This window comes from Plutella xylostella, chromosome 29 (genome assembly GCF_932276165.1).
Source record: "Plutella xylostella chromosome 29, ilPluXylo3.1, whole genome shotgun sequence".
NCBI classification, from domain to species: domain Eukaryota; kingdom Metazoa; phylum Arthropoda; class Insecta; order Lepidoptera; family Plutellidae; genus Plutella; species Plutella xylostella.
In genome coordinates, this window is record NC_064009.1 from 3,457,061 (window position 1) to 3,734,274 (window position 277,214).

A 277,214-nucleotide genomic window follows, 5' to 3' on the forward strand; every position below is an offset into this window, starting at 1 on the left:
GCTCAGATGGGTTTCTGCAATAATTATAACCATACACGTACAATGTATAGGTGTATGCAGTGCGCCGGTCCGTCTGTCTGTGCTTAGTGACATAATGAACACAAAGCCACGGACTAACGAGCCCGCTACAAGAGCTACGAACGAGCCAGAGCGTGTAACGTAGCACGATTTAGTTTTTTTACTTTTTGGCTAAAGTGCAGAAAGAGCTTTAAAAAGCCTGGGGCTTTGAAAATGGACAAACCTTAGTTAATCTCTCTCTTCTTAATCTTTTGTCTTTCATATGATTAAATAATGTACTTCAATATTGGAGACGGCACCATAGCCTTTTCCGTTTAGGAGTAATTTGGTACTATTTCAGTGGAACTTTTTCATTTATTGCGTGTTATAATTTTCAGGGGATTTTACTGACGTTCGGTTATAGACATTATATTCTAAGGTGGCTACTACTCTACTCTTGAACTTCTGAACACGAAAATTTCACGATTCATCTTTTAACTGTCCTATTTTTCGATTGGGTTTCCAAGACGCAGCAGGTTACACTCTCAGCCCCCGACCCGTGCTAAGTCAAGCGTATCCCTCGTAATTACGCCACGATTTCTGTCACATTCATATTATTTGCTTATATTTTTACTCGTCTCTTTAATAAAATCCTCAGCCGCCTTTTTATATTGATCCAGTTTATGAACTTATTGGAGTGTGAAGTTTTTGTTTCTTTCCTGGATATTAATAACTGTAAGTACTAGTATAAAGTAGTGTTTCAAATTAGTATACTGTAGGTATTATATTTAGTTTCAACATATTATTTTAACGTTGAATGTAAATTGCCGCTTTACGATAATTATGAAGATTCTTGCTACTAGTAACTAGCTACCGTAAGTAGGCAATATAATATTAACTTGCGATAGGATAGTAGATTGGCAGATGTTAGGATTTGCAAGTATTTTGCAAAATTTACATATTTTGTCCATTTCGTTCCATTTGTAAGGAATTTCAATATAAATACAGATAACCTAGATTTCTTAATGTAGTCAGATAAACTTACATCTCTCTACTTAGATACTGTGTTTCTGTTTTCACTCATTTTTGAGCAGACATTCATAAAAAAATAAAAATGATTTTTTTTTGCATTTATTTATTAAAAAAATATTTATTGTACGATGAAATAAAACCTGATGAAAACCTATACGAGGACATTTAGAACATATCGCTTAAGTATAGGTGTTTGTTCTTCTTTTCCCTGTGTCTACTTCCTCTCAACCTCCTACCCAAATGAACAAAATGTAGTTAACTTAGTATTGTTTTTATAAAGAAAATATAAACAAAACAGCTTGACCGAGATCCCTCACGAAGTGTCGGCGGCGGCGACGGCCCGTCAGTCGGGAGCAAATTGGCTATTAGTGAGGAGTTTTTTCGTGCGCGAGCTGGCAACACTCCAAATGTTTCCCACCTGGTGGAAATGCACACCGGATCGCAATGGACTGGTTCTGATTAGTGGCCCATAGATTTCACAGCTGGGCGGGAGATTTGTTTACCACATCCCCACATTTAGGATTCCAAAGTATGACCTCCTAGATCATATACAGAGGAAACGCTGGATACCTGCACTGGAAGCTTTTTCCATGGATTATTTTCCCGAGCTTATCGACGATGGTTCGTCAAATGTATGCAACTGACAGATCGTCGCTGCTGGTAACAAGCATTCTTTCTGTACACGGCCTTACCGTAGGAGACAGAAGACTGAGATACACCATCTTTATACCACATTCATTATTAATCACTGATAGGTTATACATGGTCTCTAAAAAAAGGCAACAAGCCTGAAGTTTCAACTAGAGCAGCAGTAACGAACCACGGGCGTTGACACTTGTCTATTATTACATCGTTTACGTGCAGCTACACCGAAATAGTTACACACAGAACGACCTTTTTAGATTTTTTATAGCTACAAAAAGGGCTGTTATGAGTTCTACCGCCGGAGCTCAGTTAATATGTTGATGTTTTTGTGACATCCGTAAATCAGAAGGGTATTTAGTTACCGACTTGTTGGTTTGATATTCTGGGGCTAGTTGTGAAGGCATAATTCGGTTCTACCTTTTTTGGCATAAGTTTTTTTTGCCTAATCTCGTATTGCATAGTAACGTTTGGTCAAAGTCTCGTTACGCCGAAAATCGTATGGCATAAATCTCTTTTAATAAAAAGTTATTTCGCATAACATTGTTTAGCCTAATAATGGTATGGCCAAATCTTGAATAGCCTAATAATGCTATGGCATAGGTTTATACAAAGTAATAATATTCGTTTGGCTTTAACTTTGACGGAGCGTCTCCCTACATAACGCAAACTGGTGCGTTGTATTGTTTCCGCTGTTTGGAAAACGCTCCGCTCCGCTTCGCCGCGCTCCGCTTTGGTTTTGATGAACATGTGCACCTAACACGCTCCTCCTTGCTTTGCTCGTCGTCGCAACTATTTTTAAGTTTCGATCTCATGGGGTTTGTAATAATTATATTGGTCGTTAACTTTCGATTTTTTGATCATACAATATCGTGATTTTCGGGATGTAGGAGTTACAATTTGTACATTTGCTACATACTTAATATATTATTTGTTAAGATAACATTAGGAGAAACAAGATTATACATAGGTATAGACGAACATAAATTTGAGCAAAGTTTAAAGATTGTGCCTAAAGAGTTTTAGACGAAACGAGCCTTATGCCACATAAGTCTTGGCAAAGTGATGGTTCGGCCAAAAAAGTTTAGACCATACGAGTTATGCGAAATGAGTTTTGGTCAATAAAGATTGTGCCAGATGAGCGGAACCCCATAATTCTTATACTTATAAAGCTGGCAAATACATCTTATGCCAAAAAAGGTAGAACCATAAATAAATACATATCATGATGATGATAATGATGATGGTGATGGTGATATGTATTTATTACCGAAGGATAATAATTATATGTATTCATAAATACATATCATGATGATGATGGTGATATGTATTTATTTATACATATGATCATTATCTTTCGGTGGAGCTAATAATTATATGTAGGTATAAATAAATAAATACATATACCTAACACATAAATCATCTACTTATATCAACTAATCAATATCGTAAGGAAGCTGAATGCTAGTGGCAATGTGGATTGTGAGTGTGTACAGAGTGCATCACAAACACCGTCCAGTGTCTAGTAAGGCGTCATCTCACGACTGTTTACTCTACAAACGAACCTCGCTACAAACTACCATCCTGTATAACATTCATGAATGGGGCTAGGTTTCATCTTTAGTTAATTTCCATCAGTAAAGAATGCAGGTTTTGTTACTGAGTTTAACCAATTAATAGGGAATATGCATTAAATTTTTTTATACTTTTATTGGATAGTTTTACATCACTTTATTATAGTAAAAAAAATTCAACGCCAAAATAAGTAACTTAAGGTATTTTAAAGAAAGTTAAAAAATTACAACCATCACGACCACTTTGAAATTCCCGTCAGGATGGCGGGCTGGTGTGACGTCATAATCTTTTAACTTCACGGCTCAGAATAATGAGTCCCGTCAGTCGGCATAGATTTTTTACCTAATCAAGAAATCACAGAATACTTTTGTATTTTCAACAAACCAATGTTGTCATGGTAACAAACGAAAAAGGAAGTGTATAAAGTGTGACCAGTGGCTGTTTTGTAATGGGAGCTCGTAAATAGCTACTAGTAGCTCTTGTGAAATGGGAGCGCGCAAACCAGAGGACCTTTGTACACAATATTACGCTATTATGGCAATATGAATATAAAGTAATATTTGTATTGTATGTAAGTACTTACTGTAACTTTGGTTCTCAGTAAGAGTGGCTAGGGTTAGTGGGTCATTCTATTCTATTATCTGTGGGGGTGTAAGAACCTGCACCTGGCTCTCTTGAATGGAACCATTGTGCATATCTAAAAGGTCTAAACCCCCTTCCTAAGCTTGGACCATTTCCCACCACGCTGGTCCACTGCGGATTGGTGGGTTCACATATGAGAGAGCAACTTTTGTCATGTTCATGTCATAATACTTACAATACATTTTTAATTTTATTGTGTTGCAATATGGAGCATATTTGAGTGGCTCGTTGACTAGCGAATGGCTGTTTACGCCTCATTACAAAAGAACAACTAGTGGCAGCCCATACACTACCAACAAAAAATATAAAAAGTCCTAAACTTTGCTAACAAAAAAGCATATCAAACAAGAAGTGGAGAGGTTATAGGAGGCTAGGATCTATTGGAAGAATTTTTATGTGATCCATGGTATCTGATCACAACGAGCATCACAAACACTCGGTGACATTAACATGTCTTTGTTTACACTTGACATTTATTTAACTTCCGCCGTAAACGCAAAGAAGTTATTATTCTGAGATTGATGTATAAAGAATTTTGACGTCACATCCGCCCTAAGAAAATGGGTGACGTTTCTCTGAAGTTAGAATTTACCGAAGTTTTTTTGTACTTTTCAACTTCATTTACTTGCTCAAAAATAAATTATAATCAAAAATATTGATGGAGTCGTAGTTATGAAATAACAAAGTTTATTATAAATAATATTTGACCTTTATTTGAACGACTTGCATATTCCCTATTGTTTATCTAAAGGCACACAGTTTTGATTCGTTGAAGCCGATTTTTTACATATATTTTTAGGTTTAAAAAACCTACTTAAATAATTAAGTCTAATACCTAAGTTAGGTGCCATCAGCATCAGCCTCAAAATGTAAGAATTACAAAAATCAGGCAATGCCCAAAAGTGTCTCTCAGAGATAAACAACCTATGTATCGTTTGCGAGAAACACAATCAGAGTAATTAGGTACCTACCCACATACGATGGCTACTACAATTAACTACTATACGTATAATTTATGTATTCCCTATAAATATTCCCTATAATCTAATATACCTACAATGTGACACGAAACACCCTTGTTAGCAACGACCATTGAAAAGTACACCCTATTTCACCGGAATAAAATAAACTTTCAAACCCACACCGCTTCAGAGGGGCAGTTACAAGTTTTGAAACTTTCAAAAATTCTGGAATGACTTTGAAATATGAAGCGCTAATCGAGTTCCGCCCAAATTGAATTTGGAACGGTTTGTTTTTTGTTTACATTCTTTATTGTTGAAAAAGAAAATATTTTTATGAAGGTGATAGCGGCTTACTACTGTTTGCTTATGATTAGGTACACTGGATAAAGTACCTACTTATAATACAGTTATGTGATTTTAATTTGTAAGTACTGTATTAGAATTTTATTAAAATTTAAGTTTTACTTAAAAAATGGTGGCTGGTCACTTTCCTGCAATATGAAATTTGATTTTATATCAAAAGCGCCGCCTTCCTAATCTAAGGTAGGTAAACAAATTACAGAAAAGTCAAGCTAATACCGTTGTGAGAAAACTGCAAATACTTCGGCTAATGTTCAATCGACTTTAGCTGCATAAAGATATGGTAGAAATTGCTATGCTAAGATATAAGTTGTCAAATCAATGCATATCGACTATGTCGAGTGCGCTTGAGTGTGGCTCGATGACCCTTCGGGGATTTATTTCATCAAAATGTGCTTTGATCGTTGATAAATGAGACACGGAGCTCAGGTGGCGATGTTGCCAGTTGCGACACCGAACGTGATCGCCAATCGATTTCTGAACGGTGACTTTGACTATGCTTAAGGGAATGCGCGCACTACAATCTTTTGTAGCGCGACTTTTCGCAACAACATGATTAACAAAAAAAAAATTTAACATCTTAGAATAATTTAAATTAGTAAGTAAGTACCTACAACATTATGAAAGGAAGTGTGTGAGTAAGCAAATTTACGAATTTTGGTGGCTTCCACACTAGGCTCGGCCTGTGTCGTGGATGTCGGTGTACCGGTTACAAAAAGTCACTTACATTATTCAATCGCGCTATGTAAGTAAGTATACAATTTTCCTGAGATTTTTTATCGCAATGAGGGCACCGACATATGTATAAACTCATAGGTTTAGGTATTCTATAGGTATATATACTGCTACAAAAACTCAGTGCGCGCAGTCACTGCCTACTTGACTTGTACATACCCGGGCTTCTTAGGCCCGGGTCTCCTATTTACGCCGTAGGTCGCGTCCAGCGTCACGCCGTAGGCCGCGTCACGATGCTCACTATAGAAATGTACTAATGCGGTCTCCCTCACACGCCGACGTTGGCGCGTAGACGCCGTAGGTAGGCCGTAGGACGTTGATCGAAACGTTTACGTCAAAGTCGGACGCCGCATATAGCATAAAATAGGAGACCCAGGCCTTATATTGGGAACGTCAACGTATGCAGAACTTCAATTCAACTTCTGCAAAGAGGGCTTGCAATTTTCCTTGTTATTTATATTGCAAATACGCACGTAGAGTAGAAGCATAAATGGCGAAAGTAGCACATATTCTATCTTCAAACTACTTATGGTTTTGTAAACCACAGCAAACATAACCTAAGAAACAATGAGGAACCATTTAGAGACTTACTACCTACAACAGTGTGTACAAATGGCAAAAGCATAATAATATAGAGATTAATTACCTACAAGTTGTATTTAGCTTCGTTTCGGTATTCTTAGTAAAATCGTTTTCCACCGTGTAAAGTGTGTCACTTTCATTAGTAAGTTGACTTCAACACCTTGGAAATGTTAACGTTCTCGAAATAGCTCATAAATTCGCAAATTGCTTCTAAGAATTTTAACCCAACCGCGACTTTAATTTAATTTACGTATACATCGCGGGACCCGTACCGCGGGCGTTTAGTAAATACTGCAAAAACTAATTTGAGGTGGCAGTATCTAGTACTTAGGTATACCTAAAATCATATTTTATCTGTGGAGGTATATAGTCTGTTAAAGTTTATCTCCTAAGACATTCAAAAAACTCCTAAGTTCCTAGTTAAATGTCTTCAGAGATAAACTTACTTAACTATTTTGAAGAAACTGTACTTACTATGCGTAACACTCGCACCTAAGACCTACCCTCAGAATTCAATTTTAGCTTTCACCTGTGTTTGTACCCATAGATAATTCTAAGAAGACTCAAGTAAAGAGCAAAATACATTAATTCTTATACAAACATTGCAACTATGTACCATAATTAATATACGGGGTACTTTTTATGCGACTGCGACGAAGCTTATATCTAGATAAGGTAAATATTCCTATACTTCATTCGCAAGAGATTCTTCGACGATGCTCTACAACATAACTACAAGCTTAATATTATATAATTATGGGACCAAGTCTAAAACCGGGAAAAAATCTGTCAATTGCAGGATCGGCAGGGCATGTCTATGGTAGGAAACCTGGGTTTTGGTGACTCAAAAAGCTACATGGTGCTGTAACAGTAAATATTTTTGAACATTACAGTAATCGTACTGCAGTATTGAGTGTGATATCCTTAACCTTTTGTCCTGAAATCCTCAAAAGAAACAGTATCTTAAAAAGGAAGCTCGCGGGAAAAGCTCGTAGCTAAACAAACGAGCTTGCATCAGGCAAAAGCTCATTGAAAGTGGCAAAAGCTCATTGGACGTCGAACACAAGCGATCATTCACTGCGGACTGCCCCGTGGTGCCGGAGCAGTGACACGCAAAATCGACAGGAAAACACGGATTAGCCGCGGTATGTGTCGCTCGGACATGTCCCTGTAGGCCCCGGGAGTTGGGGACAGATAGGAAAATATTGCTTGAGAGTAAAGCTGCGTACAGACCGGCCCAACGAAGGCCCAACTATGGATATTTAACATACATAATACAGGGCAGATTGCAGCAACGAAGGTCAACGAAACCCATCATCCGTTGGCGTTCGTTGGGCCGGTCTGTACGCAGCTTAACTCATATATGTGTTATGTCAACATTTCATTGAGGTATATTGCAGGTATTAACGGCGAAGATCATCAAGCATTAAACTTAATTCGGTAAGTACTTCTTTGCGATGCATCAAAGTAGCATTCTCGAGCGTCGAAAATAGGAAGAAGAATTTGATCGTAAAACTGTCATTCATTTAAAATCTTTTGAACAGTTATTGGGTCTAATATAGTAGGTTCAGCGAGAGGTCGGACGGGTCTCACGGTAATGAGTGTCGTTTTGGTCTCGCTGTCGTCTTGTGAGTTGGATGGACTATATTTAAATGAGATCTAAATTGGTGAGAACAGTCTGATTAATTAATGAAACTCACGCTTACTCAGCCAATTGATATTCGCGTTTGTATGGCTGTAGCAGATATACACGAAGATATGCACGAACAGTCAATACCTACGCTAGCAAATAAGTCTAATAAGATAATATCATATATATATATATATATATATATATATCATTTTAATACAATATCATAGGAGTAGAGTTTTCCAAATCGCTACGTAATTTAGGTACCTACAAGCAGATCACATCTTAGTTTTCATAAGTATTCAGGAAGTGCATGACATTTATTATAACAATCACAGCTTACGAGTTAAGAGCCAATCATATATATAGCCCTAAATATTTTTACATTTTCTCCAACGCCACAATTTTATTGTTTAATAAGTAGAGAGTATACGGAACAAATTATAACGTGTTATGTTTATTTATGGGATGATAAATTTCCGTGTTGTCTGTTTGTCTGTGTGACTTGGGGGCTCTTATCGGGGCGCTAGCGACAGGTTGTAAATTTTACAGTCTCTAAAACAAAGTTGAAATTAAGTGTCGGAATAAAACGCATAACGGTCCGTAAAGTGCGTCGGTTATGGCTGTTTAAACCTTTGTATTCATTACTTGTGGCTACGAAACATGGACACCAGAACAACGTAGTCAATGGCGTAAGTAATTACTAAGTAATATATATATATATATATATATATATATATATATAGTTCAAAGTTATTGCCATAATTAAACGTACATTCGAGAGATCCACAGATAAAATTTGCACCTTGTTTCTATGATAGGGGCCAGATGCTAACTTTCGTGGTGTTGGTGCCCATTGTAGGATGTATAAGCCGTTAATTTGACGGTAACATTCTCTTGATTTTATATCAAAAGGTGATGTGACGACATTATATGTCCAACGTGTAGGATGTGCAATATTTTCATTAATATAAGTACTCTTATTATCCTCCAAGGGAACAAGACTCCTACGAGTAGCTCAGAATAATCATCTGGTGACATTGTTCACACTCGGCAGGGCCACACTGTGACAAAGGTGTTGCCACTCTGTGACAATGTGATTGTTGTTTCGGAAACGTTGTGTTGGTTCTGTTGTCCTCTTGTTTGTGCTTGTTCACGAACATGGAAACCGCTGGAAACACTGAACAGGTGTTTCTACTCCAAGACTACTCGGAACAAGTTGACCGAAATAGTCTGACAGTAGAAACCGAGTTTAGACACTAACCAAGTGTCGTGAACTTGCTTTGTGGTTGCATCTTACTCACCTTTATACATGGATTCGTGAAAATATGTATTTACTGAAATAAGCCTTCCGACCTTCCGACCGAAGAACAGTATTGAAGAACATTTTAACACATCAGCGTATTTATCACAATATGTATTCCCAACCAAAAACGTTAATATTCTGTTAAAATTTGAATTAGGTAGATGTATACAAAATTTAGACTATTTAGTTTAGGAATTTTGTAAGTTGAACTTTTTCATTGGCTGCGAGTGTATGCACTGAAAGTTTTTGAAACAAATAAGGTTGTAATTGACAATGACGGTGTGCCTCCCCTCCCCCTACCCCTGTACCTAATAGCTACTTATATCTACCGCTATACTTAGGTACGTACAATCTGCATCATCTTGCCTCGGCTCCGAAACTAAGTTATGTCAGTTACAAGATTATGTACTCAGGGCACCCTGTAGCCCGCGGCTCACAAAGTCTTGTTCGGGAAAACATGGACAGTCTTAGCTGAAGCTTTGCAGTGTGCCAAGTGTGAGTTCACGGGAATTCATACGTTGTTCATAGTTCATTGTTGCTTATTCATAAAACATAATATATTATTTGTGATTATTTTTAAACTAACAATTAAGGAAAGTAAGTTGTAAGGTACCTAATTACGAGCGATATTGACTACGAGTACAAAATAATTATATTACGCTACTTACTTATCAACGAAGAGTTCTATTTTGCACGACGAACTTGCCATGTACTTACTAATAAGTTTTAAGTACTTACTTACCAACCAAGGGATAAATATAAAGAACGGTCCTTTTCTCAACCTAATTAAATAACGAAATGGATGCTTTTAAGGCGCTATGCCATTTTAATTTCCTTAAAACTTCTTAAATCTTGCATTTAAACAAAGACAATTATCTCTAAAATATCCATGCCATTTAATACCGCGATACAGCTTACGGCCTTCTCCCGATAAGACCCTTATCTTGGGCCCAGAATTTATTACGTTTAATTATTTATACAGAGGAGGGCCCGAAGCCGCGACACGTGCGCGAATCTTTTGATATTTCAATACTTGCTTCAAGGTTTCTTTTGTTAATGTAAATAAAAATAAGTGGCAGATGTTATGTTTGGATATTATGAGTTATTAAAATCTCTGAACTCTGAACGAAGGGTGGACTTAGAAGTTAATGAAAAAGATAGCTGTATAGGTAACCGAACTATTCATATTATAATTGTTTAAATAGGTACACTTAATAAGAACTTTTTTGTTAGATGAGTATGTGTGAAATAAAATATATTAAGTACATATTATGAAGCAATAACCCAATTTAACTTGAGCCCCTGACGTGCCCCCAGTTACACTTGATAGACAGACAACGTAAAACTTTTAACCCCTGCGCTGCCGCGCCCCGCGCCCCGCGCCCCGCGCCCCGCGCGATGCAAAAACGCGAATTGAAACAAAACACCACAGCGCCCTCTAGGCGTAGAGCGCGACGCATCCGAAACATTTAATTAAGCGAGGGTTCAACCCTTTAAATTACACGGATAGACATAAAAATTCCAATGTTTTTGCGTGAAGTGTCTGTGCGGGCGAAAAAGTTAATGAACTTTATCAAATTACTGAAACTGTTTCGTACGCTTTTGCGTAGATTTGACCCCATTTCGTTGAGCAAATAAGTTCGTACTAACTTCAGTAGTAAAAGCGAGGCGAAGGATAAAGTTTTCTTTATTGTTATTGTCATTCCGGATTCTGTAAGTTTTTCTGTAGCAAGTTGATTTCGTATTAAAGGAAATGTTTCGTGAGATGAGAGCTCTCGAGGATGTTATGTAATGGAATTGAACCTACTTCAGGAAAATAGTGCGTTACGCAACCGAAAAGCTGACTTTTATTATAAACTGGGTTTTCCTGCGAGCTTCCCTATAGAGCTTAGAAGGTAGGTATTCCTATAGGAATTCTAACTCTAAGAAGTAGCCTAAGTATGTGATAATGTTAATCCAGCTTTAAGAGCTTTCCAAATGCCAAATTTCATAAAAAAAAAGTTAAGAAATCCTCCCGTAAAAGAGTAACAAACATCTATTCACTTACACTTACAAACTTTCACGTTTATAATAATAATAGCATTCAATTCATACGAAACATTTATAATAATGTAACCGAAACCTATTTATAATAAAACATTTTCGACCGCATAAAAGTGGCATTAAGGGCCCGTACAGGGTGACGTGCCGCGCCAATTTTGGGTTTTCAATGCTCTTCACACAGCACACGCAGTGACACGCACACATGTAAGTTTGCACCGTGGGTCGATAAACTTTTACTCGCCAACTTTATTGACAATTATGTTCAAGTACATTTTTGGGTGATTTTAGGGTAAGTAAGTATAATTCTTACTTACACTGGTAGGCACCAGGAAAGAGTAGAAATTAATAGGGGTGCCACTTTACTCTATACTCGGAACCCGATTAGCTTTCTCAAACAAATGTGGTATTTACTTGTAGAAAGGTAACTAAAAGTATTAAAGTGTAGATAATAAGTTTCGGGCATCCTCCAGCCAACTGAACCCCGACGACAAAGCAAAGTAAATACATAGTGTCGCAAAAGGGCTATACTAAGCCAAAAGGGGATGACTCAAGGGGTCATTCTGAACAACTTTTGTTCTACGAGATTTGCAAATTCGCGAAAAAAAATATTCGTTTTCCATGGTAAAAAGTCACATGTCCAACAAAGTTTCTATGAAAAAGGTTTTTTTTTGTTAATTTCCAAAACTCGTAGAGCAAAAGTTCAGAATGACCCCCTGTCTTACTCCTTTTTACCCGACTGCCGAAGGAGGAGGGTAATGTTTTTTGATTGTATGTATGTATATATGTATGTTTGTCTGTTTCTTTGTTCCCTCCTGTAGCCTAAACGGCTTGATAGATTTTGATGTATGAGGTATTGTTAGAAGCGTATTGATGGCGCGATGGCTATAGGCTATGTGACGTTCCATTAAAATGTACATAGCGCCCTCTTGAGGACATAACGTGATGATCGAAAAAATAATAATTCAACTTTGCCGTGTAAGGTATCAAATGAAAGGACTTGATTTTCACATTACAAAAATATGCATATTGAAGGTATTTAAATAACAACACCAAAATTATTGAAATAAAAAATGATCATGAACTACCTACCGACGTAAAATTTCATAAAATAAAAACAACTAAAAAGTTACAAATAAAAAAATACAATTATAAAAAACTAAAAACCTGACTGTACGCTAAAAACATGAAAACGAGTCCCAATGTTAATGGAAAGTATCGCAGGCGGGGACCAACTTGACCGCCACTCAAGGCCGTTTTCTAAGTAACATTCAGCTAAATGGTGAACCCTCTGCTGGTATAATTTGTTTATATACCGCTTTTTCAATACCTGTAAGTACATTTTTTGGCAGCATAATATTTTTACTTAATTTTAGGGTTTCGAACGTCAAAAGAAAAAAAGCAACCGTTATAGGATCTCTTTGTTGTCCGTCTGTCTGACTGACTGTCTGTCACCGCCCTTTTTCTCAGAAACGGGTAAAGATATCAAGCTTATTTTTCGCATAGATGGGGAGTACCCCAAAAAAAATATTATGGTACTCCCTGTCCCACACAAGTAAATTGGGGCTTATATTTTTTCCAGTTATTTTGATGTGTATCCTTTTTTTTTCTTTGTTGTTTTGTATAAGTATGTGTTTCTTTTCTTTAAATCTGTATTTTTTTTGTTGTTGCTGTCTATGTGTCGAAAAAATGTATCTTTATCTTCAAATCACGCCATCTATCGTTTGTTTTTTTTGTGGCTACTGTCTATAGAAGAAATTCCGTCATTGTCAATTTTACGTTACGAATTTATTTTTATTTATTTTATTTTTATTTTTACATTTTCGTGGAGAATCAACAGCATTTTGTTAATAAATAATTATTACTTATGAACACATAACAACTTGATGCCATTAACAGAATGAACTTAGTAAACCCAGTAAACCTAACACATCCAGAGGAAAAACAAAATCTCTTTCTCTCTCTCTGAAAAACATACTTAATAGCCCAAACTCGATGGTTTTAGCTATTAACATCTTTGAAATAAAATTGAGCCACCACCGTGTTACTGCCCTCATCAGATCCTCACGAGACCATACCTCAACCAGCACCAAGAGACTGTATTTTTGATCCCTAACCTAATGTTCGTGCGTATTGTCATCACTTAGATCCATTCGCTATATTCCTGCTCCTCATCAGACCTTTACGAGACTGTAATATCACGAGAATATTGCACACTATCTAATTTAATTTAATGTATTGAATATACTGGAAGAATTATGCTTCCTCAATTTCAAATCAAATTATGTTGGTGTCATAAAAGTTGAAAAAGTGCAATGACAACCAATGTGCAGTGATTTTGTATCTGTACACGATAAGATCGCGAGCTGTCAGTGCTGCCTAAACCGACGTGACCCTTCTTTGGAGGCCAGCGGCCAACTGAGTCAAACGTCACTTGTGTTTATGATTTTATAACAAAGAAAGCCGCCATAGATATTTGTATGAAGATTTGAGGGAAAAAAATTGCTCAAGTTTGGGATTAATTTACACAAAATAAGTGTGTGTTTATTAAAAAACAAAGTATTTAGCGCCTAGTCCAAGCCTTTAACTTTATAATATGATAAAAATCATATGAAAATTCTTTATAATTACGACACAGTTGTTACAATACGGGAGTGTGATTGACTGGTTTTTCTTGATATTCTGAATTTAATTTACAGTTATCCATAATCATTTACTTAAATTCGAATGATTCAGCACCTAGCTAGACTCTTCAACTACCTGTGTGATTTTTTTCAAGGCTGTAGAGCATCATTTACTACATAATTCTATGACAATGCCAACCCTCGATTCCCTATTGCAGACCCTTAAATCATTCTTCAAAATAACAACGGAATCTCCGAAGACTACACACAATTTCGTGAAAGGAACCGTTCACTTATCTCAACTATTTTGTATTCTGTGAACGCAGGGGGGAGGCTACATAAAAATATTTCAATAACACAAACTGCAGCAGTAGAGGGAGACAGGGAGGGATCGAGGGAAATCTTACAGAATTTACTCATGGATTTTATGTAGGTAACAGCAAATGAAGAAGTAATGTCAGCTATAACGTCGCAAAAACTCATTTCAAAATATTACCTAGAACTGCCCAGAAGTACTTAGTATACACATTTAAATGATATTTATAATTCGGAATAACCCGATCCACAAAATTTCATAATAAAATGTTTCAATATTCAATATTCGAAAAATACAAAAAATTAGAGCTAGGGTTTTTAAACTCCGAACGTAGTGAACAAAAACGTCAATCTTTTGGATGAAAAAACAATCAGTTAAATAACTTTACTGGTTTCTTAATTACAGATGTGCGGGTAATTCCGAAAATTCGAAAATGCGGAAAGTTGCATTTTTTTACTGATTCCACGTTTTAACACGCACGCTCGGTCCTAGCGCCCTGAGTCAACCCAAGCGAGGTAGAAGATTAAGTTGCCATCAAGGTGAATGATTCCACGGTTCAAAGTATGGCTGCGTTTGGCAGAAATTGGCAAAAATCGGAATTACCCGAAATTCGGCATTACCCACCTGCACCTTATACTAGTTGATACATCTTACAAGTGCATTCTTAACCGATACAGCTTAGTCATAGAAAGGACAGATTTGTCGATGAACCAATTAATAACCGGAAAAAATTACAAATGTGGTACTAATGATGATCTACAGAAACTGTCCTAACACAATCGGCACTTGCTCCTTAGAGGATTTTCTCCTTCAGTTAGCTACGAGTACGTTCCACTTCAGCCAACGCCAGGACTTCAGTCTCCTAAATCCATCCCTGCACAGTATAGAGTTAGCTCTCAACTCAGCAGCACGGCATTACGCGACGTGCGCTGAATGCGTCCACCACCAGAGACTCCGGTGGTCGAGCCTCGTCTAGACTTTCCAAAGGTTGCAGGCGATATTTGGCAGCCGCAGCCGTAGTGCCTTTATAATCCAATTTAGTATGTCCCGGGGTTATTGGTTGCTACGTGGAACGCAGTTGTGAAACACAAAGTGTTCTGTAGACGGTTGAACTATCCACAATAGCAGGGTATATTACAGGGTGTTATATCGAAAAGTAATAGTATGGGAAAGTCTGAAACTTCATTACCCAGGCCACTTTACTATGAATAAAGATTTACTTTACTTTACATGTAGGTTTCGGTAAATTGAGAAAAGAAGCTTCTTCTGGCTAAGAGGGTCTTACAAGCGTAAAGTAGCTTAAGTTCTATAGATATCATACCGGTGAAATTCTGATAATAAAGCCTTTATTTCTATTTCCTTTCAATTTGGTTGTCTGGAAGAGATTACTTTTAGTAATAAGGCCGCCGATTGTGCTATTTATTTTCTGTTCATGTTTGTAATACTGTTTCTTTTTGTGTGCAATAAAGAGTATTTTATCTATCTTTTTTATCTTTTAACCTTTTTACAAATGTGACACATTTATTATTGTGATAATGATAAATGATTGTGGAAGTTTGGATCCACTGCTCCAATGACTTCCTAAAGTGTGACGGACACTTTGTCTTTAGTTCGTGGGTAAACCCACAGATCCAATTTCTTTCTCAGCTTACTTATTAGTATTCTGGATGCAAAAACGTCTCCTAATCGATTCTGTTTCAAACGATTGTGTAGTGATGCGTGTTTGATGACGGCCCTAGCTGCTCCTCATAGGAGATTCGCTTCATGAATTATTCATACCTTTTCAGCAATCGTTACGGATACTGGCTTTATTTTTATACGGGCGCTTTATTATTTTTATAGACACTGTCACTTTTTTAAGAAAATAGTAAGGGATAATATGAGATTTCGGGTCAGAGCAGAATCCGTTTTTTATCAGGTATCTAAGTCTACATTTTGTATAGGTACAGAGTTCTTATTAAGTATGTAAGTAAGTAAATTATATACCTACCTAAATGTGCACATATTGGGCAAACAGGTTATGTTTGAATGTGTAACTTAATCCTTGATGTCTTTACCTCCGCTCATCCGATAATATTCGAATGTCCTTGGGTAAAGGAGCTTCCTATACCGAACCGTTGTACACAGAACATACTGAAAATTGCATAGTTCTGGGCGGGTCCAAGGCAATTTGATCAACAAGCTTTGAGCTTCGGCAACGTCACATAGGTACTGACATGGTACTGACATAGTACACAATAAGTAACCTACAGCTGTATAACAGGAAACTATAGTTTACAACAGCTGCTGCATCCATTTCTAACTCCGTAAAGTTATTTCTATGCCCTCACTAATGCTATAATCGGATTAACCATTTCAGAACCACGTAAATTAACCTAAAACGAAATTACTTGGTAAGTACCTGAGCTATAGGACTACAACACATTGCAACTACATTTACAGGAAGCGGTATGCAAAGCTTATTGAGTTGAAGGCTGTGGCGAGATAGTAAAGTAGGGGTAGTGTACTGACTATTAAACATAATTTACCACTCCATGCAACTTTTGAAACAGCATGACATATAGTTTCAAAACTTTTACAGAAAGTGTGGTTTAATATTTTTTTCTAGTAGGACTCCCCAGTCTGACTCTTAAATACTTACATTAAAAAGGGCACATCTGAAAGATAGTGAGATAACACATCGTCCTAATAAACTGCATGTGAAAAAATTTACTATGCCTACTTCTAGAGACTTTTTCGGTCACGTGAATTTTTACCATTCGTATAACAAAATTGGTTCTTGAATGATGAGTTGTATCACCATATTTTGGATGTCTACTTTAACCTGGGACTACATATAACTATAAAACTCCTATATATCTATCGAGGAGGCAAAACAAATAGTGTAAACTAAAAGTCAAAAACGTTTATTAACAAACTGTTTAAGTACCTACATTTTGTGATGACGCTGCAAGTTCCACACTAGGCGAACCTGTATCGTGGAACTTAGGCTTAAGATATCTAAAGTTATTTAAACCATTTAAATTTACATTATTAAAATACAAAAAACACAAGTTAAACATCAAGAAAGCAGAGTTTCCTTACTGCGTCTGCGGTCTCATTGTACAGCTCTACAGCTCAATATCCGGCCGTCTCGCGCAGGGCGCAGCACCAGCGTGCTACAAGTTATGTAATGTGCCATCATTTTATATCATACTCACTAAGTTATAATTATTATAATATTTACGAAAAATATGAAAGCACATTTCACATCATTTTAGACCTGTGTGTAAGAGTACCATAGACTTATGTAGGTGTGTGTAGTGAAGAGAACTGTAACATTTACATAATTATATGTACCTAGGTCTTATATAATCAAAGCTGTAGGTAAACAAGTGTCAAATCGTAAGTAGAATTTATAAGTACTTACCTACCCCATGAGTATTAAAAATTAGCTTTCATCATACATTCATTATAGATAAACAAGTAATTCGTAATGTCTAGAACAGTAGTCACTCAGCCTCGAGTTTTTGTTTACAATCTTCTCAACTACGATAAATCAAGAATCAAATAAAAGCTACTATAGTGATCTAAGTATTATCCCTTATGTCCCCCTTATTCATAAAAAAGTTACTGGACGCTTTAGCTATTGAACTGTTTTGTCTCTCTCTCTGTCAAAGAACAAATGGTTCTCTGTCAGAGAAAGACAGAAAAGTTCAATAGCTAAAGCGTCCAGTAACTTTTTATGAATAAGGGGGTAAGAATACAAGTATGCACATTTCCTATATCGGATGTAAACCAGGCCTCAGAATGCGGATTCATTCTTTTTCATCTTTTCCACATAACTGCGACGCGAAGAAACGGCATTTACAGTCATAAAATAAAATGGGTCGTGTTATAAAAGAACTTTCTGCGGATTAACGATGCGGCATAGGTATAGATAGGTTCTTTATTTATTTGCACTAAAAACAAGATATATCTAATATAGATATTAAGTATCTACTTATATACGAAAATTTCATACTTATGGCTAAAAAACTTTAAATGATAGGTACATTTTAGTGATGTTAGTTCTCACTTATAATTCTACATAATATTAACAAGTACATAATTATGCAGAGTATCCAAGACAAAATCGTCTACCGTCGGTGCCTAAATAACGTAATTAGTGCATTACCTCAGACTAGACTAGCACATTGTCTGATGCACTAAGTGCACCGCGGTTTCGGCACTAATCAACGGGGTATGAACTACTGCCTTCGACACGTATTTAGACGTCTTAAAATTATTTCACGTTTTTACAAGAAAATATTTTCCATTTCGCCTTAAGGACAGAGCTGAAACGAAAAGCTGGTTGAAAGTACGTATTGTATACCAATTGCTGTCTTGACAACTAACTGGAATTTTACTTGGTTGAACCTTTTCAATTGCTAATCTCTTGATCAGTAGATTTTATTATAAGGTAAATAAGTATATACTGTGTGTTCCTATGGAGCCCATATCTCTTTTTACAGGATCCCGTCCGGCTGATAACTTTTTTGTGAAAAAACCTTTTGAATATTTTGTTCATTTGACCATTTCAGTATGAATAAGTGAGTTTATTAGAAATGGAAATTGATGAAAACGAAAGATAAGCTACTTAAGAGCAAACAAAACAGGGTTAACGTTAAGAACAAATATTTTGAATGGACTAAAATCTTAAGAGATTGTTTTCTCGATCAGGAAAACTGTGGCCATATGGCCGTTACGATTTTGTCGTTTGGGTACGGAAAAACATGGATGATATGATAATAACACATAATATTTCATAGGCTCAAACTATAAGTTTCATATAAGTACCTAATAAACGTAAGTAATAACTTAATAATAATAACTATTTAAGTGAACTTTTGTATAGGAATAGACCCGCCTTAAGAATAAAAAATAAATTAAGTAATTATGAAAAAAATATGTTTCTGCATACAAAAAGCCAAACACGTTTTTCTTATCTTTTATTTACAAATATAGTTTCCCCCGTATTCAAGTAGAAATATAGACAAATTGAGGTACCTTTTTACCTACTTATTATTATTAGTGCTTACCGGAACCGGAAACCAACTCTATTGTACGCTAGATTGCAGAGCTTTCAGCAGCTTTCAGTTCGAGTCCAGTTCAGTAAGTACTAACCTAGTTTTTACAAAATTTTTTACATTGGCATTTGTTGTAAATAAGGTGTTTTACACTCACGGGCAATGAAAAGGTTCCACTGAGAAAAAGACAAAATTACTCCTGAACTGAAAAGGCAAGCTTAATGACGCCTTTTGTAATATTGAAGTACATTATCAATGAGTAGGCATCGGGGTATTACCAACAAAAAACGGTAATATTTTGTACAAATTTTAAATGAAATGTTTGAAAAAATTTATGTCGTTTGGTGTTGACATTTTTTGAGTGGAACTTTTTCATTGCCCGTGAGTGTATTATGATTATAATAAACTTCGATTGCTTCACAATGTTTGGATAAAGGTTATCTGTATCTATGAGCTGTGAGCAATAACAAAACACCGTATTTTTGAAAATTTCATCACTCAATCAGATGCCGTCTTGGGAAGATGAGATTGGAGCAGCGCAACTAATAGGAACATTAGCTATGCCATAGATGACTGCTCTGGAAGATTGAACCTTCTAAGCGATGATAAATTCATAAAATTGATGGAAATGAGACGACCAACGCCATATGGATCACTTCATTGCATGTTTAAAATTGACCAAGTTTTTCGGTCTATAGTTTCGCCGTAATTCCCCAATGCTAAGCAACAACATAACTAAACTTCAACTATTTTTTTTCTATATTAGGAAAACTTAACTAAATTATTTTGTAGATATTATGTAGATAACAATGACAGCAGGGTAACTTATATTGCACACGTTTCCACCTCTAGGTAGATTAGGTAGGTAGTATAGGGAGGGTTTACTAAAGCTATAGTTAGACTTAATCTAATCGCAAATAGAGCTACACATGACTTTAATACAAATAGAGAGAGTTAAATTATGTTTAGAGCTATATTTATACCTTCGATGGATTTGATGAGTCTCATGAATGCCGACCACCGACGGAGCCGGGGCAAATGACAGTGCCAACAGATTTATAAGTTTCCGAGTTTCAATGATTCCCTTTCTATCCTTTCTATCATGTTTAATTTTAACATCATTGACAATTTAATGAAACTCCATTCTTAGCTTTATGGTTTAAATACCTAAATATAGTGCATTGTACTCGGATCTTGAGTGTTAATAATATCTATGTAGGTATCTGATGTGTAGACATAATTATCAGCTGTCCGATACCCATGTTACAGAATCTGTCTATTATAGTTTGGGGTCGGATGGCCGTGTTTGAGATGACTCCATATATTATAGTAATTAGCTACTTGACGAAATTCGCACTGTTACGCTCAGCAACACCCTAATGTAAACAAAACAATATACCTAGTAGGCAAATGTAATGTAACAATCTCGTTAGGAACTCCTAGCTACAGTATTAAAACCGGGCATTAGCAAACAAGCTGAGCTCATTATAACGAGGGCTTAGTGGCTTAACGTCGGGCCGTCGCTACGCCGCTCCACGCCTACAAGCTACTTTCGGCACGCCGCTCAGGTCTGTGAACTTAGCAGCAAGAATGGTCAGCAGCAATTTTTAGTACCGCCGAATATGTTTTTCCAAATAAGCCAATCCACCCCAATTCTGTTAGCACTGCATGATAGAGAATACTTTTATGAACTTATAGACATATAAAACATTTAACAGAGTGCTCCGAGGGATTAATAAAGTCACAATTACTAAACGGCGTAGCGTGCGCCTTATAAAGTGCAGCTAGCAGCAGTTACACCTCCCACTCTTGGTACTTTGCTAAGTTGCTGCTGAGGGGTGAGTGCGCATGACGTCACTCATACATAGTTGCTGCTATGTCGCCGTAAAGTAATTGTAATGTAATTAATCTCTCCGAGCACGCTGTTACATGTGTTATATGTCTATACGTTCATTGAAGTATTCTCTAGCATGTAGTGCTAAAAGAATTTGGGTAGATTGGCTTATTCTTCATAATTATGAAACAATAGTCGCCCATATAGGAAAATATGATGTTATGTTAATCAAGTTAAAACTTGATAGGAACTAAATCTACCACTCATCGAGTGTATGTTATAGATAGACGATGGTATATAGATCGTAGCAATAACTACTTTATGTACGTATGTGGTCAAGGGACTTCAAAATAATGAATTAAGTCAGCAACAAATTTTAATATGGCCGAAGAAATTGTACCTAATGCAATGAATCTCTCGGAGCACGCTGTTAAATGTGTTACATGTCTATAAGTTCATTGAAGTATTCTCTATCATGCAGTGCTAACAGAATTGGGGTGGATTGGCTTATTCTTCATAATTATGAGACAATAGTCGCCCATATAGGAATTTCCATTATTATGTTATGTTAATCAAGTTAAAACTTGATAAGAACTAAATCTACCACTCATCGAGTGTATGTAATAGATAGACGATGGTATATAGATCGTAGCAATAACTATTTTATGTACGTATGTGGTCAAGGGACTTCAAAATAATGAATTAAGTGTAAGCAGCTAAAAAATGCTTTTGGCTCGGGAAGAAAGTGAAGGAACTTTTCACCATAATAATTATCTGAACCGTAGCCTAGTTGGATGTAGCTCCATTTCAACTTAGAGGTTCGAGATCTTGGTGATACCTAAATTGATTTGATATTCGGGTTTAAGCTGAAGTGCACAAAAAATTGTTATATGAAATTCTTTTTTAATTTAACTTATTTGTTTTTAGGTTTTGAATATTTTTTAAAAATGTTTATCTATTTTGAGGTATTGTGTCTAATTTAAGTCGAATAATGCACATTTTATTATTTTATTAGTTTATTAAGATGTTACTAATGCTAAACAAACAAAAAAAGTATTGAAATATGGCTAGTTTTTCTTATTTTCGGGTTTAAACATGAAATTTTGGCAAAAATTCAAAAAATCTTTAAATATTAAATATCTTTGAAATGGTTAAGTTTCGGATAATGCATTATAGGGTATAATCGACTAGAAATGCCTTCCTCTATCACCTCCTGGAAGGATCAGGTCTACTTACCAATAACCCTGTATATAGATTTTCCCCAAAATAGTTGTCTATGAAAAAATGCAGTAGATAGAGCAATACTCGTACAACATAGGTATATGAAATGTACTTACATATATCTATACCTAACCTATATACTATATAAATCATATTATACTATATGTATGTATCTAATACAATAGATATATTAAACATAATGTATAATACTACGTATCTAATATAATACAATATTTACCTACTAATACATAGTAAGTTGAAGTCAAAACATACAGTTTAAACCTTTAATACAATGTTAGGAATTAAATATTTCGACATAGCATGCCCTTAAGTGAATAAAATTGCGGAGCGGCGTAGTGAAAGTCCTCTGTAGGCGGGAGCGGCGTGCCGAAAGTAGCTTGTAGGCGTGGAGCGGCGTAGCGACGGCCCGACGTTAAGCCACTAAGCCGTTTATGAGAGGGCATCCCCTTAACTTGAAAATGTTACGCGCGGCATAACGAAAGTACTTCATAAGCGAGGAGCGGCGTAACGCAAGTAGGTTGAAAGCGTAGGCTCGGAGCGGCGTAGCGGCGGCCCGACGTTAAGCCAGCAACTCATAACGAGGTACGGGGGCAGGCGGGGAAAGTGGAATAATCCATGAAAAATGCCGGTGATATTTTACGGTGACGGATCTACCCTACCCCGGAGGCGCAAGGGCCGGGCCTGCAGATAACTGGATTATAACAAGTTTCCGTTCCACGTTTTAGTAAACCTATGCAATGTATGAGCTCCCCAAATTCATTAGCGATCGAGTTAAGGTGCTGTTTGATTGAGACCCGCGTGAGCTTTGTTGTTTACGTGTTTCAGATTTCAGCAAAAACTTAGGGAACAATAGTTTTGTTTGTATGTGAAAATTATTTAAGTACTTACTGAGCTGATTCAGCTGATACCTACTTCGGTAATGGCACCCTTAGTGCGCAAGTCCGACTTTCAGTTTCTTTTTTGTTATTTGCACAAAGTTATCATGTAGGTATTATATGTAGGTATTCGTATCCTATGCCATCTAGATATTAAACGTTAATTAACTGAACAGTGAATTCTCATAAGGAGTCCGCGGACAGCTTCATATTTCAGCCAAATTTTGACGACTACTATGTCCAAGAGGGTGCCACTGCACTATATAGCCTACGTCAGCCAACTATAACGAGTGTAAGTGCTATAAGTATACTGAGGCGCTATCACAGGATTCGATTATATTTTTGAAACTAGACAAACATATTGAAAAAGAACGTCGCGAGCACAAGTTTCGAACCTCCGTTAACGTTGCGTATCGTCAACTGTCACTGTCAAAATGTAAGGCCAAGTTAGTTCCAAAAGTGATATTTGTTTTTTCCATATGTTAGGTGGAATTTCACCAAACGCTAAACGTATTTAGTAGCCTGTCATACGTCTGTCAGTTAGTACAAAATGTATTTAAAATTTGATTTAAATACGTTTAGCGTTTGGTAAACAGTGACCCTTCGTGTAGATTCGAAAATAGTATCGAATCCTGAGCCGCGAGCATAGGATTCGTAAACTGTCACTATTAAAATGTAAGGCAAATTTGTCAGTTCCAAAAGTGACTTTTGTTTTTTCCATATGTTTGTGTAGATTCGAAAATAGTATCGAATCCTACTGTGATCGCTGCACTGTTATAGCTTCGGAAATGCGTTATACGCAAAAAAAAATCTAACATAAACATTTTCCTTACAAAGCCCAAAAGTCATTTAAAAAGACGTTTATTAATAACAATAAATCATAAATTTTCTCAAATCCCTCAATTTTCCGAGTGAACTAACGTCACCCTAGTCTCCCCTTGCAGCCGTGAAATATTGTTTATGTTAGTCGCAGAAAGAAAAGCAGATTTACTTCGATTCATAGAGAATAGTATTGCTTCTCTTTAGAATTATTTAGCTATTTATATAAGTATACGACTATATGGACTATCTATGGATTATCTTAGAATGTTATTTAATTATTAACAGGTATATAAGTAAGTATAGCAAAAAAACAGGAATCAGAAAAGGAATATCCTTAGACAAAGGGATAACGAACTATCATTGGGTTTGTACCAAAGTTTTCCCTAACAATATTTACATATGAAAATTGAGGATACTGATATTTTTACATACATCTTGAATATATTTTACAAGAGAATAAGTTATTAAGTTATTGAATCACAAAAATATATCTGGTAAGTACTTAAATCACTTTCGATTATAACTACAGTAATACCTAGTCGTGCGCGTACAATGTAGGTACATACCTACGTATTAGATGGTGGGTACAGATATATTTAATCATTTGCATAGACTATCAGCATAAGTGCCAATTTCTCCATTCTCGGTTAGAGCATAACAGTAGTGGTTGAGTTTTGTCACATCTGTCATGAATTTTATATGGAGATGACGTTTAATTTATAAATCAATCCCTGTCGGTTAGATAACCGACTATGGAGAAATTGGCACTAAAGATTAAAGTAATGGTAAATGGCAATGAAGTCAATCAGAACCGCAGGCAGTAAAAAAGCTACCAATATTTTCAATAAAAATGACATGTTTCTTTTGTTTCGGTAGGCGATAGTGAGATGTTTCTTAATTTAATATTTATATTCACAATATGCTTCGGTACAATTCCATATGGGGTAAGGTTTTCGGGCTTAGATAGAACATGCTACAAATCTAGGTTTCGGCTGGGAATACTCTTTTTGCAACACCCTGTAGTTCCACGCGGTACCGCGCGGCCATATAAACCTAACCTCCGGTTGTTGGTCCAAGTTCCAGATGTAAATGTTTTATACACATTTAAATCTGCAACTTGACCAACAACCGGAGACATCTTACAATAATATTCAACACTTTCAGATCACGGGACAATTCTCTCCACCACAGCCGGACCCACCAGACACAGATATCTTGAAGCAATCGTACACTGAACTATTGCACAATCTGGTTAAACTGAACAACGAACGAATGGGAATAGCTAAACCCCTCAATGACATCGAGATCTATGACCCTTATCCCCAAGGGCTAAGCAGTCAGATTCATGTGGAGTCGTTTAATGGTGATGATGATCTGAGGTACCCCTCAATATACCTATTGGAGTCGCCTCGATACAATACAAGAGAGAGAGAGGAATTAGATACGATACCGAAGAAAATCCCCATGAGAGCTGCAAGAAATACAATTACTGCCACTGTAAGTGAACTTGAATTTTGAATAGTTTACCGTTCCGTTTACTGAATTGTTCGCCGGAGATTTTCATTTTCCCGTAACTAGTAGGTTGATACTTTAAAAAATTCTACAGTTGCCGCGCAGTAAGTAAGACAATTTTGTGTAAAAATTATACAGTAAAAATATTGTAAGTAATAATGCATGATCGCATTTCTGGCATTTAAGTCATGATAGGCTAGGAGTGGAGGATCATTAATAGAATGGTATTACTTAATGGTAGTCAGACCATTACAACCTTTACTGTGTTTTGTTTCTCCTCATCAACACAACGAATCAGAAGGAACATGCAGAAACGGCCATCTAACTAGTTGTAAGTTTAGTTTATCAATCATATAACATCCATATTATGTATATCAGTGATAAGTTAACATAATTATGTTAATTTCGCTCTCAACGGAAAGGGTTCGTTTTGTTTGCAGCCGCGGCGTGCGACTTCATCCACCGCATCATCTGATCCACCGCCAATGAACGACGCAGCCCCCACGTTCACACGACGACAGGCCAACATACTGCGGGCTGAATGGAACGCGAGCTGCACCAAGAAAGCCATCAGAAAATGCAAGAAAGCGTGTAGGAAAGCCCTCAAGAAGCCGTGTCGGGTGATGAGGTGTAGGAGTACCTTGAGGAAACAGTTTAAGAATAGCTGTAGCACGCAGTGTGAGAGTAAGTTTGTGTAGAGCGGCATAGTGATTTGAGTATATAATATAATACGTAAGTAATATTGTAAAATTTTAAATAACGAAGTGAAATTAAAAAAAATATGTTAACTACTGAAATAATTAAGTAATGTGATCAGCGCTAACAAATGAAGAAACAATATAAAAATGACACACGTCGCCTGTTACGTTTCTTTGCGCTAAACCTAGTATAATATTTAGTTCGTAGATCAAGTGGTTTTTGTTCATAATAATATAACAGTTGGATTATGAAATAAAAAAACATTGTTTCATTTGATGCCTTGAAATTTTCATCTTCGCAGAAGATAGACAGTTTTGTTATTTTAACGTAGGTACGGTGATCGCTCCTGAATAAACACACATATAAAGCGAACGCTTAGAACTAGCACGTGTTTTATTCTCTGTGCTAACTACCACTATCTAGGCATCAACATAATAGTAAGGGTTACATTATATAAGTATCTTACTTACATCAGGTTGTACAGGGCTTTGTTCCAGTCTTCACGTATCACTGGCGTCCGTCCAGACATAGGCAGGAGCTACGAAGCACTGAATATAACTTATAAATAATAATTGACACTTGAGGATTTTATAGGTTTACAAATACATACTACATAGTTTGCTCGATTAATTCGAGGGCGTTATCGAATGATTCACAAACCATAATGAAACAAAATAACGTCAGTTGTTAAAAAGTTGTTACACTGCTTGGCACAGTAACCTGTCCAAAATGTCTAAATATCCAACTACCTCCCTGGATAGCATTGTAGTCGGTCTGAGCATAAAACCAAAATCAGATCCATATTTTTTTAACTTTCAGTCGGCCATCGCTGAATTCCCGCCAGCCAGCTCTACACATTCATCCTTTCAACTCAATCCTCCGAAAACGTATGCCAACACCTACAAGTTTAACCGCAAATCTCACCCTTCTAAATCCACTTCTAAGCTGTCCACTTCTGCTGAACAAGGATCTCATACCATAGTGAGTATGCTTCGAATGGGTTGCAACAGGAAGGCTGCTCGGGTCTGTACTCAGGCTTGCAAGGCGGCGGCCGCGGCCACCTTCAAGGGATCTCTGAAGAGGAGGGTCAGGAGGGAATGCAGGGTGCAGTGCCGGAAAGAGTACCAACATGAAGAGAAGAAAAGCACAAACGAAGAATCGAAAAAAGAGTAATGAAGAGAATAGGGAATATTGGTACATATCGAAGGCATATTATGTACTTTTAGTTATTAAAATAATTTGAAATTAAAGATCTACACTCCCTTGGTGTATTATTTGACCGATTGTGTTTTTGTTTTGGTTTAGGCTTATTTTCTTTCCAGCATTATCAATGTTATTAGTATTGCCACCCCACTGTCTTTAGGAAAATATCTGGAAAATATACAACAAGTCTAAGTACAAGAAATCGAGTAGAGCGTCGCTTCGTAGCTCTTGAACCAGGAACCAATTTGGCAAACTGAGTAAATAGGTCACCTAGGTCTAGAGCCAAAAGGATGCGCTTACACTCGTTACATTACACCCGATAAGCTCCTACACTTGTTAGATGCTTGTTAGCATCAGTAGCGTCAACAAAAAACAAATGGTAAATTTTCCAGCTCCACTGAAGAAGAAAAACAGAATCACTATTGGAAAACGCTATAAAAACTCAAGTATAAATGCAAACAGAATCAATATTGTAAACGCTATAAAAACTCAAGTATAAATGCATGCTCATGACTACTCATGACCTACAAAAAGGCCGTAGAGAAATTCGAACCACAGTCATCGAGCAATGACGACCGAATGGCGTAGTGGTTAGTGACCCTGACTACTGAGCCGATGGTCCCGGGTTCGATTCCCGGCTGGGGCAGATATTTGTTTAAATACAGATATTTGTTCTCGAGTCTTGGATGTCTTCGTAAAATGGCAATAGGCCCGCCCCCTATTACATTGGGACTAACATAACACTCTGGTGAAAAGTGGGTGCAGCAATGCACCTCTGCCTAGTACATTAGTACAAGGCGTGAGTGAGTGTGTGTGTCATCGAGCAACCCGTTCTTACGGGATGATATCGTTGAAAAGATGCTCGAGGAGTTTCTTTCGCCATTTCTTTCCTCCATATATGACAGGGCCTTTGTGAAATGGTGGTAGAGTAATATTATGACAATGGACAAATAATTGAAAAAAATTACGTAGAATAAAGTGATATTCTATTCTATTCCACGAGGCAGCATCAGGCTGCTTCCGAGCTTGCAAGGCGCCTGCAGGTATCATCATCTGACAGGAATCATTTCCTTCGTAAAATACTTGGTACGTATTTGATTTGGGTAAGAACCACATGCTACTATAGTTATGACTATTTGAAATATATATATTTTTATAGCTAGACCAAAACGAAGTCTTTCTACGCCACCAAAGGAAAAAGTCTGAAGTATTATTTTAATAATTTCCCATTTATTTAAACTAACAAACGTACTACTTATATTTATGTCACTATTTAGTATATTCTAACAATAAAGTAAAGTAATGTCAGCTAGAGGCCGCTCTATAACGCGCCTTATTATTCAGACTTGCATAAAAGACGTAAAATTCATTAGAAAACATAATTAGGTGCTAATAAGAACAGTAAAGTCAGTTTAGTCAAAGATTAATAAAATAGTAGTTGAGGTATTAGCGCGTTCATTTGAACACAAAATATGGCATCGAATAATACTTTGGAAAACACAAAAATATAGAGATATTTTCCCTGAATATACTAGGTAATGCGCTTTGCCGTCACATTATTTTATGTATTTTGAATCTGTAATTCCAGGCACTTAATAGGCACACTATTCACATTATTATCAAACCAACTTAGAATAATAATGCTTTCAACTACAGCTAATAATTACATATTTTTCCACGAAAAAACGAGATACACACTATAATATTAACTATAGATGTGTCCAACTCTGCAAGGGATTTAACAATCGTTGGTCATGCGTGTATATATTTAACGAAAGTAAAATCAATAAAAACAGATCTCCATACCAAGGACCATTACATTATTACTCCATGTGCATACATACTTCAACTTTCGAGACCTTCATTCAGGATAACAATAGTTTTCATTATCATAGTTTTAAAAAAGTCAACTTCGCAACCAAGGCTCATAACATCAAAATGATTGTTATGCGCTCAAACCACTTAACATTATAACCACTTACATTACGTACAGGATAACACACACACTCTCACGCAACCTTATCTGTATAAGTGGTGTAAGTATACAATTAACGGCACTATTTGTCAGCGGCTGACAGGGACTTCCTCCCCCGAGTTCGCGGCTCCGGGGTGCTGAAGTCGATCAGGTCTTCTACCATCTTGTTGCGCCGGGACGACCTCTTCGGAGTAGCCTGTGAGGAGACACGGACATTAGGCATCTACAGTGTGGTCGATTTAGAAGGAACTTTGAAATTTTGTGCGATTAAAATTAAAATAGAATAGATAATATGGTTTCGTCTGCGGTATCAATGGCCTTTGAACACGAGGTACGTAGGTAAGAGCAACAAGTTATGGCATAATAATGAAAGAGAATATGACATGAGATCGCATCTAATTTTTCTCTAATAACCTAACTAATTAACTATTCATACAAATAATCAAAATATCCTCACCTTAACAACGACTTCTTCTTCGGGCACACTCTTCTTTCTCCTCGACGATTTCTTCGGAGTAGGCTCGCTTTTTTCCTCTGTGGCATTAGGCTCAGATTCTTGCAGCACCTTCTTCTGCCGGCTGGCTCGCTTGGGCCTCTCGTGTTCATCCTCTTTGGGCGTCTGCACGCTCTTGCGCCTGCTCCTAGTCATGACGGGACTGTCCTCGGTGGCCTCTTGACGTGTGAGCTTCGACCTCCTTCGTGAGTTTTTGTTTTCTTTATCTACATGCTCGGACTCCTTGTCTACGTCCATAGAGGATACTCCGCTGTCTACGTTTGTCTCTGGTGAGACTTTTTCCGGTACCAGGACTGACTCGTTGAGCTCCGAGTCTGATTCATTGAAGAGGACGGTTTTAATGGATTTCTTCCCTGATTTTCTGACGCTGGCGACTGCGCCTGACTTGAGGATGCTGCGCGCCGGCGTAGCGTTCAGGTTTATTGAGGGCAGCTTTGGGGTTTGCTGGAAGGAAACGAGAATTGTCTTTAAAAAATTGTGTTGTATTTTTAAGCTGTTCACAGTGACAAGATTGTGCCCATAACTCAGTAGCCTCATGTTTAGCTTCATTCATGTTATCATTTGAAGTCTCAAAGAAAACAAAATTACTTACTTCAAGAGGTGCGATTCCTTCAATCTCCACGTTTTTACTGATCAGAGAAGCTCGGAGCATGGCGTAGGATGTCGAATTCTGTAAACAATATTTATACATGTTAGTCAAATAATGAAATTATAATTCACAATATAAAACACTACATAACCGCTAGAAACATATTTGTTTGAAACCTCATATCCTATTTCTTAAAAGCCTATAAAAAATATTAGATAGATAAATAAAGTCAAGCTGTCGATGGCTAGGGGAAAGGGAAATATTTAACCACATCCATGTAACCACATTTCAACTTTTTAACCAGAGCTTATAGTAACACTTATATTTTTCAACATCTAACTAACTAGAAACATATTTTCTACGTGGCTGCTATTTATAGACACACACAAAACAACCGTCACCTTCGACGCAGAAGCCTTCCTCGCCTCACTAGACAGCACAGTCTTGAGCAGATTATGTCTGTTGTTGATGGGCGTGGCGGGCGCCGGCGACCGAACCGGGGAGCGCACGCAGAAGAACCCGGCCTCGAACGTCTTCTCTCCTTCCGAGGCGGTGTCAGGCTTAGGGGATGAGGAGGAGTCGGATGAGGACGCCTCTTGGTCTTTCTTCGCCTTGCGCGCCGCTGCGAGGGAATTGGAATATGTTTAGTTAAGTTTGTTTTGGATGTCTGTTACTCCATCCCATTTCCTTTCCTGCAATATAATAAATAACTAAATACAATACAAATAATCCTAGTACACTTAACCCTTTTCATCGAAATATCCTTCCACCCAAAGGTTGCCTGGAAGAAATCGCTTTAAACGATAAGGCCGCCATTTGTACATATGTGTTATATTAAGTTTTTTTGTAATTTTTGTCCATGTTTTTGTGTACAAAAACAAAATAAACAAAATAAAGAGTATCTATATCTATCTATCTATCTAACTAAATAATGGATACCAGTTGGACGATTATTGGCTGATGACTAATCGTCATAGGTAGGTCGGACCAACGATGGTAGCGTTTTTGAGTTGTGATTATCTGAGCTATGCTATTCCCTACTCCACCCTATCTTATATTCAAGCACAAGTCAAAAAAAATCAAAAATCTTTATTCTTAGTAAAAATTAACATAACAGAAAAGTTTTGACGACTACTATCATAACTAGGCTCACATGTAGCCTGTATTTATGATTAAGTAGGCCCGCACCTCTTATGAGGATCGTAACAGTGATCGGTGGTGTCATGTTTTTCAAACAATATTTTTATGTTCCCTCAGAAGGAAGGACATAAAAGAAGACACAAAATAAAAATAAAAACCTAATAACTAACATGCTGTGTATGTGTGTGTGTGTGTGTGTGTGTGTGTATGTGTGTGTGTTTGTGTGTGTGTGTTTGTATGTGAGTCAGAATGAGTGTGAGTACGTAAACTGAATAAGTACGTATTACTTAATAAAAATTCTTAATTGTAAATTGTAATAAAACTTATATTCAAGCACAAGTGTACCTGCAATCATGTCCTTAATCCGGCTGTTTCCCTTGGGCCTGGCTTGCTTGGCCGCGGCCTGGGCTCGCGCAGGGCGGGCGGGGCGCGCGGGGCGGGCGGGGCGCGGGGCGGGCGCGGCTTCGGGCGCCCAGCCCCGTGCGCGGAGAGCGTCCAGGGCCTTGAAGCGGAGGTCCACGTTCTCTATCTGAGGAGGTGGTTTATGTATAGCCGGTTGAATAGTACAATAGATAAGCCACGAGTTTTATGGTCAAGGAAAACATCTGCAGAGCAGAGGTGTAGACTGTAGAGGCTATGTGTGTAGCTAGTGCATTGTAGTTAGTTATAAAAGGTTAGCGAATTAACTACAACTCTACCGAGTAGAGTGACGAGACAGTATCCTCGGCCGAGAACTCGGTCAATTGCTAGCCGTTCATTTGTCGAGGATCGGCCGAGGATACTGTCTCGCCACTCTAATCGGTGGGTGCAACAAGGGTATCACTACCGTATCGGAAATTGTCTGAATAGTGCTGGTTCAAAGCACTTCATGTATGACCAACAAACAATCGATCGGAATCGACGGTCGAATGGCGTAGTGGTTAGTGGCCCTGACTGCTATGCCGTAGGTCCTGGGTTCGATTCCCGGCTGGGGCAGATATTTGTTTAAAGACAGATATTTGTACTCGGGTCTTGGGTGTTGATATTTATATTTAGTATCTATCTATCTATTTATTTGTGTAGATATATTAGCTGTCCGACACCCATAAGGGTGCTTTTCCACCAGAGATGTGCTATGCAGCTATGCTGCGAAGATGTGATATCTACGCTACGAAAATATGTGACCGTTTCCACCAATACTACGCTAGGTAGCTGTGCGAGGAAGATGCGCTACGAAGATGCGCCGCCGCAAAGTAGCTGTGCGAGAAAGATGCGCATCTCGAGCTATGCTATGTATCGATAGTGGGGAAACGACGGGGGCGGCTACACCACTCGCGATGGTCCATAGCACATATCCATAGCACGCATCCATAGCACGCATCCATAGCACACATCCATAGCACGCATCATTCCATACAAAAAACATATCTTAGTTGAATCCGTTTCCACCAGTGCTAAGCTATGTGCTTGGTGTAATATGATTGGTGGATATCAAACGCATCCATAGCATCGTAGCATAGCACATCTCTGGTGGAAAAGCACCCTTACACAGGTTCTGCCTAGCTTGGGGTCGGATAGCCGTGTGTGAGATGTCCCCACATATTTATTTATTTTATTTTATTTAACATCCGTTTGCTCCATCAGTCATCAACTCCCGTACCTGTATGAACACCATGTCCCAGAAGCCCTGCAGGTCGGCGGGGGTCACCAGCCCGGCGCACGAGTCCCGCGCCTCGCAGCGGTCCACGAGCCCCGCGAACTGCTGCAGCTTGGACGCCATCAGCAGCCGCGCCTGCCCCACGCCGCCCAGCACCATCTCCTGGTGGGCGGGAAAACGTACATAAGACTAATAAAATAATGCAAAAATCATATATATTTATTAATTTACTAATATTATAAATGTGAAATAATATTATAAATGTGAAAGTAACTGTGTATGTCTGTCTGTTACTCTTTCACGCCAAAACTACTGAACGGATTTGGATGAAATTTGGTACACATATGGTCTAGCTAGACCCTGAGAAAGAACATAGGCTATCCCGGAATTCCCACGGGAAAACTTTTTAAGGCGAAGCGAAGCTCGCGGGCAACAGCTAGTATAGTATAAGTATAGGTCGGGCATAAAGCTGCTCAGCACATGGGATAGCTACATGCTTGAGTGCTGGATAATGTGTTGCAATGGCACATTGTAACCCTTAGTGACAGAAGCTAAGTGGAACTAAGTTTGAAATGGAAACCAAGGAGATGACATTCACTGTTCACCATACACACCAAAACAACTATTGTATTTGTGGAAACTATTAATTGGCTTGTATTTGTTGAAACTATTAATTGGCTTGTATTTGTTGAAACTATTAATTGGCTTGTATTTGTGGAAACCATTAATTGGCTTTTTGTTGTATTTTATTTGTGTCTAATTGTACTGATTTAGCTGTAAGTTTTCCTAAGTAAAATAAAATAAAATAACTAAGGATAATGAACATACAATCTGATAAAGACGGAATGTCGATGGCAGATAACAAATAGGCAATCAGAAAAAAATATATATACAGTGAAACCTGGATAAGTAAGACTCCAATGGACCAACATTTTTGTCCCACTTATAGAGGCATTCCACTAAGACAGTGTCTTAGATATCCAGGTTTTAATAATATCAATTTCATTTACAGAGGGTCTCATACTAGATGCGATTACACAAACAGGAATATTACATGTAGTCCCAGTTATAGAGGTTATGAATGTATGTATCTCAGTTACAGAGGTTTTTAAGTTTGATTTCAATAATTTACAAGAGTTCATTAAAACATAGTTATTGTCTCAGCTATAGAGGTAAATACACTAGCTTTCTCAATTATAGAGGTAACATTACCATTCAAATATATCATAAGAATCCCATTTAAAGAGGTTTACTTTGTCTCACTAACAGAGGTAATAAAGTGCTAAAGTGCCGGGACCTCAGCACGAGACCCAGATATGGAGGTTTCCCACTTATCCAGGTCCCATTTATCCAGGTTTCACTGTATTGTGTAGTACAAACCTGCACAAACTCGGGCAGCTCGCACTGCTCATACACCTCGTCCCAGGCGTCGCACAGCGCGGCCATGCGAGCCACCTCCGCGTCCAGCTGCCGCCGGAAGTGGTGGACGCTCTCCATGTCGCCGCGGTCGTCTGCTAACAGACCTGCCGGTGAGGAAATGGAAATTGAAATCTTGTTTATTTTATGTGAAATTCTATAAATTCATTCTTCTTCAAATTTTTCAAATTGTATTTGTTGATACTCATAATATTAAGTCTATATATTTTACAAAAGCTCTGTCTCTAAGGAGAAGGAATTTAGAAATAAACCCCTAATATCCGCTGAAAGAGAATAGCAACTGGACAGATATGTTATAAAATTATAGAGATAAAAATAAGAACTCAAGATTAGTTTTAGGCAATGCCTAGGAGAAAGTTGTGGCTCTGTAATATAAGAGAATGGACAGGAGTGGCCAGCATAGAACAGCTGATGCGCTTGGTGAAGAATAGAGAGGAGTATGCAGAGCTATCCGCCAACCTCCAGTAGTGGAGAGGCACCAGAAGAAGAAGAATGCCTAGGTCTAGCAGAGGATGATCATTGGCTGCTGATGATAAAATGATTATAAGTGCCAGTAACATGCAACTTACCTTCTTGTAGTTTCCGTTGGCTCTCCCTCCTGGCATTGTCTTTTCCTCGGGAGATGGTCACACATGGGCTGATGTGTTTTGCTTCTTCAGCAATAGCCTCTGGGGTCATTGGTACTGTCTCTTTCGGTGATCTTAGCTTCTCTTCAGAACTAGATTCACTCTTAGGCACAGAGTTTTTAGGAGTCACGTTAGAAGCTTGAAGTATTGACTTTCTTGGTGTACGCGTCTTTAGTATTGGGGACTCAATGGTTTCATTTGATTGTTGCTTGTCGAGGGACTTATCTGATGCATACTCTTGGGAGTCCAAGTCGGTGCTGGACTCTGTGCTACTCTGAATGGTCTTCTTAGGAGTCTTCTTGAGTTTCTTAGGGCTTGCCTTAGCTGGTTTAGTTTTGGTTGTTTTTTGAGTAGTCTCCAGTTTGCTTCTGGTGTTCATCCTCACTGTATTTTCTTTGACAGTTTGTCTAGAATTCAAATTAGTCTTTGATCTTGAGCTTTTTACAGTGTTAGTTGGTTTTGGATCAAATGTAGGAAGATTTTTGGCATTTTTATTGTTAATGGTAGCTTTAGACTGTTTATTGAATGTTGGCAAGCCAAGGTGGATCATGTCTTGGGCAAGGTCAACTTTCAGCTGTGGGGGGCGGAACCCAGCATTTTTAGGCGCAAATGACTTTACAGCTGTTTTGGCCTCAGCCTTTGATTTCTGTTGGTTTTTCGCTGACTGAGATCGGGTAACCCTGCCTGATGTACTGGGCATTACCTTGGGTGGAGGCGGAGGGACATATTTGAGCGGCGCGTGCGCCACAGAGGCCACAAATGGCTTCTTCTTATGCGCCGCTGCTTCTTTCTTCCTCTTTTCTTTTTCTTCCTTCCATTTCTCAAGTTGCTGTCTCCGATGTTCCTGTTTAGTTTTGAAATCATCCTGGGGCATCGGCACAGGGCTTGCTTCTCTTGATAAGTTACGACCATGGTCGAACACGGAAATCCTGCAACTTTTTCTGTATTTAATGTTAGATTCCAGCCTCTTCTGGACCTGAAAATTTAATTCAAACTATTAACACTCCACTATGTTAAGTAATTACGAGAAAATCAACGCATAAACATACCGCATGCATGGTTATGTACATTTAGGATGCAAATATAAAGGAAGTAGGTAGAGTGGGAAACAGGTAAGTAGAGTAAAAAATATAAATGTGTGGGTACCCCGCCAGCTACGCTCACGAACTGCGCCGGCTTGCCTTTGTGCTTTTTCTCGTGAGTCTGTTTGTACACAAACTTCATCTCGGCAATATCTGAAAAGGAGCATCTATAATTGTGCTTTATTCCCACTACATCATGAGATGCAGGCAAAAGATTAGAAAAACAGGAATAATTAAGAGTGGACATAAAAATTATAGGGCAACCGGACCGTCAGTAAACAAATCCAAATGTATTCATAACAAGATTAATATTCTTGTTTAAATAAATGAAACACTTACCCATTTTCCTGAAAAAAAATAAGAAAAATTAGTAATAAACGTCGCAAATCTGAATTTAAATAACTGTCATCTTTTCAAACAAACACAACATACTCTATCTTGTTTATGAATTTTGAATGAAAGGAATCTTTATTGTCTATGCTCGTTGAATGAATGATTGATGTACCATAGAGAATGGGCGTTTGGCAAATATTTTTATCACTATATTTTTTCATTTTGTCGGCATAAACTGTCGGCCTTTTGTGAAATCATTTTATTTTCTGGCAACACTTTTTGGTTTTTTTTTTGTTTGTGGTTTCAACTTCCGGCTGTCAGCTGAGGCGACTTCGCTTGCTTTCCTTCATTCTGAAAACCTATTTCGATTTTCGCAAAGAAAACGTCAGGCACCCACCATTCAACATGGGCTTGAAATACGCGATCAAAAGCTAGTTTTAGCTGAAATATTGCTCTAATTGTAGTGTTATTGTTAATATAGTTTCATTTTACATGTACGTTGTGTAACTCGTAAATTAGTCGAAAATGGATTCGTTTATCATAGGATATGGCGTTTGTTGATTACTAAAAATTTTGTTCAGTTGATAATTTTCTTTGTATTTGATGTCCGCTTTTCGTTTGTAATCGCCTATTTTGTTCGTGTTTACGTGTATCCCCATAATGGTGAAGGAGAAGCCCAATTCGATTCGGATTTACGACGAGGAGGGGTTCCGAAGGCGTGCGGCTTGCATCTGCGTACGCTCGGACGCCGAAACGGAGGTTAGGTGTTGTTTTTATCGGTTCAGTAGTTCAGTGTCGGCTCTAGTTGCCCACTAGTGCAGCATACAGTGACGAGTTGTTGTTGTGTAGGTGCTGCTGGTGACATCATCGCGGCGGCCGGACAACTGGATCGTGCCGGGCGGCGGGGTGGAGCCCGAGGAGGAGCCCTCGGTCACCGCCACGCGCGAGGTGCTGGAGGAGGCCGGCGTCATCGGCAAGCTCGGCCGCTGCCTCGGCGTCTTTGAGGTACCGCACCAACTAACCCTGGCTTACCCTAGTGCTGGGTTACCTAATGTTTATGCTGCACTACTGAAATCAAGGAATGAAAGATTCACGGGGCCCGAGTGATTGAAAGTGTCAAATGGATGAACATAACCTGCGATAACATAATATATTGCGAAATTATGTGCAAACTTTCACATTTCACAAGCTCAAAGGTCAGTGTTTAACAATAGATTCCGCATAAATGCCTACAGTCAATGAATGCACAAAGAATGACCAAGTTTACTCATTAACATTGCATTGTCAACAAAAGAAACAAAGTAAAACTGCATCAATTTGAGTGTGTGGGTGAATAAGTAATGCAAAACAAACAGAAAGCGGCAATACAGCTACACCAGTTTTTTGCTCAATATGAGTCATTCTGTACATAAACAAATATTTCAACGATTTATCATAGGCTTAATTAGTTACTGTAACAAAAAAAACTAGCCTCATCCATACTTTTATACACTGATAATATGAAAGTGTTGTTCCTTCAGGTTCCAATCCATCAAATGTATAGTTTGTGCTGTGTATTCTATCATGTATGAAGATAGATAGGTCAGCGGGGGCTACCTTTCCTGCATATTAAAATGAAAACTTTCGAGGTGACAAAAAAATATGCCTGCAATGTAGCTGCATTGAAACTCTTATGACATCATGTTAATTGAGTTCATTGCCCTCTAAACACACCGGACAGCATTATAATAATTATCATTAGCTGCGGTTATTATTTGCAATGCCTATTAGGGTTCTACCTTTTTTGGCATAAGATTTTTTTGCCTAATCTCGTATTGCATAGTAACGTTTGGTCAAAGTCTCGTTACGCCGAAAATCGTATGGCATAAATCACGTTTAGTAAAAAGTTATTTCGCATAACATTGTTTAGCCTAATAATGGTATGGCCAAATCTTGAATAGCCTAATAATGCTATGGCATAGGTTTATTAGGTTTATACAAAGTAATAATATTCGTTTGGCTTTAACTTTGACGGAGCGTCTCCCTACATAGCGCAAACTGGTGCCTTGTATTGTTTCCGCTGTTTGGAAAACGCTCCGCTCCGCTTCGCTGCGCTCCGCTTTGGTTTTGATGAACATGTGCACCTAACACGCTCCTCCTCGCCTTGCTCGTCGTCGCACCTATTTTTAGGTTTGATCTCATGGGGTTTGTAATAATTATATTGGTCGTTAACTTTCGATTTTTTGATCATACAATATCGTGATTTTCGGGATGTAGGAGAAAAATACCACAATTTGTACATTTACTACATACTTAATATATTATTTATTAAGATAACATTACGAGAAACAAGATTATATATAGGTATAGACGAACATAAATTTGAGCAAACGAAACTTAGGTGTTTAAAGATTGTGCCTAAAGAGTTTTAGACGAAACGAGCCTTATGCCACATAAGTCTTGGCAAAGTGATGGTTCGGCCAAAAAAGTTTAGACCATACGAGTTATGCGAAATGAGTTTTGGTCAATAAAGATTATGCCAGATGAGCGGAACCCGCCTATTAGATATAGCAGTACTTAATATGTCAGAAGCTACTGTAAAGTCAGATCCAGTCACTACTTACCACTAATCCATTTTCAAAAGCTGTATTCTCATACTGACTATGTCTGTAATTTGCATATTATTATAATTTCTTGGGCACAACATTTATAAATGATTTTGATAACAGGGGGCATTTGGTTGATTTGTTTAATATGATTACCATTATCATTTTGTATCTAGTAGCTTATGAAATAATCACAAAATTATATCACACACAGTTTCTAGAATACTCTCATACTATTTACACTGTTTACATACTTTCTTAGATAAACATATATTTTGCAACTATGTTACTGGTTTTACATAAAATAACAAGATGTAGGCATGGCTGAATTGACAGTGAGCCTCATATCTGCTACAGAATCGACAAGCACCATAAACTGGCAAACAAAGTATGAGACACCCAACAATGTCTGGTCATCTTTCACAGTACATCTACTAACACCTAGAAAAAATAATCTTGCACAAACACCATCAGTCTACAAGGAAACATTGACCTTACTTACGCGGCTTTCGCTTTAATCTCATAAAGCCACAAAGTTTCCATATTCACCGCACGTGACTAGCACTACAGATAAAACAGCTGATCACGCTTTTGGTACGAATTCACAGCCGCGCACAATCTATTGACAAGCCACAATCCTATCTCAATCACTAATATGATTAATAATATAACAAATTGTGTGCCTAAAAATTGAAACCAGCTGCTGCTACACGGGTTGGTTATCGATGTAGATAAACGTCGCCATATCGGGATTCCCAATAATTCGGCGCTTTCATTGGAGAAAAGCTCATTAAAGGAGGTTATCGGTGTCGTACCTCGAGTCTACTTAACGAACTTCGCCAGTTTCCCCGGGTTATTATTGAGGCCTGTCTACCCTGGATAGTCGGTGGTAGCCACTGGTAGCGAGTGCCCTATGCTGGCTGGATAATCTTTCCACAACAGTGACAACCCTAGTGTTTTACCCGTACGCTAAAGGTATACTATTCGATGTAATACCTATGGCACCACACAACCGTCAACTACGTAATGGCTCAACCGCGCGCGACAACCGAAAGCCGCGCCACACAAAATCGCACCGTAAAATTAACACCACATGACACTTCTCCCCTGATGATTCAGGACAAAAGAATCCACCCTGATGATTCCAGAATGTGTATCACGGGGCGCAAGACGTGACAAACGTTATTCAAGCCACGCGACGTGAGTAAGCGCGCCAAAACTTTTGTCACTTGGCGCCCCATGCTAGGCCTTAAGGACACCCAGAAACTTCTCCACGTAACATCCACCCTATTCTCTATCCCCAGAACCGCGAGCACAAGCACCGCACGCAAGTGTACGTGCTGCGAGTGACGCAGGAGCTGGCGGAGTGGGAGGACGCGCGGCTGATGGGGCGCAAACGGCAGTGGTTCTCGGTGGACGACGCGTTGGCCCAGCTCGCGCTGCACAAGCCGATACAGAGGCATTACTTGCAGCAGGTTGGTGGTGTTTTGTGAATTTATTACCAGTAATGGGTCGATTACACCTAACGAGTACAGTGGTGAGACAGTATCCTCGACCAATTAACGGCTAGCAAGTGTTCGAGAACACTGACTCGCCATACTCGTTAGGTGTAATCGACCCATAAGACACAGTGTAATACAACGGTAAACATACATACAAACAAACCTCTCATGATGGGGCGCAAGCGACAGTGGTTCTCTGTGGACGACGCGTTGGCTCAGCTCGCGCTGCACAAGCCGATACAGAGGCATTACTTGCAGCAGGTTGGTGGGGTTTTTGTGTGACTTTATTACCAGTAAATTTATTACGCTGTAATACAATGGTGAAAAACATATATACAAAAAAGAACCAGCTCGCGCTACACAAGCCGATACAGAGGCATTACTTGCAGCAGGTTGGTGGTGGTTGTGTGACTTTGTTGCTAGTAAGACAAACTGTAATACAACGGTGAAAAACATACATAGTATGAGAGGTTCGTTTGCATGTATTACATAAAGTTTGAAAAAACTATTGAGTGACAGTGTTACATATTGTAGGGGTGTGACGGAAATAGAGTTTAATAGTTTAGTTCTCAAGTTATGATGACGACCTACACCGCAGGCCACACCGACTGCCATCTAGCAAAGTGATGTGGGTGCTGTAGCCTGCTTCATTGTGACGGGAGCAAGGGTTCGATTCCCGAATAGGCAGATACTTTACATTAGGCGCGAATTCAGTAAAAATATTGTTAGACTCGATTAATAAAGCATTAATGTAATACGACAGCGTCCAGTGACAATGTACTGCAGTTATCATCATTATCCCGTGATCCTCGTCTACTTACACTACGCGACTGTGTTGTGAGCTCTCATGTATTTATTCACTTCCTCACATTTAAGTGTCCCAATTCTTATTCAAATCAAACAAATCCTTGCACGTGCAAACAGTCAATTGACTCATAGGTTTTCCGTCTTCGCGGCGTCCAATGGCTTCTAATTACCAAATTATCCGATTCCTTTCTCTATTTCCAGTTGCGGCGCTCGAAGCAGACCAAAAGCGATGACCCGGGCAGTTAAGACTCTAGTTTCTAATCGGATTAAAGTTAGGATAAGAGCCGCCAGGTGTAAGCCCATACGACTGACTCGCGCATTCAGGAATAAAGCCGTCAGGCCTCGCGCGGCCATCGCCTCTTCTTCACACAACATTAACAGCTCTGTCCCGACCCGGTGAGATCCAACTCGACTACACTGTGACTCATTTGTAAATAACAAGTCGATAATCCGAAAAGCTTTGCTGTAGGCAGTCAAATGCAGCTAATACACACGCGAAATTAAAAGCCGTCGCGCTGAATTTTTGAGGATAAATTTTAATACTAAGCATCATACATCTTTGATACTAAGCTTGAGCGTCTATCACTGTCGAGCCGGGCCGGTCACCTCCAACGCCGTATAATATTCTCTAGGACACGTAATACTGTAACTTCTTTTCTATTTTTACCTATATTTTTATACTTCAACGGAAATAAATGTTAATTTTTATTTTGTTAGCATTAAAATTAAAACGAAAAGACATACAAGCTCTATTTTTTATTTAATGAACTGTTTTAAAGAATTCCTGAATGAGTTTTAAAAATAAATTTTATATTTCTCTTCCATGTGAGTTTTTCTTACTTACATTACAATACACGCTAACATTAATTTTAAATAAAACTATTTATCTTAAATTCTACTAACACTAGCTAAAAACACCCAGACACTGATAACGTCATTAGGGTAGGCGTACACTTCCACCGCTAGTCCGAACTCTGCATTAGGGTCGTCGTACACATGCACATTCGTCGACTTGATGGCCGCCACCACCGCCTTCGTGTTCACGAATGGAAGGTTCATCGGGAAACCATACACCTGTAACAATATTCACCCAAATAGTAAAAATGATTTGGCATTTGATATATTCTACTTACCTAACAAATACGTATACTAAAAATAGGTATAAGCCGCGTTAACAAAGAAACGATGATAAAATACGGCTCTTCAAGTTCTTCTGCAAACCGTGGTGGAGAGTTCTACAGTCAGCTGCATAAGTAGCTATAAATTTTATCTTGTCAATCTGAAACCGCCTATCAATTCATTTTAACATTGACGGTTCGTCAGTTTGACAAGGTACAGAAGTGTAATGATTTCGTGCCGCCATTTTAGGTAGCTTTCTTTATTGAAACCGCTTGTATTTTACTCATCGACCTATCAAAACCATTTTCAGCCGCAATCTTTAACCGTAAAACATAAAATTACAAAAAAATACTACAATCCAGACCTTGTAAGTGACCATGAGTTGCCTCATCCGCTGCCCCAGTGCAGGTCGAGGCTCGCTCGGGCTGAGCGCCCAGTACTCCCACTGAGGGAGCATCTCACGGAATAGTGAACTGCAGTACCTATGGAGGATGGAAACATGATGTGGACTTCGAGGAGGAAACGGCTAACGGGTAAGTGTTTTTTTATTGTTATGTGCCACTGCTTGTTACAAAACCCTCTGAGTCTTCCACTTTAAATATTATGGGCCGCATCATTTCTAAAATATTGTAGGTAGTTAGAGAGCATAATTTTTGCAAAGTACCTATAATCAAAATTCAAAATGGCGGATATTTTAATTAGTTCCCAGATATAGCGTGTAGGTTGTAGGATCAATAAATAAATAGAAAATGGTGGCACGTCATATCACAAAATAAGGACGTAGGTATTATATTTCACATCAGTACACAAAAATCGTTTCAGTAAATAAATACTTACCTGTTCCAAATAGTCTTTGTGTGAGATCGCCATTTCTGTATTTTTAATTTGAGTTTATTTTCTAAAGCATTTCGCAACTCCTCCAAGTTAGGGGGAGTTTTGTACAGGTTGCTGTCATTTACTATCGGATTCTTCATAATGAATATATTTTTGTCGAACACCTGCAAATTATCCCCATCAGAGTTAAAACATAGGTACACTTACACAACACATATAGTGCTCTTATAAACGTGCGAACCATGCATCAGACCTCTCGCTTACACTTGCGACATGCCTTTAAGTGCGAGGGAGAAGTCTGATATGATTCACTCGTTTGTAATTGGGTCAAGTGCCTATAAGTTATATTTTCTTTAAAATTATTAACTATAATTATGTACTTAATTCTATTGTTGTTTACCGGACTCCAGTCAGATGATTTCGAAAATTCAAATGTTACACTCTCGCAATCTTGTGCCGATTGTACATTCACCCATATCTGAAAGAGGATATCGAAATTTTACGGATTGCTTTGAAAAAAGCTACCTAATTTCCCCAAATAAATTCAATGTTTTTAGGGTTGCCCCAATACTCACGTTCTCATTATCGAAAACATAATCCACAGATTTCAACGGACAACTGACGTCCCTCAACTCGAATCTTTCTCCTTTGACGGCGTCGTACACATACCATACGAATCCGCTGTTTCTACTCAAAAATCCCGCTTTACTAGTCCATTGATCTGTAGAAGTGACCATCCTGTGCAGTCTCAGATCGTATTTTGTTAGGACGTAGCTGCTACGACCTCTCGGTAGACCTTGGCCAATAGCTACAAAGGTTTTCAGACCCAGGTAGAGAAAATAGCTGGCGAGTAAAATGGTATGGTCTAAAGGCGATCCATGTAGTATTTTGAGTAATTCCTGAAATTTTGAAAGATCCATTTAAATTCTATTTTTTTTCTATGAAAATTATTGGAATATTTATTTAGGTATCGTTACTTTTCGATGGATAACTTACCACTCCCATCAAAGTAACAACATGGCTCGCGTTCACCTCATAACATGGTATTAGAGAAACATATCTCAATGCTGCATTCATCATTTTTTCAAGAGGATTGTCAGTCTTTTTCCAATTCCTTCCGTCGAAGCTACTATATAGGGACTCCTTTTCAATCTCCTGTCCCTTTTCTAAGTCCACATTTCTTTTGTATTCCGCACTTTTTGAAGATGAACTTTTCGACAGATTAGAGCTCTTGGATACAGCCGATTCAGACCTTTTGGGGTTTTTGGGAAAACATTCGTAATCTGGTAATGGAATTGGCTGCAGATACTGAGTAATGCACTTGTTTTTCCCGCCACTATCAATGAACGTCAGAGATATGTTACGTGTTGGAAAATCCATCAGATATTCAGTTACGAAATTGTTCAAATGTTTGATTATGTAATCATCTTCATTGTTATTTACTGTTGGTAAGTCGTATCTATGATTGAACCCTTGACCAGACTTTGTGGATATTTGCAGTGATATGAACGAGCTTTCCTTTCTCATTAGTTGGGTCACTTCTGGTATTAGAGATCTTGAAGACTCCTTTTTGCCATCGTGGTTTTCGTAGCCGAGTAAGAGCGATGGCATATTTATTTTAAATGTTCCTTTGATCTGCAAATAGGTTCAAGTAATTATAACTTACTATAAAACACTGCAAACATAACTGTTTCAGACACCTACCTTCCCAAATGCCAATACGCTGTACAATGGCAATTCTAACATTCCCAGCCATTTATTGTGGCACCTATAGTGTAAAGTTTTGCTTTGAAATGAAGAATCCTCCACATAGCTCTCAGAAATGTTTACTTTCTGTTCGTCATATAAGTTGATAAAGATTGATGATAGCAATCCCGGCCTGAAAACAATCATATCGTCCAGATATAATTGCAAATATTATAAAACTACGCAATTTGTTTTAAATAATGTACAGTGGGTATTTCATTCACTAATACGTGATTGAAAATAAAGCTTTTATTAACATTCATATTCACATGTAATATTTTTAATAAAGTTTCTATTTGAAGATATACAGAGAACATGTCAGATGAAGTAAGTTAGCAAAGTATTTTTTGAATTTGAAATTTTACTTACTTTACAACTAATTTTAGCGTTTGATTCCAGGTTGGATAGCTACCGATAGCTGTGGTAGTTTGCGCATTTACTCCTCGGTAGCTAATCTTAACGAAAGGTCTCAATGACCTGACTTTATAGCCTGAAAATATACATCAATCCTATTTCAATGTATGTATTCTTACATAATATAACAGAATTCTATTAACCATGGATATTTTTCTTTACCTGCGATACTTTCTTCTTGTTCATCGGCAATTTCTTCTTCAGTCATAATACATGGCGTTCTGTCGGGCAAGTTGAATGCTCTCAAAATTGTTACGTGTATTTCTTGATCTTTGGATATTGACTCTTGTATATTTTTTGTGGTTGCGCCTATCGATTTACTAATAAAACTAGACTGGTTTGAAAACAGTCCCCTGAAATAGAATTTTAATTAATCAAATGTTTGAATACTTGAATATTGTATTACGTTTTAAGTTAGGTATACAAAAACTATACTCACCTAATGCTTAGATCTCTAAAATCGCAAACTACGTCTTTATATGTCTTTTTTAATAGTGTGTCACTCAAGGTTTTAACCAAATTTTGATTTAGCTTTTCAATATATTTTGACCCAATATATCTTTTCAACTCGATTGGATTCATATCTGTATACTTATCAGCATTGAAATTGTTAATATCAAAATCTTTTTGTTTACTCCTTTGTAAAGAATTCAATTGTTCTGTAGTTATTTGACTTGCGTAAAATGGCACAGATTTGTTGTCAGCATGTGATAGCTCACCCTTATCTCGTAAGTGTAAAAGTTTAATTCTAACAAATTCTGTGCTATTCTCATCTATATCAAAATCATCATCTATTCTAACTTTTAAGTGGCAGATATTATTCAATGTGTTCATCATTTCTTCATTCTTACTAATATCTTGGTCGTATATTTTTTCTATTATTTCTGTGAGGTGATCAATAGTTGCTTGTTCAGTGCCATTCAAAAGCCGTTCTATTTTAGTGCTTAATCGGACATACGACTGAAAATCTTCTTGGTTGCTGTCTTTTAACTCATCATTTAACGTAATTTTTACACGAGTTTCGCATGTTGTATAGATATTTCCTTTGAACAAATTACAACTTTTAAGCCTGACCTTGTTAGCCGCGGCAATTTCTTTAATGCTGAATCCACAGCCTATGTATTTTGCATTAGGTTCTATTATATTATTGAACATGAATTCAACTGTATTAAACTCTGAACTCGTCCCTTTTTTACTTATTTCTGATAAATAAATTTTTACTTGCGCCACTTCGTCATTGTTTTCATACAAAGCTAATAGGATAAATACATTTTCCGGAAGTATTTGTACTGAATAATGTTCTGTAAATTCAAGATTATAATCTTTTTTGCACAAGTGATGATCTGACTCGCAAACGAATAAATCATCAACGTGTACCTTAAAATGGTAATTTATTTTTGGATTATATTCTGCTGACGTTTTGGTGTGTCTCTTATCTACGTCTACAACCTTTAGTTTGATGTTAATTTTATCTTTTCTAACGATTTTGTTAGTATTTCCTTCTGCTTCATTCTTGACTATTTCTTCATCGACATGTAGTTTTGGTTTACTAATTTTTTCAAATGTATTTTTGTACTCCTTGTATTCAATATATTTACTAACGAATTCAAATTCCATCTTTTGTAGTAAATAATTCAGCTCTTCGTCGAAGACGTTTTTCCATTCCATTTCATACTCTTCTTCTTCCAAGGTAAATGTACTTATTTCCAATGCATAACTTGTCAATTGACCATTTCTTTCCCTTACGGTTTCTAAATCGGACCATATCGATATAATATCATTGAGGGTTTCTTTTTCCTTTTTTAATGTTTCCATGTATGTATCCTTACTTTCTATCATCTGGGCCATATATTTTCTTATAGTAGGATCAAATCTTACGTCATCTTTCTTTGGGCTTATTTTGTATAGGTCTCTTTTTAAATTATCAATAGTTTCTCTATTTACTTGGATGTTTTTTACGGTCCTTTTAATAAATCTTTGAATATCTACATAAATATCATATACAATTAATAGTTTTTGAACTAAAAGATCCTCAAGGGTAAAGTGATGGTGATATTTAAATTTAATGTTTCCAATTTCAACATCTGCAAACTTTGTAGGAGTTTGAGCAGTATTCTCCATATCCAGTGCCAATTTATCAAAGTGATTAGGTTTTACATATTCTACTGGTATAAAATTAGATTCCGTTGCGGTACTTTGTTCTAGAACTTTCGGAAAAATCGGATTCAACTTACAGCTTGAATTAGTTTCCCATCTGTGAATAATAAAATTAAAAGTAGACTTAGTCGAACTATAGTTAAATATGAGAGCTACAGTCACATGACCAAGGGATACTTTATTTATTTTCAGGGTCATAATTATTATCATAAAAATATATGAAAAACTGCACCGCACCGCAGCAATGGGGCCACGAGGTAACACATTGCTGCATGGAGAAGCAAAATAAATTGTGCTAATTTTCAAAACATGTAGAACAAAAATAGTTCAGAATAACCTCCAGAGTCTATATCATCTCTTTCAGCCTACTATTTATTAACTATATCTATTATTTCGCAACATCCTTACCCGCCTTCTGCATCAGTGGCCCATTGATACCTTCTTTGAAAAATATCTAAAACCTTGGGGCCAGGATCCATATAAGTTGCTTGTTGTTCTTTAGAAAAATTCATCTTATTGATTACATTTTTTTCTATAGGTATTTCAACTGCCGCAAGCTCAGAATTTATAATATCCATTAAATTAGAATGTCGCTCTTTCTTCTTAGCTCTTTTCTTTTTAATCTTTTGTGTTGTTTTAACATCAACCTCAGTGAAAAAATCATATTCGTTTGTTGCTTTTTCGAGTTTTAAAGGCGCCAATTCAGTGGATTCTTCATAATTTGAATCATTGTATTCTTCAATAGTATCACTAGTAGACTTTTTATATTTTCGTAAAGATTTTAACTCAACACTTTCAGCCATACTTACTTAATTTAGATTTAAGCTAACTCAATAAATTATTAAAACTTCTGAAAGTTAATGCTCACCATGCCAATGCCATAAATACGACAAAGACAAACTTTTGTTACCATAGCAACAAACAGCGCCACGCAAATACCATAGAATAGAGAAACAGTGGGGTGCGGATGCGGAAACAATACCATCTCTGCCATAAACCATAAACAACTTTATGCCAGATATAGACCTACCTACATGCCTCGGACATCTATTTATTTTCATCGAAGACATCTCTCTATACCTCTACATCCTGGTAAAGAAAGTATAAAAAAACGAAAATAAAAAACATTGTTATACAGTTATGTATCTATTTATGTTTGTAGAAATCTATCAAAGATAGACAGATAATGATAGTGAGCTTCCTTTTTTATTGTACTACTTTTGCCTACCGTACCGCACTGAGCAAATAAACGTGTAGGAAAAAGCGCGGGGCCGAGCATTCATTATTCTAAGAAAGAATAAATAAGCTGTAACGGCCCGTTTTTTTTTTTTAGTCTAGCAACTCTTCAAAAAACTACTAATGTCATTTTGATAAAATGTCAAAATATTTATAAAAGTTTTGTGGGTGTTTGTTTTTGTTAATATTATTTAAAATACTACCATAATATGGCTAAGTTCTCCCTAAAAGATAGTAGTGAGCATTATATAGAGTTATCAGAAACCCCTAAAAGGTTTGATGCTGATAGCCCGGTCACAAATGTTTTCTTTGACGATACCAATGGACAGGCAAGTTTTTAGTTTATTTCTACTTAATCAAGTCTATATTTTAACCCTATTATTTGTTATGGTGTGGCTAATAATTGTTTCCAAAATGGTTTGCTAGTACAAATCTATGCGTTACTAATGTTACATACCTGAACTTTATGCAGGTATTTACAGTGCGATCGGGAGGCGTAACTGGTGTGTCGGTAATTGGGATGGACGACAGCAAGTGCACGTCATTCCGAATGGAAGATAAAGGGCCAATAATCTCAATAAAGTTCTCTCCAGACCACAAAATACTGGCCATACAACGCAACAGGGATAACCAGAATGCCACAGTAGAGTTTCAAAACTTTAAAGATTTGGAACCTACCAATGTGGAATATGCTCACACCTGTAAGTGGAAGAATGCCAAGATACTGGGCTTTGTTTGGTCGAAAGTAAATGAAATTGCCTTCATTACTGACCACGGCATTGAACTCCTACAAGTTGTGCCGGAGAAGAAGCAGTTAAAGAGCTTAAAAAATACTTCCTTCAGGTAAATTACATTGAAAATATAACAGTGCTATTTATTTTTATAATATTTTTAGGTTTAGGTTTCTTTGCCCTTGTACCTTTCACTACTCTTATATTTTATTTATTCCATATTTACATATTAATGTGTTTATCAATGTAATTTCAGTGGAGCATGGTTTTCGTGGTGTTCTCAAAGTAAGATCATCTTACTGGCGGGCAACAATGGCGCTCTGCTGCAGCCGTTCTCCCTCAACGGCTCCACCATCACTAAATTAACTAAACTGGATTGTAAGTAAACAAGGATTTGTGTTCATACAATGGTAATCGATTAGTTTAAGGTATGGCTTTAAAAACTGACCCTCTGATAGTGGTTTAAAGACAATGAATTAGAATTAGTGCTAATGGTGTTATTTGATAGGGCATTTTGGTACTGTTGGGTTGGCTAGCCTTCTTTGGCTATACAGATTCAACAACATTCTTAGAATAGTGCTGGATGAGGCCCTGCTTCCACTAAAGTTATAAGGATGGGACTATGGGACACAATTTTACTTTCATGTGGCACTAAATTTTATGACAGGGTATTGAAGAGTATTCTGCACTCTTGAATTTGTCTGCCCTGGACGCATTGCATTCAGTATTCCCTGTATACATGTATAAATTCACACAAGTATATCCATTTAATCCCCCATACATTTACGGAAATCTGTTTGGTGATCCTTTTGGTCAGACACTACAATATTGATAGGTGGATGTTTACCTTTAATGATATACTACTCGTGCGAATTAACTGTGCACCTGACTGACAAAAACCAGAGGTCATATTAACTAGTTTTGTCATACCCGGCGTGACCCTTGGTTCGTAATGGCCAGGTTGCACAGTTAATCCGTAGGAGTAGTAATTATGTTATTCCTACAGTGGATGCGGCGCGGCCGGTGGTGGAGCGCGACGTGCTGGCGCTGCGGCTGTGCGGCGCCGCGTGGTGCGCCGTGTTCCGCCACGGGGCCAGCGCCGCCGCGCCCGCCGCAGGTAATGAGGACGGAGTGGTGTAGTGAGTAGTGATGATGACTGCTATGCCGAAACATAGAATAACAAGTACAGTAGTACTTTATTCTATGGTGGAAGGTTCCAACCGCGACAGATATTTGCAGTCGGTGTGCGAATCACGAAGATTGTCGTCTGTAGTCTATAGGTAATAAAATTCGATAGCAATTTGTATGAAATATTCATCAGCACCTCTGTCGGTAATGTTAGAAACTAATAAAATGCCTATAAATTCCAGTGAACTGCCTATCGAATTACAATCGACTAAACACGACAGTATTCATGATTCGCACATCAAGTGCAAATATCTGCTGAAGGTCCTTGGTTCAAACTCCGGCAGATTTTACCTCGCACACTGCAGAAGTTCCCGACTAGTGGAACGCTGTCGTGCTGGTGGCGTCTCGTTCGATATGTATCTGTGTAATGGCCGTGTCTGAGATGTCCCCACATATTATTCCATTAAAGTAACCTACCAATCTGAGCATTCATGGGTTCATCCTCTAGTACTCTAGTGTAATTGGAATTACTCCACAGGACCGACAGAAGTGTGGGTGATGCCAGTAGCCGGTCCTTCGGGCGCGCACCTGACGCACATCCTGAGGACGGGGCTGGTCGGGCGGTTCGCGCTCAACGTGGTGGACGATCTCATTGTGGTGCATCATCAGGTACAGTGCAATACATGTGAGATGACAATAGGAGGAGTTTTTGAGATCTCTTGGAAGAGTGAGGTGGGATGAAATGCCGAACGACGTGAAGGGCGTTATAGCTCAGAACACTCACTATCATCATCAGGCCGTTATCATCCACTAAACATAGGCCACTCTCAAGAATGGTCACAAAAGTTTGTGCTCGGTGCCGAGCCAACAAAATTTTGTGTGTTTGTGTCCTATCGTCTTAAGGGTCGGCAATAGGGAATCGAGGGTTGGCATTGTCATAGAATTATATAGTAAATGATGCTCTACAGCCTTGAAAAAAATCACACAGGTAGCCGAAGAGTCTAGCTAGGTGCTGAATCATTCGAATTTAAGTAAATGCTTATGGATAACTGTAAATTAATTTCGAAAAACCAGTAAATCACACTCCCGTATTGTAACAACTGTGTCGTAATTATCAAGAATTTTCATATGATTCTTATCAAATTATAAAGATAAATGCTTGGACTAGGCGCTAAATACCTTGTTTTTAAATAAACACACTCCTATTTTGTGTAAATTAATAACAAACTTGGGCAATTTTTTTCCCTCAAATCTTCATACAAATATCTATGGCGGCTTTCTGTGTTATAAAATCATAAACACAAGCGACGTTTGACTCAGTCGGCCGCTGGCCTCCAAAGAAGGGTCACGTCGGTTTAGGCAGCACTGACAGCTCGCGATCTTTTCGTGTACAGATACAAAATCACTGCACATTGGTTGTCATTGCACTTTTTCAACTTTTATGACACCAACATAATTTGATTTGAAATTGAGGAAGCATAATTCTTACACTATATTCAATACATTAAATTAAATTAGATAGTGGGCAATGTTCTCGCGTGACATTACAGTCTCGTAAAAGTCCGATGAGGAGCAGGAATATAGCGAATTGATCTAAGTGATGACAATACGTAGGAACATTAGGTTAGGATTCATCAAAAACACAGTCTCATGGTACTGGTTGAGGAATGGTCTCGTGAGGATCTGATGAGGGCAGTAACAAGGTGGTGACTGAATTTTATTTCAAAGATGTTAATAGCTAAAAGCATCGAGTTTGGGCTATTAAGTATGTTTTTCAGAGAGACAGAAAGATATTTTAGGTTTCCTCTGGATTAGTTAGGTTTACTGGGTTTACTAAATTCATTCGTAACGTAAAATTGATAATGACGGAATTTCTTCTATAGACAGTAGTTACTAAAAAAACCAACGATAGATGGCGTAATTTGCAGAAGTACCTATCTAGTCACCCTGTCACGGGGTGACTTCGGTTGGTAACTCAGAAAAAATACTATATGTTATTGCATCAATAATAAAAAAATCAAGAAAATATTCAAAGTTTCCATCCTCGCACACAAATCACAAACTCATGCCCTGTTCTAGGAGCAGGGTCTACCCTAGTGCATTTTCATGACCACTTTTCGGTTCTACCTTTTTTGGCCCAAGATTTATTTGCCTAATCTCGTATTGCATAGTAACGTTTGGTCAAAGTCTCGTTTCGCCGAAAATCGCATGGCATAAATCTTGATTAGTAAAAAGTTATTTCGCATTATCTTGTTTAGCCTAATAATGGTATGGCCAAATCTTGAATAGCCTAATAATAGGTTTATACAAAGTAATAATATTTGTTTGGCTTTAACTTTGACGGAGCGTCTGTCTATAGCGCAAACTGGTGCCTTGTATTGTTTCCGCTGTTTGGAAAACGCTCCGCTCCGCTTCGCTGCGCTCCGCTTTGGTTTTGATGAACATGTGCACCTAACACGCTCCTCCTCGCTTTGCTCGTCGTCGCACCTATCTTTAGGTTTCGATCTCATGGGGTTTGTAATAATTATTGTATGTGTATTATAAATGTATGTTGTATTGCTCGTTAACTTTCGATTTTTTAATCATTCAATATCGTGATTTTCGGGATGTATGAGAAAAAATACCACAATTTGTACATTTACTACATACTTAATATATTATTTATTAAGATAACATTAGGAGAAACAAGATTATACATAGGTATAGACGAACATACATTTGAGCAAACGAAACTTAGGTGTTTAAAGATTGTGCCTAAAGAGTTTTAGACGAAACGAGCCTTATGCCACATAATTCTTGGCAAAGTGATGGTTCGGCCAAAAAAGTTTAGACCATACGAGTTATGCGAAATGAGTTTTGGTCAATAAAGATTATGCGAGATGAGGGGAACCGCCACTTTTCACTTGTGTCCCACCGGTTTCGGTGCTCAGCGGAATTACTTGTATGGGAGAGGGAGTACCCCAATATTTTTTTGGGGTACTCCCCATATCTATGCGAAATATCAGCTTGATATCTTTACCCGTTTCTGAGAAAAAGGGCGGTGACAGACAGTCAGTCAGACAGACGGACAACAAAGAGATCTTATAACGGTTGCTTTTTTTCCTTTTGAGGTACGAAACCCTAAAAATAAGAAAAAATATTATTCTGCTATCAAAAAATATACTTACAAACATACAAACATACAATCGAAAAATATTACCCTCCTCCTTCGGCAGTCGGGTAAAAACAAGTGAGACAGGGGGTCATTCTGGACTTTTGTTCTACGAGTTTTAAAAATTAACAAAAAAAAAAACCTTTTACATAGAAACTTTGATGACACGTGACTTTTTACCATGGAAAACGAATATTTTTTTTCGCGAATTTGCAAAACTCGTAGAACAAAAGTTGTTCAGAATGACCCCTTGAGTTGAGTCATCCCCTTTCGGCTTAGTATACCCTTAGTATCTACACTTTAATACCTGTAGTTACCTTTCTACAAGTAAGTAAATACTACATTTGTTTAGAAAGCTAATCGGGTTCCGAGTATGGAGAAAAGTGGCACCCCTATTAATTTCTACTCTTTCCTGGTGCTTACCAGTGTAATTAAAAATTATACTTACCCTCAAATCACTACTTGAAAATAATTGTCAATAAAGTTGGCGAGTAAAAGTTTATGACCCACTGTGCAAACTTACATGTGTGCGTGTCACTGCGTGTGCTGTGTGAAGAGCATTGAAAACCCAAATTTGGCGGGGCACGTCACCCTGTACGGGCCCTTAAGCTTGCTAGACTATACCTAATTTTTGTTGTTGTTTAAATGGGTGGGCCTAAAGTACACATTAGTCCTTTCAGGAGTGATCCCGTGAAACATCCTCACTAAACATAAATCTCCCTCTCTTCCAGTCGAGTCAAACATCGCTAGTATTCGACATAATGGAGGAGTCCCGTCCGGAGAACAACACGGTGGTGCACATCCCGGTGGTGCCGGGCCGCGGCATGCGCCCCGCCGTAGTGGGGGACCAGCCGTGCCCTATGTGTATCCTTTTATATATTAGTTACATTACAATAACAATGCGTTTTCATAAAATGATTATATTTTTACCCGACTATGTGGTATCAAAGGGGGTCTTATTTTAGAGTTTATCGATGTAAAGTGTCTGGTTCTCCAAAATCTTATCTTATTTACACGATCGCTGCCGCTGTGTAATTTAATGTTTATAAATTTCATTTTTTTTTTAAGAATAGCTCCTGTCCAGCTGCGGTACTTGGAAGGACTTTCGTTTAAAGACGACTGGCCAAGTACATAAGAACACTCTTCATTATCCGCTGATTACATGCTATGTTGTCAACACTACGCCACAGTCATTCATCATCACGTTACCAAAACGTCACCAAGAATGTTCATTTTCATTTCATTTCTACACACACTAAATCAGAGCATACACGTATGAAATTCTACAAGACATAAATTAAATGAGTTCTGTTCCTTACATTAATTATCTCCAGACTCTGGTAACTGGGTGGTGTTCCAGCCGGACTACATGATAGACGCGCGGCTCGGCTGTCTGTGGCGCGTGGCGCTCGCGCCCGATGCTCTCGCACATCAGGTCAGTATAGGGGGTTACTCTATCTACAGGTTGTTGCAAAAAGGATACTCTATCTACAGGGTGTTCCTTACACACAGTATCCCCAGACTCAGGCAACTGGGTGGTGTTCCAGCCGAACTACATGATCGACGCTCGGCTCGGCTGCCTGTGGCGAGTCGCACTCGCGCCCGATGCTCTTGCTCATCAGGTCAGTACCAGGATGCTCTATCTACAGGGTGTTATAAAAAGGGTGCCATTATAGGGGTTACTATATCTACAGGGTGTTGCAAAAAGGGTATACTAAGCCGAAACCTATACTGTGTTTTTTCTTACTTGTCGTAGATTTGGAGCAATCTTGGAGTGTCTTTATTGTAATTTAATTACAAACTAGGTTGTATATTAAAACAAAACAACCAATGAAATACTTAGTTGCAAAATGATTAATTTCGTAATGAAACCATTGATTTTGGCTGTATATTACTTTTTTAATAATATTTTGATTAAAAAGACACACAAATATTGTTTAACTTTTGTGCCTGAAATATAAAGACAGGTCTTAGTTGTTAGACTCTTTATTATCGAATGAATAAGCGCCGCCTCCTACCCACACATGTTCGTCTTACACAATCATAGACATACCCTATAGTGTACATACACTACAATCCTCTTCACATAAATATTACTTACATATCTTATTAATTTAAGTCTATACTAACACACATGATTATTTACTGTGCCCTAACTTGACAGAAGACAATACAAATAATTTAGGTATACTATAAGTATTAATTAACGTTAACATGTAGACGAAAAAGCTCCCATGGGCGCTTAGTAGTTACAGCTATGGTTATTTGTATTTTGGATTCAAGTTCCTCGTGACCCGGGGCGGTCTCGGGGCATTGGACGGTGACTGTGGCAGGCTCACCGGTGGCGGTGGCGGTTGTTCCGTGGGCTCGGGCGGTGCGGCTGACTCTGATGACATCTGATGATTGTCTGGTGCGAGGTCGCTCGTGCCCGCGCTGTCGCCTGCGTCATGAGCCCGCGACTGCGCTGGCGAGTCCGCCTGCTCCGGCGCGCAAGACGGTAGCGGACCTGCTAAAGAAACCCTAGACCTCTGCCTTAATTGGTCAACGTGCCTATGTGTCAGTGTACCATCAGGGTTTCGAATATTATAATCCGTCGCGCCTAACCGTTCTGATACCTCACCTGCAGTCCATTTATCACCTTTTTGGTACAGTCTATACCACACCGGATCTCCTGGTCTCATATCCCGCTTTTCTCCCCCCTTATTCTCACTTTGCTTCATCTGAGCATGAACAATTTTATTTTCCCTATCTGGTTTTAACACATCTAGTTTAGTACGTAACGAGTGCCCCATCAGCAATTGCGCCGGACTATCACCAGTTGTACAGTGCTCGGTATTTCTATAATGTAATAAGAATTTATTCAAGGCTGTTGCGATATCTACGCTTTCCGATTTAGCTTTCTTAATTACCTTTTTGAGTGTTCTTACTGCGTTTTCTGCGGCACCGTTTGAGGCTGGGTGATACGGAGCGGAAAACATATGTTTTATGCCGTTAGATTGAGTGAACTGACTAAATTGACTACTGGTAAAGGGGGGGCCATTGTCACTTACCAATGTTTTTGGCAAACCGAACCTTCCAAATACTTCATTTAATCTATCTATTGTGTGAGCTGCACCGGTGCTCGGAACTTGGAAAACCTCGAGCCACTTTGATGTGGCATCTACTAGCACTAAGTATAGTTTATTATCTATGGGTCCCATAAAATCTAAGTGTAATCTAGTCCATGGGCGCGGGCACCACGGCCACGGGCAGGGTTGGTGCGCGCGCGGCGCGTCGCTGGCGGCGGCGCACGCGGCGCACGCGCGGCACGCCGCCTCCACGGTCTCGTCCACCCCGGGCCACCAGACGTAGCTGCGCGCTATGCACTTAGTCTTAACAATGCCCATATGGGGTTCGTGTAGCTCGCTAAGCACCTTTGCCTGACAACTCTCGGGAATTACCACCCGATGTCCCCACATTACACAGCCCAACTCCAAATACAGTTCATTTTTACGGTTGAAATAAGGTTTTAAGTTTTTCATATCTACATCCTTTGGCCAACCATCGCGAATGTAACTAACAACTCTGCCTAAAATATGGTCTTTAGCAGTTTCTTTTTTAATGTGAGCTGAATCTATCAACGAGGTGTCCTGCACGAAGTGCAGATAGGTTTGCTCTGGAATTCTATGATATCCAGAGTCCCTACTTTTTATAGGTAACCGAGAGAAGCTATCAGCTACATTATCCTTGGTGTTTACATCTTCTATGTCATATGTGTACGCCGATACGATAACCGCCCACCTTTGCAATCTACTGGCGGCCATGGCCGGGACACCTGCTTTGGGGCCGAAAATAGTAACCAATGGTTTATGGTCGGTTCGCAGAGTAAACTTCCTACCATACAGATACTGGTGAAATTTTTTTAAGCAAAAGATAATAGCTAGGGCCTCCCTATGTATTTGTGCGTAGTTTTTCTCGGCGTCATTGAGTGTCCTAGACACGTAGGCGACGGGGCGCTCCCCGCGCGGCCCGCGCTGCGTCAGCACGCCCCCCACCCCCTGCGCACTCGCATCGCAACTCAGTATCAACGGCTTGCTCTCGTCGTAATGCGCAAGAACTTCCGAGCTAGACAAAATTCGTTTCACTTCATTGAAAGCGCGTGCACAAGTGTCACTCCAAACCCAACTTACATTCTTTTTTAGCAACTCGTAAAGTGGAGATAATATACTGCTCATATTTTTAACGAACCTACCATAGAAGTTCACTAAACCTAGAAACGATCGCAACTGAGTTACGTTTTGTGGCTGAGCCATTTCAGACATCGCTTTAATTTTATCTGGGTCAGTTTTCACGCCATCCTTAGAAATAATATAGCCTAAATATTTAATCTCGTCCACTAAAAATTCACATTTATTTCTTTTTAGTTTAAGTCCATTTTCGCATAACCTACTCATGACCATTTCTAACGATTGTAAATGCTCCGTTATATTCCTACCGCCTATGATGACGTCATCTATGAATATTCCTACAAATGGTATTCCCTTTAATAAATTGGACATTGTTCGTTGGAATATACCGGAGCTTGACGACAGACCGTACACTAAACGGTTGTATCTAAAAAGCCCCTTGTGTGTGTTTATCACTGTGTACTGTTTTGATGACTCATCTAACACCAGCTGGTTATACGCCTGCGATAAATCGCACTTACTAAATATCACTGAGTTGTTTAGTGTGACCAGTAGGTCCTCAAATCTAGGTAAAGGATATCTGTCAACCAACAAGGCAGAGTTCAAGGTTATCTTATAGTCAGCGCATATCCTCAGTCCACCATCCGCCTTACTCACCGGCACCAGCGGGGTCGCCCAGTCCGACGCCGCCACGGGCTCAATGACGCCCTCGCGCAGCATGCCGTCCAGCTCGGCGTCCACGCGCCCCCGCAGCGCGTAGGGCAGCGGCCGCGCGCGGCAGAACACCGGCACCGTGCCCTCGCGCACGTGCAGCGCCACCTCACCACCCGTGAACCTGCCCAGTCCTCCGCTGAACAACTCCTTATGTCTGTCGAGTAAAGCATTTAACTCATCACCCGCTGATAATTGATTACATTGCAGTGACCTACTGTTATTATTACCAAACTTAGGCAAAGAAATTTCTAGCTCTGATAACCAGTGTCGACCTAGTAATGACGTAGTTCCCCCGCTTATAACAAATAGTTCTAAGTGTTTACTTATTTCATTATATTGAACTTTCGGTTTTATAACACCTAATGGGCGTAATTTACTACCATCATACAATTTCAAGGTCAAGTCACACTTTTCAATAGTCCTATGTTTAAATAATCTTTCATAAGTTACTTTACTGACACACGAAATTGACGAGCCTGTATCTACCTCCATAAAAACCTGTTTGTTATCAATTTTTATAGGTATGCTTACCGGCCTGTAGCCACTTAAGCTCAGCTGATTCAGATTCTCTTCTTCCGAGAAGTCATTTTCTGATTCTTCTTGGTCGGACGTGTCCTCAGCCTTCAGATGATGAAACGCCCTTCTGCCATTGTTATTCCCCTTGCTGTAGCCACCGCCACTACTGCGGTTGTAGGTTCGCCCCGCGTTCTCCGCCCAGTCTGAGCAAACGCGCCTCAAATGGCCCTCCTTGCCACACTTGCTGCACACCGCCTTCTTGAACCGGCAGTCCTTGAACACATGGTTCTTCGCTCCACATGCCTGGCAGTGAGCTGCCTGGGCCGCGCCCGGCGCCCCCGGCCCCCTCGCGCTCCTGCCTCCGCCACGCGGCCACGGAGCCAGCGCGTGCACGGCGCCCGCCTCCTGGACCCCGCCGCCGGCGTGCGCCCCCGCGCCTTCCGCCGACAGCTCCACTGCTGACGCATCACGCTCCGCTGCCTCCAATGCACATGCCAACTTGACCGCTTGATCAAATGTTAGGTTATCTTCGACGAAAAGACGCTGCCTTATCATGTCACTTTTTAAGCCACATACCAGTTGATCACGTAGGTTTTCATTTAAATTCGATTTAAAGTCACAGTTTCGCGATAACTTTTTTGTTCCGTAAAATAGTCTTTGATAGATTCACCCACGTTTTGTCTTCTTTGACGGAACCTGTACCGCTCCGCCATTACTGACACCTTCGGTTGCAAGTGGTTTTGTAACGTTGAAACAATTGTATTGTAATCTGTATCTGACGGTTTGGCCGGACTCAGCAGGTCACTCAGCAGCTCGTACGCCGCATCCCCCATCACCGTGATGAACATGGGCACGCGCGCCGTCTCCGCAATATTGTTGATCTTGAAGAACATCTCCAGGCGCTCCACGTACAGCTCCCAGTTGCCGCCGCGGATGTCGAACTCGCCTATCTTCCCGATCGACATTTTAATTGCACTTATTTTCCTCGTTAGCCAATGAAATATAAAGACAGGTCTTAGTTGTTAGACTCTTTATTATCGAATGAATAAGCGCCGCCTCCTACCCACACATGTTCGTCTTACACAATCATAGACATACCCTATAGTGTACATACACTACAGTGCCAAGTAAGGAAAATGGATTATACGTGATCGACGCGCGCGAGCGTGGCGCTCGCGCGCGCCGCCCTCGCGCACCAGGTCAGTACCAGGCTATATACTCTAGATTATTAGGTGAAATAAGAGGTTTCGGAGAGAAATTGCACTTTAGTTTCACAAACAACGAGCTAAAGAGAACTGTCATGGCGGTTCGTTTAACATGTATACCTACCTAGATAGAGACCAAACTTAGATTTTCGTCAGCTCTAGTGTTTCCCCTGCTGCACTTACCATGACCTTATCTTTTACGTTTAACGTGCCGAGTACATGAACCTTCATATTTAGTAATTTAGTCATGTAAGAGCAATAATGCTAGAAGTATTATCATAATTCATTCACTGAAACAAAGTCTGTAATTTTTCAGGTGCCCAAAGACGAGATCTCAAAGATAGTGGCGGTGTTACTGCGACGCACGGAGGGCAAGGACACGATCTACCGGATACTGAACCAGCTAGTAGCGGACGCGGCGATATACCTCGTCGAGCTGTCCAAGGTGTTCGACGAAATTAACAGTGTGTATAGGTGAGTGTGAATAGTGGAGTTATGGAAATGCAAAAGGTATTTTTTTGCATAATTATCTAGTACAGTGTGAGTGAAAGATCGGGCAAGGGTAGTTACCACAACGGCCGTAGCTATAGGATTCTTGCCGTATCTTGGATTTCAATAGGTCTTATAGAGACTTGTTAATCTTATACGCAAAACCATAAATAAGTCTGGATTTGTTTTCTTCCTTAATTTGTTTACTTACTCGTCTGTATTCGATTGTCTTATTTGCAGGAAATGGGCGGACATCGAGGTGGCCCGCAACACGGCGGGGCAGGAGGCGAGCCGCGTGTACGCTCCGCCTAAAGTCATCATCACACAAGCGGACATGTGTTCCCATGTGTTGGCGGCACATAACGACCATAAGCATCTTGTGCAGGTATGGAGATACTCCGTATTTATTGTTTTTTAGTTTTTATTGTATATCTGCTACTAATTTCATGTTAAAACGTAAACTAAAACACAGTTATAAATTTCAAAACTGTTCAAAAACATAAAGAGGGAAAGTGATTAGTTAACCAATAATCAACCACTGCTGGACAAATGGATCTGTGAAAGGTTGGGCGCCACTACACTGTGTTCTTGGGCGAATTTTTCGCCCCGTGAATGGAGACATCCAACTACATGACACTTCGTTTGCCTCTTCGTTGTCTCCTCTGTCAACCTCCGCAAATTACATAATTGTCAGCACGTAGCTAACACTTTTTTCCGATTGCGGTTGTTTCCCTATGTTACACTATGCATCTGTCTAATTCTAAACGCAGTTTCATTATATTTGTTGCAGGTGGTGACAGCGTACATAGCGTCCGTCTCCCGCCACGACATGACGGTGCAGCACGCCGTGGCCGAGCTGTGCGTGAGGGCGCGAGTCACGCGCGGCGCCACGCAGACTCTCACGTCGCTAGTCAGGTACACAGCGGCGTGACGTCACGACATGACGGTGCAGCACGCCGTGGCCGAGCTGTGCGTGAGGGCGCGAGTCACGCGCGGCGCCACGCAGACTCTCACGTCGCTAGTCAGGTACACAGCGGCGTGACGTCACGACATGACGGTGCAGCACGCCGTGGCCGAGCTGTGCGTGAGGGCGCGAGTCACGCGCGGCGCCACGCAGACTCTCACGTCGCTAGTCAGGTACACAGCGGCGTGACGTCACGACATGACGGTGCAGCACGCCGTGGCCGAGCTGTGCGTGAGGGCGCGAGTCACGCGCGGCGCCACGCAGACTCTCACGTCGCTAGTCAGGTACACAGCGGCGTGACGTCACGACATGACGGTGCAGCACGCCGTGGCCGAGCTGTGCGTGAGGGCGCGAGTCACGCGCGGCGCCACGCAGACTCTCACGTCGCTAGTCAGGTACACAGCGGCGTGACGTCACGACATGACGCACTGATGGTGCAACAAGCAGGTGGGACACCGCTGTAATCAACTGGGACATACTTCAGTCAGGTGGGACGCAGAAAGTCGCTCCTGCCAGGTGGGACGCCGTGCTAGTCATTTGATACGTGGCGCTCCCGTTTCAGTCAGGTGGTACTTGGTGGCGCGACAACGTGATGAGTTGAATTACTTTCTTTAGCATTTATTTAGCTTCGACTTTCATTATTTACGTAACCTGCAACCTACGTCGGCGTCGCAACAGCCAGTTTAATATTACCATACTTTTGTTTTTATTTGTATATTACAACTAACTCTGTTCCCCCTCCCCAGACGCGGTTGCCTGGCGGACGCGCGGCCGCTGGCGTGCCAGCTGCTGTCGCTGGGCCACATGGAGCCGGCCGCGGCGCAGCTCGCGCTCGACATGATGTGGCGGCTGAAGGCTTATGAGGTATGGGATGGGTAGGGGGTGTTGGCATATTTTTATACGTTATCTTTTTTATGCAAGTATTAACCGACAGGTGGTCGTGGCTGTCGGGCCCGATTATTTATCAGATCAGCGTTTTATTTGTAAATCAAGGGACAAGTGGAAATGGGGGGTAATTTTGATGCGTGGAATACGCACGCAGTACAACGATCTCTCGTGCGTGATGAAATCTGCATCATAGGTAGATTAAAAACAAACTCAGCCACTAGGTATAATGGATCGCGCATATTACCTACCTATATCGTCGCTGAAATACGGCCGCATTATATGCACACTTTTGAGTTTGCGTTATAATGTGCGCGAATCATTAAAAGGACACATTTTACAGGCTGCTAATGCTAATGCTGTGGTTAGCAGCTCTTGGATTGTGCTACATCATCTCATACATCACCTCATTGTCATCTTCAGCGTTGTGTAAACAATCAAATAGGTAGTTACTAATATTTTACATTTACGTGTTTGACAAATTACATGATATTGCTTTACATTCGCGCTCGAGCGCTCGTTGCGGCAGGACCGATTTCTTGTCTTGTTTTCGGGCGTACCTAATATATTTCGATAGTTACTTACCTACGTTTATAAATATGAACTGTTATTTAACTATTTCAAATGGATAACGTGAATACGGACAGTGAGTTAGTGGAAGACTACAATCATGATCATGTTTTATTAGACCACGACTATAACGAAAGTGAGTCAGTACAAAGTGTGAATATGGAGTTGGAAGATTTGGAGAACGGCACGCGTGCCGAAAAGCGAAGTCGGGCATTAGATCAGGAGGAGGTTTGGACGACTGTGCAACGTAGTAAAAAACGATTAGCACGTAGTATTAGTGAAGCAGGGAATACAACTATACCGGAGGAAATAATTGAAGTCAGCATAACCTCAAAAGAAAAGTTACCGAAACAAATTGGTTTAGCACGGCTTTTAAAGTCAGAAAATATAAAAGATGTTGCGAGAGTAAGGTATGTTAACTCTTATAAGGTACTTATAAGGTTTAGTTCGAGATCAAGTGTTGATGAGATTATAACCTGTAAAAATTTTACTGACAAAGGCTGGCGAATACAAAGAACTCTAGAAACTAGTATTTCCTATGGAACGATTAGGGATGTTGAATTAGAGCTCTCTGATGAACAAATATTAGAAAATCTTGAGAGTGACACCCAAATAATTAATGTTAAGAGGCTCAAACAACGAAGCGCCGATTCTGCAGAGTGGGTTGACAGTGAAGTGGTACGTATTGCCTTTCAAGGTTCTCATTTACCCTCTTACGTACGTTCACATGGAATGAGAGTACAAGTAGATCCTTACGTTTATCCTGTGACACATTGTTCCAGATGTTGGCGGTTCGGTCATAAACAAAGAACATGTACATCAGTGAAAGTAATATGTCCGAAATGTGGTAAAGATCATCCTAATTGTGATACTACAGTATATAAATGTGCTAATTGTAAAGGAGCCCACATGACACTCGCTAGAATATGTCCCACATATGTTAAAGAAAGGAAGCTACGGGAACTAATGTCTGAGTTCAACTGTACCTACAAAAGAGCTCAGACATTATACGTACCACCTGCACCCCAGTCTGCTCCGCCGTTGCTCCAAGAAGATTTTCCAGCAACTATTCACAGCCAAGATTACAGTCCTTTGCCCCCCACTTTAACAACGTCATACGCGCATGTAGCCGCCACAAAAAAAAAGCCGTCAATTACCAAAGATAAAACATCAACAGAAATACCCGCTGAGACACCTAGAAATAAAAATAAACAGAGAAACAAAAAGAAAAATAACAACCATATAGTAGACGAGTTTCTAGTATTTTCTGAGACGGAAAGTAACGATCATAGTGATCAGGAATCGAAGTGCGGTGAAGGAAAAGACAGACCTAGATTTCAAGAACTGTTTCAGAAAATCAAGAATATTATTTTGGAGAAGAGAATGTCATGGGCTGAGAAACTTAAGACTGGTGGGATAGTTATTTTAGAATGGGTTTATAATTTTGTTGTGAGTTATGTATCAGAATAGCCGCTACTAACATTATTTACTCATAATGGATAGAAGTAATCTTCGTAACTTGAATATTTTACAATGGAACTGCCAGAGCTTGAAACCTAAAATATTACCATTTGAGACAATTTTATCACAAGAGAAGATCCACATTGCTATTTTGAGCGAGACATGGTTGGAGCCGGAGAGCCCCCTTCGTATAGCAGGATATAACGTATACCGCAAGGACAGACACGATGGATACGGAGGCACCGCCATCTTAACGCACAACTCAGTAAAAGCTCATATAAATCAAGTACAGCACCCTAATACCGGAATGGAGATCATTGGGATAAGAATATTAAATTGCCAGCATATAGAAAATATCATTTCCTTATATTGTCCATCTTCAGTACGGACGGAACAAAACGATTGGGATGTAGTCTTTTCTTATTATGACAAGAAAACCATTGTGGCCGGGGACTTTAATGGACACCACACTAGTTGGTCAGTCAAGTCAGACACACGAGGCAACCACTTATTCGATGCTTCAATGGACAAGGGTTTAGTTTCCTTGAATGATGGGACCCCAACAAGACTTCGGCTAGTAAATGGTGTGCTCCAGAAATCTGCACCCGATGTGACATTCACGACGGCTGATATAGCAATGAAGTTTTACTGGAAAGTCACGAATGAATCACTCAGTAGCGATCACCTTATGATAAAACTGTCTAGCACATTAGATAGCCCTCCCGAAATCAAAAGAAAAAGGAACTATAAGAAAGCAAACTGGAAAGAATACAAAGATAGTATACAAGAGACTCTCCTTAATAACACAGACTACTTCCAGTTAATAAAAGAAAATCCACAGGAATCCTATGATAAATTTTTAGATATTATAAGACAGTCTGCTGATTCTTCCATACCTTTTATAAAAATGTGTGAAGACCCACTACGAGTAGATAAGTTTACCCCTAAACCGTACTGGAACCAGGAGCTATCCCGTGCTGTGGCTGAAAGAAGACGTGCACTGGCGGTTTTCAGAAGAAACCCGACACCGGAAAACTTAGACCAACTCAACCTCAAAGTCGCGCAAGCTCAAAAAACTATCCGGTCAGCGAAAAACAAAGCGTGGGGTGAATTCTGTGACAGTGTGGATAGTAATACTAGTGCGAGTGAGATGTGGAAGAAGATGCGCTGGTTAAAGGGATACAAATCGCAAAGGGTGCATATCAGTGAGGATAGAGCAAATGCAATGATAAGAAATTTAACCCCTGACTCAGTAGTTCCTCCTAGACCACATTTCAGCTCATTCAATGTTAATTTAACGAAACCCATATCGATACAAGAGCTAGATAAGTCGATTAAACCTAAAGACACGGCACCGGGCGAAGATGGTATATCATTTTCCATGCTGAAAAACCTTCCTGAAAATGGTAAAATATTTTTAGCTCAATTTTATAATAACTGCCTCCAATCTAGTTTTGTACCGAAACAGTGGCGATACGTAAAGATCGTGCCTATCCCTAAATCAAATGATAATAATAACGTAGCCCCAGCGCTTAGACCTATTGCTTTGATGTCATGTTTGTGTAAAATATTCCATACTGTATTAAATAATAGAATAGAGTGGTTCCTGGAGAAGGAACAATGTTTCTCTCCCTCTACCGTTGGATTTCGCAAGTCTCGCTCTTGTATCGACAGTCTGGCTCGGTTAACATCATCAATTCAGATCGCTTTTTCTAAAGATATGCTCACATTGGGTTGCTTTGTTGACATTGATAGTGCCTACAATAATGTTGAAATAGTTAGATTATTAGAGATAATGGACGGATTTGGAATAGGATCTAAAATTTGTAATTACTTGTGGAGCTTTTTGAAAGAAAGAATTCTAAATATCAATCTATCTGATGGCACTATCAGTGACAACAGAACCACTAACCGCGGCCTAGCCCAGGGAGACCCGTTATCGCCTTTGTTATTTAATGTAGTAACTGCACATATTTGTAAGAGTATACTGAATGTATGTATTTCACAATATGCTGATGATTTTGTAATATTTTATTCATCCAAGTCCATTATAGATGTTCAATCAACAATTCAAACAGCTTTAACAAGTTTTTGTTATCTTATAAATGATCTGGGCTTAGACATATCATATAGAAAAACTAAAATTTGCTTATTTCGAAAGGGAGTCAACAGAAGCGATGTTGTTGTTAAAGTCAATAATTTCTTATTTCAGTTAGTTAGTAATGTTAAATACTTGGGCATGTGGTTCGATCGGTCCTTGAAATGGGGGAAGCATATAAATGAAATAACCGAGAAATCGACCAAGTTTTTAAATATTTTAAAAGTTTTATCTGGGTCTAATTGGGGTGTCCATCCGAAACATTTAAGGCGAATCTATATTTCCATCATTAGGAGTAGAATGGACTATGCCAGCTTTCTATATGATACCAGCGCAAAAACTCATCTTTATAAACTTGATAAGATACAGAACCAAGCCATGAGAGTTATTGGCGGATTCATTAAATCAACACCAATCCATGTTATGGAAAGTGAACTGGCTTTATACCCGTTGTCGCTCAGAAGAAGGTACTTAGCAGGTAAATTCTGGCTGAGATCTCGATCTATAACCAATAACATTAACATTAAAATTATTAGTGATTTATCATATCAGTTGGCACAACGTTATTGGCGAAATAAAAATACCCCTTTACTTTGTTCCATAGAAGTAGACCTAAAAGATGTACCTATTTATTCTAGTGAGATGTTGGAAATGTATTCTTTGGATATTTGGGTTGCCGGTATAGATATACAGGATGTTATACGGTGTAATGTAGATATGGTTGATAAAGCTAAAAGACTGTTTAATATTAGTTATTTAAAAGATTTATGTATATCTTATCTAAGAGAGCATTACTGGAACTGTCATAAAATATACACTGATGCATCTAAAGAAAATAATGGAATAGGTGTAGCGTTTTTTGACTCTGAACTATTGTATTCACAGAAGACTAAGATAAGTACCAATATTTGCATAATGGAAGCAGAACTCCTGGCTTTGTACAAAGCGTTATGCTACGTTATTTCAAATCAATTTGACCGAACCGTCATTTTAACGGACTCAAAAAGCGCTCTCCTCCATGTGGCTCGGTGCACCTCGACCGTTCGAGGAGTCCCGATAGCCTACAGGATCCTGCAGCGTCTGCAGCAGGTGCGTGCGCAGGGGCGCGCGGTCTGGCTGCAGTGGGTGCCGTCACACATCGGACTAGACGGGAATGAGGAGGCGGATCGCCTCGCTAGACTAGCTGTCACTGAGGGCACTGCCCAGACCTACCGCCCTTATTTCACGGACCTGTTGCCTATAGTTAGTAATAGTTAAGTGTTATAATTTATGGAAGCAACATTTCAATGACAAGTCAGTTAACATAGGAGTTTGGTATAAGACAGTACAAAATCATCCCTTGAGAGTGCCATGGTTTGATAATTGCATACTGGGCAGAAACGAAATTGTTACGACTCTTAGACTACGTTCCGGACACATGCCACTCAACAAATTTGCGTTCTTAATGGGTAAAGTTTCATCACCAAATTGTAGTGAGTGCGGAGTGGTTGAAGACGCCTATCATATCATAGTGGAATGTGTGCGGAACGAGTCTAGAAGATTTGTATTAACCCAAAATAATATTTATGTGTGTAATGGAGGTGTGAATGCCATATTAACATATCCATTGTCTGATGAGGCACGAGCAATTGTTAAAATGGTGCAACTGGGCCTTAAAGCCAGATAAAGAGTTCCTTTTAGTTTTTAAGTTTCTGAATCTAATAAGTTGATGTTAATTTTACAGAAGTTGTAACCTAGAGTTAAGTTAGTTTCTTATTATCGTTATATGTGTTATGTTCCGATGAAGGCGACATGGTCTTCCATTGTTAGTACCAAGCTTTCTATAAAAATAAAAGATTTAAAAAAAAAAAAATGATATTGCTTTACAACATGATCGCTTACAGAGCTTCTTCATATGTTCAGAAGTATCTCCTTTATCAATATTTAACGAACATATGAGCGAGAAAACTCATGTACTACGATCACTCATGTACTACGGTGTGATTCCAGCTTCAGTTCAAAGATACGCTCATCTAATGAAATACCTACACTAACATAAATTTACCCCTTCACTCTCCACAGGAAATAGTAGAAGTCCTGCTAAGCTGGGACGAGCCGGTGAGCGCGGTAGGGGCGGCCAAGCAAGCCAGCGCGGCGACCTGGCTAGGGCTGCCACCGCGCAAGTTGCTGGCGGCGGCGGCGCACGCGGCCGAGCGTGGTGACCCTGGCGCCTTCGTGGCGGTCTACCACGCGCTGGTCGCCAGGAATGAGAGGGTTAGGGGGTCGCCGGCGTTTCTTAAAGGTATAGTAAGGTTATTTTTATATGTGTAAATACCTACACTCATGAACAATGATAAAGTTCCAGTGAAAATAGCACCAAATTAGTCCTAAACGTAAAATACTAGCTTAATAACGCCGTATGAAATATTGAGGTTTATCACAGCCATTAAACAGCGCATCAGAATATTAAAAATTTTAAAATTTTGATCAAATTTAAATTTAAAATGAATGAAATGAAAAATTGGGTCATTTGGTGTTGATACTCAGTAAGAGAAACAATTTCATTGCTCGTGAGTGTATTATAGTAGGGAAATAAATATAAGGCTTCGTGTTTTGTCAGTGTTGGTTAATATATATATAATTTTTTTGATGAGGTCATTTTTATTTTAGTGGTCCGTTACCTATATGGCATCACCTCGATATTGTTGGTAATGATGACTAGGGACTTTTATGACTAGGTATCTCTCAATCCTGATAGGATCTTAGATAGGAAATTAAGATAAATAGTGTTACAGAATAAAATATATTCACAATTGGGTCGAATAAATATATAAATAATAATAGTAAATAAATTGTGTATTTTGTTTTGGATGAAGTCATTTTTATTTTAGTCGTCCATTACATGTATTGCAATAGCTCTTCCATGGAAGTAGAAAAAAAGATTTTTTTTTCTACTTTCTTTTTTTCTACTTCCATGAGCTCTTCTATAGTTATATATCTATTGTGTCATCCAAACAAAACACATATTGTTGGTAACGATGACTAAGGCCTTTCATGAGTAGGTATATTAAATAGGATTCAGGAAGAGTTTTCAAGAATAAAACATATTCACATTTGGGTCAAATAAATAACATATTTTGTGTATTTAGCGATTGCAATATCTAGAATATGTATAGTATTTATCATGGATTAGTATCCTTGCTATCATTTTAGTACATGATATATTCGGGGATTACTTATCGCGTATGAACAATTTTCTTAATATCTTCTGTAACCTAGGACGTTTATTGTCACCATCATCATCAGCTACTGTCCTCAACTGGACATCGTAGGCCTCTTCCAAAATGTCCTCATCATCGTGAACAATCTCGGAATCTTATCTACTGATGTGTAGTTTCCGCTTAGCACCTCAATAAAGTAAGCGGGTATAGGTGCTAACATACGTGACTATGTTGATTATAGCCCACATACCTACATAATATTTACAAATTTTTCATATTGTTTCAGGGGAACAATGCGACAGCTATGTGGAGCTTTACAAGAAACTCACTGCAGAGAACTGAAAATGTATTTATATTATTACTGGTTATCAATAACTTGTAACAAATAATTTTATGATAAGAATATTTGTGGAAGGATAGATGATTGTTGAAATTTTATTGTTGATGTAAATATTATTATTACTTTATTTATGTTATATGCGAATCAATATACAATTTTACCTACATTCTCGTATTTTTTATGCACATTTCCATTAATATTTGATTGCCTTTCGACATAGTATTTAGTAGGTTGCTTGGAAAGTAGTATCTATGTTTGTCTACTTATCATTATCAGCCATAAGAGGAGAGGTCGAAACCATGAGACCTTTAGATAATGAAGTAGAATGGAATAATATTATGTACCACACACCACACAAGATGGTTTGCATTTTTCGTGGTTAGTGTTTCGGTATTATCTAGACTTGATTTATTTAGGCACTAGGTTAAAAGGTTAACTAACAGTCATTGTATTCATCCATTTGTGTCATGCAAGTCATTAGTAGTAGAATTTATAAAATGAAAAATCAAAGTTATTAAAACATTATGTTTTAATAAAAATAAATAGTACAAAACAGTTTACTTATAATAGTTAACAAGAATATAAATGCCAGGTATTCAGTATAGAGAGTTTCACAGGAGGACAACAGCCCTGATGGACTTTCCTTCGTGCATGAGGTGGAAGGCTTCGTTGATCTCGTCCAGCTTCACATTGTGGGTCACAAACTCATCAAGAGGCAGCTTCTTGTTGAGGTAGTCCTCCACCAGCTTGGGAACACTGTCACGGCTCTTGTAGCCTCCGAAAGCTGTTCCTTTCCATGTGCGTCCCGTCACAAGCTGGAAGGGGCGAGTGGAGATCTCCTGTCCGGCCGCCGCCACACCGATGATGACCGACACTCCCCAGCCCTTGTGGCATGCCTCCAGGGCAGCCCTCATGGTGTTCACATTACCAATGCACTCGAAGGTGTAGTCCAGGCCACCATCGGTCAGGTCCACCAGAACCTGCTGGATGGGCTTCTCGTGGTCCTTAGGGTTGACAAACTCATTCACACCAAATTTCTTGGCCACTTCATACTTGGCTGGGTTGATGTCCACACCGATGATGCGCTTGGCTCCAGCAGCTTTGCAGCCGAGTGCTACAGCAAGACCAACTGCTCCAAGACCAAATATGGCACAGTTTGAGCCGGGCTCTACCTTAGCAGTGTTCAAAGCAGCTCCGTATCCAGTTGGCACTCCGCAGCCCAGCAGGCAGACCTTATCCAAAGCTGCTGCATCAGCCACTTTACAGATTGAAATTTCAGCCACAACTGTGTACTCAGAAAAGGTGGAGCATCCCATGAAGTGGAACAAGTCCTGCCCCTTGCAGTGGAAGCGCTTGGTGCCGTCGGGCATCACGCCTTGACCCTGGGTGATGCGGACTTTCTGGCAGAGGTTGGTTTTTGGGTTGAGGCAGAACTTGCACTCCTTGCACTGAGGCACGTAGAGGGGGACGACGTGGTCGCCCACCTTGACGGTGGTGACGCCGGCGCCGACGCTCTCCACGACGCCGCCGCCCTCGTGGCCCAGCACCACCGGGAACACGCCCTCGGGGTCCTGCCCCGACAGCGTGTACGAGTCCGTGTGGCACACCCCCGTCGCGACGATCTTCACGCGCACCTCGCCGGCCTTGGGCGGGTCCACCTCGATCTCCTCGATCGACAGCGGCTTCCCGGCCGCCCAGGCGACCGCCGCACGGCACTTGATCACTTTACCGGCTGTAGACATTATTGAATTTTCAGGCCGGAACACGTACTAATCGCAGGGAGGTGGCAACTGTACTGAAAATGATCGATACCAAATGAAATAATGATGTAATAAAATGCCTGATAAGATTAATTAAAGACCTTGAACATGACTTTGTTCGTATTGGAAATTAACAAAACAAAGAGGTTAGTATGTTGACATTGACAGACCGTCAGCTGCTGGCTGTGGTGTTCCAATGTTGACTAAATATGTAGAGATGTTGCGGTATGGGTATGGCGTTATTATTTTGAAGCTTCAGGCAGTTTAGTCTATGGACATTTAATTTTCAAATTGGTCTGTTCTGTGGTCATGGTCATTCAAATGTCAAAACAAAAACACGTTTACTACTTATTACATTTCAGCGTATGGTTTTTGTGTAAATTATCGATAATTCATGAAAAGTAGAAATGGCTAAGCTGCACAGTTATTATGTGTTATGTCCGCTGATTGACCAAAAAAGTTTTCTTGGCGTCTCTAGTGATAAAGACGCTGAAAACGTTATTGTAACTTTGGGTCGTAACGTCGTGAATAAACACAGGGTAAGTCGATTGTATGATTATAATTTTAACTTAAGTCAGTGTTACTCGAACTGTAATCTAATTTATTTATCTGTTTTCAATTACCTAGCTATCAGATCAGAAGCAGATAGGCGGATGGACCTCAAAAGATCACATAACCTCTGCAGTCATATTTGACCATGAGCTGGACAGTTATGTTGGAGTTTTCAACAATAATACCATCAAAACTTGGGCTAACGATACTGAAAATTTGGAAAAAGTCAAGAAGTATAAGGTAAAGGCAAAATATGTATTTACAAATATATTTTTTCAGTCAGTTGCATACATGCAATCAAATAACTTGTATTAATATTATTTCAGTTTTCTGTGAACATTTTGAAGCTGCTAACAAGAAAAGATCAACCATCCCTGGTGGTGTTCACTAATGGGAACTGTACATCACTTTCATATGGTCTTGAAAACAGAAAAACATTTGAAGGGAAGGCCATTATAAAAAATCTTGAAAATATTGTTGAAGCTGCATATTATTCGGTAGACAATACTGATCACATTTGTTTTATAACCCATAATAACAAAGACAAGTATGAGATAGTGTTTTGCCCTCTGAGAAATGAGCTGGGAGATCTTGAGAAAGCTAAACTGAGCAGAGTTAAAGTGGAGAGGCCAGAACATGATGTGTATGTTGTTGGAAAGCTCATCAGTGCAGATGACCACCCTGTCGTCTACATATTGTGTAAGTATAGCATATACATTATGTACAAGGTGTGCTTGTGTAGATTATTCAATTTATTTCCTGTCTACTAATTAAAATTTCATTTCAGGGAGCGACTCAAAAATGATGGTTTATCACCTGGTAAAGAACACATGGAAGACAATAGGGAATGTTCCATGGATATCCACCTTGACCAGCCTGTCTCTTGCCTGGATGGGAGACAAGCACCTCATACTGTTTGGATCCAACACCAACCAAGAGGGAGGCATCATTGTTGCATACAACACAGCTCTCGGAGTAGGTTCCTGTAGATACCCGATGAAGATGTATTCAGAAGGTGCCAAGCTCTACTGCTTCAATGGCAGAATCATCTTGGAGTCATCCAACCACATTGGCATGCTCCCCTATGTAGTGGAGACCAGCAGAAGTCTGTCCAGCCTCCTCGGCTCTCATGAGGTGATACTAGATGACCGCATCCAGATAGCTGACTGGGGAAAGGAGAAGAAACAATCATACAATTTCACTGATGATGTCAAGAGTCTGGTTGAGCTTGGCTTAACTGAACGCGCCATTTGCTCTCAGGTCATACCAAATCTAATAGATAGTAAGAATAACAAGAAAATAAGCAAAATCATTTCTCAAATCAAAGACATACCAGAGTCCATTCTGGTATCACTGCTGTCCTACATTATTAAATCAGCTAAGGCTGGCGAAGTAGATGTGACTGATAAAACTGGTTTTCATGTATTTTGTACTAAAGCTGAAACACAGCTTTCTCTACTAAATAATCTGTTTGAGATACCATTCAGTGATGCCCTGTTGATACCTCACCTCCGAAATGGACTCACTTTGAATGATGCCATGTTCCTTATGACATACATTTCTTACTTGCTGGTTGATTCTGAAAAGACATTTGGACCAGAATATGAGAATAAGCTCATTGATTGGTGTACCCTGATAATGGATGCTTTCTACCAACAGTATCTGATGACTAAAGATGAGAAACTAACTCATGTGTTAGAGAATATGAGGAGTATTGTTGTGGACCTGCTGGATCAAATAGCAGTGATAGACAACACCTTGCCCATGTTGAACAAACTGTTGACTGGCAAAAATATTGAGGAAGTTGAAGAAACTTTACCTTATGCTATAGAATTGATGCAAATATAGCAACTTTATGAAATTTATAGTTTTATTTTAATCCTACAACTAATTACTATTATTGTGAGGCAACAGTAAATGAAAAACTTCCAATCAGTCTATAGTTTTTTTATTAGCAGCTCTTGCAAACTGCACAACCATTGGTCTTTCCTTCAACATATACCCATTTGTCTCATTCAAAGCTATCTCTGCTATTTCAACAGAGGGAAATGTTACAAAACCCTGTCCTTTCATCCTGCCTTCTTGCATCACCCTGACATCAAAACCAATCTGTTCATCTTCAGACAGTTTTTCAATATATCTCTTGTAAATCCTTTTAACATCTTGTTCTGTAACAGTTTTAGCTAAGTTTTTGACATAAAGCCTCATGGAAGGCTGGCCTGGGTGATAGTTTTTGAATACAGGTAAAATTTTCATGTCACTGTATGAAATTCTATTTTGAAGAAGCTCCTTCTTGGATATGGTTGGTTGTTCTGGTTCAGATAGTGTTTCTTCAGGCTTTTGAGGTTCCTCCTTCTTTTCAAACTTTCCTAACTCACCAACTACTTCTGGCTCCTGGTCAGGCGGCTTGGCCAGGGCATCCTGGCTCACCACTAGTGATATCTTCTTTGGTTCCTGTATGTGTCCACCCTCAAATACTTCTTCTTGATTTACAGCCTTTTTCTTAGCCTTGGGTAGAGTTGCTGTAGATAAAACAGCTGCTGGCCTCTTTCTTGTTTTGGGTAAAGTGTGTTTTCTCCTGACAAGTGTAGGTGCAGCCTGCTTCTGATGCATGTTTTCATCACTAGATATCTCGGATTCTGGTTCACTTTCCGGAGCTAATATCTGCATTTCATCTATAAAGTACTGTCTAAATGTTTCTTTGAAGAAGTCAATGGCGGTGGCGTTTTCTTGAAATGGTGGGTCTAATGACATTTTATTCATCAAATGTAATGTTTGTGTATAAAATGGTTTATGTGTATACAACTTATAGATTATGTTTAATATTGTTTCTGGAGTGGCTTCAGGGTATTTGTAACCAATATTTACTCGTGGGGGTTGATAGAAATCAACAGATGGGTTCCAAGCGTTTAGGGTTAGCAGAAATTGCTTAATATTATCAGTTATATCTGAATGTACTTTTGGATTTTGTTTCGTTTCCGAAACTGGTTCTTTCTCTAATGAGTATTCAACCACTAATCTTCTTTGGGCAATCTCTAGCTGATGGAGCCGCAAGAGAGAAGTTTTGGCGCTCTCTACAGTTGGAAAAGAAGCAAAAATGAAATTTCTTTTAGATGATGTCTCCCAAACTTTGTCTGCTCCAAAGCGTTTCAGTAGTTGTTCCTTATCTCCAAATGATAAACCTGGTGGTAGATGTCTAATTAGTAACACTTTCGACATTTTAATTTCTTCTCAGACTTGCAAATTATCCAAATAATAAAAGTTTAAATTTAATTTCCATTTGTTTTGAAATTTATTGAACTTTGTTGAAGTGTAATTTTTTTTAATTCACAGATTAGCAAAATATATGACAAGCGACAAGCGAGAGTTTAGTGAGTGTTTTTTGACATAATACTCAAAATATATTTTGAAACGCGACGAATCAACCAATCAACATTACATTGCTAAAATTCGGGTTCAAAGTCCGATAAAACTTCTTGTTGCAAAATAAATTGTATTCAAAACTTTAATTAAAGGCTCAAGCTCATACATACAAGTAAGCACCATATTTTTAAACTTTACAGAACCATCTGTGGGTATATTTTACCCTAAAATTATTGATAGTTCGCTTGCAGAACAGTCGAACAACAATTTTCGACCAAAGTCCAAACTTGCACATAACTTTTGACAAGTCAAACTTTACTACTATTTCTTTTTCACAGGATGTTTACGCTCCGCCAAGTAGGCTGTAATGCCAGGTCCATCTTGGGCAGCATCCGACAGATGTCGGCGAGTGCTGGACCTCTGGTGGACGTAGCGGTGGATAACGCCGGTGTCGCCACTGTCACTATGCAGAGGCTACCCGTCAACAGTCTGAACTTGGACCTGTTGACTGAGATGAACAAGACCCTTGATGATCTTGCTAAGAACAAGACTAGGGGCATGATATTGACTTCTGTAAGTGGTGTAATTTTGAGTAAGATTGGAGATAAAGGTATAGGATAGGATAGGTGCTTCCTAAACTCTCTGAATCCGTTCCATGCATCGCTTTTCTATCTTATGAATACTTACTACCTTTAACATTCAAATAAAAATAAAAAAATTTCAGTCTAAAATAAAACTATTTAGATGCTAAAGCCACTTTGTTCACAAATGAATTCTCAGCCTCATCTAAACAACACATTCCAGGCTTCACCAACAGTATTCTCGGCTGGTCTGGACATCATGGAGATGTACAACCCTGACTTCAAGCGGGCGGAGACCTTCTGGAACACCCTGCAGGATGTGTGGCTCAAGCTCTTCGGCTCGGGATACCCCACCGCTGCTGCCATCAATGTGAGTTGAGTGAAATAGAAAATAAGTGGTAATTCCTTGACAAGTAATGTGGATATAAAGCTGGTTGGAGTAATAACTCCAAACATTTAGCTCCAAGCAATGTGTAAGTAAGGTCTAGTATGAATGCAGGCACAAAACAAGCTACATTAACTTTGTTGGAATTTGTTTCATAGATAATAATATTAATAATTACATTCTAAAAGTCCTATTACTCTACAATAACATTTGTCTTTATTCAAAGCTGTGTTCATATAGTTTGATAATAAAATAACAACACCTTCTCTCACTTCCAGGGTCATGCCCCAGCCGGCGGCTGTCTGCTAGCCCTGTCCTGTGAGTACCGAGTGATGGCCACAGGCAAGTTCACCATCGGCCTTAACGAGACGGCCCTGGGCATTGTAGCCCCCACCTGGTTCATTGACAGCATGTGCAACACCATCTCTTCGAGGGAGGCTGAGTTTGCTCTCACAACCGGGAGGATGTTTTCTGTAGATGAAGCTTTGAAGGTAATTATTCATGTATATAATTATTTAGATGTTATTACATACACATAACAATATAATACAATCATGACTGAGCCATGAAAATCAGCTAAGGATATACTTATTCATTTATGCGTACTTGCTCAGTTTTTAGCAACTCGATGTGTATTAAGACTGTGTATTTTGCTTACGTGAGGAGTATACTTGAATATGGCTGCAGTATTTGGTCTCCCAACTACATCATTCACAAGCAGCATATTGAATCAATTCAAAAGAAATTTATTTCATTTTTGTGTTACCGTACTAGACGCTCTTACCTAAACTATGAAGAAGGATGCAATGGTTTTCATCTGTTATCTCTGGAAAACAGAAGGATAATGCTGGATATGATGCTTCTGTATGACTTGATGAATTCTCGAGTGGATTGTCCGGAGCTGGTGGGCCGCGTGCTGTTCCTTACGCCGCGCCGCCGCACGCGCCGCCCCGCGCTGCTGCACGCGCCCCCTCACCGCACCAATTACGGCCTCAATGAACCTCTTACTCGTCTAACACGGCTATACAATAAACTATTTGGCGAAATTGATCCTTTCCATCAATCAAAACCAACCTTTCGTAAAAATATAATAAGAAATTTATTGGAAACGTAACATCTCCTCTAATTATTTTTCGTTAAGTAGGTACTTAAGAAATTATAAACTATAAATATATATTCATAAATTTTGAACTTCTTTGGGTAGAAAAAATTATAATCTCTTAAAATTATATATTTATCAATGGTATTTATATAAATATATTTATCTATTTATGGTATATATATATATATATATATATATATATATATATATATATATATATATATATATATATATATATATATATATATATATATATATATTATATGCGTATGTAAGATGTATGTATGTCTATGTATTATTATTATTATTTGTATAGGAAATATGAATTGTTAACATGTTGTTTCTTTTTTATTTTATTTTCTTTAAATGCGTAAAATAAAAAACTGGTTTTTTTTTTTGTAAGTTTTGTAAGTTTGTAGAACTACTTAAGTAGAATATTTCTGTTTGCTCAGTACTTATCTTTTGTTGGTATAAATGGGGTAATCTATTATTGGCTATACAATTTAAAACATGTATTAGGCTGTAATTTACTGTAATATGCTGTTGATTACCTGAATAAACCAATAAATAAATAAATGCATAGTATTAAAATAAGTTATGAAGATTTTGATGTGTTTTAATGTACCTACCTATCTAATTTAATTAATAATTTTTGTTCACAGACTGGCCTGATAGACGAGACGGCAGCCGACAAAGCTGGTACTATTGAGAAATGTAGAGGCTTCATAAAGAAATTCGAAAGGATATCGCCAATGGCTCGCGCGGCCACCAAACAGAAAATACGCGAAATACCTCTGAGGAAACTGATGCAGAACAGACAGAAAGATACTGAGGAATTCCTCAACTACTTGAAAAACCCAATGGTACAGAAGGGTCTAGAAATGTACATTGCTAGTCTCAAGCAAAAAGCCAAGAAGTAAGATAACATAGCAAATCAATAACACTGCCAAAGTGCTTGTGAATCCGAAAGAAATGTTTGATCCTATGATAGGCAAATTATTAACAGATGTGTAAGTATAGGAATGTTAAATGTAAGTACACTTGTTTTCATAGTATTTATGTATTGTATACAAGTTTTTAGATAGGATTTTTTGAAGTATTTTAAGAGCAACTATGTTATATTTTATGATGAAGTGAATAAACCTTTTTTATTGAAACAAAAATATTATGTTTATTAGCTCTATAATTTATTAATTTTAAATGCAATCATGGTTTAAATGTCGTCGCCAAGCAAGGCAGCGGTTTCCGGGTCGACCGTCTCTGTCAGATTCATCTGCAAGTCTGTCCACTCCTCTCGTTGATTGTCTATGAAATAATTTATTTCCATTATTCTGTCCCTGTTGCGCTTTATTTCGTCACTGAAATAGATAATCAATGCATTATTATTGTTGTGTTGATGGTCAGATGGCAAATCCTCCAATTATATCACTTTCTAAATTTATTAGTAGGTATTTATCTTGTTTTCCAAAAGAAGAAAATTGCAGATAGCGCCACCAAAATCTTAATCTGAACGCGTCAAAAATCTTAATCTTCATAATAACGACATGAGGTAGGTACCTAAGACCTACCAATAGCCTAAGAGCCTACCCTTTTCCTTTTTAGACCTACAACGTGCTTTCGAGCAAGCAAGCTGCTTAGCATAATTATCTTGGACTGACTGGGGCCATAAAACCTAGTTTGGTTCCAACCCCAATGTTCAATTCATATTACAAAAGGACAACACCACTCCGCTCCACTCACTCGTTAGTCCCCTGCACGAGGCGGTCGCGCCAGGCGGCGGCGCGGCTCGTCACGAGGTCCTCGCGTGAGTCTATGAACCGCATGTGTGTGTCTGAGGATTGAGCCACCGCGTTCACCATGAGGTCACGGTCCATCATTATCTGGTCATGAAAAAAGATAATAATATTGTAATGATCAGTAATGAACAAACGGTAAATAATTATTCATACATATTATGCTCACAACTGTAATCCCCAAGGGGATAGTCAGAGGCGACTCGCAAGCTAGTCACCTGCTTTTCGATGTACGAACAATTTGTATTCACGTAGTTACCTAGAATCTAGTACATCTATCTAGGTAACTAGAGTTTGTCACTGTGGTGAAAGTCAGTCTAACAGGTTGTCCGTCATGGAGTCATCATGGAGTGCACTGCCCACCTGTCTTATACATTATGATGTTCTTTATTCATTCATTAGATGTTGTTAGTCATGGACTACCCATAATTTGCATCATACCTATCTTTTGTATATCATCTGCGTAATATCTTTATATATCAGGTACTTACTTCAAGCAACTCCGGCGAAACATCCCCCAACAGCACATTATTCCCCAGCATCTTGGACAAGGTCTCGTACTGTCTCATGGACCAGACGCCCTCGACCTCGCGCCACTGGCCGAACGCGTTGCGAGAATGTTCCAGAAACTTCGTTATCATCTCCGTCATGTTCACTGCGAACTGCGTTCGCGACTCCTGAAAGGGTTATTGTGATATCTTCATGAGGTCGTAATCGTTGTCTGCTTGATGCTTATAGTAGGCCTCTCGTGAGGATTTTGTAGAAGGTTTTACTCGACTTTCATATTTCAACCACTACTGGCTTCCTATTTAAAGTTACTTTAGTTTATTACTTCTATGCTTCCAACCTAACGCCATAACCAAGAGAACGCAGTAGTGTCAGCTACATAGATTTTCTGGACCGGCGCTGTGAGACAATCCAATAAACTATCAGCGCTCTCGCTCTGGTAACAATATTTATTTCTGGGTTCAGTTTGGTCATATTTTAATCGGATTACCTATTAATCTTTGCCAGCACTAAAGAGTTCTAGGAAGCAATTATTCCGGCAATTTACACCATCTAATGCGCCGGCTGAGAATGAAACACCTTACCTCGCATTGTTCATAAAGCTGCATCTCCAAGGTCATCAGTTTCTTCCACAGCTCGTACAGCACCTCATTGTAGTTCTCCGACAGGTCCACCACCCGTGGCTCTATCTGCTCTAAGGTCTCCTTCTTATCCGTGTAAAGAGCTATCTGCTCGTTCATTTGGTCTATGAAACGCACCTTCGATTGTTTGTACTCGTCTATGACTCTGGAAATAAAAGGTGGGCACTAGCGTTGTGTCCAGCAGAACAGATATCATATCATCATCTTGCTTACACCAGGATTTGGGTCCTGAAAGAACTTTAGTGGGCAGAATATGTAAAGCCAGCTTTGGAGAAAGCTGATGTTTAGCAGTGGACGGGTACGGGCTGATGATGCCTAGAGTAGGTACTTAGGTACTTATGATTTTTCCAAACTCTAGGTATATAAATTATTAGAAATAGTATTTAACTTATCTAATGTGTGTATTATCTGTACCATGATTTTAGTTTATGTGCTGGACGATGATGGCAAAAATACCTACATTATAGCCATCATCGTCCAGCACCCACTTACACGGCCTTGAGTAATCCTATCATCACATAATCACGACACATGACGTCCCCACTGCTGGTGCTGGGGCACATGTCAAATGAAGGATGACTAAATAATCCTATAAATAAATAAACTAGGAACAAAGATATTAACTAGTACTAACGCCTTGCTCTTCTCGACACTGTCAGCCAGTGCAGTGTCCACTAGGTCCTGGAACAGTGATATCTCGTGTTGGCGGTCGCGATACGCCTCCTGCGCGTACTCAACTAGCTGGCCCATCGTCTCTATGTATTGCTCTTTGTATCTGGGGGATTGGGAGGTGTGAGATTAATGAAGTAGTTACTGGGAAATTTATGGTTGAAGTGTACTGTAAAACTGTTCTAAAAGTAATCGCTCTAAATAAATATCTACCTGCGTTGTTATTAGTTACTTTATAGACCAAACTTTATTTTTATACATGTAGGTCTGCTATATCCCAAAAAAATATTATAAAATTATAGAAACAGTCAAGCCTCTTCTACAGATACTAGGAACGTATGGGCTAGGTATGCAACATAGGTTTTCATGCAAGAGGACACTAAAAACTCTAAAGAGCCTTCAAGACAATAGTATAGGTATATCTATAAGTATACAAAGAGTTAAAATTTTCCTCGCGCACTTCTAGGTAACTAACTTATTAAACCCACATGCTCTAGGTACATTATCATCATCATCATAACTCACTGCTCATAAAAGCCGGTCAACTCCCCGCCCACTTCCAACAGCAGGGTCCCGTCGGGGTCCTTCTCGAACATGGCCTCGAGCAGCTCCGGGCCGCTCAGGTACTCCACGAAGGACAGCTTGTAGAATTCCACCTTCTCATTGTAGTCTTCCCGGTCTAAACGCTCTTTTTCAGACTTTTCGTCTTCCTCGTCTAACTTTCTTAGGACGCTTCTGTAGAGAGAATTCTGAAGCTCAACATAATTTATGAAAGTTTCGGGCATTTTGGACCATGGCTGCAGCATAGCTTGAGGGTACCAAGTACCTTGTAATTACCAAAAAGAGCGTTTATGAATAAAGGTAGGTATACATTTGTATGTTTGTATAGGAACTCTTTCACGCAAGTAAAAGCATAAAGTTCAATACAAAGTCATAATTATTTCTAAATAACTAACTATTGAAATCTGGGTATAAGATAGAGGCACATCCATATTTTTGGGACGGGATTTAAGAATGCCTCACCTAAACACAGCCTGCCCCTCCTCCCGCTCCTCGTCCTTGATTACTTTATAGTCGAGGTAGGTGACCCTGGTCAGGGCCGCCGTGAGGAACGAGTAGGTCATGCGGTCGTCGCAGCACGGGTTGCCCTTGAAGCTTACGGATCGGAGCGCGCGGAAGCGACGGAGGTAGGCCGCCTGAGAGGTAAAGTAAGGGTGTTGGTAAGAATAAAAATCCTTCTCCAGACTCTCGAAAAAGCTACACGAGACATAGCGAATACGTGAGTCTCGCCGGTAGTTTTAATAGTGAATAGTTTTGTCGAGACCCGAGACTAAACCTCTCGTAGAGTGTATGGGCTTTACTTTGGGTTTTGTTAATAAGTAGATAGATGGAAACTGATGGCCAAACAGTGATAGGTTAATATGCCAAGGAAGCTGGTAAGCCACTTACGACGGCTTACATTACAAGTGCATGACACATAATTAAATCTCTAGACGAAGAGATAAGTACTTAGACCTCGCAAAAGAAACGGGCGATGACTACCTACGGGCAATAAGTTGTAAGTATAAAAGAATAGGTAGTAAAACCTCTTTGAAATCTTCTATCAAGTTATCTCCAATACTGAACACCAGCAGGTTGTTCAATGTATCCATATTTTCCAGTTTCCTTATTTTATTACTGAACAATGTGAGAACTTCCAAGTTGACAAGAGCTTCCAGGTTTTCTATCTTTTCAATTTTATTAAAAGACAAATCCAACTCTATCAAGCCAGGAAGCCTGTCTAGATTTTCAATCTTTTCGATGAGATTGTGGGCAAGGGTCAACTTCTTCAGTGATTTCAGCATCCACAGATGGTCTATTCTCAAGATATTTTGGAACTCTAGGCGGACTATTTCGGCTTCATCCAAATGGACTCCTTCCTCCGCGAACAGCCGACCTGCTTCACCCTTGGGTCCTGTGAAATGAAGAAAATATTGGCTTCTTCTTCTTCTTGTCGTGTCGATGGAAACTGTCACATTTCCGCGGCCCAGAGCCGTCGCGCCACGTCGATAATATTGGCTAGGTACCTTAGTTGTGTTTTTATAATAAAAAGTTTTATATTATTTAGCGCCGCAACATCCGGTCCTTGACTTTTCTCATCCAGCCACATCACCACAGCTACCTGCAGAGGAGCAGTGGCTGTGACGATTATTGGCTGATTAGATTATGATAACTATAATATTATTATTCTTGATGGACTTACCGTACTCTAGTATACACCGAGTGAGCATTTCATTGTCGATGACGCCAGGCTCTATGTCCGGGTGGATTATCATTTCATTGAATCTGCTTTCTTTCGTCATTTTATTACCACAAAAACAAGCCTATTTATTATGAACTCAAACACAACACAAAAGTGACATAAACGTTGCTAAGAAACGCAAACAAATTAATCAAATAATTAGCTATGATCACGTTATGATAAAGTATTTAAATAATTACATTACAAGTAATATAAAACTAAGTTTTAAACCAAAATTAATCACGGTAATTCGTAGCTCTAAAATATTAATTAAAATATGCGCCAAATATCACACCGGAACCGGATCCCGGAAGTGAGTTATGTCTATGGCAATGCCACAGATTAATAATTATCCGGTTTTTATATCCTTCATAATATTTTATTCACTGTTATTAATACCTAATAATAATAATAATAAACATTTATTTTCAGATATTTAGGTCCATAGCGCATTAGTAACAATTTTTCTTAGTCTAGAGTTAGTTATTACTCTAAGAATTTGCGTTTTAACGTGCACAAAGAACATAAACTACTTGAACGTGAACTACCTACTGAATTTCCGAACGTGCTTCTGCTTATGTTTTGACAGATGTGTTCATTTTATTGACAATTTGACAGTGACAGTTTGCTTACAGTGAAATTAGCGATATCATTTTTGTTGATAAAATATAAATTATCGAGTAATAATGTCTTTCTTTGGAGTAGGAAATCCCTTTTCAACACCTGTTGGCCAAAAAATAGGTAAGCATTGAATTCTGTATTCACACCTATACACCATCCTTAATTTTACTTTCTTTTTGTTGCGCACTAATCCCGAAAGTATCAATTTCTCTTTGTTGTGGCTTCTATACCTGCGTATAAAACAACAAGCCGGACTATTAGGCAAATAAATCAATAATTTCAATAAGCACAGTTCCAATCTGTTACTAAATAGCCCTAAGATTTCTCTTAAAAATTGTTGTGAAATACAAAAAAAACTATTATTTTCAGAGCAAGCTACAGATGGCTTACTACCGTCGGAGAACTGGGCCCTCAACATGGAAATCTGCGACCTCATCAACGCGTCTCCGGAGGCCGCCAAGGACGCCATCAAGGCGATCAGGAAGAGGCTGACTCAGAGTGCGGGCAAGAACTACACGGTGGTGATGTACACCCTGACCGTGCTGGAGACCTGCGTCAAGAACTGCGGGAAGCCGCTGCATGTGCTCGCCTGCCACAAGGAGTTCATTTCTGAACTGGTAAGTAGCTTTAGAGAGTTTTAATTTTAAGACTTTAACTGATCTGCTTTAGTGGATCTTGCTAACTCTGTGTCAACTAAAAATGGTAAATAAGCAAAAAGATAACAAAATATGTATCAACAGCCCATACACAAAAATAATAATTTTACTAGTGGATTGAAAGAAACTGAGATTGAAATTTATGAACTATGCTGCAAAGTTTTAAGTTTGATTTCCAATGGCACCGGTTGGTTCTACCAATCACCTATACACATATGTATATTTGATTCATATTAGTCATCTTGTTTGTTATGTAACAGAATACCTGACATTGAAGTTGATGCATTAATGTTAATGAATAAAGTAGTTCATAGTCATAGCAACAGATTGTGTCTTTATTATTTAAATTTTGATAATTTCAAAGTGCATATTTTTAAAGTATACATGGTAGATTTATCTTTTACTTACTATGAGATAAAGTATTTTTATAAGATTATGATTAGGCAGGATTAACAATAACAATTTGTTCTTTTTGTCATAAAGCTGTAGACAAGACAAACATTATTATTTTTATCAATGATGAATAATAATTCAGATATGGTTTTGTATAAACAGCATCTTTGTAACACATAATCTTGATGTCTGTTATATTCTCAGATAATGTGAGAAAGCAAAATAACTAGGTACTTATCATTACTTTAACCAAAATAACTACCATAATTTCACTTTAACTTCTAACACATAGTTTAATGTTTATATACCAATGTTAGCTTTTTATTAAACAGACATAATTAATAAACAAATTAGTAGACATATACACACATAAATGGGTGTGTTTTGGTCACTAACACATTATGTAACAAAGTGGAATGTTATACTTTAAATACTGGTTTTAAAAATGATAAATTTATTTTGTTTCATGTGGTAGGTATTTACTTCTTAGATACAATAACTATTGGTTTAAAGTATTCCACTGTAGGCTCACCTCTTTGTTTCACCAAATTCCATAGACCTGTGTCCCCATGATCCATAATTTCTTGTACTTATGTTTTATTGGCCTCTATCCAAATACAATTCATCTTAAAACTTTATTTTTATTCTTAATTAGAATATGATAGTGAGAATTGTAATAAAATATATAATAAATATAAATAAAAGTATACATACATAAACTCTCCAAACTTATCTGTAAGATTTTTATATTATTTTATATTTCAGGTAAAACTCATTGGACCCAAGAATGACCCTCCAACTATAGTACAAGACAAAGTGCTCAGCCTCATCCAGTGCTGGGCAGACGCATTCCAAACTCAACCTGACCTACAGGTAAATAAGATTGAAATCAGCTTTCCCCAAGGCGTGACTGAATTACTATAATTCATGCGTTTCTTTTCACAATAAATTTTTATGAGCAGTAAATTTCCGAACATAATTTTACGAATTGTACTAATAGTACCTATAGCCTACCTATTACATTATAAAATACATTGAGGTGCAAAGAAACAGTTCCACTTACAAAATGCAGACACTAAATGGCTCAAATTTTTTAAAACATTTAATAGGAAATTTGAACGAATTTTTTTTTTTTGTTGGGAATATTCTGATGCACCGATTGTAAATATTGCAGAAGGCGTCATTGAGTTAGTTTTTTCCGTTTAGGAGTAATTTGGTGATTTTTTAATGGAACTTTTACATTGCCCATGTGTGTATATTCGGTCATTTACATACATTCGTAATTATGTATTCTTATTCAACATTTACTATGGTACCAGAGAAACCATAACATAATTACTTCTTATTATGTTTAATAAAAATAAGAAAGCAATGTAAAACTCTGTTTTTTACAACTTACTTACATCTTACGTAAACAACAAGCTCTAACAATCACTGATTACGTTTGCCGGTTCGCTGAACTTGCACAATCGGCTATCTTTCTAATCCATGGAGGTATGATTCTAAACAAAGTAGATAAAGAAAATACGACAATGTCAGATCTAATGCGGCCATTTACCTGCTCAAAAATGATAGAGCAACTGTGTAAGGCTTCAAAATAGAATTATTTTTAGCTGGTACTGTTTTGTTAAGAATGTCGGGAACATAGCGTCTTGAGCTTGACCGTCGATAAAATTCAATCACTTTGTGTCTAGCGTGTGAACTTGTACTTATATCAGCCTTCTGAAGGTTTGATGGCTGAACCACTTATCATCATCATAATCATCGGTCCTCTAAGCCATACTGTTGGATTTGGACTTCTTTTTGTGTACACCCTATATAGTGCATTATGGCCCACCTCGGAGGCTAAATGCGGAAAGTCTATAGATAAATCAGCCTTCTGCGTCGTCTTGACATGACCCGCGACCAAAGCGTAGGTCACACCCACAGCTAGCGAGCGATCTAGGCGGCTAGTGATCAGCCGCTCTTTAGGTACTTTCAGCTCTTTAGGTTACCTGAAATGTTTTAGGCTGCCTAGATCGCTCAGTTCGCTAGCTGCCGTTGAAGCCTATTCTTTAGTGTGTATTCTCTCCTCATTTATAAAACGTATTCGTGTTGTATGTTACAGGGTGTCGTGCTGATCTACAACGAGTTGAAGCAGAAAGGCGTTGAGTTCCCAATGACTGACTTGGACGCGATGGCGCCGATCTTCACGCCTCAGAGGGTAAGTGGTGCCTGCACAGATTAGGCACACGACTCTTACGTAATTACATTTCAAACTTGCCCGGAAAAATGGCTTGGAAGGAGATGAGTGCTATTTCAGGGTGGTTCCTTTATTAAATGCCATGGATTATTGGTTTATACATGAAATAGGTGCCCATTTATGTACCCTCTTTTACCTATATATACATATTATTATTATGTTAATTGTGTATCGCATCATACTCATTGTTTTAGAATAATACAATTAATATATTTTTTCTTCTATTGCTAACCTTTCAAATCTATTGTGTCTACTTTTACAGTTACATGTGAGTGATTTTGACGATTATTTTATTTTATACATACCTATTTACAAACTGATGGTATCGGTGAATCCAATGTATGTAGGAACCACATACTTCAATCCTACAAAAAAAGCACACTACACCATCATATTTTACTCAATTCAGTTAGAGCGAGACCACAATGGTGTTAAATTCGAATCACCATACAATCAATACCTTAAATTTGCGCCATTTTCATTTAGTTTCAATATCCGCACGACACTGTATACCTTCTTCTTCTGCCATTGTGGAGTCCCATGTGACAAGCGATTGTGTTTGTGGATTTTAAATGCACATGCACAACAGTAAGTTCGGGCGACCTCTTATAAGGTTTACCTATTTCGCACTTGTTTTGCAATAATCTGTTTTACTATCCGCAGAGCGTCCCCAAGGTTTACCTACTTTCTTGTCACTCATTTGTTAATAATCTGTGTTCCCATTCACAGAGTGTCCCGGACGGCGCGGGCGACCCGGCCGCGTCGCCGCAGCGCGTCGGCGCAGCGCAGTCCACCCCCAGCATACAGCTGCGTGACATCATGCCGCAGAGCACCGTAAGTAACTATACGCATGTGCTGAGTCAGACGCCTTTAGTTTGGAGTTTATTTGACTGTTTTTGCGATACTTAAATAGAAATTATGCAGTTTGGTGGATCATATAGTATTACAATAGGTGTAATACGGTTATACTAATAACTTCGTCGATCGGTCCACTCTAAATGGATATTCAACAGAACATAAAACCAGAGCTCAATAAATATTAAGTCGTGATTGACACTAAACACAAATTCTATTATGCATTATCTTCTCACTGACGTTCACTGCTCCATGTCCAATTATTCTAATATTCATTTTCTTTTGTTTCAGGACAGCATCGTAAGTTTATAATTCACAATCATAGTAGTTGATGCATAGACTTTTATTATTATGAGGTAGGTGTAAAATTAAGTAAAGAATATCGTCCGAGTCAGAAAGTGTCCTTAATATGTTTATTTTTGTTACAGAATACAGTCGTAAGTTAAAACATACAGTTATACACACACATACAGTAGATTTCTAATATTGAATAATGATGATAGATCGCTTTAAAACATTGCAATACTTTAATTTCACTTTATCTTATAAATAAATAAATACGCACTTTCAGGCAAATGTTGTGAGTTGTAAATTTTTATAAATATTAATTTCATCAATTAATTTATGACCCAAGTCGAGTAAATAAAACATAATATATTATTTCTTATTCAAAACAGTACAAAATATCATTTGAACTTTTCTATAAGTACATGTTTTCCAAGTCAGTGTTGTGAATATATTTTAATGACAATTTCAATACCTACGTATTTTTCTATTGCAGGATAAATATGTGAGTTTTCATATATTATTATAATGAAGTATAAAAAAACAAATGAATATATTAGTTAACAAGTTGAAATGCAGTTAAAATTCATAGACGTAATTTTTCATCGTATCTATAATACATATATACATTATTATGTTAGTTTCATCGTTGCAACATTTACTGAATTGAGGCATTATTTTCTCTGTTGCACTGAACACACCACCAATTTTTTTTTCTGTTAGTCATTCTAAAGCAAACAAATAAAATTAACAAAATTACATTTACCTTTTCCTTTTGTTGTTAGGTACAAAATATGGTTCGGTCAGTAAAAGAAGCATACTGAAGATAAAATTCGCTTTAATTTTGTGAGTGCTTTAAAAGTTTGCTTCAGAATCGCTTCCAATATTTAATTAGTTATATCATGTGTACCTAACTAGCTCTAGTAGCCTTGTTGTATAAGCCGGTAAAATGCTATAGCGCCTAGGCGGTATTAGCAAGTTGCGGAACTTATACAACAGGCGGATGCAACGGTTCAACAACAACGATTCGATTGACCAATGAATTGTTGACCCACAGTATTCGCCGAACGTTTCTCCCACAAAGGCGGTTTTTAAAAGCATGCGGATTTAATGACGCACGCGGGGATGGCAAGCCATTTTCCCGCGTCTTGCGTGCATATTCGTGATCAAATCCGCATGCTGTTAAAAACAGCCAAAGTCCGTAAATTGAGGACGAAACGTTCGTTGGTCGAAACATTGTGTGGGCATACAGTTTATGGGTCAATCGACTCTGGACGAACCGTTTCACACGCACACCACAGGGAATTTTAACCTTCCATTTAACCATTCCTTCCAGGTGACCCTGACCCCGCAGCAGACGAGCAAACTCTTCGCGGATCTAGCAGTAGTGGAGGGCAACATGGCGGTGATGGCGGACATGCTCAACGAGCTCACCGCCGCGCCGCCGCCGCACCACCCACAGGACCTCAAGCTACTTGATGTGAGTAACTGGTGTCTCATTGGTCGGGGCGGGGCCAATCACTGTTGGTGGCTTAAAGGCTTGCCGTGTCTGAAGCTGTGTTTACATGCGGCAGTTAAAATGGCAGATGTCGACTTGTGTAATGGTTTAAAAAAGTGTAGCAAACATATTACTGTAACATTTTCATATAATGTTAAGTTGCATCGACATCTGCAATGTTTATTGCTTCTGTGAACACCGCGGAAGAGTTGATCGACGGGAATAGCGCGTATTGAAACATAAGACTTGCGCCTTACCTCGCATCCAAAATTCATATCTGGTGTAACTTATATAGCTATCTAATTTGTCCCTCAGGAATTGGCAGAAATCTTGGTAGCCATGCAGGAGCGCGTGGCGGCGCTGGTGGCGCGGCTGGCGGGCGACGCGCCGCTCACCGCCGCGCTGCTGGCCGCCAACGACCAGCTCAACAACCTGCTGCTGCGCTACCAGCGCGCCGCCACCAACCGGTGAGTGCCGCAGTACTACATGACTAGTAGCTACTAGAGACATAGCCAAGTCCCAAGCTACATACTGTATATGCAAAGGCGCGTGGCGGCGAAGGCGACGCGCCATTTTTGCATACAGATTGTAAATTTCATACTACCGAAAAAAATATCCTCATATTCTACTGGTATGGCTAAACTAAAAAATTTCACAAAATTCTACGGTGAAGACCTACACTAAATTCCATAAAAGGTATAGAAATTGTAGTATGAGCTTTATTGGAATAAAAGTGAATTTGCGAAAGATTATGTGTCCACAAACATCAAAACTAAATTTTAATTTAATTCTTTGTTGTTTCAGCAATAAAGCGGCGATGAGCGGCAAGAGCCCGGCGGCGGCGCTGGGCGCGGCCATGGGGGTGCCTATGGGCAGCGACGGAGGTCAGTACATTAACTACATTACTCTCTGTATGAATATTCTTTCTTAACCCCTACTACACCCTCAACTCACCCCCCACTCTTGAGGACTTTCGATATGATCATTTGGGCATTTCAAGGAATAACTGTAACGGTTTTCAAAACTACAGAAATAATTTCCGCTGATTTTATTGAATTTCTCATACTATACATATAAAGTGGGTGCCTGTGCTATGGCTCAAAGATCTATTTCGATCGTGTGTTCCAACTTATTACGCGTATCAAATTACCTATAATAAAATTTCAGTAGTGCGAGTTCAGTAAATGTGCCAGCAGCTTTAGTTGACAGAACTGTACTGTACGGAATTTGATTATGATTAGTAGGAGATTTATAAAAGCTTGTGTTTCTCAACATCATATATTTTCTACTTCCATGATTTTGCAGTAATTATTTACGTATATTTGTTATATTCGCAGCTTCGAAGAGTGAAGATGACGCGTTGATCGACCTGAGTGACGACGTGCCCGATATTACTAAACTGAGTGAGTATTCTTGTCGGTCGAATGGCGTAGTGGTTAGTGGCCCTGACTGCTATGCCGAAGGTCCCGGGTTCGATTCCCGGCTGGGGCAGATATTTGTTTCAAGACAGATATTTGTACTCGGGTCTTGGGTGTTGATATTTATATTTAGTATCTATCTATCTATGTATTTGTGTAGATATATCATCTGTCCGACACCCATAACACAGGTTCTGCCTAGCTTGGGGTCGGATGGCCGTGTGTGAGATGTCCCCATATATTTATTTATTTATATTTATTCTTATCCCTACTCTCTACATGATTCTCCATGAGTTACACTACACGTATAAAGCCCTCTAACAGCGCATAAAGAGGAAATAAAGTTTTGAAATATTATGAAGCTACATTATCATCATCAGTCGGTAATTGTCCACTGTCCTTTTATTAGAAGTTGTTAGTTCGTTGCAGAGTTAGTGTGGTTCCATTAATAATTCCTTTACCATAGAAACTTTGTTGGTCACGTGACTTTTTACTGTGGAGAACGAAGTTATTTTTTCGCGATTTTCCATAACTATTAGAACAAAATTTGTTTACAATGATCCCCTGACCAGTGGCGGCTGCACCTAAAGTGCGCCCGTGCAACGCACTACCATTTAAAAACCTTCTAAATATGTACCTTCCTTCTTCCTATACCATACTATGTACCTACATCTAAAAATAACTACACAAAAAATACCAATATAACAACCGTAATACCTACCCTAAACAGAAATTACATAAATCTGATTATCGTTACGACTTAAATTAAATCGAGCTGGGCTATTTTGATTTCTACTGCTAAAGAATTAGATCTTATTTTTGCTTGAACAAAAACGGCCTCGTGCGCTCGGATTGTCGCACGGAGCGAGCTCCTATATTAGTATGAAACAGGATGGAAATCGCCTGGCGCGTGAGACGGAAGATGCTCAGTACAAACTGTATGCAGTTCTAGGATAAATTCGTGCGCCGCACGCGACCGGAAATTGCCGAAATAATACGAATGACGCCACGGGAGGCGCGGGCGGCGGCCTTGACTGGTGGCGTGACCTACGAACGGGAACGATGCACTTGTCATCTTATTGTCACAGTTTCACCTTTCGCGCGCGAATACGTAAATAATTTGCTAATTACTTACTAACTAAGAAAGTAGTAATGATTTCGTGAGTGTGTATGTGTGTGTGTGAGTGAAAATGAGTGCAAAATACAATATTGACTTCATAAAAAGCAATAGGACATTGCAAAATAGTCTGGACATTAAATCTGCTGGGCCGCCTCGGCCTTTAGTGCAAAACAAAAAATGAAACTTATAAGTACCTACCTGAATTTTCAAAAGTGAAATGTTCAATAAAAAGAAATGGTTATGTGGATGTGAGAGACTGATAAAAGAAATGCTTTATTTTGCTTTCCGTGTGTTGTTTTCGTTTCGGCGGAGAAGCTATTTCGCGTCAATAAATAAGGTAAAATATACTTATATTTTTTTTACTTCTAATTGTAATAGTTAATCTATTTTTCTCAAAAAAATTACTAAACCCATATAGTGCACCACCGGGTATCTGAGGCACCAGCCGCCACTGCCCCTGACTCACCCTCTTTTTGCAATACCCTGTATAATATAATGTTGTATATTCCAGCGGTGAAGGACCCCTCGGGCGACAAGTCCCCCGGCAGCTCGAAGGACGAGTTCGACATGTTCGCGCAGTCGCGCAACCTCACATATGAAAACTCCAAAACAGGGTATGCTATACTACAACATAAAAAGGGTGGACTCTTTCCCTGGCTATTCCCTACATAGTTTCGGGAGCAATAGCTTAGCTTGCTATAGTGTAACCGTGTGTGTTGATGTTGGACTAAGGGTGCGATACAGCTGTGCACTCCCTGAGGTTTGCGCACTGTGGGACGGGGGGAGAATCGGCTCGTCACATCTCTACCTCTATCTCCGTCACGTCTCTATCTCTGTCTCTGTCACGCTCGTCGCGGCCTCGCCCCGCACCTCGCATACCTCATACTCGAGTACAGCAGTAATGGCTATTACACTATAGCATAGCGTCTAGTTGTGCCACTCGTAATTTTATACCGTGTTTTCGTATTTTTTCCTATAACCCCTATTGCGTTTTCTAAATTCATTGTATATAAAACTAGCTTATGGACATTTAATTTCAATCAATGTTTGTTATTCAGAGGCAGCAGTTACGCTGACAACTTGGAAGAGCAATCGTCGTCGAGCCTGGTGGCCGCGGCCAATCAGCGCGCGACACAGGGCGCGCCCTTGGTGAGTTGACCAATCACAACACAGGAGAATTAGCATATAGTTGGACTTTAGACAGCATGATTATTATCCCTGTTAGGTAAAGTTGTTGTACGTGTGATTGATTTGTGTACTTTCTTATGTGCATTCAATTTGATAATAATTTTATCAGTAAACACGTTCATTATAGTTCGACCGAAAATCGTGACTAGGTGACGTCTTATTCCTTCATATTTATGAGTATAGTCGTGCATGCGTGCAATATCTGTGTTGTGTTATATCTCCAATCTGCCTGACAAGATTGCAGATTACGACATATTCCTCCAGTCTTGGAGGAGGCCCATATCCTGCAGTGGACTTAAATGTTTCATGCATGCACAATTTATAAACTTTTATGTTTTTTTTTCGTAAATTTTTGTAGAGTAGTATTTATGATTTGTTTTATTTTTGTTTGTTTACGTTGTGATTCCCGACAGCCGACCGGCATGGACCAGCGAGAGATCGATGAGATCGCCGCGTGGCTGGAACAGGAAAAGGTTTGATGTCAATTTGTACTTATGTTTATTTTACACATTTTTTATTTTAGTTTCCGTTGCATGCAGCTTTACCGACTTATATGTAGTACCTTTATTCTTTATTATGTTGTTTGTAGCTTAATAGAGTTTCGAAGATGATCCAAATTTACATGCAAGTGCAAGGAAAATAATATAAGGCACAGTTTTATTCGATTTTATGCTAACTGTCGACTTATGACCAAATATCAAAATGCCCGTCGCAGCTAAGACTTGCAATCATTTAAATCCACACAAGCACTGCATTTCATACATCTAGATAGAGGAATACTGAAGAGAGATAACAGCACAACCTCAATACATACCATACACATAGTACAGCTTCAAAAGCACTGCCACACCAAACACAACCATACCACCCTTACGCTAAAGTAAATTCTGCACCGCAGGCGGCGGCCTCCACGGCTGAGGGCGCACAAGAGTCGGTCACCAGCAGTGACTTCGACAAGTTCCTGGCCGAGCGCGCCGCGGCAGCCGACAACCTACCCAATGCCAACGACGATAGAGCCCAAAACACCCCGCAGCAGACCCCGAGACACCGACAGATCAAGAAAGAGGAGCCAAATTCTATGTTCGCGCTCTGATGTGCTAACTGAAGTGGTAGATATAGATATTATAACGTCACTTATGAGTATCGCAGTGTACACTCTCCTAGTTTGTTAGTCTCACCTGATTTTGATGACGTCACTTCTTCGTCGCGGTTTTGCGAGGACAGTGGCGCCGTGCGGGCGTTTTCGGAACTTTATAATGATTTGAAGAGAAATCGCAGCGTAGCTCTGCTGTTGTCTTGAAGCTAAATTGTACAAAGTTTTGTTTGAAATATATTGTAAACTATAAAAGTGTTCTCGGAAAGTAAAGCTACGTGTTTGTATAGTTTGTTTTATAGATTATTGTCTACTTGTTTGAATATCGAAAAACTATGACTAAATACGATATTAAATGTTTTTAATTTGCATCGAATTTCAAACAGTCACAGGATCTTGACGTTGGGTGTGCATTCACTGATATTTAAATCATAACTAATTAATTATTGATATCTTAATAAATAATGGATATACCATTGCGTGCCTAGCTTTGGTAGAGTAAAATTGAAATATTTTAAGCTGATGAAAACGACTAATAAATTAAATGGTGTATTAAGAAACCATGATGAGATAGTACATAAATGTATGTATATTATGTAGGTATGGTTTTAAGGCAATATTAAAACAATATTGCATGCAAATAATCATGAGATTTTTTGGAAACGATATGATTAAGTATGGATAAAGGACACAGATGGATAAAATCACGGGAGTGGAGGATTTGATACGATTGTACAGGGAATAAGTATATAGAATGTATGTATTTCTATTCTGAATTTCAACTTAAAATACTTCAACATTCAAGTCTAATAATGCTTGGTGCAAAGCTTCCCATCGTATCGGGTACAACCTAGTATTAATAAAACCAATTCGCAGTTGAGTCTCAATAACAATCCGTCTGTGAATTTAGATAATAATATAGATTTTCAAATCAAAAGTTTTCAATTCCTTTGAGGGCAGCTATAAAATACGTAAATAGATGTTACAACATACTCAATATTTTATGCTATCATAATTTACACTACCGCATGTCACTGGGTTAATTGGTTTCATTATTACTAGTTTTCAGTGTAATGTAACTACAATAGGGTAAGTTGCGACTAGTTTCACTAATGTATTACACATTTGCATAGATTTTTGTATCGCGGTAAGCATTTAAATTGAAGAATTAAAGTGTAAAAAAAGACAAGCGTTAACAAGTGCTTATGAGTATTTCAGGATTAACTTTTTATAAAGCAAGCATTTAGTGTCTTTGGTGTGATATTTTTAATCATTTTGCTGTTGTATTCCCTGTTTTTTTCTGCCCTGTATACATAGAGTAATGTTTAATTATTTATATTGCACACGTATTATTATTATGACTGTATATTTTGCTTTTGTACAATCACGATGGTTGATAAGTAGGTAAAAATTGACTGTTGTTAATTATTTAATAGAACTGAAGTCTCGAAACTGATATAAGTACGGAGATATTGGATGAAATTGATCGACGAACAACTACCTACAATGTACCTATGATATAATGAACGCAATGTTGCCAACGCGTTATTATTATTTAACTTGCACCAAAGTAACAGACTCAAGCTTGGATTAACACATTTATATTTTAACCATTCCATTACGTTTATAAATACTAGAATTTTATTTTGTTCTTTTGGTGTTATTGTGATAATTTTGACAGAACAACATTGTTAAGTATTTATAGTTATGTTTTGTTGTATTCAATGTATTTAAAATAAATCATTTACCAGATAATTATGAATTTGGAGGACCTATCGAGGATAAGAACAGAAACTATTGCATAATTTTTAAATATTTATTTATGAATTTCTGTATCCACAATTGATACAAGACAGAATTTGGCAATAACAATACGTGGATATTATGTATTTACATCAATAAACACAGTTAAGTAAAATTCTAATAAATATTGCATTTACTTTCATTATTAACAGTAATTCAATTAGTAAAACAAGATCTGAAGAGATCGAGGAAGAAACAAACGAATAAAGATGAAACGAGTACAAAAATAGCTCTTACAATCGAAAATAGAACAGCCCTATAAAAATATCTCTTGTGATGAAGTAATGCAACAACCAACTACATAATTTCATTAAAAATATAAAAATGCCACGTCCCACACCACAACACAATTCTTGTTCGATACAACATTGTACTGGACTAAAAAAAGCCGGAATGTATGAAAAGAAATAAAAAGATCTATCATCATGATACAGAAATTATAAATACAATTACTATAATAATAACCTAAAGTACCGCTGATGTTACTGAGAAAATAAATTATGCTTATAATGAATTAATTAAAATTAAATCCGGAGGCGAATTAAACGGAGATCCAATATGGTCGACAAATAAAACGTTCATATTTGCCTTAACAATATCAATTATTAAGTAATTCACAAGTACAACCTCAACAAATAAAGGAATCTTATTAGTCAGCAGTCTAGCAAATGCAGATAGGTTAAGGTATAAAAGTAAATATAAATCTATACAGGACTATGCTATGGAAGTGTGCGAGCTTATAGCTCGTCTCTCGGCGCCTGCTCCTCTTCGTAGTCGTCCTCGCTCTGAAACAAACACAACAACATAGTTAATATTTGCTCCTTTACATAATTATTAGTAAGTAGTTACTAGTATTTTTGAATTCAAAATTTCCTGATAGTACTACGATACCCTACCCTACCGTTTCCACCTTTAAAAAAGTAGCAAGTAGTATAGGTACCCACGCTATTGCATTTGATGACTGGTAAGATTTAGATCCACCTCAGCCATTCAACATCCCAAGATTAGCCCAGCCTGTCTAATCCACTCCGTGATCTAGTCTAGTCACCTCGCATAAAAACATTCGAATATTCCTATGGGCTTGAAATGTACCCAGCCAACATAACCTAAACTTCGGCTGACTGGCACGAAACATTTCAACGTATTAAAATCTATCACTCTATCACTAAATACGTTTAAATGTTTCGTGCAAGTCAACCCTAAAATTAAAATCCCCAAAACAAACGCAACTCACCACGCTAGGCGCCGCGTCGGCCGACTCGCCGCGCGTCTCCACAAACTTGCTCAACCCGTCGAGCGTCCTCTCTCCATTGTACTCCTTGACCTGGTTGTCCTTCGTGTACAGCTTGATGGTGGGGAACGACTTGATCTTCGTGTGCTCCAGCTCGTTCACCGTGGCGTCGATCTTGGCGATGATGACGTCATCGTCCTTGGCGAAGTGCTCGCCGAGCTTGTCGTAGATGGGGGCGAGCTGCTTGCAGTGGCCGCACCTGGTAAAGGAAGGGGGGTTAGAATTTAAGTGGGATGGTCTATAGATGTGGTGTCCCTTACACCACATCTATAGGCTCCTAGTAACGCTAGAATTGTATCTAATAAAGTCGTATACTATAGTTAGCCGAAAAGGTGTGACGTGTGTTAGGATCATGATGATGATGGAATCGTTAAGTTGGTTATGTAAGGGGTATTGTGGAAGTAATCTTGATTTTTGCATTCATATCTATCTCTATTTAGAACATTACAGGTCACTGGATATTCAATTTACTGTCACATAATTGTTAGGTAGGTTCTTAGATTTTATTTTGCAAGATAATCAAGCATAATTTAATTCCTCCTACAGCATCCCACATACGTCAGTAGCGATTATTCACGCCTAGCGACCGGGACGAAATTTCCATAATGGGGGCATAATTTAACAAAACATCACAGTAAGAACAGCTGTGACGAGTGTGAAATTATCAGAATCAATTATCTTCAGTTCAGTGAGCCGCTAACAATGCCCGTAATAATGTATGTGTTTAATTTTCGTCACACTTGTTCCAATATTGGATAAATATGGAAACGAGCCATAATTTATTAAATTGTGTAATATTTGCGGAAAGTTGACCTATTGTTGTATCGATATTTCTAGATAACTGTGTAGGTAACCGATAAGAGTTACGTGTATCCTTGCACGTATATTTTTGAGATGTTTAAGGTGATTTAGTTAGTTGCAAGGTTTATCTCTAGGTACTTGACAGGTGGTTTTTACGAGTTAGGAAATGATAACGATTTAGTTAAAACTACTTAATTTTTTTACGCGTAGGTTGATCGATAACGACAGAAAATATATGTGCCTATAAGGAAGACACGAGTAATATTGTTACCATTGATGTACCAGCTACCTATAAAATGTGGATTTTTCTCGAATCAACTTTATTATGATTCATTTCGGCTGAGTAAACCATGGTTTCTGTTTACACAAAGCTACACACATTAAATTTATAAAAATATTGCGCAACGATGAATTATAACGAAATAAGTTCAGTTGGACGCCCAAGGCTGGAGATGAGTACCAAGGTAGAGCATTGATTCCGAATACAAGTGATAGCATCATCATCATCGTAAGCCAACAAACGCCATTGCTAGACAGAGGTACGCCACAAAACTTAGTCCTCGGCCTTCCACGACACCCAACCGACATGCAATCACTCACTAAACAGATTGTCTTAATCCGAAAGCTCTTCTATTCCAATTCCAATGGTTCTTCCGTCTACCAATCAAACTGTACTATACCAGTAAATCATGCGTAATCAAATTTTACGGGAGCATGTCAATTACACCCCTACACTATGACCAGCCCACATTCCAATCAAATCAAAAGGCATTTATTGCCACACAGAAATACAGACATAAGGTCACAGCACATAATATCAACTCGGAGAGGGAACGTAACCGTATAAACTCGAATTCAGTATTATTTGTATGAAACTCCCTACTGCAACGCACGTATGGCAAAATGTGACAACATCACAACGCTGGTTTACAGTCTGTCTTACTTAGCTAAACTTAAATACTAATTACATTCCTCAATCACTCACCAGGGAGCGTAGAACTCGACGAGCACGTCCTTGCTAGTGTCGAACACCACCTCGTCGAACTTGGAGGCGACGAGCGTGACCACGGGCGTCTGGTCCCAGTCGGCGGGCAGGTCCTCGCTGAGGAGGTGCACCTTCAGGGAACCGGCCAGGTAGGCTTGCACGAATTCCTGGGGAGAGAGGGGGGTTGATAAGATAAAGACAAAATACGTTTTTTTGCACACAAACGTAAAATAGAAAATAAATAGCACAATCGGCGGCCTTATTACTTAAAGTAATCCGTTTGGGGGAAGGTAGACTTGCACGAATTCTTTCCAGTTTCTTCTCACCCCATACCTCGAAGGGAGAGATGAGGTGAGTTGGCGGGTTATGCTTGAGGCTTTACGGTGGTGTAGAAGTAGTTACTGCTGACAGTGTGTAGCAATAGTTACACTTATCTCTTACGTAAAAAGATACATAAAATACTAAGTAAAAAATACATTAAATACTACGGGAGTAATTAAGCATCCGATCCTAATAAGTATTAAGTACTATATGGTAGTGAAATGTTAACTGCACAATACTAACGAGCTAGGCGCTTCTTTCTGCAGACACCATTGCTCGACTTGTTTCTCTATAAAGAACGATTTTTTTTTTATTTTAATTGAAATAACCTTTATGTATACTGCCTAGTTTCCTACAACGTTATTAACTTTGACGGTCGAATGGCGTAGTGGTTAGTGGCCCTGACTGCTATGCCGAAGGTCCCGGGTTCGATTCCCGGCTGGGGCAGATATTTGTTTAAAGCCAGATATTTGTACTCGGGTCTTGGGTGTTGATATTTATATTTAGTATCTATCTATCTATGTATTTGTGTAGATATATCAGCTGTCCGACACCCATAACACAGGTTCTGCCTAGCTTGGGGTCGGATGGCCGTGTGTGAGATGTCCCCACATATTTATTTATTTATTATTTATTTATTTATTTAACTTTAGGAACAAGAGTAAATCGTCGTTACACATAACTGTTTATGTTGTTATCATAAACAGCAGCTAATGTAACAAATGAGCTAAAAATATGATCTCTAAATTATTCAGTATTCTATTGTGTACCATTACATAATACACATAGTATAGTGTAATTTACAAAACAGATGATATGAAATGATGATACGGTAGTCGTGTATGAGTTTACTATTTAGCGATGCGTCACACGCGCACTTTACTGAGCGAATAATGAGTTGAAACCAACACCGTGTCATTTTACAGCTAGTTGAATCTCTAATCAGAAGTATAATGTTAGCGATATTCAATTCAACAGTTAATTTTAACTTTTATTCAGTAACATCAAGAATTATCAAAATGCTATAAATAAATCTGTGCTATTTGGAAAAGTTTTAAATAGTTGTACAGTTATAAACGAAATCATATATTTACACTCAAATAGAATTGCAGTAATACATAGCATATGCTATCAACGAAACTAATTTTATGCATGTTTAATTTTACGCGTATTTGCTATCGGTGTGTTTTGTGAACGTTGGATCAGCCTCATTTCAGATATAGCGATAAACCGATACAGCAATATTACAATCCGTGTATTCGGGACAGTCTCGAGCTATGTGCATCGCCGAAGACGTCGGGTGCATTCGCCCAACGTCACCTCACATTGCGCAAATATTGCGTAGTCGCCCAATATCCGGAGACACGCACGAGTCATTTTTGCATACAAACATAATCCGCCCGCTGCGGCGGCAGTGCGCGGTCAAGTGTGTGAATCGCCTTATGTTTCTCTAGCTACATTAGCGGGCGAAGATTTTTCCCTAGTAGGCACTTTAATAACCACTCACCTCGACAGTGTTGGCGTTGAGGTCGTCGGTGGGCGGCTTGTACTTGGCCATGTCCTGCTCGAGCGCGATCAGTCGCACGGTCGGCACCTCGTCCTCCTTCATGCCGAAGAACTCCAGGATCCTGGGGGGAGGAGTGACGTCATTAGTTGCAGTCGAACATAATGCTAAGCCTATTCAATTGTACTGACGCTTAGCGTTTGGTGAAATTCCACGTTACTCTGGGATGAGGGGTACGAGCTAGCGGCGGCCGATAGTTTCCAGAAGTCGTAGAGCAGAATGTAAGTGTTGTAAGTTGTTCAGAATGATTGCCCCCTAGCCAAACCTTTTCGGATTACTTACTATACCACATTTGCATTTGTAGCTATGTAATCAAATCACATAATTAAAATACATATACACACCACAAGTTTTTTAAATTTACCTACCAACTTATACCAAAATTAACTAGAGCTTGGGTAAAAATGATGTCATGATAAAAGCGATCAGTTTGTTCTATAAAAGATACATCGTATATGTCTCTAACCCCTGCGGTTTAAATGGACTTTCGTCAAGGGGGTTTAGTACCGTGACCTAAAAAGGCACTAAGAAATAAAGCTAGAGAATAACAACAATGTAGGCTAATGATGTATTCATGTAAACATGTCCCTTGTTGCTAGCACTATAAATAATGGTCTTTAGGGAAGTCACATAGAGGCTACTTTTCTTTAGCTTTCCCTATTACCAATACAACGTCAGAGGACGCTGAACAAACCGTATTTTTACCGTCATAAAGCTGTTTAGACTTCCCATATGTTCTTGTTTTCTTGGGTAATGCGTTTTTTATATGCATGCTATCAATCTCGTAAAAAGAGCGGATGGTAACTAATTATCTTTTTTTAAATAGATAAGAACCATGCGAGTACAATGTCTCATATTGTTTTCGATAACGACGCAATGTCTTACGGTGTTAAAGTAACAGGGTGATTAGGGCAGTAGAAGATTATATTATTGTTATTTATCTGCAGTTTATTGTTATTTATTGCCGAAATTTTCTGTAAGTAAGTAACCTGCACTTTGGGAAACCGAACGAGAAAATTTCGGTACAATAATAGCAGCCCCCGTGGCTATGCTTTATCTACATACGTAGATAACCGTGCCTAGTCGTCTTTGATGTAGACAAAGATACCATGCTGCTCATGCTGGAGGTATAGCTTTATGAAATACAAAGTCTCGGAGTGCTGATGCAATAGTCGCGAGTCTTCTCGTTGCATTAGGTAAACTTACCGAACATGCATGCTACAAGCAATAGTAGGAAATCAGTAGAATGACCGGTTCCAATATTCTATTCTTTCTTTAAGTTGGTTTCACTGTGTGTATGACTGTTTGTGCTCACCTCTTGTGGTCCTCCTCGTCGACGTTGATGGCGACGGTCATGATCTTGTCCCTGTAGGCCTTCGCCACGGGCTTCAGCTCCTCCACGTACTTGTCGAACGAACCCTCCTTCTGTGGAGGTAACGGGGTGGTGAGATCTGGGGTATGGGTTATGGCACTTACTGTAAGGTGCAGGTGAGATCGAGGGCATATGGTGTTTAATCTTACTGCTACGGTAGTCAGTATAAAAGGTAACTTATAGATTGGGGTGCTATGATGCATTTGGAATTGCAGTAAAAGAGACAAAAGTCTGTAATATATTCTCTGCTTTAGTAGATTAGATAGTTGTGATTGTAAAGCGGGGTTGTAGGACAGGATTATTCATGTAATATACGATTACAGCCTTATGACGAAGATGTTATACCGATTTTTATTGTTATATTTACTGATGGAATTGTACTCAAAGCCTGTAAGTCCATATGGCCTGTGATGAAACTAAGGCCCAGGTTAAAGGTAGAGATTTAATTTCCGAGTAGATTTAGCACCAACAAACTATTGAAACTTGTCAGAGACTCTATACTCGCGCTTTTTGTCTAGTACAGCTTATGAAGTGTGAACCGTGAAACCAGATTACTCAGTCAAATGAGTGAGTCACACTCAGAGCAAAAATTTAATTAAAAATAATATAGTATCGTATTACTGCCCGATTTATTACAGATTATTCTTCCCCTAGATCATAGTTAAATACATATACGTTAAGTAGTTGATTGAGAGAATATCTGAATATACTTTACATATATCAATTTCTTTGTCTTAAAACAAAAGAAGAGTGCGGAAAGCAAATATATGGAGTTCCGACGATATCAGACAGTACAAACATCTTTGATCGTCTTTGAAGATTTTTTCGTCTTTGAAGATTTTTTCCGTAGTATACCGATAGCTACAACTGAGAACCTTGATTCATCTTGCGCTGAAGCTGAACGTTTGCTAAGAGGGAATGCACCGCCTTGCGATCTCGACTTACAATTTCATGGTATAAATACACAGACCATAATTACCACTTATAAAGAATTAAATTTAAAAATGACAGAAGATTTATGGGGCATGTCCGTTAAAGTTATTAGTCATGTTATTGATATCCTAGCACCCCACTTGGCTAATCTTTTTAACAGATGCATTGAGGTCGGTGTATTCCCCGACTTGATGAAACTTAGTAAACTAATACCGCTTTTTAAATCTGGTGAGAAAAATGATCCCAATAATTTTAGGCCTGTATCAGTTTTGCCAGTACTGAGTAAAATATTTGAAAAAATTATGCTGCATCAAATGCTTTCGCACTTTAGTATTCACGGCCTTCTCCATAACCAACAGTTCGGTTTCACCAAAGGTCGATCTACAACTGACGCTGGTGTCGCGTTGGTCAAACACATATTTAGTGCTTGGGAGGAACGTCTTGATGCTGTGGGTGTATTTTGCGATCTATCGAAAGCATTTGATTGTGTGGATCATGCCACTCTACTTATGAAACTTAAATATTATGGGCTAACTGGCAAAGCTCTTACATTATTGGAATCATACTTGAGCAACAGAACTCAACTAGTTGACATAAATGGAGTGCGTTCGGCTGGCTGTCCTGTCAGTATGGGTGTTCCCCAAGGCTCGATTTTAGGACCATTCTTGTTTCTTGTATATGTTAACGATTTACCGTTTTTGGTAGATAAATTATGTGAGATAGTACTGTTTGCTGATGATACTTCACTTATATTTAAGTTGAAGCGACAAGAAGTCAATTTTGACAATGCAAACAGTACTCTTTCCATAGTTGCTAATTGGTTCACTGTAAATAATTTAGCTCTTAACTCCAAGAAAACAAAATGTATTAAATTCACTTTGCCTAATGTAAGACAAGTAGAGACATATTTGACATTGAATAACGATAAGCTAGAGTTAGTAAATGAAACGGTATTCCTGGGTATTACAATTGACTCAAAGTTGCAATGGGGACCCCATATTGAGAGGATAAGCGGTAGATTGAGTTCTGCAGCTTATGCGGTTAGAACCATTAGACAGTTAACTGATGTAGATACAGCCAGGCTTGTGTATTTTAGTTATTTACATAGTGTTATGTCTTACGGAATTCTATTGTGGGGACGAGCGGCTGACATTAATCAAATCTTTGTTCTGCAAAAACGAGCAATTCGAGCCATATATGTATTAGGGTCTAGAATTTCATTAAGAGATACGTTTAAGGAAATAGGTATACTAACTGTTCCATGCCAATATATCTATGAAAATATTATGTATGTTCGTAAAAACTTAAATTCATTTAGTAAAGTAGGAGCCACTCACGGTATTGAGACCAGAAACAAAAATAAGTTGCTTTTCCCCACACTCAGACTTTCGAAAACAAACACATCATTCATGGGGAACTGTATACGTTTTTATAATAAATTATCAAATGAAGCAATAAACCTTACTGAGCAAAAATTTAAGAATTATGTTAAAGCTACATTATGTAGTAAAGCTTACTATAGTATAAATGATTATTTAAACGACAAAAACGCGTGGTCTTGTCCACCTCAGCTAAGGCTATTGAAAAAATGAAATGGATATAGGTACTTAAGTAAAATTGTAGGTACTAGATATAAGTAAAAATTGTAATAGATTATAAGGAAAAAGTTGAAAAGATGCTCGAGGAGTTTCTTTCGCCATTTCTTTCCTTCTCAATGACGGGGCCTTTGTGAAATGGTGGTAGATGACTATCGACAAATAATTGTAAAATTTTACGTCGATTAAACCATTTGAATTTGAATTTGAATTTGAAACACAGTCTTCAAGGTTAACAAGATATTTGTTCGGTGACTAGTTTGACCACCAGTCGCATCGAATTGTACATCTACTACTTTTAACAGAATTTTTATGATACTGACTAAATTCAACATCCATAAAGTTTATTGAAGACCATAATTATGACAGTAGTGGTTGTATTTGAAAATAAGATCTATCTAATAAGGTATCGCATAAAAACAGCAGAGCGACTTGATAATGCCGTTATGGTACCTAATCAATAAGAAGTAAAAAATAGATGACGAACAAAAGATAACGGACATAAAGCCACGTACAACACTAGCACTTATCTCCGTCGCGAATCGCTATATTTGTAGGTCAAGTTTCGGTGCAGGTATCTCGTGATCTTGACTTGACCGAGACCTTTCCAATTCAGTTACTTTAGCGAGTGCACACCGTTCGTGGCTTACAATGTAGAATGCGATTACAAAGAGCTGTGTTTGGACTTTTTGTCTTGAGCTGAGTCACAGTACCATCATCATCTTTCGTTTTGAGCAATCTATTGTTTGCTTTACCCTGTATGCTGTATGATTCAAAATACGTTCAGACTACATCCGATATGCTACTTCTAAGTTCTACTTCAATAATGGCCCAGGAAGACACGGTATGAACCAATACAGTCAGTAGCAGTCTTTGTACATCAATTTGCATACAGCCTATCAGACAGCGTGCACTGCTTACGGTATCTGTCTCCGTGAATGCTTTCACTTGCCTAGCGCGAGGTCGTTGCCCCGCGTGAACCCTCACCCACACATGGGCGGGTTACTTCATTAAATGTTAATTTGGTGCGGTCATTAAAATTTGTTACAAAAATACTTATTTGTGAAGGATTGCGATTGTTTGGCTAGGTTTTTAAATATTACGCTTGTCATACTAGGTATTTACTGATAATTAAAGTTATCTTATGCTATCGCAATGGGTGTAACGATAGCGTTTGATAACAAAACTATAATGATTTTGGCAAATATCTATGATTTCTCATTAAAATCATCAATGGTAATTAAAAAAGCTACACTAGTTGATAATAATCGTGATTGAAGATTGATTTGTTTGTTTAATTTAACAACCTACAGTCAGAGCTTGTCTAACATAGTAGATTCGTCTGTGTCAGTAATGAACATTAGAGCTGGTCCAGGGTTTGCCGCTACACGGGTTCGTTATCGACGTAGATAAACATGACTATATCGAAATTCGCCATAAATTCGGCGCTCTGATTGGTAGAAGGCACATTAAACGAGTTTATCGACCCGTGTAGCAGCTGCAGAGCTTGCTAAAAATCATCAGGTTGCAACTCTTACCTTGGACAGGAACAACAGCAGGTGGTGCTTGATCTCTCCGCCGAACACCTTCCCGGCGGTGTCGTGCGAGAACTCCACGACCAGCGGCAGGGAGTTGATGAACACCCACTTCTTCAGCAGCTCGTCGTCCACCTCCGCAGACTCGTACTTGACACGGGGCTCCTCGAACTGTTGGTAGATGTTGCATGTTGGTAGAGGTTGCAGATTGAATGATATAATTATGTGTCACAGGGGAAAGATGGATGTGTAGCAGTAATTGAATACAAACAGGTATGCTCTATGAAATTAGTGTTCTTTGAATCATCTATAGCTTTACCAGTAGATTCAAATGTGAAACTAAGCACTGGGGGTGGACATATGGATGAAAATGATTGCTAAATGTTTTGTGAACAAGGGTTGCTAAGCTTGTTTAATTAATTACTCAATCAATTATTATGAAAAATTTGTAACACTAGTTCTTTTTATAATGGGTGTTTAATTTATCATTAATAGTTGCAATTATGGTTGCACTAATAGTACAATAACAACTTCTAATAACTATTCTAATAATATGATAGATGGTTTTCAATAAACATATCTGATTAGTAGTTAATAACCAGAAAAACTTGTTTTAAGATAAATTTGGGAACAAGTTTAACATTAGTTATCTCACTGTGGCCACTGACTCTGTTATCTTTCAACTTTTGTGTAATAATAATTTTATTTAACCTCTATCTGTTAAATAATATTAAGCAGTAGCACATCATAATGAAACAGTGATAATGAGATGGATAAAGAGTTGGAAAATTTTTATTTAATGAAATAGCTTTTGTTTCTATCAGAAAATATCTACATCTACTCTGATATTATAAAGAGGAAAGATTGTATTTATGTATGTTTGTTACTCTTTGACATAAAACTACTGAAGAGATTTTTATGAAACCAGGATGCAGGAAACTGAAATCCTGGATTATCTGATTATCCATGGAAAAACTTTATGAGGTGAAGTGAAGCTCACGGGAGCGGCTTGTGATGTACAAAGAAATAAACTTACGTTCTTGAACAGGATGATGTCTCCAGACTCGGCTTCCAGCTCCTTGACGAGTTTCTCATCAGTGACAAGTCCGAAAGGATGGTCGTCAATGATGCTGGCAACATTGATGAAAGTCTTGGCCTTAGGGCTCTCCTGGTCGGGGAAGAAACCAATGATGACCACATCCTTGGAGGCAATGAACTCCTTGGCATCCTCGGAAGACTTGATCTCGTGGGCGGGGGGACCGGTCTTCTTCTTCAGCCAGACAATGATGTCTTCAGCAGTGCGGCCACCTGTTTTACAAATTGAATAATCAGTAATGTTGAAAAGCTCAGTGGGGTAAAGATATGTTTTTATAACATAAACTTGTAATAAAATGAAATTAATGAATTAAATACCAGTTTATAAACATAGAATTAAGATAAGCATATCATATCCATAGCGTGTACTGAACACAGTAGCAATATTGACTACTGAATATTGATGACGCCGGCACTTTACGCACATGTCCAAACTGCGCCGACAACTAAAACAAAACCTAACTGTGTGCTAAAAATAGGCTCAAACAAGATGATGAAACTAATAGGCAAGTTCGACATACCTGTGTAGTCAATGGCGTTTCCGTTCTTGAAGAACTTGAGCGTAGGGTAGCCGCGCACGCCGTAGGTCTCTGCCAGCTCCTGCTCCTGCGTGGCGTCCACCTTGGCCAGCTTGATGTCCGAGCCCTCCTCAAGCAGCTTGGTGGCCGCCTTGGCGTACTCCGGCGCCAGCGACTTGCAGTGACCGCACCATGGCGCGTCTGAAATGACGTTGCACGTTTACTCGCATGCCGGTAGGAAATTACGACTTATGATAAAGATTAAAGCTAAGTATGAAAAAGATTATGCTTGAATAGTTTCAGAGGTTTAAACGGAAGGTAAAGAGGAAGTATAGTGGTGAAACTTACAGAATTCCACTAGGAGGTTGCCGTTCTTGGACACTACACCATCAAAGTTGGCTTTTCCGAGTACAAGAACGTTTTCTTCCGTGGTCACCTCGTCTCCGAGCGCGCAGCCCAGAAGGGCTATCGCAGCCGCAAAAAATAAGAAACGCATTTTGAGACGGCTCTATTCCAGATCTAAACCTACTACTCGGAAGACGAAGCTTTTTAAAATGCCGAAATCTGCCACTTCATTCGACACCGACAAACTTGACGTGGCAGCGTCGATCGTGTGTTTGGCTGTGATTGGTCGAAATATACTTTTTATTTACATATTGTTTATGGTATCATCCAAATAGTTCCTCATATTAAAAAATATTATTTTTTCACGTTTCATATAAAATTTTCCTATATTTAATTTATCTTAATTACAACCTGTAAATAATGCAGGATTATCCACTTTGTATTTGTTATTTTAATAAAAAGTACGCGGACGGTTAGTGCTGCGAAGTCAGCATAAGTTTGATATTGATTTTGCAACACAGACGGATGACTGACCCAAACAACAGCTGATTTTGACGTGTTTTTGACATTTAGAAACATCAACAAACCACCAACAAACCCAAAACATATTTTTCATTTTCAACAGGTAGTTTCATCAATAGAATCACATAATTTATTGAAATTATTGATTTACTGTGTGTAAAGATAAATAAACTAATACTAACGGATGGATTCAATATGACAGGGTGAGTATATTTTGTATTTTATGGTGGTAAACTAGAAGGTACAGGTAGAATGTGAGAAAAAGTTTGTTTACTTGCTATTATTAATTGATACCTTTGTATGTAACTAGCAAACAATATGTTTCAGTATGTATAGCGAAAGCATATTTAAATATGCTACCACACTTTTATCTTACTCAGTTTTCATTTTCGGTGTAGGTGAGTACTTATTTTTGCCTCACCACCTACTCATATAACTGCTTTCGTTTTATAGTATTTTTATATAAATACTAGATTTTATTTTCACGCAGTGTCTTGGCAATTATACGTCATTAAAGAATTCGCACTAGCCAACTGTATAGTAATTTATTTTAGAAGTGTTAGAAATTGGAAGATGTCCAATTTTTTCATGCTGTCTTCCTTATTGATTTAATATTTGTGAAATATCTGCCTGAGTGACCAGAGCTGAAGCTCCGTCAACTAGACAAGGTACTCCTTACATAACTAGAGATCATTAAAATGTGTATTAAATATCAGTTACATTCAAATTATAATAATTATGTTACATTATTGTAACCCTGAAGTGTATTTCTGTTGTGATTGATGTGTGTTGTGTGCAGTTATAATTATATTATCTTGTACAAGATGTTTTAATATAGCTGTAGAATGTACTGTGGTTAATGTAGAGGGCACCTACAATTTTGTGTGATGTTAATATATTATATTAAATTTTTGTTACCATTTCAGATGCCAGAGTTGAAAGTGACCTCAGAAATTTATAGCGAATATGACTACCAGACAACGAAAGATCCTTCTATTGAAGGCAGTAAGTTTTAAATTACCTATTTGAAAAGGTTTCTTATTTTTTGGTTCAATGTTCATGTATTTTCCATGCACTGAGAAGAAAATAAATGCATTTTTTTTATTTTTGTCTACCTCATATAAAATTTTATAATATTTATCAAAAATTATATAAAGCTTATTAATCTTTAAATGTATTTCAGATGTCATATCAGAATTTCCCTTTCTACTGCCTAAAAAGAAAGAAACTTTAACTTTTGATGAAGACAGTGATCTAGATGTTGAAAGACCGAAAAAAGAAGTTATCAGAATAGGTAAGTTTTTCCTCACCCATGAGATTTCATAATTCACTGAAAAATTATAAGATATCTAACAATACAAATGTTTAACACTCACAAACTGAGGAAAAATATCCAGCCTTACATAAATACAACCCAGGATCCTCAGCACAGTCCTAGTCACTAACATATTGATCCTGCCCTGCCCTGCCCTACTCTATGTTTATGTTTACACCTTCCCTGGACTTGGACGAATATTTCAAGACCTATGTTTGTCAAATCGGATCAGCCATTTTCGAGTTTTAGCAGACTTACGAACATCAATGAATTTTTATTTATATAGATTTATACACTTTATTGCGTACAAAACAAAAATGTTTAGGTACAAATAATAGTAAATTTTATATGTATACAAAGGCGGACTTATTGCCTAAAATCTTAATTAATTTAATTATCTATCATTGCAGAACATAGCCCGCGCACCAACATAGCCCTAGTCGGGCTGCAAGTATGGCGCGGCGCGTTCCTCCTGGGCGACCTACTCATCAGCCTCGGCCTCCGCGGGGAGCTGGCGGGCCGGACCGTGCTGGAGCTGGGGGCCGGGACCGGGATCACCAGCTTTGTCGCCTCTATTTATGCCAAGCGGGTTGTGTGTACAGGTGCGGTTTTGTGAATCTAACGTAATTAGGATACCATTTATAATATCACGCCTCATGTCGTTTACTAACTATAAGGAGTACTAAAGACACATCATCTTAAGCTATTTGTAGGCCTGTCAATATTTGTTTTTACACGCACTTATAGAATGGCAACAATTATCTTTATTTAATATTTGTCTGCACTCCTTATACCAATAGGTACCTAACGTGCGGGTTCATAATTCATTAATTACTAGGTACTCATGTTGTAGAGTGTAGGCAAAACTCTTGTTCCAATCTACATATAAAGCAAAAACAATCCGCTCAAAAAAACCAACCTCTATAAATAATTCGTAACTCTATTCCCACCACCGCAAAGCTACACAATCATCTTATCCTTGGGCGTGTACGTGAGGAAGAAGTCCCGGTACATGGGCACGCGCACGGCGCTCTGCCCCGGCAGCCCGCAGTTGGTGAGCGTCTCCTTCACCTCCTCCTCGTCCAGGGCGCGGAGAGCGCAGACGTCAGACAGGAACTGGAGCCATTCGACGTACTTTCTACTGTTTTCTTTACACACACTTATAAAACAGCCTTTATTGTCATTATTTTAAAAAAATATTTACTGCACTTCTTATACTAACTTTATGTAGGACGACGCGGACTCTGGTGTTAGATAGGTAGGAGGAACTTTAAGTGCAGGGTCTTTAAGTCATGATGAAGGAGCTACTACTCGTTATAGAGTGGTAGGCTAAACTCTTGTTCCAATACAATGCATAATGTTACTTCAAAGTTACCAACGTATAAAAATGCGCTCAACAAAACCAACCTCTGTATAATTCGTAACTCTATTCCAACCACCGCCAAGCTACACAATCATCTTATCCTTGGGCGTGTAAGTGAGGAAGAAGTCCCGGTACATGGGCACGCGCACGGCGCTCTGCCCCGGCAGCCCGCAGTTGGTGAGCGTCTCCTTCACCTCCTCCTCGTCCAGGGCGCGGAGAGCGCAGACGTCAGACAGGAACTGGAGCCACTCGACGTACTTTCTACTGTTTTCTTTACACTCACTTATAAAACAGCCTCCATTATCATTATTTAAAAAATATATTGACTGCGCTCCTTATAGTAACTTTATGTATAACAACCAACGTGGACTCTGATGTAGGTTTACCTAACGTGCGGGTTCATAATTCATGATGTAGGAGCTATCCCTATTTACCTACTTGATGTATAGTGTAGGCAAAACTCTTGTTCCAATGCAATACATACAGTTACTTCTATGGTTCCACCGTATAAACATCCTTTTAAAAAAGCCACTGTAATTTGTAAAACTCTATTCCAACTACCGCAAAGTTACACAATCATCTTATCCTTGGGCGTGTAAGTGAGGAAGAAGTCCCGGTACATGGGCACGCGCACGGCGCTCTGCCCCGGCAGCCCGCAGTTGGTGAGCGTCTCCTTCACCTCCTCCTCGTCCAGGGCGCGGAGAGCGCAGACGTCAGACAGTAACTGGAGCCAGTCGTTGTACTTTCTACTATTTTCATTACACCCACTTATAAAACAGCCTCCATTATTATTATTTAGATAAAAAAACTGCGCTCCTTATAAGTACTAACTACAACGCGGACGCTACGCTATAACAAACAACGCGGACTCTGATGTAGGTATACCTAACGGGCGGGTTCATAATTCATGATAGCCATATGATAGCCAAAACGCTTGCAAAATTACTTCTACGGTTCCGATGTATAAAAATGCGCTCAACAAAACCAACCTCTGTATAATTCGTAACTCTACTCCAACCACCGCAAAGCTACACAATCATCTTATCCTTGGGCGTGTAAGTGAGGAAGAAGTCCCGGTACATGGGCACGCGCACGGCGCTCTGCCCCGGCAGCCCGCAGTTGGTGAGCGTCTCCTTCACCTCCTCCTCGTCCAGGGCGCGGAGAGCGCAGACGTCAGACAGGAACTGGAGCCACTCGACGTACTTTCTACTGTTTTCTTTACACTCACTTATAAAACAGCCTCCATTATCATTATTTAAAAAATATATTGACTGCGCTCCTTATAGTAACTTTATGTATAACAACCAACGTGGACTCTGATGTAGGTTTACCTAACGTGCGGGTTCATAATTCATGATGTAGGAGCTATCCCTATTTACCTACTTGATGTATAGTGTAGGCAAAACTCTTGTTCCAATGCAATACATACAGTTACTTCTATGGTTCCACCGTATAAACATCCTTTTAAAAAAGCCACTGTAATTTGTAAAACTCTATTCCAACTACCGCAAAGTTACACAATCATCTTATCCTTGGGCGTGTAAGTGAGGAAGAAGTCCCGGTACATGGGCACGCGCACGGCGCTCTGCCCCGGCAGCCCGCAGTTGGTGAGCGTCTCCTTCACCTCCTCCTCGTCCAGGGCGCGGAGAGCGCAGACGTCAGACAGGAACTGGAGCCACTCGTCGTAGGAGAGCTCGGTTTTGCTGGAAGTGAGGATTTTTAGAAGGGCTTCGTCATTGTTATCTTTCGATGGTATGAGTGCTGGATATAGGCATCTCCTATAGAGCGAAACATACTCGGTATAAAACTAGGTCTTTATCATCTCGCACTGTGTGTGGTCGAAACGCGTGCGATGGAAGTCTGGTCCTTGAAATACCTCAGTTCAGTACCTACTCTCACTGTAAGACCAACAAGGGGCCAGTGCGCTGATGACATTTTCTTTGACAAAATGTTCTGGCGGGCGCATCCTTCCTTTTGAAACCATTACCAACAACTCATTCATAAAATCAAGCTCTTCAACCTCGTACCTCCACTTGTTGAACACGATGCCGGTGTCCGTCATCGTGAGCTTCCTGTCCTCCAGCAGCTTGGCCTGCCGCATCCAGTAGTCGGACCTGTACAGCGTGATCGTAGTGCCGTCTCGCTTCGACTCGAACAAACGAGCGAAAGCGGAGAACTGCCCGTCTAGCGTCGCTTGCTCTTCATCAACCATCACGGCAAAGATTTGCAAAGACTTGCAAAGACTACAATGTATTGAGGCGTAGATGTGACAGACTTGTCAAAGCAAAGCTAGAATAAATAGCCGCAGGAATGTTGGATTGCACGTGAATGCGTCCGCGTAATTTGTTTAATTGTTTTTGTGAGTGCGGATTTGAGCGTCGTAAGTTGCCATGGCAACCTGCCACCTCATTTGAGATTGGAGAATTATAAAGGAATTAACGGAACGTGTTGAATTTATTTATAGTCGTAATCTACTTCTTTGCTATTAATAAGGCCGCATAATCTGAGCATAATATTATTATAATAAGTACCTTGCGAGTTTTTACGCCGTTCGAGTAGGGTAAAACGCCAATTCGTATGGCGCGGGAGAGTCGCCACCTAGCGGTATACATACGCGCTGCACTGCTCGATCGGTTTACAAAAACCTATACTAGGCCCTCAGAGGACAGAGCTAGTTTAACTATTATGATAGATTAAAACAGAATTCCGTTTTATTCCAGACTTAAACTACGGCGGGATTCTCGACCTGATAAAGCTGAACTCGAAGAACAACGCTCAGCTGATAAAGTCTACGTTCAAGGTGCTTCCCCTCGACTTCACGGAGACGTCGTGGAGCGAGGAGCTGAGCCGGGAGGTCGCCGACACTGACATCATACTCGCTGCTGATGGTAACACCTGTTTTGGATACAGCTAACGCTAGTTACTAGATATTATTAGCTTTGCGCCTTTAGACTCTATGTTATGGTCAGAACCACAATAAGTTTAGCTACTTATAATTATTACCTTGTTAAAGTTAAGTATAACTTGATCGAAGTAACGCACAGGCCATAATACCCAAATAGTATACCTACCTACCTATATTTAACATAATTATGAATACGCTTTATCGTTGGTCCGAGCCTCCCAGTCCAGTGTGCCGGACATTTTGCTTCAAGAGGTGTGTTTAAGCCGGTTAATAGTTATGATTGAAATTAAACCTATTCTTCTTCCGCAGTAATCTACGACGACGACATAACAGCCGCCTTCGTGTCGACCCTGCAGCGAATCCTCAACACGCGCCCGCCCAAGACTCTCTACATGGCTCTAGAAAAACGATACGTCTTCACCATTGAGCACCTAGACTCCGTCGCGCCCTGCTACGAAACATTCCTCACACTCATAGACAAAGTCAACACAGATAACCCCCATTCCAAATGGACCATGGAGTTATTACCTCTGAATTTCCCCAAATACTTCACCTACGAGAGAGCAAAGGAACTTTTGCTGTGGAAAATATGCTCCACCCCGTGTTAAAACAAAGACATGCTACTGTGATATTATAATGTTTTATTTAAATAAATAAATATCTGTATAAATAAGTACGATTATGAAATTGCATTTATCTAATTTCGGATTAAAATGTAAATGGTACAAAAACTTTCTCGATTTCAATAAATAAGGGGCACACTAAAAAGTCAAATTACACAAAATATACCGCAAGTTACACTGTAATCCAGCCAGTGTGTGAAACGTGAAATTATGAAATTACTACTAAGCTTAAAATTACTTCTGCGTCTGCCATAGCTCGTTGTACTTGGTGAGGAATGTTTTCCTGAGTTCCGAGTTCCTCGCCTGCTGGTCCTTCTCCTTGCTGAGAGTCTCGACGCTCTGGCCCACGCACAGGTCTCCCGTGAAGTGGATGATGACAACTTGCGTGTTGAACGTCACGTTCTTGTCCGCCGTTTTGGAGTAGTGCGTGTAGTCTAGCGGGTAGGATACTGCCACGTCGTCGCCTGAGGGGTTAATAGGTTTGTTACTTATACATACTTACATATAAATAAATTAATAATCGTAGCCTATACATAGAAGGGCACAGCGTTTTTGCATGTATGTTATTTTTGTCCATGTTTTTGTGTACAAATAAAGAATATCTATTCTATTCTATTCTTTGGTAGTCGCATAATATGACTTACATGACTCGTAAGCAAGTTACCAAGTTTTCGTAGCAGGCAGTAAAGAGGCAGTTACTTATTTTTAAACACTCGATGAAGTCGCGAGCCACGACCCTTCAAATAAGGGAATGGTATAGCTACCCAGAGCTACCATATGCCGCTAAATTCTACATTCTTATTTAAACGAAAAGCTACAAGATCTCACCATTATCATCGCCAGCCTGTCCCGAGTCGCCGGTACACTCGGGGACGCATCGCGCGTCCTTCAGTATGCCCCGCATGGTCGTCAGCTTGCTGATGGCCTTCTCCCCGCCCTTACTTCCCTCTGACTTCTGCTTCTCAACGTTACGGAGGAACTTCTTCATCTGATTTAAGATAAGTGGAATTATTTGTAGATGAGTGCCATTGAAAGCGCGAACCATCTTATCAGAAGTTAGGCCTCTCGGTTGCGCTTAGGTAATGGTGGCATATCGGAGGTAGGTCTAATAAAATGGTTCGCACGTTTGGGCCATAGCTAAAATTGGAGTAACCTTTACCGGTCTTGTAGATATTAGGGATTACAGTTAGTGCCATAGCACTATGGGAAGCAGTTAGATGCTGATGCAGCAGTAAACAAGAACTAAGCTTTAGCTGAATGAAGCTAGGCGGATATTTAGCAAAGCAATGTAGGTATAAATAAATATAGGCATATAGCTGAGATACCTAGCGATCGATATATGAGGAGATTTTACCTGAGAGTAGTGTTATCGAAAATAAAAGGTAATAAAACAACAGCAATATGCGGAGCTATCAGGTGTCTAGACTGCACGAGTTAGTTAATGTTCTCTAATAGGGTAAATTGGTAGCAATAACTACCGGCAACTGAAGACGCTATGCCTAACTACCTAGGAGGTTCGTAGAAATAGTTTTATTTTTATGTAGGAGGTACCTACTTAAGTATATTACCAGTGTTAAACCTGGGTAAGGACCCTTATAAGGTTTTTATCGATCGGTCGCTTATTGTATTAGCAACTGTAAACTCTTAAACTCAAATACCTACTTGGTACCTCATCATCATCATCATGGGCGTTGTAGTTACGTCTATGACAGGCGATTTAATTAGTGTCCTAGGCATAGGTGGCAAGTTCTCACCGTCTTAGACATTTTCTTGGGTGGATCAGCGTACGACATCTTGGGCTCTCCGGGGTCGCTGCCCACCACGTACAGGGTGTTCTCGGACAGCGCCACGCTCGAGTGTGCGGGGGGCGGGGGCGGGGGCGCTGGCGGGCGGCCGGGGAGTCCCGGTGCGGGCGGGCGGCTGGGGAGCGGCGACGACTTGCTGTTGCTTGGGGCGAAGGGATTCTTCTCTGGTTTGGCCTTTGAAAATAAGAATACTTCCTATAAAACCTCACTAAATTATTTATATTCTACGTTAAGTTAGTTATAAAATCCGCGATATATGCTACGCTGTACAATAAAAGTCTAATCATAATCACGACGTCCTATCTCTTTCACTCACAACGCACTGTTTTTTGAGCGAGCGGGCTATAAAATTTTTTAAGGCTTGACCGTAAGTACCACGTGTAGCACTAGTTAAATCGCTTACTAAAATGGCGGCCATCTTTACACGTTGCATTTATGAACGAATCCTCCCAACGGCAACTAAAAATGCTCTTCAGTGCATTGCTCAAAACAAATGATTTCTAGTACCCTACCGCTCCACCAATCAAACCCCATCCTCACCTTAACCTTACTCTTCACACTCTTCATCTCGCCATCCTCCTCCTCGCTCTCCTCAGAAGTGCTCGGGAACACTTCGTTCAACGACAACACCTCGACGTTGCACTCGTCGACGCTGGTCCCCGCGGCGTCCGGCAGCTGGCAGAGCTGGTCGGTCGAGTGGATGCTGATGCACGACCGCTGGCCGGAGCACAGCGGCTTTGATACTGTCACTATAATTAATGAATGTTGTTAGGTCATGTGGTGGATTATAATAACCGTTATAAAATGGAGTGCAGTCAAAGTCAATAAGTTTCCTGATAGTTTACGCTAGAGGCGCCACTTTATATGCGGATAACGCACGGAACACACACAGCATCCTGTCGGCAGTGTCTGAGTACCAACGACGTTGCATCCAAAACACCTCATCTTTCGCCATTTCTTTCCTCCTTAATGACGGGGCCTTTGTGAAATGGTGGTAGAGTAATGGAGGAGGAGTGAGTGAGTGCATATATTATGTATATGTACATAATTATGTAATGTGGTAGAGTAATATTATGACTTTCATAAATAAACGATTTAATTTCAAACTTTACCATCATGACGTATAAAAGTAACTAGGACCATCCATCATCAGCATAAAAGCAGTTCAGTTTGCTTACCCGCGTATGTACAGTTGTCAGCGCCGCCGGTCAATGGCGAGCCTGCAATGAGAGCTCGATCAGTAAGTTCATTGCTGAGGTTTCTGGAGCTTCCCTTGCCTTGACAAAATACGATGTTTCGAAGCGTTGCTAACTACGACTCTATATGGTTGTACTAAACGTTTTGATTGCATGGCAGCTCTCCGAAACTTCGTAGATATTTCGTCGAGCAACTAACCCTGACGTCTCCACACTATGGCGTCTTGTCTGCAAACACTCACCTTGTATCTCATGGCTATTGCTGTCCTGTCTGCTATTTATTGTACTATTATCCGGTAGTTTAGGGTTAATCTTCAAGTGTGACATATTTTAACAACAAATTTCTGTTTGTGAACTTTGTCTAATTTGACTTCTATTTTTTTTCTTTGACAATCCATTCATTCTATTTTATAAAGTGCCTGACTTTGTGGTGTGCATAGATATTTATAGATATACTTTTTACTTATTTGTAGGTATTTTAAGGAAACACAAATATAAAAATATGATTATAATTTATTTGTGATTCATAAGTACACGGGAAATTTATTCTGAACTTAATATGGAACAATACAAAAATAAGAAAATCGTTACATTCAAATAAGCGCTCCTTGTAAATTATGATATCAGTTAGCGCTTAAACTAAACGGGAATACGTATATTTCAATGGAAACAAATTATGGAAAGTTTGGAAAGTCTTGCAATAAGCTAACATTTGGCAGTAGGTATTTAGAACTAAATATTGTAAAAAATACAAAATCATAATCATAATAACTGAACATCTTCCTCATTAACCTACCACTAGTATATTCCTATCACTCTATAACTCCTTACAGGTGCAAGATAACTAAATTAGCCGAACTAGTTGCAGACTAAAACTTAAACGAACGAGACTTTTACCACCAAAAACTTAAGTTTAAGTTTTACAAACACTTTATTAAATATTCAAATTCAATTTTTAGGTATAAATGTATGTATAGTCATGCGGCAGTGGTTATGTTTTAGTCCTATAGCTAAAACTACTCACTTATGTTTATAATATCTACATGTCACTTGTTTTGTTCATTAATATTATTTTTTTATTAATTTAAGAGTTATCCAGTCAGTTTCTACAGGGAATAAAGAACACTTCAAATTTTATGAATACATTGCAATAGCAAAAATGATGAAGCAACTATTGAAATAGATTTTCAAAATAACGTACAATAGGGCAGAACACTGGAAAATCTGATCATTCGCTTCATAATTATTTTTACAGCTTATTTTCAAGATTAAACAGTTAGGTATACCAAAAATATACTGTCTGTTTGAGGTAGCAAAGAACAAGAAAGTGCGTTCCAAACTGATTACATCACAGAATTTATCAACTACCTACATCTCCTAACTCCTGAAAATTTTCACTAATAACTCCAATACGATATGAGACCTAATCACAAACAACAAAACGAAAAAACCTAAAAATGCATAATTTAATGATAAAAACTATTCCATTTCATGGATACGCTTATATCTAACAATTACAATATGCGGCAGTATCGTTAGATCAATCACAATAGTAATTTTAAAAACAATGTCACTGTAACCGACCAATCACGTCGTGACCAGTAAACCCTCAAAACGGGCAAAAATTCATCATAATAATAATTATTGTTTAAAATAACTTTAAACATTGTACTTAGAAGCCTCTAGTTCGAGAGACCGGCCCTTTTCTTCTTAAAAACCGAATGCTATATGGAGCTTTTCCGTTCCGATATAGAGGAGCGCTTACGACTTTGAATACTGCCCGACGACATCTTGCGCTTAGTGTCATTACCGGCCGCGGCGGCGCTAGCGGTCTTCTGCACGCTGCCGCCGCCCATACGATTAGCGTTCTGAAAGTTTGACGTCTTCCTTCGAGCCGATGGTGAAGCCTCCACGTTGTTCAGCTTGGCCGAGCTGCTCGGGGGCTTCTGCTCCGCCTCGGGCTTCTGTTGGAACTTGCCGATCGTGTTCCAGTGCTCGCGCTGCGCCAGGATCGACGCTCGCATGCGGTCGCGCGCCTCCGGACTGTCCGCCAGCATCTGTATCAGCATCTGCATCGTCTGGTACATGGCCACCGGACTCAACAGCCCAAAATCATGCAGCGAACACAGATGCAAGATGAAGTTTCTATAGAGATTCTTCTCGAGCAGTTCCTTCCCTTTAAGCTGCAGGAACATCTGGCACGCGAGCGGGATCTGGCAGTCGCCCACGTAGTTGTACTTCATGACGTGCAGGTTCCACATCTTCATGAGCTCCTTCTCGCCCTCATTGACGTCGGTGAACTCGTCGATCATCATCATGGTCTTCTGTTGCAGCCACAGCGGGTCGGTCTCGCTCTCCGAGTCGATGTCCAGCTCGTTAGGGTACACCGGCAGGCAAGTGATCGTGTGGTGGTACAGTCTGGAATAGAATGCGCAGTTATAAAAGGAGGGAAAGTTAAGTTTTTGGCGGATAATCACGGAGAAGAAGGGTTCTGTATGTCTGAATAATTGTGTTTGCTTGACTACATTAGAACTTATTTTAGAGGTGCTGCATTAGCACTATGATATTTGGTGGAGATACGATCGTTTTTCTGCAGACGACCAATAAAATGCTCACCTATTATGTCCAGTCAGATACGGCCTCTGAGCTTCAACCACCTCATTATCATCCAACTCCAGGAACTCCGCTAGACTATGTTTCTGCGGGCGGCGTCGTCCCCGCGGCCTCCATATGAGTACATGTGTCAGGGACGTCCGTCGAGTGGGCCCGACTCTTTCATAGGTCCATAATAACCAGGGACCGATGATGATAATAATAAGACTTGCTAATCCTTTCAACACGGTGACCGACACTACCTATAGCTTAGAATTGAATCGCTTGCTACATAATTGTCAAAAAACGCTCACCTATTATGCCCAGTCAGATACGGCCGCTGAGCCTCAACCACCTCATTGTCATCCAGCTCTAAAAACTCCGCTAGACTATGTTTCTGCGGGCGGCGTCGTCCCCTGGGCCTCCATATGAGTACATGTGTCAGGGAGGTGCGTCGAGTGGGCCCGGCGCGCGGCCCGGCGGTCGATGACCTCCCCTGGGCGGCTATCAGGTCGTGCGGGGAGCCCGTGTACGAGCCGTCGTACAGCTCGTTGATTGAGACGTCTATGCGCGCGCCGCCTGGGATCGGCTGGGGAGAAAGGAGGTTGTGTTAAAATTTAAGGCGATTAAGATAGTTGTTAATGGGTAGAATTTATAAGCGTTTGGATTGGGTGGATAAAGTCTTCTGTTTTTTATCAAGGATAAAATTTTGGTTAGTGTAATGAAATACCTGAGTGGCGAGTAGAGGGCACCACAGTCGGACGAGCAACACGGATAGTGCGACTTACGCTGCCTTATCGTTGCCTCAATGTTTTGCCATCAAAACTTAGCATTTTCCCGTATCATAAAACCAATACATCCCGTTTGTATCATTCATACAGTGCAGGAACCGTGAGGTTCTGGGTTCGATTCCGCCTCGAGACGCTTGTTACAATACAAACATGCTTACGAGTATGCAAATATATTTCCTTCTATCATAGACCCATTACATCCCATTTTTATTTATACGTATGACGATAAAAATCGCAAAATACTTACAAAATACGTGAAATTGAACCGCGAATGGCACAGCTTCAGATGTTTCAGTAACGAGTAGAGGGCGCCACAGTCGAGCGAGCACCACGGGCAGTGCAGGTCATCACACGCCTCCGTCTGTTGCCGCTAGATGGCGCCACATTCGAGGGTCTTTCCTCTAGCATATAACACTCCATACATCATACAGTAAAAACAACTAAAATACTCACAAAATAAGTGAAATTGAACCGCGAATGGCACAGCTTCAGATGCTTCAGTAACGAGTAGAGGGCGCCACAGTCGAGCGAGCACCACGGGCAGTGCAGGTCGTCGCACGCCTCCGTCTATTGCCGCTAGATGGCGCCACATTCGAGAGACTCTCTTCTAGCATATAAACTTCCATCCATCATACAATGAAAACAACTAAAAATACTCACAAAATAAGTGAAATTGAACCGCGAATGGCACAATTTCAAATGCTTCAACAACGAGTAGAGGGCGCCACAGTCGAGCGAGCACCACGGGCAGTGCAGGTCGTCGCACGCCTCCGTCTGTTGCCGCGAGTTGTTGTTGTACAGGAACTGGTAGATTATCTGCTGGCGCTTGCCGTCTTCCGTCGTGTCTGATTTGGGTTTCTCGCCTGTGGTAGATAGATAGATAATGTTTTTTACTGTACACAGACATTACAAAACGAAATAAATACATTGGTAGTGGGAGTGTGGGTATGTTATGGGGCTCTGTGACTGAATGCATGAGGCGCGCTCAGATAAAGGAATAAATGAAATTGCCAGCCTGTAGATCGATGATAACATTTTGATAACCACTCTTCACAGCTATGTATATTGCAATACTTAAATATATTTATTGGAAATGGAAATTCTGAGTATAATAATTATAATTAGACTAAAGTTCAATATACAAGAACGATTTCAGATTTAGAATAAATGATATTGCTTATTGCATTCTTATGCAGTTAGATAAACTTAAAATAGAATGATTCAACTTAACAAGCATTCGCACAATGCCAATGCTTTACGCACAGCAATATTTCGCTTTGCCTTCAACAATATCACAAGAACTCACCATTTTTCGCATCAGAGCTGTTGCTTCTCTGAGCTCCACTGGAGGATCTCTCCACTTTGCTGGGCGTCGGGTCTTTCTTTGAGCCATTTTCACTAGTTTGCTGATACAGCTTAGGTCTGTTCACGAGTCCGTTGGTCGGTTCTTGACTCCAGCTTAACTTTAGTTTGAGTAGGGGCTTAACTTTAAATATGTCAAAAGGGTTTGTTTCAGTCTGAAGCTCATTTTCCTGTAACAGAGAAGATTTATGTATTTGATAAAACAACATGAACTCCAGTGTACAAGTACATGGAAATGTATGGTTAATATTAAAAATTAAACAGGCATGGTATTCTACAAATTTTACTCCCTCTATGTATTCTCAAATTCCAATGCAATTCAACAATAATCGGTCTTGTAACTATGCTGCTAGCCTGCTACTACAGACACATCATTTCTGTCATTCTAAACAGCAAATTAGCCCCCGAACTCACATTAGGAATTGTCTCCCACTGCGCCATGAGCGCTTTATGCGGAGACTTGGGGATGGGGCTCCGTGCTCCGGGGCCAGCATCATGCAGCACCAGGTCATACTCCCCGTTGGTGAGCAGGCAGCGGTTGTGCTTGTCGTAGACTATCAGCTCGCTGCCGTACAACTTGCACCATTTGACCTCGCTGGTGCCATTGTGCGATGAGCCGTTGGAGTTTAAATGCTGTTCTGATGATGATTTCAGTCTTTTTGTTGCTGGTTCTGTAAGGAAAGGGCTTCTTTGGTGAATTGGTTTTTAGGAGCAGTTACTTTGTACATTTTAGGACCATTACATTATTATGATATGAATATTTTTACATGTTTATAGTTTTCATGTGCACCAACCAGTAATACAGATCCATATTCATACATAACCTTCATTTTAATAGTTAGGCCATTTTATCTATCAAACAAATGCTACTTATACAATAAAATAAATAAACTTAAATATTACCTTCAGCATCACCATTAGTAAGTTCACTAGAGGACGAAGAGGCGTGTCCATTGGTGGCTGATGCCATGGTGACAGTGACTCGTAGCATGAGCATGTAGGACTTGACATTGGGGCCCTGCGAGGGGCTGAATGTGTCACTGGAGATGCTCACAGCCGACGCCATCGCTGGTGGCTCCGCTGATGAAGGGTTTAATGGTACTGAACAGCTACCAACCTGAGATGTGAGGTTCTATGTTAGATTCAGAACTGTTATTAATTTTATGCAATTAATTCAGTGTAATGTTTATTATGGTATTAATTATTGCTTTATGCATTGATTCAATACCTCAGGTTGCTTGAGTGGAATCTTTGTGATATAAACATATGTCTAAACTTGTTGGTTTCTTTCATTTTGATCTTAACTTACTACATCTAAACAATAACTTACAGAAACTTCAATGATAGCCGATGAACTTTCTTTCCTCTTTTTGTGACAAATTTTCAGCAACAATGTCTCAACTTTAACTTGGTAATCCCGAGGGTCTTCAAGGCTCTTGTCATAGAAGCCGAGGAATGTGAGAGTCATGAAGCCACCAAGGCTGTTGGGTTGGACATCAGTACTTTTTCGTAAAGTCTGTTTTTCCAGTAAAGTGTCAACTTTAAATCCTATACGGCTCTTGTTACTTCGAGACATTCTCCTTTTCATGTAAGACAGAGTTCTATTCAAGAATATAGGCTGGAATCATAGAATAACTAATGAAATTCAAATTCTAGAGGTTATACAAACAAATGAATTGCTAGAGACTCTACAACTTACCGATAGCATATTTCGGGTTCTAAGAAACCTGTATATTTGTGTCGGCTCTGAAATAATATCAGTTGTATCAATATTAGCCCAAAAATATAGAAAATGTTTAGCATACACAAAAGTCGATATAGTTTTAAGGCTCTTACTTTCAAACGCTTGTAAAAATAACTCATGGTCAGCTTGTAAATGATCAATCTTTGAGTTTTTCGTTGCTTCATTATCTTTATCACGTTTTTTAGGAGGCATTTTTGCTATAATTCACTAATTTTGCTGAATGATACCGCCAAGACAACTCGTCCGTTGACTTCTCTTGACAGCGTATCCATAGACAATCTAAATTTTAGCGTACCCGATTGTTTGGAGTAAGTAAATTTTCGAACGCAGTTTATTCTGTGTTTATTGACTAGTCCTTAGAATACGTAGTTATAGCCACGGTCACAGCTGATAAACGGTAATCTGGGTTGCTTGCCACTTGCGCACTTCCGGTTATTTGTCAAATTTGACATTCCATTGTGCAATGTAAACATTCAAATTCGATTTTATTCCCATTTTTACAAATTATTTTAAATAATGTAACTTAAAAAAGTTTTATAATGAATGGAAATTTAACAAAAAGCTCCATAAATAAAAGCTTAAGAGATTTGCAAAGTCGTGCTATCGGTAACGGCGTGAACGTGGTGCTATTAAACCAGTATAATTACATCTGCAATTATAATGTAACTGTGGAACAGCAGAAAAGTTCTAAAAAGATTGTGATTTTCGTAGTAGTTTTTATATTTTTATTATTAACTGTAAGCAGCAACGTAGTGGATAGTTTTCTAAGCGCAAGGTGTTTATTTCCGAGCAACTACTTGATATGGGAGGCCACCAGGCCGCTCGCTGATTGTAATTACTGTATAAACGTTACTAAACCGGTAGTTCTACGAAACATCACCCGGCGGGAGTTTGCGGTAAACTTGTTTTTATATTTAACAACATTACACCTGACCATATAATGACTAATTTATCCAGAATACTCTACAATAACCACTAAAGTTTAACCACAACTAAACATGTTCTTTTCAGAAATATGCATATTCATCCAGACCTATTATAGTAAAGAATGCAATAAGCCACTGGAGGGCTACTAAAGAGTTCAACTTCCACTTGTTCAAGAGGCTCTATGAGCAGACGGAGGGCAGCTACGAGAGCTTGGAAGATGGATGCCAGTTCCTTAACTTTAAAACTGATTTGTATTCACTGAAGGAAGTGTTTGACATGCCAGACAAGAGAGCCAGGAATGCAGCTGGAGAGCAGCCTTGGTATGTTGGATGGTAAGTATCTTCCTATATAATTAAATACCATTATGTTTTATAGCTGTCTTTGTACTTTGACTACATTAGTATATAAACTTTTAATCCTACCATACCATTGTTTTGGATTTAGGTTTTCACGTAAGCTTTGGTACCTAGATACTTAGTTCAAGGAACCTAATTAATGACTAACACAGAATTTATATTTCCAGGGGCAATTGCCATCCAGATATCCTAGCAAAAGTGAGGAAGTACTACAGCATTCCCGAGTTTCTGCCTGAAGACGCAGAGTTTGCAGCCACTGAAAATATTTTCTTTGGATATGAAATGGGGGCAGTTATGCATGTAAGCTTTTTTAATTAGCTTCCTAAAGATGGAATATATTTCTAAACTACATACTAGTACCTAATGTGCGTAATTAATTCAGTTGTGTGTGAAAAAATAGCAATTTACCACAGCATTTAATAAATATAACTTAGTAGTGTCCTTACAATAACTGATCTACCATATTTGTAGATTACCATCTATTAAATCTTTGTCCATGTCTAAATCAGGATCAGGATGTCCCACTTAACACCTTGTTAAATTATTTCAGTTGGACTACATTCCCAGATTGATGTGGCAAGGTCAGGTGAGTGGCAACAAGACGTGGGCCATCGCGCCGGTGCCCGAGTGCGACAGTGTGTGCCACAAGTTCCAGTACTATGTGGAACCAGGTGACGTTGGTAAGTTGCCTACATTTTTAGGAAAATGTATTGTGTTTTTCTCTCAAATTTGTACGTAGGTAAATGTATTTATACCTTTTATTTCTGTAACTACAGTGATAACTGATTATCTGTTTCTTTCACCTCATATATTGCACTGATGATGTTACCTACCCTATTGCAATCTTTGGCAATCAACAGATTTTTACCTCATGCTGTCTACAGTTGACTCCATAAATGATATAATTCATAGATCATACATCTGCACCTTGGTAAAATATTAATTTAATTTATGAGTGAGTGAATTTTGGTAACTACTCTACCTAATATAATGAACATTGTTCCAGTGTTGCTGGACACCCGCATCTGGTACCACGCCACGAGCCTCCCCAAGGGTCAGTTTTCCTTGACAGTGCAGTCTGAATATGGGTAGAATAAGTATAGTGTTTCCGTGAGTGACAAGTACAAAAATATGATATTCTGTAACATATCGAGACCAAATTTTACAATGGTTTTGTTTAATTTTACAAAGTATTTATGTATGTATGTTTTATTTATTCTTGCTCATAAGCTTTTCTATGTGCCATTGATTGATGTAGTGCAACTACTTTCTTCTGCCAAATTAGTTAAGATAAATTAAATTGTCTTTCTATGTTCTTGTTAATAAACTTTATCATTTAAGGTGTATTTAATTCAATTGATTATAACTATTTAGTGATTGAAATGAAAAGAGTTTTAAAGTTTAAAACATTTTATTTCCTATTATCGAAAGTTGTCACTGAAGAACTGGATGCAAAACATTACGCAAATATAGTTAAAAGGATCTACACTAGTCAGTTGTTAACTATTGCAATACAAAATAAGTATTTGGCAGTTGCTCTTGTATTCCACCCAGTGCTTCAGTGATTTGACTGAATATTGTAAATTTTACATAAAAAGAGATCAGGATAAAATCTAGTGGGACAATAAGCTCATCAAGTCGCACGCGTCTATTCAAGATTCCATTCAATAAAATTATAAAGTATATGAAACTACATTTCACAGCTGCTCTGAAATGCTTAAAATGCAATTTTTCAATAGGTAATAAATAATTTGTAATTTATATTTTTTTGACCAGATAACATGCCAGAATTATATGGACAATTTTTAATTGACATGGCATTTTTATATCACAAAATAATTATAATATGAAAACATAGATAGATTAAAAGTTTACAGCTACCAAGGTGGCCGAGATACATACAGTAATTTGTTACACATAGATATTATAAATACACGTGTTGCGCTTAGAAGAACTGCCACACGCCCAGAACTGCGTCTTTGATGGCCTCAATGTATTGTGCAGGCACCCAGTACACCCAGTAGCGGGATGCCTCCGTCGGACCCAGCTGCAGCCCCTGCGACAGAAATACATGGATGAGATTGATGCAGGGGATAAGTCAGTGAAAGGCTATCCAAACGGATTTGCTTGGATGAACAGATTCTTTACAATATCGCCATAAGTCAGTATGTTCATAAAATAATAATAAAGAGGACAGATTGCTATGTATGTTTGTATGAAATTAAAAAACAACTGAATAAATTACAATGTAATTTCAGACAACGGTTATGCAAAGCCTGCGCCAAATAACTAGTCAAAATAAAGCTCCAATCCATAGAAGCACCATAGAAGTGTACTTGGCTAGGTGTATAAATGTTGTCTTTGTTTTGTGTGAGCTTTTCATATTGTAAATGTGAATGTTGGCAGGCTTCCATTAGCAGACATTGTCATTAAAAGTTATTAATAACTAAACTTACCATGATGTGGTATTCTTCATGATCTTTGATTGGTTCAGATGTGATGCCTGAAACAATAATGATATTCCTTATTTTGATGTATTTATCATCTATAGAAAAAATTAGATCCTCTTATATATTTGGGCAAAGGGGAGGGCATGGGATTGTTAACAAGGTCTGTTTTCATCAGACACAGATATTTCACTATGCATTGCTTCCCATCTACAGTAGAATCCAGTAATATGGTAACATAAAGTATGAGAACCAAAAGCTTACTTTTAATGGATGTCATGGCAAGTTTCTCTGTGCGTTCTTTAGTGCCGAGCCAGAGCTGGTCTTGCTCTGGCTTGAATGTGAGTCGCACCTTCCCCCCGTGCTTGTTCAGCATGCCACTCAGAGGCACCGGCGGCAGGGGCTCCTGGAAATTACATTAATAATGTAAATTAAAGGTTTTTTTTTATAATATGCAACTGTGCAAACACCCAACTACTTTGGTTCCACTGTAGAGAGCCATGTTAAAGAGCATCTTATTAGAATGAATAAAACAAGGCAAATACCCATTTACAAAAGAAATATGTTAATGATCACTGTTGATAAATATTACTTGTGGAGGCATTTCACAAGTGGTTACTTACTTTAACACCTTTGATTCCCGGCATGGCATCAGGTGGGATGCCTTTGTCCAAAACTTTCCTGTGATTTTTCTGCATTGACAGTGGCTCTTTGCTAGATGTACCACCTTCCTTCTCCTTCATTGCCTCCTGCAACAACCAACCCCATCATTAACCTTGTCAAACATAAAATATAAATAGATCTTATAGTTAATTTAAAGTATACTTACAATTGGTGCACTTTTGACTGCAAGTATGTCTTCTGTCTTGGATCCAACCAGCATGACCTTGCTGCCCTTAACGACGCCGGCGGCGCGGAGCGAGGCGTCGTCCCGCGCCATGCCCTTGATGATGAGCTTCTGCGCGGACTGCGGCACGCCGCATATCCGCTCCAGATGGGCCTTCAGTTCTAGTATAGTGGCGTCGTGGGCGAAGGACACGTCGAGACGAGCCTTGTTGAACACCACCACGAATTCCACCTGCTCGGGGATCTCGCACTCCTCGTCCGCGCCCTCCCCCGAGCCCGCCGCCGCCGCCTCCGCGGGAGCCTCCGTATGTGAAGTGCTATCATTCTCTGCTAAACTTTTGCTCTCGATCCCAGACTTTACAGTTCCATTAGATACTAGCGAGTTCGGGTCACGGTTCTCACTTGAATCACCCTTTTCGGAAGCTAGTAAATAAACACAAAACGTGAGTTAGCAAAATTTCTAGAACAAAAGGATCATTTCTCTCAAAATTTATCACAACAAAGAAATTTAGACTGTATTTTCGTAATTAATTATGAAACTATATGAGTTCACCTACCGATGCAATCCATAATTAATTCAGATTCTTATAAATAAAGCACTACAAATTAAAAAATACAATAAAATACTCAATTGTTTTGAAAAATAAATTTATGCGATCAACTGACATGACATGAAGCACAATTTTTGCTCGCTACTTCAGATGCGTTCAAAATTTTATTTTATACGTCGACACGTCTTTATTCTGAGTTTCATAAATACATTTTCTTTATATTTTGTGTTACTCATTATGTTAGTGACCACTTTTTTAGTGCTACCATAGAAGTAATAAACTAAATGGGTTCTATTTTATCCGAGAAACTTAAGATACAATATGGATGTGGACGTTATTATTAAAATAAAATATTAAGTACTTATTATTTAACTAAACTATCTAGATATTTTACAAATAAAAAAGATAATAATATAAAATACTTATAACTGGCCTGGAAATATTCTACCCTTAATAAACAGGAGTTTATCAAAGGTAGAATATTTCTTTTAGTTCGCTGCCGTCGCCCGGGATGGTTCCGAGGAGGCTGACAGCGTTCCCTCTCTGTATAGCCAGGCTGATGCGCTGGCTGAGATAGCTGCCAGCCCTGTGGTCCCTTGATACCTCGACCAGGCGCGACGAAAGTTCTTTTACTATATGGATGTGGTTCATTGGTTATCTAAAATACTCAGAATAACGACCGATTATTAAGCTGAAAGTTCGGAACCATAGACTTGATTCAGAGATTCACAGACCCATATGCCAATGAACATCCGCTTCCGTTTCCATAGCGGCAATTTTGTAAACAAAGAGTTGTTCTTGATTGTAATTTCTATTTACTAATTATTTTCAACGTTCCTTAACATGAATTTCAATCTCGACGACCCACTTGCTGGCATTCTAAGTGATGGTAGTGATGATAGTTTCTTTGACGATGATATAATTGGGAAAAAGAAAACACCGAAGAAAAAAGCTACAACACCAATAGCAGAAAAGAAAAGTGCTCTTTTTGATTTAGGGGATACTGAAGATGTTTCTTCTAAAAAACCTCACAATGCAATGGAAAGAAGAGATTCACTGTTTGGGCTGGGAGATTCCGTACCGATTGCTGAAGATGTGAAGCCACCAGTAAGAACTGAGAGCAAATCACCTGCGCCATTTCGAAGGGCAGTTTCTAAGGAATCCATCGACTTTGCTTCTTCAGAATCAGCCGCAAAACTAAAAACAGTTCCTAAATCTCCAAGTAGACCTAAGCCAGCTGCTATTGATAAATTAAATATTTTAGATGAAATGGGCACAGCATCAGTTGAAGATAATCAAAAAACTGTAAATAAGGGTAAAAAATCGCAAGGAATTTTAGATGATATACTCGGGGGATCCTCATCTAAATTGGAGACGAATTTAAGTAAAAACCCCCGATCATCCACTGCTGCTAAAAGCCAAGAATTTGATTTAGATTCTATCTTAGGAAAGAGTGATTCAAAACAAAACATTGCATCCAATAAACCATCGAAACAAAATGTTACACCTGATATACCTAAACAAGAAGCTACAGCAAAAAAGGTGAGTCAACCAAAGAAAAAATCTAGTGATGACTGGCTTGGTATTTTCGATACTAAAAAAACGGAGGATGAAGAAGACGATGCTATGCCGTCATGGCTTCTCGGAGACAAGGCACCAAAAAAGAAACAAAATGACCAGCAAGAACCTCCTATGGCACCAAAACCTCAATCCCCAGTCAAAGAAAAGAAAGATATCGATAGAAAGGAAGAAATACCGAAAGAAATGGGATTAAACATAACGGTCCCAAGTTCGAACTTAATGCATGCTAGTAATGAAGACATAACAACAGAAGGAGCAAACCTATGCTTGCAGCAGCAAGAGTCACAACTAATGGTGGCATTGCAACTAAAAGCACAGGAGGAGAAACTGGTCGCAATGCAGAGTAAGAAACCAACTTTACCTAACATTTATTAACCACCCGGAAGGGAAATGTTTACTCAGTATATTCCGTATATTCATATACATATACCTACTTGATGACCATCTTCGTTCCAGCCACTGAATGTCGTAGTCTGGATAGGCATAGTTAACACTCAAAACTCTCACATTCCACCCTCACCTCTATCTACTTAATCTTCTCTAAACGTAGTATTATTTTACCGGTAGACCTTACTACAGCTTTTTATTGCTAAGTGACTACTTTACGATAAACCTATTTAGGACACCACAGACCTAAGTTATTCAAATAATTACTAACTACTTACGCTCGCTGGTACCTACTTTAACATTATCTTTTACACATCTTCTGAAAATAAATATTTCTTTAATTTAATTTAATATTCTCTATGTGAAGTGCGTCAAGAGGAGTCGTCGCGGCTACAGCGCGCGGCTACGCAGGCGCACCAAGCACAGGTGGACGCCATCTTGCGGCGGCAGGCGGACAACCGGCGGCAGATGCAGGAGGTCATCGCCGCCCACCAGGACCGCATCACTGAGAGGATCCGGGTGAGGTGTAGCCGAGAGTGCGATGCTGATACACCCCACTTAGCTAATAATTTGATAAAAGTTCCTTACCTTGTGTGTTTATTGCCGTAATTGCCTATAAGTTGCCTATTGGCAAATATAGCCTATGGCGGTTTTGGAAAGTACGAATAGCCAAGTGAGGTGGCAGCATGGGGGTGGGCCAAGGCAGGTGTTAAATTGGTTATCCACTCATAGTAGGTACCCATACCCATAGTCTACAACTACATACGTGGCCTAAATTACGGACTTACTTTCCGTTAATGTCTGGGCTATATCCGTTTTAGGCGCTGCTAGGACCACCTAAAGATGTTACTGAAACTGCCGGTGAAGAGAACAACGAAACACAAACTGAGCAAAGAGACTCTCCACACATGAAGGAGAAAAAGCAGCTGTTACAGCTCGTGCAATCCTTGCAAGAGAACCATGACAAGGAAATAGATCTCATGGAAACATCTTACAGGTAAGTACCTAACAGTAACTCACCTTAGCTCTACGGTATGTTATGCTTGTATAGTTGTGGTAAGCTTTTGGGGATCGCAGTTGCAGGTCATAAGCGAAACTGCGAATTCTGCGAATCGAGAATTAATTATTTTGTCTCATACCATAGTTCTACCTACCCATGTCTTTTTTACTAGTTTCTGTTGAAGTTTTATTCATATTAACTTTCACTTAGTTAGGTACTTACATACTTTTTTAAAATAAATTCCAGGCGCCAGATAGCTTTCCTCGAGATATCGCTGAGTCAAGGCGAAGAGAGAATGAAGGAAGAGAGTGAGAAAGTGGTGAAATACTACCTCGAGAAGATAAACTGGCTGGAAGAACATCACCATTTGCACAAAAAGATGACTGAAGAGAACTTAAAATCTATTGCAGAACGCCATAAAGCTGAAAATGAGATGCTGAGACAGCAACATTTGGAAAACATAAAAGTTTTACAAGAACATCATGTAACTTTAATGGAAAATATAAAGTAGGTTTTTATTACCATATTTAATACTAAAAACATGTAAATGTCTCATACCATAAATTTGAATAATGAATTTGAAAAAATATCTAAATCTAGTAACTACACTAATAATTTTCAGGAATTCAGTGAAGCAAGAACAAGTTCTCATAAAGGATTCAACTGAGTTTTCGTCTAATTTGTTAGAAATAGTGGCAGATGTACAAGATAGCAAATCGCAGATGAAGCTGTTAGTTGAAAAAGTTCAATCGATTGTTGAAAATTCTCAAAGAGACACAGATAAAAGTTTGCAATATAGAGAAAAACATATAGGAGGTAAGTAGGTAAATTTAAATTCGTTTAATTATATTAATTTTGATAATGATAAGTACGTTAAAATTTTCATATTATTTTCTACAGATTTGATGCAACAACTAACAAAAGAAAGAGAAAATTTTGATGTTGAAAAAAATGAGAGCCGAGAGATGATTAAACTCCTTGAGACGAGACTGAAACAAATGACTTCGGTAAGATGATTTTCATGTTAACTATGTTTAAAGTTGATAAATGTACTTAATAATTTGAAAATATCTACTATTCATATTTACGTATGTAATATCTTCTGACGGTATTAATTTCAGTTAATTGAAGAAGAGTCTGCGACATTGAAACAGAAAAGAATGGAATTTGAATTTGAGAAGGCAACATTTAATAAGCAAACTGAGTTTGCCAAAAATGTTCTGAAAAAACAAGATGAGGAAATAAAGGTTGATTAATTCGTGATTCGTACTATTTTTTTATTAGTAGAATTATATTTTCATTGACCAAGTACTAAAGTATTTCATGTATTTTAGATGATAAAAGACGATATCCAAAAAGAATATCAAGACAAAATTGCAAGGATAGAGGAAGAAAAATCTAAGGCACAAAAAGATAGCTTAGCAGCTGCTAAGGCGAAGTCAACTATACAAAATTTGCATCAAGAATTAGAGGTAAGAGATCTTTTGACGAGGTATGAAATTTTTTTCTTATACCTAGTACAAAAGATAACTGCTTAACGTTTAATGTTCATTGAAAATTTCAGAGAATGAAAGCTGAACTTCAAGCGCAATTGGAAGAGGTAAACGAGGAACGATCAAAGCTCAATATTGACAAACAACAGTTACACATGGAAGAACAAAGAGTCCTTGCTAGGTAAGTGTATTAACATTAACATAAAAATACTACCTACAATAATAACCATTTATTTGTACTCTGATCTGAACTCAATTTATATTTTATTCACAGGAGTCGCGACTTAGATTTGTTGGCCAAAACTGCTGTGGAAAAACAAACACAAGCCGACAAAAAGTACTCTGAAGCGGAATTTATACAAAGAAAATATGAGGAAAGGATACGCAGGATACAGGAACATGCCGTTTCCTTGAACTCCAGAGAGAAACAGATTGCTAAAGAGAAGGTGGCCCTCTCAAGAGAACGCTTGAGCATTCACAACGAAAAGAAACAGATCGAAAGCAGACAACAGTGCTCATTGTGTAAATCAACACAGAATATGTCACAGTATGCTAATTACGACGCGTGCTATACACTCCCGGATTCTTTCCTTAACGTTCCTGTCACAAGAGATTTTACTAGCGCCAATTTAGAACCAACCTTAAATCCAGTGGACACAGAGATTTCTACCTTGTTACGTCGACAATTTAGTGCAAGAAATGCGTCTGATATCAATAACGTTGGAACTTATGAAAATAACCATGATATAATGTTTAATGACAATTTCGAATCGATCCAGAGAGACGCAAACGGGCCTTTAAAGGTGAGTAAGTTAGCTAGATGCATTTAAAAATGTTAAAAAGTGTTAAGCATAATAGCCTTTTTTAAATTGGAAACTGTTTAAGTTTTAATTTTCTGATCATTATAGGATTACATGGATCCCAAGTTTATGATGCTACGCTTAGATGTTCAAAAAGTAATTAGTAATTTAAAACAAAATGAGCAAGATGACGAAAGTAATGAAGACAGTTTAGAAGGAAACCACGATGTATAGTTTTTGGAGTAAGTACAAATAAGTTACTTGAAGTAAGAAATAAAAGACTGACTTATATTATAATTTGATTAATTTATTTCAATGACATTAATATCATCAACATTCACTTAGGAGTTAATTTTTATCAAAATGTACACAAATACTTAAGCGTATTTAAGTAATTCTAATGACCTAACAACTAAATTAAATATTTTGTTTTAACAATATCGGTAAACGCGATTATTTCGTTTCGGTCAACAGTAGGACACATACATGACGTTTATATTTAAAAAAACATTAAGTTTGTTTAGGTTGGTTGGTTACATTAAAACCTTGATAAGTTTCTAACCATGGTTTTAAATCTATAGGAGGTTCCTCTTATTCAAATACATTTTTTTGAATCCTATTTTTTTTTCACAATATACCTATTAAGTTAAACCCGACAACAGTCTTTCACAAAATAGTATCTAGGTAATTCTAAGCAGTATATAATTTCATGATTGGACGGCATGGCCTTGTTATTATTATTCGTATTATGTATTTGCACAGATCTAACCGTAAAAGCACTCATCATTACAAATAAAATTTAATTCTTTGACACATTTTATAGTAATTATGTCTTTTATATTATTATATATAGCAGGCATAACGTTCCATCATTTCGATAAAACCAATTTATGTTTATAAAGTATCTATTTACAAAGACTACAAATACAATCTGCTGTATAAATTGGATTTTATAAAACTTATAATATGCCTATATACTATGTGAATGTATAAAATTTCAGACACCATAATCACATAATTAAAAGAATATTATATTTATCTGTTATTTTACTTATAATATATACATAAAATATTTCGTTTTAATTTCATTTAAGAATTTCCAAATAGGTACATTAATATCATCTTGTTCTCTATCTATCACAGCATTAATATTAAATCGGTATATAATTTTTCAACACTAGATTTAGATTGTGGTTTTCACCATATTCCTATCGTCTACATAAGTATTTTTTTTAGGTACCTGACTTCGCAAAGTAACGAATTAAAATGTTAAAATATGCCAATTGGGTTGCTTACATTAGTAACTATTGTTATGACTTGATATCTGCCGGTGGTTTTTGACACTTGACCTCGAGCAGCTGCGGGTAGTTCTCGACGATGGCGAGCAGGATGCCGTCGATGTAGTTGCGCAGCTGGACGTTTACGTCCTGTTGCTCTTTTAAAGCTTTTTGTATCTGTAAATCAAATTGATTACGTTAGCAAAAAATATATATTATATACTTATACAAGATTTATACTTAACACGTATTTATTTTTACATTGCCAGTATTAATCATGGTGCCATTTAAGTTTAGTAGGGTGAGTGTTAGTGAAAGTTCGCTTAAACCACTTAGATTGAAAAGAACGTGCAGGAATAATGTTACCGAGTAATAAAGTGTTCATACTCTTCATACAGTTCGAAAAGGTACAATTTTCATGCTTGTACCAACAATGTGATTCATATTTAGCATTAAAATGCAAGCAGGTATGAGATTAAGAGCATGCAGAAGGAGCGAAGGCATTAGGTACAAAACATGCGTAGTTAGAAAATATCCGTACCTTTTCTAACTCTATGCTGTGACGAGTCTCATTATCATCGAGCTGCAAAGATGCATAAGTACATAAAAATATAATGGAAGGCATTATGACAAATCGAGAATCGAGGCAAAGCGCAACATTAAAATATCATAAGTTATTTTTTAATAGAATAATTGATTTTCACAAACTATGAAGCTTCGGGCATAAATGCAACTATCGTGTGTTTTTTCATTCAAAGCCCCATGAGTTTAAGATTATACTAATTTAGAAGCTTATAATGAATGGGGAATAGTATGTGAATAAATGTTAGACATGTTGAATTACCTGATCATCGCTCATCTGCGACAGTTCGTGTGCGAGAGAGTTGGTGGCGACGAGCGGCCCGCTGACCCCGTCTAGTAGACTGCGGCCTTCTTCCACCCCCCGAGTCAGGATCTGAGCTTGCAACTCTTCTTGCGCTTCACTGAGAGCTGCAAGTGTTTTGGAAACGATTAGTGAAGAGTGGCTAATGGCCATAAGACTTGTTATATTTGTAGGTACAATAAAAAATTAAATAATAATAATAAAATATTGATTGAGCCAGTATCGTAATTACTTGATTGATACATGATAAATTACTTCAGCAAGCCGGTAGACATGAAACAACTTCCAATAAAAATACACTATCAACAAAAACATAGTATCGACTATCGGGATTATTTGATGACTCAATCTTTATAATTTATTATTACTCCGATATACAAAACAAATGCAAATTCTATCTGAATTATTTTTATATTTATTATTGACTTTGCAACCTTGACTTTATGTTTCATGAAACATCTTTGTTCGCCTACTTCATCATGCAGAGCCAAACCTAATCTACTATTTCAGTCCACCTTTTCCTAGATTCTTATCACAAGAAGTATCATGTTTTGAATCCCTTGAAATCAGACACAATAGAAATCTATTATCTGGTGACTTCTGGACGCAAATGTTTCAAGTCTACAACTCACATTTATTCTGTGTCCTCAACAGCACGAGTTCCTTCCTGAGCTCATCCAGGCGCGGGTCTGGCGGCGGCGGCGGCGCGTCGCTCAGCCGCTGCAGTTCGCCCCTCGCACTGCTCAGCAGCGCCGCCGCCGCCGCCGCCGCCTCGCGCTCGCGCCGCTCGTTCTCTCTGGCGGTGCTCAACTGAGCCAGCAGTTCGCTCACTTGCTCCTGCGCTTCTTTGTGCGCTCGGCTCGAGATTTCTGCGTTCGCTCGGAGAGTTTCCGCTACGCCGCGTAGTCTTCCAACCTGAAGAGTGGGATAAAAAGAACAGTTTTACTTTTTGTTGAGTTGGAGATGATGCTGTTGATAGAGATTCAGAAAAAGCAGACAAAAAATTATCACAACATCACACATTATCTACATCCAAAATTTGCTGATAAGATAATAATGACCTATGGTGATTGATAATGATAAGACTCTAAATTTTATGATAACTCGAGGAAAATAATCATACGCGAATCAGAAAGTATATGCAAACCCTCTCTGAGAGTACGGTTTAGGTCCAGAAACTTAATATTTTTATAAATAAGACAGGCAGAGCCAGCAATGGGGAAGAAAACCAAGTGAAACTTTGGCAGCATAAATAATGTAAATCTAGTGTGCCTTTCAGGCTCCGGCCAATTGCATTGTTGGGGAGAAAAAATGGCGACTGAACCAATTAGAACTGGGGAATTAGGCAGTCGCCTAAGGCGCCATCTGTAATTAACTTTTAGTTTTTCTCCCTATCGTAGCATAGCGTCAACTATGAACCACACATATAGGTAGGTGGCTGGTTCTTTGCTTACCTCCTGCTTAAGATCCGAGGCATCGGTCTCGGCGGCGGCGAGGCGCTCGCTCACAGCTGCCAGCTGCGCGTCGCGGTCGCGCTCCACGCGAGCGATGGCCTCGCGACAACGCTTCTGCTCCTCCGCTATGCGCTCCTCGCAACGGCATTCGATCTGGGAGATGGAGTTATTGATTAATTAAGTATACGGACAGTTTTTATTTTGAAAGACAGATATTTGTACTCGGGATCTTGGGTGTTAATATGATTATTTAGGCTCTGCCTAGCTTGGGGTCGGAAGGCCGTCGTGTGTGTGAGATGTCCACACATATTATAAGTATAGTTAAAAGCTTATTAATATATCGTAGGTACCTAAATTATGTACATATTCATTTACATATCTGAACAATTTAGTTTATTTTCTTCTATGATTTGGATTATGAACAGCTATCAGGTTGTCTTCAAGTGCTATGTTTACGGTATACCCCTCATGCATGCGGTATCAATGTCTTATCGATCTCAACAAAGCTAATTAAAGTTAATTAACTGGAAATAATTATTCATGATCATGAGATGAGTAGGTACGAGTATATTGCATGTGCCGTATTCTATGAGTTAATCCGCGTTGTTCTTTGATTAGTGTTCAGTCGGTAAATTTATCTGTTGTTGTGCATTTTCCCCGGTTTAAGTAAATCTAAAGTTGTGTTTTACTAAATCAGATGATGTGGCGCTCTTTTACCTTCAATGTCCAGAAGTTTTATATTCCATGTACATTGTACAGGCAGACAGGTACATGTCATTATAGGTGTAAAATATCTGTCTAGTACCTCTGAAAACACGACGTTGATTCAAGGTTTTCTTAAAAAAACTATTCTTATCTTATCTGAATTTTCGTCACCTCTCTTCATCTCTCGTAAACACGCCACTTGATATGATGTTCCAGAAAAAACTTTATCATGCCGATGTTTCATGGACAGAAAAAGTCAATAAAAAGTTTATTTACATTATTTGGTTGAACAAAAATAATGCATGCGAATCTTTATTACATTCGCACATCTTCCATTTAGTGTGGCAGAGAGGCACCTTGGCTACCACGGTAGCTTTAACTGCACTCCTACACAGCCGAGAATTAATTATGACCGAAACAAACTTCAATCATCATATCTCGCATCTGTTCGTCCTTACAGCTACATAACAGCAAGCCGACAAACTGGCGTAACTTCAACCCCGCAGCAGCCACAGCTAGAACAACCTGCACCCCCCTCACCTCTCGTATCTATTCGTCCACATAACAACAAACCAACAAACAGGGGTAGTTTCAACACCGCAGCAAGACACTACTAGAACAACCTGTGCCCGCCCTCGCATCTCATATATCTGTTTGTCCTCACAACAAGCCACGGTAACTGCAACACCTCAGCAGCCACATCTAGAACAACTTCCACCCGCCCTGACCTCACGTATCTGTTTGTCCTTACAACAAGCCATGGTTGTTTCAACCCCGCTGCAGCCAGAGCTAGAACAACCTCCACCCCCCTCACCTCTCGTATCTGCTCGTCCAGCATGTGCACGCGCGCCTGCAGCACGGCGTTGTCGGCCTTGGCGCGCGCGTACCGCTCGTCCGCCGAGCTCTGCGTGTCCGCCAGCGTCGTCACCTGCTGCTGCAGCAGCTGCACCTGGCAAAGAAGAGGAGAATGGTCAAATTGAGGAGATGGTACTTTAGTAGGTATAATAGGTAGTACCTATTAGGTATATGTATGGTTCTGTGCGACGGCCTCCAGGACGGAAATCAGCAGGATGATTGCCAACCTTGGCTAGGAGACGGCAACAGAAGAAGAAGATGTATATGGAGAGGAAGAGGGAGACCGAGAAAAAGCAATGTCGTATCAAGAAATGAAAGAACTACCTTAATTTTACTAATAGGTAAATTATATTTTGTTGTACCTGTCCTATTGATGCGTCGCGATACGAGATAAATTATACTGTTTACACATAACTAACTATATTAAACATTAAATTAAACGAGTACCTAATTGTAATTATTTTCTTTTGTTATGCTAAAAGTAGATTGCTACACAGTAGATTAATATCGCTTGAGCAATGCAATTCCCAGGATGCATTCAAGTGAATCTGTGGCAAAGCGATGATCATCAGTAGATAAATAACCAACTAGGTGGTTATTATGTGATGTGAACTTTTTCTACTACCTGGTAGGTTAATTGGCACACTTTTTATGACTGTAGGCTTTCTTTATTTCCCTTTGAATGTATTGATTAAGTAAATTAACATCACATCAATAAAACACTAATCAAAATGAATTGTAACATCAGTGGGAGAAAGAATGCTCTAACTATAATAATCATCCATCCATTTATTATGGGGAAGAATGATTTAGGCATCAATAAATACTTAATACATTTTTATTATCTTAAATTTCACAGCTCACTGTCATATTTATTCAGCCAGTGCCGTCTAGTAGGTCACACAGGTCAATAGCTTTAATCAGACCAAGTGGTGCCTCTACAATGTCATCGCCGTATCATCTTATTTATATGATACTTAAATAATTCAAATTATCTATCACAGCTTATTAAAACGTGCAGTGTTATGAAAACAACTTATACTTAACTATCATTAATATGCCCGTACATGGATATTGAATATGAATTAAGTTTTTGCTCTTTTTACATCGATGTTTTCTTCCTACTTGCATTTTCTACAAAGATAACTTTCTCATGTTAGAATGAACTTATTGTTTGTTAGGTAATTGTTGTGGTATGTAATTTAAGTGGTTATACTCTGACTCATTTAGTAACAAAAAGTTTAATATTGGGTACATAAGTTCAGCGTTTATAAATCTGCAATAATGAGACGGCTTAGAGGTAACTGTATCTATAAGACGACCGAATGGCGTAGTGGTTAGTGACCTGACTGACGACCGAATGGCGTAGTGGTTAGTGACCTGACTACTGAGCCGATGGTCCCGGGTTCGATTCCCGGCTGGGGCAGATATTTGTTTAAACACAGATATTTGTTCTCGGGTCTTGGATGTGCCCGTAAAAATGGCAATAGGCCCGCCCCCTATTACATTGGGATTGGGACTAACATAACACTCCTGCGAAAAGTGGGTGCAGCAATGCACCTCTGCCTACCCCGCAAGGGAGTACATTAGTACAAGGCGTGAGTGCGTGTGTTTTGTATCTATAAGTACCGTAAATTTAGAATGTATGTATTTTTATCATTATCAATTACAAACAGTACTTAGGTACTACAAAATTAGACGTAGAGTACGATGGAATTACAAACAACATGAAATATTCCTTGGATAAAATTACAGATCTACTTGACCGCTCCAATAAAGTATAGATAACTCCGTTCCTTCACCATGGGACATGACCAGAGTCCAGCTAGGATCCAAGGTCAAGTTCATGTAGTAAAATTAATGGAATCCCAAAAAGTAGGTAACTGAATTAGGTTCAAATTTGAAAGTGCTATTGAACTGATTGAACATTTGGCTGTGAAAGGCGATTTCGATCGATTACGGTTTTGGTGAAAGATACAGTATGGTTGTTACATATTTAACTTTCTCATGTTCAATGGTCGTTAGCATGCGATTAAATTACGATGCATGTCATGTATAGCAGGATTATTATTGCAAAAAAGTATTCAATTACATCAATAACTTGAATTAACCATCTATCGCTTGCCAACGCTATTTGAGTTTGTGACTGAGAACATTATAAGAAAGTCAATCTCCAACTCGCCTGCCATGCCAGTAGGAGTTTACCACACCCACGTCCCTGCACAATCTTCAGCCTTGAAGGAGAGACTTTGGCTGTATGGTGTATTGTATTGTATTGTAGGTTTTTCCTACAAGAAGGCAACTGTTTGGCATCAAATAAGCTTTTGGGCTTTCAACAATTAATTTCACAGATATTTTCATAACAAATAAAAGTCTGCGCCACTGACCGAAATAGATGTAATGTTCAACTTGTCACGCAAGATATTAGTTTTACTTATTAACTTTTTATCTCATCTTCTCTTTCATTTGTTTCTAATGGAGTGGATTTCTTTATGAATAATTTCAAGCATTTAAGTAAGAAATCTATAAAAGTTTTTGTAAACTCGAGTTTAAAGTTTATGGAAAATTAAGTAAGGTATTCCTAAAACAAATATAACCCTTCCCGTCTTTCCCTTCTCCACCAATATTGCTAGTAGGATATTGATCCTTCTAGCGCATCTAAGTAGGTAAGTATATAAGTACTTCATGAAAGTATATCTGTAACCAATTTTATAGTTATGCAAGCTTTTTATGATTAGCCTGCAAAGATTTATTTTCTCAGTGGCTTATTCACATGAATGAGTAAAGTTGAACACTCGCCAACAAAATAATGATTCACGTTTCTTAAAAGAGCTATTGGAAATGTATGAAGAACAAGGATTATTTGTTCTCTGATGAATCGTTTCATTTAAAATTAGGTAGTTAGCTGGGCGGAAGCATTCTGAACTTGTGAACTGAAATTCATCGAATCTTTGAAATAATTAGATAGGTATATAGGGTGAATATTTGGAGCGCTAAATTTGTCAGTTTTCATCGGGAGAATCTACTTATTTTTTCGAATTTTGAGGCTATATTCTATATTATATAAGCCTGGGAGATCCGAAACTTCTTCGTAATGTGGTGAAAGGATTAGCCATGGTCAGTATGTGGGAAAAACATGTAGGTACTTGGTTATAAATAGGTATGCCGGTACTCTACATGTACCTACTCATTACCTATTTACCATAGCGGATGTCTCCATTTCTATTTATGTCAAGAAATTAACGTCGACCGCAATCCTTCAATAATTGCAATCGATTAAGTAAATCTTTATTTGTGAGGCCTAAATATAAGAGACCATCTTAGGCACTACTTACCTGCTATAATTATCTAATTACCTAGGCCTAATAAACATGGTCAGTTTTATAAATCTATTTACCTGCATTCATTTTGAGAGTTTAAAACATACATTGAGTTTGAGTACCGCTATGAATGCGATAGTACGCGATGTTATTATGTAGGTATATGCTTGGTAATGTTTGCTATGGCTATTTCGCAATAAACATTACTTACAAGCAATTTTCATTTTAACGTACCTATAGAAATTACTTCATCGCAGAGATAAGATTGTATTGAGTGACAGCCTTACAAAGATTTTGATAAAATTGATTTGTTCGGAACAGAATATCGCAAGTTCTACCGACGACGGCAAAGTAACTACCTCACCTATGTAATTGAATTATATCCGTTATGCAAGAGGAACTATCTGCATCAACTTACAACAAATTAGTTAAAGTATCTATTCACAAGCTACGGCCCACAGTTCGTGACTTCCCCGCTGTAGCGCACACATTTTCTCGACTTCCAACTTGTCTGACAACTTTCCTCTGTTTGTTAACTTGTTAAACTATTGATTAATGCCAGTAATAATGCATCGGCCTTAGGCTGAAGCTGTAATGTCGCCTTTCACAAATTTTCTTTAATTTTAATGTGCGACAAGTTATTTATTCTATCGTAAAATTATCGCGACACTCTAGCTAGCAGAGCAATAAACCAGTAATTTATCTTAAGTACACAGGTACTTCATATTAATTAAATATGGATTAATTAGAAAATAAAAAGCAAGAATTGTATCATTGAGATGTAATAATATACGTAACTAATGTATTTTATAGACAGCTTTTAATGCTGACATACTGCATGGACACGGTCTGTAGTTTTAAGAGCTTCTTGAGCTAGGTGAAAATATTAAAAACGTGCAAGTAGCACTAACACGGATATTTATTTGCCGGAATTATTTTCGGTCAATTTGTTATCGCTGGCACAAATATCAGTAAATTACAACACAATGTCGTTACATAAGCAAACAGAAGTGGTAATCATTAATCAAAAGCCTCATTTGAATCTATCCATCTGTTAAATAGGCTAATGAACTAATTGCCAGTACGCATTGATTAGTGATATAATTCCAGTCACAGGACTTAGTAACGGTTAGCTAAAGCCCCGTTGAGTGGCTGAGTAGTAAATGTCCAAGTGATATTGCCGTATGGAGCCGTATTGGAGCCAATGTATCAATGCAGTATTTACATCAGTCCATATCTAATGCTATGATTGATATACAGATGCCTGCATTAACCATTAGGTATGCCTACCTACGTATTTTATACAGTTAAGAGCTAAATAACTCTACCTACTTGTTTATCTCATCATGCTGGCTTTACAAATTTCATACATCACGGGCGTCGACATGAGATAGAGTTGTTAAGTTGATAAAATCTAGCCAGCTATCGATCACGAAATCATTATCAGACAGAGATGGTCACAAACAGTTTCAAACAACTGCGTCAATGGTCTGAATATTTCAGTAATTATATAGTTATATATATGTGTGTGTATGTAATCCCTCTAGGTAACACCTACGTAATTTACAGACTTTGAGGGTCAAAGTCAAACATGGAAGAATAGCTTAGCGTGATGGCTAACGAAACGTGAAGTTTGAGCACCAACGCTATTTATTCTATTTCTGGACGTGGTACAATGAAGTTTCAGCAAATAATAAATATAATGAATTCTTCATCTTGACAAATTACCGGATGCTCAATTTTTACAAGCGCTAAAGATTACCATTATGTACAATATTTGAATTCATCATAAGTAAAGAGCTGTAAATGCTTTACGAGTAGTTACGGCCTACTACCGTCTGATAGTGTTTAAAGTTATACGGATGCCTGAAGAAACAAATGTGAGAATATAAACATGTAAGTAATTATACTTTAGCTTGTTTTTATTTGTCATTGTTCTGTGAAGAGTAAATTAAATAAGAGCATTGTTCTACTGTCTCCAAAAGTTTACGGAAGAAGTGAGATCGACAATATGTTATTTCAGGAATTCATTAAGTATGTTCATATACATTGGTCTGCGCCGAAACCTGGATCCCTCGTAGAGCCACATTGCTACTGAGAGGCGGTCAGGTATATTTGCAGCCCACTGTAAAAGTAGCTAGTTTTGAGTTAGCGGACAAAGGTTTCTTTCAAAACTGAACAGAAAAGAACATTATTTAGTTAAACATGCGCCCGATACATCGAACTGGCGGAATCCAACGCATGAGACTTGCGTGACTACGGGCTTCCTGATCCTGATACATTAATAACTACACAGTAGTAGGTAGTAAATAATACCGATCATTGTGTTTGAAGGAAAAGAGGTAAGGAACGAGGCAGATGGTAACAATAAGCAAGGCAGGCAACGGAGGCTCGGTAGTTTGATCGATGAAAATGTCGTACCGTCGTCGTCGCGACTTCATCGGAAGATCGCGTGATTCCGCTTTATAAAGCACTTAATAGTATAAAGTATACATAGTATAATATAACTTGGTTGTCCTCGGGGTACCGGTACGACCCACCGACAGCCACCGAGCAAATCGAAGACGATTGCGATACCGACACAAAAACATTCTACTTTTGTTTTCGATTCGACGGAATTCTATGGATGGATGAACGCATCGATTGCTTCTGTCTACCGATCGATCGATTCTATTATTCAGAGTGGCGGAAACAGTGCAATAATGTAGAGCCATACTGTATTGATAAAACAGATACAAAGGGCGCTAAATCGGCAGCATTAGGTATTGTTACACGCTTTTAGCAGCGGACAGGAAAAACAGTTGCTAACTTGCTAATCGACCGTATAATTGCGTAAATCCTGGAAACTTATTGGAATTGTATTAATTATATTTGGCGAAATCCATTTTACCGGAGACTAGCTGCAATTATTATTAAATATGAGTTATGTACGTCGAGTCAATGCGAGAGAAATCGTCCGTACGATGCTCACTTGGTCGGAGAGGTTGTCGCACCACTGGTGCGCGGGGGTCTTCTTGCCGCCGTTGAGGCCGCTCCCGAGGTGCGGCGCCAGCGGTTCCCCTGTGAACAGCTGGTGGGGGCTCGGCGGGGGTGAGGCGCGCGCGGGGGGCGAGGGCGCCTCCTGCGGGCCCACGAAGTCGAACTGCCCGTCCCACATGTCGTACTCCAGCTCCAGACTCTCCTCCACCTCCACTTCCACCATTGTGTCTTTCCGAGAGAATAAACCAGACTTAAACATTCAAACGGCTTCCACACATTTGGCGTATTTTCTTGCTACACTATTTATTGCACTCGCGAGTTCTTGACTTAAATGGTACCGTACCGATACTACTTTAACTTCTAATTTGACTTTCAAATTCGATTAGAGCAGTTTATCAAGATAAGTTAATGGCACACTTGACTGTAAAAGTTGTTATTTAAATTTAAAAATAAATAGTTCGTTAAGTTTTACTAGCGCTGTAATTGGATTCACCGAGACATTACTAGTGTGGGGCGACGTCACCGCTGCACTGATTCACCTCATGTCACATTATCACTCGGTCACTCGGCTCCACGCAGGGTTTCACGGGATTTATCACCAAGTCCAAGAATAGAACTGTCCTATTCACTTTGTAAACAGAGACACTGGCGCTAATTGTCGTCGTACACCAGGATCAGCATGATATCCGGAGAGACGGGGTCCCGGCGGACACAGTTTGAAATTTTGGACGGTTGCTCGCGCATCGTTGAACAGCTGACGACCGCGAGAGCGCGAATATTCACATAACCCGTTTGGAGTCGACCCGAAACTGGCAACGAGAGTTGTATCGTAGTTTCTACGAGCGAGTTGAGACGTTAGAGGCGTGGTATTGGCTGGCGGTCTCGGCGGGCACTGGCGCCCCTCCCCGCGCTATCAGCCGCCGTCACATTCAAATAAACTTTATTCGCCTCCGTGCACACGAGCGCGGGCGCGGAGTCCCGTGGCAATAACCCCCGGCCTCCCCACTGCATGCATCTGGTCATTTAACGCGCGAGGGGCCGCCATGATTGAGCGCCAGATGTACCCGGGGCTCCACAACACTCCTTACATTATTCACGTATTTGCATCACAAGTACATAGAAGTAAGACGTAAAAGCAATCGTAAGAGATTATTATAAGAATGCTTATTTGGACATGACATTGTGTTTCAGCTGTTTGCGTCATAAAAACTCAGGACATCGCTAAAGGTAATGCTAGCAAATTACTGAACACTATAGCTGTTACATCCTTGTGATTAGCTCAAGAGAATATTATGTCCAGTAAACCGATGTAAAGATTGTAAAGATCGTTTATCATTGGTTATTCGGACGACATCCTCATGTGGTCTAGCGCAGATAGATAGAAAAAAGTGAAACTTCATTAATAGCTATACCAATGGCCTCTAATACTTGATTAAGATTAAGAACAAGTCAACACAACACGTGTTAAAAATCGCTATAATTACTTAACTACTTATAGAATATATAAGATATAAATTATGAGGTTGGTACCTACTATATTATACAAGAGCAGCTAACTTTTTAATTACAGATGTAACAGAATGTGTCCATAACGAAGTGGCTCGGATTTGGTCAGGCAACAAAAAAGCCGCTAGAAAGATTTAATCAAGAAAAGAAAATTGAAGCATTGTCCACAAAATGGAGCGTGCGAAATGCTAATTACGCGACGAACACTATCTGTATTGTAATCTAATTTGAACCTTTTCATTCATTCCTTTTGCAAATAATCATAGAGGAAAACATCGGTGTTTTTACCTTAAAGCCATTTTTCATAATGCTTACCAAGTTCCAATATATTGTTATTCTAACTTACATAAGCAGGGTACTTATAGTTATTTTAAGTAAGTACTCTATTACATCCGGGCAGCAGCCATTGATAATGCACTTGGCTCGGCTTTTGTACGTAAATTATCATCAGACTCTTCAAAACAAGCATTATGTTCGATGCTTGATTTATGTTGATATTTTATTTCGGTATTTCTGTTACTAACAAACACGACGTTGATAGTACAACAAACTTAAATAAGTACAATTAAACATGTTATTCAAGTGAAGGAACAATGCTATCTCATGCATTTTAATTTTGTTTTTGTGCTGCTTAGCGTGGAAAAGTGTTAAGATAGTTAAGTCACCGACTCTGTATTCCACTGTGGTATTATCATAATTATAAGTATTAGTTATTTGTGTTTGGTCTCAGAATTTCTTGCTAAAAGAGTACAATTATCAATAAATATGGCCTAAAATAGAAAGTTCAGTAAGCATTATAGATGAGTGACGCCATAAACCCTGATAAAGCGTACTAAACAGTAAATTTCATAGAAGTCACACTCATTCATTCTTATCAGAATCGGACGACACGCCATCTGAAATATTGTAAACATTTGGTATTCCCCTTTACTCATTCATGGGATTAGTCAGACGGGAGCGGGAGTGCCGCAATGGGGTTAAATAATTGAACGGGGGGAGTTAATCGAATCGTCTACTCATGGTGGTGGCTGACCCTCTAGTAGACGCGTCTAGCCCTAGCTACTACTCTAGGTCCGATATAATATAAGTAAGTGGCCTAAATGCTGCATCCCGACGTGTTGGCCTCGGTATGAACTTGGACAAGACGAAAGTCATGTACAATGCTCACCGGAACCGGAGCCGGTCGCCGTTGGTGAGGCAACAATCGAAGTTGTGCAAGAATATGTCTACCTCGGGCAGACTATTCGGCTAGGCAGAAGCAACTTCGACAAGGAGGCTGCAAGGCGCATCCAACTGGGTTGGGCTGCATTCGGGAAACTTCGTCACATATTCTCCTCGGCCATTCCTCAGAGCCTGAAGACAAAAGTCTTCAACCAGTGCGTCCTGCCAGTGATGACGTATGGTGCAGAGACGTGGACACTGACGGCAGGACTGGTCCACCGATTTAAAGTAGCTCAGCGTGCTATGGAGAGAGCTATGCTTGGGGTTTCTCTGATGGATCGTATCAGAAATGACGTTATCCGTCAGAGGACTAAGGTTACCGACATAGCTGTCAAAATATGCAAGCTGAGGTGGCAGTGGGCTGGTCATATCTGCCGAAGAACCGATAACCGTTGGGGTAGACGAGTTCTCGAGTGGAGACCACGAACAGGCAAACGCAGCGTGGGACGCACTCCTGCCCGCTGGACTGACGACCTTAGGCGGGTGGCGGGTAGTGGTTGGATGAGGAAGGCCGAGGACCGAGTGTTGTGGCGCTCCTTGGGAGAGGCCTATGTCCAGCAGTGGATGACTATTGGCTGATGATGATGCCAAAAATGCTTTATATACTTACATGTAGCGTTTTAAAAAAAGTTGAGTTCATATTTAACCATTAAAATTATGATGTGCCTGTCCACTAAAATTGTGCATTTGTGTAACCTATGTCTATATTCGCTGACGGACGGTAGGTAAATAGCTGATGAAATATGGCACTCGTTCATCTCGTCTCGACTCTTCACTCACAGTATCATTCAAGTGTAACAAGTGTTGACAGAACTGTCGTTTCTCAACCCACGGATTCCACATTTCCGTATTGTATTTTCCAACTTGGTTCCAATCGTTGGAACAATAGGATAATGACATGCTCAACTCAGTTCAAGGACATTTTCGTCTACGGATATTGCACTCATCATGGGGCGTAAGTGGACTTCATGCGAATCCAATTTTACACTTATAACACTTTCAATTACCTCATGAAGATAGAAGGAGAAAAGTTTAAGTAATCTAACCTTTCCATACTTTTCCGGAGAAAATTGATGTATCACTATCAGTTAACCTTATCATAATTCGAATCAATTTCTCAAGGAGGCTTTGCGGGACTGATCATCTCACGGTCTCATAACCAAAGTACATAAACTGCAGTACTTGAGGTAGTAATTATATAATTGAGTGTGTAATCTGTTCCACATCTACGTCTCTCGATAGGTCTATTAACGCATTCGCGCCAAGCGCTGTAGACTTTGCGATCTAAAAAATGTGCAAGCAGTGGGAAGAATGTGCGGATCATGCTAACAGTGCTAAGCCTCAGATCATAAATGATAAGCACATTTCTTTACGTAAATTCTTGGATAAAACATTCTCAATACTTGAATCTAGCTTTTCAAGTACTCTAACTTGAAAAGCTAGATTCAAGTATTTAAAAAAAGAGAGAACTGAGAAAACACATTTGCAGCTCATAAAGTTTGTCCTACATTAATAATGATCCTCCCGCGCACTAAACCTACTTACTATTATAGACTTTTTAAAGAAAAAACACCTTAGTACATTGACCGTTTATTTTCGGCAGCGTAGATCGATTATACTATACTACTCTATACGTAGCTACACTTAACTTTTTTAATGAAATAGAAGACTTGGACTTGACTGTGTAAGAGACGAAAAAGCATAATTAGTTCCTTATTTAAAAAAAGCTTACATTTTATTTTCCTATTGATCTGATCATTTTAGTTGAAGTTAGTTTTAAATGTAAGAAAATCTTGCTCATCCTATCATTTGCCTCGGTAATGTTCTAAAAAAGTTTATTGTAAGAAACCGCCAGTATCTACATGATTTCCATCAATGTAGTTGTTACTTATTATTCTATAATCCCACCATGTGCCACCTGCTGTCGGGTTCATCTGCTGACAATGTGATGGCATTCGTTTAGTAATGTCGGCTGCTAGTTTAGCGCGATTTACGGCGCTGGTAAGGAAATTTCAATCACTACCACTGGGTATAATCTACAATATATGAATTAGTTTTACATTCTAAAGTCTAGGTACCGACGAAACGTAAATCCTGTTCAGGAGCCAATATAAATTTCCGATAAATAAACTTGAAACAGAGTATCCAGAAGAGTGTGTAGGAGCATATTCGTCCGACAGTACAACTTTCAGTTTCTAAGTAACAACGCAGGAATAGCGCGTAAGCTATGCGCGATGTTTTGTCAATCTGCACGTAATAAATGATTGATGAACGAGCCTGCTAAATAATGCAATGTTTTTGTTCACTCAACTATCCCAGTAAGTATAGTTGAGGCAAAAACTCTTAGCTGATCTGTAATAATGAGTTCATCTAGATAACATTCATCATACAGATGAAACGTCGATCAGATGGAAAATCTAAGGTATTTTACAACTAAGGAATGGTTAACCCTTGTTTAACCTTATGAACCCTTGAGAAGTTTTGTTAAGTAGGTATTCGAGTTTCGGATTTACCTAATAGACTGACGTAACTTATTTAGGTAATCATGATGGAATAAAGCATTTGACTGTTTTAAAATTATGGCAACTTTTCTTATTCAGGTTTAAAATGGAAGAACCTACCAACCTATATACCTATATAGCCAACATTATAATATACTTAGCTTCTGTTCTTGCAAACTTTATTTGGCTAGACTCATGCCTATGCCTACCTTCCGTACAACTTACAAACAATAAATAAACCCAGTATTAAACTACACTGAATCAATAAACTGCCACAATTAATTCTCTAACTACCCAAATGCATGTTTAGTTCTTGCCGAGTCCTTGACACACTTCCCCTATCGACTCCTACGCACGCGCCCACTTAGGCGACTCCTGTTGTTATTCGCGATAGCATTGTTTACGCCCTGTTGGTGCTAACTAATGTAGAATGTGCCGTGGGCTTAGTATGCAACCTATACATATATTATTTTCAATTTACCATAATAATATTACTAAGTATGCTATAATGTTGTAAGTACTGAAATACTGAATGTGAAACTTATTCCATATCTAGATATGTAAAGAAACAAACTTAAGTTTGAGGCAGTTATCTGAATACAGTGGAACGCGCACACAGCTTTGTAGGTCTACTATTGATACCTACAGTTTAATGCCCCTATAAATCTAATTTAGGTTCCAGCTGGCAACAACAAAGCGTGCGGTCGTCGGACCTGTGTATTGTGTTCAATAGATTACTAGATTCGTCTGGCAGCAACAGCTAAGAGCTTTGTGAATGACATATCCGTAGTTTCCCCCCGACTATTGTACTCAAATACTTGCACTTCTCAAGCTAAGTGAAAATAAATCTTAAAGTCAGTGTTATTAAAGCTACAGTGGGCTGTCAGGAAGTGCTCGCAGTATGGTCCTGGGCCCGCCCACAGTTCGCTCGATATGGTACTTTTCTGGTGTCCACTTGACAAGCCCTTGTAATTTGCTGTTGAGCCTGCGGAATGTCTGTGTCGGCTATAATGTCGAGAAAGCAGCTGCATTGTACCTACTTATAACCATAATGGGTAAACGATCTCAACCTATATTAGTGCTGTGGTATAGATAGTCGAAAGCTCAGATTTTGTAGAAAGCTTTATCGATAACACTTTATGTAATGCATTCTAAATATTTAGACTTGGATGGTTATTGAAGACAAAATATGTTAACAAGTCTTTTCAACGGTAGCTGTCCATTGTAAACAAATAGAACTTATAGATAAATAAATTATGTAAATCTATTATCGTAAAGGATGCGCACGAGTTTGACCGGAAGCGGCGCAAGCGCAGCTGAGGGCTAGTGACTTCCGCCGGCCATTACTGTTTCTACAATTTTGTGATCAGAGGAAGTAGTGATTTATAGACCATATTATTATATTACTATATTATTTCATAGGTGAGGTCACACGCATAGTTGAGCATGAAAGTTGCATTGATTTTTCTTTTCATTGCTATGTTCATTAGAAGTTTAATTGAACAGTGGGTACACTCTACAATCATTGAAGCATGGATTTGGGTGCAGTGTTTATCGACAGCTATCTAGGAATGATGAGTCAGTGAAGCGGTACGAAAAGGGGCTATTGTTTTCTCTCTGTATGAAATATTTATTAAGTTGATAGATGAATAGGTAGGTTGACACATGTTGCTATAATATGTGAAATGGTCATTTCATTTGGATTCAGCTTATTTTCGCACTTGGCAATGTGCCATCGCTGACCTTGCACCCACAAGTGGAAATAGATTTAGCATGGAAAAACAAACATGGCGATATATATTTTATGAATCTTAGAATGATATAATAATGAGGGTTTTAGGTATATCTTAGTACTGATACTTACCTATTTGTAAAACTTTGATAAGTCAAAGAAAAATAAGCAAATAAGTCAATGAGTCAAGATCATCAAATATTTCATATTTTGTTAAGTAAGTCGTTTCTGTTTTACCAAGGTTGTATAGTAAGAGATCACTTTTAGCAATAAGGAACTTATTGTGTAATTTCAACTGATTAAAATTGCTATTTTTGTATTTTGTTTAAACAATAAGGTAAGTACCTAGGTAAGATCCCTTTTTGTGATTAATAATTATGCCAAATAGTTAGGTATACCTACCTATACCATTACTTTGTTACTATTTCTATCAGGTAGGTACCATCGACGGTTCAATCGACTGGAATTGCCTTCTATCTATAACCCATTCAAAGGAATACATCGACTTACCAATTACCCTGTATATGAATGATGTAGAGGTAGGATGGTACCTACACCTTACTGACGAATTTGTGACTAAGAACATACATTGTTGTGTATGTTCTTTGATGGTCCATTCTGAGAAACAACAAGTGACTTCACGGTAGTAGTCTCAAAGACTTTAATGGGTGAATCAACAAGTCGAGTGATAAATTGGACGAAATTGATCCAAGGACGGGCTAGGCGCTAGGACGATCAAACGTTTGGAAATAGCTGTATAAGTTTTTACTTACATAGTTGAATCTAGAAGCTAAAAGGAGTACTTACTTACTTATTTTTTACTTAAATAAGTACTCCTTTGTGATACTTATTAAGTATATTTTCTATAACAATTTCTCTTATGTGCTTTAAATGCTTAACCTACACAAGTAGTACCCTAGATACCTACTAGCTGAGCCGTATGTACATAGGTAGTAGGTACGTAGTATGAGGTGAAACATTGTCTGACACGAGCAAATAAGAAGGGTAATCGCATTAAACTGTATTTCTACACAGTGAGTCAACTGTTACTCACATTATAATACTATTACCAACGTTACGTTATTATGTAGGTAGCAGCGCTAAGGGATGAAGGGCGTGGGGGTGTCTCTCTTTTTATTTTATTTATGTATAAAAAATTGCAATTTTATCTTACAATAAAATTTCCATGTTATACCTACTTACCTAAAATAATACCTACCCTGATATCAAGCATAGACTTCATAGCTATTGCCCTTTAGTGGTTCCTTGGGGATAGATTTGGTATTCACTAACATTACAAGGAAAAGAGGAAATTTAGGACCTTATAAAACCTTAAAACTATTTGCTTAACATCTTAGACAAGTACTTAAACCACATAATAATATATCTCTGCCTAACTAGTATTGTTTTCTATTTTAGGTACCTACGTGAAATGTGTCATATTACATTTTGTAGGAAACAAGGTTGTTTCTTAAGTTTGCCTGACCAGAAAAAAATACTTACAAGGATATGAACAATGGAGAAAATGTATGAAAATGTACTGTAACTTCATAGCAGGACAAGGAAGTAATAAGTAGGTACCTACTAATGAAAAGTACTCAGGTCAGGAATCAGCAGGCATGTGAAGTTGGCAACAAAAGCCAGCCAAATAATTATTTAATTTTCATGTTTATCAAGGAAGAAGTTAGCAAACTTAGGGATGCTTAGAGCCACTTGCACCAACATATTAAATCATGATTTAGTGTTAAATCTCGATTTATGCCATAAATTGATATGGACGGACTGACGTTTCTTAAATCGAGATTAGACATTAACTAGATTTAGGCCCACTTGCAGAAACGTATTAAATCTAGATTTAGTGTTAAATCTTGATTTAGTGTCAAATTTTATATGGACTGACGTTTCTTAAATCGAGATTTGACACTAAATCTAGATTTAATATGTTTCTGCAAGTGGCCCTTAACACTTTTGCATATGTAGTGCATGTCACCCTTCGTTGCAGCGATTCTGAAAATAATTCATACTAAGTCCAAGCCACAGACTAGACACTGACCTTATAGTTGAGCCCCTGAACGTCTTCTTCCAGCGAGACATCCGAGTACATGTCGTCCGCCGGCTCCCCGCCGGACCCGCAGCCCGACGAGTTGAACGACGACGACCGGTATAATTGGCTGAAACAATTAAACCGTTAATTTTATAATACGGCTATGTTAGGCTGTTTTTATCTTAGTAGATGGAAAAGTTGGTTTAGCGCCATCTGTGCGTGAGCTGTTAAACTAGCTAGAGTCGTAGCAGCTCTAGTGTCGTTTAAATTGTCTGTGATATCGTTGTTGAATACTACGGATAGATGGCGCTAAACAAAGCTTATAAATAAAGCCACTAGATGGCGTTGTACGTTGAATAATCATAGCAGCAGACTGTATGATGGGGTGTTATTGTATTTTCAAGGATTGCGATTGAGGCAGATAATATTATGATAAGATATCACCAGAATAAATAGATGAAGCTGTGGGCTTGTTTGTTCTACATATGAATCTTATGAATAACATATGAAACTTATTTGCACAGTTTGCACTTTGTTTGATCTTTAGCAGATACTTAAATATAAAATTATATTGTTTTCTCACCTTGCTAAGACATTGGAGCCTAGTTGTCGTTTTCCAGAACTGAAAGAAAAAAAAACTATTGTTAGATAAACCAAGCAAAATTTGAGAGATGGGAAAATGTCTTTCATAGACTTACTTACGTTAAGGTAGTAACTAACAGAAGTCGGTTAGGCATTATTAAGCACCGTAAAGACTTGTTCAACTAATTAGGACTATGCACGCGTCCATTCTTCGACGTGGTTCATTAGAAAGAGGAAACTAGCACTCAGATACAATATCGCAATTTTCGTGAGCATGCCATTAATTTTCTTTGTAACTAACACAGTTTGGCTGGCGACCGTTACATAAAATACGCAATTAGGTTTGCTTATACGTAGAAATTCACTTTTGCGTGTTTATGCAGGAAACCAACGGTTTACGTAAGATTAATATCTCAAGAATGTTATCGTGTAAGTCATTAATTTGTTAAAGTACTTACTTAAAACTAGTGTTATTTTTTATAATGCGTTCTAAATTAGATTTAAAAAAAAGTAACGAAGCATAATACTAACGGAGATAACAGGTACCTACTTATACATGAATGCAATGCAATTATGAATAGGCTTATTAGTACCTAACTGTAAGTACAGTCATAGTAAGTATTACTTTTATTTTATTTTGTGCTTACTGTAAAACTAAGTACCTACATCGACGTCTCATGGACCTTATGGTTGATGGTGAAGAAATCCTTAAGATCAAACTGTTGATATTACTAATCAAATCATAAAACCACTCAAAAATGATGAGATTCGCAAGCTCAAAACTATTCAACTAATTCACAGTCAGTTGGGATGGTCATAGACCTTTTCAAACGAGCAGTGAGTGAGTCATACAATACGAACAAACGACCTCCAACCATCAAATACCGCGGTAAGTACGTACCTCGGTGCCTGCCCACCTAATAACTGTGGGCTCCGAACAAACAAACTAGCCATTGCATAATTCACGCTGTCTGCAAATAGTAGTAAAACTGAGTTCACCTTGCCTTTGGAACGTTCGGCTTGACTTTGCTACTTTAATATAATTATCGGCACATTAGATAGCTAGGTTAGTACATTTCATTTAAAGTTTTTTTTTCATATACATTTTCAAAAATTCCACAGAATGTATCATTTTTTTTAAGCGTAAAAAAGTTAATAAAATACTTACGAACTAACTGACAATAAAGGAAAAACGGAAAAACCGATAGAGTTTTTTTATAGAATAGATTCTCTAGATAAAATCCTTATGTTAACCAAAAATCTCTTACAGAAAGTGTTTTGAAAGAAGTACCTACCTAAAGTCCCTATTATGTATTTACTATAGTTTATGTATTTTACCATAGGTGGCGCGGCGAGTAGTTAGCCGTTATAGTATAGCAGCGTAATTTACTGACGTAAACTTCTAATTACAATTTTTAATGCTTTTTCAATGCTATAGAAATAAAAGTGCCGTTTTACCGGAAGTACCTAGTCCGGATATGCCATAACGTTCCATTTCGCTTTAGTCCAATTAATGTTCCGGAGGTAGTATTAATTAACATTTATTATACAGTAGATAGAAGGTACTGTTTTAAATTATCATAAATAATTCAAAACTAAGTTCCAGTACGTACTTATTAAAATTACACATTACATAACAAAGGTAATATTATTATGCTTTCTCTGATTATAGCATCGTATAATTTCTAAATGGATGAAGGGACATCCGCCACTGCCATCGGGGAGTATCGGAGAAATCAACAATAACTGGGTAGACCTGGCTAGTCCAGCAGTCCAGTTAGTAATAGGTACCACTAATAAGCTATAATAGAACATGGGTGCCCATACACCGTAAAATTGTGCAAGAAAGTGTTGACCATGCATCGCTGGCAACACCGGAACTGCTGGGTCCAATTTCAAAAATCGAACTCCAGTCATATAGGGTGATATTTTATAAGTGAATTCTCTAAAGACAGTTTAATGTTCTCGTTATACTGTGCAACTTATTTTTTATGAAACTCCTACCACTGTGTAACTAATTAATGTTTCTCAATGTGACGAGTACATTCCACTTACTTCGTGAAGTTCACTGATTAAAATCCACCTATTATACAGGGTGTCCCAAAAGTCAACGTCATCCCTTAAAGGGCTGATAGGTCAGCTCATGAGAGGCCAGAATATCACAATATGACCTTAGTAAAAACTCGATCATTTTCGAGATATTGACACTTTTATAAATTTGCTGAAAATCGTCACCTTGGATCAGTTTTTTGCGCGCCGCCGGTACAAAAATCCATATTGTTAGAATTTGTTTGGTGTTGCATCACCCTGTATAGCCCTGCTATTGATCGCAGTCAAAAAAAATATCGAGTAATGCTGTATGTTTAAAAAAAACACGGTTTTTAAAGTCATAAAAGGTAATCGTATTTTTTTATAAACAACTTTGACTCTACATACTGTAAAAAAAATATACCACGCAAACCTGGCACCTTATTTGAAAAGATTGCTCATTTAATGCAGTTTCCAAAATGGTATGAAACGTTGCTCTTGTTTCAATTAACAAAAAAGTTATTGCTATTTTAGTACAAAACGACCTCGATGTAAAATTGTTTAAAGGAAATTTATCTGACTGAATTTATTAAGGGTAAGTCATGTTGGAATGAGTAAAAGTAAAATAGGTAGTGGGGTCAGCCGTGGCAACATACATGACGCAAAAATAGCTAAGAAAAAACTTATCAAACTCTTATAAAACACATTTTGCGTTTTTTACACCTTATTTAAAAAAAAAACAAACATTTATTGACTTTTATTTTTATTTCACAAAATTATAAAACCACATTATTATATTAAGTACATAATCAGCAAAAAATAATACTCATTAATGGTCATAATCATAATTTTGAGAGTTTGGTTTTGTTTAACAATAACTTTAAAATAAATAACAAGTAATTAGAGGTAATGTTAATGACAAACTGATCTGTCCCTTTTTTGGATACTGTTGGTGTACAATGTACATGTGTAAGCGTTTTACTTGTACAATATCACACATTAGCACTACTCAGGAATGTACGTTACCATGCGCTACATTTATGGGGAATGTGGAGTTGCTATAGTCCACTTTTTTCGAGAAAGATACTCAAAATGCGTTTTTTTTATTAACTGTGACAACGTTGTCTCTTTTCCCACTCCCGGCCACACCACCTATTTTACTTTTACTCATTCCAACATGACTTACCCTTAATAAATTCAGTCAGATAAATTTCCTTCAAACAATTTTACATCGAGGTCGTTTTGTACTAAAATAGCAATAACTTTTTTGTTAATTAAAACAATAGCAACGTTTCATACCATTTTGGAAACTGCATTAAATGAGCAATCTTTTCAAATAAGGTGCCAGGTTTGCGTGGTATATTTTATTTACAGTATGTAGAGTCAAAGTTGTTTATAAAAAAATACGATTACCTTTTATGACTTTGAAAACCGTGTTTTTTTTAAACATACAGCATTACTCGATATTTTTTTGACTGCGATCAATAGCAGGGCTATACAGGGTGATGCAACACCAAACAAATTCTAACAATATGGATTTTTGTACCGGCGGCACGCAAAAAACTGATCCAAGGTGTCGATTTTCAGCAAATTTATAAAAGTGTCAACATCTCGAAAATGATCGAGTTTTTACTATGGTCATATTTTGATATTCTGGCCTCTCATGAGCTGACCTATCAGCCTTTTAAGGGATGACGTTGACTTTTGGGACACCCTGTATATGTCGCAGGCAACTGGTTTAATCTCCTGTTTGATTGAACCGCTAGCCCGTTCATTGGATGACGCTATTCAGTTGTATGACTAGGCCGAACGTTGATTGTACAAGCGTCACAAAACGTCCAACTAGTTAGCGGACTTAAAATCAGTCAGGTGGTGAATAAAACAAATATGGCGTCTAACAGCGAACAGCTGACACAAAAAGCACTTGTATTGTTATTTTTTGCAAATAAATTAGCTTTAAAGTGCGTTATTTATGTTAAAATAGTGTGACAACATAGATTTTGGTACCTATTATTTCACCGCCGGGGATAGTTTCAAAGAAAAAAATGTGCTGAAACTGGATAATTATGAACAACAATATCAAGGTACGTTTATTGTTATTGTTTAGTTAATTTGTGATATGAGAGCTTTGTAACATAGTCTTTTTGTTGACTCTTGTCTGGTCATGTTCATCCTAACCAGACATTACAAAGTTGCTATACTATATCCCATTTAACGACTTCGCTGAATAACGTTCAGTCAAGACGTTGGACGTTACAGTCAACCACTTGACGAGTTATTCTTTAGTCATTCAACTGAGTAGCGTCATCCAATGAACGGGCTAGCGGTTCAATCAAACAGGAGATTAAACTAGATGACTGCGACATATACATTGCATTGTGTAGACATTAAGTATAGATAGTCAGTTCTATTCGTAGTTCCTTAAGCCAAGGAGGTCAGGTCTGGACTTGGAGTATGGAGCACAACACTACCTTTTTTGACCGTTAAGTAGGTAAGTAAACCTACATTTATGTGCCCGATTCTTTTGTAATCTTTTGAATGTTGAATTTTAATGATCACTCCAATGATCTTAGGCCCAAACACTTTTGCTAAAGTTTCGAAATTAACATGAAACTCCTAATAAAGAATTAGGTACACCTGTATAAGGCGACCTGAAGGCCTACCGCAACATTTATTATGATTTCAGTTCGACATTGTAAAGTAAACGTAACTTTTTTTGTGCGTTCACTCGTTTGTTTCGGCGAGTGGTTGTCGCGGGTCACGGCCCGCCATGATGGCAGCTAGGCGCTAAACATTCCTCAAGTTTCGACAAATTATGTTGAGCCGCTAAACCGGACAAATTATTTAAACCTAGTCATTAGTGGGTGCATGAAATGAGCCTTCTAGAGTGACGTATCAACCGAGTAAACCATTTAGGTACATTCGGCGCACCGTGGCTATAATCAGCGAAAGACAACTTATCCATAGCAGACAAAAAAAGTGTTATCTTTTTTGTCCACAACTAACTTAACTGACTGGTTAGTTGCTAATCATTTCACCACAAAATAGTGCTTAATGATATGAAGAAGAATTAGGGTATATCCATAGTAAAATATGTTATAAAAACTCGATTTGAATAATCTGATAGCCCGACCCGATCCGCGTCGGAATAAGGTGGACTCTAACATTGGTAGGTATTACGTGAGGCTTTGGAAAATCATATCTTGAAGATCCCATGAGTACCTACCCAAGATTATAATGATGTAAAGTATTTTTTGCTTTTCTTGGTAAGTAGGTACCTATTAATTGATCCACGGTAGGACACTTAATAGATAATATCCATTTAATTAGCACAGCGGTCCATCGATTGTTTAAAAGATTCCCATAGTATAATAGTCGATGTACACTTGATTGTTACATTTCATTACAGTCCGACATTTCATACACGCCTATTTCATAACAGCTGAAAAACTACGATAGTAAAAGAACATAAGTATAAGATCCAATAATTCAATATTCAATACCCATTCACTAGCCCTTGGCTTATCAAAAAATTCTAAAATTACTAATATTATTGCATTAACTATTTTAACAACTTATAGTTTGTCATGTTATGAAATGATACACACGTGATTAAAACTGACTTACGACGACTTTAACATATTAATATGACAAAACGATGCCAGTAACCGAGACGTGCTCGAAATAAAATTCTTAGGAAGTTATGAAATAGGTAATAAGTATAAGTACTATCACGATAATTCTATTTTATTCACTGAATACCGAATAGGTATCATGTATGTGTCTAGTTTTGTATCTACTCATAAACCTTATTTTTTTATAACGCTAAGTAAATGAACCTAGTACACAGTAGGTACATCAACAGCTCACTACCAGACCAGCCCACGTCTGCTGCTAGACCTAAGTTAAGAAATAAGTACCTAATTTTTACTTACTAAAATAGGTCTAATATAATTGTTTCGTAAATAAAGCCTAACATGGTGGTCATGGTACCTACCTGTATGGTCGTTTCCTGTAATGCATGTAAACACTGTTTCGCTCCAGCTTTACAACTTTAAAGCACCCTTTATTAGCCGACTATCAGCTATCCTTAGATGCCTTAGGTTTCACTCAGTAGATTAGCGTACACTTTTCACTTGGTATTTCATATTCATCAAAGCACAACACAAAACACACGAATTAAATTTTGGAATTTTATTTTTTTAATCAAATCAGACTCAAAACACACGAATTTAAATTTGGAATTTTATTTTTTTAATCATATTGGACACGCGCAGTGGTCGGTGCGCGGGCAGCGGCTAGTGGCACGGACTGAGCCATCATTATGCCTGGCTGGTTGGAGTGGACGCGCGCGAAACAAAAAGGTTGTGTGACTGTTGCCACTAGCTGGATGTAAACTTTAATGTAAAGCAGGTAGACACGGCGCGAATCAGCGGACGCAAGAAGCGACGTCGCGCACGCTAATGCGCTGGAATAATATTAAAATTGCGGATCTGTTATTAGGATATGTTAATTCAGCATGTTGATTACCGTTTCGATTATAATGTTCGCGCACGCGACTTGAAATAAGGAGTTCGCTGACAGATTTAGGGCAATAGGTGTTTAATAACTAACTAAATACCAAATTAGATACGTTTATTAGAGCTGCAGTAGGAAGGTACTTGAACTAAGCCAGTTAGTATGCCTAAGTACTTATTAAGATAAAAAAAACTCATGATGAAAAATAAAATGGAATTAAATAAGTATGACCTTAATTCAAATTGTACGGCAGCTCATAATAAGTACAAAATAAATAACAGAATGTTCCGTGACAAATGATGAGAGCGCGTGTGACTCAACATTGCATCACAAACACCATCCATTGTTGTAGGATTATTGTTATTAGATATAATCCGACTGATTATAGGAGCTCCTTGGTAGATACAATCTATGGTACATTAGTGCTGGAGTGAGCGGCCAATCTAGACTGGCGGGGCGTTAGTCTAACTTCTGTAGCTTTGCTGAACCTGAATATTCAAGGTGTTAACATAAAAAGTTGTTTTTTAACACGTACATGAAGGCTAGATATTTTATTTACCAAGTGATTAATTTAAGTATCAGCCTAGGCAGTAGGGGCTTGAAGTTTAGTTTAGGTAAAGTTACCTAATACCTAAGACTGAAAATCAGACATTCTAATTAGAATCCCACTAATCTTTGGTGAGTAGTAACAGTTTGTGTCAACAAGCAATAAAAAATCTTAGAATACATATAGACACTAGACATGGAGGCTTCTCTTTTGATTTCCTCAAGCAATAACGTTCATATTTGGTTCCCACAGTATCAGGGAGCACTATTCGTTTAATCAAAGATTTGTGCACTTTCTTACTGGAGCTACTCGTATAATTATGATAGAAGAAGTGTTAGGTTATAAACCGTAAGGCGATACGAGAGGCGAAACGCGAGACGGCGCGGCCAGGCGGAAAATAACCAGTTCACTTTCTTCATGGGAATTTGGCTTATCTGGACTCTAGACCGAATGTTAATAGGTATAGAAATATTCTGCGAGGGGGTGTTAGTTTCTACGTCCGGCTGAATAGTGAATAAGGTAGGTCTTTGATGGAGTAGTGGCGAGTAAACGCGACTTTGTATGACGAGGGAGAGTCACCACCTAGCTAGACTTAAAATATAATTATGTATATTATATTATAATAAACGTATATTATACGCCTAGCACCGGCACTACGCCATACAAATTTGAGTCCATTTTCATTGCTCGATCGGTGAAGGAAAACCTGCATTTGGGCCTTTTTGAGCTTAGTGCGGATGGAGTGTCCTGCCAAGGTTAGGCCAGAACGTATTACTACCCTATCCGCATCCTATTCTAATAACCTGATGGCTTCATTCTCATCCTTCAAAATTTAATTCCTTTTTTTATTTTATTTAAGCATCGATCCTTTCAAAATTTTTAAAAAGATATGTATAAATAAATAAGTACCTACAGTTCATCAGGAAACTTAATACTACCGATATCATAAATAACGCTTTTACTAGGTTGATGTACGTAAAAGTCTGAGGCTGGATGGAGTGTGATAGCGATTCGGATTGCATTCTAATGACTTCATGTATAAGTTGGGTGCCTCTCCCAACACAAAGTATAGGTGTTCAACTACTTAGTCGTTGGCAACCAAGCGCAGAAGCTAACTATTTGTTGCACAACCATACACGCAGATTGTCAGTTAATATGAGGGAAAAAATATATAATTTTGTTTCTTCTTACTACGTAATTTTCTTTCTACCATATATCAGATATGGTTACATACATATTTCCGTTGGCAAAGTGAATTTCATATGAAGTAATAGATATTTATTTGACGGTTAGACTTAGAACCTAGAATTTATAATATTTAATAGGGTAATAGGCAGGAACTACTATGAAGGAACCTAAGTAACCTATTATGTTCCTATTGCTAGAAAGTTCCTAAGTAGAAAGCTATAAATTAATAATAAAACATCGTTCAAAATCTGTGCTAAAATACTTAGAAATAACTTTAAAGTTATTATAAAAACCCACTTAGGCGGTTTAATCATTATTATGTCGATAATTATATTGTAATATCCTAGGTAGTCTTTATCAAAATCAATGAAACAACGTTAGGAAATTACTAATTATCTAAGTAAGTATACTTATACTTGGATATTTATACCTTATACGTAAGTACACTGTGTTAAAGAGGCCTAAAATAATGATCCAATAAAGAATGGCTAATGATGAATACTTTTTTCGATATCGTTTTTAATGAGTTGCCTATGAGAAATTCAGGTGGTGAGTCAACATTTTTTTTTGGTTCTTCATAGACAGACATAACTTTGTTGGTAACGTGCCTTTTAACTGTAGAGAATCAATTTTTTATGCGAACTTTTAAAAGTCGTAGAACAAAATGTTATTCAGAATAACCCATGAGTACCTAACCATTGTGGCTTAGTAGGTACTTAACTATTCACTTTCGCAATACCCTGTATATTTATTACGTTACTTATCGAATTTAATTCGACCTAATTTATAAAAGTTTAATTGTTATACTTTGAGCAATAATCGGCAAAAATAAATGTGACCATGAATACCTACCTAGTGGATGACTCACACACCCAGGCATGCATTGTTTCAAGAGCCATTTTTGTAAGAATCTATACTAGGCATATCCATATTATTTTTATTAACCTACCTATCAACATACCGAGTATGTAAAGTGAACTATATAATAAATCCAGCGTTGAATTGAGCGTTGTAATGGGCAAGATAGAGGGGAAAAGACGCATGTGCAGAAGGGGTCAGTTCTTCCGAACATAAGAGAAAATGATGGGTATGACCAGCGTCGAACACCTGTTGCGAACATAGAGGAGTATCAAAGCTGACCGCCAATCTCCAGTAGTGGAGAGGCACTTGAAGAAGAATAAGGTGCAAGGTACAAGGTCGTATGGCAAAGCCGTAAAATGTCTTAGAGATAGTGTCCAATCAGTTAGCAAGTCCCCAAATGGTCTCCACTTAGTATGTGTATAAAATACGCCATCTATTATGAAAAGTGTGCGTTATTGATACAAGTGCGTGATGTTATGTTTCAAGCAAGCTTCAAGAGATGGCGCTGACTGTGATGATTAAACCAGAATATTTTTTATAAACTATAGTGTGATCTCAGAATGATAACGGCCTCGAAAAATTACTGGCGCTGCCATTGGCACATTATTAGACTATTGAAATCGATTATACGAGTTTATCGCGCTGCATGCCAAGTGCGCATAAGTTAATAAAATTATAATAAGCGTGCAGTGTACAGTCTGGCGCATAAAAATCTGACCTGTTTCAGGTACTTAATATTGTCACTCTGAAAAGGGTCAGGTTTCTTTGCCCCAAGCTTCAAAAAGTAAAAATAATAATAAAAACACAAAAGCTTACTGTCTCATGGAGCCCCATCGTCGGTGTGGAAGGTTCTCCCCATGGCTACGAAAGGAAAAGCAAAATGTAAGGAAGGAACACACAAAAACAGAAAATGTCACACAACAAAACAAAATCAACACATGTGGATAAAGAAAATAGTGTCCGACTAAGTCAACTTTGCAACAAAAACAGCTTATCATAGGCATAAATTACTCTTTGTAATTTATAACAGACGTGGTACAAGAGTACGTCTTACTCTTAAAAAAATAATCTCCCATATTTTACCGGTTGCTAAGTTAGTCTTGTCGGACTCTATGTATATGTATAAGTGAAAGGCAATGAAATATCAAACTTTAAAGTAAATAGGTAATCAATTAATTGATTTCAGCACAGTGTATTAGAAACTAAATATAAATTCAATAAAAAGTGTTAAGTTTTTACATCAGTTGGAAAAATAGTGTGGTACTAAAAACTTCAGCATCATACTATAAGGCAGTCTCATAATAACATAGCTTTTAGAAGTGTCAAAAAAGAAAAGCTTCCCATAGTGCCAAAATAAATCAACAATAAATTTCTAGACCATAAACAACAAAACAGTGTTAGATACTGTTAACATTAACACGCGCAGATCTATCCGCTACCTACCTGGGGGGTGTGCGTCTCAAACTGGTTCTCGTCCAGGAATGCCGGTTGAGCGTCGGGTTGCCCGGGCTGTGTGACCCGCTCTCTGTTGCTCTGTGAACGGGGGAGAAAAAAAAGTTGAAGAGCGCGGTAAATATCGATGACCATAGATCTCGATTCTCGATCTCGAGCTCGAGTCGGACAAATGGTAGAAAATTAGTTATATAGGTACTAATTACTAATGCGAAATGCTGCTATCTGGTTTTAATTTAAATTTATGAATGCATGATTGTAAAAAACCACCTCAGACCACAACATTACTTACATTTCAGGTATTAATAATATAAATTAAAATACTTAGATAAAAAAAGTTATCTGATCTAAAATAAGTTTTTATAATCATGCATACAAACGAGATTGAAACACTATTTTTAATAGGTACTCTGTGTAGTTATAACTGTATATTTATTTAATTTATTCAATCAAACTCTGTTTGATACAGAAAGGTCTGGTGTGGACTTGATAAAATGACCAAAAAGTTGCAATGAGGAAAAGTGATTCACGTAAAGAAAGGCACATAAAAGGTTCGAACGAAACATGGTGCTTTTTAAACAGTAAAATTTCTTGGACATGTTGCAATCCCGTATTAATGGTGCATATAAAATTCTTTAACACACACGAGTTATTTTATGAGACTGCCTTACTTTTGTCGGTTTAGCATTCCTTGCATGTCTTGACTTCTAACTTTGTGTGTGCACTTCACTGCACTGCCATACGTAAGAATTAAGAATATATTTCTAGAGACCATGTATATTGTAGTCATAGGCAGACACACAGATACTTTACACGACGAATCTACAACACCCCTTAAAGTCAGGAAAGATATTAGTCTGTAATCTGTATTAATTTACAGTGCAGTGATGTTTTGAAAAGTTTTATAACGACCCTACCCAATTAGGTACTGTAGGTATCTACTACGTATCTACTATGTATTCTACAGTAATGTGTAGGATACCTAGGTAGGTAGTACATGCCTACGTATACGAATAATGTATACTGTAGGACTGTAGGTATGGATACCCCTGAAGTCATAGTGGGAACAGGGGGTAAATCTTCTATATTCCCTTTCACTCCTTTGTACGATATACCCACATGGGTACAACAATAAAGTCAAAAATAAACAATAAACTTACGCATTAGCCGACGCCTCCGCATCGGCCTCCCCGTAGCACTCGAAGTTCTCTGCGTCGGAGATGGAGTCGCCGGGGCTGGAGTCAGTTGGCTCGAGCTGACGGGACGACGAGGAGCCGTTCTGGAAGCGGAGGGAAATGGTGAGGTAAGTAGAGACAGAAGATAAGGTCTTAGGTGGATCAGTACCCTAATGTATCGAAACGTGATATAGTCGGACCTATGACAAAGTCAAATGCTTTTATTCATCGTAGAAATATAAAAAAAATCTTATTAACGTACGTTTTTTACAAACTACTCTCCGTTCGAAAAAGGGGCTCGTTTTGTCTTTGAATGAGAACGGGGCAAGAAACTATTATAAGTATAGCGCTGCCTAAATATAAAATCATTGAAATTTTATCAATTGAACCTAAACTGTATTGCTGTTAGAGGCGAGTTATAATATTTTTTCAATATCAAACATAAATTTTAATTAAAAGCCATAAATTGGACGTAGGTATAGTTTGCAATTTGCATACACAGCTGGTGGTGACACACAAATATAAGGAAATTCCTTGAAGTTTATTCCGCGTTGAAACAAAACCTTGAGCGTTTTGATAAGTTACTCCATAAGTTCATAAATATTGGCACACGTTCTTCAACGCTTATATGTTCAAGTAAGTTATTGCATCGATAGCTAGAAAGATTAGAATGTATTATTGTGCTGCTCTCTAATCGATAAAATTTGCAGAAATATCTCTCTACCCATTGTATTGGAAAGTTAGCTTATTGGAATCTATGTATACAACTCTATCGATCCTAACAAAAACCATACTAACATTCTTGTCTATCACATTACCATCTTCTTTCTTCTCACCTTTTTCGCTTCATTCATGAATAACTCTGTACGATGTTACATTTGCTATCTGTAATGGATAACATACCAATTACGTACACTCACGGGCCATGAAAAGGTTACACTGAGAAAAGTACAAAATTGCTTCTAAACGGAAAAGGCTAGCTTAATGACGTCTTCTGCAACATTGTAGGACATTTAACAGAGCCTCATGATATCACCAACTAAAACGGCAATATTTTATTCCAATTTTAAATTAAATCTTTGCAAAATATTGGGGTCGTTTGGTGTCGACATTTTGTGAGTGGAACGTTTTCATTGCCCGGGAGTGTATGAGTATGTTTATACACTTGGTGTGAACAGATCTGGGTGGTTTTAATACATTTCCTGACACCAGTTGTTCACGATCGTGATTCTAATAGACAACTTCGTGATTCGTGACTGAGCGATATAAAATCGATCTCTCCAAGTCATTACTACTACACTGCAATATCGACTACACTGACACATTCGTGAGAAACTATTTGACACACTGTATGCGATATCTACCTATTTAGCCACTTATTCGCACTTTAAAAGCCAAATAAATCCTAATCTATGTACTCGAACAATTTTGTGGGTAGCTATATGTCCCAATTTCATTTTGATATGTATAGTAATATACCTATTTGCTACCTATAAACTGAAGAATCTCGGCCGAGGAATCAGTTTAGAAATTCATACCTACTGATTATTTTATAAAGATTGGTATTCATGAGCATTATCAACACGTGGTACCTACAGCATACGAGCCACTAGCTAGGTTGACATTGAACTGTTTCACCAGCATCAAGTAAGTATTGATTTCGTCATTTCAGGACTAAAAATAGACCGTTATTTCACTGTCTTGCTAGTTAATTGAACATTTTCGTTAATTGCTTGTGGGTTATTACTATGGGTATAATCGGCGAAGTAATATACTATCGGTTTTTATTGTCACTACTTACAATGGAATTTATACATTCTTGAGCAGGAAAACCTTCAGATAAACCTTAAAATATTTCTTAGTAAGTAATGAAAGCCGGTGTCTCGTGGCAAACCTCTTACATTATCCATTATAATAAATGGCTATAGGCTGGTGAGCTGATGATGATGATGCGTATCTCCTGAGTTTCACCCGCAAATTCATAGACCGTATTTTAAATTTCGAGGAGGTTTACAAATGTTTAACGCAATAACGTTTTTTATAAAAAACTTTTTTTATGATGACAAAAAAGCCCGTAAGAACCTCTCAGGGGTCAGTCTATGTCTACCTCTCCATCCACTGATGATGATGATGCACCGTAAAAAGTTGAAATAAAACCTATGAATTCAGGTGTCTGTCTATGACATGCTGTCTACGTCCATCATTCAACGACCACGCGCCGATGATGATGCTCATGTTAGTACCTGCAGTTTCCTGGGCGGCGCGCCGGGCGAGGCTCGCGGGGACTTGCTGCGCTGGAACACGCGCGGCGCCATCATGGCCGGCACACCCACCACTGGAAATTAAAGAAAATGTACAAATTAGTTCAACTTCTTGAATGTATAAAGTTGTAATATGGTTGTCGTGTTAGTTATACAAAAGTAGAGTTATTGAGCTAGGTACCAGTTACTGATCTGTGGGCGTGGGCGATATACGTTGAAATGATGATGATAGGGGAATTTGGATTTCAAACAACTTCACTAAAAAAGACATAGAATGTTACAGATTATCCTCCTCTTATTAGAAGTAATGCTCTTGTAACGACAACTTGTAAAGTCTTTATTTAGGGTATACGTACTAGATATATCGTTGTTCAATGGCATAACTTCGCATTAGCATACAATATTGACCCCAATATCTTAAAGTATCCATGGTGCAAACAAAGTCGAGCCCTTATGTATCTACTTTAATGTGGCCACCGCCCATAGTAGCTGTCAGTGTCAACAAACCGTCTTCACCTTGCAGGGCATTACCTGATTCAGATTAGCCGTCGACTACTAAGTAGGCTCTTGTACGCTTTTAAACTTTTAATTAAAATAACTTGAGTGAGGAGTTAAGCTTTTTATCGTTGCCTGTTGGATGTGGATGTTGGATGACAACTCTCTTTCGTACCGTTTTTGTTATGGTAGAGGTACCTTCCTGTACGGCTTTAAACTTTTAATGAAGGTAACTTGAGAGTTAAGATCTTTATCGTGCTTATTTTCCTAGGCCTGGAATCTTGGAATGCGTTAGATGCCGCTATACAGACACAAGATTAGGCCGTTCGCAACTCTTGCCGCTGTTGGTAGCGGACTAGCGGATATCTCGTTACTTTGGAATGTACGTGGTTAGACCTCAAACCTAGGAAGCCCTTTATCCTAAACCTATTCCTAGACAGCAACACAATAAGGTTCTTCTTCCTCCTTCATACTAACAATGTTCATTAGCAGCCAGCAGTAGCCGGTAGAGGCAGCACACCAGCCGAGCTAGCAGCACCAGCCCGCGCCACCACAGCTCCAGAAGATGCACCACATCCACGGCAGGCACCGTCGACAGTGGACCAGACAGAGACAGCAACATCTATCTGTGCTGCTCTCTCTGAGTCAAGTATGCGGACTCCTTTCATTCCATAGAGGTTGATGGTTTGGTATGCAAACTCCTTTCATTCCACAGAGGTTGACAGTTTTGCATGCAAACTCCTTTCATTCCGCAGAGGTTGACAGTTTTGTATGCAAACTCATTTTATTCCACAGAGGTTGACAGTTATGTATGCAAACTCCTTTCAATCCACAGCGGTTATTAGTTTAAAAAGCTTGGCTTGTATGTTTTTGTTAGTAGGTTAGCATAAGCGGCAGAGTTCCGTTGTTTTAAAAAAAATAGGAGTTTTTAAGCATTATATTTCTTCCGATTTGAAATTCGATTCTGTGTTAAACAGTGTTGATAATAAACTAGCCTTTTATGAATTCATTACAGTACAGTAGAGTAGAAAGTAGCTAGCTTGCTAGTAAGATTATTTATGAGCTAACATTACTAGGTACTCTTGCAGTAGTGCCAATGACCCAATAGCTGAGATAAACATCCAAATATCGTAGAAGCACATCAGATTCGGTCACACTCTCTGAACAAAACACTATCGTTTTGCAAGATGCAGCACGGACGGTATTCACATGCAACTCTGCATATTTGTGCTCAAACCGTGACTTTGTCACTTGCGATAGCAATTAACATGTCTCATTGTTATACAATACTATCTGAGTGAAAAAAAAAATATACCTAGCATGTGACGACAAGGAAAAACACCTGAACCGTTATGAGAAATAAAAAATAAAATTAATGTTAGATAGAAAAGAGATAAATACTGATTTGCAAGCAGTCATTGAGGTTTAGTTTATATCGCTATTCGAATAAACCTTCACAGATTTGAGTTTTTCTTTTCAGTTAGCTCAAATCTAAGGGTATATAAGTCTCTATGCTAAATGCTCAGTATGCTTACACATAAGACTACCGAAATTTTCAGAGCGTGTGAAAATTTAAATCGCGAATTCGAATAGTTTTATACATACATACCTACGCTAACTATGATAAGGTAGGAATGTAATTTTTTTACAGATTGTAATCTACTAAATGGATCACACATACCTCTACAAATTCATTTAACCTTACACATGTTACTCCAAGTTATTATTTGGTTAGCCAATTCAATGAAACCGCCCGAATACCAAGCATTTATCTATAGTTAGAGACACGCAAGTCAAAATGAAGTTTCCTCATTTACCTACCTTTCAGCTTGACTTGGCGGTGAAGTGTATGCGTTGAAAATTATGAATGCATGGCTCTTATGTCGTCCCGATTAAAGTTATTGTTGTTTATGATTACCAGTTATTTCTGACAATTTTTTTCACGATAAAAAACTAGTGGCGTTTGTGACCGCGTTTACGTAAGCATCCTTCGATATTAATTGTACTTGTATTGACTCTACAGTTACTGCAACATTTTTATGACTTTTTCATGTGTTTCCACTTTTAGAGTTAACCGAATTCGTGTATGTTTTGTTTTTAAATAAATTATATTAAATTCACGAACGCTCCTAATTACCTATTTACAATCGTTTTTAACTGGCTGACGTTTTCACATGGAAACAAAGCCAAAATGTTTTGTTTCTGTCTGAAACTAGCGACAAATTAACTTCATCTACGTACTTAGTTTGCATAACAGAGATCGTTTAACAGACAAACCACTGAAGTCCAGTCATTTCACTGTTTAGCCTTCCATACTTTGTGTAGATGACAACACTGCCTCGGAATGTAAACTTTAACCATTTCAATATTTAACTTTCTATTTTAACTTGCACGCTCAGATAACATTTCTTATCAGTTGAAACAATTAGTGGGCTAGTTTTTATCAACACTATTTACGCAGGTAACCATTTAACCATGTCGTTAGAAAGTTATTAGAAACACACGTATTACATACTTCACTTCATTGCACTCTGGGTTTCGGATCTGATATACTAAACTATTTTTATTACACCTCATGATGAATACCACTGGCCTATCACAGTCACAACTGGACAGGCCATCATCACTAAGAGTTTAAAATCTATATTTTAAATAAATTAATAATAATGATAAGTAATGAATTTGCTATAGTTTCGCGTGTGAGTGCCACAGACTGCACTTGCTATACTGCAGTCCTACACTCCCCGACCGGCACCATTATGCAATAATTACCAATAACTAATATTACGTTATTAAATTTAAATCGTTCACGAATGCCGCTCATTATTTGTATTTAATGTTTGTTAAACGATAATGGTTGCTGTAGTGTAGGCATTAAGAGCCATCGTCCTGTCGATGGTTATGCATGTATTCATGGTTGAATTTTTAGTGCTGGGTTAACTCAATCAACGGTACCAAGTCGTAACAAGCTATTGACTAACTTTTAATTTAGTAGGTTTATACCTTCGGCTTCCCTATTTTCAGTAGGTACATACTGATCTATGAAAGCAACGTTTTTATACTGGTCATCATGTCCTCGTATCGCAAACTAATTAAAAATGTTCTCGAAGAAATGTATTGTGATATTTGTGATATACAATATCAGATGCTTTCCACCTCAGTTAAGAAGATGGAATTATTAACATACAGAACATCCTAAGTCCTTCAACTTAAATGGACATGCCTTTCATAGGTTACTTATTCTCATTACTCATCGGATGTAAAATGGTAATAGTTAAATTAGTAGAGTTATTTCTTCTTATATCATCATCATCATTTCCTCCACACCGTATCCGACGACGGCGACTCCTGTATGTTCAATCCGGGTTGTTGTTTTGGTGGGCTCTGATGTGACTTGCAAAGTTTGTATGGTGTAGACTAGCCTGCAAAACAGCCTTCCATCCAATCAACATCGACATGTCAGACCTTTACCCGTGCTTAAGTTCGATAAAAGTTAATAGTGGCCTTGTCTTGTCTGATCATCAGTGAAAGTGAATGTTATGTCTTAGTATATAATCTACCATTATAATTTGTAAACAAACCGTAGAGATGCTGATTGAACATGCTAAGTAATTGATTAATTACTTATTGACTTTTCCTTGTGTAATAACGAAAATTTAGAAGGGAAGCGTGTATTTTCAATTATTGCCAGTAAAATCTAACAAAAGTGATAGGTAGTTTTAAATCTAAACTTTGTATGTAAATAGTAGAGTAACGAAATTAGTATCCTGTGGTACCAGCTAGGCAGAGATAAATCCACAGATAGCAGAGTAATATCGATAAGCAAACGAACTTTTGCGTTTTCTTCAGATAAAAATTTAAGCACATAACCCTCCTCCTCGGTCCTCGCATCTGTAGTTGGGTAAAAGCAGCACAGGCTTTCTTAAAAAATGTAAAGGCATGGTAAATGGTAACCATTAATTTACTTATGACTTTAGACAGGTGGCCGGTAGGTGGCTTGATGAGGAAGGCTGAGGACAGAGTATTGTGGCGCTGCATGAGGCCTGGTAGGTATGCCATTCCACAGGCTCATAGTAAGTTTTTAACTACCTATACATGGTGATTTGTTTCCAATCATGCTAATGCAGTAGCCGATCTGCAATTAGATCGAGCAGAAAGAAAACAAACACGGCATACTAATGAGTTTCATAGAACGTGCTTCAGAGCATGACTTTCGCCAATGGCGATTTTACTGTTCCTGTTATTCTAGTGTTGCCAGACAATTAAAACATTTGCTTATGTTCTTAGATTGAGATGATAACTAAGTTATATGACTCCTGGCTCCCGATGATGGGCTTGTTGTGGCAACGATCTTCGGATTCAAATTGAATTTGTAGATAATTAATTAATTATACTTCGTAAAGTAACATTTTACTTTTCGCTTTGTCTTCACGATACCTCATACCACGCCTGTGAGTATTATTCTTACTGCAGTATGTAGGTATGTATTCACGTTTGTAGATGCAGTACGTCAAGCAAATTTAAATAAAACAAAAAATGCAGCTAATAAAACGGCAATCTTCTCGCATCATCGTCATCATCATCATCATCATCAGCCTATAGCAGTCCACTGCTGGACTTAGACCTCTCCCAAAACACGCCATTGGATGCGATCTTTAGCTTTCCGCATCCAATCTAATCTTCTCTCGCAGACGGGAAATTCGTCACGCTGGCAACATTGTTCCGCGTAATTAGCGATAATGAGGCGATTTGTCAGTAAAAACCTGTAGCCACCAAACGGCTCTGTCATCGATCGGCGACATGGCAACACCGAGACAACGACCTCCTTGCGCAACCGACATCGAAACTATTCGACATTACACGTAATTAACGCCTCTCGCAATTCGAATTACACGAATTCAAACGTAACCCATTTGTTACAGGTCTGTGTGGCTTATTGATTTTATGATATTTTAAGGATGCATAATGTACCTATAATTATTTATATAGCGTTGTTTTTACTGTACAGTTTTAACCTAACTTATATTTAAACAAAATACTATAGTAAATATGTAACAAACATTGATGGACGAAAAAAAATTTACATTAAGCACAAAAAAAACGCGAAATATGGCGAACAGACAAATATACAATATACAGGTAGTTAAAACTGAGAAAGACTTCCTTTTTTAAAGCCAGTTAAAGGTATCTTACTAATAACTTAAATATCTCAAAAAACTTAAAACAGGATGCAACGGATGTCACCAAAAAAGCGGAGACGCACGAACGGACGCGCGCCGCATAACACAACATCCATTTTAAACACAACACCTTTGTTTTTTACCAGTTTTTTTTTAATAACTCACCTAGTATTTTGCCTCTTTCCCTCACTTGTAGCAGAGTTTCCGGTTAATCTGTAAAGAAGACAGACTATTATAAATAATATAACAATAATTTAGCAAAGATGTGCTGTTCGGTCGATATCGTATCGAATCTTGCAATCGTGCTGATTTATGTTGTCTTCGCGTGTTTGTGGAAAGGTCAAGGGAGTGCAGAATCCATCTACACATAAGTAATAATATATTATGTAGTAGTTCTACGTATGTACCTATGCTTAGACGTTATCTTAATTGAGAGGGGTGCTCGACCGAAACCTTCCCTAGTGTCGTTTCAATGTATCTTATGTACGTCCAGTGGGCCCTGGATAAATTGTATGCCTGTTTACAAATATAGTTTCCTTTATAGTTTAAATACGTACTTAGGTAAGGCTACAGTCTTCTACAGAACACAAAATACCATTGCGTGTTTCGTATCAAAATGCATTCGTAGAATGTGGAACAATCAATCATTGTGTTTCTATTCCATTGGATTTACGTAATTTACCTGTATCGCACCAAGCCTATGTACTTAATTTCACCATAGAGTACTAATGATATTTCCTACATTATAAGTAGCCACAGAAAGAGCCCAGGACAGGAACGTCTGGAGAAGAACTGTGGAGGCCCTATACTCCTCGTGGAGTTAGAGGAATTAACCATCATAAGTAGGTATATAGGAAGGTAGTATATAATGAAGTTATAGGATGTTTTCACTATTGAACTGTCCCTAACTCTCAAAGAACAATTTGTTCGATGACAGAGAGGGACAAAACAGTTCAATAGCTTTAAACGTCCTATAACTTTTATATGAATAAGGGGGTAAGTGTTTATTTAATTAATCCGTAAACATTAATATGCATAAGCAATGTAGAAATTCAAGTCATTGTACAATAGGGGTTAAAATTCTGTAATATAGTGTGCAAAAAAAAAGACTTCATAAACTATTGAGACCAGTCACTTTAGTCACTGTGAACAAACGGCGTAGTTCCGCTATACGTGCATATCCTATCTAATTTGGTTAAGCATTTTGGGCAATTTATGGCTTCCGGCGATCGGGTTCCGTCGCCGCGGTACTGTTCCGTCCCCTCGCTATTGAATGCTCTACTTATAGTAGTTTTTGCCATCTTTGGTCTAAAAATAACGTCTGCAAGCCTCACGTTGTGCCCTTTTGTTATAAATTGTGTTAAACAGTATGAATATGCGATAATATTTAGTTACAAATCTGGGTAAACGAAAGGAACCTTTCGTCTGACGTACTTAACTATCGTCAGCAACTGGTCCGGTGCAACATGAGCACTTGGGCAGGCAGTTAATTTATTCAAGACGATGACAAAACCTGCCTTAACTCTAGTGTTTGTCACCACCACTTACGCTTAGAAGAAGAAGAATAAGAGTATATGTGATTTGCGGCTCAGTGCAGTTAACACAAAGATCTCGAGAGCAGCATATCCCTATAATTAACGTCTCACGCTTTACCTCCACCAGTTATTAAGTTTTTTCTGCTGAATAGCTTCATTATCAGCAATGGCGGGTACAGTTACTGACTCACATGTCTGTATGATGGCGTCAATCAAACCTAGCTGCAACATAATGTGTTTATCGACACACAACCACACCTATTACAATGGAAGAGGCTTTTTGTAAAGTATGAGCCGTTATGAAAATGGCTTTAGAACCCGGGAAGACCTATTAGATTGGCATACACCAAGAGCTAAAGTTCCATTCCACCCATTGTAGTTTATCCCTTAAACACAAGTGCATAGAACTTAGATGTGCATGCGGTATTACGGTGTAGGAACAACGGTACTAGTTACTAGCCTCAGTGCAAAGACTACCGGGTTCATAATAATTGCCGTCTTTGATCGGTCACTTGTCGATGGGCTTATTGGTTCACGTTCAGTTAAGAACTTGACAAAATGTGCCCACCGGTGGGTTTCTAAGCCGGCTTAATACAACGTGACCGTTTCGAATTGGGTTAAGAACTTACTGAATCAGCTTAGTTAAATTGTAAGAATTACTGGCGTATCGTGAAAGCATAAATGTCGATCGTAGTCTATTGTTTCTATCGAAGCAAGAACGTAACGCTATGGAGAGTGCAGAAGTGACAGCTTCTCAACACAATGGACAATAGCTATCGGTTGCATTGCAAACTACCTACTGGAATTAGATCAGAGCATACAGACTCGATGTCGCCGCTAAAATTATAAACAGCTCGTGTGTACAGCGTTCTAAAGATCGCTGATAGGGGACGGAATTTGAAACAACCGACTAAAGACTCTCTGGCATAGACTTTAATAGCGTCGTTCGCAATGAGTTGGGCTAATCATGGACAGGGTATAAGCTTCATTGGGCTATTCCCTGCCGAGTGAAATATGTCGGAGTCATTCCTGGATGTTGGCGGCCAGCCAGCGCCGCGCTGCTATCTGATCTAGCGAGATTAACGACACCGCTCTCTACGCAATCCGATATACTTGTTAATTCTCATCTATGCGTAAAACTGACTAGAGGTGTGGTTAGCGTTGATGAGTTTTGATGGTATTTAAACGATTTGTCACCGATTTGGTTTAGAAGATCAAAGAGCATCAACTGGTTTGAGTCTACAGTTTTAATAGCGCCTGCTTAGCGTCGTCAGGTATTAAATGAGCTTGAGCATGAGGTCGGCGATTGATAGATTGAGCCCACACTACACTTACACCCTTCTTTCAACGAGTCCACAAGGTTTTGTACAAAAATAACATGTAATAACAATTAATGGCAGTGGGAGGGGGCTTTACTATTTCGTTCGCGTTTCATGAAGGTCGCTGCCCACGCCTGTCATTCAGGTTCTGTACCATTCATGTGACTAACAAATGTAGGTATGTAGCTATAAATATACAATATAATTATATGCATTATCTGCTATCATGTATTTTTTGTTGAACTAGGTGGTGTTAACGTCACAGTCTAGGTATGTACAGTATTTGGACAGACTGTTTACTATAATATAGTGAAATATTTGAACATGTGTAGGTACAAGTATGATTAAACCTACGGCTATAGCCAGTGCGATATATGTATGTGTATTTGCAATTTTAAATAGAACAGCGGAGCTATAGTACAACTCTTTGAGGGCTAACGACCCTAATCGATTGTAGTTACAGCCAACCGTTTCTGGGGCAAACGGAAATGGAGGCAAATCTTTGTATTACACCTTCCACTAGGTAGCACAGACTAAGTAGAGCACGCTAGACTAAGCAAATGAATACACTAATGGGGTGCACGATTTGCACGAAAACAGTCTTCACAAGTGACGGGTATATCAACAACTTGTACCTTATTTATTGAGGTGCACCCTGGGCAGACCGTAATAATAACAATATGTGGGGATTTCCCTTGCACTAAGAGCCATGTGACAAACGCTAGTCTAGCTAGTCTGGCTCTGGTGTTTATCACGGACACTAAGAATAATTAGAATAGACTATTTTGTAGAGTTGGAGGGTAAATTAGACGTAGATATATATGCAGATATGTCATTGGTAGGCTAATGTATCCTTCATCATCATCATCATCACCAGTCCGTACCCAATCGTATTTTATATCCTTACAATGACCAACAGAGTAAAAGAAACGGTAAAAAGTCGTCGATGTTACGAATAAAGATACATTTTTATTTATAAAAAGCACACCCGATTGAATGAGAATCAAAGTTATTTAGAGGTTAAGGTTAATGGAACTGAATCACGAAAGGCTTCTATACGAAGATCACTAACAACACTTCAGTTTATACCATTGGAATGGATTCGAACTTCTGTAGCTCTACTTACTATATTTATGGAAACATTATATGTCATTATAAATGAACCTATTATATTTTTGGTGAGCATACCAACCTAGGTAAGCATCATTCACTCAAGACAATATAAATTGAGACTTATAAGACTTTATTACAATATGACTATACCTTTTTTCATGGTTTGTTTCTATCTCTATCATTTATATTTTACTTCACTTAGATTTTTCACTACTAACTCTATGAATGTCTACATACAATATTATTATGTTGTAGATTTGGCACGTACACACGTGCAGCTAGGAAGGTGATTTGGCACGTATTCTGAGTTCTCAAGATCAAGGTGATGATGACTTGGTGAGAGAGTTCATTAGCTTTGATTTTCTAAAATATTGCCTCTGTGAAAAGTTCCGAAAAATCTGTATGACCGTGGAAAGATATCCTATGCCCTGAACAGACAGTGCGGTTCCTAAGCTTATAAGATAAAGCAGAATAAGCTAGCTAGCGGCTAGCTACCTAACAAGAGAGCGAGCTAGGCGGGCGAATGACCGGGCTGACCTATCAACATGTATATGTCTATGACACAAACTCTATGCTATCATATGATCATAATATGTATAGCGGAAAACAAGGTGTATTAAACAACTACGGTATGAGACGTGCTCTTGAGAACTTGAAGATGGAGATAAACCACCTACAGCAGCAGAGTGATGGCGCTCCAGCCCATGAAGAACAAACTAAACTTTTTCGTCAATAAAACACTTTGTGTAAACATCCTTCATCAAAATGTGTGTGGCATAAATAATAAAAAGGATGAATATGAACTTTATCTAGATAATTTAAAAATTAAACCCCACTATGTATGTATTACGCCGGCTCCATACGTTGGCCCCAATGCAGGTCCCAACGCTACTCGTCCAACGTATGGATCTAGAAAATTGCATTGGCCCCAACGTTGGGGCGAGCGTTGGTAGTTGGCCGGCTCGTGTCGGTTTTATCAAAGGAATCTGCGCCAACGCTGGCGATCACGCCCACACGTTGGCGCTTTGCTCAGTGCTGTTGCAACACGCAACGAGTGCAGACGTCGAGCGAGAATGTCTTCCTCATCCACGAAATCGTCTCCCTTATGGACCAATGAAAAAGTTATAGAATTTATTGAACTTTATCAAGCACATCCAATAATATGGGACGCTACCCGAAAAGAATATAAAAAAAAAAATATATTAGCTGATGCATGGCGCAGCATTCACCAGAATATGGGAATGGTTTTCTTAATTGAATATTAAAAAAAAGCGGGAATCATTAATGAGCACATATCGCCTTTACAGAAAGAAAATTAGTGACTCTACTCGATCTGGATCATCAACAGACGATATTTTAAACCAATTTGGTTCGCTTAAGAGCTCATACATAGCTTTCTTGCTCCGATTTATGATAAATCAGATACATTTACTATTAATACAGAGGTAAGATAAACAATGACAATTTTTATAAGTTTATTTATGCAGCATCATAAAGATAAAGATAAAATACTCTTTATTGCACACAAAAATAGAAACAGTATTACAAACATGAACAGAAAATAAATAGCACAATCGGCGGCCTTATTACTAAAAGTAATCTCTTCCAGACAACCAAATTGAAAGGAAATAGAAATAATGAAAAAGGGTAGCGTGTGAAAATAAGAGATATTTATAAACTACATTAATATCATACATCATAATTAAAAAGATAATTTTTAAAAGTTTATTTAAAAAAACAGTTACAATTTCTGTGTCGACCATCTTTACGTTCGCACGTTGGCTCTGTCGGGACAGAACTGGTTTATTAGCCAACGTATGTACGCCTCACCCAATTTGCAGTCCAACGTTGGTACGAGCGTTGGGACCAACGTATGGAGCCGGCCTTACAGAACACTTCTTAAATAACACCTCTGCTCCGTTATTTAGCATGAACCACTATTGCTTTGCTGCAATTACCGCTAGGGTCAATAAAAAAAGAGGAGGATCACTCATATTGGCCCAAAATAACAGTAATTTCGAAGAACTTGCAATATGTAAAAAATTGTATAAAATTGACTCCTTCGAAGTTTGTGGAATAAGGGATGTAAATACAAATCTAAATATATGCTGTTTGTATCGTACCCCTACGGATAAAAATAAAGATTGTTTTATGAGTAGATTGGAGCAGTTGTTGGAGCACTTTTTCAATAAGAAGTTGATATTATAATGTGGCAAGTTACTTGGCGACCCTCCTTGCGGGGTGAAAGAAGTGGCGGGGGCGAGGTAGCACGACATGCTACACACGTAGAAAAGTGTGCCCGGATTAATCTCGCGATAGCTTGTAACTATTTCTGACGTAAGTAAAATTTTATTCTATGAGTGTTCCCGTAAATGTCATATTTAGCTTAAAATTTATAGTTTGACAGCATTAAAATTTGGATGTTTACCTTCAGAATATCTACCAATTTGAATTTATTTATGTAAAAGTGTTTTATTTTATAAATCAATTTCCATGTCACTTTCATGTTCACTCTCTGTTTGAACTTGTTCATCGTCGTCGTCATCCTCATCTTCATCATCGTTTTCATTAACTTCAATTATAAATCTAAGACAAAAACCAAAAAACATTGTATCTACTTTGAAGTATAAAGTACTAGAGTTCGCCAGTCATATTAGATCAGTGTACACCTATAATATTTTATGTTTAATTTACATTAAATTATAAATAAACAATAACATACCTGTCCAATACATCGTCAAATACTCTATCAGATTTATAATATTCGTCTTAATTTTTTATGACATGGTCGTCACAATTTCTCCACTTTTCAGGCGAATAATTAGAGAAAAGCAACTCTAAGTCTTTTATCTCTTTATCTAAGTTAGAGTCAATCGACGTTCTTGCGAGCTCGCCTTTCACGTACCGCCACACAAGTTCAATAGGATTTAATTCCGGGTGGTATGGGGGTAGGCGAAGCACGATATGACCATTTTTTTAAAAAATTTCACCAATTTTGTAATTTTTCTCTGTGTTTTGCTCATTAATTACTTTCATTAAATCACATAAATTTTGGTTGCTTTCCTAGTTACAAGAACTGACAACTGACGCACTGTCATATGGACTCTTCGTCTTTGTTATTTACTTTTTCGTATCTGACTGCGCAGTACCAACCTTTAGCCGCGTAGCATGACTGATCCGGTACGCTGTTCTACAAGAAGGCTATATTGAGACATTATACGATTTGTTGTTTTTAACGTTATTTTGTTGACGAATTATAGATACCTAATAATAATATAACGATAATATTAAAAAGGCCTCAACACTCATCCTAAGACTAATGGTCTCAGGATCAATGATCTCATGTGGGTCGCACTCAAATTATGACAGACTATATAAGACATGTGGCCGCCTCGGCTGCGCGGCCGAGACTGCCGTAACAATGACATGCAGTGCACGCGTTCCCCTCCACCGCTACCCCTCCCGCTACCCGCTGTCGTCTTGGGTACCTCGTCCCCTCCGCGTCTTTCCCCCCTCAAGGAGGGTCGCCAAGCAACTTGCCAATCTATAGTAGGTGATTTCAATGTTGACATTTTAACAAATAACAAAAAAAAATATGACCTCCTAAACCTATTGACATGCTATAACTTTAGACCACTAATCGATTCTGTAACCTTTGTACGAAATAAGTCTATGTCATGCATAGATAACATCTTGACAAACGTTAATGAGCCCGACGTCACCAATATTGATATTGACCACAACAATATAGGCGATGGACATGCAAGCATTTCTGGTACTTTTAACAGTACCTTACAAGGAGATGTACTTAATAAACAAAATATCTGTACTCAGTTTGTATACAAGGAACAGAGAACGTATAATAAAAATAACCTCAATCTTTTTAAAGATAAAATTGCACAGCAAGACTGGAAATCTGTGGGTATAAATTCGTTTTTGTACAAATTTACAGAAATATTTAATCAGAGCTTTTTAAAAAAGAAAAAGAAAACCAATTTTGGTAAACAAAACAAAATAAACTGGATTACAAAAGGACTGAGGGTTTCAAGTAAAATGAAACGTTTCTTGAGCACTGCAACAAAATGTAATGCCGATATCTCAATACTGGAGTACAAATCTAGGTACATTAAACAGTATCGTAAAGTCATTAGAAGCTTGAAAAAACTAACAATTGAGCAGGAAATAGATAAAGCGGACAATAAATCAAAACATATTTGGACAATAGTAAATAAACATAGGAACAAGGGCGGTGCTAGGTTAAAGGACAAACTCATCCTCAAAATGGAGGGTAAAATTATTGATGATCCCAAACAAGTAGCCAAAATCTTTTCACACCAATTTAATAACAATGATAATGCTTCTTCCAATAACTCTGAAACTGTACAGTCATTTCTACGAGACAACACTGAAAGAGTTGAAACCGGTATGCGACTACATAATGTCACTCCAATAGAAGTTGAAAAGGTAGTATCAAATATGGTAAATAAAAAATCGTGTGGATATGATGAAGTTCCCATAGGTATTATCAAGGAGAATATAGATATTTTAGCTGAGCCACTGTCATTGTTCTTTAATGAATGCTTTGAAGAAAATATTTTCCCAGAACAATTAAAAATTGCGAAAATATTACCAATCTTTAAGAAAGGCTCTAAGACGGATCCTAAAAAGTATAGGCCGATTTCACTACTTCCGACTTTATCAAAAATATTCGAGAAGTTACTAAAGAATAGGCTTGTGCAACACCTAATTCAAAATAATGTGCTTAGTAGTAGACAATTTGGGTACCAGAAGGGCATTGGAACAACTGATGCAATTGACTCATTAGTGGATGACGTCGTTAAAAATCTTAACGATCGTAAAAAAGTAGTTGGTCTTTTCCTCGACTTAAGTGCAGCCTTTGACATGGTTGATCATTCTATCCTGCTAGAAAAGTTAGAGTACTATGGGGTCAGAGGTCAATCTCTCGCATTATTTCAAAGCTACCTACAAAATAGGACACAATTCGTCGAAATAAAATATGTTGAAAATGGTGTTGAACGAGTAGCAAAATCCGATGCGGTTAAGATCAGCAGAGGCGTTCCACAAGGATCAATATTAGGACCCATCTTCTTTATAACTTTCACGAATGACCTTATCAATTTCATAACAAACAAAGTCCCTGATATGAAACTGGTAGTCTTTGCTGACGACACAAACGCAATTTTACATTCCGATGAGATGGATGCACTGAGCCAATCAGTTAACCAAGCTCTGTCAGCGTTTAACATGTGGTTTAGTGCAAATAAGCTAGTCCTTAATCCAAATAAGACGAGTGCGATACTGTTTAGAAATACTGTAAGAAATAATGATAAACTTGATATTGAGCTGAACGGAGATAAAATTGAACTTGTTGACGAAGTGAAGTTTCTCGGTATCCATATAGACTCACTTCTAAACTGGAAGCATGAACTTCTAGCAATAGAGGGTTCCATAAGCTCAGCTTGTTATGCCCTCAGAAGTTTGAGGGATGAGCTGAGTCTAAATCATCTTAAGATGGTATATTACGCGCTAGTGGAATCCCGGTTAAGATATAGCATCATGTTTTGGGGCCACAGTTACGATTATAACACCAAGAAAGCTTTTACTTGCCAAAAACGAGCAATTCGTACAATGGTTAGGATTCCACCATGGGAGTCGTGTCGGGAACATTTCGTTCGGTTAGGCATACTGACAGTTCCATGTCTGTATATTTTTGTCTTGCTTACCAAGCTAGCAAAGAACCTACCGAGATTTGAATCTCCCGAAAATAAAACTGCGCGTAATAAAACTAGGAGGAAAGACATACGCATAGATACTGTGCACCCAACTCTGCAAGTCGCAAAACACAGTGCGAGATACCAGGCAATCACTTTATATAATAAACTTCCTTCACACCTAAAACAAATTGATAAAATAGCTTGATTCAAAAATACATTACAAAAACATCTATTGGAAAAGTGCTTCTACACAATAGACGAATTTTTAAATGACTAATATTTTTATTTTATTTTTATTTGTAGTTATTGTATTATTATTTGACATGATTATTTTTTTTTAAATCGACATTTTAAATTTTAGATAATGTTTAAAATTAAATTTATTTTATTACACAAAAAAAAAAAAACACGCACTCACGCCTTGTACTAATGTACTCCCTTGCGGGGTAGGCAGAGGTGCATTGCTGCACCCACTTTTCGCCAGAGTGTATGTTAGTCCCAATGTAATAGGGGGCGGGCCTATTGCCATTTTACGGGCACATCCAAGACCCGAGAACAAATATCTGTATTTAAACAAATATCTGCCCCAGCCGGGAATCGAACCCGGGACCATCGGCTCAGTAGTCAGGGTCACTAACCACTACGCCATTCGGCCGATTATTTTATTACAATTTGAATTAATTAATTTACTTATCTTCTATTGTTTTATTATTATTATTTTTACTATTGTTAATTATTAATATCTCATGTGTAAATTACCCTTGAAAATTGTATTTTTTTAGAATTAAGTTAGAATTAAGTCCCCATTGTAATTTCAAATATGACAGCATGTTGTGAATGAATAAATAAATGGAATGGAATATAATTTCAGGTTAGTCGGTAGCTCGGTGTAAACCGAAACACGTAAAGAGGAGGTAAATGTGCTACAAACCCACTACTTGTTGGGTACTTGTGGGGTTGATGTCAGTATGTCGTGCTAGATATTCTTACCCTGTGGCCCACTTTTATCCAAATGTAAAGTAGCTACGAATATTTGAATAGGTTTGTACATAGCTTAGCTCTAGTTTATTTTAAAGTTCGGCCTCATATATTACAACCAATTACTTAATTACAAAAAAAAATTGTATTAATATATCTTAACTACGTCAGACCGTCTGGACCATATTATAAATCCTATGGAACGCTCAATTTTACGAAAAACGTATTTTCATGACAGCACTCGTTCGTTAATGTTATGTTAGAGTAGCCCTCCTCTTTGTATTAGAAAGAAAGAAGAAAGAAAGAAAAAGATTTTATTTGGTGCTGCACAAATACACGGAAAAATACAACAAAACAAAAACATATACCTACAACAAAACATCAGATACAATTTGAATATAAAATCAATAAAACCAAAAACAAAAAAATTACATAAAAATAAAAACTAAACTAAATTCCTAAAAATATAACTTAAATATTGGCCAGCCTGTGTAGATGGAGCATCAGCGCAGCGCCAAAAAGGCCCCGAGCTCAGCAATTGCTGCAAGTACATAATGTACCTGCAGCGCTGCTTTTCAGCAGGGACCCTATTAATATTATTAATAACATCACCATGGATAGAATAGAATAGGTCGATTGTTGTTGTTTTGCACGACACAGGCTACGTTCAAGAAACATTGATACGACGGCTCCAGTGAACCGCTAACAAGGTGCTAACAAATATAACCTATAGGCAAGTATCTGAGTCTAGGTACTTACTTATAAATAAATGGTGAACACATGTTTTCCGTTGTCACGGCTATTAGTACTTCTTCTAGTAGCTCTTCTACGGTGTACGAAGCGACGTATATCAAACTCTGTACCTATTTAATAAACGCGACTACTGTAGTTTACCAATTAGAATGTATTTAATTACAATTATATGAAATTGTTATCTGTACTTAAGAAATTAAAGAAAGTAGCAAGTGAACAATATGAAGTAGAGGTAGGTATAAGAGAATTAGAAAGAACAATAACAATAAAACAACGAGTAGTAACAAACAGAGGCATCGGTAAACAAAACATTATTGTCTTCGAACAACAATGTGTTTGATGAGAATCCTTGACGAGTTGCAATAACGTGTGTGACTTTACGAAGAATGCAATTTTAGTAAACATTTAATTAATCTAAATTTAAACTTTAATTAGTAGGTAATTAAATAATGATTGGCCATGGATAGGAAAACACGTGGCTAAAAACTAAGATAAGAAAGCTTTTAGAGACGTCTTTCTACCTGCTTAATATTTATATGCAGATGACGTCACATTCATAACAATTTTTTTTTCATAATATATATTCCACAAGTTTGTGAGTTGTTATCAGAAATCTTTGTTAACACTACACACACTAACACTACACTTAAGTTAAACGTATTGCACAATGGAAATGCTATCTTTTATCTCAGGGCTGCATAATAATAATATGATAACAATATGTGTACAATCTTATGGAATTGATCGGTAGGATCGTTTGAAATGGATAGGACAGTTACACTCACATCATACATACCTACCATATCTATATAAGAACTATACAAGGTATAAACATAAAATTGGTTGAAAAGTCTCTGAAACTGTAAAACTTCGAAGAGAAAATTATGTTGATTTTTGTGACAGCCAAACTACCTACTTAGATCGCACATAAAAAGTATATTTATCTGTTTTGGTAATCCAATTTGTACAGGGCTTTGGCATGCATGGTTGATAATAATTAATATAATAATTATCATAGGTATCACATAACGACATGTAAAAATCATCGTCTAATATAACTCGTACGCTAACCCCCCGTAAAGTCCATTTTTAACTTTTTATAGGAAAACTACGCAATGAATGAACGCAGAACCGATATTCGATACCAGAATATTGCTACACTACAACGCCCCTCGGGTTTAGAGTTACATAGTCAGTATTAACTGACTCAATGAACATGTAGGTTCGAATTCCGATATCCATACAAAGGCCATGAAAGTACCTATCTGTATTTAAGGATTACTGGTACCTAACTTTTTAACTTCGGCGCTTTATATTTTTAGTGTGGTATGGGTGTCAGTCTTATCTGCCTGCTAGTCATAATTTTTGCCGGTTAAAATCGGTCTGCCCTCATACATGCGTAGAGGGAATCCACACTTAAGTTTTATAACAGACATGACGGTGATATGATAACGTGTTTTAGTTGACCTTATCGTTCATCTCATCTCACTCACACATCACACCACGCTGTGAGTAGAAGCAGGCAAGACAATAAACCACAAACTTCTTCAAAGACGTGAAAATAACACAATGGATTATAGAATTACACAAAAGAAAAACTGTTACGGCATTGAAATATGGATTTTATTATCATGACCTGAAGACTGACATCATCGGCAAGGTTATGGTTGCACGGATGCTATGCCTGAGTCACGGTGAGAAAGCTCTTTGTATGGCACGCGGCTTTACGCCTACAACCTACATTTTATTGCATTCGGTACCTTGAGGTAATGACAATAAGCATTATTTCAGTTTAACTCGAGTGAATACATTTGATATGGTGACATTTATAGAGAAAGCGGGAGTAGAGAACGCATCTCTGTGGTTCAGTTTTTGTTCGCAAACTGTATCATCTTTCACACGGCCATATCTCTACATAAATAGCCATACCTACTATGATGTTACATGAATAAATTAATATCTACACAAAGGGGCAGGGTCGTTTAAAATACATAAATTTACCTTATTAGTCTTCACTTTATTTAAAATACGACCGAATGGCGTAGTGGTTAGTGACCCTGACTACTGAGCCGATGGTCCCGGGTTCGATTCCCGGCTGGGGCAGATATTTGTTTAATCACAGATATTTGTTCTCAGGTCTTGGATGTGCCCGTAAAATGGCAATAGGCCCGCCCCCTATTACATTGGGACTAACATAACACTCTGGCGAAAAGTGGGTGCAGCAATGCACCTCTGCCTACCCCGCAAGGGAGTACATTAGTACAAGGCGTGAGTGCGTGTTTTTTTTTTTTTTTTTTTTTTTATTTAAAATTTTAAATGGAAGTCATCAGTAGGTTAAGGCCTAATTTCACACCATTCGGTTAGGTTAAAAATACCTCGGTTTGGTTACATGTTGGACCATTAAGGTTAGTGAGTGTCCCACCATGCTAAATCACGGGGTTAACTCCCTTGATCGGGTGATAAACTTGATTGCTGCTGTGGGGATCCGCTAAGACTTGGTTAAGACCGGTAACCTGGCAACGGGTTGTTTACTTGTCACTCATTCTGTCAAGATTCAAGATGGAAAAATGAACAGAGCCTTTGATAAACAATATACGAACTAGATGTTGTGTGACATAAAAAATTAAGCGAAATACTGTCTGGGTTTTATATAATGTCAAACCGAGATAAAAGTTTAAATTTAATGTCCTAACCTAACTTGGAACCGCAATATAGAAACACAAATTGATGGCCCAACCTGGAAATCGAACCCGGGATCCCTGGGTGATGAAGCTGAGCTTCTACCACTAGACCACAGAGGTAGATTCAAGAAGTTAAACCTAATGACTTAATGAGAACTATTGAATTAAGTGAAAAATCTTCTAACAAAATATTTTAAAATAAGACCTTACTTAGAAATTGATAAGTTATTTCCCGAGAAGTTTCTTTTGAACTGACACTCCATCTTGTTCGTTGTATTGTTTTTCAAAGGGCATGGCGTAATCATATTATTTTCAATGACGGATGTCAAAAAACAACCTCGGTAGAAATAGTAACCATGGCAACCTCAAAACCAAAAAGTTTGGTTGTTTGAGGTTGTTTGAAATCACAGAGACATAGACAACAAATTTCAATGAATATGACAGAATATTGAGTGAAGTGTGAGGGAAATGAGTGAATGATACACATAATGCTGGATTTATGAATGCTCTGTTAGATTTTCGTCGTGGGACTCATCCAGTTAACAAGGGTAATAATCCTTAAACGCGTCGTCAGCAAATCCGTTATTGAGACTGTAACTAACAGAATCATGAGAAACCAGGTCTAACTCCACTATAGTATATCTTGTCTTTAAGTTTAACATGAAAGTACCTACGATATTCAATTCTTTAATGTGTAGATTGCATATCAATAATGATTCGATAGGTTGTACAGTGCAACTAAATTATAAAAGTTTATTTATGATACTGTCTAACATATACCTACCCGCTGCATGAATGCTCGTAAAGGTACCTACATACCTAATTATTAAATCATAAAATGATTAAGGGCCTGCACAAACATTTAAATCTAGATTTAGTGTCAAATATCGATTTAAGAAACGTCAATACATATAAAATATGACACTAAATCGAGATTAACACTAAACCTAGATTCAATATGTTGGTGCAAGTGGCCCTAAGTTACTTAACATAAAATGTAAATGTAACAAACGGTCATCAGCATCCAGTTTTTTAAGATAATGAAACGTTTTATTGATTTCTAACAGAAGGTTGCGGCATTCACTTCAACTCTAGTCATTATTAATTATAATGGAATAATATGAATAATACACTGCATGATCCTTGACAAACAATGTAGAGAAACAATACTACGGGTCTTCGATCGTGTAAAATTTTCTATTGTTCGCTCAAATCAAACTACACCACGATTCATAATCATCTGCCTCTCTCTTCATACAATTTTTTACAAACGACAATCATCGTCTTACAAACCTCGTAATGGTCCCTTTATCTTTGTTTTATCTCTGCAGTGAGTGAGTAATTCATCGTATCAAGATAATATCAACCGTTGCCACCGGCTCAGATTGTGTCATAAAACACGTTGGTACCTACATGATTTTGTGCTGTCGTGTTTACCATTATCCTAACTAATATTATAAATGCGAAAGTAACTGTGTCTGTCTGTCTGTCTGTCTGTTACTCTTTCACGCCAAAACTACTGAACGGATTTGAATGAAATTTGGTATACATACGGTCTAGACCCTGGGAAAGAACATAGGCTACTTTTTATCCCGGAATTCCCACGGGAAAACTTTTTAAGGCGAAGCGAAGCGCGCGGGAACAGCTAGTCGTAAATAAGTTTCACAGACGGCAAGTAGACAAGCTAACTTCAAGTTTCACCTTAAAATGAGAGAGAAACACTTAAATGTAAGGTCAATAGCGATATTTTGAATGCGCTCGCGCAACACACAATTGAGAACGTGTTCTGAGACTCGGTTCAGTGGAGTCGTTTATATTTCACAATCAAAATAAGTCACAACACAACACGTCGATGGTCAAGATGGCCAACATGGTCGCTTAGAGTATTTTAATGCAAGGTTAAAATATGTTTACTTACAATAATGTATTAATTTACTCTCAGGTAAAAATGGGCATTACAGTAGAACTAGATAAAAATTGAATGAATGAGCCAAATTTTGGTCCTGGCTTTCGTGACTTTCGCAGAAAAAATTATAATACTTACGCTCGTTTTAGACGAATAATACACACGGTCACTATTAATCATTCACAGGATTAATAATAACAGATTGACAGCTTTGAAGTGAATTAGCAGTGTTAAAACCACACCATAAATAAAAATGTCATCTCATTCTCACTGACATAATTTTACTCACCGCTGCCCTACAAAAGAGTTCAACGGGGGTCAATATCGAAGAATAAAGGAAGTTCTACTTTCGGTTTAGATAGGTAGGCTAGGTATGTCGTTTCTATTGCTTCATGTTAAAGTTAAAATATTACAGAATTCGAAAAAGTTCTAAAAATTACCTATTATAATGTTGATGTCGTCAATAACACCTGAAACTAGCAATGAATCACCAACAGAATAACAAAAAAGTAGACCGTACATCTTTGATTCTATGACTGAAACTTATCGCTTCATGTTACGCGACTGTGTGCAACTTAATTAATATAATAAAGACTTTCCGTTGTCTGTCAGCGAGCCGATATTATGGCTTCCTCACGAAGGTATGTGTGGACGTGGGAACCATTGGTGTCGACAAAAAGGGAAGTTGTGAGTTTGTAAGGCAACCTTCTACGAACTTGTCCGCAAGAAGTCAAGATCGAAAGCTCAAAGGAAGGATTTACGGATGAAGCATGAAACTTGCTATTTAGATGGAAAGAGGTTGCAGTATTAATTTATGATGGGTACTTGACATTTGGCTGTTCCATTGTTTTCTTTATCAAATTGAGATTCTTATTTTTAAGACTACCGAATAGATTGCTTATTTCATAATTACCTCTTCCTATCGCTTCTTATATGTATATCGCAAAGTGGAATTCTTTATCTTAGTCGATATAAAATGATTGCTAATAAATAGTTCTTGTTCACACCGTGACGTGGGAACGAAGCGAGGGGGCAAAGGAAACGGAGGTCATCCTCCAGTGACCTTTCTCTAGGGAACCATCCGCGGGGACGGTTGACGTACACTGTGTAAACAGTGCATTATAAAATTGCAATCTTGCCAGCCAGTAGTTATTTTCTTTTTAAAAGAGGTGGCTATTTTTGTCCATAGATAGTAAAAAAAGTTTGATTAGGTATAATATGAAGATTTTATTGTTTCTTTGTGCTCTAGCCTCTACGCAAACGGAAATACCTGATGGATTGTAAGTAAGTACCAGTACCAGTAGTATAATTTAGTATACCCAGGTATAGAGCTAATTTTATGTAAACTCAGATTTAGATTAGTTCATTTACTTGTAATACCTAGTAAGTATTTACCAAAAACTTTTTTACAGTCTACATGGAAGGAAAAGTGGAATTCTTACATGAAAGGAGCTCACTATAAAACAATTCAAGTAGATATTCCAAATAAACCTTGGTTTCATAAGATATGTTATTCTAAAAACAAAACCTCTTCTCTTGTACGAATGAGACTGGGGCACGTTTGTACTCCAGCTCATTTATACAAGATGAATATTGTGACAACTCCTGAGTGTGAATGTGGTGCAGATTGGGCAGATTTGAACCATTTGTTCTTTTCATGTCCTCTTTTTGATCATTCTGATTTTTATAATTCTTTGATTGCCTTAAAAATTCCTCTCCCATCTTCCATTCATAGTTTATTACATATATGTAAAGTAAAGGTTTATAATATTTTAGTTGATTTTCTCAGTCAAAATAATATTGAGTTGTAAATATGTACTTATTATATTATTTTTTTTTGCCTTTTTCAATGTTTTATATTAAGTGTATTTCTTTATACCTGAACTTTCCTGATCCTATGTCCTTTCCTTTTTCCCTAACATTTCCGTGTTTCGTTTCCTTACCTTTTATTTTGTAAAAAAAAAAACATATGCTGTTAGTGGCAAATGCGCTAGTCGCGCGAGTCCAAAAGAAAAAAAAAAAAAAAAAAAAAAATACCTAGTAAGTATATGTTCCGGCCCATCTGTGATGCCACATAATAAGACTTGATTTTATTTTATTAAATTACCAATCTTACACACATAAATTAAATTAAAACATTAAAAATACATATTTCATTCATTTAAAATTACAAAGTCTACGATCCACAAAAAGCTTTGTCATTAACCTATATAACAAATGTTATCAGCAATATGCCTCGTCAAAAATCACTCAAAAAGGCCACCCCGAATCGTACCTGGCCCAAAGGTACCCATTATACTCGCAGCATTACCAGACTTGAGTGATTTACTTAAGTTAGTAACATTAAAAATTTAGATAAACATCTACTATTAAACTATTCCTAGATCCTAAGGTATTATACATTTTAAATTTATCATTACCTGCTAAGTGCATCTAAAATGGAATAGCTTAATAGTAGGGTATTATATGTATATCATATTAGGTTATACTCATTAGGTTCCACGTTAGCTCAGTTAGTTTTCTGCACCCAAGGACGACTCACTGGTTTTACGATCATGGTTTTGTCTACAAACGAGTTTTTAGGTCACCACGGTTGTTTTGTAAACTGGCAGCGCATTTACAAATACTCGTAAAGATTTACCTTTGATAAAACGGAAGAATGTGTTCAGGTTTACCATTTGTTTAGAGATTTTAAACATAGTTGTTTCGAATCATTTAGGACGTTTCATGTCGCTACTATCATTTACCACGCTGTCGCTACTTTAAATAGTTGTCGTTTCGTTGTAAGTACATTTACGTTATAAAAACTAGCTTTTTCGCTCGAGGTTTGTATCAATTCTAAATAACCATACTCAATCGTTTATTGCATCCATAAGGTCCATCCTTATACGTTATGTTTACCCAATCCTTAGCTTGAATCGATTTTTAATTACCAAATCCATTAGTATAACGGATGTAAACAAATAACTCTAGTTTTTACTGTATGTTTGAACTGAGAAATAGAAAACATAAATAAACAGTTTTTATGGACTCTTCAGTGGCTATAAAATGCATTTCAGTTTCGGCTTTTAATATCTTTAGCTACAGATTTTCTAACTAAGTAGACACAGATGCTGTATGGATGGTCTGATTACCAATCTGACCCCTTAGCATGAATTTTCATCGTGAACGTGACGTGAAATTACTCGATGAATTTTGTAGGGAAACTTTTCTGCTACCGACTGCCAGGGGCGATGTTCATATTTTCATAAAAAATTACTACTTCACGTTTACAATGAAAATTCATGCTAAGGGGTCAGATGTAATTCGCATTCAGTTATTGTATTCAGTTACTGGTTTTTTTCCATAGCAAGCATAATGCCTCCTAGGTATACTGATTGATTTTCATTACCTACTGAAGTTTATCGATTTTTATTAGAAAACTAGAGGTTGCGTTGTGGCGCGGGCTGCAAGCAGCCGCGCGGGGCTTTGATGCTTTTGATTTAGGTGGGAGACAGTTTTCAGTATGAATTTCCATTTCAGCAGGGTATTGATTCGAATATAACGTAGCAAATCTTTCTTGCGTTTTGTTATGCCTTAAAAACTGTGTTCACTATGATTTTTTTAATTATAGCGTAACTGACGATTATTTTGTTTGACGTGGGAAACAGTTTTCAGTATGAATTTCGGTTTCAGCAGGGTATTGACTTGAATATACCGTAGCAAATCTTTCTTCCGTTTTGTTATGACTTAAAAACTGTTTTCACTATGATTTTCATTATAACAGGCGTACTGATGATTTTATTTAGGTGGGATACCGTTTTCAGTATGAATTTTGGTGAGATACGGTTATTCACTTGACTGTAACGTATCGAATATTTTATGGGGTTTAGTTTTCCCTTGAAATGTAATTTCAGTATGAAATTTGGTAACAGATGGGTATTGACTTTGCCATAATACACTGACGGGCAATGAAAAGGTTCCACTGAGAAAAGCTAAACGGAAAAATCTAGCTTAATGCAGTCTTCTGCAACATTGACGTACATTTAACAGAGCGTCAGGATATTACCAACTAAAAACGGTAATATTTTGTTCCAATTTTAAATTAAATCTTTGTAAAAATTGGGGCCGTATGGTGTCGGCATTTTGTGAGTGGAACTTTTTCATTGCCCGGGAGTGTACAACAGATATTTCTTGAATTTGGCTTTACATAAAAAAACTACACAGGAATATTTGCCTTGAAAACTATTTTCATTATGAATTACGGATTGTCTCGCACAAATACGGTAGAGAAACTGATCTGTATGGTCATTTTTTGGTTTCGTAAACTTTACCTAGTATCGAGATGACATCGTTTTGTGTACAAATATTGGGTTCTTTAACACCTCATAAATCTGAGTCACCTCCGATTATATTCTATTCTATTGTGTGTGGGGGTGTAAGTACCTGCACCTGGCTCTATCGAGTGGAACCTTTGTGCATATCCCCAAGGTCTAAACTGCCTTCCTAAGCTTGGACCATTTCCCACCACGCTGGTCCACTGCGGGATGGTGGGTTCACATATCTAGATGTGCTAAATCTAGATATGCAGGTTTCCCCACGATGTTTTCCTTCACCGCAAGAGCGATGTTATACATTGTACTTATGTTAAAACAACTCATTGGTACATTTCAGCGCCGGGATTCGAACCCGCATCTCTTGCGTGAGAAGCGGGCGCTTACCCGACTGAGCTACCACCGCTCACGTCCATTCGCGCGTTTTTCTAGCCTCTCGATTATTAGTTTCATAGCAACGAAATACACAGGCTTTTTTATTCATTAATTTCTTAGGTTGGTTTGCTGTTTGAGACTATTTTTTACAGAACTATGGTTTACTTCAATTTAATCCGTGGATCCGTCAATTTAATTAATAATTAATAAGTGGAACTATAAACGTGCCCAAACCTTTGTCTTTCTTTTTTATTCACTCAAGGTATTTTTTTGCCACAATTGGCTCTCAGGTTATAGGTATAGTTGTGTTGACAAGGGTATGAGTATGAGTAGTGCTGCCTCGCTTCGCTCGGCGCTCCAGGGTTTGCGGTATGGCGGTTAACATTGTTTTGCCTCGCTTCGCTCAGCTACTCTTTTACGGTAAGGTAAATACTTAAGTTGTATTGCCTCGCTGCGCTCGGCTCTTCAGTTGTTGTGGTATAATGTTTTGAAATGTTTTGCCTCGCTACGCTCGGCTCTCCAAGGCTATGGTGGTTTGGATTGTTTTGCCTCGCTGCGCTCGGCTCCTTTCCAGGTCTCGGAATGGTAGACTCGGTTGGTTTGCCTCGCTGCGCTCGGCTCCTCTCCAGGTTTCGGAATGGTAGTCTCGGTTGTTTTGCCTCGCTTCGCTCGGCTCTGCAGTGACATAGGCACTTGCTGTTTATTGTACTTTAGCCTCGCTTCGCTCGGCTCTTCGGGTTTTCGGATGTTGGTTTCAGTAGTTTTGCCTCGCTCCGCTCGGCTCTCTAGGTTTTGGATTGATGGTTTAGGTTGTTTTGCCTCGCTTCGCTCGGCTTTCCACTTCTTAAACGGGACTTTTCCCGTAGTTTTTCTTTATTGATATTAATAATTATTATACGTAATGCCTCGCTTCGCTCGGATTTCTTTCCTTTATGGCAGGGTTACTTATCGGATGCCTCGCTGCGCTCGGCTGGTTTTATTTTGGTATAGCTTGTAGAAGGACTATGGCCTCGCTGCGCTCGGCACTTACACTGTGGTAAAGTTGATTTACATTTTGTATATTTTTAGGGAAAATATTTTCTCCTCTAAAAGTAGGGACTTTTTAAAAAAAAAAAAATCTTTGTATTTATCTACACAAATGCGCCATATACCACAAATCTCTCTAACCACTTCAAAGGGGTGAAATTGCTAATGTTGGTAATTTTTTCTACGTTTTTAGGGAAAATTTTGATTTTTTCCCTACAAGTGGGGAGTTTTTATTTTTAATTATAATTGTTTATATTTATCTACACAAATGCGCCATATACCATAAATCTGTCTGACCACTTCAACGGGGTAAAATTGCTAATATTGGTAATTTTTTCTTTGTTTTTAGGGAAAATTTTATTTTTTTCCCTTTAAGTGGGGAGTTTTTATTTTAAATTAAAATTGTATGCATTTAACTACACAAACGCGCCATACATTCGAATCTCCTCAGACCATCTCAAAGGGATAAAATTGCATATTTATGTAAATTTTCCCATGTTTTTAGGGAAATTTTGTTTTTTTTTCTATAAGTGGGGAGTTTTTTATTATTAATTAAAAATCTATGCATTTAACTACACAAACGCGCCATACATTCGAATCTCCTCAGACCATCACAAAACGATAAAATTGCATATTTATGTATAATTTCTCATATTTTTAGGGAAATGTTGTTTTTTTCCCTAAAAATGGGGAGTTTTTATTTCATAAGAAAACTAAATGCATCCACCTACACAAACGCGCTCTACAAGTCAAAACTGTCAGACCACTCAATACAGGTGAAATAGCCTTAAAACATGTAAAATTTCTCTTTTACAAAATGGCTGCCACTTCATCCGCCATTTTGACTTTTGCAGTTTTCGGAATTTTCCCATGAATTTCACCATATATACAACCATGTGCAAAGAAAAACATCACCCCACCTCCCCCCCTTCTGGGAGATCAATTCACCTCAACTTGAATCGACGTCGAACTTTTTCAAAAATATAATCTCCCGTATTTCTCAGGGTTGCCAGCCGAAAGTAATAAAAATAGTCAAATGTCATTAGTATGAGCTTTTCTGACTAAACTGCATCATTTTTTAAAATCCAAAACGGTTATTTCTATTTTTCAGGTTTTTGGGAAAAATCTCAAAATTTTCCCTAAAAATGGGGAAATTTTATTTAACTGGTATAGTCTACCCAACAAACTACACAAATGCGCTATACAAGACAAATCTCTCCAACCACTCTAAACATGTGAAACAACTAATCAAAAATCAGGAAAAAAAGTCACTTTTACAAAATGGCCGCCAAAGCAGTCCGCCATTTTGTTTTTTCATCTTTTCGGAATTTTCCCATAAACTGCACCATACATCAGACCGTGTACAAAAAAAATCATCACCCCACCTGCCTCCCTTCTGGGAGATCAATTCACCTCAAGTTGGGTCGACGTAAAAAAATCCGAAAAAATATAATCTCGCCTATCGCCCAGGGTTGCCAGTCGAAAGTAATAAAAATGGTCAAATGTCATTAGTACGGGTCTTTCCGACAAAACTGCATCAAATTTTAAAATCAAAAGTGGCCATTTCTACTTTTCATGTTTTTGGGGAAAATCTCGAAATTTACCCTAAAAATGGGGAAAATTCTTTCTTATGGCAACTCTACTCGTCAAACTACACAACCGCTCCATACAAGTCAAACCTGTCAAATGCCTCCAACATAATAAAAAAACGCTTTGAAAATCCCCGAAAAAACACGTTTTTATAAAAAAAAACTCCCCTCCCCCCGCAATAAAAAAAAAAACATTTTTTGGAATTTTCCCATAAATTTCATCATGTGCCCCACCGTTTACAAAAAACACCATCCCCCCACCTCCCCCCCTTCCGGGAGATCAATTCACCTCAAGTCGGGTCTGACACGCCCTAAACTTTGCTTCACTGCAACTCGGCCGCCATTTTGTTTTTTTATTTTTTTATATTTTTTTTATAATCTGTCAGACATTCTAAATACACCCTCGAAATATAAAAAAATGTATGGTCACCAAAATGGAGGAACAAAAAAAATTTTTTTTTTTTACAACTTTTTTTAAAAAGTCGAGGTTTTTCTCTACTCACCCGAGCACCCTGTACATTTCCCTAAAACATTATTATATCAAAAAATGGCTCCTTCTGGGAGAACAATCATGTCAGTCAGTCAGTGAGTGGTAATCCAGCTTTATATTTATTAGAAAATAATAATTATATTTTGCATTTACTAGAGCAACATGAAACCTACCTAGCTGTAACGCTCATTATAATTACAGATTTACATTACTTCAGTGAAAGTCCTTTTGCTTCAATAGTTTTCATGTTATAGTTTAGAATCTTAACTAGCTCTATAATGGTGGTACGAGTATACATTATGTTCCTATTTTCTCGTATGGAATTTCCCCAGTTTTTATTATTATTTCCTGTTTAATAATTTCAAAGTGCCAGGTAAACTACCTATCAGATAAAGTTTTTGCGTTAAAACAGAAAGAAAAATGCAAGGGTATTTGTTAGGAACATAATAATGTTGAATACAGCCCCTAGCCTAGAATGTGTTGGCAACACACAGTTAAATAAGAATAATAATTTTGTATGTGGCAACATTCTCTCCCACCACCAACCCCCATTAACTTGTGTATACCTTGCTAGAATAAATAATAGTAAAAAATATTAAAGTGCAGTTTACCTCATCTTTCTACCTATAAAATACAGTCCATCTAGTTAGCATCATAAGTACAGTAGAACCTCGATAATCCGTACCCAGGCTTAAGGGTTCTTAATTTGCTAATGTTCGATGGTGGTAACCGCACTGCACAGTGTTCAAAATATCAAACTGACAATGTTTATGAATAAAGTATCCAACAAGTTATGCAGTAACTACATAATAGTGAAAGTTTACCTAAACTCACCATGCGTATTGCACAATAATGAGTATTTTTGTCATGGAAGGCACTGACAAAAATTCTTAGTTTGCTATTACGAGACCGAACAAAGTGTGAAAGTTAAGTAAGTAGGGACCTACCTACCTGAGTAAATAAACTCATTATGAAAATAGAGTTCTCATATACAAACCATTTTTGAAATATTGCTATATTATTGCATACACACTGCACAGTGGTTCATTTTCAAATACAGCAAAGCATATTTTCATATTTGATTTTGAAAGGAGCATGTTTCATGTAAGCAAAGCATGTTTCACAAGAAAAAATAATAACTATATATGTATATATTATATTGTACTTTCAGATTTGCTCTAATTGCCTTAAACATTCTACCCATATATTTTGTAGCGAATGACATTAAGTAAGCTACATCATAAGAATTATTAAACATATTCTTCACGCTCTGTTACCTTACTTATAATTATAATATTGAGCTTAATAAAACCGGAAGACATTGAGATTCTACTCGACGCCATGTGTGGATATTGCGATTTAATTACGTTGTATGAAAAATATATGATACATAATTTAGGCACTTAGGTATAACTATAACATAGCGTGCACCGTGCACTATGAGTCATGAGTCATAGTCTATGACAGCGTGGTCATGGGCCATAGAGATGCATTTAGTTGTTCCGTAAAAAGCAGTATAAGTACCTATTTAGGTAAACTATGAAACATAGCGTTAATTGAGATACTAAGTAGAGGTACCTTTAATAACTTTTACAAGATTATGCAGGTATTTTTTAGTTTAAAATAACTTTACAGTGTTAAGAAAAATGTTGATATATTATTATGTATTATAAGTACTTACCTACTTATATGTAGGTGTATACAAGTATAAGTTTAACCTACCTACCTACGAAATTTAAAAAACAGTTAGGTATGGCCCGTTAGATTATGCGGAAAAGCATCCAGTTTTATATTTACCCATTTATGATAATTTTGCTACAGTCTTTGCATAAATTACGACTTGGGGTTTTCAAAATAAACAAGTTTTGTAGATAACAAACCTAAACTACGGCAACAGGTAGTCATACAAATTTAATGTTGATGTTCCCCTATTTTTGTGAATGCACAATGGGTCGAAGCTCGCCCTTTTGAAAATCACCTGTTTCGATTAGCTGCAACCCAAAGACGGTAAGTACTTACTTCAATTTATTTGATGCCACCTGTAGCTGTATGCTTTGTGAATTTATTTCATTTAAACGCACTTATAAAAATATCAAAGATTTAAGATATAAGTAGGTACGATTAAAAATAAAATCAGTGAATCAGGCTTAGGTTTCTCATCAAGAATGATGGGAAACCTAAGCCTGCGTGCTAGGAGGTACTATTCTTCAATTGTATACTTAATTACTATTATGGTCTAACCTACTTCTGTTACTACAGGTAATAGTCCTCTAATACTTACTCCATACTTTAATTTCTTACTGATAATAATATTATTATTATTACTGGATTGCTAAATGGACGATAATTGTAGTAATATGAATGAAGGTACATTCGATAGCTGGAATAATTATCTAGTCTCAATTCCAGCTGATTGCCAGTCACTTATAACTTTAAATATAAACATACGATCTATGATAAAAAACTTTTCTCACTTAGAATACATTGTATCGACTAGTAATCGTATAATAGATATCATAACAATAACAGAGGCTAATATTAAGGATAAATATAAATCATTCTTCGAATTAGATAACTATACCATGTTCACTAACCTAAGGGAACATAGGAAAGGTGGGGGAATCATATTATTTATTCACAATAGATTAAAATTCACTCCATATCAAACAAAAACTATCAACTTTGAATCATTAATGGGTACCATTGAGTGTGATAACGCCTACAAAACAATATTATGCTCAATCTATCGTCCACCCGATGGTTGTAAAACCAGTTTTATCAACGAATTAAACCGCACACTAGGGAAATTTAATAATGAAAATATTTTCATGACCGGCGACATCAATATAGATCTTAAACAACAAAACAACTACAAATGTACCTATTTGAACTGTCTAAGTGAAAAGGGCTTGGAATGCGGAATAACGCAATATACGCGAGTAGAAAAAAAAGGCAGTAAGATAACTAAATCTTGCATTGATCATATTTTTACACGATGTACCGGGTCATACCAGGTACTTCCGGCCGTTATAACTGTAGCACTAGCCGATCACTACATCATCGGATGCACCATAGTTTATTCTCAAAGTACATGCACTGGCCGCCCCCCAGCATTCAGAAAACGAATCGACAATAAACAAGTTATACTTCAATTAAAGCAAATTGATTGGACCCCTACACTGAATTACCAAACACCAGAAGATATATTAAATTCTATAGTTAATAATTTCCACACAATTTACCAAAGTTGCACGACATATGTAAAAATAAATGAACAAAACAAAAGACAGAACTGTAAATGGGCTAATAAAGAAATAAAAAAAATGATTCAGACCAGAGACAGGCTCCTTAAAATATGGTTGAAAACTAATGATATAAATGATAGAATACTATACAACAAATACCGTAATAAAACTAATAAATATATTAACAAGACTAAAAACAACTTCTACTATAATGAAATATGCAGTAACTTTAAAAATTCGAAAAAGGTCTGGACAATAATAAATAACTTATGCGGGAACTTAAGCAACTCGATTGATACTATCTTATTAAAATATTTTGACCAAAATAAATGCGACTTGGCTAACAGGTTCGCAAACGAGTTTGAAAACAATGCGTCAAACATCAGTAACTCTTGTAACATGCCTATTTTGAATTCGATAAACTATGAAATAACACCTAGTACTTCTATGCGCCTAAAAAAAGCAAGTGAAGAAATTGTAACTAAAATAATAAGTCATATAAATGAGAAAAAAAGCCCCGGGTACGATGGGATCAGAGCATCCGATTTAAAGTATATAAATAAAGAAATAACTCCAGTCATCACTCACTTAATAAATAGTTGTATTACTACATCGCAGTACCCGGACAAATTAAAGATTGGCATTATACGGCCTATATTTAAGAAAGGTAATCACACTGACTATAATAACTATAGACCCATAACTATATTGTCATGTATAGATAAGATAGTTGAGAGATACTTCGGCGACGAGCTCAATAAATACCTACGTAATCAGCATATTATAAATAACACACAATTTGGGTTTCAGAGAGGCCGGAGTACCTCCCAACTACTGTGTCAATTCACTAATGAGGTCAATGATCACCTGCACAATAGACAACATGTACTTGCGGTGTTCATTGACTTCAGTAAGGCGTTTGATACCCTACAATATAATACCTTATATAAAAAGTTATCGCAGAATGGTGTACAGGGCCCTCTCCTAGACTGGTTTAAAGATTATCATAAAAATAGAAAAACAACTGTGAAGATATCCGATACATATAGCAACCATATTTTGACACATCAAGGAACGGCACAGGGATCCATACTGGGCCCGACTGAGTACCTGCTGTATGTAAATGACATGAGTAATGTGATGGAGGAGGGTTCGGTATACCAATTTGCAGATGATACGTGTTTACTTGTTTCAAATACATGTTTACGTAAGGCCGAGTGCGCACTACAACGTAGTTTCGACCAGCTGTGCAGGTGGGCACATGATGTAGGCCTCACTATAAACGCGCAAAAAACCAAAGCTATGCATATACATTCTGCTCACCTAAGAACAGGAAGTGACTACGAGCCGACTATCACTGCCCACCTCCACGACTGTCTCCACTCTAATAACAACCCTGTGTGCAACTGCCCTAAACTTGAATTTGTGAAAAACCATATGTATATAGGTCTCATTATTGATCATAAATTTAACTGGGAACCACACATCAATTATATTTGTAATAAATTACGTTCTATCCTAAGTAAACTATACCTACTAAAATATAAGATACCTTATAGGACACTACGTATGTTATATCTTGCACTTGCAGATTCCATAATTAGCTACGGACTAGGTAGCTATGGCCGTACATATAAAACTTACATAGAAAAAATATATAAATTACAGATAAGAATGTTAAAAACCATTGTCCCAATAAACATCAAGAATAAATTTAAAGATAACTACACACAACTGTTTAAGTTTTGTAAAGTCCTACCAATAGAAGAAAAAATTAAGTTGTCAATTTTAAAAGAAGAAAATCATCATATATCCCAAATAGTTTATAAATCCCGCCCCAAAGCACTTCGAATTTTAACATCAACAAAAAAATGTATCTTGCCTAAATATCGGAATTGCTTTGGGATGAGACATTGGAGATACCTACTGCCCAAAACCATTAATGAATTGCCCCTAGATATGCAAAGTGTATACTTAAATTGTGGTTATAAAAAACAACTGAAGAGATGTTTCATAAAAAAATTATTGTAATCTGTACTGTATTCTTAACTATCTCATGAATTGTGTTAACTTAACTTATAATATTTAATAACTAAATACCTACCATAAGTGATAACTACTAGCTAATTACTAATATACCTACTTGTTAAATAATGCATGTGATATAAAAATATTTTACTATTAAGTAGCTCTTAAACCCTTAATGGATTTCTGCTGCTTGTATTAGGCATATTGTATTGTTTGTGTAATTTCTTATTCAATAAATAAATGAATGAATGAAGTGCCTAAAACACTAAAAAGCACAATTAGGTAGACAAATAGACACCAGTTAGGTACCTACCACTCTATATTTTTTAGGGATAACAATTTGGCGCCTAATCTTTAAGTTTTTGGATAGGAAGGTACCTAGGTATAACCGGTTGGCAAGGTAGGTTTAAGCATGAAGTGCTATCGTAATTTTATCAAAATAGCGTCTCAGTTCTGTCATTTTAATAAGAAACTATTTAAGTATCATCTATTCATAAAAGTATCGTTGCATTAGTTATATAACGACAAACAAGTGGTTTATTATGAATATTATTGTTATTACATGTTATTATACGATACGATATATCTACGAGTTAGCCAAAACTCACCTTCGTGTAAATGCTGAGTCAAAAACTCTAGCAAGATGTTCGGTTGCCCCACTTTGACCGTTGTCTCACGAAGCCTCCAATCCAAGGACTTAAGCACAAGAAAAACTTGTTGTCACTGTTTCAAAACGAATCACTTAGTCACGACTTAGATTTAGTGAAAGCCACTGTATGGTAAGATAACAAACACTGGACACAAATAGCACGTTTTTCTATCAAGACAATCCTTCTATGCACAAAACAAACTGAAGCAAATGAAATTTTCGTAATAAATTCACGTTAGACCGCGCCACAACACACCTGCAAGGTACGCTGTTCCACGGTGACTGAATGTAGAGTTAGAACGAGACGGCGCGATGGCGTCCGAGCGAGACAACCAGTGACGTAGAGTCGACAGAGAGCTTCAAGAATGCACACTGTTCCACTTTCCCCGTACAATAGCTAAATAAAATGTCATCGAATTTGCAATTTGATCAGTTTCGTGACTAATTGCCGCATAGTTTACAAATGTCTACGTAATTACGGTCTTCGGGCTTTAATTAGAAAAGTACATAATTATAAAATACCATTATAAATTACCAGTAACTCATGATTTAGCTTATCGCTAATTTGCAATTGTGCATTATTAAGTCTTCGTCTTAATTAGCTCAGTTAACAATGTAAAGCTAGTAAGGGTAATGCAGAATTTAAAATCTACCTAAGTGGATAAAAATAAGTAACTTGTGCAAAAAAAGAATACATCATCGACATTATTTATTATATAAAAATACAATTAAACATTTGGACCTAAGTGTACCAATTTAAATTTAATTTACTTATGTAAATTAAATACAATATTTATATTTAATGTACTTACTTTTTAAAACAATAGTTTTATAGAGCTTAGATATGAAGCTTTATAAAATCTTTATAACAAGCTTATCTGAATTATAGTATTAAGAAAACTAAGTACCTAAATTATATTAACATTTCACTCAGGTAGTTAACATTAGGTTAAATTCAGGTGTTATATTTTTGAATACTTTATTATTAAGTATATTATGTCCATGCAGTGTGCGGCGTTGGCCCACTGTGCGCGGCCGTACCTCCTGTTACCTGGCACGGTCGTCGCCCCCCCCCGCCCCCCTGCCCCGCGCTGCAGGCTCTTGAATTTTTAACCATAACGCCAGCCATACAGAACACAGAACACATTCTCTATTCTGAATTCAGTTTTCGAACACTTTAAACTTAATGTGAAACTAACAATTCATGTGCCAGTTACAAGCTTAACGAAGCCGTCTTAATTTCAAGTGCGAAGAAAAGTAAAAGTTCTTCAGATATTTGGTTAAAAACCGCTTTCCCGGTGGTCGGCGGACTGAGATTGAACCGAGACCTACAGGTTCGTCACTTTTAATAACGTTTAACTTCACCTCTGCAGTTATACTTGAGTTAAAGTATAAAGCCTCTATCACTTTATTTATTTATTTTAATATTTTATTGTACACAAAAACATAAATACATAACAATTGATTCGATCGAATGGCGTAGTGGTTAGTGGCACTGACTGCTATGCCGAAGGTCCCGGGTTCGATTCCCGGCTGGGGCAGATATTTGTTTAAAGACAGATATTTGTACTCGGGTCTTGGGTGTTGATATTTATATTTAGTATCTATCTATCTATGTATTTGTGTAGATATATCAGCTGTCCGACACCCATAACACAGGTTCTGCCTAGCTTGGGGTCGGATGGCCGTGTATGAGATGTCCCCAAATATTTATTTATTTATTGATAAACACAGTAAAAGCATACAATACAGCTTACTCTACATAATATTATATAGGTAACTAGCTGTTCCCGCGCGCTTCGCTTCGCCTTAAAAAGTTTTCCCGTGGGAATTCCGGGATAATAAGTAGCCTATGTTCTTTCCCAGGATCTAGACCGTATGTATACCAAATTTCATTCAAATCCGTTCAGTAGTTTTGGCGTGAAAGAGTAACAGACAGACAGACAGACAGACAGATAGACAGACAGACACAGTTACTTTCGCATTTATAATATTAGTTAGGAAGTTAGGATATAGGTATGTATAGGTACCTCTTGCCTCTATCTATACATTCTTTTGAAATATATTCGTAAGCACCTACTAGGTAACTTATTAATCTACAGAGCCTCATTTAAATTAAACGACCAATGGGAATTTTGTGACAGAGTATTTCTCTCGCTGACTGCAAATGTTTCAGTGGGTTCGAATCCTGGCTGGGGCAGATAGTTCGCTCACATCCGCCACTCTCGTTTACCTTGTTATAAACACACACACACACACACGCCTTGTACCAATGTACTCCCTTGCGGGGTAGGCAGAGGTGCATTGCTGCACCTACTTCTCGCCAGAGTGTTCTGTTAGTCCCAATGTAATAGGGGGCGGGCCTATTGCCATTTTACGGGCACATCCAAGACCTGAGAACAAATATCTGTGTTTAAAAAAATATCTGCCCCAGCTGGGAATCGAACCCGGGATCTTCGGCTCAGTAGTCAGTAGTCACCTTGTTACAAGATGTACAATATGACAGAATAATTTTTAAAAATAGGTACTAAAGTACTTTTTTATCCTTATACATTAACCAGACCTTTATCAATGTATTGTATTAATACGCTAATACAACATAGGTACTTTATACAGTATAATATTATGTATTATGGACTTTATTAAGTACTTACAGTATACAAAGACTGTCTGATCAATTCGCATCTTATTGACTTAACTATTTAATTTTAACTTAACTATAAGTATGTGTAACTATTTCATAAATATCAAATAATATTATGCAAATAAATATATCTTGAATCTTGAATATCTAGGCATAAATTATTAGAGATATTTCTGATTTCATAATAAACAAATGACCTACTATTCCAAACATGATCGTGTCAAAAAACCTTCAAACTTGACGGAAAAATCCTACTAACAAATTCAAATAATAAATAAACTGTGAGCAATAATATCGTCCCAAGAGCTTTAAATTTAAATATTGCACGTGTGTTGAGTTACATGTAAATACTTACACATTTATAGATCGTGAGCTCATAGAATATGATTCGACTGAAACGATTTTTTAAACTCTTGATACAATAATTAATTAATAAGTAGTTCAATTCTGGAAAAACTAATTCAAATTTTAGTGCACAAAAACCTTGTTTAAAATTTGAGCCTACCAAAAATTTACTTGTTGCTAAAATACTATCGTTTTCTATTTTTATTCCACTCATCATCGTAGTATACCATTGACGAGCCTGCTGTAACTTTTTTAACAACAGTCCGAATCCTATTCTAAGAGCACATGGCTGCAGAATAGCTTTAATAATCACGAAGTTAGCAACAGGTTAGCATTGGTGCTACGAACAATCATTCTATTGGAGTCAATTGAATACATACCAACTAGACAGCACTCAATTCATACTCGGCCTTCCACGACAGACCTACATACATTACATGCCTCGTTTTCACGTCAGTCGGTTATCTAAGCTGAAGTGATAGTGTATTGATAACAGCGGTTAATGTGATTAACAAGAAATTAAAATTTTCATTCCCGTGGTCGACGTTTGACGTTATCTTTATCAAGTGTCTAGCTGTTTTCTGGTAAGGTTGTTGTTTTTTTTTATATTGTTTAATTTTATTCTGCGGTTCTTGTACAAAGATTGATGTTTTTAATTTAATTTATAAAGTACGTAGCTGTTCTCCTTATCTGTCGTCTAATCTTAGAATGATTCAGTTGAGTGCCTGTAGGTAGTTAGGTACTTAATCAATTATATAAAAAATCCTGCCGAGGTAAATTGTTTATGATTTTCATAACATTGTTGTGAATTTTAATTAAGACGGTGAGAAATATAACTGTGAATAGTTGGTAATTAATGTTACAAGTCGTCTGTCTATACAATTTGATGATCATGTTATGATATTAGGAGATCACAGGTTAGAGAACATGAAATTTTTATGAGGTCCACAATAGGCTATAGGATTCCTGTTGTGTCGTGGACTTCGGTAGGCAGACATAACCAAATTAATTTGTATTTGTAATAAGCTAGGTGATTTGTTGTGTAAATTAAAAATAAGCATTAAGTGTATCAAATTAAAATTACAATGTAAATTCTGAAAATCTCTTAACTTCTGAAAAATAAACAATAGTTTCTGTAATTTTTGGTCATTTAAAATGAGATGTAAATTAACTTAAGTAAGTATATCTAATGTGAGTCCTTTACATTACAATAGTAAAGTAATAGTAGATATCGAGTACCTAAAAATAGGAGAGCGGTGGTAGCTCAGTCGGGTAAGCGCCCGCTTCTCATGCCAGAGATGCGGTTTCGAATCTCAGCGCTGCCGCTGACATGTACCAATGAGTTCTTTGAATTTAAGTACAATGTATACCATCGCTCTTACGATGAAGGAAAACATTGTGAGGAAACCTGCATATCTAGATAATATGTGAACCCACCAACCCGCAGTAAAACCATCATATACCTATCACATTCGTTTATAACCCGATTTTGTCCTATAATGCATAAATAAGGGCAATCGTGCTTGTGTAATTAATTGGGTTGCATGCATACATTACATTATCGCTCCTTTAGTATTTTCAATACACCTATTTATTATGTGTTTTATACTTACTGAACGTATCTAGTACCACCGTTCCAGTCCCGAAGATCGTCCCACGCTATGTTTGAATGTTTGTGGCCTCACTATAGTCTAACCCGACTTCTACTACAGATAAGACCCACTCACTGCATATTCTCTAGGCCCCAAACCCAAAAAGACTGTCGAGATTGCCCTACAAGCGGCACTACAGCCAAATCCTTATTCTCAGGCTTGTTTCCTCAGAATGATGACATCCATTCCTTGTCTCTGGTCGCAGGGCTCGCAGGCGCGTGACGTCCCCAGCCACCATGAGTCGGCTGGCGGGCTTGTTCCGAGCCTCGCTGCAGAAGCACCCCATCCTCACCAACACCGCAGTTTACTTTACCTTCTACTCGGCAGCAGAGACCTCGCAACAGACTTATAATAAGTACTTTACGGTATGATTTGGTTTTAGTTAATTTTTATTGGAATTCGTAATGGCTTCAGCCTACCGTAGATTATACACAATTTCGAAAATTGGTATACTTAATAAAAACTAAAAGAGACAAAAAGATCCTGGCAGCGGTGGGATTCGAACCCACGCCTCCGAAGAGACTGGTGCCTTAAACCAGCGCCTTAGACCGCTCGGCCACGCTACCGATGGACGGGAGAGCGAAATTTCACAACATTATCTATGACGTTCTAACTATTCCTCACGTTATCAGTCAACTAAATATAAACATGTGAAGGAGTGACTGAATCATACATTACGTGCTACTGTGATGTAATTGGTACGGAAATATACTATGTACAACACATGAAGGGTAAACAAATAGGTAAATGTTGAGAACATTTTGTTTGACGACAGATCAGTACCCTATAGGTACCTATTGGTAATTGGTATGGTACACACAGCTACACACAGAGGAAAAAACTAAGTAATTATAAATATCTTCATTAATATGTTGCCCATAGTACCTATACCGGTCTACCTACATAATATAAGTACTTACCTATCGCCTATAGGTAGGTAGTTAGTAAGTACATTAAACACCCTATTGTATAGGTACTGAGGTCATAGGTTCCATGCCGCACTTAAATGTAGTGGCATCAGCACACTGAAACATTGCATTGTTACAATAAATGATTGTAAAATTTTATTGTGCTATCCTAACTATTACATAATACACAAATTATTCGTTGTGGGGTTTGTTACTTACTGAACCTGGTTCACCCAAATGAATCTTCGACGCATATTCCCTAATTGTGTAATCTTTTTTTTTTCAGGCTGAAAAGCCGGACTATGACATCGCTACAGGAGCACGCATCGCTTGTGTCGGTAGCTCCATCTACGCTCCGTCGCTGTATTACTGGTACTAACTTGTGTTACTTATACGCTTTTATTTTTATTGGTTATGTACGCTTACAATTCTACTGTGAAACGCTTACAATCTACCTGTAATAATACGTAAACTCTCTGTACATATTACACTTTCAGTCTTATTAGTTATTAGGTGCCCGTACGCTGTATTGATTGCTACTTGCTTGACATAGGCCTGAAAATTTAACACAGGGATTGTAATTTTAAAGACTCAGTTCTATGTAGTAAACTAGTAAATGAGGGTTTTCATGAAGAGACATAGTACAAGATATCAGAGCTATCATATGTTTAGAAAGTAACTGAATCTATCATTTGAAATCTACTGTAAGTAGGAACGGTAGGTTAGTGTTACTGTAGTGTAGGCTGTACGTACGGTGAACCTAAACCTCTATTTTACCATTTCAGGTACAGATTTTTGGACCGAAAGTTCGTGGGCACGGCTGTCAAGACGATAGGAAAAAAGGTTGTTTGTGAACAGTTTTTCATGACTCCCATCCTATTGGCTGTATTTTACGGACGTAAGTTATTTTCAGTCAAACTAGCGAGCCCTCTTCCCTGAAAATCGCGGGAAATACCCCCCGCCCCCCTTTTATTCGTATGAGAAATTCATATCATCTGTTAATCAGAAAATAACTAACTGCAGATATCAAGACAGTAATAACTTATGCTATTCTCCGTATTATAGTATTAAATCCAACTTAAAACTCTATTTATTTTCAGTAAACGCCATCCTAGAGCAAAAAGAGGACCTATTCAAGGAGTTCCGAGAGAAGTACCTCATCTCACTGGCAGCGAACCAGGTGTTCTGGATCCCGGCCCAGACGGTCAACTTCACGTTCATCCCCTCACACCTGCGCGTGGTCTACGTGGCCTCGGCCTCCTTCATATGGATCAATATACTGTGCTTCATCAAGAGGAGTAAAGTCAGCGATGGTGGTGAAAAGGTTGAGAAGAAATGAGGTGGTTAAATAGCGTAAAGAGTTGAGTTGAGACAGTGAGGCTTGCTCTTCCACTTTGTGTGAGGTTGTAAATTTAATGCTTCATAATAGGGATAACAGTAAATACCTATACCTAGTTCAAATTATTAGTAAGTAAGCATGTGTAAGTTTAAATTTAACTGGAGCATTCACACTGTGCCATTCCTAAAAGTGAGATATTTTTAAGGAAGCTTTTGTATACTACGAGCATTTATTTTTCATTAAGTATACCTACTTATTTGTTGTTAAACATGTTGTGTTGTTGGTTATGAATAAAAACATAAGTATACCATAGTATCTATCCTGTTTTTTTCTTTAATTTAGCTACTTAATATTGTAGATCGGTATATCAAACCAGGTTATGGCCAATCCTAGCTGGAGTAGCATATCGACTAATAAACCCTTTCGGACCATTATGTTGTATTTTATGTAATTTTGGCATTGGCAATATCAAATATCTACCAACACTACACACTTACCATCGCACAATTATTATGTGACATATTAAAATTAATTCAATTAGATCTACAATGTCTAGAGTAAGGCTTCTTTCGTACGCAAGAGGATATATTCAGTTGCAGTTTAAGCCTTTCCTACAGTTAAGATTTAGACGTGTGCAGAGAAAGTGCGTTCAATGGAGTTGTGTCTGTTAAGTGTTATAAAACTTATAAAGTTATAGCCATGGAGGTTTTGGTGCTAAAGTGTTATATGGACGATAACTTTAACCATTCGGATATAGCTTATGATGTTCCTTTACATAACTCTACCTTCAATGACAGTAACGTTAAAGTGAGCAAGGCAGCTGAGTTTGGAACATTAACGGGGATAGTGATAGCTTTGGTCATCAATTTTATTATAAGTTTAGAGGTAAGAGCAGGTTACAGCATAATTATATTCTTAGGTATAATCTATGAACATCACCCCGCTATTAATAATTTTCTTCTATTTCAGTACCACAACAAAATAAGTGATCCGCTACTAAAAATAAACATTAATGAAATCTTGCGCGTTAAAAATGTAGTGAGGACAATAGCGTTAGTGATATTAGTAGCGGTAATGCCTGTAGTTTTAGCAATATTATTAGTAGCATCTCTTTACAAACTAGTTTGTTTATTAGTACTTCGACAAAACGATAAACGATTTGTGAAATTTTTGGACAGTTTTGATGTTTTCTGGAGTCTAGAAGACGACGTTTCTAAAAGCATAATTAATGTTCTTGGAATTATCGAATCTGAATCACCTCAAACATTAGTTGACAATATAAAGGAAAAATTGGAAAATCTACTATTGCACGAAGAAGCTGACAAAATATTTTATAGGAGAAATGAACGATATGGATTCTACTACTGGCGTAAATTTAGTACAATCGATATCAATGAATATGTCCAAATAATTGATCAGCCTGATGAAACCGTTTTGAGCATGTCAGATCTAGAAGAGCTGATGGCTAAAGTAGCAAAGAAACCATTACCTTACCATGATGAAGGCTTATTCCAAATATTGGTAACTAAAAATCATTTAGCTAACAATGATATTAATGATAATATGAAACAAGAATATGGAATTATATTCAGAATACACCATTCAGTCGGTGATGGAGTGGCTCTCATAGATTTTTTATGTAAAACCTTGGCTGATGAAACTCAACCCGACACCGCTAATATGTTCAATTTCCGTGAAGCTTCAACAGTAAACAGCAATGCACCCTCGGATTTAATGGAAATGATACGAAAACTGTGTGAAATTCCTGTCTGTTTCGTCGATGGCATCGTTCGAGAGGCAGACGATAGTTCTCTACATGGACCCAAGTTGTTGGGTGGAAAAGTTTTCAAGTGGACGAAATCAGACGAAAACCTTTTCTTGAAAGTTAAAGAAATAAAAGATAAAGCGGAAGGCCTCCATTTCTCGGATGTTTTGGCTGCAGCGTTGTCTGCAGGTTTGCATACATTTTTCTCCAAGGTAAATTCATTTACGAACATCGTCGTTACAGACGTAGATCCACTATTTAATCTCTATTTTGTGTTTCACAGACGATGACGGAAGTCCCCGAGACGGTGGCGGTTGTGTTACCAGTTAGATTCCCCAAGCCCACGACAGTTGACCGCAGACTAGATTTGAAGAATGATTTCAGCGTCACCACATTGGATTTACCAACAAAAACGAGGGATAACATACATGATATTCAAATCAGGTGTCGTGAATTACGTAAAAGCGCTGATCCTATTGTAAGTGTTCGAGTAGGTAGTCGTGCATGTGTTTAAATCCTGATATCTACTGATACTCTGAATTTGTCAGTATGTGAGTAAACCACTATCTAGATGTCTAGATTTTTTTAGGTAGTCTAAGCGCATTGCACTAATCCACAACAAGATCGCAAGCGCAACCTATATGTATCTCATGAAATTATCAAAAACTTATTATAGACTTTTCGTAATTCTTACAGACCAATTACTACTTTTTGAAGCTAGTAAGCGGCGTGCTTCCTAGGCAACTTCTGCAGCCATTGCTGAATAGTAGCCAGGCCACCCTGGTGTTCAGCAACATGCCCGGACCAGACCGCCTCACCATATGCGGAGGAAACTTGCTGAAACAACTCGTCTTCTTCGCACCTCACAAAGGAACTACCGGTATGATGTATCACATTATGCGTAAGGATAAGCAACTCAATTTATAGCGCTGAATTATCTCGCTCGACGTTATTAGTAGAGCGCTATGCTGCTTGTCTATTGCGAGAAGAACGTACTCCAAATCATTTCTTATCATTAGATCATAAATGCGTAGGTTATTTGAATTGGTTTTTCTTTCACGACCGATGTGTAAAAGGAAATCAAATCTCTTACTTTGACACGGTTGGTCTACCTGACATCGTACTAGACCAAAGTATACAAAAATCCTTTAAGTCTGTACGATTCCATGTACCTAATAAGTTTCATTTCATCTCAGGTCTCGGAGTAACGTGCCTGCACTACGGCGGGGTGCTGCGGTTCGCAGCCATGGCTGATGAGGCCCTCGTGTCCAGAGCTGACGACCTGGATCTGATACTGGAGGGAATGGTGGCCGAGGTGAACAGACTGCACCGCCACTACGTCACTAGGGGATAGTCGAGGCAACCGTTGTCGGCTAAGCTGTGGCATTTCAGTAAAAGGTAGGCTTTGGGTTGTTGGAAAAAGTTATCAGATCAACCAGTCAGGTGATTGTAAATTACGCCCTTCAATTGATAGAGTAAAGTCTCAACTTTTTTTTCTCTGCATTTAGAGTAATTCAATGGCCGGGTCAGTTACGAAATTCTATGGAGTTTGTATGAATGTATTAATTTTTAAATTAAAATCTTCGATTCTTCAGTATTTAGGGTATCTAATCTATTTCCCCTTCATGGCCATAGCCATGGGGAACTTTGTACAGTGTACAGTTCAGAGTAGTATGTTTAGTACCAACATTAAAATATTATCTATGTTTCAGGTATGGAGATCGTCAGCATCAGCCGATTACTGTTATCAAATTAATAATTTGAGTATTGAATTAAATTAGGCACTTCTTATTTAGTCTATTTTCAACTGTCGTTATATTTTTATATAATTTATTTTAATAAAGATAATTTTAAAATTCTAAACCTTTATTTCAATTAAGCAACAAATGAAATCCTTACTACAAAGTACAAACACAGAATAATAACTAATTACAAATAAGATGCAGGAAACCAAATGACAAAAAAATAACTAGAAATCTATTAAATAACGCTTAAAATTACGCTCTCTTTAAGTGCTGTGTTCAGATTCACTCTTCACCCGAGATGGTCGTATATCCCAGTCGTAACTGTTACTTTTCAGTAGCATATTTTCCAAATAAAGTCGATTACATTTTCTTATCTACAATTTATAAGTAGAACATTATATCGTAGGTAAACACAAGATTGTTTCAAACTATAAAAACTCTAAGGTAAGTAAAAAAATGCTAACATCATGATTAAAGCATTAGATGCAACACTTTCGCGACCGCGCTGTGGACTCAGAAGATTGACCCGCTGACCTACCGTCATGTCACTTTATTTTAAGTACTTAAATGCTAATAAGATGCTTAGGTATGTTGGTCAGGTCAACTTAGGTCATCAAGTTTACCAGTATGTAAATACGCACGAAAGCCTATTTATCGCACCTTTTATCTTATTTATTGGTACGTCGTCGCGTCGTTCTAATATGTAATGTGTGGTCACCCTGGTCAATCAGCGACTGACGATGTCGCTAAATCTGCGTACACACCGGGCCAACGAACGCCCAACGAACGCCCAACGAACGCCAACGGTTATCCCAACGATGGATATTTATCATACATAATACAGGGCAGATTCCAGCAACGAAGGGCAACGAAATCCGTTCGTTGGCCTTCGTTGGGCCGGTCTGTACGCAGCTTAAGACTGACTGTTGCAAAAAGGTTATACCTAACCTACTGTTCAAAATTTCCCCCTGAGTCACGCCCTTTCGGTTTAGTATACGCTTTTTGCCAACACCCTGCATAGTAGCTCTAATAGCCCTAGACCTAGTATTAACAAAGCTAATACTCACACACCTCGGCCAGTAGCACGGCTTGCGTGGCGTCGCGTTCGGCCGCCATCTTGCGTGCCAACTCCGCGTCCAGCTCGAGCCGCGCGCCAGATGCTACGCGCAACATGCCGCGTAACGCTTCCTGCAGGTACTTGATCTGCTCTCGGTAGATTGCTCTCTGTGAGGGCGGAAGGAGGGTATGAAGATAGGAAGTATATCAGAGGCCTTCGGGCAGCTTGAAAACGACTGAAAGTCGGGTTGTCCACTTTCCCGACAACTCTCTCAGCACAAGCTTGCTTGTGTTGGTTGGGATCCACCAACCCGCACTAGGCCAGCGTGGAGGACTAGGCCGAATACCCTTCCTTGGAAGGAGATCCGTGCCCCAGCAGTAAGGGACTTGATGGGTCGTGATGATGATGATGATGTACAGTGCTTACCTGGGCATGCCCCCGTCTCCTCAACTTTAAGTACTTCTCGCCGACAGTGAGCAGCGCTTTATTAGCGCTCGCGCAGTGCGCCTGCGCGGCCTCCACGCGCTGCCGCAGCCGCTGCAGCGCTTCGTCTCGAGCGCTTAGAGCGCTGCATCGCTCGTCGTACGCTCGGAGAAGCGCTTCGTAGCGCTTTGATAGCTCTTCGTATCTGAAAGCGATGGGTTATGTTGAAGAAAGTATGAAGATAGGTAGCTATGCTTCGTTCACGTCATCATCACAAGCACAACCCATCACGTCACGACCCCACTGCTGACATAAATAAGGTCAACCGGGGCCAAGTCGCCTACGGGGCTAATGCCTCGAATCCATTTTTCTTCCGAACCTCATACTTTAGAACTACTGGAGTCATCTGCTATCTATCTTTGGAACTCAAACTTTTACCACTGACCAAAAGATGTCGTATCCGAAGCAATTTTCTTAAATAATTTGCCATTTTAATTTTTTCACCTCTTTTGGCCACCTCCGGTTTCCTGACACGTTTTTTTGAATCGTTCCAAATGTGTGTTTGTTTAAAAGAATCTATGTTTCCTAACTGTAAATACTGTTATTGTTTTGTTGCTTTACATATTGTATTATTTTATTGAAATAACGTAAGATTCGGACACGATATGCAATTAAAAATTTATAGGTTTAGCTTTTTTTTTGGGGTAAATGCCTCTGGGCTGATGGGGTTATTGCCTCTATTGCGGTGCAATAGCCCCATTTCCAGAGGTTCTAAACATTTTATGTTATGATAAATGTATTTTATACACTCACAAGCAATGAAAAAGTTCCAGAGACATTAGCACCAAATTACACCTAAACGAAAAATACTAGGTTAATGACGCCTTCTGCAATATTGAAGAACATTTAACAGCGTATCGAATTAACTTTCTTAGATTGGTAATCCAACTTAAACGTAAATAATTTGAATATGAATTAAACTAAATGTTTTAAAAAATTTGCGTCATTTGGTGTCGACATTATAAGGTTGTTAACACGGTATATAGAAAATAATCATATAATAAATAATAAATAAAAAAATAGTCATATTAACTGAATGATCTCACTTGTTTTGAAAACTCTAAATAGTTTTGTAATGATTTAAATTCCGTCAGACTCTAAAAATGGTATACTTACTAATTTAAAGTTGTGGTTTGATTGCAAATTATAAAAAATATGCCCTTGTATGCTTTTATACTTTATTTGTTTTTGTCATGTAAGTATTTATACTTTTTTTAAGTCCAATAAAGTACATAAATAAAATGTTGAGCACCCCTGGAATCTTGGATGGGGTAAATAAGATAATAAGATAATAAACAAGAAATTAGGGTGTGTAGGCGCCATAGCCCCGAAAATTTTTGATCAACTAATTCTCCTTAACTAAGCGCAGTATTTTGTTTACAAGCTAATAATTATCTACGTTAATAGTAAATCTATACATTATATATACTTAAACTTGTAAAAAGCTCTTCCAAGCACACAAAACTAGTGAAAGAGGCATTAGCCCCACTAGGGGTTATTGCGCCTAAAAATCCCATTTTTTGTAGAAACGTCGTTTACACGTAGAAGATATTTAAAATTCTACAAAATTGCATCAAAAAATGAAACTAGATAAAATTTCCTAATATGTATCACAAGTTATAGCTTAATAGGGCGTATAGTCTGTTTGTTATGTTCAAATGAATATGAAAGTCAAAGTATTGTGGCGCAATGGCCCCGGTTGACCTTACATACTTAATAAATTAATAACATAAATACTTAAAAATAAAACCGGCCAAGTGCGAGTCGGGCTCGCGCACAAAGGGTTCCGTAGCAGCAAATACAGTTAAATCAACCTATCTCAAAAACTACAAGAGATACTTTGATCAAACCAAAAATCGTTGAAAGAGTTAATTAGCATGCATCACCTCTATTTTTTTTAGAATTTTATACCCCGTAGTTATAAAAATAGAGGGGGGGGGGACATACTTTTTACGACTTTGAGAGCTGATATCTCAAAAACCGTTCACTTTAAGAAAAATGTTTTTTAGAAAACTTTATATCATTTTAAAAGACCTTTCCATTGATACCCCACACGGGTATGTACATCGAAAAAAAAAATTTCATCCCTCAGTTACATGTATGGGGGGCCCCACCCCCAATTCTTTTTTTTACTATTTAGTGTCATATTTTTGTAGCGGTTCATACAACACATATTCCCATCAAATTTCATCACTGTAGTACTTATAGTTTCCGAGTAAATCGGCTGTGACAAACGGACAGACGGACAGACGGACAGACGGACATGACGAAACTATAAGGGTTCCGTTTTTGCCATTTTGGCTACGGAACCCTAAAAACAAGGTTGACACTCACTGATACTGCAGACACACGATGCTCATGGTCGACCACGACTCGCCCACGTCCACCTGACTCCTCGACGCATTTGCGGTTTCTGTGGGAATACAATGTAAAGGAACTTCCTACCTACTGTACAATGTAACCTACATACATGTATGAACCTTGGTAATCTTGGTATCATCGTAGGTACTTATAAATAATACAAGTTACCTACGTGGATTGAACTCTTTTCAACATAAACACTGATTCTATACTAATTAATAGTAGATGAGTAGAGTGGTATCGTTGGCAATTCTATAGGCACATCAACAGCAGTACCTACACCTTCCTACGTAGACAACATTACGAACTACCTACCCATCCAAAAATGATTGGAAAAAACTACCCACCAGTCCTAGCACAAGACTCTTTCTCCCGCTCTACCCCTTCATCCCGGCTCCCGTCTTCACTGTGTGAATGACTGTGCTGAGACCTGCACTTGAGCAGTCTTCGCTCATAGCAGTGCGACTTCTGGATGCTTCGCTCGAGGTCGCTCAGGATGCTTCGGGCGTTCTGGAGGCCGTGCACGAAGTTCTTTTGGGTTATTACGTTCACTTGTTTCTGGGGATTTTGGATTACGTAAGAGTTAAATATTATTATGCCAATAGCGGTGAGAAGGTATGGCTAAACGTTCTCTTACTTGTAGCTTGTAGGTAGTACCACAGTAGTACTATGATAAGGTAAGTAAGTATACCAACGGTAAGGGTAGGTTACTAATACTTCCCGAATCTTTCTACCTAGGTAGGGTACTTCATAGAAAGAAAGGATAGCTACTTACAGGAATATCATTGATCACAACTTGCTTATTGTTCATACGATCAGGGTTGTAAAGATTGTTCTGTAAGTTTGCACCTTGCATTAGTACCTATATATTTATTATAGTTTAAGAACAGCGAATACAAATTGGATAAAATATAGTTTATAAATAAACAGTTGTTATAAAACCACCAAAATACTTTACCATAGACTAATATTTACCAAAAAATCACTCATTCAAATCAAAAGTCAAGGCAAATTTTGTAGTCTTTGAAGCTAGTTATTATTCTGATTATGCCAGATAGACGGTGGTCGTGGGTGGTGGTGACTTATTCTTATACCTCGTTTACATTCAGTAGTGAGGTATGTAAACACACACTCCTCTCGATCCTGCTGCAACAATATTTACGGAATTATTGCTGGCAGCGGCAGGGGCTGAATGTAAATGAGGTAGGTATTACATAAGACTATTAGACCATTAGACGCTTCTTGTAACTTGACAAGAACCCCTTCCAATAGTTGGATCCATGTTGGATCACTCACACTTAGGGTTGGGTAGGGTAAGAGGCGTTATGAAGTTTGTCGGGCCAACGAGTATGCTTATAAATACAGTATTTAGGAATCACAAAAATACACAGCGAGAACATTATCAGATGATTTATTCAACTACAACAAAAAGCATAACTTTTACAACTAAATCAGTCTAAAAATATTCTATCTCCTGCTACTAACTACATTGACTCAAAACATTTCATCTAAAAGGATAAAAACTATAACTACCTCTTCACGTGCACTCATCATTTTAATCAGAAAAAATAGAACTGTAGCATAACATTTCGTAATAAAAGTATTCAGAGGCACCAACGGCAAAAAAGTTTGTACATAGGTATACATACTTTCAAGTAAAAATAAACAAGAAACTCGATTTGATGTAGGTAGGTACTTATACAATATTAATATTATGTATAACAGTGGTTGATATTTCATCAATAAATCCATAATTTCCGATAGTACCCCAACCATGATTTCACACATGTAATGTTGTCATTATGATACAGTCATGGCATGGTACTAAATATATTTTTAAACAGTAGATTTTAAAAAAAGTACATAATTAATTATTTTTGATGATGTTAAAGAATATACATATACCTATTTTGGTTGATAAAATATCTTATAACATTCCTTATTGGAATGTCTCACATAACACACTATAACAGTAAATATTAAAATACATAGGTAGGTACAACACAATATAACATATAAAACAGAACAATGGAACCAATATTCAAAAGATAACTTGGTGCATAGATCATGCTGACACCTTTTTATTGGAAGACTATTATTGTTTTGACGAGATGAGTAAAACAGTAAAACACTATAATAAATAGCATCCTCTGAAGATAGTGGAATCAAAGGAACCCATAGTTTATAATGGCATAACCAGGTCATGTACAAAATACAAACTAAATTCGGTTTTTTAAATATGGACATTTTACTATTCTATTTCAAGTCACATATTGGCAAAAACTTATTTTTACATACCTGTTTATGTACCACAGCAGGATGTTAAAGAAAAGTTTAAGGCGTTCCAATGGTCTTACTGCAGGGTGGCAGCACTGTCTATATGAAAAATAATGTGTATTTGGACATATAGTAAACTTTTCACCAGTAGCGTTTACAAAAATGGACAATATCATAAATTGATAACCATCAGCTAAAGTACAAGCAGTACTTACTGATAACAACAAGTATGTATATTTGTAACAATAATAAAATTTTGTAGGTAAACGGCGTAACTTTTAACATTCATAACTAGTACATAATTATATTCGGACACCAGTTGAAGTGAAAGAGAAGATAGGAGATAGAAACTTTTTGTAGATTATCTAATCTTACTTAGATCCAAGCCATAGAAAAGGAAAATAGCGGAAACAAGTAACTATTACTTATAATATTTTTGCAAATGTATTGAGAAATTATTAACAGTTATTAGGTCATTATTTATGTTTCATTTATGGGAACGGATTCTGTTCATTAGTTATAAATTACTGTGGTCTATTAACTATGTCTTTAAAAAATGTAAAGGCCACTCTTATTGCATGTATTTCACTAAACACTACACACACTGTATGTGCAAATGATAATGCATTTACACAATGCGATATACATAACTATTATGTAATATTGTGATGATGTGATTGTGATTATTCATTCTTTGGCAGCATTTTGCTTATCTTACTCTTAATTATTTTATGCGAATTCAATTAACTTACAGAATATTGGTTTTAGAAAATGGTTGTGATCGGAAATAAATTTGAGCTTATGGCCATTTTTACTTTATACTTAATTAGTACTTAATATTGTTCACAATCAACTACACATTACTAAATTCTTAAATTTTATTGTGAGGAACCTTGTTACACTGCATGGAGACCTATAAGGGGTAATGAGCCTGACATTTTAGTAGTCAAGGAAGTTTCTCCTGATAGTACTTAAAAAAATGTTTTTCCTGGAAACGGTTTGCTGAAATTTGATATGTTTCAGGCTTCTAAATAATTGCATTTGTTTAGAAAGCTGATAAACGATACATGCCTCTGATGTACAATATGGTTTAGTAAACCCTGGATAAGATAGTCGTATACTAGTGTTTACTTATAATTGAGAGATATGTATTAACATTATACTTTGGTCAGGTTTGTCTTCAGGTAATACTAATAATTACTAGAATTAGTTATCAATATGTATGGCAGAAACCTAAGAACTTTTACATTGAGATCAAAGTCGCACACAACAAGAATTTACTAAGCACAAAGTGCAACAGAGGCTTTTAAAATTTAGTAACTTACAGTTGATTGTGACTTTTGCTACCGAATTGCTTGTTCTGTCATTTGTCTACAAACTGTCGCGGACAGTCCGCTCCCCGCTTTACAGGGAGTTGGTGATGTTCTGGAAGAGGCGCTTGCCCCACCAGGTCTCCAGGTCGAAGGGCTTGAAGTCCCGCAGTGCGGGGCTCGGGGGCTCGTCCTGGTAGAAGACCACGGGGCCCAGAGCTGGCGATGAGCTCCCAGAATCTGGAATTTTACATTGTTGCTATTGAGTCATGTCATTTCATGTTTGTACTTATAAATATAAATTTGTAGTTTGAAGTTGAGAGTTGACAATGGACATACAAAGTAGTGGCATCCTCATCTGGTCTTAATCCTTATCAGGTTAATAATTTAGATTTCAATTTTATCTGAATTAAAGCTTTCAATTTCATGGCAGAAATAATAGTGATAAAAATTCTATGTTCTTAGTACCTAGTATGTTAGAACCTTACCTATTGTACTTGTAGGTGATGAAGGCTCACTTTCTCCATATGCTGTCTGAACCCAGGCTGTAAAAATATAAGTATTGATATTTCTTTATAAACTTAACTAATATAGAGTAAGGTAATGTGGGCATGACATAGGCGGAGCACTCTTTGTAGATAGGTCTATGTCAGTGTCCACAATCAAGTTCTTACAAAAGGAGTCCAGCACCTGCCTCTGCACCATTCAAGAGGAAAATTCAATTTGGACCATGTAAGCAGTGGATCGCTATCCTACATCAATCAATAGGATATTTATGCCTGATAATGGGGTTGTTTAAAAACACATTCTGTTACATTAATTTCATACTTACTTTCACTTATAAATCTAATAATTTCCTCATGTTGTGGTGTTATAACATGATGAGGTATTCGCTGATGAACTGTCTTTTTACCATTTGAGTGAAATACAGGTCTGGGCATGCTGAAAAAGAAGATAAAAATATATCACTTATCAGTGTCCAAGGTATACTCACTGAGATTTCAAATCGAAGAAGATTCTATTTAGAACACAACAAAATATATGATCTGGCTTGTATCATGTAAAATTACGAATTCATAGTAGATTCAGGTAAATATTTTACCGGAAATGGGAAACTGGTGAGGAGGTTATGTAAAAATACTGATGAAATTACTGTGTAATATTGTCACAAAACAAATACATACTTGGCGATTTCACCATTATCAGATTCTGAAGACTTCCTGTTATGGTCTTTGCGACTATCAAGCCTCTCTAAATTTTGAGAAAGACCTGAAATGGAAATTAAAAATGTCATATGATCACAATTTTTTAACATTATCTTGCACTTATTTTAGTATACTAACCTCTACGGGTTTTAGCTACAATTTTGCTGGGCCCTTTAGAAACTGTGTACATTGTAAAATTTAACTAAAAATCACAGTAATTAAAAATACAAGATCAAAATCAAAACGAATAGCCAAAATTAGCGAAACTTTGTATTGCACTGAGTACGTTCATGTAGTAATATTTGAATAAAACAAAAAGTGTCAAACGTAAGGTGGTCTATGGTTGTCAAGTGAAACGTTATTATCTTAAGCTCTGTGTATATTGTATTTTGAAAAATGTAATTTACTATTCTTGAATTTTGAACTTAAGTTTAAGCGAGGCTGAGCGACGCAGTTTGGAGTATTTTTTTCATTTTTACAATAGAGTAATGTCAATGTTGCTAGTTATTACATTCCTTATTTTGAGGTGGCATTCTACATGCTACATGAACGCAGTCGGTCACAAGTTCTACATTATTCTGAGCAAATTATTTTGAACTTGGCTTTTGCCGCGAATATTCTTTATCACTTTCATGAACTTACATCCAACTTATTCTTATTGCATTTTGAGATTAGCTCGATGTTTCTACTTACGTTTTCGGTTGGTTAGGCTATTAATGTACTTCAATAATATTAATTTGGTGCTATAACTAGTTATAAGTTAGTCACTGGAACTTAAAGACGACTGGACTTAGCAGACGTAGACGTTACTGCAGTTAGTAGGTACCTACCTATGAGATCGACTATCAAAACACACAACAGAAGGTCTTTACTTATCTAGGATAAGATACGTAGGTAGGGTGATTGGTTATTAGGCTATTGGTTACAAATGCATTAGCTGTACTTTCATATTGGAGACTGGATTGCTAATAAGTTCTTAACTAGCAAGAAAGTCATTTTTTGATATTAGGTAAAATCGCAGCAGGATACCCTTGATAAGGTAATTTCAGGTCATACGGGGAGAGAAGTACTTATTTATAAATTTAAGGTTATGTTACCTACCTCTGCTGAGCTTATAAGTATAACTTTGGTACAACGCATTCGAACCAGAAATGTCACTCTCATTGATTTCATGTCTACCGGCCAGTTCCACTCATCGCACCACCTGTTCCGGTAGACGAATATGTAATTTGTACCAGCCCCGGTAGCGACGGCACATGTCAACTGACCGTCACGAGCGTGACGCGACGCGACGGTCCACTTCCTTCGCTTCCTACCGATTGGTCATTAAACGTACTTCCTCGCCGCATTAGGCCATTGGGTCTGCCCGCCGGAATCAGACAGTAGTGGAAATTGCTGGAACCGCTGCAGTACAGTCAACGATGTGTAGGTACGGTGGCCTGCGCCTAACAGTATACAGGCGGAGTTTTTAAAATAGCGATCTCAAGCTCACATGCTACTCAAGCACATCCACATAAACACCACTGCTACACCCATCACACAAAACACGTCCCCGGATTTATAACAGATGTTGCTGGTCCCTTCATCATCAGGGATCGCTATTTTAAAAACTTCGCCTGTATACTTTTAGCCGCAGGCCACCGTACCTGTAATGACAAAATAGTCAAAGATGTGTACTTACCTGAAATAAAAAATCTAGGCAGGTAGGTGAAATCATTCTTGTAGATACTTGCCTGGTTGGATTATTTCAGGTACATTTGAAATTAGTGCTTATTTTGCTATAGGTACTAGGTTAGGTTAGGTTAGGTTAAGTGATCATTACATAATTACTTAGGTACTTATGTCTAATAAAAATATTTCAATTAGTATACTTAAATAAAACCTCAACCTAAGGCTGAACACGGCCGACATTACTATGAAGGATGATTTCCTACCTACATTGATTGTACACGTGCCTGGTTCTATCTACTCAGCAGTAGCAGTAGGTACATATTCAGTAGCCTAATAACCTATGCCTAATGCCTACCTACACACGGCAACGTCGAATGGTTGGCAGGGCACACTAACGTAGTGTATGTGTGCACACTAACGTTGTCTATGTGTGCATAAACGCAGAAATCGGTTTACACACCAGTAACAAACCACACACACACACACACACAACAGCACAAACGAGTTTGCGCGTAGACAAACGCCCGTATACCAGCTGTGACATAAAAATATGAACCGGTAGTGTTAGTGAAATAGTTATAAAATTGATGTGAAGCAAAATTTCACCGCCTGTGTCTATACTAGTGTTGCCACGAATAGTGAATTGGCCGAATACCGAATACCGAATATTCGGCGACGCTGCCGGCCGAAGCGCCGAATATTCGGCCGCCGAATATTCGGCGCTATAACCTGTTTTTTTTGTTCCTGAAACTGCTTTGAAGAAGTCTCTACAGATTATATGAGAAATGCTCATTATTAGGAGGCAGAATGCTGTGGCAAACGAGTTGAATTTTTATTTGATAATAGTTCGCCTAGATCGGATGTCCGATCCTTACAAGTGGTGGTTAGCAAACAAAAAACAATACCTTTTGAAATTTGCAAAAACTTATCTTTGTTCACCTGGAAGTAGCGTTGCCTGGCAAAGGCAAAGCAAAGGTTGCCTGGAAGAGATCGCTTTTAGCGATAAGGCCGCCTATTGTGCTTACTCCTTTTGTAATTTAATGTATGTTGTGTGTTTTGTTCAATAAAGTTATATTGTATTGTATTGTATTGTAGCGTTTATAGTGAGAGGTTATTTTCTGAGGATGGTTACAATGAAAAGCGCAATCGTGGGCTACCAAAAAATGCTGAAATGCTCGTTTTTATCCAGCACAACTTACTACTGATTAATTTTAAGTACTAAAATGTTGTGATTTGGAAATAAATACACAATTTTGATTAAAATAACAAGTCATTTTTTACATGATTTACTATTCGGTATTCGGCCCGAATAGTACGCACTATTCGGCCGAATACCGAATACTGAAAAAACTGGCCGAATAGGCCGAATACCGAATAGTTGCCGAATATTCGTGGCATCTCTAGTCTATACACTTCGTAGCTCATTGGTAGAATGTTAGACTAATGAAACATAGGTCGTGAGTTCGAGTCCACGGATGGTTATTCTTTTTTTAACTTAATTTCAAATTTTGCGTTAATTTAAACGCTGTTGAGTATAAAATTAATATATTTGAAACTGACAAATGACTACAAGCTGCATAGCTGTCGACTATTTCTCTTCGCCAAAAATATATGATTCGTTCTTCATTTGAGAATTAAAACCATTCTACCCTCATACAATATGAATAAACGAAATTTGTTTTTAGTTTTAGTGACAATTCACCTCTGCGTCTGCAAAGTGATTCACTTTGTGATTTGTCAATTTAATTAATTACTCTTCGCAGTTACTATGGAAAGTCACTTAACCATGTTCAAAAAGGCGGAGATAATCGTATTTATATGAACAAAACATTACAATTAGTGAAATCGCAAGACGTTTAACGGTAAGTAACATAGAATTGCAAATATTTTATTTGACTGTTAGAATATTTGTATTTGTAGGTATAAGCTAAGTATTTGTTTTTTTTGTTTGCAGAGGAGAACTGTTCAATTATGGGTTCACCGATACGCAGATTCGGGACATGTAGACAGTAGTCGTCTATACGGATGCATCACCACGCCATCGAGAAATCGTAGCTGCACATAGCGCTGATCTGTTCTGCAGCACCCGTTCTACGGCCACAACACATAATCTATACAAACCGTACGGGTTCACTTGCGTGCTGCTGGGTTGCGGTGTCGGAGGCCGGCGAAGAAAATTGCTCTAGCCGATCAGCATCGTCGAAACAGAGTGCGTTTTGCGACTGACTATTTTAAACTTTGATTGGTGCAACAATGTGGTGATATTTAGTGATGAAAAGTTCTTTAAGTCAGACAAGGATGGACGTAAGATATTATGGCGAAAAAGTGGTGAAAATTATAGTTATTGGGGTTAGCTCAGTAATTTTTATTTTTCCATTTGTATAAAATTTTAGTTATTTTGTTAAATACTTATCATTATTTACAATTATGGGTAAGCCAATGTGTTAATGATGTTATTGTTACTGAGGTTAGAATAAGTTATCTTATTTCTAGCTAATTAACATGTTGATTCATATAACTAATGACTTATTATTTAATTTAGTAAAACAGCCAGTCCATCCTTTTCTGATGTTTATTATGATTTTAAACTGCTAATTGAAAATTTTCCTTATTAATACATATAAACAACAACTATGTTTTAAAACGAAAAACAACAAAAACGTAACATCCTTAATGTTTATGTTACGGCAAGAATAAATTTGGTAATTTTAACACTTAATAACTTGTTTCATTTACCTACTTTCTGTGTTGATTTTATTCGTATATACTACAATACTATTATTAACCATCTTAAAAAATAAATTAAATCTATAAAAAAAACAAAAAAGGAATATTGTAAGTTCAGTGGGATTTGAACCACCATACCGATTAACGTAAGTCTTGTATCATACCAACTGAGCCATTCAATCAATTACAATGCCTTGCAAAATTTTGCTTCATATAATAAAAACAATGAATCATTGTCACTGGCACAACTACATGCTTACAATATCTGTGTGTGGGTTGCCCAGAACTAAATAATTACGTCGACGTCGCCGACACACACATACACTACCTACGTCAGTGTGCCCTGCCAACCATTTAACGTTGCCGTGTGTACATAAATAATCATAAAATCATAATCATAACATCCACATTAACTGCTGTCGTTTGCATCGCATGACTCGGTAGCATGCATTGCTAGGAAATGAATATTTAGTATGAATGAACTGTTTTCATGAATGTTATATGGCTTATAATATGTATGTAGATAAATAGATTCATGTGGGAGGTGCTAGTGGGTTATTTTTTTTTGTTCTTTATGATAATTCATAAGTTACCTACATTTGTATTGTAATTATTGTACAGGCAGTTATTTAGGTGCCTAGGTACCTAGGCAGGTACACTATCAATTTATCATAGCCCCCTGCCCTCTCATAATAATATTAAGAATGCTTCTAAGTGAGGTCAGGTGTCTCTGCCACTTAATGTAAGTACCTACCTAGTTAAGAAAGTATATGTATTTATTTTGATTAAGGGTCAATTCAGACGTACCACAACCACACCACAGCCACAACCACACCACAATCACGCGATGTGGTCGGGCGTATATTTTGTATTGACAATGAATAATCCAATTCACACGTGCCACATTTTGCCGTTGTTATTGACCACCTGTGTAATACGACCACATCGCAACCACATCGCAACCACATCGCAACCACAACGCAACCACATCGCAACGGCAACGCCGCCACGCGGCGGCGGCACCGCGGCAACCTGTTTTCCGTATTAACTGCACACGACGACGAGGTTACCACATCGCAATGACAGCGACAACGCAACCACATCGACATTTTGTCGCTGCCACAACGCAACTGCAAAAAGCCGCTGTCACACAATTCACACGTAACCACAGCTTGACCACATTTTGTCGCTGCGACGTGGTGTGGTTGTGGTACGTGTGAATTGACGCTAAGATAGATAAGATAAGAATCGGAAAATTATGATCTCGTGAATAAAAGTCACGATAAACCACCTAGTTACCTATGTACCTAGTTATAGATAATTTTAACCTATGTGGGCAGTAGGTATACATGCGGGTACAGTCATGGTACTCATAGGAAGATAAGTATTTAATTATTTAGACAAAAGTACCTATAAGTACCTATAAGTATTAAAAAACTGCCTAGCATCACAAATTGACAACCTTGGCCAGTCACTAAGGCACAAAAAGATACTTGAGTAATATGTGTATATTAAGTATTGTAGAATTGTATGTACCCATACCTAGATAATAGATAATGTAGCTAAAGGTATTCTTACGGTTTAGTTAATGAGTAAGGATGAGGCGAGTTTTACTAGATAAGCTCAGGCTAGGCTGCACATTATAGTCTATGGCTGCACCGACCGTCAGCTATCGAAGTGAGCGAGCTATGCAGATCAACATCAACACCTACCTCTATCAATAAGTTGCTTTGCATCGCGAATCTCGAGCCACCGACTAACCTCGCAACCATAGCTAGCTCAATTAGCTAGCTTAGCATAGCTAGGCGGTGCGGCTACCTAGCTAATGCAGGATTACGTTACGCTTGCTTAAACTTCTTCTCGGGTTTCCTATACTTACCGAATGTACTTACTGACATTGTCAAGGTTGCGTTATTGTTATTTTGCATAGTAGTATACTTATGAATTCAAATTATCCTGCTTAAATTATACGGGTGACTATGTAACTATTAGGTACTAGGTATATTATTTGCCTACCCAATATTGATGAACAAAACCGAGTCCGAACTAGGTAACTATGTAGGTAAGTATGTTTATGTTTCCATCCTTTAAACACTAATCAAACACGTTTCTTGCACTAGGGGGTCCCTAGACGCTCAAAATTGCTTGACAATCATTTACGTGCTTGATAAGCAGGCTTGACGAGGCCATGACGCCAAAAAACATTCTTGTGAAGCATTCGCAATTTCGCACCATTTTGCATGCAGCATTGCAAAAATATATTTTTTCATGAAGCTTCATCAAGCATCGAGTTTGCTTGTCTAGCACATCAAGCTTTGTTCTCGACGGTCAATTTAAATGTAGGTACGTGCTTGTCGAGCAATTTTTACCGTCTAGCTAGGGACCCCAACGCTTCGTAGCTTTGTCTGCTGCGCCTTGCTTTAACAGTATAAAGTATAAGTTCGACCTCACAGTAGGTAGTATTATTAAAGCTCTTCATACTACTCGCCATAAGGCCCTATCGATCTAGGCACAAGATAATAAATTGAATTTATTCACGTGGACGTCATGGACGTGGGCGAAACATCTGCTGTGCGTACCAGCATACTTATATAGGCAAGTTGAAGGACCTCAACTAACAACTGCGACCAAAGATGACCTCATTGTTTTATCAAATTACCTAGAAAGACAGATTTGATTGAAATCCACTTAAGTTTTAACCGATGATGTACATATTAAGATATTTCTACAATCTTGTATAAGATTTGACTCAAATGTATCTTCCGTTAATGTGTAACTGTGAAGCTATTTACAGAAGTTACAGAGAATAGAAAGCTACGGTAAGTTACTCATTGCATTAAAAAAGGCCACTCATAATCAGCTAAGGGTCACTCTAGCATATAAAAAATAAATTTCGGAGCGGTACGCTGCTGCTGATGAGGCGCGGTATCCGTCGGTACATAATTTGTGAAGGTAAAGTGACCATCCAGAAACGACTGAACGGCTATTGTTTGTGTCAAACCACTGTATCAGAAGAGTAATTGTGTAAAACATTGTTATTTTTAGGGCCGGTTTTTCAATGCCAGGATAAAACGTCAAATAACTATCTAACGAATAATTTTATTGGGCTGTTTATCGGCCTGGTACCGATTCTTCTATTTGAACTCAGGAGAGATGAAACAAGTATATGCGCAGACACTAGTGCTAAAGCAGGACAGACTACTATTTCAATTGTCAGTGTCAACTATCACTTTCAAGCAAAGAGCAATCAAGCCACAAGCCTCACTGACTGTTTGGTTTGGTTGTTTTGATTTTGGTATTTAAATTTGTTATTTTTGAATCACAATGGTTTCACAAAAAAGAGAGCGTTTAGCGAATTTTAATAATGCTGAAGTTACTGTGTAGTGAGTTTGGTAGATAAATTCAAACATGTCATCCTAACTAATATTATAAATGCGAAAGTAACTGTGTCTGTCTGTCTGTTACTCTTTCACGCCAAAACTACTGAACGGATTTGAATGAAACTTGGTACACATACGGTCTAGACCCTGGGAAAGAACATAGGCTACTTTTTATCCCGGAATTCCCACGGGAAAAACTTTTTAAGGCGAAGCGAAGCGCGCGGGAACAGCTAGTAGAAAATAAAAAGACCGATGCTGCAACAAATAAAGATAAGGAGACTGCATGGAAGAAAATTGAGTTTTCTTTTAACTCCAGTGGTATAACCACAAGTGTCCGCTCATGGAAAACCCTTAAGTTAAATTACGAGGGCATCAAAAAAACAATGAAGAAGAAGTCTTCCCTGCAAAGGCAGGAGATGTACAAAACTGGAGGTGGGCCCTCAAATGCACCTCCATTTATCGATGTAGAAGAAAAGGTGTTAGGCATTTGCTCCAGCATTACCATTCAACATATCCTTAATTTAGAATTAACAAATAAAAACTGAAAGAAATAAATTATAACACCTATGTTTTATTATCAAGTACTGGATGGTTTCTCTCTTTTCTCCTCAGCCTATAGCAGTCCAATACTGGACATTGAAGATCATCCCGCCAAGCCGGAGGGATGCCTTAGATACTTATATATAGCATAGGTTACGTACTTATCGTAAAATGAAAACCTATAATATTTTTTTATGAAGGAAGTGCTGCTACATTCCCGTTTTATAAAATTAATGATTGAAAATAAATCAACATAATGTTTCTAGTCTTTCGGCGATGAAATTCTTTTGCATCAATAATATCAGGCCTCGTTTTGACGACTGTGACTTTCCTTTCAAATGGATTAATATATTCGTTCATTACTGCCTCTTCTTCGATCGCCATATCATCAATATCATCGAAAATATCCATTGAAAATGACGATTATTCTCTGCGCTCGGTAGTTTAGAATTGGTAAAACGCAAAAAAGAACTTACAACCAAACATGAAACGTCAAATGTCAAATTATCAATCGAATAAGCCCTATCTGGCGGCCCAAGCAGCAGATAGATTTATTCTCCAGTTAACTGAGTTATTGGACGAATAAGCTCTATCTGACATTTGAAAAATGTAATATTTCGCTATCTGTCGAATAAACGCTATCTATCTGTCTATCTGAGCATTGAAAAATCGGCCCTTAGTCTGATACGCTCATCATTACTTTTTTGTTTCGTGATTTATAATCCTATCTATTTCCGATATTACAGCGGTCTCAATTAATGTCGTGTGGGTGAAAGTGTCCCATTTATGTAATGCCAACTTCTTATTTTGGCCTAAATCCCCGCCATTGACGTCATAGGACGCCAAGGGCTATTGCCGTGGTGCTATAAATAAACCGAACCACTTCCATTCCACATGGTTTTATCAAAGGTTGACCCTCGACGGTTGTTGAACTGAAGTTCATACCTATAGCTATAAGATTTACCTCTATTTAGGTGCTTAGTATTCTAACAAAATAATGCATCCAGGAACAGATATTTCTTTCCGTAATTTTATATATTCTACATAACGAAAGTTATGTTGCTTTACTGAATCGGGGTCCATTTTACCATTTAGTTTCACCATGGGAGCAGGAAATCTAGTGTTCCATTGTATCTTGAGAAACGTTCCCAGGTTTTTTAAACTATACCTAAAGATAGCAAGCATCAAATGGGGTCAATTAGCTATGCTCTTTGCACTCCACATCGAATAGTCTAGTATGCTGCCATTAAATAATTCGGCAATTCGGTGGTCCCGTTTTTTACCCGATATTTTATACCTAAGTATCTACTGCACTTTCGGTAGTGTCGATATAAGAAGCTTTTTTTTAATCCACTTTGTCCTATGCCTTTCTTATCCAGCCACTAGGTTCCGGCTTCCAGTCTAATGTCCTCGGCCAAGCAGGCAAGAGGACCGCGTTATATTATATACTTTTATGTAAGACTTTTGCACATTGCATATTCGTGGTTTCCCTCCACTATCAATCCTTCAGAGGAACTACCTACGAGCAAATCAATTACGAGTAGTCTATGTTTTCATTGATGCATAAAATTAAATTGGGTCATACTTACTTAATTACTTACTCAATAAACTATCTACCTCATACTAATTAGCTCATAAATAAGTAGACTTGTATTTTCCCTTGAACTTGAATTATTTATATGAGGATCTAGCAACATTAGTTACAATCAATATAAAGTTGCGGAAGGAAAGGCCACCTCCACCTCCCGCCAACGCTGGCGAAGTTGAGCGCGAAAACGACCCAGCAACCAGACCAATGACAACAGTTCGCGCCCTGCGCCCGCCCGCGCACGCGGCTATCTAAACCGCGATAAACCATCGGAACAATAACATAAACACATTACTTAAAACGTTTCATGCCAGCCAGCCACTCAAAGTTGCACTGACCTCGAAGCAGGCACATCCTGTGCGCGATTCACAATTTAAATTTATAAAAAAAAACAAAAGGCGCGCGCGCGGCCATCCAATCCGGTTCTGTGAAAAATAAACAAAAGTTTTAAAATTAGTTTTAAGTTATTTTAAGGACTTTGCAACCTCAATGTTATTGTGCGTGCGTGACAAAAAAGAGACATTTTGTGTGAAGTAGGTAGAAAGTAGACCTTTGCGAGTTGTTGTGAAACTTTCTCATTTGAATAGAGCTGCTTTTATATTACTGGTGTGTAAGAGAGGTAAGTGTTTAGTAAAACCTGCACGCAGTCTGCTAGAATCTAAGCTCGATTCTCTATCTTAAATCAACCATGACCTCTGTTAACAAACCGGTTTATATAAAGTACCTGCATATCTATAAAATACTCTGTGATCGAACTTCGGAAGGTGCTGCATGCTGGTATAGGTGCTTTATGGTTGGATTACTTGTACCACCTTATACTGCGTATACAACGATTCACGAAAGATGACCAGAAATGGCGTCCAAAGTAAAATAACATGGATTTTTAAAGCGAATGATCTTACCTAGGTACCTATCCTACTTACTACTAATGAAATACATATAATTTATGTAGGTAACCTTTCCTATACATAAATAAGTTTCCTACTTGCAAACATAAAATACAACGTTAAATTACGAAGTATTATTTATCTGTGGTTACAAGTTAGAGTAACATCAATTTCCTTATCAGCATGTTCATGAGTTCCATATTATAAGTACTTACCTAGGTACCTAAATCACTGAATGATTGGTCTATTTTGCGTTTCTTTAAACTTGTAGTGTAAAAGTTGTTCTGACCATGGAAGTAGACTTTTTTTCTACTTCCATGGTTCTGACCTGATTTTTACAACGAAAGTTGTAGATAAACGTATTGCCCTTATGGGGATCATTGGTATACGCATACCGTATACTTATTAGATTACCTACTGTAATGATTTATCCCAAGTCTATCAGTCAATGGAATCTAAAATATTCTCGATAAAATATTATCTGCCTATTATTATACGGCTACGGTATTATACCGCGACTGCACAGCTAACATGAAAAACCATAGATTACTAGTTTATTACGTAGGTACACCTACCTGATTCGACTAATCGCTATAATTTATTTTAACTACCTCTGTGGTCTATTGGTAGAAGCAATACATATTGCATCAACACTAGTAGGCCTAACAAAATAATTATGTTTTGTTCTAAACTGGTTTTCATGTTTAGTTAGGTGTAGTTTGGACATAGACGGCTGCTGATCACCTTATTTCTGAAAAGTGAAATGATCCTGACAAGCATGTCGTTACTCTATTCTGCCTGCCTGAACCTAGCTCTCTCGAATGCGACTTTTGTGACTATCCCTTTAAAATATAAATGACCTTATTGCTAAGCTTGGACCATTTCCTCCCCACCACGCTGGTCCACTGCGGATTGATTGCGTTCATAATCACATAATAAAATGATAATGAAGATGCGCTTAATCTAGATGAGCAAGATCCCTCACGATGTTATCCTTCACCGTAAGGACACGTGGTATTAATTAATAACACATGCCAGGATTTAAACCCACGTTCGCTCGAATGAGAGTACGAGATCTTATCCGTTACGACACCAAGGTTCAGTCAAGTCTCTTCGCTACCTAACCCGTAATGAGGGTGATGGAATAGAACACTGGACATGGCCTTTTGTCTAGACTTAGGTTCTTCAGATTGGTTCTAAAAAGACGCTAGGGCCTCAGCCAAAGGCTAAGCATTTCATCGCCATGGCAAACAGCAGAGTAAATGAGGCCAGCCTCTTAGGAAACTCTTGGGATCTGACGAAAATTTTATTTCTAGTTTAGTTTAATTATTTCTTAATTTAAAGTCCAGTGATTTTTAGGCGACAATGGCGGTGCGATGGGCCGCGCTAGTGCTCGCGCTGGCAGCAGGCGTGGTGAACAGTATGGACACCAGCTTCAACACCACACAGGACAATCTTAACTTTGAGTAAGTGTTTCGGTCTAAACTTTCTCTGTACTTTATTAGATATAAGTATAGATAAATTGAGTACTTTACCCTTTGTTTGCACATCAAAAAGAATAATAAAATTAACAAGTTGTAACTTAATTAGGTTACCGAAATGCGGATTACTTGAATTTGAATCTTCTCACTATCATTTAGGTACATCGAAACATCCCTACCTTACAACGTAATCGGTTATGTTTCATATAACCCTTCAGCGGCAGAGGACAGCCACAACATTCTCCATCCATCTCTTACCATGCATTCCCTTCCACTACACGTCCTCTAAACCACCATTTCCCACCCCCAGGCCACAATGGACCTACAAATGCGTGCCGGACGAAGGTTGCCAGCGCATGGAGCCCTCGGGCCAGACCTCGCGGCAGCTGAACGCAAGCTTGTTCCAGAACGTGGACGTGTGCCACGCGGTGTGCGGCCGCTTCGGCAGCCTGTGGCCCCGCCCCGGGACTGCGGCGCTGAGTACGCAGCTGCTCAAGATACATCCTAATTATTTGAGGTAAGTGAGGTGCCCACGTGGAAAGGCCTAAACCGTTCGTTCATTGGAAGTGGATCCGTGATCCTAACTATTTGAGGTACTTAATTGAGGTGCCCGCGTGGAAAGGCCTAAACCATGCATTCTTTGGAAGTGGACCTGTGGACTAGGCTTTAAACCCATCCTTCAATGTAGACACGTGCCCCAGCAGTGCGGACGTGATGGGTGAGGATGCATGCGACCATAAAAAAATATAAACTTAATAACTCATGATTTATATAGTGTTTGTACTTAACACTACCAAGAAATGACTACCGGTTTGTAAGTAAAATCTAAAATTGTATTCATTTCCATTCCATAAACGTAACATGTGTTATCAGTATGTCATTACTTAACCATCACGAAACATCGAAAGTTGTTTTACTTAACAATAAATTTACGAAACGATATTTTTATATCGCGATGTGGCTCACACGCCATCGTGTATTTACAACTTTTACTAGTCGTTCTATGTAATTTATTGAGCTGTTAAATGGTCGACATAATGTCACAGGTGTTGTCACAGATCTGTCTGACTCTAGTTCTATTTTCAGCAAACCCGTCCACTTTGATCAGTCTAGTAGTCCTGAAAAACTCTTATGCAAATATAATTCATCTGTCCCGATACTAGAGTCCTTTATTCAGTGCACTGAGCTTTTTAGTTGACGAGGCATTTGGAGTATCAGCCACACGTGCTATCGGCTTCAAACAAAACAATTGACAGTTTAAATTTGGAACACTCTTGAGTCTTGCGTCATGCCCCGATAAACAACGGCGGATATAGCGATAACAGAATGATCGATTAACTTAAAAAACTTTACTCTATTTTTTTACAAACTATTAAGCAATCAGAAAGTAGTTATATAGTAGACTAGCTGTGCCCGCGAGCTTCGCTTCGCCTTAAAAAGTTTTCCCGTGGGAATTCCGGGATAAAAAGTAGCCTATGTTCTTTCCCAGGGTCTATACCATATGTATACCAAATTTCATTCAAATCCGTTCAGTAGTTTTGGCGTGAAAGAGTAACAGACAGACACAGTTACTTTCGCATTTATAATATTAGTTAGGATTAATTAACGTGGGTTGATGAAATGCAATAAGTAAGTATATAAAATCACTGCGACTCTTGACTCTACCTCCAAAATCACTCTCCTAACAACACTGAAGTCCTTGCGGGTCGTAAACCTCTTAAAATCCATAATCGATTAACCATTGTTGCGCTGGAGATAAATTGCCTTTAAAGTTATGGAGTTATTTGATTAACTGAAACTATGTCGATACTAAATCAAGTCCATTTATTTCAACACTAATTACGCGAGTGAAAATGAAACGTCCGATCGGGCTGGTGGTGTCGCGGGAAGAGAGCGAGCCCTTGGGTATCCCGCTGTGCCTAGGGTGGCCACAGGGCGACACAAAGTGTGCCAGATGAAATGTATTAAAAACTACCATGGTAACATAATCTACCAAGGGTGGCTTTCGCCACATCACCCCCCTACGGAGAAAAGAAAGTCATACAAAAATAAGAAAAAGTAGTTATAAAATCGAAGTTAAACAACACAAAAAAAATAATATAATAGTTAATAGAATTACCAACATTAATACACGGTAGGTAATGCAAAATCGGTGCACAAAATAAAATACAAAACAATAAATCACAAAACGTAAGAGAATTGTTTTTCAGTAAATAAAAGTGTTTTTTTAGTACTACTTATAAATAAATGCTACATAAGTAGTTAGTTTAGGTAAAATTTAAACCTTACATACTAACAATGGCACATACTTTGGTATAAGTCAAAAAGACAAGATAAAACTTAATATTAACATAACTAGAATACGTTCATCTTTAATAATGTAGTAAAAGTTTGTAAAAACACAACAAAATGAATATGATCATTTAAAACATATAAAATTCATGTTGTATTACAAAAGTATAAAAGAAAAAATATCGAAAAAAACATAGGTGTAATGTAAAACTTATAAGTCCAGAACATCTCTAAACCTAACTTTCCTGCCAGCCCTAGTGGTAATTTGCCGAGAAGGGGCAGGTGGGGGTAACTGAGGAGCAGTTTTATGAGGTGGAGATGCGGGTGAATGAATGGGCGCATCTGGTGGAGTGGCCGGAAGAGAAGTAGGAGAGTGCCCAGCTGGCGCCTGATTGGCTGAAAGTGGAACAGTATCAGGAGGCGTAAAAATGTATGCGGGCTTGAGCCGGTCAATGCTGACCGTATTCTCTTTTCCGTTAATGTCAAGCGTAAAAGTTTTATCACTTCTATGCAAGACACGATAAGGACCACAGTAAGGAGGCTGCATGGAGCGTCGGACGGTATCGTCACGAAGCATCACGTGTGAAGCAGTGGCCAGGTCTTTGAATACAAAGGTCGATGGCTTAGCATGGTGTGATGTAGGCTTCGGACGCATTACATTAATGCGCTTCCTGAGCTGGTTTACAAGGTCAGAAGGGTCACTTACGTTGGTGGTTTCTTCTGAAGGTGTCAGAAGTTCTCCTGGCAGGCGAAGAGGTTCGCCATATAGCAGTTCCGCTGAAGAAAACCCAAGGTCTTCTTTAAGCGAAGATCGTATACCGAGGAGCACTAATGGTAGCGCTTTACACCAAGTTTCGTTGTGGCACATCAAAGCCGCCTTAAGTTGGCGATGCATGCGTTCCACCATACCGTTAGCGCAAGGGTGATATGCAGTTGTACGAATCCGATTAATACCGCATAAATGCATGAGGCGTTTAAACAAGTCAGATTCAAACTGTCGACCTTGATCGGTAGTTATTGTGGTGGGTATGCCATAACGCGCAATCCATCCAGTCAATAAGGTACTGGAGACTTCTTCTGCGGTGATTGATGACATTGGCCAGACTTCAGGCCAACGTGAGTAACGGTCGACTGCAGTTAGACAATATGTAAAGTTGTCAGAGTGAGGAAGAGGGCCAATTATGTCAATATGGATATGTCTGAATCGCTGGGAAGGTTGGTCGAAACGTCCAAGAGGTGATGATACATGTCTACTTACCTTGCTGCGTTGACATTGAAGACAAGTCCGGGCCCATTCTTTGCAGTCCTTTTTCATGAGTGGCCACACAAAACGGTCAGACACCAGGCGTACGGATTCTCGCATGCTGGGGTGGCTAAGGTTGTGAAGGCGGTCAAATGCGGGTCGACGGAAAGAAGGTGTGAGATAAGGTCGAGGTCGACCCGTTGTGTTGTCACACCAAAGGATGACGTTTGTGCCGGGTATTGAAACCTTAATGAGCTTTAAGGAAGACGGGGATGCAAGTAGTTTAGCAAGCTCAGGGTCTGAGTCCTGGGATATTGCCAAACTGTGATAGTCGTCTTCAAGCGAGAGTGCTTCAACACGTGACATAGCGTCAGCGACAACGTTGTCTTCTCCTTTGATGTGCCTTATATCAGTCGTGAATTGACTTATAAACGACAGCTGGTTGAGTTGAGATGGGGGTAACTTCTCACGACGCTGTATAAAGGCGTATATGAGGGGTTTGTGGTCCGTATATATCGTAGCATGCTGAGCTTCCAGGATGTGGCGGAAGTGTTGCACGCTTTCATACACACCGAGAAGCTCGCGATAATATGCGGGCCACTCTGCTTGTTTCGCTGAAAGCTTCTTACTAAAATATGCAAGCGGCATCCAGTCGTCATCCTCTGATCTGCGCTGCTGAAGACAGGCACCTATGTGGGTGCTAGATGCGTCTGTGAAAAGGCCTAATGTAGCTTCAGCATCGGGATGTGTTAGTGTGGTTGCAGTAGTGAGACTGGTTTTGCACTCATCAAAACAACGTTCGAGGTCAGGTGTCCAAGGAAATGGCTTGGCACCTTTGCTATTTGTAGCAGCAACGGCGTCTATGAGTGGTGCTTGATATTTCGCAGCATTTGGTAGGAAACGTCGATAGTAATTAAGCATTCCTAAGAAACGTCTCATTCCTTGAACGGATTTAGGAGGAGGAAAGTTAGCGAGGGCTTGAATGCGATCCTCAGGTGGTCTGGTGCCAGCAGCGTTGATGCGGTATCCAAGGAATGTTACCTCGTCAGCACCAAAAACACATTTGGATGGGTTAATGACCACGCCATAGTTATGGAGCCTCTGGAATAGTGCTCTGAGATGGATGGCATGCTCTGCGGGATCTTTGGAATATACCAAAATATCATCAACGTAAGCAAAACAGAAATCTAGGCCTCGCACGACCTCGTCGATGAACCTTTGAAAGGTTTGACCAGCGTTTCGAAGTCCAAACGTCATGAATGGAAATTCAAAGAGGCCAAAAGGCGTGATTATGGCTGTTTTCTGAATGTCGTTTTCAAAAACAGGGATTTGTTGATAGGCTTTTACTAAATCAACAGTAGAAAAGACTGACGAGCCAGCTATGTTATGGGAATAGTCACCTATGTGACGAACTGGGTATCTGTCGGGAACTGTGCGAGCATTGAGGGCACGATAATCACCACAGGGACGATAGGTGAAATCCTTCTTTGGAACTAGATGAAGTGGGGAAGACCAAGGACTGCTAGATGGCCTAGCAACACCAACTTGGACCATTTGTTCAAACTCTTTCTGAGCGGCGCGAAGCTTATGAGGCGCGAGTCGGCGAGGACGAGAGGTGACAGGTGATCCTTCAGTTGTTTTGATGTAGTGCAAAGTAGAATGACTTACATCGGGAGTAGTTCCTGGTGGGCGTGTGATACTAGGAAATTCAGCTAAAATTGCGGCATAAGGCGTGTCAGGTAAAGAGACCAATTTGACACTAGGCTGGTTACCATCGGCAAGCACTGCGGGGATAGACAATCCTGTCTTTCCGTCACGCAACTTACCTTGTGCACAGTCCGGTAAAAGATTATAGTGGGCCAAAAGGTCGGCACCTATAATAGCGCCGGAAACGTCTGCCACTACAAAACTCCATTTTAAGTCTCGCCGTAGTCCCAAGTTCAGATTTAGTTGCACCAAACCGTATGTTTGAATTTTTGAGCCGTTAGCAGCGACCAGTTCATACGTTGCTGGTGCCCGTAATCCTCGAACATACGATTTGGGCAGGCAACATAAATCTGAACCGGTATCGACTAAAAAACGTTGGCCAGTAAATTTATCGGTGACAAACAGACGGTGGCTTAGTGGTAAACAATCAGTGGCCGTCATCACTGATTGTTGCTGGAGTTTCCCTTAGTTAATGGGGCACCTGTCCAGGAGCACGGTATTGTGCAGTGATCCGCTTTGTCACCGTGCTTTTTATGGTACCAGCACAAACCAGCAGGCACACGGTTACGGCTGCTATTACGGGTCCGGCTAGAGCTGCGATCACGGTGGCCGCTTCGGTTGCGCGCTGATTTTAAGGCTGTTAAGTCATGTCTGAGGTTACTTACCTCCAACTGAAGCTTACTTACAGCTTCATTCAAGCTATCAATCACGATCGGTAGATGGGAGCTGCTGACGGGTGCGGGCGTACGACTAGCAGCATTTACACCGTAATGAACTGGGCCCGGATGCTTCATATGATGCAGCTCATCTGCAAGTTCTCCCAATTCTACTAGTGATGCAGACTTCTGCGACCTAAGTACGCCCTGCATGATGTAAGGCAACCGGTCCAGCCAAATGGTTTTGATCGTGCGCTCTGGAAACGCGGTGCCGGCCAAGGAGGATAAGTGCTGAAGGAAGGAGGATGGTTTCCGGTCTCCGATTTCCTCCTTCTCCAATACTTGACGTACATTCTCCTCGTACGTCTGCTCGTACTTACCTACTAGTGCTTTCCTCAGAGCGGAGTACGGGTTCTCTGCAGGGGGATCTAGGATAATTCCTTTGACCTCGTCCGCTACTGCTGGGGGGAGCTGCTGCACCGCATAATAAAATTTCGTGGTCTCAACCTTTATATTATTGAGGATAAACTGTGCCTCTAAAATGGCGAACCACAGAACTGGCTTCTCGTGCCAAAAGGGCGGCACCTTAATAGATATCCTATCCACTGCTACACTAGATGCTGATGTGTTTGCGAGCTGTTCGGACTCCATTATTAACAAAGTACAGTGAAGATAAAGTAAGTAGGTATGTAAGTTAACTACTGGACGAAATAAAGTTAAACTTAAAGTCCGCTAAAATTAAAATTAACACTTTCACTGAACACTGTTCTATTGTCTTTACTTGCGTCGCGTCGGTCCGGCAGGGTTGGCTTGGGTCGGCGCAGGTAGTCGGTCAGTCGGCTTGGGTGCGAACTTGACCAGATGTTGCGCAAGGGCGTCAACGGCGTCTGCGGCGGCGGCGGTGGCGGCGGCGTGGGTACGCGACGCGAAATTACGCGATGGAGTGTGTGTGGTCTCAGAGTTATGCGACCACGAATTGAATGAATTAACACAGCACGGTTCGGAAAAACGACGAGAAAGCGATGAGATGTACAATCGCTGGTAGCACTGCAGATATAGACACGGATGGCGCGATATAGCGGGACGCGTACGCAGAGTTCGGCACTTCACTTTTACTTTCACTGCACTAAAATTAGCGGTAATTAATGTTTTGAATTAATCGCGTTTAAATCACGTCGGGGTCACCAATATGGAGTTATTTGATTAACTGAAACTATGTCGATACTAAATCAAGTCCATTTATTTCAACACTAATTACGCGAGTGAAAATGAAACGTCCGATCGGGCTGGTGGTGTCGCGGGAAGAGAGCGAGCCCTTGGGTATCCCGCTGTGCCTAGGGTGGCCACAGGGCGACACAAAGTGTGCCAGATGAAATGTATTAAAAACTACCATGGTAACATAATCTACCAAGGGTGGCTTTCGCCACAAAGTTGTCTCAAGCTCTTTGTTCAGAGTTCACTGACCGACGACATAGAAAGCTCCATATCTATTGCCACTCTTGGGAACTATTCTAGTAACGGTTTTGTTAGCGAACGACCTACGTATGAGCCTATAAATAAACTCTAAACATAAGTATACTTTATACATATAGGTAGGTACTATTTTAGTGGTTCGGAATCATAATGGGCCAACTTTACTTCTACCTTAGGGCTGATTTTTCGATGCATTAATCATATCCTGATTGATGCAGCAATACGCGACAGCATCAGAATTATACCATTAAAAATTGCCCTAAGGTAAAAGGAACTGGTCTATTTGATAGCAAACAACAATTTTTTGTAAGTAACATCGTGATATTACTACATCTAACATAATTTGTACAAGTGTTTTCAACTTGCTGCCAGGATTTGACTTTGCATAAGCAAAGTATAATTAATTTTCCTGCATAGATATAAGGGTTATCGCACACCCACGCACGTGTCAGTTATACATTAGCATTGGTTTATGCATCATCATTATGTTAGATAAACTTTAGTACTTACCTACATATACTTAAAATGGATTGTTTATGAGGTTCTACATGATAAGTTGTTGCTTGAAGTCCAACAATGTGTATAACATTTTGTAGAATGTCCGCCATTATCTTATTCCACTGCTGGATGTAAGCAGATATTTGTTTAAACACGGTTCTACCTTTTTTGGCATAAGATTTTTTTGCCTAATCTCGTATTGCATAGTAACGTTTGGTCAAAGTCTCGTTACGCCGAAAATCGTATGGCATAAATCTCGTTTAGTAAAAAGTTATTTCGCATAACATTGTTTAGCCTAATAATGGTATGGCCAAATCTTGAATAGCCTAATAATGCTATGGCATAGGTTTATACAAAGTAATAATATTCGTTTGGCTTTAACTATGACGGAGCGTCTCCCTACATAGCGCAAACTGGTGCCTTGTTTTGTTTCCGCTGTTTGGAAAACGCTCCGCTCCGCTTCGCTGCGCTCCGCTTTGGTTTTGATGAACATGTGCACCTAACACGCTCCTCCTCGCTTTGCTCGTCGTCGCACCTATTTTTAGGTTTCTATCTCATGGGGTTTGTAATAATTATATTGGTCGTTAACTTTCGATTTTTTGATCATACAATATCGTGATTTTCGGGATGTAGGAGAAAAATACCACAATTTGTACATTTACTACATACTTAATATATTATTTTTTAAGATAACATTAGGAGAAACAAGATTATACATAGGTTATAGATGAACATAAATTTGAGCAAACGAAACTTAGGTGTTTAAAGATTGTGCCTAAAGAGTTTTAGACGAAACGAGCCTTATGCCACATAAGTCTTGGCAAAGTGATGGTTCGGCCAAAAAAGTTTAGACCATACGAGTTATGCGAAATGAGTTTTGGTCAATAAAGATTATGCCAGATGAGCGGAACCCTTTAAACACAGATATTTGTTCTCGGGTCTTGGATGTGCCCGAAAAATGGCAATAGGCCCGCCCCCTATTACATTGGGACTAACATAACACTCTGGCGAAAAGTGGGTGCACCTCTGCCTACCCCGCAAGGGAGTACATTAGTACAAGGCGTGAGTGCGTGTTTTTTTTTTTTTTTAGTAGGACAAAAACGTAATACCTATACTTTTGCCCATTGCCCAGATACGGTTGCGATGGCTATACCTAAGGTACTCAACAGTGGACAATAGAACAGCGGTTCTAGGGTTTGCCACCGTGCTGGGCTCAGCCAATCCGATCAGCGTCGATCGCTGCCTGTCGAGGGCGTGCCGGATGAACTTACATAATAGAGTGCAGTTGATACGTCACTCGTCTCCTTCCCTGCAAATCACGTCATACCCAACCTATACTTCCCCTTCAGATACGACATCCAAGAGGTGCCAGCAGAAGCGCGTCACATCATCGCGTCGATGACGCACGTGACGTCACAGAACCTGCTGGCCGAATGTGACGGCAACGTGACGGAGCTGGCTGAGCGGCCGCTGGTGGTCTACATACACGTGAAGAGTGCAGATCTTACGTTGGATGAGCAGACCAATGAGCAGTACATGCTGGATGTCGTCAGCCGCTCAGGTATGAAACACAGAGGTTTGATGATTATGCCATCTCGATATTACCTACTATTATTGTAGTCCGAAATGATGACCTAAAAGTGAAATGATCCATGCAATAGTTTCATTGGGTTTTTATGAGAGTAATGGAATATAGTGCTCTTTGTGTACCTCCTCACACTTGGGCAGTATATGTATATTTAGGTGATGCACTTATCTACTCTCGCGCAGTTTGGCAATCTAGACGCTGTCATCGATATCCAGCAAGTTTGACCAACATTATTAGATAAGATAGCTAGCTAGATAGCTATTTGCAAGAGTTGCAAGACTACAGCTGATGGACAACCAACGACCTCTCCAATGATTGAGATGAGTGAGATAGCTTATCTGTGACACCAATAACTAATTTGCCGCGTCTCACAACCTACATCATAAGACCCATAAACTCCACTAACCACCACTTCTCAGAGCCAATTAAGACGTGTCACTTTTTAATTGCAGCCAACAACATATCAGTCTACATCGTCGCTGACACAGTCTACGGAGCGCGACACGCTTTAGAGTCCTTCACCCAACTCATTGCCCCGACCCGAGCAGAATTCTCCGGCGAAAAGCAATGCGGACTGTTCATGGTGGCTGGAGCCAAGATTCGCGATAAGCCAGTCTTCAAGCATCGGGGCCTGCTTCTAGATACGTCTAGAAACTTCCTCCCGATGGCTGATATCAAGAGGACGGTGGACGGCATGGCGGCCACTAAGATGAACGTGCTACATTGGCATGTAACGGACTCGCACAGTTTTCCTTTGGAGTCTACTAGAGTACCACAGTTTACGAGGTAAATAAATATAATCAGTAAATATAGTTTTCATGAGATCGCATGAGACCTTAGGTAGATCATGTTTGAAAGAATGATACAACATAGATGTTATCAGCTGCTTGCTGAAGTAGCAATAAGAAAGTTATATCTACCTATAATCCGATAACCCTTGGACACAGATTACTAAATACATTGCCTTGGGGTAGATAAGTTCGGGAGGAAACTACGAATCGGCAAATGGATATCTCATCATTTCAATCAGTTCGCGAACATCCATGGCCTCTCCGAAAGATCACCACAACACTTACGACATCGTTTTCTTCACCCAGACACTACCGGCCTCTTGTCTAAGATCGTGAGTTGAGGCAGTGGGCTGGAGTCGCTGGAGAGCTTATCATCCACGCTAAGGTTTATCAAAAACTACGCAGCGCATCCCCTATCATCACTAATCCATTCCTCCATTCCACCCCAGATTCGGCGCTTACTCGCCCGCAGAGATCTACACGGTGGAGGAAGTACAGGACCTCATCCAGTACGCGCGCGTGCGCGGGGTGCGCGTCATGATCGAGATTGATGCGCCCGCGCACGCCGGCAACGGCTGGCAGTGGGGGAAGGTGAGTAGTTAATAGTAGGGTACTTTGATTTAAAATAAGAATGCTAGCTAGGTAATCTAGGTATACAGGGTGGATTTTAGTCAGTGACGTGGCAACGGGAGGCAGGTGGAATTTACCCGTTATTATTATTATCATATTGAGCAACTTTCACTCTTAAATCTCTAGAAATATACCTACTGCACCTACACCAGGCAATGGGAACATCACTGCGCACTGGTGAAATTAATCACGTTATAAAAATACCTGCCTATTTCAAAATTAAAATAGATGCTAACATTAACAAGGTAACTGACACAGCTAAACAATCAGCAAACGGCTGCGTATCGAATTGAAATATTTTTTACATTACATCACACAGTTTTAAATATTTCAATAAGTATGAAATCAATTTACTTATTAAAAACTTACGCATTTTCCATCTAAATTCCTAAATCAGTTTACCTCAACAAACCCCTCTTCAACCCAGGAATACGGCTACGGCGACCTAGCCGTGTGCGTGAACTCGAAGGAATGGCGCAAGCACTGCATCCAGCCGCCCTGTGGTCAGCTGAACCCGGCCAACCCGGAGATGTACAACGCGTTAAGGCACTTGTACCGAGACATAGCCGAGCTGATGACTAAGCCGGCGCTGTTCCATATGGGAGGAGATGAGGTAAGCCAATTTTTCAGTCAACAATTTAGGCAAACAGTGTTATCGGAAAAGAGTAATTCGGCAAACGGTAGAGACTACAACACTGTTCCACATAGGTGGTGATGAGGTGAGTTCATAGACTACCGGTCCTAGTGGTCCTATAGCTAATTTAGACAGCTCGTGGTTTGTTGAAGAAGAAGGAGGTTTTGAGGCACTCCCTGTTCCTAAGGTATGTTTTTCCAGCATTGAAAGATTATCAGCAGTTGATTAAGTGTATGGACTTGAAGACCCGGATGGATAATGGCGCAAGCACTGCGAGTTGATGAGATAAGCAGTAGTAAGCACATTAAAACAAGTGCTAAACGGTAGGGCGAATCGACTAAGACGCTAATAGAACCACTGGGTGGTAGGAATGGCGCAAGCACTGCATCCAGCCGCCCTGTGGTCAGCTGAACCCGGCCAACCCGGAGATGTACAACGCACTGCGGCACTTGTACCGAGACATAGCCGGCGCTGTTCCATATGGGAGGTGACGAGGTAAGTTTATTGGCTATAGGTCCTGCAGCTTAGACAGCTAGCGGTTTGTTGAGTAACTGGGACCTATCGCTAGGGTCCAGCATAGGAAGATAGCTGATCAAGTATATGGATGGACTTATGAACCCTGCCAACCCGGGAGGTGATGAGGTGAGTTGAGTCTGACTAGAAGTCCTAGGCGGTAGCAGGTAGTTGGACACACAATTTTAGTCTATGGTAGCTGGACAGAGTAGTGTGGCGCTCCTTGGGAGATGTGTGTGTATATCCAGCAGAGGATGATTACCGACTCAGCTAATCCAGAAATGTATCTAAAAGTAAAATACAAGTTGATGACTTAACCAGTGCTAAATTAAATTATATCTCTTGGTTCCTAAATTATTATATCATTGACCTTAATGAATCCTTCTGTTTCTGCAATTAACATTTTAAGGGGCTAATTAAGACTCAATGTTATAACCCATTAGCATAATTCTTACGATTACAAACCGAATTTGTATTCCAAAAATGTAGGTAGGGTACTAATATAAGTACTTACTTATTTGACTAACTAGGCCCTTTTTTAAGGACTGAAATAATCAGAGAAAGTACCTAGTCACAATTTTTTCCCCAGCGACCGCTAATTCTCATCGGTTAAAACCTAAGTTTTAAATCTGTCTTCCAGGTATTCTTCTCCTGCTGGAACTCAAGCCAAGAGATAGTCTCTTACATGAAAGACAAAGGCTACTCGACAGACCGGGAGGGGTTCATCAAACTATGGGCAGAGTTCCACAGCAAAGCCCTTCAGATCTGGGACGAGGAGTACGCGGCGGCTGGCGGGAAGGCGCCCCAGCCCGTGATGCTGTGGAGCTCGGAGTTGACCAAGCCAGAGAGGATTGATAAATACTTGGATAAGACAAGGTAATGGGATTTAGAATTTGCTTGTGGTTTTAAGTCCTAATTCCTAACACTATTCAATGCTAAATATTCTGTTCTCTATTTTCAAGCTTAAATACCTATCAAATGCTGATTCTAGATGTTCAGGTTTCATCGTGATGTTTGACTTCACCGTATTACTTCAGTTCATTATACTAGATTTACTTCACTAATGGCTGGTTTACACGGGCTTCGTTGCTAAGCGCTTAGTACTTGTCACTAATACTAAGTCCTCTTGTGTAAACACGCTGATTAGTGCTTAGTATTAGTGTTTGTGAATAGTGCAAGTGAATAGAGATTGATCCTATTTACTAAGCGACAAGTATCCTATATCGATACCCCCACCACGATTTACTAAGCACTTGTCGCTTGCTGACCGCATGTAAACAGCTCGACAAGTGAGTTAGTCGGCGTCGTTTCATTTCGAATGTCTGGTCACTAATGACTTCAACTGGCTCCAACGTGTAAACGGTTACTTTTCACTTGTCTTATGAGTCTTTAATATAGTGACAAGTACTAAGCGCTTAGCTACGAAGCCCGTGTAAACCAGGCATAACTCATTACGTCTACACTTCCTTCCAGATACATAATAGAGGTATGGGAGCCTCTAGACAGTCCAGTCCTGAAGCAGCTCATTCGCCTCGGCTACCGAACAATCTCCGTGCCTAAAGACATCTGGTACTTAGACCACGGCCTGTGGGGCATCACCAAGTATTCCAACTGGAGGAGAATGTATTCTCACACTCTGCCCGCTGACCCGAAGGCCTTGGGCGGTGAGGTGGCTATGTGGAGCGAGTATATTGATGCTAATGGTTTGGGTAAGTTGTATTGTATTTTTATTACTCCATGCTCCAGGAAGTATCATATATCAGATATAATAATAGTCACCAGTGGAGATTGGAAAAGTAGTACCAGTACCAAGTAGCATCAACCCATTACACTGAAGATATTATACAATACGACTACCAGCTACCTGTCTAAGGTAGTCCAGTGAACTACTGACTGTCCTGTGCTAGTCGTGCTGTGTCTACCCCAAAGCTTAATGATTCTCTTGTAAATACGACAGGCTCCTGAAGATCTATGTGAAAAGACTTTTAAGCTACCTAATACTGCATCCAACAGTCAGAGCATATTTATTACCTTAGCTCACACAGCCACTTTCTCTACAGACGCCCGCGTATGGCCCCGCGCGGCGGCAGTAGGCGAACGCCTCTGGGCGGACCCGACGTCGCCGGCCAGCGCGGCCGAGCCCCGCCTGCAGCGGCTGCGGCGGCGGCTCATGGCGCGAGGACTGCGACCCGATGTACTGGCGCCCGGATGGTGCGCTGACCATGAGACCAAGTGCCTTTGATGTGAGAAGGAGGTGTAGATAGCTATACATTGCCATTGTCAAAAGCAAAAGCCCATAACTTTGAGACTACTTTTATTGAACTTTTTGGTTGAATGCTGCCCTTTGGCAGGGGTTTTATTGTATTGGTAGTTTAGACAGTGGTAGAACGAGAAAGTGGAGAGGAGATTAACGTGCCGCACTTAGAGGCCTCCGATAATAACATCGTCGGTCTATATAGATGATAACGCCTCTGGGCGGACAGAAGATCACAATACGAACACACGTATTAGATACAAGGAAATTGCAAAAGATGTTATTCTACAGTTATTTACTGCATTTTCTCTAGGAGATATTTACTGCATTTTTGTCAAGTCAGTTAGGTAGGCATTAAGATTTGGTATAATGTGTGGTACGCCTACTACGAGTAGGTAGTATACATTATACAGGCAGTAGGTAGGACTTCCATGAGAATTGTTTTTCGATTCCTAGCAATCCTATTGGATAATTTCTGTTATTAAGGAATCAGGTTATACCTGAAATGTAATATTTTCTATAAGTACAATATTGTATGTTTACCTACACTACTTTATATTCGATGTTACTTTGGCCTAGTATAAATAAATAGCTTTGTTAATTGCTGTTGCTGTCTTAAGAATCCTGTACAGAATGATTATTATCTACTTACTAACACATTATTGATAAATTAGATAAGTAATTAAATTCCTACTACTTAAGAGATGACTGATTTTGTAAAGACTGACTTATTCAGACAGTGTTGAAAGGCAAATGCTTATGAAAAATTTAAACCTAATCATAATAAATATAATGCAATGATGGTTTTGTCAGATAGATACAAAAAATACATATAAGTAGCTACCAACAATGATTATGTAGCGATGATTTAGGTATGTGTTGTTGAAAAATGTTAAAACAAAAAATCGGTTATTTTATCGATTGGGATGTCCCAAATCCTTCTATCAGCCACAATCGTTACCTTAATCTAATGATAAGAAGAAAACATGTTGAAATACTTAGTCAGTAATATACGGATATTTATTTTTATAAGAACAATAAATAAGTAATTTGACAAAACGGATGCATTTTCATTTAACAACGATAAAGTACCGTTACACTGACAAATTAAATTAAATAAACTATAAATTGCAATATTAATGTGCAATGTTTAGAACTGAATGCACAGTTTTCTACCAGACTAACTCTACCTCTAAGCATAATTTACATCACAATAATTAGCTACACATAGCAGTCTTTAAAAAACCTAACGAACGAATTTAATTAGCTCTACATTATTAAGATTGCTTACGTTAATATTACAGATATTTTCCTAAAATAACATCATTGACTAGAACCGATTACATACATACAGAAAGCGAGTATATTTACATAGTGACAGTGTTCCGGTTGAGATTCTTGTTAGGTCCTAGACTGAGGTCGTTGGGCACTAGGTCGTGCAGCACGGTGTCGGATGCTCTAAAGATGCTGCTGGCAATGCGACTGGCGAGCCGCTCCGACTCCCTGAGGTCATCATCCTTGGACGAGTGCGACGTCAGGTCGATCTCAGTGTCACTGTCAGAGACATCACTGGCTTCCTTGTACGGCCGTTGAGGCTTGAAGGCCAAGTCTTGCGGCTGTTCTGAATCCTGGGCGCAAGGGCAGTTGCTCTTCTGCGTTATTCTGAGATCCGTCGGCACGTTTTCATTGCTCTCCACGTGTTGTTGATGCATCATCATGGGTTGGAAGGCGAAGGGTTGCTGGAGCATTCTGGAGTCTTCGCCGTATGGCGGCATTTGTGGGGGCATTTCGTGGCCAGGCGGAGGCAGGGGGGGCAGAGTCTCCTGCATGGGGTGGTTCATGTATGAGTCCTGAGGGTGTGGGGACTTGATCTCGGGCCTGTCCGTGGCAGGCGGCGGCTCGGGGGATTCCTTGCCGCTCGGGGAGTCTCCTCCTTCGGGTGAAGAGTCAGGTGGCTTCGTGTGACCTGTCGAATTCAGAGGTTAAAATAGTTTATCAGATTTTGTCTAGATCTGCCTAAAATAATAAAATTAGTAGACACGCTTGAATGTAGGATGAAGGTACTCCACCGACCGGACTAGCAGCGACCTTAGCGTGGCGGTTGAATGAACAAGGCAAGGAATACAATACTGTTGTAAAGCTTCTTAAGCGAAGCCTGTGTATAGTTGTAGAAAAATATGCTGATAGGAGGCTGAAGTGTAGCATAGTTTTTTTACAGTAAGTCATAGTAAACGCTATTATATATTGCTTCCATAATACTGTAGGTGGCTACCGGCACCGATAAAATACTATCGACTGGCACATAATATTTTGCGCGGAACCACTGATAAGCGAGTATCCTATTCCATATCATATCGATCGGCGATGGTAGAAAGATTTGTGGTTGGTAAGTACCTACCATTACAGATAGTATGGGAAGTTAATTGCGTAGGGGGAACAAAAGGATCCACCTTGAGCGACTGTTACGTTACTGTAGGTACTTTTTATGACGTAGGAATCGTAGGATGCAAAATCATGATTGCCCAATCCTTTGACCACGGCAACAAGCTGCAGAACTGCTAGCAAGTTGTGCACATCAAGAAAGGACCAAAGTTTTGAATCGAGCGACATCAAAAGCGAGCGCGACGAAGAACCTTTATCACGTCTTGACTCGCGCAGAGAGTATAGCTTCAGTTTTTTCAATCACCCTAGTAAAGAATCAGTAGCCCTCACCTGGCATGGACAACGGCGGGGTGCCCAGGCCGAGGCAGCGCATGCGCCACGCGTCCTGCAGCAGCTGGAGCCGCGCCTGCTTGCGCCACTTGGCACGCCGGTTCTGGAACCACACCTGGTGACAACGAGGAGCGATGTGAATGAAGAAGCAATACCTAGGGACTAGGTCTAAAACCCTTCCTTCATTGGAAGGAGACCCGTGCCCCAGCAGTGGGGACGTGATGGAGCGTGACGATGATGATGACGTGTGACCTAGTCACAGACAGGTATAGAAGGCACCTGTTTTGAACGGATTATAAGTGATCTATCAATTAAGGCCTTGTAGGGTGATTCAGTTATGAAATTCCGTTTTTTTACACAAACTAAAGCAAACATGAGATTGACTGACGATGGCATTAGATGAGGTCTTTATGAGGCCCGAAGGTGACAGTTCAGAACCCTAATAAGGGACTCATAGCTAAGGGAAAGGGCGAGTAGATGGCAAGGGGATAACGCTTCGAAAAACTTTACATGAAAATGTATGAAAATGGCAGTAGTATGCTTATGCTACCCGCCAGTTTATTAGGTACTACATATTATTATTTATGTAACTCAATCTGAAAGACATGATTTGTCTTTGACGATCTTTCCAATATCTATATCTCAGAAAAACATCGTTACAAAAAAACATTTTGGTAAACGTTTGATTTCCAAGATGTGTTAAATCAGTCGGTAAACTTTCTACACACTCAATTTCTTCAAAATTGTCTCAGCCGTTTTCGCGTAAAAGACTGTTGTTTGTTAGCGCATCCATCCATCCGTGTAACTTACACACTTTCCCGTTTAGGATTTTGTAGATTTAGTAAATATGGTAGAATTTCTACCCATAGTCTCGTAGGTTCCACACAAAAGTTATCTTGAAGAAATCGCTAAGCGGTAAGACCATCGCGCCGTTTGCCTGTATACCTAATACCATAGACTAATTAGTCTATGCTAATACTTATAAGTTTTGTAACTGTGTCCTGTTTGTACTGTTTTTTGTATTAATAAATTAATATAATTATCTACATAATTATCAGAAGCTAAATGAGAATGAGGTAACGCGCTCAAATAATAACGTTTCAAAATAACTGAATAGAACTCTACCACACGGATCCACATTTTGAAAACCTAAGTACTAATTTCATAAATGCTAAAGTTTGTTCCCGTCAAAACGACTGAACCGATATCAATGAAATTTGGTATGGAGTTAGCTGACAACATGGATTAACACATAGGCTATTTTATTTTATCCCGGAATTCCCACGGGAAAGCTTTTTTTAAGGCGAAGCGAAGCTCGCGGGAACAGCTAGTAATTACATAAATGCAAGTATATTTTACAGAAGTTACCACCAGAATTAATTAAGTCCGTTAATTTCCGAAACTGCTAGCTAAATCGCTCGCAATCGCAATGCTATTTTTTTAGAACCTACCTTCTAATACGGTATAGATTCTATAGGTATAGAGTCTATAAATTAATTTAAATGACACAAGTTAATAAAAATGCCGTTTCTTACGGAAATGGATTAATTGTAACTTATATGTAGGTTAGAGATATTGATATAATTATATAGAGATGGGCCTCGTAACAGACACAATAAAAACTGGAAAATTTATGATGAATAGGTAATAACTATTACACCAGCACCACGAAAATGACATTGATTGATACGATCGAGACACGATTGACGAACGGTTTTTGAAAGATAGACGGACAAAAGCAGCCAACATTCGTACCCAACAACGCGGACACGGGGTACCCTCTACTCAATAATACCCTGCAATACCCTCCCAACGGCTTTCTTATTAAGCATTTTACTATGTAACTCTATTACCATGTAAAAGCTCTAAGCTTTGAGTGTGTCTGTCAACCACTATCGTTTTATCCATAACTAGTAAGTACTTCAAAAGGTAATTTTCCTACTTCTACGGACCTTTAAAAAATTACTATAGTTTTACCTAAAAATCGCTGAAAATGTCGCTTAGTAACTTATAACATAGCAAAGTAATTAAGGTACATAAGACACATACATAAATAAGTGCCTAATAAAAACATATCTATTTCTAAATTATTATAAGGCTACATAACACTATTTCAGCCGGAAATAACCGCGGCTAACATTCCTGGTCCGATAAAAATGCACGGTAAGTGTCTAAAACGGCACTGGTCTGTTTTGCCATTCTAATAATATAATTTTTAAGAATTAAGATATACTCGTTTTAAATGTTATTCAAAACTAACTTCGCCCTAAAAGGCTTTTCCGTAGGGAAACCCATACGGAAATGTGTGATAAAAAGTACCTACATAAAACCGTCCTCTTAAATAACTCTATTTATAAAAAGACACAAAGATCTAAGCATAGTAGTTGGTCTGAGATAGGTATGTACATAGGTCATGTCATATATAATTCAAAAACTTACTGATCCAATCGATAGAAAATGTTATAGATAGACCGGAAAAATTAAGGCAAGTGGCCGGTAAATGTAAGTGGTTGATGAACGACGAGGATCGACAGAGTGTTGCGGCGCTTACTATAAAAGAAGCTCCTTGCCTATGTCCAGCAAAAGAAGATTGTTTTCTTATACTAGCAATGAGGAGCATGGAAGTAGCCTCCTCAAATAAAGTATCACTACTATCACTGTACCTTGCATACCTCCGACACACCAGCGACTGCCACTAACTTGACTGGCCGATCCTTTCACCACGGTCACAAACCCTATTCCAGCCAGTGTTTGTCACCGATACTACAACCAGATCTAAGCACATACAAAAGCCACCGACCTGCACCCGCGCCTCAGAGAGACTGATCCTCAGCGCCACCTCCTCTCTCAGGAACACGTCGGGGTAGTGCGTCTTCTGGAACAGGGACTCCAGCTCGCTGAGCTGCTGAGGAGTGAAGGTGGTCCGGTTCCGCCGCTGCCGCCGCCGACCGAACATGTACTCGGTCAACAAGTCGCCCGGCAGAGGAGACAGATACGGACCCGCCATTTTGAAATACGGATACGTTTGAAAATTTCCGAACTACTGCGTAAACATTGTTGGTGGTTTCGATTGATGACGGTCTATGTTGCAGTTGCAAGAACAAGTGACGACTGCTCGAATTCGCGAATTTCTCGACGAGAAAACCCCCCGAGCTCCACCCCTTGCAATAAAATCGAGCGTTCTGATTGGCCGCGCCGGCCGAGGGTTGGAAATCGCGGCCAATCGCAGCCGGTTTCGGGGTTGTATTTGATAGGTGTAGATTGAGTTATGGTAGATTTGTAAATATATTTCGTATAAATGTGGTTAAATCAGTCGCGGGCCCGTTAATGAGATCCTGAACAATGGGTGCCGAGCTGGCGACTAACTAGCTTTTACGTAGCTTGTGCTCTCTACATTTGACATTTTGTGCCTTTAAAAATAATGCAAAAATGTTACTAATTTGATGATCACATTTTAGACATTTACTACATACTTAGTTCCTTAATTAATTTTCATGACCCAATATAACGAGGAAACAGATTCAGATATAGGTTACCTAGATACAAATTTGAAATAATTTGGCATGAGAAATACTGTTTTTCCACATTTATTATTAATTAATTACACAAAGGTGCTAGGCAACAGAACTGCCACTGCCATAAAACCATAAAAATATTACCTACGGACTTCAAAGTTGATTAAGTACTTTAAATTTATATTACTGGACTACGGCTTACCGCATTAAGTATACTCCGAATAAAATTTAGGTGATCCGAAACAAACTAGAAAAAGTCCGACCTTGCGATTATCTGAAAGTTTCAGGAAAACTAACGTTGAGGATAAGAGGACAGAGTTCTAATACCTACGTATTTAGACGTATTAGTACTGAGACTACCAATAGGTACAGGTACTACTTAGTTTTTATTCTGTGCTATAGGTACCTTTTTGTATGCTGCTTTATCAATAAATTACACAAAGAAAAATACGTACCTAACCTACTCATGTTTTAGCAAATTATTTGTTAGGTAATTAATTTATGATAATAGTGATAATACTAATGGTGATAAAAGTAACATTAATCACGGCTAGTAAACGCTAACAAATTGTAGCAGATAAGCGGAAGCTGCGATTATGAGGAGCAAATGAACGCCGCCCGCCCGCCCACCGGCGCCGGCGCCGTAGGGCTGCCACAAGAGATAATTTTTTAAATAGATAAAAATGTCATTGCTGCATCTGTGGTCCTGTCTTCGAACCCCAGGTGGAACTGTTAATTTGCCGTTCTAAATTATGGTTCCAAGTTTGGTTGGGTGGGACATAGAAGGCTGATCACCTGATGTCCGAAACAATCGAATGTCCGATCGAATCGCAAGCATGAAACTTATGTATGTACTTTAGGCGGGTGGCGCAATCTCACACTGCACCTACTAATATCTTTTGAAAACTGCTACTTACAAGTGTGTCATTTTATACTTCATCAATAATTCAGTCCATTGCCTCAGTCATCAATTAGGTACGCCGTTTTGCAGTGTCTTTGAAGGACAAGTATTTTAGCTTTGTTACACCAATAATAGCTGTTCCCGCGAGCTTCGCTTCGCCTTTAAAAGTTTTCCCGTGGGAATTCCGGAATAAAAAGTAGCCTATGTTCTTTCTCAGGGTCTAGACCATATGTATACCTTTCATTCAAATCCGTTCAGTAGTTTTGGCGTGAAAGAGTAACAGACAGACAGGCACATTTACTTTACTTTACTTTCGCATTTAGGTATAATATTAGGTAGGATTATTTGTGCCAACTGCCAGCCCTGCCGGCTCGGGGGCGGGCTGCCACAGCGGCGCTAAACGAGTTTCCGCAAACATTTTAATGAATAACACCTCCCCCTCCACCCCTCGCCCTACCCGACCCCCGCGCCTCACCCCCGCTAGCCTAATTAAACATTCGAGACATATTGTTTCATTTACTTAACTACGCCGCAGTTCCGTACATGAGCAAAATGCGGTTTAATAATTGCAGAAAATAGTAAGTTCATTTTTATGGAGCATTTCGATATTTTAATGTTTATTGGCTTCCATCGACATTTACGCTAACACAAAATGTACCCCCTTGGATGCAGTTAATTAAAAATGACTATAACTTCCCTATTCTTCGGTTTGGCGTTTATTTGAACTTGTTTATGTACTTACAAACTCATTCAACTTTTTGTAGTCGATGCGATTTCTTTCATACATTAGGTAGGTACAAGTACCTATACTATTCAGTACCTATGTATTCTTTTTTAAAATAATCTAAAATATATCAATAAGGAATCACAAATGAAATCGAACCTACCTGATAGTTAACAAGAGAAATGACAATGAAACTGACGAAATAACATGATCATCAAGCAATCAGCTTGATGCGTTGTTTTGTGCCGCGGCCGGCCCGCGCCTCAATTAGTTAATTATTTTTTCCAACGTTGGAAAAGCAGTTGTGAGACTCCCCTATCTCGCCAGGGTTGTCATTAAACCGGTTGAACAACGCTTATCTTGATGTTAATCTGCTTTGCATGGATGGAACAAGTGCCAAGGTCGACAAACTTTGAAGGGTTGAAGGGTGACGGACTTCTCATGTGGACCCTCTATTGTATACAAAAATTTGAATAACCGAATGTCCAATTTTGTATTCTAGTGGTAAGGTAAGGTGCCTTAATAGTTTTAACCTTTCTCTCTCTAGTTCCCGACACAACACTAATTTACTATCAAAAAAATTACATCCAATTCTGGACATAGGACTCCCGCAATAGTCACTCCTCTGAATTACACATCCAGCCACTACCGGGCTTATCGGCTACCCGACTAAGATCATAGGTATAACAAAAAATATTGAGCAGAGCCATCAGAACTGTTTGATGCTCATTTGATTGATGTTTTGGGTCAAATAAATGTTTTATTCAATATTAGCCCTCACTGGTCACTAGTTTGTAACTGTATATTGTTGAAAGAAAATAAACTACCTATTTATATTTCTAATAGTTGAGTAGTGAGAACACCTGTGTAGCAGCCCTAGTAAGTTAACAGAGTTACGGCGCTGGCGGACAATGCGCCTCCCCACCGCTGTAATTAGCTGCAGATTAACTCGTTTACTTCCACTTTTATATTTTTATGTGTATGTGGCAGTTTACATAGAGTTGCAGTTGGTATGAGATTAATTGAAATAGAGATTTAGAATTTAGAGTCGAATGCGTATTTACTGAACAGCATGGCGGTATCCAATGTTGTTTTTTACGTTATTGAACGGCTAGATAACTGTAATGTAATTACTACTGCTTGGACATTGCGATGCAGGAAAGGAGTCTCCTCGAGCCTCGTATTCATCAACTCATGGTAGTTCAAAATTTCCGTAATGCCACCCTGTATAAAGGATTACCTACGAAAATACTGAAGTTTTCCTAGAATAGTCTGAAAAGATCTTAAAACATTTCACCAACAATAATACCTGGGATACTCCGTACATTTTCAATCCTAATGCGAGCTAAAACATAAAAGCTTGTGCCTAGAACCTAAACAAATAGGGGAAGAGACATTCATTAATCAAAGCACGTTAGGCATTCTTGCACATCCGGGAAAATATAAGTATACGACTTTAATACCCAAAGCTTTGTGAGTCGAATGCGTCGCTTCCTCGCTTTGTCTCTACTCATTCGTTTTGTTTTAACACCCCCTTTTAAGTTTCATACGTTCATGCGCCTCCTTCCGGTAGAGGCTCTTGCACATTGGCGAAGGAACTTAAAATATTATGAATTGCAAGGGATATAGGTAGGTTCTTAAATGGGACGAATGACCTCGAAAATGAATAATTATCATAAGTTCCGTAGAATTAATACGCGATGTCAAATAAACAAGAATATTTTACCACTACGCTAATCTATAGTCGTCGAAATATAATAGGCCCGTTTGGACAGCTCCAAAATGTATAGGATGACAGCTGGTGTCAAACCTAAATCATGAAAAATCTAAACAATAAGTAACTTTTGGTGCTTTAAAAGTTCTTTTTTCGTTCGGCCGTTACATAATAAGCCAGATTATGTGTCTTTTTATATATTTCATCAAGTAAATCAAGAGTAGGTAAATAGCAAATTTGTGTAGCTGTCCAAACGGGCCTATTATATTTCGACGACTATAGTTGCTCTGGTCCAGAGGAATGCTTAAGACCTGTTATAGCATATTGCACATCAAGAAACGGTGACCCACGATCTGTTTTAACATGATATTATGATCTATTATTGAAAATTACATGATCTAGAACTAATTGAAACAAGTACTTTATCCTCGACATAATATTATTATTTCTCACTGCCTTAAACCTAGCTATTCAGCGCGGCAATGCAGCCAAAGGTTCATCCTTTCTTTATGCACACTGTGCCATCATAGTCTTCTTTATCATCCTCAGTCACCCCAGTGTGCAGGCACCTGAAGCCTCCGCTTGATATATTTATGATTAAGCAGCGGGCCCAAAGCGCGACATTGTCTCTGCAGCCCTCTGTGGCGCGTCGTCCGTCTTTCACACCAGTTCCCCCCCTTTCTTTGCAGGCACGAGATTTTTTTAATTATGATGTTGAGCCTTTTTGTCTTGCTGCTGCACGGCTGACGGAGCCTTGGAGTCGACGGCTGGCGTTGAGAAGTGTACCGAATTATCTGTCTCCAAGTCTTTTCTAAAGTAACTTACGTAATCGTCGATATAATAAACCTATTAGTAAAGTTAACATAAATACATGTAAGTACAGAAGTGTGCATACATTAAATATAGGTGGCATCAAATTAAACAAAGCCTACCATTACCATATCATTACCCTATAACAGACATGCACAGTAAAACCAAACTCCTTTATAAATTCCCAAGCTGAAACATCAAAATGCAGCAACAAAACCAACCTCATCCAGCGAAGCCGCCGAGGCTCACGGAACTTCTGATTATGTAGAGGAATTAATTTTCAGACGCGACGAAACTGTTCCGGACCCCCCGGGTGTGGGAGGGGGAGGGGTGATGAAACAAAACTACCTCGTCAACCCCCACCTGAACGTAATAACCGGGGAACTGTAAATCAGTTTGCGGAGCGCTGCTTTGTGGCGGCTGCGTCTTCAATGCAGCTCCAGGCGTATTGCACGAGCTTGCTTATGATATTGACTGCAAAATGTAAGTTCTTCAAACTTATATTTCTGACTTGTACAGGGGATTTATTTAAAAAGACTCATATTTTCGCTCCAGTAACTCTACCTAACCATTAACAAAAGTCCTCGCTGTATTCCATTACTCAACTTCTGTTTTTCTTGATGTCCTCAGGTGTGAAATTGACAGTAATAATCATCAGTATGTTTTTTTACCGGTTTCAAAAAGATTCAAGGACTGTATTTGCAAATTATATCTACCTACCGTCAAACACGATAGTGACAAACCCTAAAAGACACCCCGTGTCATAATTACTTAGCTTAAAAATTAGAATTACAGGATGATCATTCTAAACGCCCGGGTTCCTCCGCATGGCTCTAATGTTTTAAGGTGCTTATTGGTCTACGCAGCGAGACACCCCTCTTGTCTTTGTACACGCTTTCAACATGCTATTAATATGAAAACAATTTGTCCCTTGCGTGTTGCTGCGAACGTACAGTTATTGACACGCAAATTAGGGTATTTTGTAATGGGAGAACTCGGGAGTAGATTTGTATAAGCACATAAGTAATTATGCATTTACTTTCGGGTCTTGGCGGTGCCAAAACAACATTTTTTCCAATAATATACTTAATTTGCGCTGAACAGTACACACCAATTGGACCAATGGCACTGCCTTAAATAATATGAAGCTGAATTGTATACAGTGTATCTTTAAAATAACAAACACACAGGTATTTTACCTACTGAACTAGAAATGACATTTATTATGGTTAAAATAAGCATCACTAAGTTCTTATACTACCTTCTTATCTAAAAGCTAAATAAAATTCTTCCAAACACTTTTTACGCACGTGTGTCCCTATTTCCTTGGCGGCCAGTGTACGGTAAGCGATCCCCAAAGAGTATGCATATGCGCTGCAATCACCGATTGCTCCCATTGTGAGGCACAGATTAAAATTTTAGGGTTCACCCGCTAATGTGATTGCAGTTCTTTTCTCCACCGATCTGTTAACTCGGTGTGGCCAGTCGTTGATGTACACTACCATTTTGTAAGGTAAATTCATATTTAGAGTAACGAAATAAGTATGATGGATGTTATGTTTAGTCTGAAAGTAATATAATTATTCTTTAAAACAATAGCATCAGACATTGACCTAATGTACTGACTCTAATACACTAAAGAGCAATGAAAACGTTCCCTCTGTAATTGCGAACCATAATAATATGTGACCGAAACTTTTTCATTGCTCGTGAGTTTAATTAAAATGACTGATTGAAGTCGGGTAAAGAGATAGCGTTATTACTTCATAGAAAACAGAATAAAATTATTTTGTAAAAGCTTACATGCTGTGCATTGTGCATTCTAGTGTTTGCTAGTCTGGCAACACAGATCCACGGCAGCATCCACCGAGGATATGATTAGTTCGAGCATGACTCCGCTATAGGGGCGGTGTGTTATTTTAATCAAATACTACATTTGATTCCAGACAACTTTCAATGAACATCTTAGTCGTACTAGGGTAGGAGAATAATTGGATTTTTAAATTAAAGCTCTATCTGAATAGCTAAAAAACAATAAGACATACCGTTTTATTTGGCCATTCTAACCAAAGTTATTCTAACAAAAGGTATAATTTTATCCAATTATGGATCTAAAGAAAAGTTAATACACTTACCCAACATCCTGAGAAAAACAAAAACTTCTTAAATATATTCGCGATACGCGAAAATACTTTGAAGCACATACCAACAGATTAAATATAAATTAATTAATATAATAGTTACTTGCGAAAATTAATAAATAGTAAAGTAACCTATTTACCTAATTACTAATGCAGACTTTCATAATAAATAACGAATATACATGCTCTGAATGGGCCCAGATCTCATTTGGCATAAAACCCGTGGGAATCCGTATTGAATGATACTTATTCGATATCATTGAGTTGGAGCTCGCTTTAGCGGGTTATTCATTCGATATTTTGATGTAAATAAATGTTGTATTCAATATTGAATATTAATGTATTCAGCGGCGCCGCCGGGCCGTGATTTTCATTTTGTAATTTTTACCGAGTGCGCATTTGCGAAGCCGGCCACTCTCAAAGTAAAGCAGAACTGTTCATACACTCGCGAGCAATGAAAAAGTTCCACACACTTGGTAAGTTGCTCGCGACTCTCGCGAGTGCATTATACATAGTTAAACATCACAAAAAAGAACAATATAAATAATAAGTCAATAATTTTAATATACAATAAACACACATGTCAAAAAAAGTTACATAAATACACATAAATATGAGTTTACTGTCAAGTAGTTAAATTTAGTTTTTTTTTTCTCTAGTAATACGTGGGTTAATAAAAATAAATAGAATCGCATAATGGAAGATAAGTAGAAAAGAAAAAAAAAACACTTTTTTCTGAAGCCTACGCGTGCTACGACGCTACGCCAGCTACGAAATAAACTGCTACGCCGCGCCGTAGTGTAACGAATTCTCATACAAAAGACTTCAACGCCAAATATTTCTTAGGAATCCGTTTTAAATTATCTTCAGCCTAGAATTAAACTTTGAGAATCTCAGTCTAGAGAGTTCATATTGTTTGCTTCATATAATTTTGTAGGATCCGCGGGATGGTGGGGGGAGGGAAATGAAAACTCCAATACTCAGCGTCAGACAGTTAAATGTTCTCTCAAACAACGCTCGCACAAAAGAAACACATTTACGTAATATATTTCATTCATTTACCTTTCTCTGACGAAGGAAAATCCGCTAACAAAGAGAAGTTGAATAAATCACGGTAAGAAAAGATGATTATGTTATTTTAGTACCTATCTTAAATTATGTACCTGTGTCTTCTGTTACATTACTTGTCACGATCATATTATATTATACCTACATACGTAGTACGTACGTGATGATACAAGCCACCGGACACAGGAGAGGAGATGGTCTAAAACAGGTTCCCTACTAGTTTTCGAACCTCTGTAACTAGAATTGTAGTATAACAAAATCCAAATATTTACGTTCAGCGAATTACGTATAGCGAAACTCAACTGTACCTATACAGTAGAATCTCATTGTGGTAGCATCAGTATATTAACTCAAGTTGTCAACTTCCCGGCTATTGTGCGGCCAACTTCGCTCAACTTCGCTTAGACTCGCTCGCAGTCGCTTCGTAACGTTACTTTGTTAAGGGGACGGCATTGGCGATATTTTAATTACAACTTTAGGGTATGGGTTTCTGTTTTCACGGTTAATATTTTTTTTAACTTTGCTTATTATATATTTTTTCACGACACCGCGCACCGGCTTGAAAAATATTTCTTAAAAATCTTAATAGTTTATAATAATTATGCTGCTCTTGTGTTACTGAAAACACACATTTTTTTAGCTCTGACGAAACTTTTACACGGATTGGATCTCAGAATCTTCTCAATGATCAAGTTTAAAGAAGTATTTTATTTGTGTAAAAAATATATTATATAGCGCGGTTAAGGAGTGTTTAGAGGTATTTGCAGTCTTACTTTCGAATTATTGCAGCTTCCCCTTAACCCCAGTCCTGTGTGCCGGAGCGGTGCTTTATGGAATTGCCATTACAGTTCTCCCATATTAATAATGCGCATGCAAATCTTCGCAAACTGTCGTATTCCCGGAAACACCCGAATCATTGAATCGTAAGAGCACTTGCATTTTGATCCTTGTTCGAAAGAAATAGTAGTCAATATCATGTGACACATAATCGAAAACAATTTGGGCGGTCGGTGGCTGTCACCGATCAGTCAAGGGTCTCAAGGTCAAGATCAGTATTACTTTTGTGGAATTATAAAGAGCTGCAATTACTAGGAGTGAGCGTTCCAAAGACGCACCGTTTCAAAATACCGTTTTACTGCCTGGAACGGATGCACCGTTTTCCGATTCCGGTAAAAGAAGTCTCGTCATTAAACCCGTGCCAAGTAAGAGACGGTGCGCCATGAGACGGCGCGACGCGAGACGGCTGGCATTGGCGGCGCGACGCGCGACGGTAACGTTAAAGCACTAAACAGTCTAACACTACAATATGGTTCAGACGACGACACTGGCACTTGTTCGCAATCATAGAAAATAAATATGAACTTTATCTTGTATCAATAAAGATGGAAATTGCATGAAACAATAACCAGTGCCGGAAGACCGGTGTAACGCATCATTCAAATATAAACTTTATCTCTATAAAGATAAAGACGGATATTGAATTGCAAAAATCTGGCACTGGTTTGATAACAAGACGACGACACTGGCACCTGTCCACGTTCACGAGATAATGCCCTACATTTCGTATCCTAATATGAACTTTATGCTCATAACATTAAAATCAAACTTCATTTTCAAGACGAAGTACCTTTCGGCCTTTCGAAAATATTCATATCATCATATGAATTTGACCTTTACCTTAATCACAATAAAGATGTTAATGCCATGTTATTAAACAACCCGGCTCGTGTCTCACCTAGCGTCGCGTGTAGGGTTACCATTCGTCCAGATTTATTCGGATTCCTAGATTTTTTTACTATGGATTTTTTGGCTTAAATATCAAACAAGTCTAAAAATTTTATCGTCTTCTCATTCATCTAAAAACTTAGACAGATTCAAAATCTTCTTTAGAAATCATCGTATACGGTCAAACAATAAAATAAATATTATATAGCAAACAAACTACAAACCTAAAATTGTATCTTCGAAACAAAATTAGTTTCAAAATAATCAAACTTAGCGTTACCGTACCTAACTAATAATGGTTCATTCAAATGTCCGGCTTTTTGCCAGGACTTTCCAAATTTCTAAATGGTTATCCTAGTCGCGTTGTGCGTGCACGCACACAAACAAACTTATCTATTTCAAATTCTCTTGAACTTTATGTTAATGCAATAAAGACGGTAATGCAATGACAAAATAAGGCTTTTGCTAGAGAAAAAAATGCATATTATTTCGTGATGCGCGTGAGGATGCGGATGCCGGAAATGATATTTATTGTTAAATAGTTAAGGATTAGTTGCACTTGAGCTGCGTTTTGGAATAATAATAATTTATATGTTTTGTGTTTATGTGGGTAAATGAATTTTGAGGTTTTTTACTTATGATTGTTTGTTGTCAAGCGTCATTACATAAAAAATGTTTGGTGCGTATTGCGCGAATGCATAAATCTGCATATTATTATAATTCAGAATTGAACATTATGATTAATTAGTTAGTGTTATCTTCGCTAAGAGGGAATATCACCTACTGTCTTATGTTGGCAAACATATTTTATTCCTACCAAAAAGCACGGCTGTCATTGTTCCGAGATTTCGGCTGGCAGCATTTATCGATTTCGGAACGCAATCTACGGCGAGCGGAGACGGAAGTGACGTCACGCAACTGAACGCAGCGACAAGATGGGTGAACGAAGCCACTCTCTGTAATGGCGGTTTTGCTTTTTTTCTGCGGCAGCAAACAAAATTAGATATTGTGGGGAAAAGTGTTATTAACATTGGTTTTGATCAACGTGTTATCATTGTCAAAGCATTGTCGAGTTATTTGAGCAACGTAGAACTATCTGGACTGTGTTTATATTGGACTTGGACTCGCCTACTTTAATTTGCTCAACACTTATCATTGTATTGAGTTACCTATATTTATGTATACAGGGTGTAAGTATTTATTATCTAATAGTATAGCAGGTAAAATTACAACACCTCTTTTATGTCAGTTATTAAAAATAAAATTCACACCACAGTTACCACTTTGGTTTTGTGTTTACCCGCGCTCAGCGCCCGCTTGGCGCCAGCCATATAAAGAAAAAATAGACGAACAAAGCTAGCCAGTCATCAAACCAGTGCTACACGACACTGCTTTGGAAACAGGTTTTCGACACAGAAACACGAGACGACACTCGTTATCGAAAAATACAGAGACGACCCACTCCTAGCAATTACACATCGTTCTTGTTATTTTTTTCAAATGTGAATTTAATTTCAACTTTAATTATTTTTGACGATGCCATATTATGAGGCACATTTAAGAATAAAATATACGTCACATTGATAGACTTCACTTTGCCAATAAAGCCACACCCAAAAGACCAAGTTTGTAATTGTAATATTATTGTGAATGATCAGCGCTGTAAATACTTTTGAACTGAGATTTTAATGTAAACATTTTTATTAATGTGAAATAATCAGTGCTGTAAATACTTTTGAACTGTGATTTAAATTTTTTAATGTAAACCTGTATTTGAAATCCATTTCTCCTTATAATATAAATCTTGTGTTATTCAAACCTTCTTTCATCCATCTTTACATCAGCTTCAGTAAGACACTTGAAAAGTACCTACTGTAACATTTTCGAAGTAAATTTTAATATTAAGTATGTAATATTATGAATTATCGAATCAAATTTCGTTACTGATAAATCAATTATCTCTTTTAGCACCAATTACATAATTCTACTAAAATTTCATGAAGAAAATGCACTTAACCACTCTAAATACATAATAGTTTTCTAACGCTCGGGAATACGACCGTTGCCGAACAATGGCGAAGATTTCTATGTGCATTATCAATTTTGGGGAACTGTACATTGTTAGACGGATTATGCAGGCAGCCGGGAGAGAGGAACCTCGCTTATTCCATCAACCACCATTGTGCATGACGAAATTGTGTCCTCTTTGGAAAACTTGATGAGAAAATCACTTTCTGTATTACATATTACAAATATGTATACAGGAAGATTAGGTATGCCACAACATTCTATCCTCGGGCTACCAACGGTTCAGTAAAACAAAGGACGTCTCACGCTAGAACGTTTTATCTCTATTTTTATCGGTTCTTTGACATTATCACACATTATATAGAGATTGCAAGTTCTAATCGAGTTTTGTTCTCCAGCTATGTATGCAGGTGAGTAGGTTTGTGTGTGTGTGAATAATAAGCACATACATACATGTATGTATACATTGACGTCATGTCTCGTGTCGGTGGCACGATAATTAGACTGACGCACTCGCATTCGCCAGTAATCAGTGTTGTACCTGCGTTCTCACTGTATGCTCTAGAGATGGGACATTCATTGACGATATCAATCAAGTTAATGTTAGTAAAATATTAGAGTTATGGCTATTTATGACTCAATTTTATACTTTCTTAGTAGGATAAACACTTAAAATTGTTTATAATAGAGTCGTCCTTTACGTAAATGCTAAGATCTTATTTTGCCCATAGTAGTATTTTGTTACAGGCTGCAACTTTGTGGTGGCTATGCCGTATCTTCTCTTTTTATGTTTAGAATATCATTAGGTAAGGCTCCATGCCTTAATATCGCTCTCCTTACATAACCACTTCATAACCAATGTAGTCGTCAAATCTAAAGACATACTTTATCGATAGTAATTAGTAAGCCATCTCACCCCTGGCGCCGCCACCAGATTCATCTCATACCTGTCTCACCTGCAGAAATAACTTCTTTGTGTAGTGCATTAGTGGATGACGTCACACTCCTCAGCCCTTTCAGACAGAGTCGGGTGACGAAGCTAGTGTTAATATCTGTTAGAACATTGGTTCTCTTGTTTTAGCTAAATTGGCAGACCTTTTGTCAGCCCTGCGGTGTGCGGCGACAAGCCATGTTTGCGCTTTTTAATTATTTTGCCGCACTAAAAAGTTTGCAAGGTTTACAATTAATATTGTTCATTCATACAATCGTCGTCAAACTTAAAACTATGCGTAAAACGATCTTAGATGTTTAAAAACCAGAAGACTCAATATCATCATTAATCACTAGACTTGTACGATGAACCTACGTGTTCTAATAACTAGTCAAAGTATAATCGGTTCAGAAACAGACAGTTACTTGAGTAATTGGTTGTTAAACTTGTTAATAAAATATGAAATTTTAATTCGACCAATGTTAATGCACTCGACTGTACAGCATATGATTGTGTAGCCCAGTCAATGATGTCGGCTCGTATCGTATACTAGATTAATCCCAGCTTGCCAGATGCTACGCCCCGCTGCCACTGTGTACTGAGGTCCGATAGCTTTACTCGGTCGATTGGTGTAATTTGATTATAATTGCAGTAAAGGAAACTTTAGTAATGAGTAGTTATGGCTCATATAAGGCTCATGTAACATTGCGGTTATTTCTGAATGTATTTAATCAAAATCTTCTCAGAAGTACCTACTTATGTTCCTTGGACAAAGTACCCAAGGAATAGCTATTATAAATGTAACGTATGCATAGGTTTTTGATCATAGAGTTAAATAGATAAGTATGTACATTAAAATTATAGGACACAATTAGGTGCTAAACATAATAGGTACTTATTAATGTAAATACTTTCTTTCTCAAATTACAACATAAATACCGAAGAGCGCTAGCGAACGCGACTGCAGTCCCATTGTTGAATGAAAATTCCCCAATTACATTGCGGTGAAAGAAATATAACTGGAATATAATAATCAGGAGCGATCCGCCGCGCACAAAGCGAGGGAAGGACGACAAATGAAAATTTTTAATTCCGAATGCAGTTTGTTAGGGTACACAATAATGGCGGGTAATAATACGCTAGATATGAAAATTGTTTGTGGGCACAGACAAACGGGCTTATGGCGTATTTTGTCGGTTTATTTTCCGATGTGCTAGGATTAATACGTTTTTATACGCTCGTTTGTAAAGTTTTTACTGTCTTTTAGGCCTCTTATATTAGTTATTGAGTAGGTACGCAATCAAACAGACAGAAAACAGTCGAATATTCATTAGCCTAATAGAGGATAAATTGCAATTATTCAACTTAGACTTATTGATTAAAATGAGAACCTTTAAAAGACGCTCCCTCCTTATCCTAACCCACTTAAAAAAACAAACTAAACAAATCGCATTTCGGAACGAAGACCAAAAAGCGGGAGGCAGCATTTAAAAAAGGAAAACCGGTAAAAAAGCCGCGAAAAGTTCGTATTTGGAGTCAAGCGCGGCCCGTGACCGCACCCCGTTTGATCCGGCTCATTAGATACCGTCCGGGAAAAACCGTATGTGATCCCAAAGTTATACCCGGCTCGACTGAGTTCGATAAAGTTACTCTCGGAAACATATATTTGGTTTTTATTTGAATGGAGATAGTTGTATGTATGTTTGTATGTATATTTGTTTGTTAGAAAATAGGTTAGAAACATAAATATAGTGTTTCTAACCTATTTTCTGCTGCACTAAGGTATTAAAATGATTAATTAGCCAGTTAGATTAATTGTCGGTCGCTGACTGCCCAGGGTGTAGGTAGGTGCAGGACGTAGGTACAAACTGATACGCTACTAGAGAGATTGTTTTCAAGGGTTTTTTTTCCTGAAATACTTTAAATAATTTAAGCTCTTGCACTTACATATTTGGCTCTGATTTGCTAACATTATTTGGCGCTCGATTGACAGAGGCATTCAGAAAGATGCGTGTTAGCTATTCGTGTGTATTTGACGTAGTGGAAAGGAAATAGATAGAGATACGCATCGTTTTAAAAGACTTTAGAATTATAATAATATTCATTTAATAGAGGTTGCTGCAAAAGTTGTAGTGTAGTAAGAGGAAAGAGGGTAATTCAGCTCGTTATTCTGAACAACTTTGGACAACTTTTGGAACTTCATTCCCATTTCGGCTTATTCCCTGAGTTATACCGGTCTTTATTTAATAGAATATTTCTCTTTCGTATAAAGTATAGAACGGCCTTCTGAAATGCTACAAAAACATGCAATTCGTTAATTAACTCGAGCTAACGTGGTCACGGCGATGGCGGCGGTGCATACATGAAGCTAGGAGCAGAGTTTACCTCATATGTTGGAAGGCAGTCATCAATTATACATATTAGTTAAATAAAATACAGATAAACTTAATATTTTTTAAGCAATTAAACTCTACTCGTGAAAACCTGGTAAAAGTAATTGGCTCTCTATTGTCTATTATTTATTTAGGTATGCGTGTTTTGTCAAAATAGCTGTAAGATTTCCATCTAAAATAAAATAATTAATATACTAATATATGAACGTATTTCTAAAGTTCGCAATTTATGTATAATGTTACATTATCCCTTAGTGTAAAATGCTATGCTTTTTCCCGGGATTCCGAGTAATACGGAGTAATACCATTTTATAAATAAGCATTACCTACCTTATGGTTGAAATAAACAATCAATGGCTATTGCTATTAATGATGATAAGTAATTAATCACGTCAATTCCATCCATCATCATATTAATCAAATAATCACTGAGGTGTAAGAGACCCACTCAAGCGTGCCCATGTGTCGTCTGAATTAGCTAAATTACTGTTAACCTAACTGTAAAACGTGGGAAGCTTAACGTCTAAAGCAAATTAAATTACTTTCAATTCAGATAAATGTTTCCGGTTTTACCTCGTTTTATCATTAACTTGTGAACGCTTTCACTCCGTTTATATCAGTCAAATGTGCTTTTAAATGGAATTAATTAATTAAATTGCGTGTTTAACTGGGAGCAGCAGGACTGAAAGAAGAAGAAAATGCGTTTTTTGTTTGCTTCCTATTTTTTTAACCTGACTGTAAGCATCTCTAAAGGATAATAACTGAACTCTAACAGGGTAACTTGGCTGACCGTCTGTCCTTCCGTCTCTGTTTTTAATAAAGAAAATAAGAAAATTAGCTATCGATTAAGTTAATTAAAGTAAAGGTACCCATACTCGTAATGCTTAATTAAGGTAGCTAATTACAGCATTACCAAATCGAATGCCTATACCTAGGTCAAAATCAAAGGATCGAAATGGCAAACCAGATATTTGTGACTATGTGACTAGCGGTGATACCATAATTCGAAAATTGTCAGTCACGGCCATTTCAGTTTCTTTAATTACTTTGTCTTCTTACAAATTATTATAGATCTTGGTAAATTTACTATACTATACAAAAAAATCATCTCAGATTTTGATTTTGGAGCTAATTATGTACCAAAACTCTACTCATCAACTCACCGTATAAAGCAATATTAACTTATGTTATGAATCCGAAGTGGAGAGCTTTTAAAAGACAAAAACGTGAATCAACTGAACAAAAATTATTTAATCAAACAATGAAACATTTAAACTTATTAGGATTCAAAACACCATTAAATCAGAAAATAAACACCAAAAACACACTCCCAACACGATCAGTCCTTTTTAGCCGAAAATGCACGAGAGCTGTCAATCTTGGCGCGCACGCAGACTTCACGTCATTTCTTATCTGGGGACCACAGAGTGCGGGGCGAGCTGTCACGAAGTGGTTATTATTCGGAGGTTTCCAGAGTTGATTCTAACACGGCCTCTCCTGACTGCGTGACGTCCTCGACCGCCAGATCTTGAGTAGGTCCGGGATGACCTTGGGGATGACACGTAATCTCCTCGGAATCTGTAAACCATTGATGTGATTAGAATTATTTTTAATGCGCAGCGACTAACTAACATTTTGTTCTAATTGGGCAGAGGCACACGAGTCGGCTTGCCAACCTCATCACTGGCAGAGGCACACGAGTCGGCTTGCCACCCTAACCACTGGCAGAGGCACACGAGTCGGCTTGCCAACATCACCACTGGCAGAGGCACACGAGTCGGCTTGCCACCCTAACCACTGGCAGAGGCACACGAGTCGGCTTGCCACCCTAACCACTGGCAGAGGCACACGAGTCGGCTTGCCAACATCACCACTGGCAGAGGCACACGAGTCGGCTTGCCACCCTAATCACTGGCAGAGGCACACGAGTCGGCTTGCCACCCTAACCACTGGCAGAGGCACACGAGTCGGCTTGCCAACATCACCACTGGCAGAGGCACACGAGTCGGCTTGCCACCCTAACCACTGGCAGAGGCACACGAGTCGGCTTGCCACCCTAACCACTGGCAGAGGCACACGAGTCGGCTTGCCAACAACTTGGGCAGAGGCACACGAGTCGGCATAACCCTGAACGAGAGATAAATTGGCACACAAATAAATAGTAAAAATTCAGCACCGGCAGAGGCACACGAGTCGGCTTGCCAACAACTTGGGCAGAGGCACACGAGTCGGCATAACCCTGAACAAGAGATAAATTGGCATACAACCAAATAGTAAAAATTCAGCACTGGCAGAGGCACACGAGTCGGCTTGCCAACAACTTGGGCAGAGGCACACGAGTCGGCATAACCCTGGTGTCACAAAATAACAAATAAATCATAACATGTCAATACTCACAGTTGACATAGTGCATCCATAAATGATTAAATTGTTAATAATGGTAAGATTAACACAAAATCAACAGTAAAAATATAAGATGCAAGAAGTAAAATGTTAAACTCAATTAAGTTCAAATTATCACACAGATAAATAATAAAATAAATGCGTCAATAAAATAAATCATAACATGTCAATACTCACAATTGACATAGTGCATCCATACATGATAAAAATGTTAATAATGGTTAGATTAACACAAAATCAACAGTAAAAATATAAGATGCAAGAAGTAAAATGTTAAACATCATTAAGTTCAAATTATCACACAGATAAATAATAAAATAAATGCGTCCAAGTCAAGACCAGAATGTCATATTATACATACCAGCTTCAAAGAATGCAGCACATGACTCCGGTGTCCATTCACCTCGCCACAGGACTAGGTTTTCAGCTGCAGCTTGAGTCCTCTTGCCATAGGATCCAGCCAATAGCTCTAACTCGTAGCGGTGATGGGAAAGTTGACTGATCACCTTGTAAGGACCCCTCATGCCGGAGTCCAGTTTGCCAGAACTCTGTGAACATTTTTTGACAAACACAAAATCGCCCTCACCATAAACTCGAGGCGTTGATCGTAATTTATTTACATGGTCATCTTGTTGTTGCTGATTCCGAGCAAGCAGCTCCGAAGCTCGTTGTCGTCTTAGCGTTACTAACGCTTCACGGTTAGCATGAGAGTTTTCAAGTGCCACATCTCTGACAAGAGCTCTCAAGACAGGGGTAGTAGCTTCCACTCCAATCAATAGTTGTAATGGTGAAGTTTGAGTGGTGGCATGTCTTGTGATATTCAGTGTAAGTTGAATCTTCCAGAGTGCATCCGCCCATGTGTTACCCTTATGGTTGGTTTCAATTCGAAGCATGTTCAATACAGTTCTGCAGTATCGTTCGGCTTGGCCATTTTCTTGGTGCATTTCTGGTGTTATCAGGTGTATGGAACATCCCAGTGAGGTAATCCAAGTCTGAAAGTCTGAGCTTTCAAACATCCTGCCTCTATCAGCTACAATTAACGAGGGGACTCCAAATAGGGATATAGCGTTCATTATGACGCGTTTTAAATTATCTGAATCCTGTTTGTATAGGGGATACAAAAGGCAGAATTTTGAGAAGGCGTCTATTAAAACCAAGACATACTTGAAGCCATTTGATTCAGGCAAAGGGCCTAATACATCCATATGGAT

At 38.4% G+C, this 277,214-nt stretch overlaps 26 protein-coding genes, 1 long non-coding RNA gene and 1 other non-coding gene across 38 annotated transcripts; 11 read left to right on the top strand and 17 right to left on the bottom strand.

Annotated features, from left to right (window-relative positions):
- Positions 1-28,886: 28,886 nt before the first annotated feature.
- On the bottom strand, positions 28,887-37,166 carry LOC105385322 (disks large-associated protein 5). The gene is made up of 10 exons (XM_048631630.1): positions 37,017-37,166; positions 36,742-36,830; positions 35,539-36,571; positions 34,913-35,055; positions 33,536-33,694; positions 32,242-32,425; positions 31,152-31,378; positions 30,760-30,837; positions 30,111-30,611; positions 28,887-29,849 (listed from the first exon to the last, which is right to left on the bottom strand). The coding sequence occupies exons 1-10, from the start codon at positions 37,018-37,020 to the stop codon at positions 29,736-29,738; spliced, it is 2,532 nt and encodes an 843-aa protein (XP_048487587.1). The 5' UTR covers positions 37,021-37,166; the 3' UTR covers positions 28,887-29,735.
- A 165-nt stretch (positions 37,167-37,331) lies between these two features.
- Positions 37,332-42,726, top strand: LOC105385295 (diphosphoinositol polyphosphate phosphohydrolase 2). The gene is made up of 4 exons (XM_038116088.2): positions 37,332-37,769; positions 37,860-38,015; positions 40,900-41,070; positions 42,106-42,726. Exons 1-4 carry the CDS (start codon positions 37,671-37,673, stop codon positions 42,148-42,150), a joined length of 471 nt encoding a protein of 156 aa, XP_037972016.1. The 5' UTR covers positions 37,332-37,670; the 3' UTR covers positions 42,151-42,726.
- On the bottom strand, positions 42,487-49,036 carry LOC105384787 (coiled-coil and C2 domain-containing protein 2A). The gene is made up of 11 exons (XM_048631600.1): positions 48,583-49,036; positions 46,457-48,271; positions 46,180-46,370; positions 45,973-46,093; positions 45,562-45,736; positions 44,854-45,492; positions 44,433-44,756; positions 44,258-44,335; positions 43,861-44,021; positions 43,388-43,505; positions 42,487-42,978 (listed from the first exon to the last, which is right to left on the bottom strand). Exons 1-11 carry the CDS (start codon positions 48,975-48,977, stop codon positions 42,793-42,795), a joined length of 4,203 nt encoding a protein of 1,400 aa, XP_048487557.1. The 5' UTR covers positions 48,978-49,036; the 3' UTR covers positions 42,487-42,792.
- Positions 49,037-49,543: 507 nt separating this feature from the next.
- LOC105385297 (regulator of MON1-CCZ1 complex) lies at positions 49,544-71,194 on the top strand. Its single transcript, XM_048631629.1, has 13 exons — positions 49,544-49,739; positions 49,883-50,253; positions 50,398-50,519; positions 51,148-51,258; positions 51,808-51,938; positions 55,152-55,284; positions 55,755-55,855; positions 61,338-61,495; positions 61,751-61,895; positions 62,301-62,425; positions 63,221-63,338; positions 69,550-69,769; positions 70,975-71,194. The coding sequence occupies exons 1-13, from the start codon at positions 49,620-49,622 to the stop codon at positions 71,028-71,030; spliced, it is 1,911 nt and encodes a 636-aa protein (XP_048487586.1). The 5' UTR covers positions 49,544-49,619; the 3' UTR covers positions 71,031-71,194.
- Positions 59,315-60,386, bottom strand: LOC119694136 (cold shock domain-containing protein 3-like). Its single transcript, XM_038119824.2, has 2 exons — positions 59,832-60,386; positions 59,315-59,454 (listed from the first exon to the last, which is right to left on the bottom strand). The coding sequence occupies exons 1-2, from the start codon at positions 60,369-60,371 to the stop codon at positions 59,449-59,451; spliced, it is 546 nt and encodes a 181-aa protein (XP_037975752.2). The 5' UTR covers positions 60,372-60,386; the 3' UTR covers positions 59,315-59,448.
- A 345-nt stretch (positions 71,195-71,539) lies between the features above and the next one.
- Positions 71,540-72,920, bottom strand: LOC105397287 (alcohol dehydrogenase class-3). Its single transcript, XM_011569304.3, has one exon. It carries the CDS (start codon positions 72,768-72,770, stop codon positions 71,640-71,642), a length of 1,131 nt encoding a protein of 376 aa, XP_011567606.3. The 5' UTR covers positions 72,771-72,920; the 3' UTR covers positions 71,540-71,639.
- Positions 72,921-73,109: 189 nt separating this feature from the next.
- Positions 73,110-75,201, top strand: LOC105397288. The gene is made up of 4 exons (XM_011569306.3): positions 73,110-73,327; positions 73,416-73,580; positions 73,667-74,039; positions 74,128-75,201. The coding sequence occupies exons 1-4, from the start codon at positions 73,196-73,198 to the stop codon at positions 75,186-75,188; spliced, it is 1,731 nt and encodes a 576-aa protein (XP_011567608.3). The 5' UTR covers positions 73,110-73,195; the 3' UTR covers positions 75,189-75,201.
- A 70-nt stretch (positions 75,202-75,271) lies between these two features.
- Positions 75,272-76,665, bottom strand: LOC105397289 (RNA-binding region-containing protein 3). The gene has a single exon (XM_011569307.3). It carries the CDS (start codon positions 76,557-76,559, stop codon positions 75,273-75,275), a length of 1,287 nt encoding a protein of 428 aa, XP_011567609.3. The 5' UTR covers positions 76,560-76,665; the 3' UTR covers position 75,272.
- A 95-nt stretch (positions 76,666-76,760) lies between these two features.
- LOC105397290 (enoyl-CoA delta isomerase 1, mitochondrial) lies at positions 76,761-79,934 on the top strand. The gene is made up of 5 exons (XM_038118631.2): positions 76,761-76,875; positions 77,042-77,276; positions 77,508-77,654; positions 77,948-78,160; positions 79,434-79,934. Exons 2-5 carry the CDS (start codon positions 77,043-77,045, stop codon positions 79,689-79,691), a joined length of 852 nt encoding a protein of 283 aa, XP_037974559.2. The 5' UTR covers positions 76,761-76,875; position 77,042; the 3' UTR covers positions 79,692-79,934.
- A 2-nt stretch (positions 79,935-79,936) lies between these two features.
- LOC105384771 (dynein regulatory complex subunit 3-like) lies at positions 79,937-84,920 on the bottom strand. Its single transcript, XM_038118620.2, has 9 exons — positions 84,624-84,920; positions 83,968-84,335; positions 83,405-83,577; positions 82,907-83,116; positions 82,347-82,487; positions 81,656-81,857; positions 81,056-81,241; positions 80,512-80,651; positions 79,937-80,129 (listed from the first exon to the last, which is right to left on the bottom strand). The coding sequence occupies exons 1-9, from the start codon at positions 84,721-84,723 to the stop codon at positions 79,985-79,987; spliced, it is 1,665 nt and encodes a 554-aa protein (XP_037974548.2). The 5' UTR covers positions 84,724-84,920; the 3' UTR covers positions 79,937-79,984.
- Positions 84,921-85,248: 328 nt separating this feature from the next.
- Positions 85,249-97,786, top strand: LOC105384769 (target of Myb protein 1). 4 transcript variants are annotated; one of them, XM_048631615.1, is made up of 16 exons: positions 85,249-85,403; positions 85,653-85,900; positions 87,098-87,205; positions 88,440-88,535; positions 89,304-89,408; positions 89,721-89,729; positions 89,858-89,866; positions 90,211-90,219; positions 91,051-91,194; positions 91,528-91,679; positions 92,017-92,096; positions 92,550-92,615; positions 94,262-94,364; positions 94,809-94,899; positions 95,352-95,411; positions 95,837-97,786. In XM_048631615.1, the coding sequence occupies exons 1-16, from the start codon at positions 85,349-85,351 to the stop codon at positions 96,029-96,031; spliced, it is 1,530 nt and encodes a 509-aa protein (XP_048487572.1). In that variant the 5' UTR covers positions 85,249-85,348; the 3' UTR covers positions 96,032-97,786. The 4 variants fall into 4 exon arrangements, with proteins under 4 accessions (XP_048487572.1, XP_048487575.1, XP_048487573.1 ...); XM_048631618.1 differs by lacking the exon at positions 95,352-95,411; XM_048631616.1 differs by lacking the exon at positions 90,211-90,219.
- A 47-nt stretch (positions 97,787-97,833) lies between these two features.
- LOC105384770 (protein disulfide-isomerase) lies at positions 97,834-110,450 on the bottom strand. The gene is made up of 9 exons (XM_048631619.1): positions 110,193-110,450; positions 109,848-110,045; positions 109,268-109,539; positions 108,235-108,402; positions 104,112-104,221; positions 102,740-102,860; positions 100,912-101,078; positions 99,069-99,324; positions 97,834-98,619 (listed from the first exon to the last, which is right to left on the bottom strand). The coding sequence occupies exons 1-9, from the start codon at positions 110,338-110,340 to the stop codon at positions 98,572-98,574; spliced, it is 1,488 nt and encodes a 495-aa protein (XP_048487576.1). The 5' UTR covers positions 110,341-110,450; the 3' UTR covers positions 97,834-98,571.
- LOC125490977 lies at positions 104,547-107,009 on the bottom strand. Its single transcript, XR_007268027.1, has 2 exons — positions 106,918-107,009; positions 104,547-104,969 (listed from the first exon to the last, which is right to left on the bottom strand). It is a non-coding gene; the product is annotated as an uncharacterized LOC125490977 (long non-coding RNA).
- Positions 110,451-111,163: 713 nt separating the features above from the next.
- On the top strand, positions 111,164-116,967 carry LOC105385300 (methyltransferase-like protein 22). The gene is made up of 6 exons (XM_048631632.1): positions 111,164-111,379; positions 111,638-111,716; positions 111,895-112,005; positions 112,437-112,628; positions 116,110-116,277; positions 116,604-116,967. Exons 2-6 carry the CDS (start codon positions 111,638-111,640, stop codon positions 116,900-116,902), a joined length of 849 nt encoding a protein of 282 aa, XP_048487589.1. The 5' UTR covers positions 111,164-111,379; the 3' UTR covers positions 116,903-116,967.
- Positions 114,869-115,625, bottom strand: LOC119693487 (tubulin polymerization-promoting protein homolog). The gene is made up of 2 exons (XM_038117129.2): positions 115,417-115,625; positions 114,869-115,092 (listed from the first exon to the last, which is right to left on the bottom strand). Exons 1-2 carry the CDS (start codon positions 115,599-115,601, stop codon positions 114,903-114,905), a joined length of 375 nt encoding a protein of 124 aa, XP_037973057.1. The 5' UTR covers positions 115,602-115,625; the 3' UTR covers positions 114,869-114,902.
- LOC119693483 (histone-lysine N-methyltransferase SETD1B) lies at positions 116,916-120,320 on the bottom strand. Its single transcript, XM_038117105.2, has 6 exons — positions 120,161-120,320; positions 119,901-119,942; positions 119,263-119,471; positions 118,672-118,896; positions 117,746-117,905; positions 116,916-117,381 (listed from the first exon to the last, which is right to left on the bottom strand). The coding sequence occupies exons 1-6, from the start codon at positions 120,243-120,245 to the stop codon at positions 117,152-117,154; spliced, it is 951 nt and encodes a 316-aa protein (XP_037973033.2). The 5' UTR covers positions 120,246-120,320; the 3' UTR covers positions 116,916-117,151.
- A 93-nt stretch (positions 120,321-120,413) lies between these two features.
- On the bottom strand, positions 120,414-126,672 carry LOC105384785 (polycomb protein suz12-B). The gene is made up of 9 exons (XM_038117097.2): positions 126,500-126,672; positions 126,363-126,409; positions 125,994-126,281; positions 125,567-125,780; positions 125,078-125,334; positions 124,608-124,833; positions 123,962-124,164; positions 122,825-123,099; positions 120,414-122,336 (listed from the first exon to the last, which is right to left on the bottom strand). The coding sequence occupies exons 1-9, from the start codon at positions 126,597-126,599 to the stop codon at positions 121,643-121,645; spliced, it is 2,304 nt and encodes a 767-aa protein (XP_037973025.2). The 5' UTR covers positions 126,600-126,672; the 3' UTR covers positions 120,414-121,642.
- A 179-nt stretch (positions 126,673-126,851) lies between these two features.
- On the top strand, positions 126,852-129,028 carry LOC105384784. Its single transcript, XM_038120574.2, has 5 exons — positions 126,852-127,303; positions 127,419-127,666; positions 127,858-127,990; positions 128,241-128,370; positions 128,697-129,028. Exons 1-5 carry the CDS (start codon positions 126,947-126,949, stop codon positions 128,780-128,782), a joined length of 954 nt encoding a protein of 317 aa, XP_037976502.2. The 5' UTR covers positions 126,852-126,946; the 3' UTR covers positions 128,783-129,028.
- Positions 129,029-129,082: 54 nt separating this feature from the next.
- On the bottom strand, positions 129,083-131,695 carry LOC119694430 (ubiquitin domain-containing protein UBFD1). The gene is made up of 6 exons (XM_038120718.2): positions 131,541-131,695; positions 130,967-131,406; positions 130,761-130,886; positions 130,402-130,543; positions 130,147-130,193; positions 129,083-129,746 (listed from the first exon to the last, which is right to left on the bottom strand). Exons 1-6 carry the CDS (start codon positions 131,551-131,553, stop codon positions 129,636-129,638), a joined length of 879 nt encoding a protein of 292 aa, XP_037976646.2. The 5' UTR covers positions 131,554-131,695; the 3' UTR covers positions 129,083-129,635.
- A 615-nt stretch (positions 131,696-132,310) lies between these two features.
- On the top strand, positions 132,311-137,089 carry LOC119694392 (fas-binding factor 1 homolog). Its single transcript, XM_038120704.2, has 11 exons — positions 132,311-133,458; positions 133,870-134,021; positions 134,324-134,499; positions 134,749-135,009; positions 135,125-135,318; positions 135,403-135,509; positions 135,624-135,749; positions 135,837-135,974; positions 136,067-136,176; positions 136,270-136,798; positions 136,904-137,089. The coding sequence occupies exons 1-11, from the start codon at positions 132,378-132,380 to the stop codon at positions 137,027-137,029; spliced, it is 3,000 nt and encodes a 999-aa protein (XP_037976632.2). The 5' UTR covers positions 132,311-132,377; the 3' UTR covers positions 137,030-137,089.
- LOC119694396 (rab11 family-interacting protein 4A) lies at positions 137,082-207,587 on the bottom strand. 5 transcript variants are annotated; one of them, XM_038120717.2, is made up of 14 exons: positions 207,254-207,587; positions 177,725-177,772; positions 171,867-171,958; positions 169,609-169,727; positions 168,440-168,529; positions 167,813-167,857; positions 157,856-157,894; positions 157,282-157,399; positions 141,929-142,063; positions 140,410-140,562; positions 139,588-139,870; positions 138,917-139,062; positions 138,614-138,655; positions 137,082-138,249 (listed from the first exon to the last, which is right to left on the bottom strand). In XM_038120717.2, exons 3-14 carry the CDS (start codon positions 171,939-171,941, stop codon positions 138,106-138,108), a joined length of 1,389 nt encoding a protein of 462 aa, XP_037976645.2. In that variant the 5' UTR covers positions 171,942-171,958; positions 177,725-177,772; positions 207,254-207,587; the 3' UTR covers positions 137,082-138,105. The 5 variants fall into 5 exon arrangements, with proteins under 5 accessions (XP_037976645.2, XP_048487571.1, XP_037976638.2 ...); XM_048631614.1 differs by lacking the exon at positions 177,725-177,772 and having other exon boundaries at positions 207,254-207,356; XM_038120710.2 differs by lacking the exons at positions 177,725-177,772; positions 207,254-207,587 and adding an exon at positions 172,857-173,016.
- Positions 207,588-208,429: 842 nt separating this feature from the next.
- LOC105396131 (mpv17-like protein) lies at positions 208,430-214,497 on the top strand. Of its 3 annotated transcripts, none has more exons than XM_038119198.2 (5): positions 208,430-208,628; positions 212,141-212,300; positions 213,130-213,215; positions 213,629-213,741; positions 213,944-214,497. In XM_038119198.2, exons 2-5 carry the CDS (start codon positions 212,172-212,174, stop codon positions 214,180-214,182), a joined length of 567 nt encoding a protein of 188 aa, XP_037975126.2. In that variant the 5' UTR covers positions 208,430-208,628; positions 212,141-212,171; the 3' UTR covers positions 214,183-214,497. The 3 variants fall into 3 exon arrangements, with proteins under 3 accessions (XP_037975126.2, XP_037975122.2, XP_037975118.2); XM_038119194.2 differs by lacking the exon at positions 208,430-208,628 and adding an exon at positions 210,681-210,872; XM_038119190.2 differs by lacking the exon at positions 208,430-208,628 and adding an exon at positions 210,682-210,867.
- Trnal-aag lies at positions 212,420-212,501 on the bottom strand. Its single transcript has one exon. It is a non-coding gene; the product is annotated as a tRNA-Leu (tRNA).
- Positions 214,498-214,614: 117 nt separating the features above from the next.
- On the top strand, positions 214,615-217,786 carry LOC105396619. The gene is made up of 6 exons (XM_048631631.1): positions 214,615-215,067; positions 215,152-216,159; positions 216,231-216,425; positions 216,644-216,827; positions 217,144-217,345; positions 217,660-217,786. Exons 1-5 carry the CDS (start codon positions 214,882-214,884, stop codon positions 217,299-217,301), a joined length of 1,731 nt encoding a protein of 576 aa, XP_048487588.1. The 5' UTR covers positions 214,615-214,881; the 3' UTR covers positions 217,302-217,345; positions 217,660-217,786.
- A 1,296-nt stretch (positions 217,787-219,082) lies between these two features.
- LOC105396120 lies at positions 219,083-222,564 on the bottom strand. Its single transcript, XM_048631755.1, has 4 exons — positions 222,369-222,564; positions 221,941-222,151; positions 221,567-221,645; positions 219,083-219,377 (listed from the first exon to the last, which is right to left on the bottom strand). Exons 1-4 carry the CDS (start codon positions 222,447-222,449, stop codon positions 219,083-219,085), a joined length of 666 nt encoding a protein of 221 aa, XP_048487712.1. The 5' UTR covers positions 222,450-222,564.
- Positions 222,565-222,988: 424 nt separating this feature from the next.
- Positions 222,989-226,684, bottom strand: LOC105396108 (MAPK regulated corepressor interacting protein 2). The gene is made up of 5 exons (XM_011568097.3): positions 226,524-226,684; positions 226,365-226,449; positions 226,013-226,122; positions 225,669-225,725; positions 222,989-225,420 (listed from the first exon to the last, which is right to left on the bottom strand). Exons 1-5 carry the CDS (start codon positions 226,573-226,575, stop codon positions 225,275-225,277), a joined length of 450 nt encoding a protein of 149 aa, XP_011566399.1. The 5' UTR covers positions 226,576-226,684; the 3' UTR covers positions 222,989-225,274.
- A 9,821-nt stretch (positions 226,685-236,505) lies between these two features.
- LOC105396097 (chitooligosaccharidolytic beta-N-acetylglucosaminidase) lies at positions 236,506-253,997 on the top strand. Of its 2 annotated transcripts, none has more exons than XM_048631611.1 (10): positions 236,506-236,910; positions 238,528-238,644; positions 238,970-239,176; positions 247,878-248,089; positions 248,569-248,902; positions 249,357-249,498; positions 249,965-250,150; positions 251,325-251,560; positions 252,158-252,393; positions 252,745-253,997. In XM_048631611.1, the coding sequence occupies exons 2-10, from the start codon at positions 238,544-238,546 to the stop codon at positions 252,924-252,926; spliced, it is 1,836 nt and encodes a 611-aa protein (XP_048487568.1). In that variant the 5' UTR covers positions 236,506-236,910; positions 238,528-238,543; the 3' UTR covers positions 252,927-253,997. The 2 variants fall into 2 exon arrangements, with proteins under 2 accessions (XP_048487568.1, XP_048487567.1); XM_048631610.1 differs by having other exon boundaries at positions 238,538-238,644.
- A 164-nt stretch (positions 253,998-254,161) lies between these two features.
- On the bottom strand, positions 254,162-258,677 carry LOC105396608 (retinal homeobox protein Rx). The gene is made up of 3 exons (XM_038119711.2): positions 258,451-258,677; positions 255,651-255,765; positions 254,162-254,904 (listed from the first exon to the last, which is right to left on the bottom strand). Exons 1-3 carry the CDS (start codon positions 258,655-258,657, stop codon positions 254,306-254,308), a joined length of 921 nt encoding a protein of 306 aa, XP_037975639.2. The 5' UTR covers positions 258,658-258,677; the 3' UTR covers positions 254,162-254,305.
- Positions 258,678-277,214: the final 18,537 nt, after the last annotated feature.

Bases quoted from the DNA above. Each gene is read 5' to 3' on its own strand.
- LOC105385322 (XM_048631630.1), bottom strand. The intron at 36,572-36,741 runs GTACCCACACAT...TTAAATTTTCAG, and splicing joins TCGTGAGCGTAGCTGGCGGG to GTCCAGAAGAGGCTGGAATC. The intron at 30,612-30,759 runs GTAAGTAATTTT...GTTTCCTTCCAG, and splicing joins AAGGAATCGCACCTCTTGAA to CAAACCCCAAAGCTGCCCTC.
- LOC105385295 (XM_038116088.2), top strand. From the start codon at position 37,671: ATGGTGAAGGAGAAGCCCAATTCGATTCGGATTTACGACGAGGAGGGG. The intron at 37,770-37,859 runs GTTAGGTGTTGT...GTTGTTGTGTAG, and splicing joins GCTCGGACGCCGAAACGGAG to GTGCTGCTGGTGACATCATC. The intron at 41,071-42,105 runs GTTGGTGGTGTT...CTCTATTTCCAG, and splicing joins AGAGGCATTACTTGCAGCAG to TTGCGGCGCTCGAAGCAGAC.
- LOC105384787 (XM_048631600.1), bottom strand. From the start codon at position 48,977: ATGGCTGAAAGTGTTGAGTTAAAATCTTTACGAAAATATAAAAAGTCT. The intron at 48,272-48,582 runs GTAAGGATGTTG...TATTATTCACAG, and splicing joins GCCACTGATGCAGAAGGCGG to ATGGGAAACTAATTCAAGCT. The intron at 42,979-43,387 runs GTCTGGATTGTA...ATATTGTTACAG, and splicing joins AACTCATGGTCACTTACAAG to GTGTATGGTTTCCCGATGAA.
- LOC105385297 (XM_048631629.1), top strand. From the start codon at position 49,620: ATGGCTAAGTTCTCCCTAAAAGATAGTAGTGAGCATTATATAGAGTTA. The intron at 51,259-51,807 runs GTAATGAGGACG...ATTACTCCACAG, and splicing joins CGCCGCCGCGCCCGCCGCAG to GACCGACAGAAGTGTGGGTG. The intron at 51,939-55,151 runs GTACAGTGCAAT...CCTCTCTTCCAG, and splicing joins TCATTGTGGTGCATCATCAG to TCGAGTCAAACATCGCTAGT.
- LOC119694136 (XM_038119824.2), bottom strand. From the start codon at position 60,371: ATGATAAGGCAGCGTCTTTTCGTCGAAGATAACCTAACATTTGATCAA.
- LOC105397287 (XM_011569304.3), bottom strand. From the start codon at position 72,770: ATGTCTACAGCCGGTAAAGTGATCAAGTGCCGTGCGGCGGTCGCCTGG.
- LOC105397288 (XM_011569306.3), top strand. From the start codon at position 73,196: ATGGCTAAGCTGCACAGTTATTATGTGTTATGTCCGCTGATTGACCAA. The intron at 73,581-73,666 runs GTAAAGGCAAAA...ATATTATTTCAG, and splicing joins AAAAAGTCAAGAAGTATAAG to TTTTCTGTGAACATTTTGAA. The intron at 74,040-74,127 runs GTAAGTATAGCA...ATTTCATTTCAG, and splicing joins CCCTGTCGTCTACATATTGT to GGAGCGACTCAAAAATGATG.
- LOC105397289 (XM_011569307.3), bottom strand. From the start codon at position 76,559: ATGTCGAAAGTGTTACTAATTAGACATCTACCACCAGGTTTATCATTT.
- LOC105397290 (XM_038118631.2), top strand. From the start codon at position 77,043: ATGTTTACGCTCCGCCAAGTAGGCTGTAATGCCAGGTCCATCTTGGGC. The intron at 77,277-77,507 runs GTAAGTGGTGTA...AACACATTCCAG, and splicing joins GGGGCATGATATTGACTTCT to GCTTCACCAACAGTATTCTC. The intron at 77,655-77,947 runs GTGAGTTGAGTG...TCTCACTTCCAG, and splicing joins CCACCGCTGCTGCCATCAAT to GGTCATGCCCCAGCCGGCGG.
- LOC105384771 (XM_038118620.2), bottom strand. From the start codon at position 84,723: ATGACGAAAGAAAGCAGATTCAATGAAATGATAATCCACCCGGACATA. The intron at 82,488-82,906 runs GTGAGTTATGAT...CCAATCCCCCAG, and splicing joins TTGACCGGCTTTTATGAGCA to ATACAAAGAGCAATACATAG. The intron at 80,130-80,511 runs GTGAGTGGAGCG...TATCTATTTCAG, and splicing joins CTCGTGCAGGGGACTAACGA to TGACGAAATAAAGCGCAACA.
- LOC105384769 (XM_048631615.1), top strand. From the start codon at position 85,349: ATGTCTTTCTTTGGAGTAGGAAATCCCTTTTCAACACCTGTTGGCCAA. The intron at 85,404-85,652 runs GTAAGCATTGAA...TATTATTTTCAG, and splicing joins ACCTGTTGGCCAAAAAATAG to AGCAAGCTACAGATGGCTTA. The intron at 88,536-89,303 runs GTAAGTGGTGCC...TCCCATTCACAG, and splicing joins CGATCTTCACGCCTCAGAGG to AGTGTCCCGGACGGCGCGGG.
- LOC105384770 (XM_048631619.1), bottom strand. From the start codon at position 110,340: ATGCGTTTCTTATTTTTTGCGGCTGCGATAGCCCTTCTGGGCTGCGCG. The intron at 108,403-109,267 runs GTAAGTTTATTT...ATCTACCAACAG, and splicing joins ACATCATCCTGTTCAAGAAC to TTCGAGGAGCCCCGTGTCAA. The intron at 104,222-108,234 runs GTAAGAGTTGCA...TTACCTCCACAG, and splicing joins TGCTGTTGTTCCTGTCCAAG to AAGGAGGGTTCGTTCGACAA.
- LOC105385300 (XM_048631632.1), top strand. From the start codon at position 111,638: ATGCCAGAGTTGAAAGTGACCTCAGAAATTTATAGCGAATATGACTAC. The intron at 112,006-112,436 runs GTAAGTTTTTCC...CTATCATTGCAG, and splicing joins AAAAGAAGTTATCAGAATAG to AACATAGCCCGCGCACCAAC. The intron at 112,629-116,109 runs GTGCGGTTTTGT...GTTTTATTCCAG, and splicing joins CAAGCGGGTTGTGTGTACAG to ACTTAAACTACGGCGGGATT.
- LOC119693487 (XM_038117129.2), bottom strand. From the start codon at position 115,601: ATGGTTGATGAAGAGCAAGCGACGCTAGACGGGCAGTTCTCCGCTTTC. The intron at 115,093-115,416 runs GTACGAGGTTGA...CCTCACTTCCAG, and splicing joins ATCGTGTTCAACAAGTGGAG to CAAAACCGAGCTCTCCTACG.
- LOC119693483 (XM_038117105.2), bottom strand. From the start codon at position 120,245: ATGTCACACTTGAAGATTAACCCTAAACTACCGGATAATAGTACAATA. The intron at 119,472-119,900 runs GTAAGCAAACTG...CATTAATTATAG, and splicing joins TGACAACTGTACATACGCGG to TGACAGTATCAAAGCCGCTG. The intron at 117,382-117,745 runs GTGAGATCTTGT...TTAACCCCTCAG, and splicing joins ACAGGCTGGCGATGATAATG to GCGACGACGTGGCAGTATCC.
- LOC105384785 (XM_038117097.2), bottom strand. From the start codon at position 126,599: ATGCCTCCTAAAAAACGTGATAAAGATAATGAAGCAACGAAAAACTCA. The intron at 126,410-126,499 runs GTAAGAGCCTTA...ATATTATTTCAG, and splicing joins ATTTTTACAAGCGTTTGAAA to AGCCGACACAAATATACAGG. The intron at 125,335-125,566 runs GTAATATTTAAG...CTTTCCTTACAG, and splicing joins TACTAATGGTGATGCTGAAG to AACCAGCAACAAAAAGACTG.
- LOC105384784 (XM_038120574.2), top strand. From the start codon at position 126,947: ATGAATGGAAATTTAACAAAAAGCTCCATAAATAAAAGCTTAAGAGAT. The intron at 127,667-127,857 runs GTAAGTATCTTC...TTATATTTCCAG, and splicing joins CAGCCTTGGTATGTTGGATG to GGGCAATTGCCATCCAGATA. The intron at 127,991-128,240 runs GTAAGCTTTTTT...AAATTATTTCAG, and splicing joins AAATGGGGGCAGTTATGCAT to TTGGACTACATTCCCAGATT.
- LOC119694430 (XM_038120718.2), bottom strand. The intron at 130,544-130,760 runs GTAAGTAACCAC...TGTAATTTCCAG, and splicing joins CGGGAATCAAAGGTGTTAAA to GAGCCCCTGCCGCCGGTGCC. The intron at 129,747-130,146 runs GTAAGTTTAGTT...TTTCTGTCGCAG, and splicing joins ATGAAGAATACCACATCATG to GGGCTGCAGCTGGGTCCGAC.
- LOC119694392 (XM_038120704.2), top strand. From the start codon at position 132,378: ATGAATTTCAATCTCGACGACCCACTTGCTGGCATTCTAAGTGATGGT. The intron at 135,319-135,402 runs GTAAGTAGGTAA...TATTTTCTACAG, and splicing joins TAGAGAAAAACATATAGGAG to ATTTGATGCAACAACTAACA. The intron at 136,799-136,903 runs GTGAGTAAGTTA...TGATCATTATAG, and splicing joins ACGCAAACGGGCCTTTAAAG to GATTACATGGATCCCAAGTT.
- LOC119694396 (XM_038120710.2), bottom strand. From the start codon at position 173,001: ATGTTGCTGTCTCTGTCTGGTCCACTGTCGACGGTGCCTGCCGTGGAT. The intron at 168,530-169,608 runs GTAAGTTTATTG...CCCCGTTCACAG, and splicing joins GCGGAGGCGTCGGCTAATGC to AGCAACAGAGAGCGGGTCAC. The intron at 139,063-139,587 runs GTGAGTTGTAGA...AAACACTTGCAG, and splicing joins GTTGAGGACACAGAATAAAT to CTCTCAGTGAAGCGCAAGAA.
- LOC105396131 (XM_038119198.2), top strand. From the start codon at position 212,172: ATGAGTCGGCTGGCGGGCTTGTTCCGAGCCTCGCTGCAGAAGCACCCC. The intron at 212,301-213,129 runs GTATGATTTGGT...TTTTTTTTTCAG, and splicing joins CTTATAATAAGTACTTTACG to GCTGAAAAGCCGGACTATGA. The intron at 213,216-213,628 runs GTACTAACTTGT...TTACCATTTCAG, and splicing joins GCTCCGTCGCTGTATTACTG to GTACAGATTTTTGGACCGAA.
- LOC105396619 (XM_048631631.1), top strand. From the start codon at position 214,882: ATGGAGGTTTTGGTGCTAAAGTGTTATATGGACGATAACTTTAACCAT. The intron at 216,160-216,230 runs GTAAATTCATTT...TGTGTTTCACAG, and splicing joins TGCATACATTTTTCTCCAAG to ACGATGACGGAAGTCCCCGA. The intron at 216,828-217,143 runs GTATGATGTATC...ATTTCATCTCAG, and splicing joins ACCTCACAAAGGAACTACCG to GTCTCGGAGTAACGTGCCTG.
- LOC105396120 (XM_048631755.1), bottom strand. From the start codon at position 222,449: ATGCAAGGTGCAAACTTACAGAACAATCTTTACAACCCTGATCGTATG. The intron at 222,152-222,368 runs GTAAGTAGCTAT...CAAAATCCCCAG, and splicing joins TTGTGATCAATGATATTCCT to AAACAAGTGAACGTAATAAC. The intron at 221,646-221,940 runs GTGGGTAGTTTT...GTATTCCCACAG, and splicing joins AGAGTCTTGTGCTAGGACTG to AAACCGCAAATGCGTCGAGG.
- LOC105396108 (XM_011568097.3), bottom strand. From the start codon at position 226,575: ATGTACACAGTTTCTAAAGGGCCCAGCAAAATTGTAGCTAAAACCCGT. The intron at 226,123-226,364 runs GTATGTATTTGT...CTTCTTTTTCAG, and splicing joins GATAATGGTGAAATCGCCAA to CATGCCCAGACCTGTATTTC. The intron at 225,726-226,012 runs GTAAGTATGAAA...ATATTTTTACAG, and splicing joins TATTAGATTTATAAGTGAAA to CCTGGGTTCAGACAGCATAT.
- LOC105396097 (XM_048631611.1), top strand. From the start codon at position 238,544: ATGGCGGTGCGATGGGCCGCGCTAGTGCTCGCGCTGGCAGCAGGCGTG. The intron at 239,177-247,877 runs GTAAGTGAGGTG...CTTCCCCTTCAG, and splicing joins ATACATCCTAATTATTTGAG to ATACGACATCCAAGAGGTGC. The intron at 249,499-249,964 runs GTGAGTAGTTAA...TCTTCAACCCAG, and splicing joins ACGGCTGGCAGTGGGGGAAG to GAATACGGCTACGGCGACCT.
- LOC105396608 (XM_038119711.2), bottom strand. From the start codon at position 258,657: ATGGCGGGTCCGTATCTGTCTCCTCTGCCGGGCGACTTGTTGACCGAG. The intron at 255,766-258,450 runs GTCGGTGGCTTT...CGTTGTCACCAG, and splicing joins TCTCTGAGGCGCGGGTGCAG to GTGTGGTTCCAGAACCGGCG. The intron at 254,905-255,650 runs GTGAGGGCTACT...TGAATTCGACAG, and splicing joins CCCGCCGTTGTCCATGCCAG to GTCACACGAAGCCACCTGAC.